The 269,598-nt window shown below is 41.4% G+C and overlaps 2 protein-coding genes and 2 long non-coding RNA genes across 7 annotated transcripts; 2 read left to right on the top strand and 2 right to left on the bottom strand.

Moving 5' to 3' along the window:
• Positions 1–46,059: 46,059 nt before the first annotated feature.
• On the top strand, positions 46,060–90,499 carry RP2 (RP2 activator of ARL3 GTPase). The gene is made up of 5 exons (XM_004587869.3): positions 46,060–46,222; positions 58,355–59,020; positions 64,260–64,374; positions 87,932–88,017; positions 89,368–90,499. Exons 1-5 carry the CDS (start codon positions 46,121–46,123, stop codon positions 89,449–89,451), a joined length of 1,053 nt encoding a protein of 350 aa, XP_004587926.2. The 5' UTR covers positions 46,060–46,120; the 3' UTR covers positions 89,452–90,499.
• On the bottom strand, positions 60,148–65,397 carry LOC131478667 (uncharacterized). Its single transcript, XR_009244598.1, has 3 exons — positions 65,306–65,397; positions 61,347–61,461; positions 60,148–60,219 (listed from the first exon to the last, which is right to left on the bottom strand). It is a non-coding gene; the product is annotated as an uncharacterized LOC131478667 (long non-coding RNA).
• LOC131478666 (uncharacterized) lies at positions 73,988–132,884 on the bottom strand. The gene is made up of 4 exons (XR_009244597.1): positions 132,752–132,884; positions 90,437–90,634; positions 76,859–76,960; positions 73,988–74,115 (listed from the first exon to the last, which is right to left on the bottom strand). It is a non-coding gene; the product is annotated as an uncharacterized LOC131478666 (long non-coding RNA).
• JADE3 (jade family PHD finger 3) lies at positions 132,752–264,561 on the top strand. 4 transcript variants are annotated; one of them, XM_058659218.1, is made up of 12 exons: positions 132,753–132,883; positions 199,430–199,486; positions 200,265–200,335; positions 210,989–211,006; positions 217,983–218,140; positions 234,325–234,515; positions 238,545–238,756; positions 244,560–244,727; positions 247,533–247,649; positions 257,200–257,670; positions 259,563–259,680; positions 261,471–264,561. In XM_058659218.1, exons 2-12 carry the CDS (start codon positions 199,441–199,443, stop codon positions 262,388–262,390), a joined length of 2,490 nt encoding a protein of 829 aa, XP_058515201.1. In that variant the 5' UTR covers positions 132,753–132,883; positions 199,430–199,440; the 3' UTR covers positions 262,391–264,561. The 4 variants fall into 4 exon arrangements, with proteins under 4 accessions (XP_058515203.1, XP_058515201.1, XP_058515204.1 ...); XM_058659219.1 differs by lacking the exon at positions 132,753–132,883 and adding an exon at positions 137,083–137,449; XM_058659220.1 differs by lacking the exon at positions 210,989–211,006 and having other exon boundaries at positions 132,752–132,883.
• Positions 264,562–269,598: the final 5,037 nt, after the last annotated feature.

The raw sequence follows: 269,598 nt of genomic DNA, 5'->3' as shown, positions 1-269,598 counted from the left end.
AGTGCTCTGCACTCAGCCCTTGGCATACCTGGCTTTGCCATGTGGAAACGAGTTCCTGGGCAGTCGCCGCCCTGCTTCCCCAACGGGACGCCAGAGGTCGCCTACTCCTGGTGGGAGCCTAAGCTTGGATTTGCGCTTGGCGGCGGTCTAGAGTTTTATCTGGCGCCGCTGCGAACTGTATGATCCCTACCCAGTGTATAGCTACCGGGAGCCCGAGAAAGTGGGAGCCACATTACGTTCTTCACCTCTTTCCTGATCTCGAGTGTAACCCCCGGGACTCCATAATCGGATAGGGCTTCATTCAAACCTCTGCTGTAGCCTGACTCGATGTGATAAGATCGATAAAGGGTTGGAATCGGAAGAGGACGTTGAAATACGCCTGTCTTCAACTGAGGAATAGACGGCCTTTGATTCGGATCAGTGCAGCTAAGCCGCCTGGGGAAGAGTGTTAAAACTGCAAGAACTGAACGCTCATTAGTCTGAGTCCATAAACAGAAAAGTGGTCCTGAGGCAGCGTACTTTGGTAAAGCTCTGCGGCGGATTCTGACACTCCCATCACAGCCAGCTGAGTGCAAGCAGAGGGATCCCAGAGCCTCACGGACCTAGCGCGCTGTCGGCCTCTAAAACTGAGAAAGCCCCCGGCAGCCCCTCCCGCCTGAGAAGCGCTGGTGCAGCCATTCTGAATATTTCTTAAAGGCTTTTTCTCTGAAACACTGGCAGTCTTAGCGGAAAAAAAGTACCACCTGTGGGGTGCAAATGAGAAAGCATTTTGCTTCCGCTTGGATTGAAGCCCCCCACTCCTACCCCTCCAGGGTAGATCTAACATAGGTGAATTCCAGTCCACTGCAAATTTCATCCTCATTTCTGAAATCCCCGTATCACGTGGACTCCCGTTAGCCCAGCAGGAGCCTTTGGGTGACTATTACCATTAAACCTCTTGGATGAAATCCTCAAGTACCAGAATTTTCAATCTACCTTGTTCCTGTAGTCCAGAAAGAAAATTGGTCAAGTTAATCACCGAGTTCCCAGTACTTAGTAGTCTGGCTATGTTTATTGAACCGCTCTCAAATCTCCACCAACTGTTTAGCACTTCTGCCCCAATGGGGAGTTGCATTTTTTGAGATTTGTCAAAGAAGGAAGTAATGGGATAACCAAAGAGAGGAGAAAGTTAGCATCTGTAGGCAAGCCATACAGACCAGCACAGCTTTGAGTTCTCCCCTGAGTGCATACTCCACCAAGCCTGCTTAGCATGCAGAGTGCTCCATCTCACTGTCAACATCTTTCCCTACTGTTCCCAGTGCTCACCCAGCCTCTGGAGGGAGGGGGCAGCAGAGAGTGTAGCTTGAAGTTCTACGCAGGTTTGAAATCTGCAAATTTTAAAAATTGCAAATATTAAAAACCTTATTGGTTACAGAGAAGGATCTCTAGCAATGAGAATATTAGATCTAAATTTCCAAAGACTCACAAAAATATGTATTTACTGCAAACTGGCTTATTAACTATATTACCACCCTCTTGTGTTCCCAGAAATCAAGGGCATAACTTCTGTCTATAGCTCACACTACAGGCATCTCAGGAACTACATTAAAAGTACAGATTTGGGGGGCAGCACTGTGACACAGTGAGTTAAGCCACAGTTTGCCATGCCAGCATCCCATATCACAGTGCTGGGTTCTAGACCTGGCTGTTCCACTTCCAATCCATCTCCCTGCTGAAAAACAGCAGATCATCCAAGAACTTAGGCCGCTGTCACTCATGTAAGAGACTCGGAGTTCTAGGCTCTTGGTTTTGGTCTGGTCTAGCCCCAGACCATACCCAGCCTTTGTAGCCATCTGGGGAGTGAACCAGCTGGCTACAAAGAGAGAAGATTTCTCTCTCTCTCTCTCTCTCTCTGTCATTTTGCTGGTCAAACAAATATTTTTTAAGTGCAGATTTGTTAGTACTTATAGCAGATTGTATTTCCCAGAAAATGACCACGGCTGTTTTTCCTATCTTAGAACCTGCATCAAGAGGCACATCTGGGTCTCTCCCTCTGCGCCTCAGTGGGCTCTTCTGTGGCCTCAAAAAACAGAATGCAGCAGGGGAGACTGTGTGACTTTTGAGGCTAGGCCATAAAAGGCAATCTAGCTCCTGCCTGTCTCACTCTTGATGTCACACTCTGCTCACTTTGGAGTCCTGGGCTTCTCTGAAAAATATCTAGCTGTCTTAAAGCTGCCATGCCAGAGAAACCATGTAGACAGCCCATGTAGCAGTAGAGGCAGATACCACAAGACACCCTAACTTTGTCAGTCTCCCAAGCTCAAGACACACATGTGAATGAGTGAGCCTTCAGATTATTTCACCCCAGTCACTCTCCTACTGTCAAGAACCATAAGAGAGACCCAAAGCAACAACCACCTAGCTGAGTCTAATAAACAGCCGAAATTGTAAGAACACAGGTTGACTTACGTTTTTATGCTACTAAGTTTGAGAGCAAGTTGTTCCACAAAGATAGTCACAATGGTATTTATTGTATAAAGCAGTTGCCTCAAGTAGAATATGAAAAGGTTAGTCACAACTGGGCACAAATGTACACCAGAGAAAACTTCCATTGTCTACATATTCATACATGAAAACTACGCTATGTGATACGGAGCTTCTGATTCCAATGACCAGATAATCACACTCCACCCATTCTCTGGCTGAATGAAGCTATTAAACCTGAATGGAATGCATAGAATTGCTATTTAAAGGCTCTAAAGGGCCTGGCACGGTGGTCTAGTGGCTAAAGTCCTTGTCTTGCAAGAGCCAGGATCCCATATGGGTGCCTGTTCTAATCCCAGTAGCTCTGCTTCCCATCCTGCTCCCTGCTTGTGGCCTGGGAAAGCAGTCGAGGACGGCCTAAAGCCTTGGGACCCTGTGCCCATGTGGGAGACCTGGAGGAAGTTCCTGGCTTCTGGCTTAGGATCGGCACAGCACCAGCCTTTGCGCTCACTTGGGGAGTGAATCATCAGATGGAAGATCTTCCTCTGTCTCTCCTCCTCTCTGGATATCTGATTTGGCAATAAAAATAGATAGATCTTTTTTTAAAGGCTCTAAAAAGTAAATTGCACAGGATAAATTGAGAAAGAGTGTCAGAATTCACAGTAAAACTGGAGTTTACCAATTTTTCCCTCCAGTATCCAGTGGACTGGACTCAAGGCAGAGCTCAAAATCTAGAGAAAGCTCTGGGAAAAGCAGGAATTTGTCTCTTAATGCTCAGAAAAGGTATGAAAAGAAATATGCGGGCCTGGCGGCGTGGCCTAGCGGCTAAAGTCCTCGCCTTGAAAGCCCCGGGATCCCATATGGGCGCCGGTTCTAATCCCGGCAGCTCCACTTCCCATCCAGCTCCCTGCTTGTGGCCTGGGAAAGCAGAGGAGGACGGCCCAATGCTTTGGGACACTGCACCCGCGTGGGAGACCTGGAAGAGGTTCCTGGTTCCCGGCTTCGGATCGGCGCGCATCGGCCCGTTGCGGCTCACTTGGGGAGTGAAACATCGGATGGAAGATCTTCCTCTCTGTCTCTCCTCCTCTCTGTATATCCGGCTTTCCAATAATAATAAAATCTTTAAAAAAAAAAAAGAAAAAGAAAAGAAATATGCTATTTCCTTCTTTTTCTATTCTCCATTCTCATAGGGTTTAGCCAGTAAACAGTATTTGAGACAGTGACAGTGCAGGAACAATCACCCTCAGGTGCTCAGGAAAACCTGACTCTGATTGAAGGAGCTGGAGTCTCAAGACTGTGTAGGTAAACCCACCCAGTGAGCTAAAGATAGAGATGGAGGTAGAGACAAAGAGAGAGAGAATTTGAAAGGAATGGGTACTCCTTTTACCTGATTCATTCCCCCAAACGCCTGCAACAGCTAAGGTCACAACCAGGAACCAAGAATTCAATCCAGGCCCCCCACATGGGCGTCAGGGACCCAAATACGTGAGCCAAAATCAGCTGTCCCAGAATAAAGTAGCAGAAAACTGGAATCAGGAGCAGAGCCAAATTCAAACCCAAGCACTCCAATGTGAATTCAGGTGGGCCAAGAAGCATCTTTTTTTATAAAGGCAGAGCAACAGAGAGAGGGGGAGAGAGAGAGAGAGAACTTCCATCCACTAGTTCACTCCCAAAATGCCTGCAACAGCCAAGGCTTGGCCAGGGTGAAGCCAGGAGCCAGAAACTCCATCTGGGTATGCCATGTAGGTGGCAAGGAACTAATTATTTGGGCTGCCACCTACTGTCTTCCAGGTGCAAAGCAAGAGGCTGGATCAGCAGTGGAGATGGGACTTGAACCCAGACATTCTGATATCTGGTATGGGTGTCCCAAGCACTTAAGCCACTGCTACAGTGCTTGCCCCACCTAAGCAGTGTCTTAACCACTATAGCAAATGTCTCCTAAATGTCTCCTGCCTCAATTCTCTCTCTCTCTCTCTCTCTCCCTCCTTCTCATCCTACCCCTCCTGCTTACCCCCAGACATGGGCAAAGTTGCAGACAGTACATAACAAGAAAAAAGTAACTAGAGACCCAGATTTGTCACCAGTGACTCAAAAGGGAAATTCCAGGCACTGCAAGTACCAGGGAGAGTACAAGGAGGCAGACTCAGGAAAACAACCCCATGCCATTCTTCATGAAATCCTACACTCACCCTCACCCACATACAGATCTGACCCCAAAAAGCACAGTGAAGATCGTGATAACGGAAATAAGAAACAGATCACGACTCAGGCTGCAGAATAGTCCCTGGATAAAACAGATGAAACAGATAGGAAACAGCTCTGCAAAGGCTTTGAGAACGACATGGGCTTTGGAGCCACAATCCACAAAAGGTAGATCAGAACTTGTGCTCCAAATCCAAACATGTTGATTACAAATAAAACAAAATTGTAAATATTCCCCCTGAATGATTGAAACAAAGTCCCATATGTAATATTCAAAATTTTCAAATTACAACCCCAAATAATTGAGCAGCCAAAGAGCCATGAAAAGCTTAACTCAAGAGGGAAGAGGCTGAGGTGACAGAAATGTCTTAAAAAAAAAAAAAGACTTTAAAGCAGCTTGTATGAAATACTCCAACAAGACAATATTGAATGCAAAAAGTTATTAAAGGGCCAAATTTAAATTTTGTAACTGAGAAATATAAGAAAAAAATTTAAAGTTGCCAGAGAGGCACAATAACAGAATGTAGTCAGGAACAATTGAGAAATACATGAAGAGCTAAAGGCCCTGTAGGATAAGAAAAGATTTTACGTTTGTGTCTTTGGAGTTTGGGGTGGAGAGAAAATGTAACACACACAAAAATAGATTGACACACAGATAGATTATATAATTGAAAACTTTCTAACTTAGCGAAAGAAATGAACCTACAGGTTAAAGAACCTTAGCAAACAGGATAACCCAAAAGAATTAATGGCTTATCATATGCGTGTTATATTCAAACTGCTGACGAGTAAAACAAAGAAAATGTCTTTAAAGCAGAAAGATAAAAATGATGCATCATATTTGAGACAATTTAAACGACTGTGGGTGTCTCATCAGAGACATTGGAGGTAATAAAAAAGCACACATCATTTTTTAAATGTGGGAAAAGCTCTCGACCCAAAATAGTGTATTCAAAGAAAGACAGCTTTCAAGGCAAAGAATACCGAGGTAACACAGTATCTTCTAGAAAGTGTCAGAGAAATGGACCCTTCTCACCTTTTATGAAGTCAACGTTAGCCTTATGAAAAACCAGACATGAAAAAAGAAAGCCACAAGTATCTCTCATGAGCCTAGATATAAATGTTCTCAAAAATGTGTCCAACAATGTGTAAAAAGAGCTATTCATCACAACCAAGTGGCATTTATCCTGGGATTACAAGGCTGGTTCAACATGAGAAAACCCATCAATGTAATTCACCATATCAACTATCTAAAAAAGAAAACTCACATGATCATATTTCTTGATGACGAAAAAGCACTGGACAAAATTCAACATTCATTTGTGATAATAGCTTTCAGCAAAATGGGAAAGATCATGTACCAAGCGAAACCACAACCAGCATCAATCTTAAAGTGAAAGACTGAATTCTCTACCCCACCACCCAGTCAAGATCAGCAAAGAGGGAAAGAAGGTTCACTGCTACCACTCATCACTCATATTCAACATTGTGTGTTGGAACTCCTAGACAGTGCAAGGCACAAAAAAGAAACAAAAGGCATACAGATACAGCAGAAATCACAATCTATACGTTGAAATGGAATATTAGAAAGCAGAAGGACATAAAGCAGAGCCAAAAGAAAAGGAAACGGGAGGTGGGACAGTAGGGTTGTGGCAGATAGAGTCGCAGCCTGCAACGCTGGCATCCCATATGAGCCCCAGTTTGGGTCCTGGCTGCCCCACTTTCAATCCAGCTTTATGCTAACAAGCCTCACAAAGCAGCAGAAGGGCCCAAGCCCTTGGGCATCAAGCACTTGGGCCCCTTACCCCGTGGGAGACCTGGAAGAAGCTCCAGACTCCCAGCCACTTGGAATTTCTGCATCCTGTATCAGCATTCCAATCTGGTTTCCTGCTAATGAGTCCTGGGAGGCAGTGAATAATGGATCAAGTTGCTTGGGTCCCTGCCATCCGTGAGAGACCCAGGAGACCCAGTTAGAGTTCCTGGCTTCTGGCTTCAGCCCTAGGTGTTACATGCATTTGGGGACTGAATCAGGAGGTGAACGACTCTCTTTCTCTCCTCTCTGCTTTCAAGCAAATGAAAAATACATTTTAAATGGTAAGCTTTAAAAAGAACATCTCCAAACTTAACATTCAGAAAGCAATTCAAAACTGAACTAAAGGCCTAAACTAATACGTTCTAGAAGATGTTATGTGCATGACGTATAAAGACTTAAAAACATGTTTAACATTACTATCCATTAAGGAATAAAAATGAATGCCTCAATTATCACCCTTTCTATTGGCTTAGCATACTAGATAACTAAACAAATGTATATATTTCACACCAAGGGAAGGAGATCATGAAAAACACATGGAGCTCTCATCCATGGCCAGCGGCATAACCAAGTGGCCAGCCAGCTTGGGAAACAGTTTGGCAGCTTAGAAAGCTACAAGGCATTTACCTGTGAGATAAAGCAGACCCACTCCCAGCCATGTGTCCCAGAGAAGTGGAAGCTCTATGTTCACATAAATACTTGTGTGTGGATGTTAAGAGCAGCTAAATTGGGCCTGGAGCGATAGTGTAGTGGTTAAAGTCCTCGCCTTGAATATGCCCTGGGATCCCATATGGGAGCTGGTTCTAATCCCAGCAGCCCCGCTTCTCATCCAGCTCCCTACTTGTGGCCTGGGAAAGCAATCGAGGAGGATGGCCCAAAGCCTTGAGACCCTGCACCCAAGTGGGAGACCAGGATGAGGCTCCTGACTCCTGGCTTCAGATTGGCTCAGCTCCAGCCATTGCAGCCGCTTGGGAGTGAATCAACGGACGGAAGATCTTCCTCTCTGTCTCTCCTCCTCCCGGTGTATCTGCCTTTCCAATAAAAATAAATAAATCTTGACAAAAAAAAGAGCAGCTTAATTGATAATGCCCACAAACTAGAAACAGCCCAACGTCCTTAAGGGGGTGAATGGGTAAACAAATACTGGGTGTTCCTTCCAAGGAGCAATTGACATACCCAGTAACCTAACTGAATTGCAAATGTTGATGCAGAGTGGAAGTGAGCCTCAAAAAGATGCGGGCTGGACATTAGAGCCGGGCAGTTCAGCTGCTGTTAGCACACGCGTTTCCCACATAGGAGTGTGTTGTGGGCTAAGGAGTTGATTAACACTCCTTAAGCTGATCACTCAGGAATTGAGCCTATAGCACCTGGCCTTATCAGACTCATTGGCGTCCTATTGTTCTGATAATGGGCTTGGGGAAGGAGCATATATAAGGATAATGAAGAGGCTTTGGAGAGACTTCTCCCACCATCACTGGTCTCCGTGTGTCGGTGCTTGACCCTCGGACCTTCCCCGTGCCTGCTACACCGGCTCAGCTGGCCGCGACAGGAGTGCCCCTCTGTCCCCAACAGCAGTTTCCTGCTAATGAAGCTGCTGAGAAGCACCTTCCCTGGGAGACCTGAATTCAGTTCCTGTCTCAGCTTCAACCCATGCCCAGACACACCCATGATGAGTATTTGGGGAAATGAACCAGAGGAGGGGAACTTTAGCTGCCTTTCTCGTTCTTTTTGTATCTCAAATTAACACTTTGTTAAATGTTTGTTTACTTTTATTTATTTGCAAGAATGACAGAAACAATGACACAGCTCTTGACCTCCTCATCTTTGCTGCTTAGTTCCTCACCTGGTTGCAACAACCAGGGCTGGGTCAGGCTGAAACAAGGAACCTGGAACTCCCTCTGGGTCTCTCATGTGGGTAACAGGGACTGAATCACTTGAGCCATCATTGGCTGTCTGCCAGGACTCACATTAGTAGGATGTTGGATTGGAAGTGGAGTAGCCAGGACACAAACCAGGCACTCCGCTACAGGACGTGTGCATCACAGGTGGCAATTTCACCTGCCACACCACCACACCTGCTCTACAAACAAATTCATTTTCTTTGATTTATTTTTTTAAATTTTATGGTATAGTTCCCTAGGCTCTGGGGTTTCCCCTCCTCTCTTCAAATCCTCTCCTCCCAGTGATTAGCCCTATATTATTACAGTTATAAGTCCATCATTGTGCTGTTTATCTGTATCCTGACATTGTAGGTATGGAGAATGGCAGAGAGTCCAGCATCCCATTGTCAAGATATATTCAACACCTTCATTGGGAGTCCGTCTTTGATTTGGAAGGAGAGATGCATACTGCATTGTATCTTCACACCTGGATATGATAGTCTTTACTGCATAGTTCATCTAGAAAATTATATGTGCATGCATATTTACCTGTATATCTATTGATTTTGTATTTTGCATAAAGGTTGCATTATATGAGAAAGAACATGTAATATTTGTCCTTTTGGGATTGCCTTATTTTACTAAGCGTAATGGTCTCTAGTTGGGACCATTGTGTTGCAAATGGTAGAATTTAATTGTTTTTAATGGCTGAGTAGTTAATATTCCATAGAGCAGATGTACCACAGTTTCTTTTTTAAAACATATAAGTTTTAGGCCTGGTGTAATGGCTCAATGTCAAAATCTTCACTGTAAAAGCACTGGGAACCCATAGGGGCACCAGTTCGTGTTCCAGCTGCTCCACTCCCCATTAGATTCCCTGCTGACGGCCTGGAAAGGCAATGAAGGATGGCCCAAAGCCTTGGGACCCTGCACCCATGTGGGATACCTGAAAGAGGCTCCTGGCTCCTGGCTTCAGATAAGCTTAGTTCCAATCATTGCAGCCACCTCAGGAGTGAACCGGCAGATGGAAAATCTTTCACTCTGTCTCTCCTTCTCTGTGAATTTACCTTTCTAACAAAAATAAATAAATCTTTTAAAATTTAAGTTTTGAATTATAGAATGTTCTTTTAATGGTGTTCTCAAAAAAATAAGATCACAACCCTGGCACAATGGCTTGCTTGGCTGTTTCTCCACTTACAAGCACTGGCATCCTGTATGACCACCAGTTTGTGTCCTGGCTGCTCCACTTCCCATCCAATTCCCTGCTTGTGGCCTGGGAAAGCAGTCGAGGATGGCCCAAGGCCTTGGGACCCTGCACCCGTGTGGGAGACCTGGAAGAAGCTCCTGACTTCTGGCATTGGATCGGCTCAGCTCCTGCCACTGTAGCCACTTGGAGAGTGACCCAGCAGACAGAAGATTTTTCTGTGTCTCCTCTCTGTAAATCTGCCTTGCCAATAATAATAAATACATCTTTTTTTGAAAACAAAGAAGGAGGAGAAGAAGAAGAAAGGAGGAGGAAGAAGACAAGACTATAATTATGGAGAACAAATGGTATGCTCCCAGGGCTCCTGAGTGGGGTAGGCCTCACTGTAAAGGACTAGCACACATAAGCTTTCAGAGCGAAGGGACTGTTCTCTAGCCTGCTGGTGCTGGTGCTAGGAATCTGTACTGTATATGTGTTACATCCATGAAACTCTCCACTAAATATTGTTACTGGAAGCTAATTTAAATCACTCCTCTCTATCATAAAATACACACTTGCGTAACTTGTGGACATTCTCCAATTTCATATCAGTTGAAGGAGGTGGTTAAGGCCTCAACAAGTTCCTGAGAATAATGTCCCAAGGTCAGTTACCCTGAAATGCAGCAGGATGTGGCAGGTGAGGAGAACTGAAACCTCCAGGGCAGGAACACCCACGGGTACTACGAACCGCGTACACATCAATGGCAGCAGACGGTTAGGGGCCTGCCTTCCTATAATTGAAACCTGGTGGCCTGAAGGAGCCCCGGGAAAGGCTTGCACAGACAAACTGGAGAGTCGCTAATTTACTCAGGATTATTCAGAAAAACAAAACCAAAAAGGCACATACAGGAAAACTGCAAAAAGCTTGTGGAAAATTGATCAAAATCGAATTCTTTTAAAAGATGTACTTACTTATTTGAAAGGTAGACTGACAGATCTTCCATCCACTGGTTCTCTCCCCCAGTGACTGAAATAGTCAGGGCTCCGAAAGGCCAAAGCCAAGAACCAGAAGGTTTTTCCAGGTCTTCCACTTGAGTGCAGGAGCCCAAGCACTTGAGCTAGATTCCACTGTTCTCGCACACATATCATCAGGGAGCTGGAGTGCAGGTAGAGCAGCTGGGACACAAACTGGCGCCCATAGGAGATGCTGGCATTGCAGGTGGCAGCTTAACTTGCTATGCCACAACACCAACTCCTAAAAGACAAACATTTTGTTGCAAAAAGTTTTAAATCTGTTCACAGGAGAAGTCTTCACAAGTTCATGGAGTTGCTTTTGTTGCCTACTTTACCAAACTCCCTAACTAGAGCTGCTCTTTCTTTATTCTATTTCCAAAGATCAACCCCAATCCTTCCCACCCCCAACTCAATTGCAAAATGTGGTCTTGGTTCCGATTCTCTAGAACAGAAGCAAAGCCATTTCTAGGCTCTTGTAGTTTTGTTTTATGCTTCCGATTATATGCAATGAGATTCCACTAAATGTGAGTCATTTAAGCAAAGCCTTGGGAAACCTCCAGATTCATTTTTAATGATCTTAAAATCATTGGAAAATATTTAAACAAATGCTAGCGAGAAGGCCCTTTTAATAGCAAGATGTTTTAAAGAGGCTGTTACCAACTCCAGATACTCCTAGAGATTTTAGTAACAGTTCAGGTCTGTCCCTTCTGCTGCCTGCTCCTGTCTCGCTACATTAAACAACATGTAGATATTGCAGTTTTTTTTAGCATCCTCCAGATTTGGGCTTCCATCCAGAGTTTCCACTGCAGTGCACCATTCAGTAAATTGATGACAGGCAAGGATGAACAACCTTTGGGGGACATTCGTGGATGTGTTGACTCCCATAGGTGTAAATACATGATCTTTCCCTAAAAGCGAGAGGGGCAGGAAGCCATGGGAAAGACCCAGGTACTGTAGCCCTCAGCTCTGTGCAAACTCATGCAGATCGTGTGCTTATGATGCAGTAGCCATGCCAGAAATTTACTACCTCGGACCCTATTCAGTGCCTGCCTTGAACAGTCCCTGCTGCAGACACCACACTTCTTCCCAGAGAGGATGTGAACTAATGGACAACTGGTCACTTAAAAGAAATGCAGCAGGTTTATTAGAAATACTTTTGCACAAAACCTGCTCCCAATGACAGAAGAAAATCATAGTTTATCTTATCGTAGAACAGGCATTCTCAGGGCTGGCATTGTGACACAGGGTATGAAACCACCACATGCAACAGTGGCATCCCATATGAGTGCTTGTTCAAGTCCTGACTGCTCCACTTCTGATCTGTCTTCCTGCTACTGTGCCTGGGAAAGCAGCAGAGGAAAATTCTTGGGAGATCTGGATGGAGTTTCTGGCTCCTGGATTCAGCCTGGACATTGCAACCACTGGGGAGTATACCAGTGGATGAAAGAGTCTCTCTCTTTCTCTCTCACCTGTTCTGTTTCCATCTCTCTAACACTGCATTTCAAATAAACAAATCTTTTTTAGGAGTTACTTTCACTGGAAAGGCAGATTTGGAGAGAAAGATGACAGAGAGAAAGGTTTTTCATCCACTGGTTCACTCCCAAATGGCCACAATGACTGGAGCTGAGCCCATCTGAAGTCAGGAGCTTCTTTCAGGCCTCCCATGTGGGTGCAGGGTCCTGAGGCTTTGGGCCATCCTCCATTGCTTTCCCAGGACATCAAGAGGAAGCTGGATGGGAAGTGGAACAGCCAAGACACGAACCAACACCCATATGGGATGCCAGTGCTTAAAGCAGAGGATTAGTTAATTCAGCCATCACACTGGCCCCAACAAATAATTTTTTAGAAAGAAAAAAAGACACTCTCTCATTAGTAAAATGTGAGAACCACTTCCCTACAGAGTGGAGCTGTTGTGATTGAGACAAGGACTCTGGCTCCAACTATCAACTGCAACTATGAAACAGGAAGAAGCAGAAAGGCCACACCCCATGACCCTACTTTTACCAGACCTACCTCCCTGGGGCTTGCTGACTTCTTGTTTGACTCTCATTGTCCTAAGGCTGATTATGTGGTGACCTCTGGCCACCAAAGAAGTTGGGAAAACAAGGAAAAGGTTGGTCACCACCTGTTTGACTTAGAGTAAATGGAAGACATCGCTGCTTCAAAGAAAATCAAGGATTCATTAGCTACAAAGTAGCAGGTGGTTAGGCAAGAACCAAGGTCTGCCTCTTTAAAACAATTCAGAAGATTTGTACCCAATTATAAAGCAACTGGTTTTTCCTAGAGCTTTTGTTTAAAATGTAGCATGGGGGGTCTGGCACGGTAGCCTAGTTGCTGGAGTCCTTACCTTGCATGCACCAGGATCCCATATGGGCGCTGGTTTATATCCCAGCTGCTCCACTTCTCATCCAGCTTCTTGCCTGTAGCTTGAGAAAGCAGCCCAGGATGGCCCAAAGTCTTGGGACCTCCATGGAAGACCCGGAGAGGCTCCTGGCTCCTGGCTTCGGCTTGGCTCAGCTCCAGCTATTGAGGTCACTTGGGGAATGAACCAGCAGATGGAAGATCTTTTTATCTCTGTCTCTCCTTCTCTCTCTAAATCTTCCTTTCCAATAAAATAATAAAGAAATAAATCTAGAATGTAGTGTGGTGCGACATACTGGACCTGCTAACACAGGAATCTCCCATATTTAACCATAGAGGGAATGCGACAATATAGATGAAGCCCACCCACACACACACACAAATTATGGCAAATTGGTTGATCCGTTTACATAAAATTTCCAGAACCGATAAATCTATAGAGAGAAGACAGACGGGTGGCTACTAGAGGCAAGAAGAAAAGAATATGGAGTTACTGCTTAGCGGTTTGGGGTTTCCTTTTGGAGTGATAAAATATTTTGGACCAGTTAGAGGTTATTGTTGCACAACATTGTAAATATAGTAAATGTCACTTGATTGTATACTTTAAAATGGTCAGTTATACTCTATGAATCTCACCCCAACAAGAGTATTTTTCCCTTCTGCTTAAATGAAAATAGAGATCATCTTTACGCAAATAATCTTTGCGTCATATTAACACTTCAACTCCTGACTCCTACAAACTCATCTTGACAGCAGTAATTTCAATGAGCCACTTATCAGCATGAGAGGCAGAGGCAATTTGTCACCCTCCACAATCGTCTTCTACCCATTTAACTGAAATTTATTCCACGTGTCCAGTAAAACAAAAGCAAAAACAAAATGCTATATTTTCCAGCCTTCCCAGAAAGGTATAACCATGAGACTAAGCCCTGCCCGCTGAGCTGCGTACGGAAGCAGTGGGTGGGTTTTCCAGGTAGAATTATTTCGCGTTGTTTTTGAAAGACAGAGACACTAACGCAGAAAGATTGTTCCATCTACTGCTTGACTCCTGAGATGCCCTCAACAGCCAGAGCAGGAACAGAAAACTCTCGGGATTTGTAATAATGCATGACCTTTAGTCCACTTCCTTTTCTTCTTTCTTCTAGTTTGCAAAACGCATTTGATGCCTGAACCAATACCAACCCACTTGGGTCATGGGGAAATCTGGAGTATAGAAGCCATGTACAGGAATAAAAAGGCAAAAAGAGAGACTGGTTCTCCAATGATGACTCAAAGATACCATGCCATTCATGAATGGCTTACCTCCAGATTTCTTCTGCTTAACAGAAGTAGGAGAGAATATTCTTATCTTGCTATTTGTTGGGGGACAATGTCGTTAATTTGCAGCCAAACAGACTCATAACTGCTACAGCAGCAAAATCTCATTAGACAATTTAAGGTAGTGTAGTCCAGGATGTGAGTAATGTATTCCACTCCAAAGTAGGAATGGAACTGCCCTCAAGGAAGTAGTTTGATCCGCAACAGGTGCTGCTTCCACTTCTCTGGTCTACTAATTGGGTACACAAATTCCTACCAACCTACCCCAGAAGATACATATTCACCAAACCTAGTCTGTAAGCATGCCTTGTTTATCCAGCACACTTCTTTATTATTACTATTACTGTTGGGACCAGCACTCTGTCACAGTAAACTAAACCATTGCCTATGGTGCTGGTATCCCATAAGGGTACCAGTTCCAGTTCTGCCTGCTCCACTTCTGATCCAGCTCCCTGTTCATGGCCTGGGAAAGCAGCAGAGGAGTGTCCAAGTCCTTGGGGTTCTGTTCCTTAAGTGGGAGACTCAGAAGAAACTCCTGGCTCCTGGCTTTGAGCCAGCTCCAACCATTGTGGCCATTTGCAGAGTGAAGCAAAGGATGGAAGATATCTGTCTAGCCACTGTCTCTCTCTGTAACTTTGACTTTCATGTATAATCAATAAAATATTTTTTTAAATGCATGGATTACTGGAATGCAAGAAAAATCCCACAAATAGATCCATTCATTTCTGGTTAATTAATCTTTGATAAGACCAGAAAATGAAAATAGTGATGAGGAAATTTGATATTCACTCACAAAACATTTAAACTGGACCCTTATATCCTTATGCCACACACAAAAATAAACTAGAAATGGATCAAATACTTACATGTAATACCTGAAACCATAAAACTCCAAGAAAACATAGGAAAAGACCTCATTGACATTGGTCTTCTCAATGATTTTTTTTAATATGACCCCAAAAGGACAGGCAACAAGAGTAGGGGAAAAAACAGTGGGGCTATATCAAACTAAAAATCTCCTGAGCAGTGCAAGAAACCACAACCTGACAAAACCACTCAGGCAAAACAAAGTGAAAAGGCAGCCCACAAAACATGGGAAATATTTGCAAGTCATACTATCTGATGAGGTCGTCATACAAATACTACACAAAGAATGAACACAATTCAAAAGAAAAAGAAAAAGATTAAAGAACCTTATTAAAACATACAGAAAGGAGTGCACATTTGTTGCAGCACTTAAGGTACCAATGGAGATGCCTCATCCCATTTCAGACTACCAGGGTTTTAGTCCTGGCTCTGCCCCTGGTTCCAACTTCCTGCTAATGTGCACCCTGGGAGACAGTGGGTGATGATGGCTCAATTACTTGGACCCTTGCCACCCATGTTGGAGTTTCAGTTAAGTCCTGGTGAGTACTGGAGGGGACAACCAGCACATGGGACTTCTCTAGCTCTCTTTCTCTGCCTCTCTGCCTTTCAAAGGGTAAGGTAAATTTTTTTTAAAGATTTATTTTCTTTTCATTGGAAAATGAGATATACAGAGAGAGGAGAGACAAAGAAGAAGATCTTTCATCTGCTGACTCACTCCCCAAGAGGCCACAATAGCCAGAGCTGCGCTGATCTGAAGCCAGGAGGCTCTTTTGGGTCTCCCACGTGGGCACTGGGTCCCAAGGCTTTGGGCCATCCTTAACTGCTTTCCCAGGCCACAAGCAGGGAGCTGGATGGGAATTGGGGCCACCGGGATTAGAACCGGCAACGATATGGAATCCTGGAGCATGCAAGGTGAGGACTCCAGCCATTAGGCTACTGCACCGTAAATATTTTTAAACAGGCAGAGGACCCAGACTTTTTTTTCCCAAAGAAGATATACAAATGACCAACAGATATATGAAAAGGTACTCAGCATCACTATTCATCAGGGTAAGACAAATGTAAACCATAGTTAGGGGGCCCAACACAATAGCTTAGCAGCTAAATCCTCGCCTTGCATGTGCCAGGATCCCGTATGGGCACTGGTTCATGTCCAAGCTGCCCCACTTCCCATCCAGCTCCCTGCTTGTGGCCTAGGAAAGCAGTAGAGAATGGCCCAAAGCCTTAGGATCCTGCACCCGTTTGGGAGACCAGGAAGAAGCTTCTGGCTCCTGGGTTTAGACATGCTCATCTCCAGGCATTGTGGCCACTTAAGGAGTGAACCAGCGGACAGATCTTTCTGTCTCTCCTTTTCTCTGTAGATTTGACTTTCTAATAAAAATATAAAAAATCTTTTTTTAAAAAAAATGGAGCCACATGGATTGGAACCAGTGCGCCAATATGGTATTCCAACATTACAGGTGGCCGTTTAATTTGCTGCATCACAACACCAACTGCCCATTACAGAAGAATACTGTTCAACCCTTAAGAAGAAAAAAACATCATGCCATGTGTGACAACTTGGATGAAACTTGTGAACATTATCCTGAGTAAAGCAAGCTTATCACAAACACTGTGTGATATGACTCACATGCAGTACATAATAGAGTCAAACCCATCAAAGCAGGAAGTAGAATAGTGGTTGCCAGGAGTAGAGGGAGGGTAATGAGGAATGGGAGAGTTGCTGTTCAATAGACAGAAGGATTCAGCTATGCAAGAAGAGCGAGTTCTCAAGATGTGCTCTATAATCCCATGCCTGTAGCTAATACTAGTGTCTTAGCGACCTAAGGCTGTTAGAAGCATACACTTTAAGTCAAGTGTTATTATGATACAAAACTGAATTCCTTCAGACAAGTGCTCAAAGACAGGAAAGGAGTCACAGATTACCCTTAAAGAAGCTGAAGGATTTTTGGAAGATTCCCCCTTCACACACACCCTGACAAGATGGTGGAAAGTGTGAAGGACAAGCACAGTCGGCCAGAGGAGGAAGTGGCACGTAAGGGCAAACTGAGGTTTGGAAAAAGAAAACATCGTATTAGTCAGCTTGGATGCCCATATCAAAACACCATGGACTGTGAAGGCTAATCAACAGACATGCAGGAGTCCAGGACCCAGTGGTTGGCAGGCGTGGTTTCCCCTCTCTCATTGGTTTGCAGACAGCCACCCACCTATCGTGTCATCACACAGCCATCCTTCTGTGGGTCTACTGCCTAACCTCCTCATATGAGGAGTCCTGCCATATTGGATTAGGTTCCACTTCAACAGCTTCCTTTTCACTTAATCACCTTTCTTTTAAGACACTCAGTCTCCTTCTACTGTCATCTACTGAGGTACTGGGGTTTAGGGCTTTACTTGTCTGAATTCTGGGGAGGGGACACAGTATTGTGACTACCAAGCATTCACAAAGGCATGGAGATGAAGGATGCCATGCACGCCCCTGGGAAAGGAAAGAAATTAGTATGGCCTGTGACTGAGTTGGGAAAGAGATACAACGAAAAGCTCGGATTTTCCACAAAGGCCATAGGGAATCCAAAGGACTATTGTGACTGTGCCGTATTTTACAAAAATCACTATGGTGACAACAGGGAGGTTGGATTGTGACAGGCCGGACCCAGAAACCTGGAATTAGTCCAGTCAATTAGCTGATGCTGGGGAACTAACTAACCCCAAAATGTAGCAGCATAGAACACACACACACACACACACACACACACACACACTTTTGTCTCAAAATTCTATGGGTTGACAATTTGGGCTGGGCTCAGTCAGATAACTGGACAATTCTACTGCTACAGCTCAAGTCACACACCCAGCTCTTAATCAATCAATCACTGCGTTTAGGAGATGATTCTAATTGTGCTAGGCCTGGGTCACACTGACAAGGTTAGGGTGGAAGAAGAATTTGCCAAATGAAATAAAGGGGGTGTAGCCAGAGGTTGGGAGAAAGGATACTCAGAAATGTCCCCCACAATCAGCCCTTGAGTCACCATTAGCCTTGCTCATATTAAAACTTAGTGACAAAAAAAAAAAAACCATAAAAACTCTGGTAAAGATAAAGGATATAGGTAAAACAGATCTGGATTGAGACTCAGAATATTATGTTGAATGCGATGGACTAAAAGCAGTTCTGAAGTGCCCACTCTCGCAGGGGGTGGAGAGCCTTTTAGTTTCCAAAGACCGCTCGGATATTTTAACACCATTCGTGGGCCACACAAAATGATCAACTTAAAATGAGCTAGTGATAGGTCTACCGAATTTTGAGTACTGGCTGCAGTGGCCTTGGCAGGGTCACATGAATGGTTTCACAGACCTTATATGATCCGTGGGCCGGATATTCCCCAACCCTGAGCATAACACAAAGTATGATAATAAGATAAACAATATCTACCTCAAAATAGCAAAAAAATACACTTGCATGTTGCCCATTCAATGACAAGAGCTATTTGCAGAATAATGTCAACACATTTAAAATGAGTAGTGTCTGGAAATTTCTCACACTTGCAGTGCAGGAGGAAAAAAAGCAAACTAACTGATTAGAATGGCCATCTCCAAGCCTAGGCATCTGGCTGATGACATGCACTTCAAGCTTTCCTGCAGAATCCATCCACTGTTTCTCTTACCTGTGATCTGAATAAGCATGGTGAACTTGGTGCCCCAGCCGAATTTAGACGTCACAGATTACAGAAGAGAGCAAGGGGGCAGGTAACACTAGAAACAGTGAGAAGGGTGACTAACTGGATCAGAGAGAAGGCAGGCAGGACTATTTGGGGAAGATGTGAAGTACTGCAACTAAGTTGAATTCATAAACTATACAATCAAAAACAGGCTCAAAGAAATGTAAGAAAAAATTAGAAGAAAACACACCTAAATGTTTCTAGACTCAGAGCAATTAATTTCCATTATTGTCCCTCATTTAAAAAAAATTTGTAATAAGGAGATAACACTTGTACGGAAAAAGAAAAGAAGCAAATATTACTATAAAGCCGAAGTAGATTGGCATGGTGGCAGATTGAGCTAATTCTCTGCCTGTGGCACCAGCATCCCATATGGGCACCAGTTTGTGTCCTCAGTGCCCCACTTCCCATCCAGCTCCCTGCTTGTGGCCTGGGAAAGCAGTAGAGGATCCTGTTGGAGACCTGGAAGAAGTTCCTTGCTCCTGGCTTCGGATCAGCTCATCTTTGGCCATGGCAGCCATTTGGGGGGCAAACCAACGGATGGAAAATCTCTCTCTTTCTCTGTGTGTGTTGGGGAGTGTATTTGTCTCCCTCCCCCCTTTCTTTCTCTCTGTAATTCTGATTTTCAAATAGATAAATTGTTTTCTAATGATTTATTTTTATTGGAAAGGCAGATTAGATTTATGAAGAGAAGGAAAGACAGAGGAAGATCCCCCACTCTCCAAATGGCCTCAACAGCCGGAGCCAAGCCAATAGATCTTAAGGAAAAAAAACATACCCACTAGAAGTCTATGAGCACAGTAGGTAGGCCATACAGCAAACTGTCTCACAGCTTGGTAGGCCATGGAATCATAGGACAAGGAAAGGTTAAATTTATTTATTCAAATGAATATTTTTTTTAAGATTTATTTATTTTTATTACAAAGTCAGATGTACAGAGAGGAGAGACAGAGAGGAAGATCCTCCGCCCGCTGATTCACTCCCCAAGTGGCCGCAATGGCCGGTGCTGCGCCCATCCGAAGCTGGGAACCAGGAACCTCTTCCGGGTCTCCCACACGGGTGCAGGGTCCCAAAGCGTTGGGCCGTCCTCGACTGCTTTCCCAGGCCACAAGCAGGGAGCTGGTTGGGAAGTGGAGCTGCCGGGATTCAAACCGGTGCCCATATGGGATCCCGGGCCGTTCAAGACGAGGACTTTAGCCGCTAGGCTACGCCGCCGGGCTCCTCAATTGAATATTTTGAAAGAAGGTTTTAAAAAGTCTAGAATGTATTTCCAGAAATTTCCATTACAGTGCTTCAGATTAAAGAAAACTGTTTGGCACTGAAAGCAGTAAGCTGAGTTCTATAGAAAAGAGTTCCTACCCTCAGGAAATTCACTTAGTTGGGTCAATAAGACTTTACTGTAGCACGTGGGTGGACTATTAAATGTCTATCATCTTTGACCTTAAAAGTTGGCATCAGCATGAGGGTGGGGCTGATGGGGACTGCAGCATACAAGGAATGCTAACAAGAGCTAGGACACCAACGGGCTGCTGTCGGGCAATTGATGTCTGCCTGCAACAATGGCAGCCAAGTCCAAGCGAAATGCAATCGGTGTGATTTGCCTCCCAAGGGGTAATGTGTTAGAGGCTTGCTCCCTGGTGTGGCAACTTGGGGAGGTGGTGGAGCCTTTGAGCAGTGGAGCCACGTGGGGGTTATTGGGTCCCTGAGAATACTGCCCACTGAAGGAATTCATGTAGATCTCATGAGACCCTGCTTAAGTTTCTCAAAATGGTTGTTGTAGGAGAGCAAGACCAACTCCCTCCTGTTGTATCATGTGACCTCCCTCTCATGCATTCTCACTGTTATTCAAACAACCATATGGTGACACAGGCAAGGCGGTCCTCACCAGAGACCAAGCCAATGGAACAACTTCATCTTGGACTTTCAGCTTCTGAAACAGTGAGCTACATGAACTTCTCATTATGCACTGCCCAGCCTCAGGCATTTCATTACAGCAACAAAAAGCTGAGTAATACACAGAGACCAGAAGAGCTTTCCTTTTGAGCTGTCTGCCCACACCCCCAGTATATATGCACTCTCACATGCTCAAACCCATGAAGAAAACAGGTCTCGGGGAGAAAGGTAAATGCAGATCCAGCTCAGAGGAGATGACTAAGTGTCTGAATCAATAGTGTTATCAGTCATGGTAGCCGAGATAACGCTCAGAAAGCTCATTTATTGCGTGGAAATGTTTGCAGTGTTAACACACAAGACAAGGGACTAGGCGCACCAGCAAAAAAAATGTACATTTCCAGAAATACCTGATGAAGCAGAGCACTGTGCCATAATCTGTCTCCATAAAGAGTAGAAATACATTATCAGAAATGTTGGGTAAAAATAAAAAGCTTGTATCTGCTATGGTTGGCCTTACCCAAGCCCCTTGATTTAAGTGGTATACAATTTGTTTTTTGTTTTTGAAAGCGAGGAATGCAAATAATTTCATCAGAACAGATTCTGTGCCAAGCGCTATGCCTTACATGCATTATCTCATTTCAAAATGTTTCATTTCAGAGAGGAGGAATAAATTCAAAAGTGCTATGTACAATATGGTGATATGATTAATAACATATTGTACTCCTGAGAATGTTAAGGAAGTGCATGTTAAGTGTTCTCACCACAAACATGATAATCATGTGAAGGCGTATGCTGATGAACTAAATTTAGTCATTCCCCACTGTATATGTATTTCAAAATATGCTGTGCCTGAGAATGATACAGAATTATACCTGACAACTTAAAATGTAACATAGAGTAAAACTTAATTAAAAACTAAATATGTTGTTGAAAGCTTCATTGTGAAAGTCACAAAAATATCAGTTAAAGGCACATATGGGCATTTAGCCTATCAGTTAAGTTACCCATGTACCACATCAGAGCACTTGCGTTTGGCTCCTGGCTCCGGCTCCTGACTCCGGTTTCTTGTTAGCGCACACTATGGGAGGCAGCAGTGATGGTTCAAGTCATTGATTTCCTACCACTCAAGGGAAACCTGGATTGTGCTTCTGATTCCTCATCTTGACTGTGGTATACCCACCCACCCCCCCGCGAGCATTTGGGAAATAACCCGGCAAATGAGGATCTCTCTCTTTCTCAAAAAATACTTTGTTCTTAAAAGTAAAAAACCAAACCAAAACAAACAAACAAAAACTACACCCACTCAAAAACCCACACCTAGGTGTTTATAACAGCTTTATTCATCATTGCCAAAACTTCAAAGCAACCAAGATGTCTTTCAGTGGGTGGATGGATAAATAAAATGTGATGCATTCACACAATGGAATGTTGTTCAGTGGTAAAACAAAATGAACTATCAAAGACACCAAAAGATGTGTAGGAATCTCAAATGCATATTGCTAAGCAAAAGAAGCCAATATGAAAAGGCTATGTACCTCCAGCTATACAATATTCTGTAAATGGCCAAATAAGAGGACAGTGGCTGCCAAGGAGAGGGAGCGATGCATAGGCGGAGCACAGAACAGTTTCAGGACAGTGAAACTTCTCTGCGTGAGGATAGCAAACCTGTCCAAACCCACAGAAGCACAGCTCCAATAACCAACTCTAGCGGAAACTATGGACTTTGGGCTCATGCTGTGTCAATCAGGTTCAACAATTGTAGCAAATATACCATTCTGGTGAGGAATATTGACAGTGGGGCTGTTCCAGGATGTGGGCTAAGAGAAGATGATACATGAGATCTCTGTATTTCCACTATAAAACTGCCCTTAAAAATGTGAAGTCAATAAAAAAATGTAAGTCAGTGTCTGCACACCACTGTGCAGGTCAGAGAACAGGTCATTGCAATCACCCTTCAGAAGTCACCGCTGCCGTGTGCTCCTGCTCTCTGCCTTCCCATCACCGTAAGAGCTAGAGACTGTCCTACTTTTTATGTTGATAATTTATTGTTATTCCTCATAAACTTATTGCCTAAAACTACAGCCTTTAAAAATAGTGTGCTTTTTATTTTAAATTTATATGAATGTATTCTATGGCCTACTTTTGAAGTGCCCAATGATATATTCATTCATGATATATATAGCAATAGTTTGTTCATTCCATTGCTGTGTAGTATGCCATTGTCTGAATCTATCACAATCTTATACTTGTGTATTTTACAGTTGATGAGCATGCCTGTAGTTAGCAACATTTCTGATATGTGTATTTACGTAAACTAGACCCTATGGAGACCTAATATAAAATGCTGCCTATGCTTTCAAGGTGCCCTACAATTGGTTCCCAGGTACAGGCTCTTCCAACCTAAACTATGACCAAAGAAACCTCAGCCATGGCCATAGAAACATCTACTTAAGCAGGAGTGAGCTTTAGTCTTAGGGCTGTTGTAAAGAGAGTGATTAATGACACCATTGTTCACCTTTCTGGGCATATGGATCACATGACTTGTGGGAATGAGTGTGGGATGCAATGTACCTCTTCAAGTGATAGTTACATTGGTTAGCTATTACCAGGTGCTCTTTGATTTTCAATAAGGTGTTCTTTGATTCTCAGTGCAATTGGCAATCCCACATAATTTTGTATTGTTTAAACTTGACCCAGTGTATATACTCACGCTACAAGGAACGCTGTGAAACTTGTAACGAACTCAGGCTTCAGTATAGCTAGCTGGTCTAAATCTTTTGTTGAATGAACTTCAACTTTTATTTTTCAATCAGACTCTGATTTCTGTTAACAATTATGGTCCACATGCACATGCTTTTCTATTGTCCATATGCCAAGGAATAGAATTAGCTGTACTTGTATGCATTTATTGCTTCAACTTAAATAATAGCAGATACCAGTTCTACATAAGATGGAGTAAGCACACTCTATCCCACCTCACCCGTTGACTGCAGCTATAAAACCTGGACAGAAGGCATAGAATTCGGAAAAGCAAAAGAGAGTAGGCACATTAAGAGAAAGACCATGGGGCTGGCATCTGGGTGCAGTGGTTTAATCAGCAGCCTGAGACACTGGCATCCCAATGTATGAGCACAAGTTTGAGTCTGCTCTGCTTCTGCTTCTGCTCCAGCTCTCTGCTAATGGGCATGGAAAAGCAGCAGAAAATAGCCCAGGTGCACACCCATGTGGTAGACCTAGATGGAGCTCCTGGCTCTTGGCTTCAGCCTGGACCAGTCCCCTCATTGCAGCTATGTGGAGAATGAATTTGCAGATGGAAGTGCTCTCTCTCTCCCTCTTTCTCTCTCTCTCTCTCTCTCTCTAACTCTGCCCTTCAAATAAAGAAATATATGTTTTAAAAGGAACACATCAGAATTCAAAGTATCACTGAGACAGTACATTTTTCTCCCTCCGGCATTCCTTTGCTTGAATTCTCAAGGCAGTCCAAGCAGGCATTAATGCTGCCAGAGTTCCAACAGCAGACCCCCAGCTCAGGCTTGGGAAGTGGGAAAGGAATACTGTAAACTTAGAGATAGTACAGAAAGGCTTGGTTATGTTTTTCTTGGTTCTCTCACAACCCATTCTGTAAACAAAGCCGTGGTGGCATGGCAAAGCTTGTTTATTCTGCTTGAAATTTTTTTTTAGTGTTGATTTTAGCAAGGTAAGGAAAGTGACATTCTTGCCTGCTCCGGATCACAGGGGAAAGCACACAGACTTTCACCATTAGGCGTGATGTTAGTTAAAAACACTTGGATTTTTTATTACTTATACATGCCCTTTACCATGTTATGAAAGTTCTCTTCTATACCTAATTTGCTGAGGGATTTTCCCCACTAAATTAATGTTGAGTTCTGTCAAATGCTTTTTCTCCATAAACTGATATGATCATGTGGTTTTTCTTCTTTTAACATGGTAGAATTCATTAATTGGGTTCCAGTGCTGAACCAGTCTTGCGTTCCCAGGAAAACTCCCACATGATCATAGTGTACTATTCATCACGTTATGTACAAATAGGACCAATACTGAAAATCCTGGACAACATAGTAGGCAAGAGGAAAATGTACGGGTTGGAAAGTATAGAAAATTCTATAGACAACATGATGGTTCTCTACATAGAAAATCTCAAAGAAATCATGAAATGAAACTAATACTTGAGTTGAGCAAGGTCACCTAATACAAAGCCAACACACAAATACTAATCCTAAGTTCGGGTGATATGTTCCAAGACCCCTAATGGATACAAATGCCTGAAACCAAGGATAATTCATATATATGTTGCCATATACATATTATAAATAATGTATGTTATGCTTTTTACTATACATACATACTCAAGAAAAAGTTCAATTTATAAATTAGGATGCCATGATATTAACAAAATAATAATAAAACAGAATGATTATAGCATGTTATGATATAGTTATGTGAATGCTGTTTAATTTTCTCAAAATATCATAATGTACTCTATTCACCTTTCTTCCTTTGATGATTTGAGATAACACAATGCCTATGTGGTAAGATAAAGTGAGGTGAGTGATGTGGGCATTGCTGCATACTGATCAGGCTACTTTGTAAGAGCTACATAAATACAGGTACTAAGCGACCACCAACAGCTGATCTAATATATCTAATGAAGTGATTAATGGTTGGGGAACATAGAATGGATAGGCATCGATAGATTGGACAATGGAATGACTGATGTCTTGGGAGTGGGATAGAGTTAACGCATTAGACTATCCAGAATGATGTAAAAGTTGAAACTTATGTTTATTTCTGGAATTTTCCATCTAATATTTTCTCAGGGTTTGGATTAATGAAGCCTCAGAATGTGAAACCCTGGATAAGAGAGACTGACTGAATGTGCATTAGTAATAAACTGCTGCGAAGGTAGGTGTTTGGTGAAGCAATTAACAAGTCACTTGGGGTCCAGCATTTGGCATAGTGAGTTGGATACCTGCAATGCCTGTATCCCATGTGGTCTCTGATTCGAGTCCAGGCTGCTCTGGTTACAATCCAGCACCATGCTCATAAAAAAACAAGGGAAGATGACCCAGATCCTTGGACCCCTGCGCCCATATGGAAGACCTGGAGGGAACTCCTGGCTCCTGACTTCAGCTTGGCCCAGCCCCAGCTATTGCAGGTATCTGGGGAGTAAGCAAATGGATGGAAGATCTCTTTCTCTTTCCAAAAAAAAAAAGAACTAAGTAATAAACAACTGAAAACAGAAGTTTAAAACAGTATCATTTTCATTAGCTTCAAAATTGAAATGCTTTGATACAAATTGAACCTTTACAGAACATGTAGATTGAATAGAAAGTAGGAATGGAGAGGCCAGCAATGGAGATTGAACTTGAGTGGAGAGGGCAGCCTCTGCAAAGCCCTCTGCTCCATTCTTGGGGGACAACCCCCACCTTGGATACCTCTGACCAGCATTCTGATACTTGTCTCTGTGCATACCCTTAGAATGTGTTCGGTTTTTGACTGCTGGGTTATCTATTCCACAGTATTTTTGCATAACAAATGAACCCAATACTCAGTGACTTAAACCAATGAACATGTTTTTAGCTCACAGATACATGGCTCCGCAATTTAAACTGAGTTTATTTTTTTTTAATAATCTTACTTAGTTTATTAGGGAACAAAGTGTCAAGGGCTACAGGGTGAAAGTGGGTAATACCATTGTTTCCACATCAATATCATTTTACCCTGTATCTGGGGTCAGGGAAAAAACAAAGGGAAAAGCCCCACCCAACCTCCCACCCATCCCAGATCCCCAATGGGAGGCAGGCTCTGAGGGTCCTGTTCATACAGTTTTGATAGTTCATCAGTTCTGGATTGCTGCCAATCTCTCAGTTCCAATCGCAATGAACCCTATTCAGAATCCACTGGCTGACAGTCTCTTCATGGTTGGGGTTCTAAGATCAGCAGTTCAGTTGGAGGGATCTCCAAAGAAACTTCATCTGAGATGATCCCAGGCCTGATTCTTGCGCGAGTTTGCTAGTACAGAGTCCGACACTATCCGTCACACCAATCAGCTTATGCTCATGCTGGTCGTTGGGATTACTGGGTTCGTTCTGTTTCCAGCCCTGTCTTCCTAGTGAACCAACGGGTGTTGTAGTGCAGTTCGATTCTGCCCACTTCATACTCGGTCCTCACGCAAACCGGTTGGAGCTGCAGCCTAGTTGGGGCGACTCCCCATAACCCCCACCATGCCTGCCCCCTACCCTGGTTCCCATGGTTGCCAGTACACACCGCAGGCTTGTCAAGTCTGTCCCACATCCTGTTTAGCTCTCGCACATGTTGATGGGCATTGAAGCCCAGCTCAACCCAACCAACCTACTATCCAGCCCACACACCTACTGGCAGGTGCCCTTCTGTCCAGCCACCCCTGCCCCTGTCTTGGTATTCATGCTGTTCAATGACAGTGGTAGCCCCGATGGAGGTGCCCACTATTTCCCTTCTAGGCCACACTCACTCCCAGATTATGCACTCTCCAGGTAGTTCTGGCATTAAACTTGACAGAATTTGCTCCAAGTGCCAGCCTCTGCCAGCTAGTACTGCGGCTAGCCCAACCAACCCTCACCCACTCTAGTTTTTGCTTGCACCAGTCGGAACAGTCAGTCCACCGTGGCCCTTCCCTTATCTAGCCCACATGAGGCCCACAGGTGTAACAGCCCTGCCTATTCTGATCTGCCCCCACCCCGACTCACGCTTTCCAATGGAAGTAGTTGTCCAGCATGGGAGCCCACATTTCCCTGTCAGCATTGCCTCCTTCCCCTGATTATCACATGTGCTGTTTGGACACTGCAACCACATCTGGTACGGCTCATCTCACCTTGGCATTCCTTATTGTGTACTAGTATGTGTCGCAACCGAACCTGGCTCGACCCACACTCTGTTCTGGCGCTCGGACTCACTAGCGGGTGATGTGAACAGGTTCAGCCTGGTCTGCCCCCAGTCCATGCCATGTGTATACCAATGGGATAAACTGAGTTTAGATAGGGAGATTCCTTTCTCCCCACTGGAATCACTCTACTGTCTGAGAATTGGCTAGCCGTCAATTTAGAGAGCCTTGGCTGTTTCCAGAATGACTGAACTGTGCTGTATGTACGTTTTCTGCTCCATTACACATGTCCTCGTGGTGAACATAGAGGAGCAAGAGCAGAGGTGAACACCTGACAGGGTTTTTGAAGATCTCTGCATACATACCATCTGCTAACATCTGATTGGCCAAAGAAAATCACATGACTAAACTCAGACTCAAGAAAGACTGAAATAAATTGTGTCTTCTCAAAGTTACATATCAAACGGTGTAGATATAGGGAAGAGTGAGTTATTTGAAACCATTAGTGGAATTGAATTACCAAAACCATAGTGTCAGATCTCATCTATGGGGTCCTCTCTAACCCCAGTGCATTGGGGACCTCAGTCTTCATTCTTGCAAATTACGTTGATGTTACCATTGTTCTTCCCAATGCTTATCTTCAGGATTAGCTATAGAGCTAATCTAAGACCCACCACAGTGATGTCTGGGCCCGTAACTGTAATTCCAAACTCATAGCCCTAGATTCTAAACTTCACTTGATCCAGACTATGTTGGTCTGGTTGTGCAACCGGTGAGAAATGAAGGTTGTGATCATCCTTAAGTGCTCTGATCTGAACTGTTCTCTGTCCTCATAATGCCAAGCTACTAGAAGCTCAGGTGTGACCTTGTTTCACTCAGACTTACTAAGCACAGCTGTGTTTGCACTGCTGCGGCCTTTTGGAAATCTTCAGTCACTTCTGTCATTGAAAATACTGCTGATTTCTAACTGTGCATCTAGCCCATGCTAGTTTCTTTTCACGTTTGCTAGATCAGTTATCATCTACTTGTTTATTCTTTCCATCCGAACTAAGTTACTGACTTTACTCAATCCTACGGTTCTGAGAGTCCTAAAATGATCTAAAACATGATGGTCCTCTGCCTTCCATGTCAACTTGTCCCAAACTATTGATCTTATCTTCACGAAGTACTTAATGTTAGTGAGCACCCAATTCCAAGTCAAATATCCAAAGTGTATGCCAAAGGCATGTTAGGGGTTCTATGGTGTGACAGAACTATAAGATCAGTCAATGAAATAAAAAATGGGTAGAGATTATAGCTGTGTCAAGCCATGATCTGGCAGGAAATGCATGAAAGTCCGAGAGTTTTGGATCCAGTCAAGAACAGAGTTGACAGGTGATAACATACAGATAAATTTCAGGAATCTAGGTAATGTCATCTATTAGGTTCCTTAAGAATCATATCAGATGATATGATGTTATGTATAACATATTATGTTATGAATGTTATATGTTATGTATAAACTAAAATTGAAATGTCAATGAGGTGGTCACAGAAGATGGCTAGGAACTCGCATTTACTTTTAACATATTGGTTACTCATTACTATGTCAATTAATTCCATAATGATGTAAATTTTTGCTGATGGTATGTTGGAGCTTTTAATTGACTGGGATGATACTCTGCTGGCTCTGTCTTCAGACCAGAAAGGGCATACCTAAGAAGCCGTTGAACTTGACTGGACAATAAGATGCTGGACTCTATGTTTGGTATACGCTTGCAATGGGGGAATCTCAACTGAACTTGAACTGTGGTTATGCAACAAGGTGGAGGAATCCACCATGGTGGGAGGGTTTGGGGAGGGGTGGGGAGAACCCAAGTACCTATGAAACTATGTTACATAATACAATGTAATTAATGAATTAAAAATAATAAATAATTTTAAAAAAAAAGAATCAGATTCTGGGCTTGGCAGCGTGGCCTAGTGGCTAAGGTCCTCGCCTTGATCCCATATGGCCGCTGGTTCTAATCCCGGCAGCTCCACTTCCTCTCTCTCTCTCCTCCTCTCAGTATATCTGACTTTGTAATAAAAATAAAATAAATCTTAAAAAAAAAAAAAAAGAATCAGATTCTGAGATGGAGTTTAGCATGCAGGACATTTTTGAAAGAATGTCCTTGCAGACAATACTTAAGCTAGAGAAGGGAAGAACAAGATAGGGGGAGGAGTCAAGTTGCAAAATAAACACAACAGACTCAACTAAACCCATTATGAATGATGGAGATAAAATAACCCTTAAGACTTGTCTTGGATTCAGTCAAAATAGCCAGATCTTATATCCATTAGTCATTGAGTGTGAGCCAAAAGTGTGACCTTGAGCAAGGCACTTTGCAAATGAGGCAATCTCCAAAAAGGATTGAAAGCTCAAAGCTGCCTACCCACAGCTGCCCCTGGCAACTGGGGCAACAAATTCCCCTGTGGGCAATCTGAACGTCACACAACAGTGTCCCACACTGTATCCAGAGGCTCCGTTTTCCTTTAAGAGGCCTATGTTTTTGCTCCCATAGGTTTGCCAAAATCAATCTTTTTTTTTTTTTATTGCAAAGTCAGATACACAGAGAAGAGGAGAGACAGAGAGGAAATTCCGAAGCTAGGAACCTCTTCCAGGTCTCCCACGCGGGTGCAGGGTCCCAAGGCTTTGGGCCGTCCTCGACTGCTTTCCCAGGCCACAAGCAGGGAGCTGGATGGGAATCGGGGCCACTGGGATTAGAACTGGCAACCATATGGGATCCTTGCGTGTACAAGGCGAGGACTTTAGTTGCTAGGCCACTGTGCCACGCCCCAAAATCAATCTTTTTTTAAAAAGATTTATTTATTTTTATTACAAAGTTAGATATACAGAGGGGAGGACAGACAGAGAGGAAGATCTTCCGTCCGATGATTCACTCCCCAAGTGAGCCGCAACGGGCCGGTGCTGCGCTGATCTGAAGCCAGGAACCTGGAACCTATTCCGGGTCTCCCACGCGGGTGCAGGGTCCTAAAGCTTTGGTCCATCCTCGACTGCTTTCCCAGGCCACAAGCAGGGAGCTGGATGGGAAGTGGAGCTGCCGGGATTAGAACCAGCGCCCATATGGGATCCTGGGGCATTCAAGGCGAGGACTTTAGCTGCTAGGCCAGGCTGCCAGGCCCCCCAAAATCAATCTTAAACACAGAACCCCAAGCCCAGTCTCTGAAAGCAACTCTACTGTGTTCCTTCTATTTGTCTCTGAGATTGGTGTTCTTGTCATCATTTCTTCCCAGTTCAATGTATCACTGGAGAATCATGATAGAATTCTGCAGATATAAATATAATACAGCCTAATAATTATGCCAACCTTAAAGTACATATAAAGATCCTTTAATTCCCTTTCCATCAGGAAGTGTGATGTTGTGCTTTTTATGTTTACAAGTGTGCTTTTGCCTATTTATTTTAAAAGGTTGGAGGTAAGAAAGGTAGAGAGAGAAACAATGGTGATGACTCAGGTAACTGAATTCCCACCTCCCACATGGAAGCCAGATCCAGCTGTTATGGGCATTTGGGAAGTGACTCGATGGCTAGCAGCTTCTCTGTTTGGTAATTTTTTTCTTGTCTGCTTGCTTGCTTTCTCTCAAAAGCCAGAGCTGATAAACCAACACTGGCACTTTAACGCAAGCATCTTAACCAGTAGGCTAAATACCCACTTACATGTGCCCTTTCTTGAAATTGGGATGGAGTTACGATTTGCTTCAAGCCAATAGAATGAGGCAAATGTGATGATGTGTGACTTCCAAAGCTAGATCAGAAAAAGACAATGCAGCCTCTACCATGTTACCTGGTGATGGCCTGTCTTGCCATGTAAAAAGTCTGGTGACCTTGAGGCCACCGTACTTTGAAGCAACCTGGGGCTCATGGAAAGGTCATACATGGGAGGACTTGGAGGCTCTGCCATCTGGGGACCCAGTCAACAGCCAGACATGTGAATGGATATTCCCCCACGTAATTCCAGCCCCTAGCCTATGAGTCACCCCAGCCATCGATTCTTCTAGGCTGCGTCTGTCAGCTACATGGGGCAAAAATTAATGACTGTCACTATGCTCTCTCTCCTGGCTCACAAAATTGGTGGATACAATAAAATTATTATGGTAAGCCACTAAATTTGAGGGTAATTCATTAAGCAATCGTAGCCATAACACAGAGAATGCAAAGCTTACTCTTATAAGCTTTTAATTCTGTCTGTGCACACTTGCAATCTGAAATGATTTGTGTGTGTGTGTGTGTGTGTGTGTGCGCGCGTGCGTGTGTGTGTGTGTGTTGCCTCATCAGAAACCTGGAAATGAACAAAGGCAGTTTTCCCTTTTGGAAAGTTTCTGGATTGAGAGTATCATTTTAAGCATCTACCATGTGCTTTGCTCCAGAAGGCAGGGGCGTTGCTACTATGGTTTAACTAGGATTTGGTTCCCCAACTCCTGCAGACGTTTAAGTCCCAAAGTCAGAGATTAGTGTGCTTATTGGAGAGAGGTTTGATGCAATTACAGTGTCTGAAGATGAGGTCCTGTGACAGCGATTGGATTGGACTGGGTCGATAGAGCAGAGGCCCCATGGTGGAATTTGGGGGGGCTTTTTTGTGGCTCCCTACGTGATGATGTACGCACACATTCTCTTCCATTGCCCACCTCCACTCTCACTGGGAACCTTGGAGTGTGAGCCCCTATTCCACAAGCTGAATTACATCTTCTTCCTTCATAAATAGCTTCTCTGATACATTCTAGATCAAGTAACACAAAGCTGTCTAATAACAGCGGCCAACGAAGCCAGATCTTCGTAAGAGTGCAGAGGCCTCAGAGAGAGTGAGAAATCAGTCATTAGCCACACACAATCTGTTCTTAATCACAGATGCTGTGTGAATACTTTGCAATTTAATCTGGTTGACACTAGGCTTTTGCTTATTTTTGCACTGACCAAATGTAAGATACAGGTCGGTCTGGACATGTTAGTCATTATATGTATATATACTTATATATGTACATATCAAATTATCTTAGTTGCTCCTGTCTCTGGAAATTTTATTTCTGTAAAAGGCAATCTCCTGAGATAGTAATTCCAGATACCTTCGACTGAGTAGTGCATTTTAATGTTTGAGAGATCCAAAAGAAGCAATTTTTTTCAAATTTCATGGCAGCCAAGATAATGTAAATTTTTAACCAATGGAACAAGGAATTCTGCCTTAGATTTTAGCTAGAATACAGAGGTATTTCATCAAGTGGATGAAACTGAAAACTACTACCTCTACAAGTCAGAATGTAGCCAATGGAGCAATAGATGCTTCTGGAAATTTCAAAGTCAAGTTTTTTTTGGTGTCCAATGTGGCTAAAACTTTGTGGTCTTCAGTAGTGAAAATATTTACCTTATTAGTTATCATGTCATCGCAGCTGGAGTTATCAGATACCACAAGGAAATTGCTGGAGCCCCCTTGCCATGTCATCCTTCAAGGAAGCCTGGGAAAACCTCAGGAAAGCCTTGTGAAACAGCTGAGGGCACGCTCCAGTAGACCCTTCTCATCTAAAATTTTGAAATCATCAAAGTTTTACTAAACATGCTATATATTGCAATAATTTCTCCTCCCATTTGATGGCATTGCGGAGCTTCTCAAGAACACTATGGTGGGGCTGCTGCTGTGGCATCGTGTGTTAAGCCTCTGCAAATGACACTGGGATCCCATATGGGCACTGATTTAAGACCCGGCTGCTCCACTTCCCATCCAGCTTCCTGCTTGTGGCCTGGGAAAGCAGTCGAGGACGGCCCAAAGCCTTGGGACCCTGCACCCGCCTGGGAGACCTGGAAGAAGCTCCTGGCTCCTGGCTTCAGATCAGCTCAGTTCCAGCCACTGTGATCATTTGGGGAAGTGAACCAGCAGATGAAAGATCTCTCTCTCTCTCTTTCTCTCTCAAGTAAATAAAAAATGAGTTTTTTTCAAAGGAAACTATGGCAACATACGTGCATATAATTTGTTCCTGAGCTCACAGGGCTGAGAAAAAAATGAAAGAAGAAAATATGTATTGAAGGCTCAGAGGTGTCAGTTGCTAACGAGGGCTAAGTGACCTGATGAAGATCACATGGTGAGCAAGAAGCATGGCCAAGCCTTGCACACACACACCTTTAACTATGAAGCAATACTGCTTCTCAGAACAGAGCTGGCTCAGCCATTCATGGCTCCCTTTTCTACTCATTCCACCTGCAGACCACACACTTACTTCTTTTTTTCTTATTTGAAAGAGAGAAACAGAAAGACACAGAGAGGGACCGACAGAGAGCTTCCACCTGCTGTTTCTCTCTCCAGTGGGGTGGGCCTAGCCAAGGCCAGGAGTTGAGAACCCAATAGTTGTCCACATGGGTGGCAGAACTGGATGGCAAGTACTGGAGCTGTCATCTGCTGCCTCGCAGGTGCACAACAGCAGGGGCTGGCGTTGGAAGCCAAGCTCAGCACTTCAACCCAGGCACGCCAAGGTGGGACATGGGAGCCTTAAAAAAAAAAAGATTTATTTATTTTTATTGGAAAGGTGGATATATAGAGAGGAGGAGAGACAGAGAGGAAGATCTTCCGTCCGATGGTTCACTCCGCAAGCGGCCACAATGGCTGGAGCTGAGCCGATCTGAAGCCAGGAGCCAGGAGCCTCTTCTGGGTCTCCCACAAGGGTGCAGAGTCCCAAGGCTTTGGGCTGTCCTCGACTGCTTTCCCAGGCCACAGGCAGGGAGCTGGATGGGAAGCAGGGCTGCCAGGATTAGAACCGGCGCCCATATGAGATTCTGGCGTGTTCAAGGCGAGGACTTTAACCGCTACACTATCACGCCAGGCCCATGGGAGCCTTTTAACACAGACACCCACTTCCCCTCCCCGCATACTAGTTAGTTGCTAAAAAGATTTAACATAACACGCTATTTTCACAATAGAAATGTGTGGATTGCAAAATGACATCTAATTATGAAATTATGACTTTTATGTTAACTTCATTAAATTCGTGCTGTGTATAGTCCCATCAGGCTAGGTATAATAGTTTATTGTTTCTCTTTTTTAAAACTACATTTATTTAAAAGGTAGAGTTATAGAGAGAAGAGTAACACACACACTTATAGAGAGGGAGAGATCTACATATTGGCACACTCTCAGATGACCACAATGGCTGCAGGCTAGGCTGAGCTAGGCTGAAGCCAGGAGCCTAGAGTTTCTTTGGGGTCTCCCATGTGATTTCAAGGGTGGAAGCACTTGGGCCATCTTCCCCTGCTTATCCAGGTGCATTAGCAGGTAACTGAATCAGAAGTGGAGCAACTGGACCTCAAATTGGCACCCATATGGGATGCCAGCATCTTTCTCCTATACCCAGCTCCTTGCCATAAGGGTTGCATTCCTGTGTCACCCTGTCCTGCCCTTTAAGCTTGCATATCTCCTTGCTCTGGGTCCTTCATTTTAGACACCACACAGATGCTGGTTCCTAGGCTCAGAGACCTTGGCTTATAGCTTAGCTAAAGCCTTTCCTAATTACGTCTCTTAACATGACTCCCTGCTGCCACCTGCTGGCTACAGCCATTAATGTGTCTATCGACTAAATCAAGGTACCTAAGTACTAACAACCCTTGCCATTCCAGCCATCATGAGAGAAACTTTAAACTGCTTTCATTTTTTTTCCTTACAACGTTTTTCACCCCATTCTCTTTTTAAAAGGAAGATCCTTTACCAAATCTGCGTTCAGGGTCCGGTGCCGTGGTCTAGCAGCTAAAGTCCAAATCTGCGTTCAGATCACACGTAGCTTTGTTGAAATGTAGAGAAAAACCTCCCCTGTATTTGGGTCATGCAATTTGTAAAAGGACAACAGAATTTCACAATGTATACCAACTGTCATTTGCTCCTGAACAGCAGTTACATTCAAGTAAGTTGAATTGGTAATAGTATCTATAATATAAAATACCAAGTTTTCCATGCTTCAATAATCTTAAAAACAGTTTAAAACAAAAGATTTTTATAGTTGTTATTTTGACTATTTTTAACATAGATATAAAAGTAAAACAGGTAGAAATATAAGAATACTTTAAAAAGTTATTGGAAATGCAAATCATGAAAAAATCTAAATATGGATTTCAAAAAATGCACTAAAACTTACCTTCTAATTCCATTTTGCCATGAATTTGTGAAGTACCCTTGTATAACAAAAATTAGTTTGAGCCTTTTTGACATAAGGAGAATCAAGAATGGGCAGTAGATTTTGTGCTTATACGTGAAACTAATGCGTAGATGTGCACAATGGAAAACACAGCACGCTCCGAGCCTGGGCTTTGGAGGATGAGAGATTGAAACCGAGTGTCACTGACTGTACCTTTGTAGATTCGTGTATGTTTCCTTCATCTACCCATTGGGTCCCAGCTTGGCCTTCCCACTTCACTTTCCGTTTGTTGTCTCCAGCACAAGTCCACGATCATGGACAAGCCCACGATCATGGACAAGCCCTCTTATGGCACGCTCCTGTGACAGAGGAAGTCGGTGGCACTAGAAATAATATCATCTTTAAGGGTGACGTAAGACTTAGGAAGAGGAGTGGGTGTCGAAATTGACGGTGGAATCCAAGCAACGCTGTGCGAATTCAGCCTTTGCCAAAAGAGTGGCTTTCTCGTGGTTTGGGAGAATGAAGTCAAGAAATCAAGAAGGAGTTGGGTCTGGGGATCATCGATAACTTGAGAATTTTTGTTAGGAAGAGTGGATCGTCAGTGATGGAGGAAGGTCTCCAAGGATCTCCATGAAGGGGGGAGGGTGCTGATGAAGATTTTGGGGGTAGGGGAACCTCGCTTCCTCTACTGATGCCACCATTCTGCTCAACTCTGCTCTGAGCGGGGATAAAGCTGAGAAACTAGACCCAGTTCCAGGCAAGGGATCAGCGAAATGTCACTGGGTATGCAGGGAGCTCTTTCTCGCTCACTCTTGTTCTCGCTCTCAGCTAGATCAAGCCTAAGAAGTGAATGAAAAATCACACGAGACTTCTGTTGTCTAGAGCCCTAAAGCTCTGCTGGGACTCAGGAGTTCCATCAAGATTGTGAGTGGGAGTTAGCCTACAGGCATTGCCCTAAAAGAAAAAGAAAGATGAGTTCTCCAGTAAATACGGTCAAGAAAGCACTACCAAAGATTTGGTGTTTTCAAGCGGCTTCTGCCTGGTAGATTAGCACGTTCATTGTCAAGTGAGCTTCTTTTTTTTTTTTTTTAATTATTTGAAAGGTAGAGTTACAGACAGACAGGAAGAGAGAAAGAGAGATCTTCCATCCGCTGACTCACTCCCCAAATGTCCGCAACGGCTGAGGCTGGGCCAAGACAAAGCGAGAAGCCAGGAGCTTCTTCCAGAGCTCTCCTGTGGGTCAAAGGGCCCAAGTACTTGGGCCATCTTTCTCTGGCACGTTAACAGGGATCTGGATCGGAAGTGAAGCAGCCAGGACTTGAACAGGCCTCTATATGGGATGGTGACATTATAGACGGCAGCCTAACTTGTTACGCCACAGCACCAGCCCCAACCAGTGAACTTCCTGCCATAAGTGTCTGATGACGAGAATGCTAAATACTCTGCACTGGCATAGGCCAGTGCTATGAGGAGAAAACAGGTATTAGTAGAGAGGATCCACGTAAAACATTTAAAATCTGTCAAACCCTAACAAAGAGCACCTGCTAAGTTCTTGCCCTTCCACCTTCTGCATGTGAGGGCGCAGCAACTAGGCACCATCTTGCAAGCAGAATGCAGCCTTCACCAGGCGCCAAGGCCAGCGTCTTTCAAGGTTTTTTTTTTTTTTAAGATTTTTAAAATTCATTTTAAATTTTAGATGATGTTAACGTAGCTGATCAGAGTGGGATGGATCAAGGGTTAAGGAAAAGTGGGCGTGAACATTGTTTCCAGCCTTTGTCTCTTCTTGCCATTTCTGGGGAGAGGGGACAGATAAGTGGAGAGCCCATACCCAGCCTCCCAGCCACTCTGTTACCCAGGGATGGATAACGGCCAACCGACATCAAGCCAGGGGAAGAGACCAGCATCTTGATGTTGGCCTTTCCAGCTTCCAGAACTGTAAGAAGCTAATTCGTGCTCTTTATGATTCTCTGGTATCCAGTATTTTTGCTATAGCAGCACACACTGAGACAGCATTAAATTCACACTCTACAAAATTCACAAGGAACACAGTGTTGTAGTGAAAAGCCCCCTTCTGGCTCTCCACTCGCGGAGACTCAGTTTTCTTGCCATGAGGTAGCCTAGGTTATTAGCTTTTTTTTTTTTTTAAAGTTTTGGCCTGTGCATAGATCAGCAAACACAAGGATTTGATTTGATTTTCTTTTTTCCCCCATGTTATATAAATGGTAGCACACCATACACATTGTTCTGCACCATGCCTATTCCATCAAGCAATATTTTTGATAAATAATTTCAGATTACTACACAAAATCTTGCTGCCTGCACACAACTGGGTAGTCTTTCAGTACAAAAATGTCCCACAAAGCACAACCACGGCCGTTCAATTGGGTTCTTTCAAAGCCTAGTGTTCTTACTTGCTGGATGGTTCTATTTATTTGAAATTCTGAGGACTACAAGATGATCTTCAGTGACAGGGTCACTTGGGAATTGGCAATGGAAGAAAGGGGTATGATTCCTGCCAAGTTATTGAATTGCATACTTCACATGGGTGCAGTTTATCATCACCAAATTACCCTCAATAAGGTTGGTTTTAAAAAATGATTAATTTATGCCTCTATTTATTTGAAACGCTGATTAATGGGGAGGAGACAGAGAGATTTTGCATGCTCTGGCTCACTTCCTGAATGCCCACCGCAGCTGGGGCTAGGCCAGGCTGAAACAGGAACTCCAAGAGGGCTTATCAAGTGGCTGGAGGGAACCCAAGTTCTCGCAGGATCAGCTGCTGCCTCCCAGAGTGTGCCTTCGCAGGAAGCTGCACGGGAAGTGGAGGAGCCAGAAGTTGAACCGGGCACCCCAATATGGATGTGGGTGACCCAAGCGTCAGCTTCACTCACTGTACCACAGCATCTGCCCCAATGAAGCTTCTTTTGAACCCTCTGATACTGTCACAAGCAATTCCATGATAAATAACTTTCATGTACTTATCCATTCTCTCCATCTCCACCTGTTCTCTCAAGTATTTATTACACTTTCATGGTATTTCATTGTGTTTCCTTTTGAAAAGGACAATATTGGCACAAAGCCCTATAAAATGTATTTACTTGTTTCTTTGGTTATTAATTTTCTCAAAGTTCTCCAATTCACTCTTTGCTCCTGAGAGAGAACAACTAACTGTGTATATCTCTTCTACCACTTCATCCCCCAGAGCGCAGAATGGTACCTAGCATGAATGAGTGGCCGAACATCTCTTGGCAGAAAGGAAATTACAAAATGCATGTTTTAAAACTTCTAGAGATTAGGATTCAGTAGAACTCTGCAAATCTGCCTTTCTCGTTAGCTGCCTGGGTGACCCTGGCCATCAATCAGCGCTGGAAGACTTTCCCGATTCAGGCTACCTCATTGGTCACCCCAGTGACTCCTGTCACCTCCCTGTTCCTTACTACATGTGACACCCCTTCTTAAAACATTGTCATACTGTGCCTGGCAGGATGGCTCCATTGATACGTGCAAGCACCGGCATCCCACATAAGTGCCAGTTCATGTCCTGGCTGCTCCACTTCCCATCCAGCTCCCTGCTTGTGGCCTGGGAAAGCAGTCGAGGACGGCCCAAAGCCTTGGGACCCTGCACCTGTGTGGGAGACCTGGAAGAGGTTCCTGGCTTCGGATCAGCTCAGCTCTGTTCGTTGCGGCCAACTGGGGAGCGAACCAACAGATGAAAGATCTTTCTCTACTTGTCTCTGTAGATCTGACTTTCCAATAAAAATAAAAAATAATAAGTCTTTTTTTTAAAGAGGCCATCTAGGAGCCTTCACGTCTTGTGAATTCACCCCAGCTGGTGGAGAGAAGCTAAATTGGCCTAGATGAGCCTTCTCCAAATTCTCAACTCACAGAATTGGGAATCATTAAATAGTACTTGTTTTAGACCCCTAAATTGTAGAGTGAATTGTTACAAGGTTATAAATAAGTGTTATTACATTGCCTTCAAGGTCATAGGGAAAACTCCTAGATTCAGCAAGGCCTTGAAAAGCCTGTGATGTCCTGATCCCTGGTCACCTCTCTAACCCCCACCTCTTGTTAAAACTCCCCAGTGCTGCAAGCCTTACCCAAGTTCTGGGGTCAAATGCTGTTGTATTGAGCTTGGAGTAAGACAGACAGCCCTTGGGGTTGGCCAAAGTATGTGGCCTTGGTTAAGTTACCAACACTCTCCTGCTTTTATTTTCCTTACCTTCGACTTTGGACTAAAGATAGCACATATATCAGACTAATGTGTGAATTCACAAATATTAATATATAATAAGCATTTAGGATAGCACCTACCACATAGGCAGAACACAACATGTGTTAGTAATAACACTAATCATGACTACACCGTCTTGCAATTGAGTGTATATTTTTCTCTTTAGACTGCACACTCTATAAGAACAGCAATGACCATACTTTGGCCATTCTTATATCCCCAGGGTTAAAAAAAATATGTTGAATATTTGAATCAAAAGCTGGATGTATGAGCAAGGGAGTAAATAGGCAAATTTATTAAGAATGTAGTGTGAATAATCAGAATTGGTAAACGTGTGTAAACTGACATATAGACCTCTTACTCCTTAAAAACAGGGACGCAGGATTTTGTTTTGCTCTACTTATTACAACAATGAGGTGATTCTGTTTCAGAAGCCTGGTTATAAAGGATCAGAGATCTTTTGATTATGGTTTCTCGGTCTTGACTTCATTGTTCCAACATAGATGGTGCAGTTGGGATCTCAGTTAATTCTGCCTCGGAAAGTGCCCCGTTGATTTCCCGACTATGTCATCTGTCAAGGGCTTCCTCTTTAGCTGACCTCGTTTATCTGCTTCTGTCAAGATGTACTACTGTGATTGGAGGGAAGACAAGTTCCTGGGGGCATTAGGTTAATGTTTTGCAAAGGAAAAGACATTTTCTATTTATCATTTCCTCTGCAAGCTTCAGCAAGACTCTGCTTTGTTTTTGACAACAAGTGCGAGCAAGTGCTGGTAGTCAAGGCGCTAGGATCATTACTGCAGTCCAAGTGCTAAAAACATGTAGATGGGTCATGTTATTAATTAATCAGATGCATTATTTTTCCGTCTTACCTTCAAGCACAGTCCCTTAGATATTAACAAGTGGTATAATTTATCCCTTAGAGGCCGTCGGAGCGACATAATTGCATTTTCAAAAACAGCCCTGCAAAACAAGATAGCAAAGTACCATAGATTTTATATAACACCAGAGCCTACTTACAAAGTTAAATCATCAAACGTTTCATGATCACTTAACGAATTACGAATTAACATGGAATTCAGGTATCATTCAAATAATCTAGGAGATGGACATTATCCATTTTTTCCTACAAAAAGTTCCTATTGAGTGAATTAACAAAGATTAATACATAATAAATATTTAGGATACCACCTGATACATAGGCAGAACACAGTATGTGTTCATAAAAAATAAACTTTAACTTTTCCATTCTGTACTCACTGTTGCACTTTATTTCCTCTCAATCCCTCTCTCTTTTTAAAGAATTATTTGTTTATTTGAATTGCAGAGTGATAAAATGGGGCAGGTAGGGGGGAGAGCCTCTTCTATCCAGTAGTTCAGCTTCATATGCCTGCAACAGCCAGGGCTGCGCTAGGCTGAAGCTAGGAGCCTGGAACACCGTCTGGGTCCCCCATGTGGATGGCAGGATTCCAAGCCCTTGAGCCTCCTTGCTGCCTCCCAGGAGCATAATAAGCAGTGAGCTGAAGCAAAGCAGCCAGAACTCAAACCGACGCTCTGACATGGGATGCCAGCATTGTAAGCATTGTCTGAGCTTGCTGTAGCACAAGGCCACCCCTCTCCATATTTCCTGAATGCGTTCCAGTGAGACACTTAGACACCAACACTGCTCTTGTCCAGGCATCTAACAGCCTCCATGGAACCAAATCCCGTGATCATTTTAGTTTACATGAAAGTCTTTGGTTCACCCCTTGGACTCTACTTTGTTGTTTTTTAGTTTTCTATAAAGTCGTCTTTATGAATAATTTCATCTTAAAAAAAAAGCCTTTTTAAAAAATAATTAAAAGTCAGCTTTTTTTTTCCCCTTTGGAAACAATGTAAGGCCCAAAGGAAGTTGCAGAAATACTTCAGAGGAGTAACAGAAGCCTGTTATCAGCTTTTGTGGCTGCCCGTTGTGTATCCTGCACCCACCTGGGAGACCCGAAAGGAGCTCCCAAATCCTGTCTTGGGCCTCAACTGCTGTGGTCATTTAGGGCGTGGGTCCATGGGTGGAAGATTTCTCCATCTCCTTCTCTCTTTCCTTCTGTGACTCTGCCTTTCAAATTAATTAATCTTTTTAAAAAAAATCCACGAGACCAAGAGGTTGTTTGGGGAGTTAATTGTTAAATGCTTAGACTCCAGAACAGTATCTGGCACACCATTATCTCATCAACAAATTCTGTACAGAAGCTAAGGACCCTAAAGGACCAAATGACTGTCCCTACAGGTGTTTCATTCTTCCCACACTCTGTCCAACATGCTGTTGTACATCTTGAACTGTAAGTTCATAACACAATGAGAAGCTGGCTAATTGTACTTGGGATGAAAACTTGCACCCTAGGGGCCGAAGAGATGGCTCAGTTGCCTAATCCTCCACCTTCAAGTGCTGGCATCCCATATGGCTGCTGGTTCATGTCTCGGCTGCTCCACTTCTGATCCAGCTCCCTGCTTGTGGCCTTGGAAAGCAATGGAGGATGGTCCAAAGCCTTAGAGCCCTGAACCCATGTGAGAGACCCGGAAGAAGCTCCTGGCTTCGGATCAGCTCAGCTCGGATCATCTTGGCTTCCATCCTTTGTTTCTCCTTCTCTCCATAAATTTACTTTTCCAATAAAAATAAATAAATTTTAAAGATTTTTATTTTTATTGGAAAGTCAGATATACAGAGTGCATTGGTTCATCTCGCCTCTGCATCCCCTGTATCCCAAAGTTCTTGGCGTGGATGTGACACCTCGAGTCCTGGTCCAAACTAGAGGGACCCCCGAGGATCAAACCCTGCCTGAAAAGCAGATTCGGGAGTAAAATAGTAATTGTTGCTTTAAGCCAGTACGTTTCTGATAGTTCGTCACACAGTGACAGGTGACCGCAACCTCCCTCTCCTTCCCTCCTCCTTCACTTGCTGAGAATTTCCTTAGGTGAGTGCAGACCGAGCAAGGATATGTTAGCTCACCTCAAGCACGGGGAATTCTCCAACCCTACTGCCGAGGAGGGGGTGATTTATTCATGTTGTGGACATACATTCCTCCAGGACTGTCCTCTGAGAAATCAGTATGCCACCTCCATGGTCAAGCCACAGAGGGCCCAGAACCATTTCTGGAGTTTGTTTCCAGTTAACATTTCCAGTTCAATGTTAACGAACACAGAAGTCATAAGAGTATAAGCAGCAGGAGAAGTAGTACAGGCAGAAGGAACAACCAACTTCTGCCTGGACAATGTCAAGTCAAAGCTGTTAGCAGACATGCCTTTTGCAAGACCTGCTCTCCACCCGGGCTTTTAATATGGAATTCATTCCTGTAGCTACCGCAATTAAGCCAGAAATGCAGCTCATCAACAGCCAATCTATGACTAACTGATCAGCAAAGTATCAACTTATCTCCATTGACGCGCATGAACTAAGATATAAAGGTACTACAGCATGCGCATGGCCAGAAAGGCCACCTGGCATCAGGTGGGATAGCTGTTGTCAGCCATGAGGAAGCTGATGAGTAAGTAGAGAGCTGTTTTACAGGAAGGAGTGCTAATGAGAACTCACGGGGGGGGGGGGGGGTGCAGTCAGAGATGGAGAAAAGAAAGACAGAAAAAGTAAGAGAGTGCACTAAAGTTAGCTCTGCTCTCAGGAGTTCTGGTCCCCAGTTTAAAATTTTTAATTTAATTTTCCCATATTTTATTTTTGGTCAGGGATGATGGCAGGTTTGGGACACCCACGTCCCGTATCAGAGTACCTATATTCAAGTCCCAGCTCTAATTCTGATTCTAGCTTACTGCTAATATGCAAATATGTACTCCTTGGGCCCCTGCCACCCACCTAGATGAAGTTCCTGGCTCTTGGCTTCAGAGCAGTCCCACATTAATTAGCTGTTTGGGGCATTTGGGAGTGAACCAGCAGATGTAAGCCTTCACTTTGTATTGGGCTGCCTCTCTTATTCTCTATGCATTTGCCTTTCAAATAAATATAAGTCAATCAATTTTTGGAAAGAGTCCCTGAAAAGATCACTGTTGGATTTTGTTTAAGGTTAGAGTCTCTCTTTAATGGATTCTTTGAAAAAAAAATTCAGAGATTGTTTCTCTAAAACTAGTTTTATTTAGTTATTTGCTCATTAAGAGTAATCACTGTTCATTAACAACATCACAGTGGGATAGAGTTCCACGGGCCTCAGAAGGTTGAAGTAGTAATTCATCATTACAAAAGAATTAAAGAGGAACACACAGAATCCCTTCCCTTCTTGCATCTCTGTTTCCTTTGCCACATTAGGTTGTGGACAAAGGTTATTATTATTATTATTATTATTATTATTATTATTATTAATGTCTTCATTGATTTGAGAGGCAGAGGGAGAGAAAGGAGAGAGACATAAAAAGAGCTCCAATCTGCTGGTTCACTCTGCAAATGCCCACAAGCCAGGAGCTGGGAACTCCACCCAGGTCTCCCAGGAGGGTGGCGGGAATCCAATCACTTGAGCCATCACCACTGCCTCCTGGGGTGTGCGTTAGCAGGACACTGGAGCTGGAGCCACCTGGGTACTCTGATATGAGATCCATACACATTGCAGTCATGTCCTTAGGCCAAACACCTGCCCTGGTGGTCACAGTTTTTAATATTCCACGCATATAGAAGAGGATCATATTCAAAAACATCCTCAGATGAAGCTATCATGCTACTTGAAAGAAAATGTGTGCACTGGGCAAAGATTCTATTGCCTAAGATCTGAAACTTAAATTTACAGAAATCTCTAAGATAAGCACATATACTGTTTTTCCTAACTGTGCAATAGAAGACAGGAAGTGAAAAGAGGAACATTCTTAATACTTAAGTGAAAAGCTCATGTAAAATACGCATTAGATGTAACTACAAGAAAGCAAAAAGATAGCCAAATTTGAACGTAAACTAATCTGCATTCGATGTCCTAGCAGGATATCAAAATATTGTGCTTTAAACAATTCACAATTTCTGTTACATAAGCAATACATGCATCTTGTAGTAAAAATCAAAAGTGTATAGATGTAAATATCTGATGTCTATATTCATATTTTGAAAATATTTTTAGACAAATCTTGTACCATCTGCTTAGAACTGGATCCAATCACCTGTACGGGAACGCTTATGCTGACAAGTAGACTATAAACACTTTGGAAAGAGCCTTAGCATGATACCAGATGCTTCCCCTTCCCCCACTCCAGTTTGGTCACTTTTTGAGAATGAATAGGGGAAAGGTTGTGCATGCACCCTTCCCTATTGCACAGGCACTCAGTCACGTAGTCCTTTCACAACTGTTTTATTGAGCACTTAGCATAGACTTAGGCCAGGAAAGAAATTCGCAATTCTAGCAGGGAGACAACACGCAGCTATTTTATGAAGTACTTGTGGACCTTCAGAGCGATACCTGGAACTATCAAGAAAGCTAAGAAGACGGTGGAGGAGGTTGTGGGGGAAGACTAGAGGTCAAACTTTGCAACAGAATGTAGGAACGGCCAAGGGAGTGATAAGAGAAGAGGCGTGAGAACACGAATTTCAGAGCACCAGGAATTCTTGCTTCCTCACAATTTGCATCCTAAGACAAATGTGTCGGTTGATTAGGCATCCCGCCCACGACTGGAACTTGGAAACAGTCAAAAATACCCTGATGCTGAGCTCAGCCTTCCGACAGTCTGCAAACCCGACCGAGTCCGAGGAGAGGTGAGGAGGAGCTCCGGACGCCGAAGAAGCGGGGCGGGAGGGGGTCAAAGGAGGCGGGACGAAACTGAGCTGGGGGCGGAGCCCTCTGTGCGTGCGCCCGAGACAGTCGGCTCTGCCGCTGGGAGCTGACGCAAGAGAGTCTAGCGTGAATTGGTGTGTGAGTACGTCGGCCTCTTTTCATAGGTGGCGGCGAGCTACACACGGTGTTCTGATTGGCTCAATGAGTACTGAGCGGTCATTGGCTGCGGTGGGTAGTCCGGGAGACGACGGGGAAAAGGAGAAGGGGGGTGTTGGGCCTGGCGGGCCAAGTGAGGCTGCGGAGCGCTGGGTGCCTCCCCTGGGCTGCGTCCACAGGAGCTGTGGGGCCAGGACGTCAGGGCGTCACGGCACACCTCCCGAAGTTCCTGAGCTGAGTTTACCAACCTGTTAGGTCCACGGGGCCGGGACCATGGGTTGCTTCTTCTCCAAGAGAAGAAACACTGAGAAGGAGTCGCGACCCGCGAACGAGGAGGAGCGGCCAAAGCAGTACAGCTGGGACCAGCGTGAGAAGGTAACACCAGTCTTGTAGCCATCCGGTGGGGGGTCCCTTAGGACCGTGCAGTGTTGGGGAGGAGGGCATCCAGCTGCAGTCTAGCCCGACCTCTCTCGACGGCGGGCACCACTTCTAGGATAGAGGGGGGCCTGAAGTAGGGTGCCAGAGAAGACGCCCAAGAGGGCTGCAAGGGACTTTTGAGTTTTGTTCCAACTAAATGGACCCCTGGGACATTCCCCCCTGCCCCATACCCTGACTGTTGCTGACTTCCCGTCTTAGAATGAGGGAGGAGGGAAGAAGCCGAGAATGCCTTGAATCTCAAATCACTTCTTTGGACCGGCAACACCAGCCGGCTTTTTTGCCCAGTGGTCAGGTTTACACTTGGGACCGATTCTCATCTCTTTCGCAGCTGGTGTTCTGCGGCTGTGTTTCCTTTTGCCTGGTGCCTTGGGCGAATTTGCACAGTTTCTAAGGTTAATGTCCAGCTTTGCTCTTCCTCCTCTGCTAGTTACCCGGAAGGAATGCTGAAAATCGAGTGAGTCTTGGAATGCGTGTTAGGACTGTAAGGTGAAAGGAACCCGCGTGAGCCTGGCAGTAGTTTACTATTGCTTAACATCAATGAAAATGGCCTTATTTTTACTTTTGTAAACCCAAAGAGGCAGAACACAAAAAGGTCTGAACACATCCGCTGGTCTTGGACAGAACACACCTAGTCCTACGTTTCATAACGCTTCCGCTTTCTCCAAAGTTCTGCATTTGTGCTTAGCAAAATGCTTTGATGAACTTACTTTAAAAGTGAGAAATTTACTTTAGTAAATGTTAAGAATAGTTAACTCCTTGCTTGGTACCAGATCTTTACACCCCCCCCAAACTACATTATAGCAGTTTTCTCCTTAATGCTTTGATATCATAGACCTTTCTGGGTGAGTTCCAGTCTCCAGCAGTTTTTATTCCTATACACTTGTTTCTCCAAACGATGTCAGATGTAAGAGCTGGAAAGTGTTTTGTTTTCACAGTGAGCCCTGTCTTCCCGTCCTTGGTTCTCAGACCCTACTTGTGTGATGTGGTATTTTAATTCTCTTACTCTTCCTCAGTAGCCAGCACTTGATAATGTCAATATAAAAAAAAAATCAGCTCATGCTTTTGAATGTGTGTATAATAGAAGGTAAACTCTTGATCAATTTTCTAGCTAAATGAACCTTCTATAGGAAGGGGAAGTGCTGTGATGTCTTGTAATTGACAGAAAGATTACAACCATCTTTTTAAGTTTGTTGGTAGGTGGGTTTTAGAAGATTTCTTCAGCCTTTAGGCTTTCTGACAGTGCTTAAATTGAAAGAAAGTCATATTTTATTTTCATTTGAGCTTTCAGTTTTGAAATCATATTTCAAATAAAATGCTTTTATTTAGAGTAGCAGTCTTGTCTCCCCTGACTCATTGTTTTCATAATAAATTGTCTTACAGTTAATCATAATGCTTGGGTTAGTTGCAATCCCTTGTTAATCCTTCTTTTAGATAAATAGATGTGTTCTGTGATTTTTTTTTTCTTTTGCTCTTTGGCGAAATAACAGCAGACTCCAGCATCTAAGCATTCCCCTCCCCCCCCCAACGAGCCTGTAGAAAACTTTGATTTATAGAGCACTATTTGGAACTTACAAGAAACAGTTTTTGACACTACTCCCAGGCACTGTTATAAGTGAGATACATTGCATGTATATAACAGAAATGGTTTGTTTTAAAATGTTAGGCTTCAGTAATGTACAGCTTTAAAAGTTACATCAGACAATGACTATTCAACTTGTACTACTCTTGGTATAAAAGCAAAATGAGTTGTTTAAAAAGTTCCCTCGAAATTAGGAAAAGTGGTATTTAAATTTTTTCCTTAGGTGTAATCGGAGTATCTTTATTGAGGGGCGTCCCCTGGGTTTGGGGTTTTGAGGTGTATAATTGGGTCAGTCTTAGGGGAATGAGGTGAAGTGAAATGGTCTCAATTAGAAAGAATGTTTGGGAGTGAGTGTTGTCATGACAACCGACATACTGTAGTCAACAGTGGAAATTCATTTTCTGTTGCTGCTGACTTTGAAAGAGAAAAAAAGCTGATTATACATCTACTACACTGATGTGATGGAAAATATTTTTGGCTTGTAAGATCTGTGTTTAAATCATTTGGAAAGAAATGCTTTTATCCTTGATATCCATCTCTATGCTGCCTCGCATAGTTAGAAAACTCAAAATCGTCAGATTCCTCCCCACCCTCCAGGAGCTTATTGGATTTTTTTGAAGTTAAAACAAGAAACATTTAGATGCAGATAATGTGCAAATGGGAGGTACAGAAAAGTAGCTTTCATTTGCTGTTATACATGCTAACACTCCTCCTCCTGGATGATAGAAATGAGGATTCCTTCTGTAAACAACGATGGTGTAAATAAAAAAAATTATGTCATAAAGATGAACAATGGATCTCGCAGTTGTTACATTTATTCATATTTGATAGAAATAATGTTAAATAAAAACTCCACATCAGAAACTCAGGTGGCTGTTGTCTAACTGGGCAAAGCAGCCAACTTGTACATTTCATAGTCCTTGCCTATGAAGTGGGGCAATGCTCAAGACCTGTCGGTGATTTAGCAAGGTAAAAACGTATCCTGAAAAAGAGGGGTTGGACAGTAGTCATCCTCTCTGAGGACAGAAATTGAACCCAAGGTTGTGCAGGACAAAACTGATATAAGACAGATGACAACCCCCCAGAGTTGTTCATCCGTGGAGGGGGAAACTTGTGAAGAGCTGATCTCTGTGTTAAAACATTCAGATAACTGGATGGTGACTCACTACAGTGAGGTGTATCTGCACTGAGGAGGAGGCTAGTGTTCGTTTTTTGTTTTGTTTTGTTTTAACCGTGGAAGATTTTCTAGTTATCCATTGCTGTGTAGCAAACCATCCCAGAACTTAACAGTTTTAGACAACTGTATGTATGTATTTTGTTCACAACTCTGCAGTTTGTGTGAGGCTCAGCCGGGTTCGCTCTGCTTCATGTGGCATCAGTTGTAGCAGGTTGAGTGCCAGCTGAAGGATCTGCTTTCAAGATGGCTTAACCACTTAGCTGGCTGGCAGGTTGATGCTGGCTTTTGGCTGAGAGATCAGCAGAGACTAAGGGCCAGCTGCCTGTCTGCAGCCCCAGCTTTCTCCAGTATAAGGGCTGGGTTCCAAGAGCAAGCATTCTAAGAGGCTGGCAGAAGCTGTATATATATGTGTGTGTGTATGTATATTACACACATAAGTAGCTTCTCCTTAAAAGTCTGTTTCTGAAGGAGAGAGGCAGAGAGAGAGCAAGCGAGCCCTCATCTGCTTGTTCACTCTTCAAATGCTCAGAATGAGAAAGATCGAGTTGGGGTCAAAGCCACGAGCTAGGAACTTAATTCACAAAAGTGACATGGAGCCAGCCAGTGGAGCCACTGTCTGTGTCTCCTAGAGTCTGCTAGCAGGAGTCTGGAGCCAATAAAGAACACAGATTGGCTGATGGGAAGCATGGGTATCTTAACTACTAGGGTAATTGCTTGCTTGCTCCTGACTAGCTTCTTTTTATTTTTTAAAGATTTTTTTTATTGCAAAGTCAGATATACAGAGAGGAGGAGAGACGGAAAGGGAAGATCTTCTGTCCATTGATTCACTCCCCAAGTGACTGCAACAGCTGGAGCTGCACCGAAGCCAGGAGCCAGGAGCTTCTTCTGGGTTTCCCACACAGTTGCAGGGTCCCAAGGCTTTGGGCCGTTCTTGACTGCTTTCCCAGGCCACAAGCAGGGAGCTGGATGGGAAGTAAGGCAACCGGGATTAGAACCAGCACCCATATGGGATCCCGACACGTTCAAGGCGAGGACTTTAGCTGCTAGGCTACCATGCCAGGCCTTCACTAGCTTCTTAAGTGTGTTCTTGCATCACTTAATTTTACTTAAGAAAGTGGAAGCCTTACTTCTTGCCACATTCTGCTTGTGGAGATGCTCACAGATGCTCACAGATGCTCACCCAGGTCCAGGGAGCAGGGAGATCACTTGATGGGAGACTTGTCAAAGAATCTGTCTCAATGTTTTACATCCTCTAAATTGAGGTTACATTGTTTAAAGGAAATACTAGTTCTTAAGGAATAGCCTTTTTTAGATATGTCATTAAATTCACCCATGTATACAGTTGATGGCAGGGATTGTGACATGGCAGGTTAAATTGCTACTTAGGATGCCTGCATCCTGTACCAGAATGCCAGGTTCAAGTCCTGGCTACTGTGCTTCTGATATAGCTTCCTGCTAATACGCCTGTGAAGTTAACAAGATGGCACAAACAGCTAGGTCCCTAGTACCTATGTTGCAGCATGTGGTCGAGTTCCTGCCTTTGGCCTGGCTCCGCCCTTGCTGTTGCAGGTATTTGGGGGAGTGAACCAGTGTAGGATGGGAGGCCAGTCTCCATCTCTCTTTCAACTAAATCATCTTTTTTTTAAGTTCATAATTTTTACAACTATCTAATTATAGAACATTTTCATCCCTGAAAAAAATGAATCCTTGTACTCAGTAGTAGCTCCCATCTATTCCTCTTTCCCCCATTCCTGGAAAACATAAGTTTATTTTCTGGGCCCAGCGGCATGGCCTAGTGGCTTAAGTCCTCGCCTTGAACGTGCCGGGATCCCTATGGGTGCTGGTTCTAATCCCGGCAGCTCCACTTCCCATCCAGCTCCCTGCTTGTGGCCTGGGAAAGCAGTCGAGGACGACCCAAAGCTTTGGGACCCTGCACCCATGTGGGAGACCCAGAAGAGGTTCCTGGTTCCTGGCTTCAGATCGGTGCGTACCGGCCGTTGCGGCTCACTTGGGGAGTGAATCATCAGAAGGAAGATCTTCCTCTCTGACTCTCCTCCTCTCTGTATATCTGACTTTGTAATACAAATAAAAATAAATCTTTAAAAAAAAACAAAAACATAAGTTTATTTTCTGTCTCTCTAGATTTGCCTATTTTTGACATTTCCTATCAATAAAATCACAGTATGTAGCATTTTGTGACTGGCTGCGCTCAAAGCATGTTTTTGAGTTTCATCCTTATTATAGCATGCATCTTTACTTCTTTTCACTACTTAATAATATTCCATCATATAGGTATACTGCATTTTATTTATCCATTGATGACTGGATTGTTTCTACTTTCTAGCTACTGTTGATAATACTAGTCTCAACACTTATTTACAGGTTTTTGGGCATATTTTTCATTTCTCTTTGTTATATACCTAGGAGCTGATGTATAGGCTCACATAGTAACTGTGCTTAGCTTTTAGAGGAAGTGGCAAAAATCAAACTGCACAATGTTGCATTGCCATCAGCAGTGAGGGAGAGTCCTCATTTCTTCACCCGGTGAAGTGCTGATAAAGGAAGCAAAGCACAGGGAGGAAAAGTGCCTGGGAGCGGGTTTTAACTTATAATTGGTGCCTAACTGCACCTCACTGGTAAAGTAATTTTGCCTTTTGAGCCCTTATTTGCTAAGATTCCCTCCATTTCTCTCATTATTTGAACAGCTCGTAAGGGCAGGTAAGCAGTGCTAGCATACAGGCAAATTTTGAAAAACAAAGATCCCTGAGATGAAGATGATTTGGAAAATTCTTTACAGTCATAAAATTTCCCAGTTGCATTTAATGTTTATATGTTTAGCAACATGGTAAGCTGTTCTGTGGGTACTTCAGAATGTGCATAGAAGCATGGAATTTTTAAAAATATGTATTTATTTTATTCTTATTGCAAAGTCAGATATACAGAGAGGAGGAGAGACGGAGAGGAAGATCTTCCATCCACTGATTCACTCCCCAGTTGACTGCAACAGCCGGTGTGTATAACAGAGAAATGAAGCCAGAAGCCAGGAGCCTCCCTGGGTCTCCCATGCGGGTGCAGGGTCCCAAAGCATTGGGCCATCCTCGACTGGTTTCCCAAGCCGTAAGCAGGGAGCTGGATGGGAAGTGGAGCTGCCAGGATTAGAACCGGCGCCCATATGGGATCTTGGTGCATACAAGGCCAAGCACTGCTGACTAGTATTTCATTTTATAGGTGTGGCAGGGTGTTTACGCATTTACCAGCTGAAGAGCACTTGGGGTGTTTCCAGTGTTAGTGATTATGAATAATGCTACAATGAACATTTTCATCCAGTGTTTGAACATTTCACTTGAATGTTCAATACTTAAGTTGGATTACTGAGTCATTTTGAAATTGTATATTAAAAGTTTCTACGAAACTGCCAGTGGGCCTGGTATTTCAAATGTGGTAGCCTAGTGGCTAAATCCTCACCTTGCATGCACCAGGATCCCATATGGGCTCCTGTTCATGTCCCAGCTACTCCACTCCTGGCATTGGATCAGCTCAGCACTGACCATTGGGAGCACTTGGGAAGTGAATCATTGGACGGAACATCTTCGTCTCTGTCTCTCCTCCTCTCTGTATATCTGCCTTTCCAGTAAAAATAAATCTCTAAAAACAAAAACTTCCAAATTATTTTTCAAAGTGCCTATTCCGTTTTGCCCACCAGTTATATATAAAAGACCTAGCTGCACCTTTCCATTCATCTCAGTATTATCAAATTTTAAAAATTTAGCCATTTTTATAGGTGTATAACGGGGCAGGTGTTGTGGCACAGTGAATTAAGCCATTGCTTATGACATCAGCATCCCTTATGGGCACCAGTTTGTGTCCTGGTGTCCTGGCTGCTCTACTTCTAGTCTAGCTCTTTGCTAATGTTCCTGGGAAAGCACTGGAAGATGATGTAAGGTAGTTTGAAGCACCCACTCTCCATTGTGGCTGTATTGGGAATGAATCAGTGGATGGAAAATTTTTGTCTCTTCCTCTGTCTCTGTAACTCTGCCTTTAAAAAATAAATCTTTGTGGGCCCGGCGGCGTGGCCTAACGGCTAAAGTCCTCGCCTTGAACGCACTGGGATCCCATATGGTCGCCGGTTCTAATCCCGGCAGCTCCACTTCCCATCCAGCTCCCTGCTTGTGGCCTGGGAAAGCAGTCGAGGACGGCCCAAAGCCTTGGGACCCTGCACCCAAGTGGGAGACCCGGAAGAGGTTCCTGGTGTCCAGCATCGGATCGGCAAAGCACCGGCCCGTTGCGGCTCACTTGGGGAGTGAAACATTGGATGGAAGATCTTCCTCTCTGTCTCTTCTCCTCTCTGTATATCCAGCTTTCCAATAATAATAACAAATCTTTAAAAAAAATAAATCTTTGTGCCAATGCAGTGACATAACAGGCTAAGCCTCTACATTCAGCATCTCTTATGGGAGCCAGTTCAAGTCTTAGCTGCTCAGTTTCCCATCTAGCTATTTGCTTGTGGCTTGGGAAAGCAGTCAAGGATGGCCCAAAGCCTTGGGACCCTGCAACTGTGTGGGAGACCTGGAGGAAGCTCCTGGATCCTGACGTTGAGTCAGCTCAGTTCTGGCCACTGTGGCCATTTGAGAAGTGAACCAGCAAATGGAAGATCTTTCTCTCTGTCTCTCCTTCTCTTTGTAATTTTGCCTTTCCAATAAAAATAAATAAATACCTTTACAATAAATAAATAATTAAAAATGGGTATATAATGAAATTTCATTGTGAGTTAATTTTAATCTCTCTTATGGTTAGTGATGTTGACCATATTTCCCGTGCTTGTTTCTGATTTGTGTAACTGGTGAATTGCTAAGTCAAATATTTTCCCATTTTTATTATGTCATTGTTTTTTCTTTTTTAAAGATGTATTTACTTATTTGAAAAGTAGAGTTTCAGAGATAGAGGAGTGAGAGAGCTCTTCCATCTACTGATTTCCTGTCTAAGTGGCCTTAGCAGCCAGGTCTGGGCCAGGCCAAAGGCAGGAGCTAGGAGCTTCAGCAGGGCCCAAGCACTTAACACTTAGCAGGAATCTGGAGCAGCTGGATCTCCAACCAGCACCCATATGGAATGCTAGCATTGCAAGTAGCAGCTTAACCCATTGTACCACATCTCCAGCCCCCATTTATATTCTTATTTCTGATTTTTCTGAGTTCTTTGTATATCTTGAATACAATTTCTTTGTTATATGCATGTTTTCCAGGTATTCTTCCCAATTAATTACTTGTCCTAACAGTGTCTTTTGTAAAGCAGACATTTTCACTTTCGGTAAAAGTCTAATTTTTGGCTTTTTGGTTTGTTTTATGGATTACATTTTTAATTTCATTTCTAGGAAATATTTGCCTAGCCAAGATTATGAAGAGTTCCTGCACTGTTTTCAAGAAGCTTTATAGCTTTTGGCCTTAGATTTAGGCTCTTTGATTCATTTTGTGGTAATTTTTTTTAAAGATATATTTATTATTATTGGAAAGCCGGACATACAGAGAGGAGGAAAGACCATCCTCCGCTGCTTTTACCAGTCCATAAGCAGGGAGTTGGATCAGAAGTGGAGCAGCTGGGACATGAACTGCCACCCATATGGGATTTAGGTGGTGGCTTAACTCACTATGCCACAGGATATTCTCCATGAACTGTTTAAAGACCTCATGTATGCATGGGTTTCAATTTTTTTTATGCCAATATCATTTGGGGAATGAACTAGCAAATGGAAGGTCTTTGCCTTTCCTTCTTTTTAAAATTATTATTTTCCATTATATAGCTTTGTGGGTATATGGCTTCCCACCATCCCTTCCTTTTCCTTCTCTATCCCCCTTACCCCTGTATTTTTATGGTCAATGAAATAAGCCAATCAGGGACAAATACATGCTCTCTGATGTAAGGCAACCTGGATGCAAAATACAAAACAAATAGATAGATAAACAAGTATACACTTATATTCTCCCTCTCTCTGGCTTCCAAATAAATGAAACTAAAAATTGAAAAATAAAAAACTTATCTTTAAAATCTGTTCTTCACTAATTAAAATATTTGAGACACACACAGACCTTTCATTAACTGGCTTACTCCCAAATGCCCATGATTACCTTGCCAGCTAAAGCTAGGGGTAAAGAACTCATTCCCCATTTCCCAGGTGGGTGGCAGGAACCCAATCGCCTGAGCCATCATCACTGCCTCCCAGGGTCTGCATTAGCAGGAAGCTGGAATTGGGAGATGGGAATCAAACCCAGAATCCATGCAACCTACATGAGATGCAACCATGTTATCCCTCAGTTTAGCCACTAGGTTAAATGCCCAGTCCTCCATAAACTTTTTTTTTAATTTGAATTTTATTTTTGATGTTGTTTACATAGTTGACAAGGATGCATGTCCACGAAGACCAGTGATTAGGGTGGGGAGGGTTAAAGCATAGGAGAAGGTAGGTGGAACAAATGCTTCCGATTTTCCCTTTCTTCCCCTTTCTCCTTTATCTAGAGAGAGGGAACCACTCCCAGCTGCACCTGGGGATGGGGGATGTCCACTTCATGTCATCTTAGAAACCCCAATGTAGAGTAGAACATTCTGAGGGTATTGCTTGAGTGGTTTTGAGAGTTCTGAGGTGCTGTTGGTTTCCTTGCTCCAAGGTAGAGAAAATTCTTTCAAGGTCCATTGGCTGACCAATGTGCATCCACTTACCCAGACACTTACTGCCAAAGCTTGCCCAAGAGAGCTGTCCAACCTGTTCCGCTCTCCATCTTCTCACATGGCACTCAACATCCTCTGCAGGCCTAAATGAGCTAGCTGTCATGTCCCCCGTGTGCATCTAGGTATGCTGTCCACTGCATAGGCATCAGCAGTCAAGGAGGCCCAGTCCCAATACATGTTTTCCAAGGTTGGACCACAACTTCTATGACTCACCCCATGATCCAGTCTACACATATGCCAACAGGTGCTGCTGCCTTGTCAGTTTCCTGTCGGTTGAATATACCTTATCTGAAATGCTTGGGACCAAAAGTCCCAAGAATATTTTGGAATATTTGCATAAATTTTACTCTTTGGGTATCCCTAAATCTCAAACTCTGAGATAGTCCAAAATCCGCAGTTTTACTTAAGCTTTGTAATTTTTTTTCCCTTGAGTCAGTTGTGGTAGTTATTTTTAAAGTAATTTGTTCATTTCTTGGATAAAATCTTTCGAGAATATATAGTTGTTATCATCGTCTCTTAATTTTTTTTTATTTGGAAGGCAGAGACAGAGATGTTCCATCTGTTAGTCAATTCATCCAATGCCCGCAGCAGCCAGGGCTGGCCCAGTCCTAGGCCAGGAGTCAGGAACTCGATCCAAGTTTCTCACATGGATGGCAGGGACCCAAGTGCCTGAGCCATCACCTGCTGTCTCCTACAGTATACAGCATCAGGAAGCTGGAGTCAGAAGTGGAGCCAGTGCTTGAAGCCAGGCACTCCCATAAGGGAACATGACCACCCCAAACAGCATCTTGACCTCTGCACCAAATGCTGCCCTATATGCTTCTTTAGCCTGTACTATGTATCTATCCACTCTTCATTCATACTATTGTTCACATTTTCTTTCTTTGCAGAGTTGTACCTATTTTGTTTTTTTTTTTCTCCAAATAACCCTGTCTGGGACTTTGTTTCTGTTCTATATTATTTATTGATTTCTGAATCATTAATCTCTACTATTTATCTTTGGTTCTATTTTCCATGAATTCGTCTTAATTTTTCATTGAATTCTTTTGTGGATGTAATACTTGCTTTTTTTCTTTTTTAACTTGAATGTTTTTAAAAGGCACAATGCAATATTTTGACACATGTTAACAGCATAAACTGATTAAATCAGACAATCAGCATTTTCATTAAGATGAATATTTAGGGACTGTTGCAGTGGCTCAACAGGATAATCTTCTGTCTGTAGTGCTGGGATCCCATATGGGCACCAATTCAAGGTCCAGCTGCTTCCCTTACCATCCAGTTCTTTGTTTATGGCCTGGGAAAGCAGAGGAGGATGTCAAGTCTTTGGACCCTTGTAACCATGTGGGAGGTCTAGAGGAAGCTCCTGGCTCCTAGCTGAGGATCGTCTCAGCTCCAGGCATTGCAGCCATTTCAGGTGAACCAGCAGATGGAAGATCTTTCTGTCTCTCCTTCTGTGTAAGTCTGCCTTTCAAATGAAAACAAATTATTTTAAAAATAACATTTAACTCATGAATTTTGACAATCTTTAGTAGTTATTTCAGTTATAGTTTTCCTTTAAAACATTGTTTTTTCTGCATCCCATTTTTGTGATTTCTTTAAAATACAGTGTGATGTTGATTGTGATTTCTTTTTTTAATAAAGATTTGTTTATTTTTATTGGAAAGTTAGATATACAGAGAAGAGGAGAGACAGAGAGGAAGATCTTCCATGCAATGATTCACTCCCCAAGTAACCGCAATGGCCGGAACTGAGCCTATCCGAAGCTAGGAGCCTGGAGCCGCTTCTGGGTCTCCCACATGCATGCAGCGTCCCAAGGCTTTGGTCCATCCTCAACTGCTTTCCCAGGCCACAAGCAGGGAGCTGGATGGGAAGCAGGGCTGCCAGGATTAGAACTGGCACCCATATGGGATCCCGGTGCATAAAAGGCAAGGACTTTAGTCACTAGGCTACTTCTTTGGGCCCCGTGATTACTTCTTAACAATAGTTATTTTGCAGTACTTTAAAAATTTTAAGTAGGCAGGGCAGGCACTTGTACAACGGGTTAAGCTGCTGTCTGTGATGCCAGAATCCCTAAGAGTACAATTTGAGTCCTGGTTGTTCCACTTAAGAGTCAACTTCAGACTAATGTGCTTGGGGAATCAGTAGAAGATGGCCTAAGTACCTGGGCCCCTGCATCAACCTGAGACTCAGATGAACTTCCAAGCTCCAGGCTTCAACCTGGCTTAGTCCTGGCCAGAGTCGCCACTTGGGGAGTGAACCAGGGAATGGAAAATCTTTCTGTCTCACACTGGTTCACTCGTTCACTCTAACTGCCTTTCAAATTAGTGTTTTTAGAATTATTATGTTTGAAACAGGATCCAGTATTCACATATTGTATTCTGTGAATATGTCTGTTCACTTTTTACCCCCTTCTGCCTTTTCTCTTTTGGGAGAATAATATTTTCCTGTTCACTGTCTTGCTATGAAGCAAAGTCAGTGAGATAAGAAACTAAAGTTTGAGCACCAAGAAGTGTGCCTGGCACCCAGAAGGCACTTAATTCATATTTGCCAGGTAATATTAATAATACTCAAAGTCTGTCTTTTATCCCTACAGGTTGATCTAAAAGAATACATATTCAATGGACTGAAGGATGAAACAGTAGGTCGCTTACCTGGAAAGGTGGCAGGACAACAGTTTGTCATTCAAGACTGTGAGAACTGTAACATCTACATTTTTGATCACTCCGCTACAATTACCATTGATGACTGTACTAACTGTGTCATTTTCCTGGGACCGGTGAAAGGCAGTGTGTTTTTCCGAAACTGCAGAGATTGCAAATGTGTATTAGCCTGCCAGCAATTTCGTGTGCGTGATTGTAGAAAGCTGGAAGTCTTTCTGTGTTGTGCCACTCAACCCATCATTGAATCCTCCACAAATATCAAGTTTGGCTGTTTCCAGTGGTACTACCCTGAATTAGCTTTTCAGTTCAAAGATGCAGGGCTAAGTATCTTCAATAATACCTGGAGTAACATTCATGACTTTACACCTGAGTCAGGAGAGCTCAACTGGACCCTTCTTCCAGAAGATGCTGTGGTTCAGGACTACGTTCCTGTACCTACGACTGAAGAGCTCAAAGCTGTCCGCATTTCCACAGAAGCTAACAGAAGCATTGTTCCAGTAACCCGGGGTCAGAGGCAGAAGAATAGCGATGAATCATGCTTAGTGGTGTTATTTGCTGGTGATTATACTATCGCAAATGCCAGGAAACTAATTGATGAGGTAAGGAGACACAGAGGGTAAACAGACCTACACTTGATAAGATAGACTCACTGCCCTGGAGAACTTCCCTTTGTTTTCAAACTGACTGTTAGAAATACACGCAGACCTGCTACTATAGGCCTCGGCCCTTGCATCCTCCTAGACATGTCTGTAAACAAGTTGCTTGGGACTCAAAATACTTTTCCAAAGAGATTTTTTTAAAAATGTATAATTTCATAAGCATTCATTAGTCAACCTATTACATAAAGTTACTGTTAAGCGTATTTTCGTTGATCGTAGTATATTGGGTTTTTTAAAGATTTATTAATTTTTATTGCAAAGTCAGATATACAGAGGGGAGGAGAGACAGGAAGATCTTCCGTCTGCTGATTCACTCCCCAAGTTACTGTAATGGCTGGACCTACACCGATCCAAAGCCAGGAGCCAGGAGCTTCTTCCAGGTCTCCCACGTGGGTGCAGAGTCCCAAGGCTTCGGGCTGTCCTCGACTGCTTTCCCAGGCCACAAGCAGGGAGCTGGATGGGAAATGGGGCTGCCGGGAATAGAACCGGCACCCATGTGGGATCCAGGTGCTTTCGAGGTGAAGAGTTTAGCTGCTAGGCAATCATACCGGGCCCAGTGTATGGATTTGTTTTTTACACTTTTGCTTATCTAACATGCATAATTGATAACAAGCTGGAAATGATGAAAACAAAAACAAGGAAAGGATGAAAATACAGTATATGCTTGAGATGGAGATAGACACAATTCTATGGTCTCAAAGAATTTCCATTCTTTGTAATAAATAACTTCATCAAAAGCTTTAAAAGTGGTACTACATAGTAAAGCCTGGTCTCTCGTAATTACTTAGTGTGGAAATTTCTTTGGAGTTCTAGTTGGTTAAGTGGTAGAAAAGACTTTTGAGAATGCAGTTTTTGAACCCTGTTGTAACCAAGAAAGCAACCTCCCTCTTACACTTCTTCTTTTCCTTTGCCCCTATTGCCATGGAAGGGAGGCTGAGGAGCGAGGACTTCCGGTGAGCTCATGAGTAAAGAAAGGTTCTGGGTTTGGAGCTTCCGTTTGTAGAATAACTGGGGCCAAAAAGTGAGGGTCTCCAGAAACAGCAGCTCCCGTGTTGCTAAGCCTCTCTACTCAGGAGTCAGCAGTGGGATGTTTTGATTGTCTCTTAATCAGGTGTTCTTTGGGAGGATCCTGTTTGAATCTGAAAATCAAGATTCCAGAAATGGAGACATGAATAGAATCTCCATCAAGCCTTTTTTTAAAAATAGATTTGTTAAATTGGAACATGTCTAAGGAATGATTTTAGGAAAAAAAATGATTACTTCTCCATAGGTATATATTCTACAGAGTAGAAAATCCATGTCTGAAATTTGCAAAGTGTATCTGAGATAGTTTTCAAAATAATAAGGCAAAGTATCATTTAGTGCTTTCTGTTTTATTGTGCCCATCTGATGAAAGCATGCTATGAATCTGGTAAGATATGGCAAAAAATACTTCTAGGCTTTGAGCTTTCTAATCACATGCTAATCAACATCTGAGAGATAAATATTTTATTATACTATTGGGATTTTTTTAATTACAAATAGCTTCCAAAAGATATAATTATTTCGTTTAAGCTCTTTTTTGGTAGCTAATAAGGAAGGGACATTTATTTAGCGTTTGGTACAAATTAAGAAACGCTATCAAAACAGTCTTGCTTCATGAATCTTCAAGATGTTCTTAATGGTTTCCCAGTGATGTATAATAGGGCAATGTTGAATGTCCTTGAAAAGAATATGACCAGGAAGAATAAGGTTCTTTAAATGTCCTTATAGAATACAAAATAAACACAATCCGGCATTAATAACAATAGCCAGCACAGACACAGTGTTTACTATATGCCAGGCACTAATATAAGCACTTTAAGGAAATTACTCAGTAAAGTAGGTTGAATTGTTTGGGAGCATTTAATAATTTTAAATTGTTAACCCTGTTTCCAAATCTTCAAAAAGAGAACTTTTATAAAAATGTATCTTCAATATTTGGAAAAATACTGAAGATACAATTTCATAGTTCGTTTTAGGTTACACTATCTAAATCATTAGCTTATGTGTCTGGCTATAAAATGGGAAAGGAAGAATAATGTAGAAAATCAGAACTAGAAATAGGATTATTTCTCATATTTTAACTAACCTCAACAGTCATCATCTGGAGGTGATACCCATGTTATTCTCTGCAATTTTCTCAAAATATTTATTTGTTTGAAAGGTAGAGTGACAAAGGGGGAAGAAACACACACACACACACACACACACAAAATCTTATATCGCCTGGTTCACTGCCAGGTACCTTCAACAGCTGGGGCTGGAGCTGGACTAGGTCAAAACCAGGAGCCAGGAACTCCATCTGGATTTCCCACATGGGTAACAGAATCCCAAGTACTTAAGCCATTGTCTGTTTCCTCCTAAGAGCATAAACAGAAACCTAGATGAAAAGCAGAGGTAGGGGCCCAGCATGATGCCTCTACTGGCTAAAATCCTGACCGTGCACACCGGGATCCCATATGACCACCAGGTCATGTCCCGGCAGCCCCACTTCCCATCCAGCTCCCTGCTTGTGGCCTGGGAAAGCAGTAGCAGATGGCCCAAGGCCTTGGGACCCTGTACCCATGTGGGACACCTGGAGGAAGCTCCTGGCTCCTGGCTTCAGATAAGCTTAACTTTGACCATTGCAGCCATTCCGGGAATGAACCAGTGGATGATGGAAGGTCTTTCTGCCTCTCCTTCTCTCTCTAAATCTGCCTTTCTAATAAAATTTTTTTTTTAAAGTTCAATAAGCTTTCCTTAAAAATTAAGTAATTATAACGACTCTGTATTTGTTAAGCTATTTTCATTTACTGTAGTGAACTATAGAAATAAGAAAGAATAGAAATAGATTTAAAATCTTCCATAATTTTACTGTTCCTTGAAGTCTTTTTTAGGAATAATTTTTAATTCATTTAATCTCTACTCAGATTAATTGCACATGAACAGCTCTATTACATAACAGTTATGTGACCTTGAGCAAGTTTAACCACAATGATGGTAATCATAATATATATCTTGTAAGAGGGTTAAATGTAAATATATATATATATATAAGGTACATAAAACTGCCTAGAATATAGTAAGTATTCCATAAATGTGATCTATCATTACTGTGTTATACTCTACAAGTTAATATCATGCCTTTTGATTATTTAATGTTTATTTCAAAACCAGAGTTATAGAGGAGGGAGAGACAGAGATCTCACATCTGGTAATTCATTCTCCAAATGGCCACAGCAGCTAGGAATGACCTGGGCTCAGGCCAGGAGCCTGGAGTGCCATCCAGATCTCTCACACAGGTAACAAGGGCCCAAGCCCTCATGCCACTTTCTGCTGCTTTGCCAGACATATGAACAGGGAGCTGGATCAGAGGGAGAGCATCCAGAACTGTACCCAGTGCTCATGTGGGATGCCAGTGTCACAGGTGGCAGCTTAACTTGCTATTCCACAGTCCCAGCCCCTGTATCATACCGGTTAAAATGGACATGCGGGCCAATGTGGTGACATAGCAGCTTAAGCTTCAGCCTGCAGTGTCAGGATCCCATATGAGTGCTGGTTCATGTCCTAGCTGCTCCACTTCTGATACAGTGCCCTGCTTATGGCCTGGGAAGGTAGTGGGGAATGCCCAAAACCTTGGGACCCTGCACCCACATGGGAGGTGGAGAAGAGGTTCCAGGCTCCCGGCCTTTAACCAGCCCTTAGGAGAGTGAACCAGTGGATGGAATCTATTTCTCTCTCTCTTTTTCTCTTTCTCTTTCTAACTCTGCCTTTACAATAAAAATCGATAAATTTCTTTAAAAAATAAACTAGGTATTGCATGATGGCTCAGTGGATAAATCCTCACTTTGCACACACTGGGATCCCGTATGGGCACTGATTCATATCCCAGCTGCTCCACTTCCCATCCAGCTCCCTGCTTTTGCCCTGGGAAAGCAAGAGGACGGCCCAGAGCCTTGGGACTCTGCATCCACTGGGAGATCCGGAAGAAGTTCCTGGCTTCAGATCAGCTCAGCTTCAGCCATTGCAACCACTTGGGAAGTGAACCAGTGGATGGAAGATCTTTCCTCCTCTCTATAAATCTCTTTCCACTAATAATTTTTATATATATATATATATATATATATATATATATATATATATACACACACACACACACACATATATATATAAAGATTCACTGGTTTACTCTCCAAGTGGCTACAATGGCTGGAGTTGAGCTGATCCAAAGCCAGGAGCCAGGAGCTTATTCTGGGTCTCCCACATGGATGCAAGGTCCCAAGGCCTTGGACTGTCCTCGACTATTTTCCCAGGCCACAAGCAGGGAGCTGGATGGGAAGCAGGGCTACCAGGACACAAACCGGTGCCCAAATAGGATCCTGGTGCATGCAAGGCGAGGACTTTAAAATAAACTGAACATTGGGCCCCATGTGGTAACCTAGTAGCTAAAGTCCTCGCTTTGCACACACCGGGATCCCATATGGGCGCTGTTTCTAATCCCGGTGGTCCCGCTTCCCATCCAACTCCCTGCTTGTGGCCTGGGAAAGCAGTCAAGGATGGCCCAAGGCTTTGGGACCCTGCACCTGCGTGGGAGGCCTAGAAGAGGCTCCTGGCTTCGGATTGGCTCAGCTCTGGCTGTTGCGGTCACTTGGGGACTGAGTCAACAAGGAGGATCTTCCTGTCTCTCCTCACTGTATATCTGACTTTCCGATGAAAATAAAATAAATCTTTGAAAAAATAATAAAATAAACTGAACATTATTACACAAGCCTTCCTCATTTTATTATAAAATCTTTTTATATTTAATGAACTATGATAAATGTAATGAAGTGTGGTGTTTCATCATGTGAATATACCTTAAACTAGTCTCTTCCTGTTAAGACATTTGCAGTATCACCAACCTAAAATTTCTGTTGGCAGTCTCAATCAAAAATATTTTTAATTGTACAATTAAGGGGTGATTCATATTATTTGACTCTTAATATTCAGAGTAGGTATGACAATATTAATCCATAGGCATCTGGAAGAACCTCCCGTATATGCTATCTTGTTATAGCACATGTTCAGGGTTAGTGTATAAAATGCAATGTTGCATTTTATACAGAGAACTGCTAGAGTAGAAACATATTTAGTCTCAGAAGTTCATTTTAAAATCTAAATGCAATTTTATTTTCCACAGATGATTGGCAAAGGTTTTTTCCTAGTTCAAACAAAGGAAGTGACCATGAAACCTGAGGATGCTCAAAGGGTTTTTCGAGAGAAAGCAGCTGACTTCAGTCCTCTTCTGAAAAAAGGTACCTTCGGAATGATGGGATGCTTGTCAAGTTCTTTTCTTTCTTTGTCTGTAAACATTCATTTTATATATCCAAAAAGCAAAGTAACAAGGAGGGAGGGATGGAGAGAGAAGGAAATCTTTCGATCATTATTTCATTCCCCAGATGGCCAGTGCAATCAAGGCAGAGCCAAGCTGATGACAAGAGTTAGGAATTCCATTTGTGTCTCTCAACATGCTTGCAGAAGCCCAAGTATCCTGGGCCATCTTCCGCTGCTTTCTCAGGTGCATTAGCAGGGAGCAGGGTCGAAGCAGAGCAGCCAGCACTTGAACTGGTGCTCCTACGTGGGATGCTGTCATCACAGCTAGTGGCTTAAACCACTGCACTACAATGCCAGCCCGGTGGTTATTTTCTTAATTTGTTAATTTTTTTTTAAAGATTTATTTATTTTTATTGGAAAGGCGGATATACAGAGAGGAGGAGAGAGAGAAAGATCTTCCTTGCAATGGTTCACTCCCCAAGTGGCTGCAACGGCCAGAGCTGAGCCAGTCTGAAGCCAGGAGCTAGGAGCCTCTTCCTGGTCTCCCACACAGGTGCAGGGTCCCAAAGATTTGGGCCGTCCTCGACTGCTTTCCCAGGCCACAAGCAGAGAGCTGAATGGGAAGCAGGGCTGCCGGGATTAGAACCGGTGCCCATATAGGATCCCGGCGTGTGCAAGGCGAGGACTTTAACCACTATGCTATCGCGCCGGGCCCAATTTATTAATTTGACTTATTATCCTTTCAACAGTTCTCTTATGCTGCTCAGAAATTTCCAAATTTCATATCACCCAGGAAACTCTGTCAAAATACCAATTAGACATTAAGGGGTTTTTTTTTCATATTACATGTTTTTAGTATTTTAAAATAATATGATTATGTATTTATGGTTTTTAATTATTATATTGCTGTACCTTTCCCAGTTGCCTACTGAGTGAACATTTCATATTCCGTTTCTGCAGTGGCAAAGCAGCTGACGAAGGCTCTTTCAGCCTTCAGTGAGCTTTGGTGCTATTGGGAAAGAAAGGAATGTAAACAAAGTAGTATATTATTTTTATGTATTTAAAACAAGAGGACGTCAAATAGATTGTGGAAAACCAAGTTTATTTTGGTGTAAATTATTTCTAAAAATCTTTACAAAATAAAGTAGTTGTCAAAAAACTCAGAATAATCAATATTGTGAAAAAGCTGTGCATGAATTTCAAAAGTTTTTACACCCAAATAAACATATATTTTAATTCAGTTTTCCATATCATTAACTTCTCATGTGTTAGAAATTGTTTTTCCCCAGGGTGAGTGCCACCAGTGCATTTCAGAGACTGGGTGTATGTATCCAGAGAGGAGAAGTGAAGTTTGTGTTCCCTCCTAAAGGGTTACTCCTCTCTGTGTTTCAAGATGTGCTGATCCGAGAGACCACACACAGATTACTATGTAGTTGTTCCGAGCAGGGACATTGCCCAAGGCTCACCAGGCTTTTATTGATTTATTGAAGAAAATATGAACAGAAATATGCAGTGCTGAGTAAGCATACCCTAGAGATCGTGGATGTATATTATATCTGCATGCTTATGTTTTTATGTAAAAATGAATTCTAATAAACTGTAAAGACCTATAATGAAAATGGGCCCGGCATGATGGCGCAATGACTAAATCCTCACCTTGCAGGTGTGGCATCCCATATGGGTGCCAGTTCATATCCTGGCTGCTCCACTTCCCATCCAGCTCCCTGCTTGTGGCCTGGGAAAGCAGTCGAGGACGGCCCAATGCCTTGGGACCCTGCGCCCACGTGGGAGACCAAGAAGAAGTGGCGCCTGGCTTCAGAGTGGCTCAGCTCTGGCCACTGTGGCCGTTTGGAAAGTGAACCAGTGGATGGGAGATCTTTCTGTCTCTCCTTTTCTCTGTAAATCTGATCTGCCTTTCCAATAAAAATAAATCTAAAAAAAAAATCCCTATACCCTATATGAAAATGCTGCAGGATGATTTGGATACTTTTAGTTAGTAATGCTGAATAATACTCAGCTGTTAAGTATTAGTATGGTACTTCATGTACTTTTGTGGTTATAAAAGTGTATAAGGACTTCCAGTGGCACAGAACGTGAGTATTCATAATCCAGATGAAATCTTCCAAAATGTGAGGTAAGGACTTCCAGTGGCACAGAACGTGAGTATTCATAATCCAGATGAAATCTTCCAAAATGTGAGGTCATTTTTTTTTCAAATGTTGAAACCCTTTGAGTGCTGACATGACACACCTGACCTCATGTGATAGGTCACAAAGAGTACTAAAATATTATATAAATTTCCTGTGTAAAGGATACAGGAGACTTGAAAAAAATTATGGAATTAAAATAAACTTTTTTGCTTGAAGAAAATTTGAAACTTCTGCTTTTTTTATAATATGTGTTTTCCATGACATTTTTATAAATACCTCATATATGAAATGAATGAATTTTGAATTTAAACTTGAGTGTTATATCCCACCCCCAAATCTCATTTTATATATATGCACATAGTACATAATCTTTTTAAAAATGCCTAAATCCAAAAACTGTTCTGATCTCAATCATTTTGCATAAGGGATTTTCAAGCTGTATAAGGAAGTCATGACCTGACTCTTTTGATACAGCCATGTCTCAAGATTTTTTTTCAAAGATTTATTTATGTTTATTGGAAAGGCAAATATATAAAGAGAGGAGAAGAGACAGAGAGGAAGATCTTCCGTCCATTGATTCACTCCCCAAGTGACCGTAATGACCGGTGCTGAGCCAATCCAAAGCCAGGAGCCAGGAACTTCCTCCAGGTCTCCCACATGGGTGCAGGGTCCCAAAGCATTGGGCCATCCTCGACTGCTTTCCCAGGCCACAAGCAGGGAGCTGGATGGGAAGTGGAGCTGCCGGGATTAGAACCGGCGCCGATATGGGATCCTGACACATTCAAGGTGAGGACTTTAGCCGCTAGGCCACCGTGCTGGGCCCTCAAGATTTTTAAAATTCTGGATCAACGTGAAGTTTTGGAAAAGATCCTTTAAAAGTCTTAACAGCGTTTGGAAAACAAATGAAATAATAAGTGCAGTGGTCATCTTAAAGTATGACGGGTAGGAATGAAATGAGTATGTCTAAATTCTAAGTGATGTTAGTAGAGTAGTTGTCATGGATTACTGCACAGGCCAGCAGTGGACATGTGACATAGCTACTAAGGTGCTACTTGGGATTCCCACAGCCCATGTTGGAGTGCCCAGGTTTGAGTCCCGAGTCCATTTCTGATTCCAAGTTCCTGCGAGCACATGCCCCGGGAGGCGGTAAGATGGCTCAGGTTACTGGGACATTGTCCCCAATGTGAGAGACCTGGATTGAGTCTGTGGCATTGAACTGGCCCTGCCCCTGCCCGATGCTACTGTGTACATTGTGAAGAGAACCAGTGGAAGTGGAGATAACACTGTCTCTCTCGTCTATAACTCCCAAATAAATAAAAATTTAGGGAAAAGAAAAAATTATCTAGCCAGATATAAATGTCTTCATTTAAATAGCAATATATTCCACATGGAAGATGTAAAATGTTCTGTTGCTACAAAAACAAAAACTAAAACCAATGAACAGATATTATAGGAATTTTTAAAAATATAAATAAGTCTCTAAAAACATGCCCATAGGAAGCAATCAAAACTGGTTAGCTCATGTCAAAAGTTGCGGGAACATTCACTAAATTTGGGAGAAATTTTATTAATTTAATTTCCATTAATTATTTTTTTTTATGATTTTTACTTAGTTGATTAGGGTGATAAGGGTCAAGGGCTACAGGAAGTTGGGTGAGATCACCATTTCCACATTCTCTTTTTTCCTTCCTGTATCTGGGGGAAGGGGACAGATAAGGGGAGAAACCCTAAACACCTTTGTACCTTGAGATGGAGGACAGCTACCCAACACCGCCCCAGGGTCCCCAATGGGGGGCATGCTCTGAGGGTCCTGCTCAAGTGGTTTTGATAGTTCAACAGTTCCAAATTACTGCCAATCTTGCCACTCCAAGCACAATGAAATCTCTCCAGAATCCGCTGTTTGACATAGTCCACCTTAGAGTCTCCGTTTGCCCCGAAAGTCACTGCCAACATGTGGCAGGGTTAGTTGATAAATTTGTTCTGTCCTCGATCTTCTGTTGTGGTACCAGTTGTCCTCTGCAGACTCCAATGTACTGCCATATTCTCCATGTGCCCTGGATATGCTGTCCACTGCCCTGTCTGATCCACTGAGCAGACCTAGCACTGACACATGCATCCCACTGTCAGACCATAGAACCTGCAATTATCTCCATGGTTGGGGTTCTGAGTCCAGTAATTCAGTTGGAGGGATCCCTATAGAAACTTCATCTGAGGTGATCCCAGACCTCATTCTTGTGTGTGCCTGCCTGTACAGGGTCCAGCACAGTCCATCGCCCCAATCAGCTTATACACACGCTGTTGGTTTTAATTGTTGGGTCAGTTCTGCCTCCAGCCCTGTCTTTTACACAAACAAAATGGGTGTTGCAGCCGATCCTGCCCACCACACACTCGGCCTTCGTGTACACTAGAGGGAGCTGCAGCCTAGTTTGATCAACTCACAGTAACCGCCCCACCAGGCCCACCCCCTGCCCTGGTTCCTGGGCTTGCCAGTGTGTACAGCAGACTGGTCCAGTCTGTCCCGTATCCCATTCAGCTCTCATACATGTCAATGGGTATCGAAGCCTAGCTCAACCCAACCAGCCCCACTATCCAGCCCACACATGTACTAGCGGGTGCCACTCTGTCTAGTCATGCCTGCCCCTGTCCTGGTTCTCATGCTCCCCAGTGGGAGTGGCAACCCAAGAGGGAGGTGCCCACTGGTTCCCTACTGGGCCCGCTTTCACTCCTGGATCTTGCACTTTCCAGGTGGTTCTGCAGCTTAACTTTGACAGAATTTGTCCTCTGTGCCAGCATCTGACAGCTGATGCTGCGGCAAAGCCCAGCCAACCCATACCTACTCTGACTTATGCTTGCACCAGAAGGAATAGTCAACCCAGCCTGGCATTTCCCTAATCCAGCTTACAGGAGGCCAACAGGTGTAACAGTCCTGCCCGACCTGGTCTTCCCCCATCCCAACTCATGCTCTCCAGTGGGAGTAGTGGTCCAGCAGGGGAGCCCCTCACAGCCCCCTTGCCAGCTTCCCCCACTGGTCCCATGTGTGCTGACTGGGTGCTGTAGCCCAGTCTGGCATGGCCTGCCTCACCTCGGCATTTACCAGTGAGTGCTGTAGCCTGGCCGGGCCCGGCCCACCTCCCAATTCTACCTCATGCTGGCAAAGGCTACAGCCTAGCCTAGCCCAGCCCACCTTCAAGGAAATTTTTAAAAATATATTTATTTCATTTATTTGAAAAGGAAAGTAACAGAGGGAGAGATGAAGAAAAAAGATCTATCTACTGGTTCACTCCCCAAATGCCCACACTAGCCAGCCAGGGCTGAGCCCAGCAGAAACCAGGAGCATCAAACTCCATCTCAGTCTCCCAAGTTGGTGGTAGGGGCCCAAGCACTTGGATTATCTTCCACTGCTCAGGTCCATTAGCAGGAAGCTCTATGGAAGTAGAGCAGCTGGGACTCAAACCGATGCACTGAGATGCAGGCAGTGGCTTAAACCGCTGTGCTGTGACACTGGCCGTAAATTTGGGACAGCTTAGCCATCAAAAAGAAAAATGAAGGTAATGATATTATAAAAAGTAGAAACTCATAGTTCATAGTTATAAGCAAAAAAGATGGGAAGGAATAAAGAAATGCTTGTTTGGTGTTTACAGAATATTATGAGCCAGTAAGTGTAAAAATAATTATAAACATGGAAATAACCATCATTTTCCAACACCAATGTAATAATTATTTTAGTCAGAGATTATCAGTGGATGCTACAGCTAATGGGGTAAAGGTTATGCAGAAATTGAATATTTATATATTCTGTTCAAAGAGGAAGTGAGCCTTAATAGCAGAGATTTGAATGCCATGTTAGTCCAGTGATAAAACTTAGCTTCAGTGATGGATAAGCCGACCTGTGCTGCTCCTGATGTGGTGCAGTGGGAATTCTGCACCATCACCTGTAAAGTGAGAGGCAGAGAACATGCTTTCCACCTGCCAATTCACTCCCCAGAATGCTCACAGTGGTTAGGACTGGGCTGAGCCAAAGCTGAGAGCCCAGAACTCCATCCAGGTCTCCCCCATGAGTGACAGCAGGTCAGTGACAGGAGTTAACACTACTACTTCCCAGAGGTTGCGTGAAAGGGAGCTGAAATCAGGAGTTGCAGGCAGGTATCAAACCCAGGCAGTCTGCGGCCAGCGCTTGTAGTGAAACAGGTAAGTTGCTGCCTGTGATGCTGGCATCCCATATCTGGACACTGGTTCGAGTCCTGGCTACTGATGTGTCTGGGAAACCAGTGGAAAGTGGCACAAATGTCTGACCCCCTACTACCCACTTGGAAGACTCAGAAGCTCCTGGCTCCCGGCTTTGGCCTGGTTCAGGTGCAGCTGTCAGCAGCCTTTTGGGGAGTGAACCAGCAGGTAGAATAGCTTTCTGTCTCTGTGTCTTCTCTCTCCCTCTTTTTTTTTTTTAAGATTTATTATTATTGCAAAGCCGGATATATAGAGAGGAGGAGAGACAGAGAGGAAGATCTTCCATCCGATGATTCACTCACCAAGTGAGCCGCAACGGGCCGGTGCTGTGCCGATCCGATGCTGGACACCAGGAACCTCTTCCAGGTCTCCCACGTGGGTGCAGGGTCCCAAGGCTTTGGTCCATCCTCGACTGCTTTCCCAGGCCACAAGCAGGGAGCTGGATGGGAAGTGGAGCTGCCGGGATTAGAACCGGCGACCATATGGGATCCCAGGGCGTTCAAGGCGAGGACTTTTGCCGCTAGGCCATGCCGCCAGGCCCACCCTCTCTCTTTCTGTCTCTCAAATAAAATTTCTAAAAATCTTAAAAAACAAAACAGGCAGTCTGATCTTAACAGCTAGATCACATGCCCACTCCATCAAAAGCATTTAACCTGAAACAAATGGAGTAAAGACTTCTAATTGGGGAGGGGGGAGATGCTAAATGACATCGTAATCAAACAGTGAGAGAACTCCGAAACAGAAAACATTACACAAAACAGTGGGCTAGGCCTCCTCGGCGTTACCAAAGACAAAACAATAAGGAAACTCTTCTGGATTAAAAGACAGTTAAGAAGGCAGGCATTTGGCCTGGTGGCTAAGGCGAGTTAAGATGCCCTCCTCTCAAACTGGAGTGTTCGGATTCAGTATCTGGCTGACTTCTGGTTCTAGATTCCTGTTGCTTTGAACTTTGGAAGGCAGTAGTGGGATGGTAGTCTGAGTAATGTGGTTCCTGACACCCATGGGAGATCCTGAATTGAGTTCCTGCTCCCAGCTTTGGCAGACGCAGCACAGGCCAAACCGTTACAAGCATTCCTGAGAGTGAGACAACAGATGAAATGGAAGCATTCGCATTCACCCTGCCCCTCCCTTCCCCGGCTAAAAATAAAAAAAGAGGAGACTGACATAAGTAAGTTTAATAAGTGAACTTTAGATCTTGGAGCTATAGAACTGTAAAAGGCATTCTGAGGACAATCTGGGAAGTCTGAAGATGATACAGAATATGTACTAACATCCTTGAGTATGATAATGGTGCTGTGACTATGTAAAAGATACACACTGAAGTGTTATGATGTCTGCTACTTTCAAATGACTCAGCAAAAAAAAAAAGCAATGAATGTGCTTGCAGATGGTGTGTGGTATGCAGTAAAATCAATGCAGTGAAATGTCAACTTTCTGTGGGTTTATGGTATTTTTTCAAGTCTTCTATACTATAATGAATGAGGATTTACAAATTAAAAATTGGGGGGAATTTGAAGTTGCCCAATAACATATTGATTCATGTGGAACACTGAGCAGATCATCAGTGGAGATATTCTGATGCTAGTTGGGTCGGCTGAATCCTTATCAACAAGTCTGCAACAGTCATTCTAAGGCAGGGTTTCACAGTCTGGCACTGACATTTCAGGTCAGATAGTTCTGTTACTGGGAGCTCTTTCTGTGCGTTATAGGATGTTTAGCAGCATCTCTAGCCTCCAGCCACTAGGTGCCAGTAGTAACCCACTCTCCAGTTATGGCAACTACAAATGTTCCCAAGCATTGCCAAACGTTTTCTGGGAAGCCAGATTGCTCCCAGATGAAAACCACTGTACTGAACTAAAGGTGGACATACTCTTCTGAAAATTCACTTTTATCTAATATTTGGCACCTCAGAATCTCCGGTTAAAGTAGTCACAATTATTTAGCTTCAGTTAAAAGAGAGTTCATTGTTTTTCATTTTGAGAATCTTTCAAACCTGACTCATTCTCAGAGCTATCTAGGGTACTCGTAAAAATATGAATTTCTGGGCCCAGTGTGGTAGCCTAGTGGCTAAAGCCCTCACCTTGCATGTGCTGGAATCCCATATGGGCGCTGGGTTTGTGTCCTGGCTGCTCCACTTCCCATCCAGCTCCCTGCTTGTGGCCTGGGAAGGCAGTCGAGGACGGCCCAAGGGCTTGGAACCCTGCACTCACGCAGGGAGACCTGGAAGAGGCTCCTGGCTCCTGGCTTCAGATCGGCACAGATCCTGCCATTGCAGGATATATCTCTCTATATATCTGCTTTTCCAATACAAATTTTTTAAAAAAATCTTTAAAAAATATGAATTTCTAGGAGCAGGCAGTTAGCCTAGTAGTTAAGGTGCCGGCCTCTCAAATTGTCATGTATGGGTTTGACTCCAGCTTGTTGCTAATACAAACTGGGAAGCAACAGCGATGTACCAAGTAATTGGGCTCCTGCTGGCCACCTGGGGAGAGCCACACTGAGTTCCTGAGTCTCTGCTTCAGCTCTGACCTTTGCAGGCATTTGGAGATTGAACCAGTGCATGGTCTCTAAGTGAAATAAACACAAAAAAACAAAACACAAACTGCCAGCTCCCCACCTCAGAAAGACTGATTCATAAGTTTCTGAGATGTAACCTTGAACTCTGTATTTTCAGTAGTTTCCCTGATGAGTCTATGATCATTCAGGTTTGGCTTCCTTTGTTTTAGGGAACTATTCATTCATTTAGCAAACACAGTGGTTGGGGTCTGATAAGTAATAGATGTAAAGCCAGATAATGTAGCATCATGTAAGCCACCATGGAGACTTTGGCTTCTAGTCTGAGTGAAACGAGAAGCTATTAAATGTTTATTCCAACACAGAAGTAAAGTTTTTGTATTGCAATAATTTTAGGTTTGGGGGCACACATACAAAAATCCAGCTTCCTCAAATGGTACATCTGTCAAACTAAGAAATTTACATTGGTAAAATACTATTAATTTTAAACTTTATCGCATTTCACCAGCTTTTCCACTTACGTCCTTTTTTCAGTTCTGGGATTCAATCCAGGATCCCACAGTACTTGCCATGTCCCCTAAACCTCCTCTAATCAGTGAAAGCACTTCAGTCTCTTGCAGAATATCCTTCAGGTTGGGTTTGTCTGATATTTTGTCCGGTTAGTTTGGGGTTATAATGGGTGCCCTTCACATCATCACATCACCTCATGGCAACGAGAGGCGGCACCTGCCACCGGTCTCTGCTGTAACGTTTGTGTTTGCCTTTCCACACTCTGCATCACGGAGGCACAAAGACCAGCCCACGCCCAAGGAGAGGAGAGTTGGGACTTGCCTCCTAGAAAGGGGAATGTAAAAATGTATTATTTGGAATACTTCTTTTAAAAAGGGTGGTGAATTCTACTCCCATTTATTTGTCTACTCCCTATCAGTAAATTGACTTCTGTCAGTACTGACTCATGGATATAGATTTGATTCTTTAGGTTATTATTCAATTCTATCACATTGTTCCAGTTTCAGCGCCTGGGGGCTCTTCTAGGTGGTTCCTCTGTCACTTCCACATGCCTTCATCTTTGAGAACTTCCTTACTTTCTCGATCACCAAGACCCATCCAGTCACTTTCCTTTCCCCAGAACTACCATCAACTATTTCTCCTAGAACCATCAATTCCTCTTATTCTACAGTATTAATTAGAATCTAAGATATGGGTGCAAGAGGTACCCATCAGTACCGAGAAGTCACTGGTTTTAGATTCTTCCAACAGAGATAAGAAATACATGTATTGAATATCAAACCATATATCATACATACCTACAATTAGTTCTACACAGACATACCTCAAAGCAGAAGTGGGAAACCTTTTGTCCACTGAAGGCTATTGCAAAATTTGCAGGTCATACAAAATTATCAGCTTAAAAATTAGCCTGTTGGGGGCCCTGCCGCGTGGCCTAGCGGCTGAAGTCCTCGCCTTGAATGCTCCGGGATCCCATATGGGTGCCGGTTTTAATCCTGGCAGCTCCACTTCCCATCCAGCTCCCTGCTTGTGGCCTGGGAAAGCAGTCGAGGATGGACCAAAGCTTTGGGACCCTGCACCTGAATGGGAGACCTGGAAGAGGTTCCTGGCTCCTGGCTTCAGATCGGAGCAACACCGGCCGTTGCGGTCACCTGGGGAGTGATACATCGGATGGAAGATCTTCCTCCCTGTCTCTCCTGCCCTCTGTATATCTGACTTTGTAATAAAAATAAATAAATCTTAAAAAAAAATTAGCCTGTTGGGGCTAGCACTGTGGCGTAATAGGTGAAGTCTCCCTCCACTTGTGGCACTGGCATCCCATATGGGCGCAGGTTCTAGTCCTGGCTCTTCCACTTCCAATCCGGCTTCCTGCTAATGTGCCTGAAAAACCAGTGGAGGATGGTCCAGGTCCTTGGGCCCCTGTACCCATGTGAGAGTCCCAGAAGAGGCTTCTGGTTCCTGAATTCAGACTCCATTTTTGGAGTGAACCAGCAGATGGAAGATATCTTTCTTTCTTTCTCTCTCTCTCTCTCTCTCTCTCTCTCTCCTTCTGTAATTCGGTGTTTCAGATACAAATAGGTAAATCTTTTTTTTAATCTTTTAAAATTTTTATTAGAAAGCCAGATATATATAGAGAGACAAGGGGAAGATCCTTCATCCACTGATTCACTCCCAAAGTGGCTGCAATGGCCAGAGCTGGGCTGACCTGTAGTCAGGAGCCAGGAGCCTCCTCTAGGTCTCTCACACGGGTGCAGGGTCCCAAGGCTTTGGGCCATCCTTGACTGCTTTCGCAGGCCACAAGCAGGGAGCTGGATGGGAAGCAGGGCTGCCAGTACTGGAGTTGGCACTCATATGGGATCCCGGTGCGTGCAAGGCAAAGGTTTTAGCCGCTAGGCTACCTCACTGGGCCCCAAAATAGATAAATCTTTAAAAAATTGTGTGCTATACATTTATTGAATTTTGAATCCCGCCAGATTGCCTTGGCAGGGCCTGACCAAATTATTTCACTGGCCTTGTACAGCCTGCTGGCTGGGTATTCCCTATCCCTGCCTTGGAAATATTGTAGATGCATTTCCAGATCACCACAATAAAGTGAATGTTCTAGTGAAATCAGATGAATTTTCTTCTAGGGCATAAAAAGTTACATTTACAACCTATTATAGTATGTTAAGCATGTAACAGCATAATGTCCAATCAAGTAATGTACATAATTTAATTTTAAAATGTTGCTTTACAGAGCTAACAATGACGTGATCTTTCTGTTCGGTGGAAGGTCTTACTTAGGCTTTTGGAGTCGTTGACTGATCAGAGAGATGACTGTGAACTTTGGGGTGGCCGTGAAAATTTCTTAAAATGAGACAACAATGAAATTTGGCTCATCACTGATTTCTTCCTTTCACAAAAGATTTTTCTGTAGCATGCACTGCTGTTTGATTGCATTTTACCCACAGAAGTATTTTCAAAATTATAATCAGTCCTTTCAGACCGTACTGCTGCTTTATCAAATAAATTTATGTAATTATATATATAATCTTGAGGTTGGCATTCTGGTGTACCTGCTGCCTGCAACACCAACATCCCATATAGGATCAGAAGTGGAGCAGCCAGGACACGAACCGGTACCCATATGTGTTGGCAGTGCTGCAGTGAGAGTATGCCGTCACACCGGCCCTTGCTCTTCTCTTTTCAATTTCATTAATTTCTGTCCTAATATCTGTTGCTTTCTTTAACTAGCCTTAGATTCGATTTACTTTTCATATAATTCTTTATTGTTTAAGCTTGGGTTGCTTATTTTAGATAGTTGATTCTTTTTAATCACATAGTTATATCCTATAAAGTCTCTGCTAGCACTGAATTAGAAGCGAATACTGCACTGCTGTTTAGGAGAAATATAGAGTTAAGATTCTGCAAATCTCCAGTGGCAACATGCTCATCAAGTGATTAACATGTAACTGGTTTCCAGTGTGTTTGTGTTTCTGGACACCTTATTTATTAGCATGTGTCGCTGATTCACTAACATTGACATCACAGCCAGCAGCACCATTCCTCACATGTGAGCAAAACTTACCTGACACACAAGTATTTCCTTGGCACAGCACAGCCTTCCTAGGACACTAGGCAGTGCTTGAGCACTGTGTTTGGGGGCCATTTTAAACAGCAAAACCATCAGCTAAAAGCACAAAAATGTGAAAGAAATATGGTGCTTACAGAAACCACAAAAGGGCCTCTTGTTTTTGATACAAAAGCCGAAATAAGGCCGAATATTACTCTGGTTGATCTCAGCTAGAGCCATGCACATCTGGTACCCCAAATTTTTTGCTACTCTGCATATCCATGAATAATCATGAAAGCACTACAAATATTTTTCTGAAGGGTTACAAATATATTGTAATACATAAGCAAATTGGCATGTGGGGGAATAAAAAGAATCAACTATATATGTGTTTTATGTTAACATTATTTTAAGTACTGCTTCAACTGCAGCCCACATATTTCAAAAGGTTATATTTCTCATTTTCATATAGTTCAGGATTTGGGAAAATATTGGCCTGACACTTTAGTAAAATCCTGAGGCTTAATTGAAGCACAGCCATGCTCAATCTTGTGTACATTACGCTTTGTTTTTGTGCTAAACAACAGCACAGGTGATTAGCAGATACTATATGGCCCATGATGCCTGTAATACTTCTGTTTGGTCTTTTACAGAAAAAGTATGTTGACCCTGTGATTTAGTTAAAATTATTTTCAGGCCTGGTGCAGTTTTCTAGTGGCTTAACTTTGCACGCACCAAGATCCAATATGGGTGCTGATTCATGTGCCAGCTGCTCCAGTTCCCATCGCTCCCTGCTTCTGGCCTGGGAATAGTCACAAGTAGCCCAAGGCTTTGGGATGCTGCACCCATGTGGGGGACCTGGAGGAGGCTCCTGGCTCCTGGCTTTGGATCGGCTCAGCTCTGGCCACTGCAGCCACTTGGGGAGTGAACCAGCACACACATCTTTCTCTATCTCCTCCTCTCTGTAAATCTGACTTTCCCATAAAAATAAATAAATCTTAAAAATTATTTCTAATTTCCCTTGAGATTTTTTTGCTTGCTTCAAAAGAGTATTTAGAAGTATAGTGTTGCATTTGCAAACATTTGAGAATTATCCAGATTTATTTATATTATTGATTTCTACATTAAAATCTGTTACAGCCCAAGAATTGTACATTTATATGATTTTGGTTTTCTGTAATGAAAGCTTGTTTTATGTCACAGAATATGGTCTCTCTTGGTAAGTGTTCTGTGTACATGTGAGAAGAATCTGTAGTCTGCTGTTGCCTGGCAGAATAGTCTATAAATATCCACTAGGTCAGTTTGACTGCTAGTGCTACTCAGAACATCCACATCTTTGCTGATTTTTTTTTTTTTGTCTCGCTGTTCTGTAATTTAATGAGAGAGTAGTATGTTTAAGTCTCCAACTGTAACTCTGGATCTCTCTTTTCACTTCCTGTCAGATTTTGCCTGGGTCTTTCACATGTCTTGTTAGGCCCATGCACACTTAGGGTTGTTACATCTTCCTGGAGAATCCTTTAGTATGTAATGTCTCTTATTTCTGCAATTAATGTAGCTGCTCTAGCTTTCATTTGGTTAGTGTCTCAGTTTATGTGTGTGTGTGTGTGTGCGTTTTATAGGTAACATACAGTTGGTTCTTGCTTTTTAGTCCAATCTAACAATCTCTTTTACTTATTGCTTTTAGACCATTCATGTCAAAAAGAATTGTTTGTATGTTTGGATCAAAATCTGCCATCTTGCTAGCTTCCTTGTCTGTTTGAGCATTTTTAAATCATTCCATTTAATCTCGTCTTACTATTTTCTCTCTTTTTCTAGAATGTATGTAATGGTTGCCTTAAGTTTTACATTATTCATTTTTAAATAATTTGTGTCCACCTTTTAAAAAGGAGAACTTTTACTTCACCTGTAGCATAATACGGACTTCAAACATATTCTCAAATCTCCCTCCCATCTCTGTGTCATTAGTGTCATATATTTCACTATTACATACACAATAAACACCTCCATTATTAATGTTATTACCCTAAACTCTCTGTTATTTTTAGAGCAATTAAAATAAGAAATACAGAACATATTTACTGGAGGTTTGAGGGTAGAGGAATATCTGTTCTTTTAAAAATGTAACTCCTGCCTAAGGGTGAAGCAGATAGACCAACTAGAAGGCTATTGCTGTTATCTAAGTGAGACATGATAGTGGCTTGTTCCAAGGTCATGTTAGATATAACTCAGAAGCACTCACTAGATAAGACATCCAGGATCCAGGATTTTTTTTTTTTGTCTACATAAAAGTCTCACTTTTTTTGTGACAGATGAACTGCTTAGATTTAAAGCCACTGCAAACTTGCAACTGGAGATCATTATTGTTAAGTGAAATAATCCAGGCACAGAAAAACAAGTACTACATAATCTTCTTCGTATGTGGAATCTAAAGTTGATCTCATAAAAGTCAGGAGTAGAATGGTGTTTACCAGAAGCTAGGGAGAGTGGGGGGGGGGGGGAGGCAGGGCTGCAGGAAGGTTGATAAATGGTTTCTAAGTTACAGTTAGACAGGAGAAAGAAGTGCTGGTGTTCTCTTACACAGTGGGGTGACTACAGATAATGATAAGATGCTGGATTTTTTTAAACTAGAAGAAGAGGCTTTGAATGTTTTTACCATAAACAAATGTTCCAGAAGATAGATATGTTTACCCTAATTTGAACATTACACAATATATAGGAATCAAAACAGAACATCACACCCCATACATATGCACAGTAATTATGCGTCAGCTAAACATTATTGAAATAAAAATACAGCTACTGCAAATGTGAATTTGAATTCACATAAAAACATGACAAATGATTCTTGTTGACTTCATGGTTCAGTTGTAAATAATCACATTAGTTGTAATCATCATCATTAGATAGATAAATAGGACTATTTTTTGTCCACATTGTAGTTTTTTTACCCTTACAATTATCTGTACATGTTAGTACTGAGCACTTGTCTACCATTTCTGTTGGTTTTTCTTTGTTGTAAAAGTACTAGATCATTTACTAGAAGTTTAACATATTCTTGTCAAAGAATATCACCAAAGTTACATGCCTGGGTAACTTTATAAAAATTATATTTCTGAAAGCTAGATTACATTCTTTCTATAGAAAAGAAATTTACAGTAATAAATGTCTAACTTAAAAAGAATATGTATTGTATTTCGTTTTAGTGATTCCCAATAAAAGTAAGCTCTGTTCCATCTCATCTCAAACTTTCTAGATGGTGCAAAACTTATTTTATTGTCAAGTCTTTTGATCAATATTTATTTGGTTTAAAATTCTTTTAACCTCCCCCCCTTTTGTTTTTTGCAAATTCCTAAATGTATTATCTCTAGAGAATACTAGGAACCATCCTCTCATTCCATTAATTTCTTATCAACCAATTAAAAATGTATACTCTTTTTTTAAAAAGATTTGGTTTTTTTGTGGGGTTTTGTTTTTTTTTTTTTTTTTTTTTTTTTGGCGAAGTCAGATATACAGACAGGAAGATATTCCATCCAATGGTTCACTCCCCAAGCAGCCACAACAGCTGGTGCTGCGCCAATCTGAAGCGAGGAGCTAGGAACTTCCTCCAGGCCTCCCACCCAAGTGTAGGATCCCAAGACCGTGGGTTGTCCTTGACTGCTTTCCCAGACCACAAGCAGGGAGCTGGATGGGAAGTAGGGCAGCTGGGATTAGAACTGGCACCCATATGGGATCCCAGGAGTTCACGGCAAGGAATTTAGCTGCTAGGCCACTGCGCCAGGCCCAAAAAAATTTATACTCCTTTTTTAGCTAACACAATTTAATTAAAATTTTGATTTGCCCTGTTAGTTTATCCTTAAATATTTTCAGTGTGTCTTAAAATTTTTTTAAAGATTTTAGTTCTTTTTTCAGTATTTATTTGAATTAAAACTAGAGAGAGAAAAAAATCTTCTGTATCTTCTGGTTCAGTCCCCAAATGGTTCCAGGAGCCAGGAACCCTGATTTTCTTTTGGGTTTCCTACATTGGTTAGCAGGGGCCCCAAGCACTTGGGCCATCTTCCACTGCTTTCCCAAGTGCATTCTACCTGGGAACTGGATCAGAAGTGGAGTGGCTACATCCCAAATCAGCACCAGTAGGGATGCAGAGGCTTACTGGGCTATACCACAACACCGGCTCCCTTAAACAAAACTGTAAACCTGTGGGTTTTTTTTTAAATATGTATTTATTTTTATTGGCTAGTAGCCAATCTGAAGCCAGGAGCCTCCTCTGAATCTCCCATGCAGATGCAGGGTCCGAGGCTTTGGGCTGTCCTTGACTGCTTTCCCAGGCCACAAGCAGGGAGCTGGATAGGAAGTGGGGCAGCTGGGATGGGAAGTGGGGCAGCCGGGATATGAACTGGCACCCATGTGGGATGGCAGAACTTGCAAAGTGAGAATTTAGCAACTGAGCCATCATGCCAGGCCCAAACCTGTGTTGTTGTTATTGTTGTTTTGTAAGGAACCACAATGCATTATCACAACTAACATCCACTTGTCATTTAATACAACCCATATGCAAATTACCTAAGATAATTCCTTATGTATTTTTATGTTTAATTTGATATAGGTGCAAAATAGCTCCACTTTTTTGGTTATCTTGCATCTTGCCTGTATCTCTCTTAAACAAGAACAGGTGTTCCCTCTCTTTTTGTTTCATGCTTCTTTTGTAAAACTTTGGTAAACCATCCTGTAATATTCATGGAATTGTTTAATTTGTTCCTCTATATTTACTGTAAACCAGAATATAAAGACCTATTACAGTTCAGTCAAGTTATTTTAAAATGCATATGTATTTATTGGGTCAGCTATTTGGCATAGTGGTTAGGACCCCTCTTGGAATGTCCGTGTCCTGTGTCTGAGTATCTAGGTTCAAGACCCAGCTCTGCTTCTAGTTCCAGCTTCCTGCTAATTCACACCCTGGGAGGCAGCAGTTCCTACCACACACCTGGATTGAATTCCAGGCTCCTGCCTTTGGACTGGCTGAGTTTTGGCCACATCAGGTATTTGAGAGTAAAACAAAAGATGAAATATCTCTTCTCCCTCTCCCTCTCCCGTCACCACCTCCCTATGTGTGTGTCTGGTTGTCTCTCTGCCTTTCAGAAGATGAATAAATGAACATTTTAAAAATCTGTTTTATTTAGAGAGTTTTCATGTGCTGATTAACTCTCTGAATGCCACATGTCTAGAGGCTGGACTGGGGGCAAAATCAGGATCTAGAACCTCAGTACAGGTCTCCCACGTTGCTGGCAGGAACCCAGTTGTTCAAGCCATGTATCTTTGTTAGCAGGAAGCTGGAGTTAGGACCCTTAGCTGGGCATTGAAACAAAGCACTCCTATATAAGACACAGGTAACTGCTAGGCTCAATGCTCATCCTGGGTTTAATTATTTTTTGGCAAGAATATTTAATAGCAGTATATCTTAGTACTTTAAATGACAAGGCGTATAATGTTTGTTGTTCTTCTAGCGATTGGTTGTGTTCCATTGGTAATGACTTTTAATTTATTATAGTTTCCTGTCGTTGTCCCCAAGGGATGTTAAAACCATTGACGATTGCTATCTGAACCAATTATTTTAATAGCAGTTGCAAAATGATCATTTTCAAGTAGTGTCACTGTCTCTACATTTATTAATGAATGTTAACAATACTTCTTCTGCAATAAGGCTGTTGGTTTTACTTGAAGCATGTTTCATATCAGAAAATCGGAATAAATAAAGGAAAAAGTAAGCATCAATTTTCAGAGTAATGCAATGGTATCTTGGCAACCTCCAGGGGTATCTAGGGTATTTAAAATTTTTTGTTTGTTTTATTTTTTGAAGGAAGAGAGACAGATACACAGACAGATAGCTCCCATCTGCTGGTTGATTCCCCAGATGCCCCCAGCAGCCATGACCTGGTCAGGCCAAAGCTGGGAGAAAAATCCAGTCTGACTCTCTCGCTGGGTGGAAGGGATCCAAGTACTTCAGCTATCATCTCCTGCCTCCCAGAATGTGCTTTAGCGGGAGGGTAGAATGGAGCGGGAGGCACTCCAGGATGGGATGCAGGTGTCCCAAGCAGCCAAACACCTGGCTCTTCCAGTCAGTTATGTGTCTTCTTTGGTGGAGGGTTAGCCCATTACACCACCATACTGGCTCCAAACCATCCATGTTTTAAAGATGACTTAGTTTTTGTAGTGAGAAATAATTTTTTTAAGTATATGCATATGTTATTAAATTGTTACTTTAGATTTTTTTCCCCAGTGGACATGTAAACTGTTTTTAAATATTAAGAGATGGGTTTCACACTGCTATTTCTAAATGAAAATTTAAGTATAGGCCTTTCTTTTATTAAGTAGCTATATTTAATTTTTTTAAATGTACAGGAAGGAGGCCAGGGTTGTGCAACAGAATTAAGACACAGCTTGGGATGCCAGCATCCCATTTGAGTACCAGTTTGAGTCCCTCCCTGTTCCACTTCATTTCCTTCTCCCTGTTAATGTGTCCAGGAAACCAGCAGAAGATGGCCCAAGTGCTTGGGTCCTTGCTACCCACATGGAAGTCCCAGGTGGGGTTCCAGGCTCCTAACTTTGGCCTGGCCCATACCTGGCTGTTGTGGCCATTTCGGGAATAGGCCATTGGATAGAAGGGATATCTCCCCACCCCAACTCCACCTTTCAAAATAAATAACTAAATAAATCTTGTTTTAAAATAACATCTATCGTATACGAGCAACAAGGACTATATCCCAACTGCCAAGGAGGCCACAGGGAATTGGATGCCCTCAGAGGCCAAGTACTCTGAGGTCACCCACCCCCAACCAGAGCTTCCGCAGGGGATGGAAGAAGTCCAAACACTACTGTGCAGAAACCAACGTCATCGGAAAGACAACCAGAAGCCCTGAGCGGTCCGCAGAAACAAAAGAACAATAAACGTCCTTCGGGACCAGGGAGGAGAGCTTTCTCTGGTCCAAGCCTGGCTCCACCTCTGGACCCCCACCCTCCCTCGCAATGACCATCGGGATCGCTCCGAAAACCCCTCATAGCAAACAAACAATCATACAAACTAAAAAAACCTAAAATAAATAGACAAACAACAAAAAGTAGAGCTTGGAATCTGACAGGAAAGAGCCGGCGTGGATTGGCTCATGCCTCGCTGGGTGGAACACAAAGATTAGTCACTCCTCACCATGGTGTTGAGGATTTTCCTGCACACCCCCCCCTAAAAAAAAATGTTCTGCACCTTAAATGTCGACAAATGTCTTGTTAGAGTTACAAGCCAGTCTAGATTATCCTAAAATCTGCCAAGATCAGCAAAATTATACTTCAACACAACAAATGGCTAAATACTAAAATGAAATAGACACGAGACAGCTGAATGGTACCTTATAGCCATTTTAAGGTATATAGCAGCCGGTCCTGTATATAAACTAAAATTGAAATGTCAATGAGCTAATCATAGGTTGTGGTTAAGAACTTGCTTCTTCTTCTTTTTTTTTTTTTTAACATACTGGTTACTCAAAATCATGTCAATTCCATAATGTTGCAAATTGCTGTTGATGTTATATTGGGACTCTTAATTGACTGGGATGATATTCTACCAGCTCTAACTTCGGACCAGAAATGGTCTCCCCTAGAAACTGTTCAACCCATCTGGACAATAAGTAGCTGGACTCTATGCTTGGTATATGTTTGCAAGGAAAGAATCTTGATTGAATTTGAACTGTAATACTGCATCAAGGTGGAGGAATCCACCAGGGGGGAGGGGCGTGGGGAGGGGTGGGGGGATTCCTAGAGCCTATGAAACTGTCACTAATGCAAAATAATTAATAAAAAAAATGTAGCAGAAAAAAAAAAAAAAAAAAAAAAATAACATCTATCGGGCCCAGTGTGATAGCACAGCAGTTGGGGTCCTCACCTTGAACGCACCAGGGTCCCCTATGGGTGCCTGTTCTAATCCCGGTGGCCCCACTTCCCATCTGGCTTCCTGCCTGTGACCTGGGTGGGGGGGGGCAGTCGAAGACAGCCCAAAGGCTTTGGAACCCTGCACCTTCGTGGGAGACCCGGAAGAAGCTCCTGGCTCCTGGTTTCGGATTGCCTCAGCTTCGGTGTTGCGGTTGCTTGGGGAGTAAACCATTGGATGGAGGATCTTCCTCTCTCTCTTTCCTCCTCTCTGCATATCTGCCTTTCCAATCAAAATAAACCTTTAAAAAAATCTATGAAGCCCATTCTCTAAGACCTTTCTAACCTTTCCAATCATATATTTTATTTCTAATGAAAAATGGTAAACATACAAAAAGTAACCAGACGAGTATACTAAACCCCTATAACTACTGCCCAGCCTTAAACAGCAACTCATAGCCAACATAAGGCTTTTACTTCAATTTTATATGTAGACTTTTCTGAAAATGTTGTCAACGCATTTGCTATTACATATAATATGCATGTAATGGTTTCAGAATAATAGCAAATTTTACTATGAAAAATTAGATTATTGACTGAAGGTGAAAGATTTCAATCTTTTTTCATTAGGATGTATGCCACTGAGAGTATACAGGCAAAATACTGCCTCATAAGATTGATTGGATCAGTTCATTTCTCTGTGGTCATGTTAGTGAATTGATATACAGTTGCAATCATTTGTCTTTGTTTTTAATTTTTAGTGTCTATTTGCTTTTCAATATTTGATTTTGAATTTTTAAGGATTTGTTTTATTTGGGAGCTAGCACTGTGGCTCAATAGGCTGATCTCCACCTGCTGGTACCAGGATCGCATCTGGGTACCAGTTCATGCCCTGACTACTCTGCTTCTGATACAGATCTTTGCTTGTGGCCTGGGAAGGCCACAGAGGGTGGCCCAAGTCCTTGGGACCTTGCCACCCACGTGAGAGACCTGGGGGAAGCTCCTGGTTCCTGGCTTTGGATCAGCTCAGCTCCAGCCATCATAGCCATTTGAGGAGTGAACCAATCAATGGAAGGCTCTTTGTCTCTCCTTCTCTCTATAACTCTGCCTTTCAAATAAAGATAAATAAATCTTAAAAAAAAAAGTAAGTCGGGCTGGTGCAGTAGCCTAGTAGCTAAAGTCCTCACCTTTCATGTGTTGGGATCCCATTTGGGTGCCAGTTCTAATCCCAGTGGCCCCGCTTCCCATCCAGCTCCCTGTTTGTGGCCTGGGAAGGCAGTCGAGGACAGCCCAAAGCCTTGGGACCCTGCACCTGTGTGGGAAGCCCAAAAGAAGCTTCTGGCTCCTGGCTTTGGATCGGCACAGCTCTGGCCATTGCAGCCACTTGGGGAGTGTATCATTGGATGGAAGATCTTCCCCTCTGACTCTCCTCTCTGACTTTCTAATAAAAATAGATAAATCATTAATAAATAAATAAATAAGTCTCAGGGAGCTGGATTACAAGTGGAATAGCCAGGACTTGAACAGGTGCCCATATGGGATGCTAGCGCCACAGATGGATGCTTAACCTACTATGCCGTGGCTCTGGCCTCTCATTTTGAATTTTTGAGGTAATTGCATGGGACCCGGTGAAAATGATTTCAGAAGGTTCACTCAAAGAAGTTTCACTTCTGTCTCTATGACCTCCACTTTGTCCCCCTCTCTCCTAAATGTGAGCATTCTTCTTAGGTTTTCTCTCCTCAGTGTTTATTTTTTCACATCAGAGTCAAACATTTATAACAGATCTCTGGGGTGGGGTAGGTAATCAACCTTTTCCGGTCAGCCTCCCTTTAGAATTGTTCCCCCCCGCAACTCATTCATGTTTTACTTGTTAGCTTTTTATTACCTACCTCCTCCCTAGAACCTTGTTAAAGACAAAATGTTGCTGCTTGTCTTTACCCAGTACCTATGTTGATCTACACACTGTGATGTTGAAAAACTCATACTTTAACTCATTCTCTGTAATCTCAGTGCATGATTTGACAGTTCTATACCCTGACTTTTTTTTTATACCCTGGCTTTTATATATTTGTTGTCTGAATTTAATAAGTCTTCAGTTATTTTGGTGCTCAGAGTAATATCTTTCCTTTCTCATTCTTTTACCATGTCCATTGTGACATATGACTACATTCACTTTAATATTCCACATTCATTTACCTTAGTATTTTATTAGTATTCCATTACTGTCTGTTTTGTGTTTGTTTAATAAATTTCTGTGTGTTTCCAAGAAGTGTGTAATTAATTCTCTGGAAGTCAGGACTTCTCTATCACTGTAGGGGGAAAAAAGGCAAATCTATTAGGAATATAGGGATAGCTGAATAAATATTGATTGAAATTAAGGGCATATTTTGCTTGGCTAACTTACGGACATGCTTGCCAAGAATTTGATAACACTGGTGCCAATGCTGTATTTCAATCCAAGCTGACCAAAGATTAAATCATGAATCTACTTTCTCCCACACCAGAAAAAAAATTTACTAAAGTGCAGGTGGTTTGGGAAGTATTCAGATTTTTATATGGGAAAGGAGTCTCATTTAAAAAAAAAAAAAGTACAAATATTCTGTCCAGAGGACTAAAAATAAAAGCTTAGTCTTTGTTTCCAGAATATAGCTTTAACATACACTCAAGGAAAATGCTTTCAGATGGCTGTTACTTTTGGTGCCTGGCCTCCATTCCCTTTTGGCTTAGCTCCATTATTGGTGGCCCAGAACTTGGCTGGTGAGTAGAAGACTTGGAAGCAAGCCTGACTGCCTGGCACAACCTACTTCTGTTGACTTGGATTGCTTTTGATCTTATTTGCTATTTTATCAACTCTTCTTTGTACTGCTGAATGAGTGGAGTTTCTGCGGTTTTTATAGAGGAATTAAAACAAGAAAAGCCAGACTATTTACAACACTTTAAAAATGTGACACTAGTCCTATAATAGCCTGAAGTTACTCATCGTGGGATGAGAGTCTATGCTAATTTGTTTTATGATTAGAGTAGGAAGAAGAAACTGAAGTGGTGTGTCCCATCTGTCTACTACTCTCTTTTCCCTCACCTCCCCTCAAAGAAGATGCTGGAAATTGTTCAGGATAGATTAATTCTAGAATATATGTGTATTCATGCTAAGGAAACATTTCTTGGGTTTGCTTACAGGTGCTGTTATTGCACTGGAATTTAACGGCGATGGTGTTGTAGAAGAATGTCAGCTTATTGTAGACAAGATCTTCAGTGGAAGCCAGGTATAAGATTTTATTGAGTATATTTCAAGCTACATTTTATTTAATCTATTTATTTATAGTCGGATAGTATTTGTATCCCCTGGTGTTGCATGGGATTTTTTAAAAATACATCCTGATTTTTAGTACCTATGGTAAATAAAAATAATTGAGACCTAAGCTGTGGGTATTCCCTGCTAAACAAATTTTAATGGCTAAAAAATAATTACAGAATATGAATTTAATAAGAACCTTCAGTAATATATTCATTTTCTCAAGTGAAAATATTAAATGTCTCCTCAAGATATTTCTAAAACTGGTAAAATGTTGAAAACCATTTTATTTCTGAGATTATATTCTTTAGACAATGCTGTTGCCAGTTCATTTTTATTTGCTTTAGTAATGCTTCATCAGAAATTGCACTTAAGGTATATTACATGTGGGCTTTTTATAAACGTGTTCATAGTTGCTGTATCTAAGAATTTCAGAGTTATTACTTAAAAATGAATCATATGAAAGAAAACTAAATCAGTTTATAATTGACTTTTTTAATATCTGAGATAAAATTGTTCTTCCTCTTATTCGACTTATGTTTCCTTGAATTTGTAAAATTTAAAGGACTTGGTTTTCATTCTCATTTTATTATCACAGTAGAACTGAGGGAGAGGGAAAAGATCAGATTGAATAGAAAAACAAATCTAAGAGGTAAAATGGTTTCATGATTTGGAGTTTCTAGGGCTGGATGTTTTAGAAATTATATAATCCGGCTTTCTCATCATCAGGTGTGGAAACTGAGCCTGGAGAGGTTATTACATTATCAACACTAGACAACTAGTTTATGATCAAACTAGAATACAATTCAGGTCTTCCCTAATTACTTGCTGATCTTTTAAAAAGCAACTTTTGAAGAGTTCTGTATTGATGTTAGAAGAAAGCTTTCTTAAAATTAGTACAATGTCTTTAGCAGCTTGGAAAAGATAATCCCAGATTTCTTTTCCCAGTCTATTGAGATTATTATTAGAAAAACAGAAGAAACAAGGGTGCTTTAAATAAACTTTCTTGCTTACTAGCTTTCATAATATTGAGTGTTTTACTAAACAGTAAAATTCTAGAGATGTCATAAAATAGAATTGAAGTATTAGGAAAACCAAGCACCTTAACTGTATTGCAAATACTTACAAAAGAACTTAAATTTACATTATAGCTATTAAAACCATGTTATATAAGTTCTAAAGAAAATCTATAGTTTAAACATTACAAATGATGTACTCATATTTCTTTTAAATAATCAGCGTGGGACTTTGTGGAGAATAGAGGCTTTGGCACTTATGGATCACTAGTGTTTTTTTTTTTTTTGGTTTATATTTAAAATAGATGTTTGTATCAGAAAGCAAAGAAACAGCATCTGAAGATATAGACAACTTCTACAACTTTGCTGATATACAGATGGGCATATGAAGTGCAATATGGAACCAAAGCCTTGGTATTGAGCCCTTTCCAACTTGAATATATAAAATTTGGTAACATATTTTTGTGTATTAGCAATGGTTTGTATTCACGCTAAAATTGCTGGTTTATTTTTAATAAATTGCTTAATTCTGCATCCCTTACTTGAGGTTCAAAAATGGTTCATTTTTAAAAATTAGTTTTAATCACCTCAAAAACTATTTAAACTACTTCATTAGCTTAGTCTTGCTTAGTCTTGTTTCTCTGCATACGATACTCTAATTACAAAATGTAAGTGGCTAACAGTTCATGATTCTAGTCATGTTAAATAGTCTTTCACATTACAGTAATTTAAACTTTCCTTATTGCTCCATACTTCTCTGAAAATACATTTCATTGAGTACTTATTTTTATGTTGTTTTAAATTCAGAGGGATTTGTTCCTCGATGGTCAGTTACATCCATACACTTTTTCTCATATATGTACATCTAGTTTGAACAATTGCTTCCTACTTGCATTATATGGAGTTGACATAATGCTTTGTAAATGACATTTTTTGAAGAAATGGGCATTTTATAACAACCTTTGCAAACAACTCTACTAACTGATGTTGGTATAGCTATGTAAAGACTACTTTGTACGTAGTCTATTTAATACATTCCACATTCTTTAATGTTTAAATACAACTGCTAGATGGCTCCTCTGCTTCCTGGGAAGACAAGAAATATGCAATACTAACATTACAGAAGCTCAATGACCAGCAGTTGTTTTGTCAGCTTGAGAGCTATCAAGAGAATTAGGACAAAACCTTGTAACATTTAGAAAAGAAATACTTGGGCACTAAGCTGTGCTGATGATTTAAAACCTTGGGATGTGTGGTTTTTTTTTTTTTTAATAGATACCATTCACGTCTAGTAATCTTCAAATATGATTTTAAAAATTACTTGGGTGGCTTTAAACCATTATTTCTCAGATCTACTTAATCATAATATCTTACCAAGAAGCAGGGAAGTTACTTGTTTAAAACTCCACATTCTCAGACATAGTCCTCAGATGCATGGGTTCAGTCTTCAGAAGAATCTGTTTTAAGGAATCCAGTTGTAATCTATCCTAAGTGCAGAAGGGGTTGATAGGTTGATCTTGTGAGAAAGCACTGAGCATGCCCTCCACATACCAGATGGCAGCTTTTCCAGGCCTGTTTTTAAAAAGAATTTGAAATTTAATTCTACTTTGATAAAACTAGGATTGAACATAATCACTTGTAAACATTCTTCTTATGATTGTCACATGAAAGATGTATTTTCACTGTAACATTTTCTGAATACTTTCAGATTAATCTATAACTACTTCACCACATGGTATGTTGATGTGCAGCAAGAATCCATTCATAGACTTCCCACGTTAGTAATAAAGAGCTCCCAATCTGGGCCTGGCCTCACACTAACCATTAGCATTACAGTTATTTTATAAGAATGTTCCATATTATAAAATCAACATGATTTCATAAGGTGCAAAAAAATAGCTGATCATAATTTACAAATGATCCTTACAAATAGAGGGCATTAATTTTCCCTTAGTTAAGCTCATTTAAACATTCCTTCCTGTCATGATTACATTATTGAACACCAGTCACATTTCAAATAATTACAGTACTTGTTCTTCAGAAATAAAATGCAATGTTATTTAAAACTATAAATTGAGTTCATTTTATCAATAGTATTTTGGCAAAATCTCAGAAATAAAACATATAAAGGAGATTTTAATTTAAAAACCTCCCACTAAATTTAGTACTTAATCAAAGCCTACACTTTTATACTTTTATATGTTTTCCAATCTGGCTTCTGAATGTTTGAAGAAATTTTTATATTTAAGTAGAGCTGGGATGAGCATCTGGCCTAATGGTTAGGATGCCCACTTGCCACGTGCACAGTGCATGCGTCTGGCTCCTGCCCCCAGCTTCCTGCTAATTCAGACACAGGGAGGCAGAAGTACCTGCTCAAGCAGTTGGGTCACTGCCCCTGACTTGGGAGACCCCAATTAAGTTCCCAGTTCCTGGCTTAAGTTCCTGCTCAGCCCCAGCTGTTGCAGGCATTTGGGGAGTTAAATAGCAGATGGAACACCTCACTGTCTCTCAAAAGAGAAATAGTGTTATGACCAGTTTTTTTTGTTTGTTGGTTGGTTTTACAAGTCTAAATTTTAATAGTAATCAGAATGTACTATATTTCACCTCTGAATAGCTTTTGGATTCAGGAATCAGTAGTGATGAAAAAATATTTTTATTAAGTTATACATAAATGTGTAAACATTATATTGTTTCTCTTGCATTAGTGCACTGTTTTTATTTTGTCTGTATATTTGTTTAGCTTTTATATATAATTTATCTGTTTATAAAATGATTTATAATAAATGTTAAAATGAAAAATGGCGATTTTTTAAAGAGTACTTCTATAACATACATTTATTCATACATATGTCAAAATTTGGCACAGTCTCTTAAAATTAAAAATATAATGGTCTACAGGCCTAAGTTGTACAGTGGGTTAAATTGCTGTTGGTAATGTCTGCATCTCACATCAGAATGCCAGTTTGAGCCCCAGCTGTTCTGCTCCTCATCCAGTTTCCTGCTAGTGAACCTGATAAGGCAGTGGATTATGGCCCAAGAGCTTGGACTTCTGCCATCCAGATAGTTCCTGGCTCCTGGCTTCAGTCTGGCCCAGCTCATGCTGTTGTGGTCATTTGGGAGCTAAGCAGTAGATGAAGATCTTTCTTGCTGGCTGTCACTTTGCCTTTCAAACAAATCTTTAAAAATATACTAGAGTGCCCTAAATTATGTCTTATACCAGTGAAAAACTATATGCTGTTTTTTGTGGGTGTATGTGCATGTATAAAGGCACTTAGGAAAAAAAAGGAAGTAGACAACCTACTCTAATATAATGAATGCCTAATATTATGCTTCCTTGGCTAGCATGAGTCACATTTTGTTGTGACTGAATATTTACTAAGATTATACAGCTTTCTCTTCTATATTAAAAAAAATGTGGGTGGGACTTTAGACTAATGGTTGAGATACCCACATCCTCTGTATCAGTGCCTGGGTTCCAGTTCCAGCTTCTCAGTGTGCACAATACCAGCTTCGTTTTCATGCATACCTCTGGCACCATGCTTGTGGGAGACCTAGGTTGGGTTCCAGGCTCCTGGCTTCAATTTGGTCTAGCCCCAGCTGTTGTGGCCATTTAAGGAGTGAACCAGTGGGTAAGAGCTCTCTCTCTTGCTCTTTCTCTCCTCCCTTCCATCCTCTGCCTCTCAAATAAATGAATGAATAAAAATGCTTTAAACAATGAATTGTGCGATGTACTTTCAGGGTTATACAATGGATCTTATGCCATTGAATATCCAAGTGGTTTTTTTTTTGTTTGTTTGTTTAAGATTTATTTATTTTTATTGGAAAGCAGATATACAGAGAGGAGGAGAAATAGAGAGGAAGATCTTCCATCCAATGATTCACTCTCCAAGCAGCCACAACGTCCGGTGCTGTGCCAATCCGGAGCCAGGAGCCAGGAGCTTCTTCCGGGTCTCCCACACGAGTGCAGGGTCCCAAGGCTTTGGGCTGTCCTCGAGTGCTTTCCCAGGCCATAACCATGGAGCTGGATGGGAAGTGGAGCTGCCGGAATTAGAACCGGCACCCATATGGGATCCTGGTGCGTTCAAGGCGAGGACGTTAGCCACTAGGCCACCGCTCCAGGCCCCTGTCCAAGTGTTTTGTACCTGACTTTGCTCTTTCCCAGCTCATAGATCAGAAGTACTGAAAAAGCAGCTTGATTAGTTCCTAAAGTCACATTTATTGTTTTTATTTCTACTTATAAAGGTTCTACATTGTCCATTTAGAGCACTAGAAACATGCAAAAAATACAGCAAATTCGTATTGGATAATTCTTGGTGTTTAACATTTGTTTTTCTCATGCATAAGGTATCTATTTTACTGTTCTCTGTGAGAAGGTACTATCATTTGGATATGATTACTCCTTCAAAACCCATTCTAGAAAATACTTTATCTCTTCAAAGTACAACACTGAAAACGAAACATCATTTGAATGTTGATAATGAAAAATTATTTGTGAAAACGGAATTATGTGGTAATGACTTGTGTTCATCTTTTGATAGAGTGCTGGTGGGGGGTAGGTACCAGCCTTTATAATATTTCATCTCTTTCCTCATATAATACTTTGGCCATTTGTGACACACTTCAGCAGGATGTCCAGAAATGGTCATTTCTCCCTTTTCTAGCATCTGCAAAATAAGTGGGCAGAGGTAGTAGAAGCTTCAGCATTCTCACCTCAACTCTGACGTTGCCTCTGGGGCCTGCCTTCACAGTGTCAACTTGATCTGGTCCACTTATATTTGGACTAATGGAAATTAGCTTGTAAATTGTGTGACAAGTATTTAACCGATGCTGTAAAGTGCCTTGAAAATGAAAAGTGCTTGAGAAATGTTAAGTATCATTGTGCTGATTAAAGTGATTATGATGTTCTTTAAAGCTTTTCAGCTTTGAAGCCACACATCTGATTAAAGTGTGCGACTGAACAGGGTGGAAAAAAGTGCAACAGGCTGATTTAAGTTCTGGCGTGGATGTTGTGATGCAGTGGGTTAAGCTCCTACTTGGGATTGGAACCCCCACATCCCATACCAGAATGCCTGGTTTGGGTCCCTGCCATCCCTGTGTCCCACTGTGCTTTCTGCTAATGTGTGTGACAGCAGCGACAAGCCAGGTACTTAGGTTTCTGCCATGCATGAGGGAGACCTAGACGGACTTCCAAGCTCCTGGCTCTAGCCTGGATATCCCTAGATATTGCAGGTATTTGGGAAGTGAACCAGTAGATGGAAGGTATCCCTCCCTCTCTTGTTGTCTCTTTAATTCTTAGTCTGTCCATCATGCCTTTCAAAGAAATAAATCTTTAAAGTAAATTTTATTTCTGTATTTATTGATGTAATTCCATTTGCCAAATATAAGTCAGTCTGTCAGGTTCATTAATAGAACTGTCATACTTTCACCCTAACTTTTGAAAGGCACATTTATTTATTTGAAAGGCTTCCATCTGCTGGTTTGCTACCCAAATGGCCACAACCAGACTGGGCCAGGCTGAAGCCAGGAGTCAGAAACACCATCTGGGTGGAAAGGACTAAAGTACTGTGAGCCATCATTTTCTGCCTCCCAGATGCATTAGCAGGGAACTGAATTGGAAGCTGGAACTCAAACCACACATTCTAATATGGGCTACAGGTGTCCCTAAGCAGTAGCATAACCCGCCAGGCCACATACCTGCTCCACCCCAACTTCTAAATACCTCAAATGATGTGATTTCACAACCTATCTCAGAGTCATCTCAAAACTTTTAAGTCTGTAAAGGGTCAACATTTACAGATAAAAAGGAATATGGAGGGTCAGAAAGCTTAGGTGGGCTGTCCACTCATACTGTAATCTCAGAACTACAGTGTATGCCTCTTGCCTTGATTACTGGGAGAATAATACTAGGTTCATCTGTCTCTTCTGCAGAAAGCCTTTTCTAATACTCTCAAGTAGAAAGTCCCATTCCTTCCTCAGTGCTTACACAGCACTATAGATTTCACATTCCCGAAACACTCGGTTCCATGTTTTGCTTATTGATGCCTCTCTTGCTACTGCAACTGCAATGTGCAGACCCAGCATCATTCTCACCTATGAACTTAGTAGAATCTCAGGCCCCACTCCAGATCTGTGAAGGAAGTTACTTGGTTCTTCTCGGACCTGTCATCCTGCCTCTTTTAGCTGTTAAAATCTCCTTCCTCCTCTCATTGTCCAGAGATGAGCTTGAAGGTCATGAAGAAAAAGTGTGCAGAAGTGCTAGGTCACCACCTGAGAGGCTGGCATCCTGTAGGAGCACGGGTTCGAGTATAGTCTGCTCTGCTTCATCTCAAAGTGCTTGGGCCTCTGCCACTCAGGAGGAAGTCACAGTTGGAGTTCCAGCTGCCTGGTTTGGGTGACCCAGGCCCAGCCAGTCTGGCCATTTCAAGAGTGGGGCATCAATGGAAGATCTCACTCTCTTTTTCCCCTCTGGAACTCAGGGCCTCTGATAAATAAGTAAATACATTTTTTTTAAAGTGTGCAGAATGGTCCAGGAAAGTGTTGAGTGCTGTTCCAACTTCTGGGTGCAATATGGATGGCAGTAATTTTTTTCCTGGAATAATGACTTTGTGGTAAATGTAAAATCTGGAACAAAAGTAAAATCTTAAAATTCATTCTACCTTTATGTATTTTAAATGATTATCCTGTCTCCTCAATATAAATACTTGATGTCTCCATAAGAGACTTAATTTCTTATTTAGAAAATATTTCTTTTCATTTGGTTAGAAGTAATGATAGACCAGGATTCCAGTGGTCCATGATCTACCCTTGGCCACTACTTTTTGAAACGCAGGATAATGGAGGAGGTATTGCAGCGCAATGAGTTAAGCTTGGGATCCCTGCATCATACTCTGCCTCTGATCCAGTTCTCTGCTAATTCACCCAGGAAAGCAGTAGAAGATAACCAAAATGCTTGGGCCCCTGCCTCCCACATGGGAGACCCAGATGGAGTTCCCGGCTCCTGGCTTCAGCCTGGCCCAACCTCAGCTGTTATGGCCATTTAGGGAGTGAACAACTGGATAAAACACACACACACTCTCTCTCTCTCCATCTTTTAAATAAATACATACATACTTTTTAAAAATAAAAGGTAGAACAAGAGAAAAGCAAAATATGAATAAATGTAGTGCTTAGATTTGAAGACAGATATTTCTGACTTGGGCCAGGACTTAGCTGCGTGAAATGAGAAAAACAAATGCTGATTGCTTTTACACATATTTCATCAGGTATGCAGTATTAGAAACCTTTGGTGTTAACCTGTATTGTAAATACATGTAAATGATCGGAGGTTATACAGAGCAATATCTGACATCTATCCCATATGGTTCATACTGACAGCACCATGTGTTCTAGTTATTTTTACACTAGCACTTAAGCGTAAGGAAAAATATCAACCTCAGAACACATAGTAGGTGCTCAGAATAGTACCAATCTGTTCTTCTACCCTTAGGAAATATGTTTTTATGAGTGCATTTACTTGTAAAAAAATAAAGAAAGAAAGAAAGAAAAAAACTCATCCAAGAACTACTCTCAGCAAATGTTTAAATTGCAGCACAGTGAGTGCATTTTTATGAGTAAATTCCTCCTCCATCCTCCTTCCCCTTAAGCATTGTAAAGCAATATTTTCCCGCTTATCTGAAGAGGCAGAAATTGTTTAAGTGTAGTTGGATTTGGATGGTTTTAGGATTATTTATTTATTTGAAAAGCAGAGCTCAAGTGAGATAGGGAGAGACAATTCCCAGCTGTTCCACTTCCAATCCAGCTCCCTGCTTATGTTCCTCAGAAAGCAGCAGAAGATGGCCCCCAAGTCTTTAGACCCCTGCACCCATGTGGAAGACTTGGAAGGAGCTTCATGTTCCTGGCTTTGGCCTGAACCAGCCTTGACCGTTGCAGCCATCTGGGGGAATGAACCAACGGAATGGGAGCTATCTCTGTTACTTAGCCTTTGAAATAAATAAATAAATCTCTCTCTTTTTTTTTTTTACTTCAAACTTCTGAAAGTGGGATTTGGCCTAGTGTCATGGAATCTTCCCAACCCCAGATTAATAGTTCTTTGGAAGGGCTCGGGATGCCTCCTGAGGAAAGAGAAAGGGGAGAGAGGAGAAATCCCAAACCCCCTTTCACCTACAGACCAGCACTGCCCGAGCAAGCAACTGTCTGAGCTGGACTCTAAACCAATGACTCTGCTCTTGGCCATTGTTCCACAGGGAGCCGCTTATCAAAATGGCTTGAGTGTTGTTTTCAAAATACATATGCCCCTACAGGCAGTTTGAAAGCCAAAACACAGTGATTGTGCAAAAGGTTGAAGGTGAAAAAAAAATGATCAAACATGTGTATTCAAATAAGCCTGAAGTTAAAAATGATGGAAAACAAAGCTTATCTCTGTGCTGGTAAGGAGAAACCAGCCCTTGGCTACGAAATCAGTATCTGGAACAACGCTACCTCATACGACAAGGGAATATATGTGATGGGATGTATGCATGGGATTATTCAACTTTTCACTGGTCTAAGAGCAATATGCATCCATGTAACTGTATACAGTGTAAACTGAACTTCAGTTGGAGTTTGGATCTTTCCCGGACTAGAGCTATGGCTGGGCAGGCAGCAGGCAGGCAGCCCCTTGCTCACAAAAGAAACCTACTGTGCCTGCACAGTGCACTGTGCTGGTGAGCCTGGGGCGGGCCCTGGCTTAAGGGGATCCCATGCATACTCTACCAGAGTCTCAATGATGGACTTAACAAGGCCTAACCGCTTTGTAAGTCAAGGGACATCTGTACATAGAGTTTCTTTGGCATATAAAAACACTGGAGGATAAGCAGGAAAGTAAAACAAGTCACTTGTAGCAGACAAGGAAGATGGGCCCAGAAGTACGAATGAAACTTCAACATGTACACCTTTTAGACAGTTTTGATTTTTGAACTTTGGAAATCTATGTTCTGTGCTAAAGGTTGGTTTATCAAAATAGGAGATGGTCGAGAAAAAAATAAGCAAGTAGAAAAAAAAATCATGGGAATTTTTTTTCCCAATGACTATTTGAGTGATTTTTTTTTAACTTGAGATGGAATTCGAGAAAAGCTTAAAACACGAATCAACAAGTGTTCGAATATGGTTCAAAGGAGATAACCTTTTGGCTCCCATACCATAGACTGGATCTGGGTCCAAACAGTGAGATGTTTTCCAAGTGGCTTAGGAAGTCACAGAAGAACTCCCTGAGGATTAAGGGACAGGCCCAGAGCAGCTCTCCAGTCGGCCAGCACAGCTTTTATTGCTGTCTGTCCATGTGCATGACTTCTATTTTATCTCCTAAGAATGCTGTATCTCTCAACCTGTTTATTTGTACTTTAGAAGGGTGCTTCTGAATCACACCATGATCCATAGGGTGTATGTCTCTGTGTGTGTGTGTGTGTGTGTGTGAATCATACTTTGTTCCCCTGAAAGTCACTTCTGCTTCGCTTTAAAGTTTTCTCCCATGAGGGCCAGTGTTGTAGTGTAGCATGTTAAGGTGCAGCCAGCATGCTATCTTGGAGTGCCAGTTCCATTCCCAGTTACTACACTGCCAATCCAGAATCCTGCTAATGCACACTCTTGGTGGCAGCAAGTAATGGTTTCAGTATTTGGGCCCTTTTCACCCATGTAGGAAATCAGGATGAAGTTCTGAGCTTCTAACTTCAGTCTGGTCCAGCCCCGGCCATAGCAGAGTAAACCAGTGGATGGAGGCTCTCTCCCTCTCTGCTGCCCCTCCTGCCTGCCTCTTAAAACGTAATGAATAGTAGTAATAATAATCTGTAGTTCCACAAAACTGTGCCCAATTTTCCTTTTTGACAAAAAGGTAACAGAAATTCCACAAAGTAAGGAAGAAACCCAATTGTTACTTAAGTAGCACTGTAATTACAGTCTAGGAACCTTTCAAGCAGATGGGAGGAGGATAGAAAAAGTCTAGATGCCGGAAAAGTCTGGGGCTTTCCCAACTGGTGGCCCCATTTTTGTTCTTGGGCAAAGCAGAACACTCAGTGCAGCTGGAGATGAAATCAAAAGCTTTGGATCGGATGATTAAGGAGCTCCTCGGCAGTAATAGGATCGATCAATGGTGTCGGGAAGGCCACACTGAGTGCCCTCCCAAACTGAGACATCTTCCAGTCATCAACATCCCTTCACATCTCTCCTCTGGCGTTGCAGCCAGGTCTGCTAAGCCACAGTTAGGAGCCAGCTCCACATGGCCTAAAAGTAAATCTAGCCAGAAACTAGAGCACAGCGTCAGCAGGAAAGGCACAAGGAGGGGCTTGCACCCCTAGGGTCTTGCCTTTAAAAGGTACAGGAGCCCTTCACGGTCACTGCGACGCACAGCTGTTAATCCGACTGCCAGTCCTCAGTTTTCTAGTGTCTACCAAATGTGTTCACTTGAACAGTTCAAGAATTGTTCCGGCTGCCGCATGCAGTAATCTGAATTCACTGCAGTTCTCTTTCCCAGATCTTCTGGTATCTGCCTTTGGCATGCAATTCTCTAAGTTGTGTCACTGACATGCGGGGGTCATTTTAGACTGTACTTTTTTGCTCCCCCTCCTGCTGCTTAGCTATGAACTTGGCCCTTGCTGAAAATGTCACTCTTCTCCATCCTCTCCTTTTTGAGCCCGCCTTCAGCAACTTAATGGGTGCCCCCATGAGGGGCACTCCATCAGCCTCCTACTTGACATCTTTTCTGATTGCTTCCTCCCTTGCCTCCCACACACTGCAGGGTGAAAGGGCATAACGATTAAGAGCATAGCCTCTGGGGTTGTTTTGTTATCACTTGTCCTGTATTATCTTGTGACATTTTCGATTTTGAAACTCTTAAGTAATCTGAAGTATGTCCCTTGCTAGATTGTCAGCTTTCTTGGGTAATCCAAATGACAAGCACATTTGTCATGAGGGAAAGGAGCACTTTCTCAAAGAGCAAAAGCAAATTGAAAAACTGAGTGGCAACTGCATTCTCAGCACTTTAACAAGATTCACCTTGGCTTCCCCCACAGTGACTATCACAAGGCATTGATAAAAGTCAACAGATACCAGAGGTCTTTGAAAAGTTCAGAGGAATGCGTATTATGGGGAAAAATGCATGAATTTCAAAAATTTTGTACCAAAGCAAACATCTTTTTTTTTTTTAAAGATTTATTTTTATTGGAAAGGCAGATTTACAGAGAGAAAGAGATACAGAGAAAGAAGTCTTTCATCTACTAGTTCACTCCCCAGATGGCCATGATGGCCAAAACTGACATGATATGAAGGCAGAAGCCAGGAGCCTTCTCTGGGTCTCCCACGTGGGTGCAAGGTCTCAAGGCTTTGGGCCACCCTCTACTGCTTTAGGCCACAAGCAGGGAACTGGATGGGAAGTGTACCAGCTGGGACATGAACCAGTACCCATATGGGATGCCAGTGCCACAGGATGAAGGATTAGCTTGTTGAGCCTCTGCACCAGCTCCCTAAACTTATCTTTTAATTCCATGTTTCTGCAAATGTTTTCAAATCTCCTCATAGTTATTTTTTTTGAAGAATTCAATCCTCTGTTCTAGCCAGTTGATCAAGTATAAAATGAGGCATGTTCTTACTATCCTTCTTTCCCATTCCCCACCCTGAAGACTCAAATTCTGCCCACCCTTCAGAACTGGCTCAAGCTCCATATCTTCCAGGGAGCCACTGGGCTTGACCACTTGGACTAGGCATGCCAGAGTGGCAAGGAACAAATGCGGATTTGAGAAGCCTCAGACATGATTTTGCCATTCAGCCTGCTACAGAATCCCCTGTGAAGACTTCAGTGCGCTATGCAATGTCTTTCCTGTCTCCTGCTGTAAAATGAGACCTGTGCCTGTTTTGTAGTTACTCTGAATATTTGATGAAATCAAGAAAGCACAACTACTAGCCCCCAGGGTTAGCTGCTCCCTTGCCTTCATCATATAAAACCCCAAAGTATTACTTTTCTTATGCCTCATTTTTCCAACATGACACAAAATTCTGTAAACAGACACTAAAGACATTTGGACCCATGTCTTCCCCTCGAGCAGAATATTGCCTCAGGCAAAAAATACTGTTTGAATGAATGCTGGAGGGGGCTTTAGTAGCTAAATGCCACTGAATATGTATTATGAGCTCAGCATTGTAGCATGCAGGTTAGAAGGGTAACCCCCCAAAAAAAGAACAAGATAAGAATATGCTAGGTCTCATGTAAACACAAAGCTTCAAGGTTAGCCCAGCTGCTCCACAGCATCTGAGGATTGGAGTGGGTGTCTGGCACCTGTACCCAACATCGGAGTGCCTAGGTTCAAGTCTTGGTTGCACTTCTGATTCCAGCTTCCTGCTAATGTGCACCCAAGGAGACAGTGAGGGATGAGTTGACTATTTGTGTTCCTGCCAATCCCATGGGAGACCCAGACAGAGGACTGGGTTCCTGGATTCAGTCTGGCTCCACCCCCAGTTGTTGTGGTCATTTGGAGAGCGAATTAGAAGAAGGAAGATACACCTCTCTCTGTCTCTTTCTCTCTCTTTCCCTTTCAAGTTTAATTGCGTTTCTTTTTTTAAGAGGTCTATTTATTCATTAGAAAGGTAAAGAAAGAAAAAGAGAAGGCTGGAACTGGGCCAGGCTGAAACCAGAAGCCAGGAACTCCATCCAGGTGTCCCATGTGGGTACAGGGGTCCAAATACTTGGGCCACCTTCCCTTAAATTTCCCAGGGATTTTAGCAGGGATTTCAGTTGGAATTGGAGCCACAAGGACCCAAAGCATTACTGCTATGGGATGTTAAAATCGCAGGCGGTGGCTTTACCTGCTGCATCACAACACTGGGCCCAATTAAAAAATATATATATATTCATATATGTAAATATGTACATATATATATGAAGAGAAAAATAGAGCCACCCTACCTCAAAGTACTGTGGCTGGTGAGTGGCAGGAATGCCAAGTGTCTGTTTTTTGTCAGCAAAGCAATCTCTTTCCAGAACCTCACTGCCGAATAGACCTCCAGTGACATCACTTCCGGGGGCCTGAGAACATGAGTGTGTTCACCAGGCACACTGTCTCCCAGAAAAGAAAAAAACAAAGATGAAAACACTTGATACTGAGTATGTAACTATGGGCATTTTCCCATGTAGCTTACAATCTATTCAGTTTGAAATACAACACAGACAGGTGGAAGGGACTGGCTCAAACCCCAATCCCCCCTAGCTGACAAGTATGCTCCAACTCCTCAATGTGGAAATTCTCCTTAGCATGTTTGAGCTTTCACACCCGCAGTGACCAGCACTTCAGTGGCATTTTCTCTCAGCACTATCTGTGCTCTCACATACCACACCTGCCTGCCTCTGCTGGCCAAAATACCTTTTCTTTTGTTTTGTTTTTTAAAGATGTATTTACTTATCTGAAAAGCAGAGTTAGAGAAAGAATCTGGCGGCAGCAGCAGTTGGGGTTGGATCAGATGGAAGCCAGGAGCTTGCATCAGGGTCTCCCATGTGGGTTCAGGGCCCCAAACACTTGGCCTTTAGTCTGCTGCTTTCCCAGGAGCAGACCAGAAGTGTAGCAACCAGGGGATGCTGGTATCTAAGGTGGCAGCTTTATTCTCTACGCCACAATACCAGCCACCAAAATAGATTTTCAGAGTGAGTTGAGCACATCAGAGTATGATTTCATAATTTTTAAGCAGTTATAGTTAAATTCTTTCCAAAGTTAAGAAAGTGTAAAATATGGCCTGACATCAGTTGCTACCATTAAATGTGTAATCAGAATCAGTTACTACCTGACAATGCCGTTTGTTAAACCTCCCATGATTCTTGGAGTTGGAGGCATCACTTTGTCTGTCTGCTGCTGGAAGGAAACAATGGGACAGGACAATTACCGCAAATCCCTGGGGCAATGCTTGTCTTTCCAGAGACAGATAACTGTGTCTTTCTTAAATAGCTGGTTTGGTTTGATCTCACAGATCTTTTGAAGTACGTATTTTAGCTTTTCCTTCTGGAGAACTTTTGAATCATATAAATTTCACTGACAACTATAGTGTTCATTTTTAATCTCTTTATTTTCCTTTTTCATTCTCTTTTTTCTTCCTTATTTTTTCTTGTCTTCCCCTTCTACTTTGTTTTTTCCTACCAATTTAGATTTATATAACTGTGCTACATTTAGCGCATCTTTGTAAGCCACTTCTTAAAAAGTTTTAAGTAAACAAATGGATTTTTAACAATAGATTTTGAAAGATTTATTTTATTTTTATTTAAAAGGTAGAATTACAGAGAGAAGGGAGAGACACAGAGAGAGCTCTTCCATGCACTGGTTCACTCCCCAAATGGCCACAGTGGCCAGACTGAGCCAGTCCAAAGACAGGAACCAAGAGCCTCTTCCAATCTCCCACATAGATGCAGTGTCCCAGGGCTTTGCACCGTCCTCTACTGCTTTCCAGGCCACAAGCAGGGAGCTGGACTGGAAGTAGAACAACCAGGACACATACTGGCAGGCACCCATATGGGATGCCAGCAACACAGGCAGAGGCAGTTTTCAAAATGGGAGTGAAAAGACTTAAAAACATTTCCAAAAGTAGTCCAAAAGTTTCTTCAGATGATAAAGTGTAATGAAAATACCTGGATAATATCTATCAGGAAAGTTAAAAAAAAACTCAAGACATTTTTAGAGAACTTGATGAAAAAATGCTGTTGTCATTCTTAAAAAAAAAAAAGAAAAGAAAGAAAGAAAACAATAAACCTGATTCTCCGGGCAGCACATTAAACTGCCACTTCCATGCTGGAGCACTGGGTCAAGGCCCATCTCTACTTCTGATCCAGCTTCCTACTAATGTACCCCCTGGGAGGCAACAAGTAATAGCTAGAAAACTTAGGTCCCTGCCACTCACATAGGAGACCTGGATAGAATTCCAGGATCCTGCCTTTCACCTGGCCCAGCTGTGGCTGTTGTGGGCATTTGGAAAGTGAACTATCAAATGGAAGATTGTGTGTGTGTGTGTGTGTGTGTGTGTGTGTGTGTGTGTGTGTGTTGCTCTGCTTTTTAAATAACCTTAAGTACTGGTTCCTGGATCATATGTGACAAGCAAGATTGTTGGATAGATTTGGATGTGACATACATGGAAGCCTGGAGAAGCTGTCTTCATGGAATAGTGGTTTAAGCCACTGCCTACGACACTGACATTCCATGGGCAACAGTTCGATACTGGCTGTTCTAACATCCTGCTAACACACCTGGGAAAACGGTCGCAGCAGATGAGCCAAGCACTTGGACCCCTTCAGCCATGTGAGAGACCTGGCTCCTGCCTTCAGCTCGGCCCAGCCCTGGCCACTGCAGCCATTTGGAGAGTGAACCAGCAGCTGGAAGATCTCTTTCTCACTTTTCTCTCTATAATGCTGCCTTTCAAATAAATAAACCTTTTAAAAGAAGGAGGAGGCCTGGAGGAATGTTTATGGAGTTCTGGTGCTTCTATCTTCAGAAAGCTAAATCCAGAGACTTCTGAGAACTCACTCGGAAGATAGTTCCCAAGAGGAATTAAGCCACACATGCTTAGGTTTACTTCTGATATGGGAAACTTTACTTGGGCTCTGTGGTAGACTGACCATTTTCTGGAATGGGAAACTTTCTCAATCCCTTTTGAAACTACTGATTTAAAAACATCCAATCTAAAGAGAATCCAAGGTTCAGGAAACATTTTTTTTTCTAAAGTACATACCAATTCTTGATTTAAAGGTAAAAGTGAGGATAGCGATTCTTATCAGGATTTGACCAACAAAGCAGAATCATTAGGAGCTATAAATATCAGGTTACTTCTGCAAAGTTCCTGGAGAGGAAGACACTGAGCCGTGCCATAAAGATGCCAATTATGCTGCCTGCATCTGATATCAGAGTGTCTGGGTCCATGCCTGGCTCTGGCTCTGGCTCCTCTGGCTCCTGGCTCTAGCTAACTAGAATGCAATCCTGGGAGGCAGCAGTGACGGCTCCAGGAACTGGGTTCTTTCCACCCCTGTGATTGATCTGCCTTGAGTTCCCTTGCTCTTAGTTTTAGCTAGACCAAGCTCCAGCCACTGTGGGCATTGTGGGAGTGAACCTGTAGAAAGGAGTATGTTTCTCTCTCTTCTCTCTCTCTCTGTCTCTCTTCATCTCTCTCTCTCTCTCTCTCTCTCTCTCTCTCTCTCTCTCTCTCACACACACACACACACACACACAGACACACACACACACAAGCCACAGAAAATGAAATTAAAGGGACAGCTGCCGTTGTACAGTAGATTAAGCCTATGTCTGCTATGCTGGCATCCCATACAGGCATCAGTTTGAGTACTGGCTGCTCCTCTGATGCAACTCCTTGCTAATGTACCTGTGAAAGCAGCAAAGGATGGCTCACAACCTTGGGATCCTGCACCCACATGGGAGACCCAGAAAAATTTCCAGGTTTCTGGCTTTAGATCAGATTGGCATAGCTCCGGATATTGCGGCCATCTGGGGAGTGGACCAGTAGTAAACCTCTTTCTTTCCATCTATTTTTGTAACTCTGCTTTTCAAACAAAAACTTAAAAATGAATCTTTAAAAAAATCAATGAGAATAGATATTTAAAGATTTATTGGAAAGGCAGATTTACACAGAAGAGAGACAGAAAGGAAGATCTTTAGTCTGCTGGTTCATTCTTCAAATGTCCGCAATGGCTGGAGCTGAACCAATCCAGAGCCAGGAACCAGGAGTTTCGGGCCTCCCAAGTGCGTACAGCATCCCAAACACTTGGGCCATCCTCCACTGCTTTCTCAGACCACAAGCAGTATGAGAAGTGAAGCACTCAGAACGTGAACCAGCACCCATATGGGATCCTGGCACTTGCAAGGGGAGGATTCACTGTGCCGGGCCCAAAAATCAGTGAGAGTAGAAATTTTTTTTGAGATTTATTTTTATTGCAAAGTTAGACATATAGAGAGGAGGAGAGACAAAGAGGAAGATCTTCCATATGATGATTCACTCCCCAAGCAGCCACAATGGCTGGAGCTGAGTCAATCCGAAGCCAGGAACCTGGAGCCTGGAGCCTCTTCCAGATCTCTCCCACACGGGTGCAGGGTCACAAGGCTTTGGGCCATCCTTGACTGCTTTCCCAGGCCACAAGCAGGGAGCTGGATGTGAAACAGGGCCTCCAGGGTTAGAACCAGCACCCCTATGGGATCCTGGCGCATTCAAGGCAAGGACTTTAGCTGCTAGGCTACCATGCTGGGCCCAAAAACCAGTTTCTTACAGTGTACTTATCAGAGTACTTCAAAAATTTTGTGGAAATGGAACTAAAAGTGTGTTTATTTCAGTGCAAAAAAATTCAAAATCCATGATCTTTTTAAAAGTTAAAAGAAATATATAGTTGGGTTTTTTTTTAATAAAACTGCAAGGATTTCAAATACTTTTTACACCAAAAAGAAACATCTTTCAATTTCATTTCTCCATGAACTTTTGGAAATACCTTTCTACTCTTCACTAATTACAACGAACAAGCTATTCTCTCTCTGAGCCTCATTTAGTTAGTTGCAAAGTGGCCATGATGATTACTGTCTTGAAGGTTTCAGGAGGATTAAATTAGAAAACAGAAGTTAAATACTCAGAGCATAGCAGATGCTCCACAAATACTGCTTTTGTTCTGCCTACTTAGTCCTCAGAAGTAAGTCCTATGAGTTAAACGTTCTAAGTTTTTGCTGGTTGTTTCACGTGGTGGCAGTATTTGGTTTGTTTGGTTAGTTTATAGCAACTTTATTCATAATTGTCGAAAGCTGGAAACCACCCAGTTATCTTTCAACAATGAAATACTCTCTATTCAGCCATAAAAAAAGCAATGGCATGGATGAGTGTCAAGGACAGGATACTGGGTACAGAAAGGCCACTTCCAGCTTCTATCCTGTGTGATGCTCCACATATGACCTTCTAGAAAAGGCAAGTCTACAGAGGCTGGGATGGCGTGAGGGTTTGACCACAAAGGGGAAGTTTGAGGGATTGGTATGGGGAGGCGGATGAATCCCTTTATCTGATCATGATAGTGGATACCTGAATCTATGCATGTCTCCAACTCATGGACCCATACAGCTGAAAGAGTTGGTCTGACACTTGTTAAATTAGAATTTGAAAACTTTTCTTAAAAACAAAAACAAAAACAAAAGCCTTGTATATAGAGGCTTATGTGGTTACAGAGCTAATCCTTCACTCTGTGGTGTGGCACTGACATCCTATATCAGCATCAGTTTGTGTCCGGCAGCCCCACTTCCCATCCAGCTCCCTGCTTGTGGCCTGGGAAAGCAGTCGAGGACGGCCCAAAGCCTTGGAATCCTGTACCCATGTGGGAGACCCAGAGGACGCTCCTGGCTCCTGGCTTTGGACTGGCCTAGCTCTGGCCACTGCAGTCATCTGGGGAATAAAGCAATAGATGGAAGATTCTCTCTCCCTCCTTCCTTGTATTTTTCTCCTGTCCTCCCTAACCTCCAATCTCCTGGCCTGTCTCTCCACTTTGTAACTCCCTTTCAAGTAAAAATAAAAGCAATCTTTTTAAATGGGTTTATTTTTTAAATATATTTTCTTTTTGCTTGGAAGGGAGAATTACAAAGAGAAGGAGAGACAGAGCAAGATCTTCCATCAACTGGTTCACTGCCCATATGACCACAAGCCAGAGGTGAGCCAATCCAAAGCCAGGAGCCAGGAGCTTCTTCCAGGTCTCCCATGTGGGTACAGTGAACTAGAGACTTGGGCCATCCTCTGCTGCCTTCCCAGGCAATAAGCTGGAACTGAAGTAGAGCAGCTGGGATGTGAACTGCTACCCACATGGGATCTGGCACCACAGGTGGAGGCTTAGCATACTACACCATGGCACTGGCCAAAAATAAAATAAATCTTTATACATACACATCTGGTTGAAAAACAGGATCTTTAAAAAAAGAAAAGACAAATTTATACCTGACTTTTTGCCAGAGACATTTCCTTGCAAGTGGGGGCCTCAGTTCTCATGTTCTATGTGCCTGTTTTTCCCTCTGTAAAATGGGAGGCTTGGTCTAGTACAGAGCTTTTTCTTCTTTTCCCTGGTTTTCCCGCACTGCACCCATGCACACTCCCTTTGTGAAAGTGGTGGTGGTGGGAGGGTGGGGGTGGTTAAACAGGTTTTGGAGAAAAGGCCTTTCAGTCTCGACTGGGCTCTGGATCCACAGTATACATTTTGTCTGTCTCATAGCAATGATGGTCTGGAAGCCTCTGGATGAGGAAAGCTGGTCTTGAGCCAAAGCCTCAGGCGCCGATAGCGTCTAAACCACCTGGGACTCCAGGGCCTTCTGGCAGAGCACAGTCATTTGTCCCCATGGATCCCTGCAATCCAGTCAGCCAGACCTGGGTGCTGGATCTGGGGGGTCAGTGACTCTATTCCAGGCCTTCTGGGAGATGTGAGAGTGGTATGTCCTCACCCTAGGTTGCACCTTCAAGAAACATAATGGTGACTCTGAAAGAGTCCCTAAATCTAGGCTTCTGCTAAGAAGGGGACTAATAAGATGTTAACCATCCCTGCCCCCGCCAACACACACCTTACACACAGTGTGATTTTTGCACAAATACTATGTAAATAATTCAGGGCTGTGGCACACTGAGGACTACTGTACCAAAAGATGTATCATCTGTGATGAGAGCTGGCATTTATACTAAGCAAGCATGCACTGAGTGCTGTGGAATCATGGGATCTTTGTTGACAATCCTGAGGAGGTATGGGCTCATTGTTTGTACGCGTGAAGACCCCGAGGCTCCCAGGTGCCCTGGGTCACAGGAAGACAAGATGACGGTGGGGCTGTGTTCCAGTTCACAGCTGACGTCTTCCAAGGCGAGGCTGGACGTCAGGCCTTAGATTAAGGTCTTCTTGCATCAAAGGATCAAAGGTCGGCAGAAGATTACCAAGGGCTCTCTAGAACCTGGTCATGTGTAAAAGTACTCAAAAATGGGGTGTTCTGGGTTGAAATTTTATTCATTGGAATGCTTTCTCTAAAAGCTATCTGACATGTAAGTCTGAGCTAAAAAAGCAAGAATTAGGCCATGGTGACAAAGTAGGGGGTCTGGAGCCTAGCGCTCCCAAAGTTCCCAAGCACAGTCACTTCCCTAGTAGGCTGGCAACTTACAGAAGGTGCTACAACACTGAAGGCTCTGAGAGACCAAGGTGGAATTGTGGCAGGCTCATTCCTGAGTTAGTTGTTCTGAGGGAGGGATTTTGGGACCCCAGATCTGTCACATGCACTGGGCACTGGTCTCTGTCCTTGGGACCAGCTGCCTCACTCTACCCTGAGGCCAACAGCTACAGACAGCCTGCCATTCACAGGGTAGAAAGCTTACCTTCACCATTTTAGAAGTAGTAACTTCCATCTTTAAAGATGGGGATTACAAAATTCAAGTTCAGAGTAATCCTTTCTCTTTTTAAAGGGTTCTTTATTCGAAAGTCAGTTACAGAAAGAGAGAAAGATCTCCCATCTGTTGGTTCATTCCCCAAATGGCTGCAATGGCCAAAGCTGACCCAAGATGAAACCAGGAGGCAGGAGCTTTATTTGGGTCTCTCTGGTATATGGCAGTAGCCCAAACACTGGGTCATCTTCCACTGATTTTCCCAGGCATCTTCCACAGTTTTTCCCAGACCATCAGCAGGGAGCTAGACTAGAAGTGGGGCAGCTCGGACTCAAACCAGCACCCATTTGGCAGGCGGCAGCTTTATCTGCTATACCATAATGCCAGTCTCCCCACCTTCCTTTTTTTTTTAAAGATTTATTTATTTATTACAAAGTCAGATATACAGAGAGGAGGAGAGACAGAGAGGAAGATCTTCCATACGATGATTCACTCCCCAAGTGAGCCGCAACGGATCGGTGCGCGCCGATCCAATGCCGGGAACCAGGAACCTCTTCCGGGTCTCCCACACGGGTGCAGGGTCCCAAGGCTTTGGGCAGTCCTTGACTGCTTTCCCAGGCCACAAGCAGGGAGCTGGATGGGAAGTGGAGCTGCCGGGATTAGAACCGGCGCCCATATGGGATCCCGGGGCGTTCAAAGCGAGGACTTTAGCTGCTAGGCCACGGCGCCGCCGCCCCCCCCCTCCACCTTCCTTTTCTTTTTCCTTGCTCTTATAAAAGACATTAGCTGGCTTTGTCCTGCATCAACAAAAGTAGCATATTCAGGTTTTAAGCCTGGCATAGAATGAGCAATGCATCTTTATCTCTGACTCCCACAGAGGGCCTAGTGGGATGGCGCACAAGGAAATCAAGTGTGCCTCCTTCTCATGGATGTCAAGGATCACTGCCATTGGGGAACTGATCATATGCACAGTGTTCTTTTCCTAATGCACGGTGTTCTTATCCACTCACGGTGGATGAGCTAGTTCCAGAAACCACTGCTGGGCCAGCTGGTGGGCAGGCACAACTTGTTCATGTGTGGGCATCTAGTAAGGACATAACATGGTACTTGATGAGGTAAGCAAGGCACAAGGTGGTCCATGGCAGTGGCACGGGGCAGCGGTCCCACCTCTTCTCTATGCTGTGAGAAGAGCAGGTAAAAGGAGTCACCGAGAAGTGCGACCAGTGCGTGGGCACATGCTTGTACTATGCGTCCTCATAAGAGGCATTTATTATCTTCAGGGAGATGCTGATGATTGGGGCTGATCTGGTTGCCGGGGAGCAGGGGCTCATGGTGGCTGGCGGCCACATCACTACAAAGATCCAGGCTGCTGAAGAAATATGAGAGGCTGCAGATGCAGGGCTGCTGGAACCCAACAGGAAAGGCACTACAGGAGAGTGCTGTCAACGAGGTTGTAGGTCAGAAGTCAGCAAGGCGTGAGGCCAGCATGTTTCTGCGTGAAAAACTCTCCTGCAGGGAAGGATGGGAGGGAAGGTGTCTCATTTTGGGAAGCAGCCACGCAGCAAAGCTCTGTGAGATGAGAGACCAGTTAGGATCCCTGGGCCACAATCCCAGCTGGCCCAGAGCTCTGGTTTCCATAGCAATGGTCTCTGATCGCAGAGAGGAATCAGCTGTGCTCGGTCTTTGGAGAGATCGCAGCCTCGGTTCTGTGCCCTAGTGTAGCCGTGCCCCAGCTCACCGAAGGCCAAGAGTCCAGTGGAGAAGCCACATTAAATCAGCTCATTTTACATTTGTGCATATTTGCACTGGTTTAGATGGGACCTGGTAGGGCACAGGGAATAAAATTCCAGTAGTCTGTGCTAAAAAAAAAAAAAAAAAAAAAAAAAAAAATCAGCTCATTTTAGCCCATTACATCTGCCCAGTCTCTGGTGGCTTCATTTGGATATCTATCTATCTATCTATCTATCTATCTATCTATCTATCTATCTATCTCAATGAATCAAATGAGATGTCCAGTGTGCATCAATGTATCACTTTATGAAGATTCTCCCACCATAAATTTATTTATATGTGCATAGAAGATCCTGTTTATGTTATGAATTGAAAGGCAAAGTGACACGGAGCAGGGGTAGGGAGAGACAGGGTTCCTCTATCTACTGGTCCATTGCTCAAGATGCCCAAAACAGCTGAGGCTGGGCCAGGCTGAAGCTGGCAGCTAAGAACTCCATCTGGTCTTTCACATTGTTGATAGGAACCCAAGTACTTGGCTACTTGGCCCATCTTCTGCCTCCTTCCCAGGTGTATTAACAGGGAGCTACACTGAAAATAGAATAGCTGGGACTTGAACCAAACATTCTAATATAGACTGCAGGTGTCCCAAAAGGCAGCTTAACCCACCATGCCACAAGGCCTGCCCTGAAGATCATTTTCAGATGTTACTGTTTCAACTAAGAGTTCAGACAAAATGTTTGTGTTTTTACAATTACGAAGTTTTCGGGGGGGGGGGGGTGGCGAGGTAGCCTAATGGCTAAAGTCCTCATCTTGCAGGACTCTGGATCCCATATGGATGCAAGTTCTAATCCCAGTGGCCCCGCTTCCCATCCAGCTCCCTGCTTGTGGCCTGGGAAAGCAATCGAGAATGGCCCAAAGCCTTGGGACCCTGCACCCACAGGGGAGACCAGGAAGAGGCTCCGGGCTCCTGGTTTTGGATTGGCTCAGCTCCGGCTGTTGTGGCCACTTGGGGAGTGAATCAATGGACGGAAGATCTTTGTCTCTCTGTATATCTGACTTTCCAATAAAAAATAAATAAAATAAATCTTAAAAAAATACAATTATGATTTTTTTTTGAAAAGTCAGCGTTTCCAAATTTTGATCTTGAGAATACACCTGTGAGTCAAGGAGGGGAAGTTATAAACACATGTTAGGTGTCACCAGGTCTCATTCATGTGAAAAAAAATTTTGAGGAGAAATGAAGCACATCTTAAATTCTTTTCCTATTAGGCTCATGTGGCTTGATAGATGCACAGTTGTTTTTGTTTATTATTAATTAATAATTGCACCAACAACACAGTTTTATTTTCTCTGGAAAAAAAAATGCTGGAAGCAAATCTAAAATCCTCTCTGGTCCCCACACCCCATTGGTAACTACCATTACCAATCTGGTTTGTTTCCTTCTAGACCTTTGTGTCTATGGATTTACATATATATGAAATGACTTCTCAGAAGTCATGAACAATGGAATTAAAAGTGAAATGTATTGGGGCCAGTGTTGTGGTGTATCAGATTAAGCTGCCTGCTGCTCTGGCATCCCATAGCAGAGCACAGGTACGAGTCTGAGCTGCTCTGTTTCCAATCCACTTAGGAAAGCAATGGAAGATGGCCCTAGCCAGTGAGACCCTGCACCCATGAGGAAGACCTGGATAGAACTCTGAGCTCCTGGCTGCAACCTGGCCCAGCCCAGGTCTTTGCAGCTATTTAATGGGGGCTGTACCAGTAAATGCAAGATCTTCCCCATTATCTTTCTCTTGTCCTTGGGCCTTTAGCATAAATAAAAATAATTTTTTTTTAAAAAAAGAAGCTTATTTTTATGTAAGAAAAAATTGAAATCCATGTGTAGCCCTTTTCACTATATATTTCCAATAGCTTTAAAATAATTATTTTATGTGAAAGGCAGTTACAGAGAGAGATCTTCCAGCTGCTGGTTCACTCCCCAAGATGGCTGCAATGGCCAGGGCTGTAGCAGGTCAAATCCAGGAGTTCAGAACTCCATCTGGGTCCCCCAAGTATGTGGGAGAGCCCCCCAGGACTCAAAGTGGTACTTATATGAGATGCTGGTGCTACAGGAGGCAGTTTAACCTGCCTTACCATGAGGCCAGCCCCTCTGTGAACCTCTCAAAGACTCCTTATATGCATTGGATTTTGCACCCAAACTTAGCTTCCTTTCATTTTCATAAACCCTTTGAAACACCCTTGTTTCATAGTGCTCAGATAGATTGAACACATGTAAAGTGGTGTTTCCCTTGTTTGTGGATTTGTATTGTGTGAAATTCAGTGTAATAGGCAAGAGAGAGATTGGAGAGAAAGGAGAAAAAGAAAGGCAGTTCTATAAAGAGTGAGCATTTACTTGTTCGTCTTTCTTTGGCCTTTTATGTCTGGTCACCTGAGCGCAGTTTTTGGCAAGTTATAACACCATACATGTTTGTACAATAGCACATGAGGTTTAAAGATCTCTCGTCCAATTTCATCAACCACTGCTCAACAATAACACCAACAGATACTCTCCTGTGCTTTCTGGGAGTACCTCTTCACCAAGGTCCACATAATATCAGTTCTAGTTTTTAACATTCATTTTTTTATTTGGAAGAATTACAAAGAAGGAAGGGAAGACAGACAGATCTTTCATCCTCTGGTTCCCTCCCTAAAAGGCTGCAACAGCTGTGGTAGGGCCAAGCCAAAGCAAGGTGCAGGAGCTTCTTCCCGGTCTTGCACCACTTTCCCAGGCCATTAGCAGGGAGCTGGATCAGAAGTGGAGCAGTTGGCACTTGAGCCAGCATTTAATCCGCAATGGTGCTTAACCCACAATGTCACAATGTCAGTTCCCACCAGATCCACATCATCCATAAAAATTAAGAGGAAAGAAAATAGTTTTGGTTTTAAAGTGACAAAGTCATGACTCTGAACGTAAAATTCTGTTTTCCAAATGAAACTGAAAATTATCTTTGTGTTTTGTTCCATCAATTTCTTTTTAGAAGATTTCATTCATTCATTCATTCATTTGAAAGGAGTAGAAGGAACAGAGAGAGACTTCCATCTGCTGGCTCATTGCCCAGAGGATGGCAACAGCCAGGCCTAGGCCAGCTAGAAGCCAGGAGCCAGGAACTCCATCTAGGTCTCCCACATGGGTACAGGGGCCCAAGCATTTAGAACATTGTCGGCTGCTTTCCCAGGCACAACAGCAGGGAGCTGATTCCAAAGCAAAGCAGCTGGGACTCTAATCTGGCCTGTATTGTAAGCGGAGGCTTGGACTTCACCACTAGCCCCTTATTTTTTTTTTCAAATTTATGGTAACTTCAAGTTTCTGACAAAATGGTATATCCTTATTCCTCTTTGCTCCTCACTTGCTAAGTGCAACAAAAAATCCGTGAAAACAAATAGTTGTCTCAAGGGGACTCTGGAAGGTGGAAAGAGGAAAAAGCAGACTGGCTGGAAATGTAAGGGCTGCGGGAAGGACACAGGTTGAGCTGCCTTTCTGCTTGTTTTCCATATGCACCAGACTGGGAGCAGCAGAAGCCTCCAGTCACGGAAGCCAAAAATACAGAAAAATAACCCAGAATCTGTTCTTGTGACCAAAGGATCAGGCAAATGGGGTATTAAAACCCAGCCTGGCAAAAGAAAAACGTTTTTGACGGCATCCTCCATGGCTACGAAGTAGGGACTAGAGACTTCAGTCCCGCGTTCAACAGCCGAAGGCGGCTGCGGGGAAACGCGTGCTCCTCCCCTCTGGGAGCACCAGCCCCAATTAAGCGGGAGTCCCAGCGGCCGCAGGCAGCCTGGAGAAGCGCTTTCCTCCTCACGCTGGAGGCATCAGCCAAAAGCGAGCTGGAGCCGAGATCGCACTTGGCAGCTGCAAGAGGCGTACTCCGCCAGCTGCACCGCGGGTGGCGGCGCTGAGCCCGGGCTGCCTTCCTTCACCGGCAGCAGCAGGTGGCCAGGTAGCCCCTGCGGCCCTGGCGCCTCCCAGCTCCCCACCTGGCAGCACCAGACGGCCCAAGGAGGCACTTTGTACATACAACGCCCCACCCCCATCCCCGCTGGCACTTTCAGAGAGACCAAGTGGGGAGTCTGATCCACTTCCATGGCAGCATCAGGCAGTCTGGGAGACCCTGCCCTCTCCAGCCAGTGGTGTCAGCAGAGAGTTCCCGAGGAGTCCGAAGGTCTGCGGCTCCCTTTCCCACCCTCATCAGCTGAGCCTGTAGGCAGCTGCTGCCACTGCACTGCCACTGCCCTGGGTGACAGAGACAGGAGACTGGACTTTAACCCTGGCCTGCCAGCGGCTGCTGGGGCCCCCTCAGCTTCACGCTCAGAGTGCCAGATGGCTCTCGCAGAGGAAATGATTCGAGAAAGATGCTCTTTAATTCTGCATGGAAAGTTCTGGAAAGACACCTGTCTGACCCACACGTGAAACTAAGCCAAAACACTTGCAGGTCTAAGAACTGAGCTACAGCGGGGCATACCACTTCGGTTTGCAAGATGACTTCTGCGTAACACACACAAACAAAAGCTGGACCAGAACATCACTGCAAGGGTCCTATAAACTAAATTGTCATTGAAACCACCACCCACAAAAGTAGGCCAGGAAAAACTAAAAATATCCACACCAAGACCCATCATAACCAACTTTGGCAAACTGAAGATAAAGCCTTGAAAGTAGCTAGAGAGAATAGCATGTACCGCCTCCAGAGGAACACTGATTTAATGACAGCAGCTTTCTCATCTGAAACCATACAGGCTGCAAGGAAGTGGTACATTTTCCAAGTGATGAAAGCAACGAACTGTCAACTCTGAATTCCACGTTCAGTGAAAATATCCTTCAGGAAGAAAAGGGAAATAAAGACATTCTCAGATGACAGAAAACTTGATAAGTTTTTCACTAGCGGACTTATCACTAGTGAATGCCTGAAGGAAGTTCTCCAAACTAAAAGGAAAGGATAATTGAAGGAGACCTGGGACTTCAGAAGGAAAGAACAATGAAATATGTAAAAGGAAATAAATATAATCTAGCATTTCCTTCGTGTTTCTTTTTCAATCACGTTGGACTTGTTGAAGCCAAAATTATGAGAGGGGCCAGCATATAGTCTAGCAGTTAAGACACCCACACTCCATGTCCTGGTGCCTGGGTTCGATTCCCAGCTCTGGCTCCCAATTCTGGCTTCCTGTTGATGGGATGCAACAGATGATGACACAAGTAGTTTGGGTCCCTGTCACCCATGTGGGAGACCCAGAATGCATTTCTGGCTCACTTCAGCCAAACTTACTCCTGGCTATTGCCAGCATTTAGGAGTGAACCAGCAGCATCACTTCTCAGCCTTTTGGCTAAAATCAAGTGTAGGAGTGAACCAGCAAATGGGAGAGCTCTGTCTCCCCACCCACCCCACCCTCGCTGCCTTCTTGAGGAAACAAAAACCACAATAAATTGCTATATCATGTGACGTCAGATTTAATGTTTATAGAGGAATTAGATATAGAAATTATATGCGGGCCAACATCAGAATGCAGTGGACTAAGCAGCTACTTGCAATGTTGACATCCCATATTGGAGCACTGGCACAAGTCCCAGATGCTCCACTTCTGACTCAGCTTCCTGCTAATGTACCTGGAAAGAAAGCCTCTGTCATCCATGTGGGAGACCAGGATGGAACTTTAGGCTCCTGGCTTTGTGCTGGGCCAGCCCCCAGATTTTGGGGCCATTTGGGGAGTGAACTAGGGCATAGAAGATTCTCTCTCTCTCAAATAAATAAAATAAATCTTTAAAAATAATGACTAAAAGGCAGAGAGACAGAGGGAGACATAGAAATAGACAGCTATCAGCCATCTGCTATTACCCTCCCCAAATTTCTGAAATAGCTGGTACTGGAGCAGGCTAAAGCCAGGAGCCAAGAGCTTAATCCAGGTTTCCCATGTGGGCAGGGATCCAAGTGCTCCAGTCATCCCCTTGCACCTCCCACAGTGTGTGCTGGCAGGGTCCTTGACTTGGGAACAGAGCCTGCACTCAGCCCAGGCACTCCAATGTGGGATGTGTGTATCACAAGAACTATCATATCTGTGGCACCAAATGCCCATCCCACAGCTTAACCTTTATAAAACACCATTTTATTTAAAAATGAGAGAGGAAGATTGAAAATCTCTCATCTGCTATTTCAGTCTCGAGCACAGCAACCACTACTCTTATCATGTTAAAAGCTTAACCTTAAAACATATATTAAGTAAAATTAATTAAGTTAAACAGCAGAAAGGTGGCCAACATTGTAGCTCAGGGAGTTAAGCTGCAGCTTGCAACTTCAGCATCCCATATTGGAGTGCCTGTTCAAGTTCTAGCTTCTCTGCTTGAAATCCAGCTCCCTTCTAATGCCCCCCTGGGAAAACAGCAGAAGATGACCAAAGTCCTTGGGCAACTGCCACCCATATGGGAGACCCACATGAAGTTCCATACTCCTTGCTACAGCCTGGATGAGCCCTGGGTGTTACAGCCATTTGAAGTGTAAAGTAGCAGATAGAAGATTCTCTCTCTCTCCCTCCTACTCTGCCTTTCACATAAATATATTTAAAAATAACAAAAATTATAATTAGGAGTTATTACTGTGATACAATGCATTAAGTGGCTACATGGGATGCTTACATGCCATGTCAGAGTGCCTGGGTTCAAGTCCTGTCTCTGCTTGCCATCCAGCTTCCTGCTAATGTGCCTGAGAAGCAGTGAGTGAGGGCTCGAGTTCTTGAGCCCCTGCCACCCAAAGGGGAGCTCCTTATGGAGCTTTTGCTTCCTGGCTTCGATTTGGCTCAATCCCTACTGTTTTTGGCATTTGGAGAAATGAACCAGTGGAAGAAAGACCGCTCTGTCTCTCCCTCATGTTACTTTGCCTTTAAAATAAATAAGTAAACTTTAAAAATTAAATTGTACTTCTAAAGTAAAAGGGTAAAAGGAACCTAAATGATAATAAGGCTTCTACAGTTTACTAGAAGTGGTAAAATGCTGGTGACAGGAGACTGTGGTAAGTTATGCATGTATATTTTAACACCTAGAACAAACATTAAGAAAATTATACAAAGTGATGTACTCAAAAACACTATAAATAAGCCAAAATGAAATTTAAAAAATATTCAAGTAATCCACGGGAAGCAAGTAAAAGGAAAGAGGAATGAGGAATCAAGGGACTTTAGTCCTAAGGGATCAATAACTAGGGTCAGAAAGGCAGAAATGACAAAATGGGTTTTTAAAAAGATTGGTTTATTTTTTTACTGGAAAGGCAGATTTACAGAGAGAAAACACAGAGAAAAATATATTGCATCTGCTGCTTCACTCCACAAATGGTCACAATGGTCAGAGCTGAAGGATCCAAAGCCAGGAACCAGGAGCTAGGAGCTTCTTCCTGGTTTCCCACATGGGTTCAGGGTCCCAAGAACTTGAGTGATCCTCTGCTGCTTTCTCAGGCGACAAGCAGGGGGCGGGATGGGAAGTAGAGCAGCTGGGATACAAACCAGCACCTATATGGGATCCTGGTACTTGCAAGGCAAATAATTAGCCAATCAAATTTTCATGTTGGGACCAATGGCTTTTTAAATATAATTTTTTTAATTTATTTTATTTTGGGCACAGCGTGGTAACTTAGTGGCTAAAGTCCTCGCTTTGCATGTGCCAGAATCCCATATGGGTGCCGGTTCATACCCTGGCTGCCCCACTTTCCTTCTAGCTCCCTGCTTGTGTCCTGGGAAAGCAGTCAGGGATGGCCCAAAGCCTTGGAAACCTGCACCCATGTGGGAGACCGGGAAGGGGCTCCTATCTCCTGGCTTCAGATCAACTCAGCTCTGGCTGTTTTGGCCACTTGGGAGTGAACCAGTGGATGGAAGATTTTTCTCTCTGTAAATCTGACTTTCCAATAAAATGGATAATTTTTGGGGCCCGGTGGCGTGGCCTAGCAGCTAAAGTCCTCGCCTTGAAAGCTCCGGGATCCCATATGGGCGCCGGTTCTGGTCCCGGCAGCTCCACTTCCCATCCAGCTCCCTGCTTGTGGCCTGGGAAAGCAGTTGAGGACGGCCCAAGGCATTGGGACCCTGCACCCGTGTGGGAGACCCGGAGGAGGTTCCAGGTTCCCGGCTTCGGATCGGTGCAGCATCGGCCCGTTGCGGCTCACTTGGGGAGTGAATCATCGGACGGAAGATCTTCCTCTCTGTCTCTCCTCCTCTGTGTATATCTGGCTGTAATAAAATGAATAAATCTTTTAAAAAAATGGATAATTTAAAAAATTTTTTTTTCTTGAATGCCAGATTTACAGAGAACAGGACACACACACACACACACACACACACACACATATATATATATCTCACTATCTTCCAATGCTGCTTTACTCCCCAGATGGTTGCACCAGTCAGGGCTGGTCCATGTTGAAGCCAGGAATTAGGAAACTCATCTTGGTCTTTCACATGGGTGAACAACAACAGCAGCTTTACCAATCACATTTGCAGAGAGATAGATTAGAAGCAGAGTAGCTAGGTCTCAAACTAGTACTCTGATACGGGATGCTGATATTGCTAGCAGTGGCTTAAGCTGCTGAACCACAATGCAGCACACAAATGGATTTTTTTAAAAGTCACTATATGCTTTCTACAAGAAACTCATTTCAAAGACAACAATATAGAAATTTTGAAAATAAATAGGGTAGTGTTGTGGCACAGCACATTAAACTACTACTTGTGATGCAGACATCCCATATCTGAGTACTGGTTTGAGTCCTGGCTTCTCCAGTTCCAAAACAGCTCCTCAATGATGCTTCTGGGAAAGCAGTAGAAGATGGCCCAAGTGTTTGGGCCCTAATACCCATGTGTGTGACAAGGATGACATTTCTGGCTCCTGGATTCAGTCTGGCACACCCTTGGCTATTGTAGTCATTTGGGGCATAAACCAGCAGATGGAAGATCTATCTATCTATCTCTCGCCCTCACTCCCTCCTTGTCTCTCTCTTTCTCCCACATTCCCATCACTCTGCTTTTCAAATAAATATATCTTTTTTTTTAAAAGATGGACATAGATATTTTATACAAACAATGTAGAAAAGCAGGAGGGGCTATATATTAATGCCAGACAAGGTAGACTACAGAGAAAATAAAATTACCAGAAACAAAGAATGATATCACATCAAGATACTGAGAAGACATAGACATCATAAATGTGTAGAAACAGTCACTAAATACATGAGTGAAATCTAGTACACGTGAAAGAAAAGCAGTGAAATTTACAGCTATAGTTGGAAAACTATAGCTAATACCACAAATGAAACAGGAGCGCTCACTACTGATCCTGTAGTCATTGAAGGGAACATAAATGAATTCTATGAAGAATGCGGTGCACATAAAATCAGCAATTTAGATGAAGGGGAACAACTGCTTGAAAACCACAAACTATCAAAACTTAATCAGTAGGAAGTTTATCATCTGAGTAGTCCAATAACTATTAAAGAAATTTGTAATTTGAAAGACCTTGAAAAAGGCCCAGATCCACATGTTCTACAAAACACTTAGAAAATTTAACACCAATTGTACACAATCTATCTTAGAATACCAAAGAAGGACAACACATCTATACCAGAGGTCCCCTAAACCATTCCTAGGCGTGGCGGTTCACTACAAGGGCTCATAGAACACAGTATACGTATAGTTCAGGTTCATGGTTATGACTTATTACAGTGAGAGAGCTCTGGAATTCATGCTCTCAGCAAAGAGAAAAGGCACATAGGGTAAAGCCCAGAGGAAACTAGATAAAAGCTTCCAAGAGCCCTCTCCCAGTACACTCACACAGGATGTACTAATTCCTCCAGCAACAAACATGACAATGTGAGTAAAACACTGTACACCAGGAAGCTCATTTAAAAATCAGTTCTGGGGCCTCTGTTGTGGCAGATCCAGTTAAGCCACCACTTACATCACTAGCATTCTATATCAGAGTGCTTATTGGAGGCCCAGTTGCTCCTCTTCTAGTCCAGCTCTGCACCTGGGAAGGTAGCAGAAGCATGGCCCAAGTGCACAGGTACCGGGAGTTTCTAGGCTTCTGGTTTGGCCTAGTCTAGTCCTAGCTTTTGCAGCCATTAGCGGAGAAAACCAGTGGATGGAAGATCTCTCTCTCTCTCCCCTCAGCCTCTCTCCATCACTCTGCCTTTCAAATAAATAAAACAAATCTTAAAAGAAAATCTCAGCTCTCAGGGCATTTGTTGGGGTTTGGTCATGTAGGTACCCTCTGCCTAGCAGTTACCACAATCCCAGGCTCCCTGAAGGAAAGCAGATGTTCAGCAAAAAATAATATTGTTTGTACAAACACTTTAGACACAGTGAGCGGTCTTATCAGTCTTGGGAATGTTCAGAACCCTCATCAAAGCACACAGTTCCAGCTGCCATCCAAGGCCCCACTGGCCTTGCAAGGAGGCCTTTCAAAGGACAGCAGTTTAGCTAGCTGTGTTAACCCTTTTCTGTAAAGCCTGGGAATCGGGAAACTTGAGTCCTAGTTTCAGCCTTAGTGATACTTGTACAAAACATAGGCACAGTGACCCATTCTTACCAGTCTTGGAACTGGTGAGAACGATCCTTAAATCTAAGTCTCTAGATGGGTTTTGAAGCAAGGCTGGCTTTTCTGCCTAACCTTCCAACTTTCTAACACATTTTATGAGGCCAATATCATCATAAATGCCAAACACAAACAGAGATAGTTCCTCTCTGCCCCCCAAAAGGCCCTCCAAACTACAGATTTTTATCACTCAGGAATTTCAACACAAAAATCTGCAATAAAATATTAACATAGGTGCAGGGATTTGGCCTAGTGGTGAAGATGCCTATATCCCATATCAGAAGACTTATACTGAATACCTGTCTCTGGTCCCCAATTCCAGCTGCCAGTTAAAGAGGACCCTGGGAGGCAATGTTGATGACTGAACTGTATTCCAGCCACCAATGTGGGAGACACGCATTGTGTTCCAGACTCAGACCTAATCCCTGCCGTTGTACATGTTGGGAATGAAACTGCATTCTCTCTCTTTCTTTCAAATAATTTAAAATTTAAGGGCTTGGCGCAATGGCTCAATTGGCTAATCCTCCCCCCCTGCAAGTACTAGGATCCCATATGGGCACCGATTCATGTCCCAGAGGCTCAGCTTCCCACCCACCTTCCTGGTTATGGCCTGGAAAAGCAGTCAAGGACAGCCCAAAGCCTTGAGAGCTAGTATCCACGTGGGAGACCCAGAAGAAGCTCCTGGCTCCTGGCTTTGGATTGGCTCAACTCCAGCCACTGCAGCCACTTCAGGAGTAAACCAACAGATGAAAGATGTTTCTCTCTGTTTTTCCTTCTCTCTGTAAATGTACCTTTCCAATTAAAATAAAAATAATTTAAAAAATAGGAGCCAGCATTGTGGTGCAACAGGTTAAGTAAACACTTGCAGTGACAGCAACATATACCAGAGTGCCAGTTCAAGTATGCGTTACTGAACCATCAGACAACTTCAAGCAAAAACCTGAACCTTGATTTTGGGTTCACATTTTACACAAAAATTAATTCATGGGCCCTAAATCATGGGCTTAACTGCAAAACATAAGAGCACAGCATTTTCATAAAAGAAAATTTTCAGGACCTGGAACCAGGTGAAGATTTCTTACAAATTATAATAACATTATGCTATATAAATGCAAAAATTAATATAGCGCATATAATCACAATTTAACAATTGAACCTATAAAATCTCTTGTTAAGAGTATATACAGACCTGCTACACACAAGGAAAAATATTTGCAGATCACAATCTGACAAAGGGATTATATCAAGAATAAAGACTTCTCAAAATTTTAATGGTAAGGGGACAGACTTTTGGCCTAGAGGTTAAGACACTGGTAAAGGGTCCTGTATTGTGCGCACAGTGGGTTAAGCTACTTTATACAATGCTGATCTCCTATAACAGCACTTGTTTAAGGCCCAGCTGCTCTGTTTTTTTTTAAAGATTTATTTCATTTTTATTGGAAAGTCAGATATACAGAGATGAGGAGAGACAGAGTGGAACATCTTACATCTGATGATTCACTCCCCAAGTGAGCGCAACAGCCAGAGCTGAGCCAATCTGAAGCCAAGAGCCAGGAGCCTGTTCCAGGTCTCCCACACAGGTGCAGGTTCCCAAGGCTTTGGGCCGTCCTTGACTGCTTTCCCAGGCCACAAGCAGGGAGCTGGATGGGAAGTGGGGTCTCCGGGATTAGAACCGGCACCCACATGGGATCCTGGCGCGTTCACGGCAAGGACTTTAGCCACGAGGCTACCGTGCTGGGCCCGTAGCTGTTTCTGATCCAGCTCTAGGAAAAGACATGGAAGATGGAGGAACCCACCATGGGGGGAGGGTATGGGGGAGAATCCCAGATTCTATGTAATTACAACACAATGTAATTAATGAATATATTTAATAAAAAAAAAGACATGGAAGATAGCCCAAATGTTTAGGCCACTGCCACTCATGTGGAAGACCAGGATGGAGTTTCTGGCTCCTGGCTTAAGCCTGGTTCTGTCCTGACTGTTGTAGCCATTTTAATAGTGACACAGCAGATGAAGCATAGCTCTGTCACCCTTTTCTGATGCTCTTTCAAATAAAGAAATCTTAAAAATAATTAAATACATCTTCATCCCATCACAGAGTATCTAGCTCAGAGTTTTAGCTCTGCTCTCAATTATACCTTCTGGATAATGCAGAGTCTGGGAGGAAGCAGGTGATGCTCACATCAGAGGAACCCACCACGCACAAGGGAGAACCAGAAAGAGTTCTGGACTAGAGGTTTTGACCTTGTCTAGTCCTGACCTTAGTGGGTGGGCTTTGAAGCAGGGAGGCAGGGTAGATGGAGGGAATGAGCAGGTGGAAGATCTCTCTCTTGCTACCATTTCACTAATTAAGAAATAAATCATTTTTTTCCAAGAAAGGAAACAAGAACATCTGCTTTATCATTGCCAAGGCCAAATTCTTCAGTGGAATGGCTGAGAAGCTGATTAAGGCGCTATATGCTAGGGGTTGCACAGAGGGGTAACGTTCTGGTAGCTTGAAGCCAAAAACGGGAGAGAAATACTAAATACTAACAACTGCTTTTTATTCCCTTGAGGTCTGAATGTAGTTTCCCTGGCACCTCTACTTCCTACCTGTACAGTGGGAACAAGCCTAACAGATTCAGGAGCTAAGGGTATGGGAAATCATGGACTCCTCTTCTGCTGACTCTCCTCCAAAAACTTGTGGCAGATGCTAAGTGAAATAAGCCAGACACAGAAAGATAAACACCACATGCCCTGTCTCGTGTAAAGGTATGAAAAAAGCTGATCTGAATTGAGAATAGTGATGACTACTGGCTTGGCGATGGCGGGAGGGATGCAGTGTAGGGGGAGATGGGTAACAGACAGCAAATCACAGTCAGCAGTCAGATGTAAGTTCTGGGGCTGATGTGGTGGTATTACAGGTAATGACACTGCCTGCAATGCCAGCATCCTATATGGGTAGCGGTTTGAGTCCTGGCTGCTTTACTGATCCAGCTCTCTAGCAATGCATTTGGGAAAGTAGCAGAAGACAGCCTAAGTGCTTGGACCCCTGCGCCCATGTGGGAGATCCAGAAGAAGCTCCTGGTTCCTGACTTCAGCTTCGCATAGCCAAGGCCATTGTAGCCACTTGGGGAGTGGACAAATAATAGGAAGGTTCTCTCCCTCTGTCTCTGTAAAACTGTGCCTTTCAAATAAATAAAATATTAGAAAACAAATAGTAGTAAGTTCTATGTTCCATGTGGGGAAACCACCATTCCCAATAATATATCATGCCCTCTATTTAAGGAACTGGGAGAAGGCAGCTGCTCAACTCTATTTCCAAGAAAAGGAAATGGAAACTGGATGGCTTGATTTCATCAGTTTATGTTACATACATGTGTTGAAATATCCCTCTATATCCCTTAGATATGTGCAAGTATTCCATGTCACTCATTTTTAAAAAAATCAATTAAAATCACACACACATTCCCGGCTAACACAGTAAAAAAGAAAGTGTGTGGCAGAAGTAGCGCCAACACTTAGGCCATGTAAAGCTTCTCATTTATCAAATGAGAATGATGCCTACAGATAACTGAAATACAGGTTAAAAGACCTGCTGGTGTTTTACTCTGATTTTAGGGTAAACAGCAGAACTGAAAATCCTCACTGAAATACCAGCTAATATCCAAAAGTTCATGGAAAGTGGAATTAAAATATAAGGTTATTTGCTTCACAAATTTTGAAATCCTTGCAGGTCTTTTTTTTTTACAAAATGCATTTTTTTTAAAGATTTATTCATTTTATTGCAGCCAGATATACACAGAGGAGGAGAGACAGAGAGGAAGATCTTCCGCCCGATGATTCACTCCCCAAGTGAGCCGCAACGGCCGGTGCTGCGCCGGTCCGATGCCAGGAACCAGGAACCTCCTCCGGGTCTCCCACACGGGTGCAGGGTCCCAAGGCTTTGGGCCGTCTTCGACTGCTTTCCCAGGCCACAAGCAGGGAGCTGGATGGGAAGTGGAGCTGCCGGGATTAGAACCGGCGCCCATATGGGATCCTGGGGCTTTCAAGGCGAGGACTTTAGCTGCTAGGCCACGCCACCGGGCCCACAAAATGCATTTTCAAAAGTTTTTGAAAGCCTCTTATATGTGCTGCTTTCAATTTTTTTTTTTTTTACACAAAAGGAAACTTAGCTTCTCAGTGCATACCCCTGAACTTTCAAGTGCCTGTGTTCCTGTTTGCAATGTACTCTGAACCAGTAATGGAAAAATGTGCTCTTAAGTGCTCCAATTGAAAGGGAAGATTTCTGCTTTGATAGGTCACCTTCTAAAGAGGACAAAGTAGGAAGAATGAGGCAATTCTTTCGGGCTTAATTCTGAGACTAAAGTTTTTCCATCTGGCTGCTCACCTTAGACAAAACCCTTATAGCTGCAACCAGAAAACACTGAAGACAAGCCCTGAGATGGAGCCCAGAGACCTGAATGCTAAACACACTAAGGCTTTGGTCTGGATCAACATGCAATTCGGTTCCAGAAAGAAGTTGTCCTCAAACATAGGAGTCTTTCGTGTTCAAAGAAATGTGCAATCCTGAGCCATGTGTGGGTTCAAGTCCTGCTAATGCCCCGAGAGGCAACAGTGATAGCTCAAGCACTTGGATCCCTACCAGCTGCATGGGAGACACAGCCCAGTGTGGGCCATCACAGACATGTGGGGGGATGAATCAGCAGATGGCAGCTATTTCTATCAGTCAGCCTGTCTGTTACTCTGCCTCTCTAACAAAGAGGATTTTCACAGATGCAGGAAATATAATAATTTGTTACAACTTCTATAGTCCTTCCTGAGTGTTATCCAAATAAGATTTGTAGTCCAGGAAAGAAAGATAATGACACCAAGGCCAAATATGGTTTGTTCCATTTATGCAAAGTTGATTCAAAAATCTATATGAAAGGCCGTCGCCATAGTATAGCAGGTTAAGCCTCCATCTGAACTGCCAGCATCCATATGAGTACAGCTTCACTTCCAAGCAGCTCCCTGCTAATGGCCTGGGAAGGCAGTGGAGAATGGCCCAAGAGCTTGGGTCGCTTCACCCACACAGGAGACCCAGAAGAAGCTCCAGGCTTCCAGCATCAGATCTGCCCATTTCTGGACGGTGCAGCCATTTAGGGAATCAATCAGTAGATGGAAAATTTTTCTGTCTCTTTCTGCCTTTCCAAAAACAATAAATATATATTTTTAAAAATCTATGTGCAATTAATATCATATACCATTCTAAAAAAGGCATATGATCATATCACTTGATGCAGAAAAAGCATTTGACAAAATTCAGCATACTTATTGATAAAACAACTCTCAGAAAACAAAGAGGAGAAACGTTCTGAACTTCCCAAAGTGCATTTATAAGAAACCTACAGGTAACTCCATGCATTTTATACATATTTTTCAAATGGAGAGAGGAAACCGTTCATCTTCTGCCTCACTCCTAAAATACAACAGCTAGGGGTAAGGCAGGCCAAAGCCAGGAGCCAGGAAATCCCTCTGGGTCTCTCACATGGGTGATAGGACACAAGTATTTGGCCAATCATCTACTGCCTCCCAGGTCCATTAACAAGATGCTGGATCTGAATGGCAGAGTAGTCAGGACTTAATGAGCACTCTGATGTAGGGTGTGGGCATCCCAAAGGTTACTTAACCCACTGTACCACAGTGCTTCCCCTAACGTCATACCTTCATGGTGAAATGTGCAATATCAACCTTTGACATGAGGAATTAGGGAAGGATTCTGCTCTTACTCCTCTTATTTAACGTGCTCTAATTGGGCGCTGAAATGGTAGCTCAACAGGCTAATGTTCCAGCTGCAAGTACTGCCATCCCATACAGGCACCAGCTCAAGTCCTGACTGCTCCACTTCCCATCCAGCTCCCTGCTTGTGGCCTGGGAAAGAAGGGGAGGACAGCCCAAAGCCTTGGGACCCTGCACCCATGTGGGAGACCCAGAAGCCCCTGGCTCCTGGCTTCTGATCACCTCAGTTCAGGCCATTGTGCCAATTGGGGAGTGAATCAGCAGATATATCTTTCTCTTTGTATCTCCATCTCTGTGTAATGCTGCACAATAAGGCAGGAAAAGAAAATAAAAGGCATAACTGGTTGGAAAGGAAGACATCAAACTATATTCACAGACAATGATTTCCTACACAGACAATTACACAGCATCTACCAAAAGCTCCCACTGCCAATAAGTAGACCCAGCAAAACGAGGGAAGGCATGTTCAACACAGAAAAGTGAACTATACTTCTATATATTCACAACAAATAATAAACGTGGAGGCTAAAATTAAAAACTATAACACCATTTAAAATCCCTCTAAGAAAACTAATTATTTAGATATACACTTAAAATTTGGACAGGATCTGTTGAATAAAAATCTAAAATGCTGATGAGAGAAGCCAAAGAAGACATAGAATGAACAGAGAGACAAACACATCATGCTCATAGATTGTAAGACTCAATAGATGGTCATTTCTACCCAAACTGATCTACATAGATTTAATGTCATTTTTTAAAAAATACCAGAGTGGTTTTTGTAGCTACTGAATAAGTTCTTTTTCTCCCCAGAATGTATAGAGAAAAGCAAATGGGTTTGCATGGCAAAAACAGTTTTGGAAAAGCTGCATTCCCAATGTCAAGGCTTGTATTCTCAGAGGGATGGACATACAGATAAATCGAACAGACGAGAAAACCCAGAAACACCCCCCCAACCCACAATAACTATGCCTAAATAATTTTAACAAAAGCACAAAAGTAAAATGAAAATACAAAAAGTACAAATATATACATAAGTAAAGATATGTCATTTGAACCATATAAAAATATGAACCCTGATCTTACATTCACATCCTCTACAAAATTAATCCAAAATAAATCATAAACTTAAATGAAAAATTAAAACTTTTAGAAGGCACATAAGAGAAAATGGTCAAATTATAGGAGCAGGGAATATTTTTTAAACACTATACCAAAATCATATCACAATACATAAAGGCAAAAATCAATATACTGGACATCATCATAATTAAAGTTTGGGGCTGCCTGCCACCCACATAGGAGGCCTAGAAGAAGCGCTTAGCTTCAGCCTGGCTTGGCCTTGGCTGTAGTAGCCATTTAGGGAGTGAACTAGCAGATGGAAAATTTCTCTCTATTATCTCTCCTGCGCTTAGTAACTCTGTCTTTCAAACAAATAAATCTTACAATGCTTTTTCTTTTTAGCCTGAAAAATATTCTGCTAAGAGGATACAAAAACCAGTTACAGATTGGATCAAATATCTGATAAAAGAATAATGATTTCTCAAAATTTAACAGTAAAGGAACAGGAATTTGGACTAGAAGTTAGAACACTGGATAAAATGACTGCTTCCCAAACCGTTGTGCATGATTTGAGTCCTAGCTCTGCTTCCAATTCTAGTTTTCTGATAATACAGATTCTGGGAGGCAACAGGTGATAGCTCAAGTGATTACGTTCTAAGGCAGGCCTCAATGGAGTTCCAGCAATAGTCTTTGGCGTGGCTCAGCCCCAGGCATTCTGAACATTTGGGGAATGAATCAGGAGACAGGAGCTCCCTGGTGTTTCTGTCTTTATGCCTCTTAAAAGTAATAATAAGAAAAAAAAATGTATCACATAATGCAATGAAATTAATAAATAAATAAATTTTAAAAAGTAATAAGAAAAAGCAGTTAACCTAGTGAATTAGCAAAAGATACAGCCATTTTAATCAAGGAAAGCATGCAGATAGCAAAAAAGCATGTAAGATGATGCTCAACATCTTTGGCTAGTAGAGAAATTCTGTTCTGGTGCAATGGTTCAGCTGGCTAATCTTCTACGTGTAATGTCAGCATTCCATATGAGTACTGGTTCACGCCCAAGCTGCTCCACTTCCCACCCAATTCCCTGCCTGGGAAAGCAGCGGAAGATGACTCAGGTTCTTGGGCCCCTGCACCTACATGGGAGACCTGGAAGAAGTTCCTGGCCCCTGGCTTCAGATCAGTTCAACTCTGACCATTCCAGCCTTTTGGAGAGTGAATCAGAACATGAATGATCTTTGTCTGTCTCTCTGTAAATCTGCCTTTGCAATAAAAATAAATGATAAAAAAATAGAATAACCTTGAGATCACTATACATATACCAGAATGGCTAAAAGAAAAAAAAATATATAGTGACAATATGAAATGGTGACAAAGATGTAGAGAAATTGAGTCTCTTAACACATTGTTGGTGAGAACATAAAATAGTACAGCCAGTCTTTTGAAAAATTAGGTGCTTTCTTATAACCCTATTTTATCAGCTAACCCTGAAATTGCACACTTGGGCATTTGTCACGGAGATACAAAAACATGTTTATTCAAATGCCTCTATATGAATGTTCATAGTTGCTTTATTCTTTTAAACACTTCATTCATTCATTCATTCATTCATTCTTGAAAGAGAGAGATTTTTCATCTGGTGGTTCATTCCCCAAATGCCCACAGCAGCCTGGCTAAGAACTCCATCCAGGTTACTGACATGAGTGGCAGGTGTCCAAGGACTTGAGCCATTACCTGATGCATTTCAACTTGTGAATTAGCAGGAACAGGGAGTCAAAAGCAGAGCCAGTACTCAAATTCAGGCTCTTTAATACCGATGCAAGCACACCCAGCAGCATTTGAACCTTTGCGTCAAGCATTCACCCCAGCAGCTTTATTCTTAATAGGAAAACGTAGTACAGCCCAAATGTTCTTCAATCGGCAAATAGTTTAAAAAAAAAAACTGGCACATTTTATACCGCAGAATGTTTCAGAAAAAGAATGAACTACTGATATGTTTAAACAAGTTGGGTATATCTCAAGTAAATTATGCTAGGTAAAGTAAAGCTAATTTCAACAGGTATGGTTCCATTTACGTAACATTCTTCAAATTACAATGCTATATAGAGATAAAGAACATGTTAGGAATTGCCATGGATTAATGTGGGAAAAGGAGGTATTTTTGAGGTGGAGAAATAGGTAATGGTTACACAAATTTAGAAGTGTGATAAAATTGCAAAGAAACATATACACAGGCTAGGAAAGGAGTGAATGTAAAATTGGCAAAACATGGGCTAATCCTCAGACTGCTAGTGCCAGCATCCTTTATGGGTGCTGGTTTGTGTCTCAGCTGCTCCACTTCCCCTCGAGCTCCCTGCTTGTGGCCTGGGAAAGCAGTCGAGGATGGCCCAAAGCCTTGGGACCCTGCACCCACGTGGGAGACCCGGGAGAGGCTCCTGACTCCAGATCAGCTCAGCTCCAGCCACTGTGGCCATTTGGGGAGTGAACCAGTGGATGGAGAAATTCTCTCTCAAATCTGCCTTTCAAATAAAAATAAGTATTTTTAATTGGCAAAATATGAATAAGAATTTCACATTGTACCAATGTCAGTTGCGTGGGGGTACATGTGACTGTTCTGTAATAATTGTACTTATTCCAAAATAAGTTAAATTTAATCAAGTGAGGTAAGTCTTAAGGCCTATGAGTATTTTATTTTTATTATCATTGATGAAAAAGGTTTATTTATTTTACTTGGAAGGGAAAGAGGGAGAGAGAGATCGAGATCAACATGGATCAACTTGCTGGTTCACTCCCCAAAGGTCCTAAAGGTTGAAACTGGGGGCCTGCCAAAGCCAGGAGCCAGGAACTCCATTTGGGTCTCGCTAATTAGTGGCAAGCATTCTAGCTGTCTTTTGTTGCGTTCCCAGAAGCACTGTCGGTTTAACAGGCTTTGTTGATGCCCCACAGCAGAGTAGGACAATTTAAAAACCCACAACTACACATATCATGAGGTGGGTGCACATCTGTAGTATAGAAGTAGGTAACGTACAAAAACATGTGCATGACTGTTTATCCTAAACTGCAAAGGAAAATGACCATACTAATTTATCATGTGCACATGGTACATTTCCAAACCCAGGGAGTTTCTGGTACTGCAGCAAATTAAGCCAGCAACATGCATGCTGGAATCCACCATGTGCCTGGTGAGAGTTCTGGCTGTTCCACTTCCCAGCCAGGTACCTGTTAATGCTCCTGGAAAGTGGCACTTGGGTCCCCACCACCCATGTGGGAGATTAGCTTGAAGTTCCTGGCTGGCTGCCATTTGTGCGGGGAGTGAATCAGCAGGTGGTTCGGTCACTCTCCCTTTCAATTAAATCTTTTCAAAAATCTGCTTCAAAACATCTGTACCAGTTCCATTTAAACCAAAGGACCAGAACCGGTAGGAAATTATATATTCCCCATTCATTCGTGCATTCATTGGAAGCTAATTGTTACACAGCCGTGCGGCTGCCTAAGCGAATCAAACATCTGTAAGGCAGCCAGTCGGCAAGGGAAGATAAAGAAGAGGGCTGGGACCAATGGACACGGGCCAAAGCTGTCAAACAAGAGCAAACTTTCTTCTCTTTCTTACATTCTCAGATACCTCAGCCCTGATTTAAAGGCTTTCCAACCGATTCTGCCAGGCTCACCCAGATTATCCTGGATAATCTCACTTAGTTTCAGTCAACCGATTTATAAGAACCTTTAATTACATTAGCAAAATAACCCCCCCCAACACACACACATATGCACACACGGTAACACTCGGATTCCCGTTTGAATAACTGGCGGCCGCAGCCTAACTGAATAGACAGTAAAAAAGAAAAAAAAAGTGTCATGCAACATCATCAATTGTTTGTGCTGGCAGTTGAAAATCATAGTCACCTTGGCTTTAATGAGTATAGGTGACGACATAAATCAATAGTGGCCGCTGGTGCTGTGTGTGTGTGTGTATACACACATATATATATATGAGTTCCACACACATATATATATATGAGTTCCATTCGCTGAACTTCAAAGTTGCAAGGGGCCACAAAACGACACGTTTGGTTTGTCGACGCAGACAAGACATCACCGCCTTGTCGCCTGGAACGCTCGGGCGCGGGGGGGGGGGCTGGGCTACTCGGAAGGAGGGGACAAGAACCCACCTGGAGCGCCGCGCGCGGCGTCTCGGGTGCGGGAGCTCTAAGTGGGCGGAGCCTCGAGGCCGGTAGCGTTGGCGACTGCTCCCAGCCCGCCAGAACAGAGCGCGGCGGGCAGACGGCGGGGAGCCGCTCGGGGTAGGACCAGCGCGGTCGGCGTTGTGGGGGAGGAGTGGCGGGGAGGAGGAAGGAAAGGGAAGAGGCGGAGCGTGGGAGCGCACAGTGTCAGGAATACAATAGTGCTCCGCGCCGCCTCAGCCTCCTCAGCCGCCTCAGCCGCTTCAGCTTCCTCAGCCGCCTCAGCCTCCTCAAGCCGCCTCAGCCGCCTCGAGCCGCCGCCGCCGCCCAAACGCCTGCCCGGCGGGGAGGCCTGACGGGCCGAGCGTACGAGGGGCCGGGGGGCGGGAGCTTAGACGCGGGGGGCGGCCCCGGCGGATCAGGCGGCTCGGCGAAGGGGGCGGGAGATTAGGGGGCAGGTGCGAGGGAGGGAAGAGAAGAAAGCGAGCGGCGAGGGGGGCGGTAACCACCCCTTAGCGGACTCGCCCGGCACATTGCCGGGGCCCGGCGTGGAGCCAGGAAGGAGCAGCTACCCAGCTGCGCCAAGGTAGGCGCCACACAGGCCAGGCGCGGCTCGGGTAAGGTAGAGGGTTAGGGGGCGTCCTGGGCTGAGGAGCCGCCGCTGGCGGCCTGGGTGAGCGGCACGGGGAGCGGTTGTCCCGGCCTCGCCGCTCTCGTGGCCGCTCCGCCCGCGGCGTGCCGGGCGCCTTCGGGCGAGAGCGTGTGTGGGCTGAGTTAAAGTGCCTGGTGGCCCCCGGTGCTGGCAGTGCCGAGTGCCTGGGAGCCGGGCTGGGGGGCGGCGGGGGCGGTCTCGAGAGCTCGGCGGCGGCTCCCGGGCTACAACCGGGCACACATTGAGCGCCATAACTGTTGCGACCGCCGTTCCCTCCGATGTCCCCCCCCCCGGCGTCCCCTCCCCCGCTGGGGTCTGCCTGCTTTCGGGGTTCACGGGACCAAGACCCCTGACGGGAGGACCTGCTCTGCCCCGCCGCCGCCGCCGCCTGGAGCCCGATGCTCTAGGGGGCGAGGGCGCACCCCGCTTGATTTGATGTTGGGGGCGGGAAGAAGCAAGCACCTAGAGAAGGGAGGATCGGGTGGTACAGGGCAGCAGCAAAGCACCCCAGGGAGCCTGGTACCCACCGAACGGGCGCCTGGCGAAGTTTCCCTTCCTCTCCCCGTCATTGTTCCGACGCTGCAGGTCCGAAGCCGGTGAGCAAGTAGCGGTACTGGCGATGCGGGGTGGGGGGTGTGTGTGGGAAAATCGCGAGGGCTTGGCAAGTTACGGGGAAATTTTCCCACCACTGAGCACGGCAAAGTTGCTAACTTTTCTCCAGTCCTTAGGTTCGTCTTATTTCGTCCGCGGTAAAGGCCATAGATCCCCCCTCCCCTTTTAAATAGCCTCCAATCTTTCCCGCTTTTCAGAGCACAAGCACTGCTTCGGTAAAACCTGGATTTAAATTGCACGAAACAACCTGCATTTCTTACTTGTGAGAGGAGATGGGGGGGGGGGGTGGCGCAGGATGGCGAGTAAGTGGCCGTAACGTTGGGACGTGACAATATGTGTAGGTATGTGTAAAACTTGCACTCATGGGCAGCTCTGGGACGTGTATAGCTCTTGCGGGTTCGGTGAGAAACTTCTTTTCCCGCTCCTCCGACTTTGCGAGTTGCAGGGAAATCCATGATGCGCCAGGTGCCCTCCCCCTTATTTTTTCCCTTCCTTGCACTGTGCATTTATCTGTACATCTTGATGATAAGGTCCCTGCCTCTGGGCCGCATGATTGTGTAAGAAATCACAACGGTGCTGACGGTGTTTGCAGTGGCCTGGAGGGGAAGGCGACCTCATTCCCTGTCTTGAGTAGATAAGGACAACTGCCTGCTGCTCTCCACATGCAGCTGCTAGGGAACAATAAATGTAGGTGAAAACTGGTTGTGCGACATCCTTGCTGAGTTTCAGCAATCAGAATCCACTTTCCCAGAGTCCTTGTCTTAAATACCTTTCTTGCAGCCACTTCTTGTCAGCCTGGGAGTGGGAGTGGTGTGGGGATGGGGCTGAGAGCAGAACCCGGCCTGAACAAAGCAACATGGCTTGATTTAGTTTAATGCTTTTAAAAAAGAAGCTTTATTTATTTTTATTGGGAAGTCAGATATACAGAGAGGAGAGACAGAGAGGAAGATCTTCTGTCCAATGATTCACTCCCCAAAGTGGCTGCAACGGCCAGAGCTGAGCCGATCTGAAGCCAGGAGCCAGGGGCTTCTTCCGGGTCTCCCAAACGGGTGCAGGGTCTCAAAGCTTTGGGCCGTCCTTGACTGCTTTCTCAGGCCACAAGCAGGGAGCTGGATGGGAAGTGGGGCTGTTGGGACATGAACCGCGTCCACATAGGATCCTGGTGCATGCAAGGCGAGGACTTTAGCTGCTAGGCTATTGTGCTGGGCCCACTGTAATACTTTCATAACATCTGTACTCAGTGAGACTGTGGATCTCCCTCTTTGTACCTCTTGGTACCTTCTGAGTAGTGTGGTTCACATGTTCTTAGAAGCATTCTGTGATTACTTTCTAGAAAAGTGAATATGGATGTTTCTTTTTTGTTGTTTGGGAGAATTCTACTTCCCTAACTCATCATTTTCTTTTTTCATTTAAAGTCAACTCTGAGCTCCCATATTTGAACTGTTGAAGGATAATGCCCTCTCCACGGATTACCTGAGATCTTTGGCAAGTGCTTCTCAGTGCCCAGCACATTTTTATCATCATTGTCATCTTCAGTTTTTCCTTCCTGTACATTTTGGTTTGCTAAAAAATCAGCTCTTAGTCAAATTATGTTGGCTTGAAACAGTGTTTGTTGCCCAGTGCAATTCGGCATATTCAGGGGTGCAATATTGTGGCTGTAGAATCTATACTTTGCATCCCTCTCTTTAATGAGTCAATTTTATTAGTCTTGACTTTATGGTGTGAGTCTTGGTCATAGGTAGGCAGACCAGAGAATGGCCTCTTGTTGATTGGCTGCAAGCCAGGAGTGACTTGGGAGCGGCTCTCTGAGCACCGGTCCGGTGTGGCGCAGTGCATTAAGTTGTTGCTTGTAACTCCAGCATTGGAGTGCTGATTGGAGTCCTGCCTGTCCAGGGCTCTGTTAATGACACTGAGAAGACAGTGGAAAATGGCCCAAACCCCTGGGTCAGCTCCTGCCACCATGTGGGAGACCCTGATGGAGTTCCAGGCTCTTCTCTTCAGCCAGGCTATTGTGGTTATTTGAGGAGTGAACCAGTGAATGGAAAATCTTTTTTCTTTTTCTTTTTCTTTTTCTTTTTTTACTGTCCCCCCACCCCCTCTTTCGGTCACTCTTTCAAAAATATCTTTTTTAAAAAAAGGAAAATTGAAGGGATATAGGTTTAGCATGGTCCTTTTAAAAAATAAAGCTTCCCCCCCCACCCCGTTGTGTTCCACCAAAAGTAGCAACCCATGTCTCTGCTGAGCTACACAAAGCCATCTCTTCTTTATGCCTCCTGCTGGTGAATGTGGGGGAGGCAGGAGGCAACAGATGTCCCTGAAGACATGGCGTTACAGAGGACTCTTACAGGCCTTGATCAGGGGTACAGAGCACTGAGAAATTTTTTTGGAAATCCATGCATAGTTTTTTTCATAGTATACATTTTTTTTACATGTGAAAACATTTACACAGCAAATTCATACTTTAAAGTTTTTAATGCTCATTTTTTCCCATGTACTTGAAAGACAGAATGAGCGACATGAGTCGATCTTCCATCCACTAGTTCACTCTCCAAATGCCTGCCACAGCCAGGTCTAAGCCAGGCCGTAGCCAGGGACCCAGAACTCCAGTCACGTCCTCCACGTGGGTGGCAGGGGGCCACATGCTTGAGCTGGCAGTGCTCCCCATTATGTCTTAGCAGGAAGGTGGATTGCAGGTAAAGCAGGGATAACTGTTGGCCACTCCAATATTGGATTCAGGAATCAGAAGCTATGGCTTAAAACAACTGCACCACAGTACCTGGCTCAATAAATTCGTTTGTTTTAAATCTATCTTCCACAATTTTTTTAAAGGTTTATTTTTTTTTTTTATTTTTATTACAAAGTCAGATATACAGAGAGGAGGAGAGATAGAGAGGAAGTAGAGCCGCCGGGATCAGAACCAGCGACCATATGGGATCCTGGCGCATTCAAGGCGAGGACCTTAGCCACTAGGCCACGCCGCCGGGCCCCACAATTTTTTTTTTGAAGTTTCCTCGTAGGTGGGTGTTGGGTGACATCCCTTTAGAACTGTCCTGAAATTGAGACATTTCAATGGTTCACATTTTTCTTTTGTTCTAATTTCAGTGAGTGGGAATGCTGAAGCACTCTGGTTTACAGATGAGGAGGACCTAGGATGAATGGATAGAAATGACGAATGAATAAAATTGTGCTAAGCAAGTGCTCATTACAAGCGAAGAAGCTACTGCCCTGAGCCCTCTGTCTTCTGAAATCTTTGTGACTGCCTCCTAATTATTTTTACCTCCTCCCTGTAGGTCTTTTCATGAACAGGAGCAGCAAAGTTCTTACCATTATAACTACCTCTGTGCTTCTCTTGGAGGAAAGCAAGAAAGAAGGGCCCTTGGAAAAACTTACCTGGTCCTATAGCTAGGCTTGGGAAAAAAAAGGTAAGAACCCAGAAGGCAGCTAACTGAAGAAAGTGAGGAGCCTGATGTGGGCAAATAGTACTAGGACTTGGCAGATAGAAGGCAGCTGGTGTTCCCGCTGCAGCACATAACGGGGTCTGTGCCCCAGCACAGAAGCCATTATGGCCCTGCTACCCAGGCAGCTACTTTTCCCTTGATATTGGCTGATAGACAAAGAAACTTGAGCCTGGAATGTATCTTTCAGAATAGCTGACAAGAGAATATGGTATCAGCATGATGAGTACACTGTACCGGGTGTGCTGAAATTTTCTGGGAAACTGATTGTTTTTTTTAGATTTTTTGGAAACTTATTTTGATAAAATATTGTGATTATAAAAGATGACACAAGAAGAACACAAAGAACTCCCTCTTTTCCATTTACTGAAGGTCACTAGTTTTTAACAATTTGCTCTCAGTTGCTTTACCATGTGCTTTTTTCTGTTTCTTTTCTAAATCATTTGAGAGTAACCCTTGAGAGAATGGTGCTTGTCAAGGACATATGTTGTGGACAATGGCTCAGATGCAGCCATCCGGTATAACAGAAAATTGGTGAGGAGCAAGGCCCCAGAGGCAGAATGACCTCTACCTATAGTTGAATCTCTGCTGCTAGATATAGAAAGCACTATTTGTTGTGGTTCAGATAATGCCTTTTTCTCACCATTCTTGTCAAGTTTGTCCGTAAATATGTCAAACTGTAATACTACTATGAAACTTGTCTCTCCAGGTTTATAGTTATGGCATAATCTTCAACATTTCCGTTTAACTCATTTGGCAAACTTATAGTGTCTTATGCTTGCTAGGAGTATTAGAAGTAAAAAGTATTCATCCCTTAGGTGCTCAACATCCAGCAGAATGAAAGTTCGAAGTCTTCTCAAAGGCAGGGAAAAGAAATCTCCCCTGAAGGGATTCCTAGGGCCTAGCGGGAACATCAGTCTGGTTAAGGAGCTGAAGAATAGATACCTGGAGGGCGTTTGGGATGGATGTAAATGTGAAAACACATTTTTCCCCACGAGGCCTATTGCTTTTAGAGGACCTGGTTTGTGAGTTAGGGAGGAGTTTAATTTCACATGCCAGCACAGACTGTGGGGCCAGGCCAACTTGGATTCAAATCCTTACTCTACCACTGATCTTAGCCAGTTGGTTAACTTCTCTGCGTCCCAGTGTCTTCATATGCCAACCCATACCCCTGAGGGTGGCATGAGAGTCAATTGAGGTAATAGTTGCTCTGGAAATATTCATTTTATCTTCTCTTACAAAAACATACTATTTGGGGAAATAACTTGAAAATTAATAGTTACTAAGGTGAAACCTAAGGGGGTGTTGCCTATTTTTTTTTAATGAGTAGATGTTTGATCGCTAGTTGTACTGTGAGTTGTGGTGCAGATTAACACTTCGGATAATAACAATATTGGTAGCAATGATTTGCTGTTTCCTGTGTGTTGATCGCTGTGCTACGTGTTTAACATGGGATATCTCTCTGAAGTGTGAGCCTCAGAAAAGTGGCACACAGATGACTTACCCAAGGTCACACAGCAAGTAAGAAACCGCCTCTGGGAGGGAGACCATCAAGGTGCCATTGGGAGCTCAGGAATTTGTAGCAATAAGCAAGGTAAAAGAAAAGAACAGCAGGGGTTTTCTGGGCACTGGGGTGTGAGAGAATAAGGATAAGGAAAGGATCCACAGAGATTTGACTAGGTCCTGGGGAAAGACAGATGAATTCGATAGAAAAAAATTGACAGGATCTTGCAGGACTGTATTAAGGAGCTTGTATGTTATTCTGAGGATAATGGGAGGTCTATATGGGAGGTGTTTCCCTTCCTTTCTGTAAATCTTTTAAATTTTTTAATGTATTTGAAAGGCAGAATTAGAGAAAACAGCTCTCCTATCCTCTGACTCACTTCCCAGATACTTACAAAGCCAGGACACTAGAGCTTTTTCTGGGTCTCCCACGTAGGTGCAGTGGCCCATCTTCTGCTGCTTTTCCAGGCATATTAGTAGGGAGTTAGACCAGAAGTGGAATGGCTGGGTCTTGAACCAGCACCCATATGCCAGCACAAACGAAGGCTTAACGTGCTACGCCACAATGCCAGTTTCCTCATGTTTTCTTAAACTGTGTAATATATTCAAATACACACACACATACATATGTGATACACACACACATAGGTATGGAGAGAGAAAGCGAGAGAGAGAGAGAGAGAGAAGCATCTAGTAAGACCTAAACAAAAATGACTTCACAATGTTTCTCCTTTAATTTCCCATCTTATAATCCAGTACAGGCAATGTTTCTGGCCCAAGTGTATAGGTCTTAAACAATTTTAACTACCTACAAATTAACATGGTTAAGAAGAGCTTTTATAATCCTGGAAGAAGCTGGTCATTCAACATGCTTCTAGAAAAAGGTTTAATTACATTCATATATATAATGGTGTTAAGGGAGTGTTTTCAGTTCTCACTAAGCCCTGTCAAAAAAGTAAAAAAAAAATGAATTGGAAGAAAAAGTAGTTCCTGGAAACCTGAGTTGTTTTGTGCTAGAAATGGAACTGTCGGTTATAAGACTTCGGTTTAAATATGTCTTGATAAAGATACTCCAGTGACTAAATGGAATTTTTTTGTTTGGTTGTGTGTGTGCCTGCCATCTGTGATGGTAGACAGCACATTTTTGAGAATGTAGGAAGACACAACCAGATTTTCAGTGCTTACATGTTTTTTTAACCAGATACATGAGCTTTTTCTGTTTCAAATTATTTTTTAAAATATTTATTTATGGGCCTGACGTGGTGGCCTAGCGGCTAAAGTCCTCGGCTTGCATGTACCAGGATCCCATATGGGCGTCATTTCTAATCCAAACAGCCCCTCTTCCCATCCAGCTCCCTGCTTATGGCCTGAGAAAGCAGTCGAGGATGGCCCAAAGCCTTGGGACCCTGCACCCATGTGGGAGACCCGGAAGAAGCTCCTGGCTCCTGGCTCCTGGCTTCAGATTGGCTCAGCTCCTGCCCTTTGCAACTGCTTTGGGGAGTGAATCATTGGACAGAAGATCTTCTTCTCTGTATATCTGACTTCCCAATAAAAATAAAAATAAATCTTTAAAGAAGATTTATTTATTTATTTATTTGAAAGTCAGAGTTTACAGAGAGATTTTCAATCTGCTGATTCACCCCCCCACCAAATGGCCACAATGTCCGGAACTGGACTGATCTGAAGCCAGGTGCCTGGAGCGTGTTCTAGGTCCCCCATTTGGGTACAGGGGCCCAAGGACTTCAGCCATCCTCTGCTGCCTTCCCAGGACATTAGCAGGGAGCTGGCTTAGAAGAATGCTGGCATTGCAGGCAGTAGCTTTAACCATAATACCACAATACTGGCCTTGGAATTATTTCTTGCACGTAGAGGAACATCACTAGTGTTATCTTCCCCTTCCCATGTGCGCTGGGCCACAAACATACTTTTAAGTGGCCTGTGTCAGTTAGCTGTTTTTGTACAGAGGGTTGTAAGGTGGTAGTTGAATGATACGGTTTGGCCTTGTTCATGCATCTGGTGATTGGCAAGCTCGTTGAAACCCAGATATACTAGATTGTACTAGGTTTTGTGGTCAAATAAAAAGACTATTACTTGAGAATCCACGACTACCTAAGAGATGAGAAAAATATTTGTTAACATTCCTTTAAACATTTATGTGAATTATATAAGAGTAGGAATCCTGGCCTGTTGTGGTAGTGTTTCAGGCTAATCCACCTGTGGGGGCAGCATCCCATATGCTGGTTCATTTCCCATTTGCTGCACTTCTGATCTAACTCTCTCCTATGGCCTGGAAAAGCAGTGGAGGATGGCCAGTACTTGGGTCCCTGTACCCACATGAGAGTGAACCAGTGGCCGGAAGATCTCTCTGATTCTCTGTCTCCCTGCCTTTCAAATAAAGTAAAAATATGATTTTTTTTTAAGGGTTTAAGGGTCCTCTTTGCAGTTGCAGTGAAGAATCCAGCATTGTATTGTGAAGTGAATGGCCAGGACCCACCATCTTAAGGCATTAGTCTTTGGCCTGTGTTGGTGAAGATCTCAGAAAACACTTCACATTGTTGAAATAGGCTTTACAACAGCTCGTCACCTGAAATAAATTAGATGAAAATGTACATGTTAGAAACTGAGTACATGGTTCATTTTGTATATCTTGGAGGTCTGTGTTCTTTCAGAAAATGCCTGGTGATAGAATTTTAGCTTCCCTTCTTTCCTCCTAGGATAAAAATTTTAAATCCCTGACATTTTAAAAGTCAGTGACTTGTAAAAGGCCCTCAAAATTTATAAACATATATATATTGTTTGATCTGGCTAACACTTTCAGGGATTTATTCAATAGATATTTGCATATTAATTGGGGCATTGCTTATAATAGCAAGAGATATGTTAAGTATAAATCAATACACTGATATTACATGATCTCTTAGATATGCAAAGTGAGAAAAACTAAGAAACAGTGCTGTGATTGTATGCCAGCTTTTGTAAGATAAGCTAGTTAATTATTAGGGGCAATAATGTATACACCTTTGCTTACATAAAGTATTTCTGGACAGTTTGGGTACCCGCATAGCCAGGAGTAGGGGGAGGGGTAACTTTATCACTACATAAATTTTGAATTTTGAGCTGTGTGAATGAATATGTTTCCCTTTGTTAAAATTTAAATATATTTTGAAAGAAATTATGGTGACATGAACTTAAATCTGCTTAGAGTTATCCCTGTTCAAAAAAATGTCCAACTAGTATTTTTCCCCTATAAATGCCTCATGGTAACATACTTCTCTGCTGAATTTTAACTCTAATCTTGCCTTTTCAAGAATGTCATATGAATGCCATATAATATGTAGTCTTGTTTTTGGTTTGGCTTCTTTTACTTGAGTTCTGATTATGTGAATTAGTAGGCTGGCTTTTTTTTTTTTTTTTTTTTTTTTTTTTACAACCGAGTGTAAGTCTCCATTGTATGAATGTACTACAATTTGTTTATTCACCTTGGTTGCTTTCAGTCTTTGGACAGTTATAAATGAAGCTGTGGTAACCATTAGCATCTAGATCTTTGTATGTACATACATTTTCAGTTCACTTGAGTAAATGCCTAGAAGTGAGACTACTGGATCTTTTCTTTGATAAAAACTGCCAAACTATCTTCTGAAATTCTGCCATTTTGCATTCTCGCACATCATGGATGTAAGGTGTTCATTTCCCTGCATGTAAATGGCCATTTGTCCCAGAACCATTTGTTTAAAAGATTGTTTTCTCAGTTAAATTACCTTTGCACTTGTGCAAAAAATCAGTGTCTTACTTTATGTGTCTCACTTTTCCATTAGTGTACTATCTTGATTACTATAGCATTATAGTATTATAAAGTCTTGAAATAAAGGAATGTTAAGTACTCTGGATTTTTTTCTTTTTCAAAGTTGTAGTGCTGAAAGTACACCCTTAAATTGTTCCAATATTGGAAAGCCCTTCGTCTTTTATCAAGCACAATATTAGCTGTAACACTATGTTTTATTCTTATTTTTGTACTTATATATACATATATAAGTATATATGTACAAAATATCTATAAGGGTGTGTGTGTGTGTGTGCATGCACACACCCTATTGTGCAGTGAAGAATGAAGATGGCAGGTCTGAGGCCACTGTCTTTAGACCTACCGCCACTATTGACCCTTGACTGGCATCCAGGAGATTAGCTTTTCACACTTTGTAAAATATAAGATTGCATTCTATTTCTATTACTTTTCTGATTTTACTATTTTATTTTTGCCAAGTTTTATTTCTTTTTGCTAAGTTTCTTATTTGAATTATAGTCTTTCCTCTGAAAAATTTTCCTTATTATTTTTTAGGGAAGGTTTGCTAATAGTGAAATACCTGTGGACCTGTTTTGTCTGAGAAATGTTTTGTTTTTTTTCACATTTGAAGAACATTTTTATGGGATCTAAAATTCTGTGTCGGCATTTTTTTTCTCTTTGAAAATATTACTCCAGCATTGACTTGTATGGACAATTTCTGGTAAGAAACGTGTGATTCTTTTCCTTGTACTTATATGGCTGATTTGGGTTTTTTTTTCCTGGTAAGATTTTCTTTTTGTTTTGTTTTGTTTTCATCAGTTCAATTATATGTCAAGGTGTGGAGATGTGGACATATGTATATATATCCTGCCTGGTGCTCTCTGAACTTCTTGTATATACGGTTTATTCCCTGTCACTAATTTGGAAGTTTTCAGCCATCATTTTCTTCAAATGAATCTACCTCACTCCTTTTTGCCCTCCTCTGGAGTTCCAGTTACAAGTTTGTTATAGTGTTTACTATCCTGGAGTTTTGAGTGTTGTGTTATATTTTTTACCTTTTTGTCTTTTTTAAGATTTATTTATTTATTTATTTGAAAGTCCAATATACAGAGGAGAAACAGAGGAGGATCTTATGTCTGCTGACTCACTCCTCAAGTGGCTGCAGTGGCCAGAGCTGAGCCAATCTGAAGCCAGGAGCCAGGAGCTCTTCCAGATCTCCCACGTGGGAGCAGGGTTCCAAGGCTTTAGGCCATATTCGACTGCTTTCCCAGGCCACAATCAGGGAGCTGGATGGGAAGCAGGGCTGTCGGGATTAGAACCGGTGCCCATATGGGATCCCAGGCATACAAAGTGAGGACTTCAGCTGTTAAGCTACCATGCTGGTGCTGGGGCCTATCTTTTTTTGCTCTTTTTTTTTTAAGATTTATTTGTTTTTATTGCAGAGTCAGATACACAGAGAGGAGTAGAGAAACAGAAGATCTTCTGTCTCCTGACCCACTCCCCAAGTAACCACAACAGCCAGAGCTGAACCGATCCAAAGCCAGGAGCCAGGAGCTTCTTTGAGTCTCCCACGCGGGTGCAGGGTCCCAAGGCTTTGGGCTGTCCTCGACTGCTTTCCCAGGCCACAAGCAGGGAGTTGGATGGGAAGCAGGGCTGCCAGGATTAGAACTGGCGCCCATATGGGATCCTGGCGCGTGCAAGGCAAGGACTTTAGCTGCTAGGCTACCATGCCAGGCCCTTTGCTTTTTTTTTTTATTGACCTGGTTTTATTGACCAGGTTTTTATTGACCTGATTAGTAGACTTGATCTTCAAGATTACCAATTCTTTCCTTGGCTGTGTTAAGTCTGTTGTTGAGCCCTGTGTATACATGTGTGCATGTGTTTTAATTTTTTACATTTTTAAAAAAGTTTTTCGGAATTCCGTTTGATTCTTTCAGTTTCCATCTCTGCTGAAATTTGCTAGGTCTTAACATAGTCTTCTCCTTTTCTGTTAAGGCTTTAGCGTATTAATCATAGTTCTTCTACATCCAATTTTGATGAGTGCCAACATCTTTGTTATACTGAGTTTGGATCTGTGATTGCTTTGTCACCTGGAGTGTTCTCTTGTGTTTTGTTGTTTCTCATAAACATGCTAAAAGCTGAACATTGGCAGGAGATGCTGAGGTAAATAGTATTTTTGGAGAAGAACATTGTTTTCTTTATGCCAGGCCTTAGTGTGGGGATTTGTGTTAATTTAGTCAGGAGTTGGCCGGTGTTTGATGTTTGCTTTTGCTGTAGGCAACAGAGATGTCTGATTCCTCTAGTGTTACCCTCATTTTTACTCTTGTTGGCTTTGAGTTTTTTTTTTTCTTTGTGCTGCTTCCCAGGGGCTCTGTTTTACAGCTCTCCCAGTTGTATTCACTGCTACTAACCCTGTGGTGAAGAAGGGAATTCTCTGATGATAATTTTTGTAAGCCTCAGGCTTAAGCAAGTGTTGGAACCAGGGTCTTCAGTGTCCTTGACAAAATTTTGTATTTCTCCTCCAAAGGTAGAACTTTCTTCTCCCCATCTTTCTTTCGCCCAACTGCAGTGGGCATCTACCAGTGTTCTCAAGCCATGAGTTTTAAGTGTTTCCGTCTGAAGAGTAAGCCTTTTGTTCTATACTGGCAATGAAGGAGCAAAATGGTTGGATTTCGTAACAGTTCTGTTTTCCTCAGATAGCTAGCACTGTGTGAACTTTCTCTGAGATTTTACTTGATCTCCCTCTTAGGGTCTATTGAGATTCTTATAGACAAAGTTTTTAAGAGGTTTGGAACCACCCCTCCCAGTCCCACTCCTATGTGGAGTCCAAAAGCTTCACATTCTTTCGGTAGCCCGTATCTCCACCCTTCAGTAATTTGTCAGAAATGCCAGTTTAACGTTCCTAAAGCAGGGGTGGGAGCATCCAGGCCTCAGACCATGGAAGACTCCCCACATCATTTGGTCTGGTCCTGCCAATCCAACCACAGGTGGGATTCACAATTTGATAAATCTGTAGCAGGTGATTTTTAAATTGCTGATTTTATATGTTCCATGTATGATGTTATAAATATCAGGTGACATTTGGCAGAAAATGGGTTCCCCACCCCATTTTACAGGCTATATGATTACTTATGCTTCCCTGTAGGTGTCTGTATCTCCTGATAGCAGAATGGTGGTTTGTCTGTGGCCTCAGTTCTCTGATAGGTCCAAGAAAAGTAGTTCCTTCTTAGTTTGTCTAGCTTCTTATGAGAGTAGAAATGATAGCTTCCCAGTGCTTTACATGGCCAGAAACTTGAGTCCTAAAATAAGTTCTAGTCTATATAAATGTCTAATGCCATGCATGTACATAGGAACTCAGTACAGGTTAGTGTTTTATTTAGTTTTTCCTTTGTTTTTTTTCTCTTTTTAAATAAATAGTTTGTCTATCTTTCTATTTATTTGTTTATGAAAGGGAGTTTAGTTCCCTTTCATAAGTTTACTTCCTGAATTCTCACAACAATCAAGGCTAGCCCAGACTGAACCAGAAGTCTGGAGCTCCATCTAGGTCTCCCACCTTTGTGGCAGGGAACCAAGCATTTGAGGCATCATCTGCTGCCTCCTAGCATTCATTGTTGGGAAGCTGAGTCCAAAGGAGAATAGCCAGGACTTGAACCAGCACTCCGATATAGTGTCCCAAGTGGAGGCTTAAGTGGCTGTGCCACAATACCTGGCTGTTTCTCTTTTTCTCACTCTTTTGAATTTTATGGTTTTATGGATAGTGAGTCTGGAACAATTTATTCCGGTTTGGGTTCTGCCTGTTTTAGCCTTTAAAAACCTCCACACCCCTGGCATTGTGTTAAGTGTCTTGTTCTCTTCCAGAATTCTATGTGTACACCCTCATAATTATTGAATGTATCATTAGAACTCGGTAATAATTTACCTCATTCAAAACTAGAACATGATGCAATCTATCTAGATTACAGATTTTGTTAGTGATCTTTTTTTGTTCTTCACATTGACAGGTACAATTCAGTTCAGCACACACTGTTGAGTGCACACTGTGCTATGAGTGAGGTACTAAGTGTTGAGTAGAAAATAAGCCTGACCTAGTAAGAAGAGTAGCCAAGCAATCCCCAAGAGCAGTGGAAGACTTGTAGAGGGTAGCATGATGCAACTTGTGAAATACCTTCATTCCAGCCTACAAGTTTTTTTTTAATTTAAATTCTCTTAAAAATTGTATTTTTAACTACTGAAAATTGAAAAACTGTACTAAGACCCTTAGTTATTCTTGACATTTTTATTCTGTCATATTCTCATTTACATGGTTTGAATTTTTTAAAAAGGTTTGTTTATTTTTATTGGAAAGGTAGATATACAGAGAGGAAGATCCTCTGTCCACTGATTCACTCCCCAAGTGGCCACAATGGCTGGAGCTGAGCCAGAGCTGAGCTGATCCGAAGCCAAGAGCCAGGGGTCTCTTCTGGGTCTCCCACATGGGTGCAGGGTCCCAAAGCTTTGGGCCATCCTCTATTGCTTTCCCAGGCCTCAAGTAGGGAGCTGGATTGGAAGTGGGACCACTAGGATGTGAACTGGCACTCATATGGGATTCTGGTGTGTGCAAGTCGAGGACTTTAGCTGCTAGGCTATAGTGCTAGACCCCCTCAAATAGCTGCAGTGGCTAGAACTGAGCCAATCGGAAACCAAGAGCCAGGTGTTTCCTTTGGCTCTCCCACAGGGGTGCAGGGTTCCATGACTTTGGGCCATCCTCCATTGCTTTCCCAGGCCACATGCAGGGAGCTGGATGGAAAGTGGGGCTGCTGGGAATAGAACTGGCGCCCATATGGGATCCTGGCACAAAGAAGGCGAGGACTTTAGCCACTAGGCTACCTCCCCAGGCCCAAAGTCTCCCCAACTCTTTATATATATTATATATATATATAATATATAATTGTGTATATATAATTTAAAAGAGTTACAGGAGCTGGTACAGTGGTTCATTTGACTTATCCTACACCTTAGTGTCTTGACATTGCATATGGGCATCAGTTCCTGTCCCAGCTGCTCCACCTCCCATCCAGCGCCCTGTTTGTGGCCTGGGAAAACAGTAGTGGATTGCCCAAAGCCTTGGGGCCCTACACCAGTGTGGGAGACCTGGAAAGAAGCTCCTGGCTTCAGACTGACTCAACTCATTGTGGCCATTTGTGGAGTAAGCCAGTGAATGGAAGATCTTTTTGTCTCTGCTTCCCTCTCTATTCCCAAGTACATTAGCAGTGAGCTGGATTGGAAATGGAGCAGCCAGGACTCAAACCAGTGCTCTGAGATGTCAGTGTTGTGGATTGCAGCTTGATGTGCTGCACCACAATTCCAGGCTCCTCCACATTCTTCTGTGTTTGTTTCACTTTATGTATTCATGAATCCACTCAACAATTCTTATCTTTTACTTCAGTGGCCTCTCCTGCCTCTAATGCCCCACAGAGGTAAAAGGTGCTCGCCATTCATTTACCCTAATGGTATAGTCAGGTAGGTACTTAATGACCACAGAGTCCTGTCATCTCTGCGTGCACACCTCTTAATAGTGTAACTTTGCAACTCCTCTTACTAATGGGTCAAATCTCTTTACCTTCTTGAATTTGGGCTTTCCTTCCGACTTGCTTTGGCCAGTAAAATGCAGTGTGAGTAATTCTGGGTGGCTTATGAGTCTAGGTATCTCAGGAAGTGTTGTAGGTTCCTACCTGCTCCCTGGGAACCTGGAAACAACCACGAGAAGCCATGACTCACCTGCTGGAGGAAGCAAGAAATGTGGGCAGAGAATCCCAATCAACAGTTAAACGTCAGACATGTGAGTCCATCTTACAATTTTCAGCTCCAGTCACATTGCTGGATAACTAACTGCACAAGGGACCGTTGAAAAAACCAATAGAATAACCACCCAACTGATTATGTCCCAAATTGCTCATCTCAGAATTGTGTGCAAATAAAATGGTTCAGTCTTAAGCCACTAATTTCTTGAGGATGATTTACATAATAATAACAAAAGGGTAGGTTTTATATTGCTCTAGCCCCAGAAAATGGGAGCATGTCCACTGCAGGTTTTCGCGAAAGATTGTGGATCACTGTCACTGTGGTGTCACTCATCTGTTTGCTTAGTAACTTATAAGTAACCAGTCCTCAGGTCCCTTCCTGGCAACAGTTCAAAATGTGGCCTTAACCTAGTGTTCCAGAATAACACCCTGGAGTTCTTTGCTCCACTGAGCGATTATCCAGTCATTTGCCCTTGTCCCTGCCCCGTGATTCCCTGCACCTCTCCCTCAGCTCTGTGCTATTTCCCTCCTACTTAACCTCATTCACCAACCCTGTAGAGTCAACTTCTGGGCTACTGCATTTTATAAAACTGTTCCCAAGTCCTCCATCATCACAACTCTCATTACCCGAATCACATGTACTTGTAATTAGGAAGGACCTTAGTGATTTTCTGGGATAACCCCTTGCGGTTATGCATAAGGAAAGGAAGGCCCAGATAAGAAATGGTTAAGAATAAATAGCTTATACAGGGTTACATATTGGCAGGGTTAAGACTAGAACCCACATCACAGAGGGATTAGTACATGGTGTGATGTTTATTTATTTTCTTGCATCACCTGCTTGGTTCACATGTGTGAAATTGGGCCTCCATGATTAAACTAGAAAGAAGTTCTTTGGAGGCTCACATAATGCATTTTAACTTCTCGTGTCCTCACACTGTTGTTATTCCTACTCCAAGAGTAACCAGTGAGTCCTAGACACATCAGTAGTCAATAAAAATTGATCAACTGACATTTTAAAAGCAAATCTGTTTGGAACTATCTGTGTCTTGTTTGTGGTAGTAATTACAACTATATGCATTTGTCAAAACTTAGAACCTTATCTACATTAAAAGGGTAAATTACAACATGTAAAAATTTAAGTACAATCCAGAACAGTTATGCTGAAGGAATTCTGTTTGATAAATATGCCTAGATGTCTAGGCAACATGTTAGTATGTGAAAAGAAATTTGGCCTTGTGAAAATAAGCTTGCACAATTATAGGTACTCAATAATGTTTCCTTCTTCCTTGCACACTAATACTTCATGATCACCTGTCAAGGCTGCTAAGAAAACATTCTTATTCTAGCAGATAATGATCTCAAATGATTTCTAAGAACCTGTGATTGATTAGAAAGGTAAACAATGACTATCTTGAGATGCCCCTGTAAAAATAAAAATATGTCACTGCTACTATACTTTTCTAACAGTACCCCCCTAGGTCCTTAATTCTACTTTCCGAGACTTAGACTGAGTTATAAAATAAGCCCATAAGCTCCTGGTAAGAGAAATCATTTAAAACTTAAAAGGATTACAGAATGTCCTTTCATTTTCATACTGGAACATTGGCTGAGAGGCGTACCCAACAATTATTTAGTTCTCTAGGGGATTGTGTCTTTTGGCTCATTGTTCACTAATGATTGGGGTCTGGACTTTTTCAAATAACATTAACTCTCAGATTTTTGTCTAGTAGAGAAGCAAAAATTGCTGTTTGGTAGCAGAAATAATTCCAAAGACTACAGATTAATCTTTCTATAGTAAGTACTTTTCCAGTTCAGCCATGTTATTATAGCATTCTTATTTTCAGTGCCTGTGTATACCAAATCTCAAATATTCTTTGCATCAGCTTTGTATTCTGTGAGTTCTCTCACAAATGAGTTAAGTCTTCAAAATGTTTATTCAGTATTTATATGTGTAATATGTGTAACATGTTTTTAATTTTGAAAATTAATGTTTTGGCACCCAAATATTCTACAACATTGCCTGTTGGTCATGTTCCAGTCTGTCGAAAGTCCCTGAGATCTTCTGATTGCTGATTTTGCTGCTGTATTGGTACTTTTTTTTTTTTTATAATCTATTTTATTGTGTTGTTGTTGACAATCTTTTCATAGTTAATTACAGTTAAAGAAAGAAAAAGAAAAAAAAGAAAAGAAAAAAAAAAGTTCAGGGGGATAGGGAAGTGGGCAATACTATTATGTCCATATTGTTTCCATCTTGTATCTGAGGTAAAGGAGGATATTGAGGGAGAAGCCCCACCCGGTTTCCCGCCCACCCCGAGTCCCGGGTGTGGGGCATGCTCTGAGATATGTGCTCGAGTGGTGTTAATAGTTCTCCGGTTATGAATCGCTGCCAGTTTCGCTCGATGAGGTCGTCCACTGATTGATATGGTCCATCATAAAGTCTCCGTTTGCCCCATATATCGCTGCCAACATATAGCTGAGATGAATGATTGATCTGCTCTGTCTTCTGTCTTTTCTTGATTAGAGTTCTGAGTCCAGCAGTTCGATTGGGGAGATCTCCAAAGAAACTTTGAGGTATTCCCAGACTAGTTTCTTGCATGTTCTAGCAAGCACAGGGCCCGGTGTATTGGTACTTTTAAAATACCCATCTGATCATGCTAGCAGCTTCATAGGGAAAAAATCTACAGACACCTCTGCAGGTACTGAAGAACAGTGCAAAAAGACGTTCTGGAATTATTCTCATAATCTGAGTAACTGATATTCCTTCCTATTATGTTACTGTCCAATGCTAACAAATTGAGAGGCTGACATTAAAAACCTTGGTTTTAGGAGATCCAGAACAAATGCAATCATAGTGGTATTTATTTCCTGTCAAGCATTGCTCCTGTAATCCACCTTCGCTAGCAGTGGCCAAAAAATTACTATATAATGGCAGTAAAAAAAATGATAAACTATCGGCTGCATCAAAAGCCTAGTAACTTTGGCAAAATATACCACAATTGATGCATGATACAGCTTCCTTCTCCCTAACAGGTTTTATTTTAACATATTCCTTTTCACACTACTGCACATAATCAAACCAACAAATTAGCAATGCCCAGTGATATACAGGCACTGTTTTCAGTCCTGTGTATACTTATTCCCATCCACTTAATACCAATCACTAATTTGTAGTTATTTGGGATGAAAATGGAGACCATAGCCCAATTGCAGGCCTATAGTCTGCTATATCGGCACCCAGAGGATTTGAAATGTAGTCAAGCAAAAGAGTGGGTCTCTTTCTCATTAAGAAAAGCTTAGTTAATGGTCATTTTCCATATTGCTTATAGCCTTTGTCTGTATTCCCACTAAACTAGAGTCCTCTTACTTTTTACCTGTTAAGATTTTTATTTGTGCAGTATGAAGCCTTTTTACTATAATGTAAATTTAAAATATATTATCTCAAAAGTAAAAATGGAAAAGAAAGTGGGCGGAAGGGAAGGTGGAATCTTATGTTTTTAGGATTGTATCTATAAGCCATATTGAATTTATTAAAAACTAAGTTTTTAGAAAAGAATTCTTATCTACAAGATCACTAAATATTAAATATTGAAGGTACTTCAGAAAATTCCTGCGAAATGTAACTGGATGACATTGTGTTGTAAAATAAGCTAACACACAAATACTACATGTTCTCCTACATGTGGGAGCTAAAATTCAAGAAAATTTTTTTTTATTTGAGAAAATGGAATTAAAAGGTGAGTTTATTTTGGTGCAAAAAAAATCTTGAAATTCATACAGACCCATGATCTTAAAAGTTCATGGAGAGGTCAGCATTGTCGCACAGTGGGTAAATTCCCTACCTGTGGTGCCAAGATCCCAACGGGTGCCGGTTGAAGATCTGGCTGCTCCACTTCAAATCCAGCTCCCTACTAATGTGCCTGGGAAAGCAGAAGAAGATGGCCCAAGTCCTTGGGTTCCTACACTCACAGGGAGATCCGGAAGAAGCTCTAGACTCTAGTTTCAGCCTGGCACAGATCCAGCCATTGCGGCCGGTTGGGAAGTGAACCAGTAGGTAGAAGATCTCTCTTCTCTCCTTCACTATGTAACTCTGACTTTTTCTTTTATTGGAATGTCAGATATACAGAGACGAGGAGAGACAGAGAGGAAGATCGTGTTGTCGGCTGACCCATTCCCAAGTGGCCATAATGGTCAGAGCTGAGCCGATCCGAAGCCAGGAGTCAGGAGCCTTGTCCGGGTCTCCCACATAGGTGCAGGGTCCCAAGGTCTTGGGCTGTCCTCCACTGCTTTCCCAGGCCACAAGCAGGGAGCTGGATGGGAAGTGGGGATTAGAACCAGTGCCCATATGGGATCCTGGTATGTGCAAGGTGAGGGCTTGCTAATAGGTTTCTGCTCCTGGAACTAACTCTTGACTTTCAAATGAATGTTTTTTGGCAGTCTGTGGAAAATGTATGAAATAAAAATCTGTGCTTGAGTTTCAGAAAAATTTGCACTGAAATAAACTTGTCTGTTATTACATTCCCATTTCTTTTAACTGTCTTTATGCTTATTATCATAACATTTAAGTTTATTTCTTATAGATATGTTTGCATTTCCTTAATTACTTTGAAGCATTAATCTCAGTCCTTCTCTCCCTCCCTTTTTCTCCCCCATTGCCGCCACACACACAGTCATAAACACATGTTTAAATTGTTTATTTTTTTGAAACTCAAAGCAAAAGAGGAAAAACTCTCAGTTGCTGATTCATTCCCCAAATTCCCACAACAGCTGAGGCTGGATCAGACCAAACCTGGGAGCCAGTGAATTATTCCAGGTCTCCCACATGGGTGACAGAGACTCAAGCTCTTGAGCCAATCATCTGTTGCGTCCCAAGGTACAGCAGGAAGCTGGGATTCCGAAACAGGGCAGAAAGGGAACCCAGCCACTTCAGTATGGCAGGTAGGCATCCCAGGTAGTTCCTTAGCCCATTACGAATTTATCTTTTAATTGCATTTTCCACAAACTTTTTCCCCCCACAAACTTTCTGAAATACTTTCATACATATAAATCTGAATCATCCTGAGAAATGAGAAGGGCAGATTAAAAGGTAGCTCACTAACTTTAATGTTTATAAATATTCTGAGCTTGACAACTTTGTTGAAAGAAATATAAAACAAATAAATTTAAAATAAAAATTTAAGACTCAAAATTAATCCAAGTATAGAGCCTACATATGTACAAAAAGACCAAAGCAATTACGTTCCTGTATCATACAGAATCCTCTACAGAGAACATCTGAACCAGAGTTCTGAATTATCTAGGAGTAGGGTATAAAATGAATTGAGGATGTGGAACAAGTGTGGAAGAACACTCTTAGAGAGAAATGTCTTCAACTGCTGATTCACTCCTCAAATGACTGCAACAGTCAGACCAAAGCCAGGAGCCAGGAACTCCATCCTGATCTCCCATGTGCGTGGCAGTGGGCCAAGCAGTTGGGTCATCATCACTTACCTCCCCAGCCTCATTAGCAAGCAAGTAGGATGGGGGTGTAGAGTAGCCAGAATTTCTAATATGGGATGCCAGTGATATAAGTAGCAGCTTAACCCACTATTCCACAATGGCTACTGTTGAGTGTATGAGAGGTGTTTTTTTTTAAGATTTATTTATTTATTTATTAAAGATTTATTTATTATTATTTTTATTACAAAGTCAGATATACAGAGAGCAGGAGAGACAGAGAGGAAGATCTTTCGTCTGATGATTCACTCCCCAAGTGAGCCGTAATTGCCAGTGCTGCGCCGATCCGATGCCGGGAACCTGGAACCTCTTCCGGGCCTCCCATGCGGGTGCAGTGTCCCAAGGCATTGAGCCATCCTCAACTGCTTTCCCAGGCCACAAGCAGGGAGCTGGATGGGAAGTGGAGCTGCCAGGATTAGAACCAGCGCCCATGTGGGATCCGGGGTCATTCAAGACGAGGACTTTAAGCCAGTAGGCCATGGTGCCAGGCCCAAGATTTATTTATTTTTATTACAAAGTCAGACATACAGAAAGGAGAGACAGAGAGGAAGATCTTCCATCTGATGGTTCACTCCCCAAGTGAGCCGCAACGGCTGGTGCTGCGCCGATCCGAAGCCAGGAACCAGGAACCTCTTCCAGGTCTCCCATGCAGGTGCAGGGTCCCAAGGCTTTGGGCCTTCTTCTGCTGCTTTCCCAGGCCACAGGCAGGGAGCTGGAGGAGAAGTGGAGCCACCGGGATTAGAACCAGCGCCCATATAGGCTCCTGGCACATTCAAGGTGAGGACTTTAGCCACTAGGCTACAGCACCGGGCCCAAGAGGTTTTTTGCTTGTTTCAATACTCTGGTTAAAAATCTTCTATTTATCACAAATATTTTGTTAATAGTTTAATTTTTATGGTATTTTTTAAAAAAGATTTATTCATTTTTATTAAAATGTCAGATATACAGAGAGGAGGAGAGACGGAGAGGAAGATCTTCCGTCTGCTGATTCACTCCCCAAGTGACCGCAGCGGCTGGAGCTAAAGCAGTCTGAAGCCAGGTCTCCCACATGGGTGCAGGGTCCTAAGGCTTTGGCCTGCCCTCAACTGCTTTCCCAGGCTGCAAATGGGGAGCTGTATGGTAAATGTGGCCACCGGGATTAGAACCGGCACTGAGATGGGATCCTGGCACGTTCAAGGCAAGGACTTTAGCCACTAGGCTACCACACCAGGCTTGACTTTTTATGGTCTTAAATTGTCATATTTTAATGGAGCCCAATTTATAATTTTAGATTTTTAAAAATTTATTTTAAAGGCCGATAATCAAAGATCTTGCATCTGCTGACTCATTTTCCAAATATCTAGAAAACCAAGGCTGGGCCAACTTGAAGCTAGAAGCCTGGAAGGGAATGTGGATTTCTCACCTGGGTGGCAGGTACCCAAGTATCTGAGCCATTAGCAGGATACCCATTAATTAGCAGGTAGCTGGAATTGGGAGCAGAAATGTGGATGTGTTTAAATTTCTTCTGCATCTTCATAAAAATATTTCTTATATTCATGTGAGTCAGCTTCTAGAATTTTCTTTTGTTCCGATGGTCTGGTTTTATTTGCCACCACCATTGTCTTGATTTTTGTAGCTTCATAGTAAATCTGAGGTTCAGGTAGTGTGATTCTTCTGTTTTTTTTTTTTAATGTGTTTAGCTATTCTAGCTGTTTATAAAATTTAGAATTAGTTTAAAAGAAATTCTTTTGGGGTTTTTATTGGAATTAAGTTAAATCTGATGATAAATTAGATGAATTTGGGAAGAATTGACATCTTGAAATGTTGAATTTCCCATTAGATGAGTATGACATGTTTCCCAATTTATTTAGGTTTTCCTTCATTTCTTCCATCAATGTTTTTTGCATATATGTTTTGTTATATTTATATCTAAATATTTCATTTCATTGGAACTGTTATAAATGATTTTTAAAAATTCAATTTCTGATTGTTCATTGCTAGTGTATAGAGATTGATTGGCTTTGTATTTTTTTTCTATTTCTTAATTGCTGAGGTATTAGTTTGAGGAAGTTTGTTGCTGTTGTTTAAAAGATTTATTTATTTATTTGAAAAAGTCACAGAAAGGGAGAGACAAAGATCTTCCACCTGTTGCTTCACTTCCCAGGTGTCCGTAATGGCAGAACCTGGGCCAGTCTGGAGGTATGAGCTTCATCTGAGTCTCCCACATGGGTGTAGGGTTCCAAAGACTTGCACCATCTTCTGCTTTCCCAAGCTACAAGCAGCGAGCAGTCAGACATGAACCAGTACCCATCTGGGATGCCACACCACCCCAGGTTTTTTGTTTGCTTGTTTGTTTTTAAATAGCAACTTAACCTGAGATTTTATAAGCAAGAATGTTACCTAAAAATAAGGATAATTTTGTTTAGTCTTTTTTTTAAATCCCTGCTTGCACAAGCTAGAACCTCCAGTATGATACTGAATAGAGGTAATGAGAGAGGACATTTTGCTTCACATTTGTTTTCATGTTTCATGGTTAAGGTCTTCATCAGGTTGAGAAAGTTTCCTTCTATACCTAGTCTGCTGAGCATTTATATCAAGGATGCAAGATGAATTTTAACAAATGTTTTTGTTTACATCAATTGATATGGTCGTGCCATTTTCTTTTTTATTCCAACTTAATGTGGTTAATATTGTTGATTAATTTTTAAACATTGAACCTGCCTTGCATTCCTAGGATAAGTCCATTTGTGGTATATTATTATGTTAATATATTGTTATTAGACTTGCTAACATTTTTTAGGATGTTTGCTTATATATTTTGCTATTTTGGGCTGGAGTGTTCTGTGCATGTTAACTAATTCGGCTTGCTTGATGATAGTGTTCAGTTATATATTCTTGCTGCTTTTCTGTCTGCTACTTCTTTATGTTAATTAATTGAAAGTGTTGCAGCCTCCAGGGTTTCAAAAGTTTATTGAAAGTGCATATTATGGGCTGGATGCTGGGCCTGGTGGTTAAATCCTTGTCTTGCACATGTCGGGATCCCATATGGGCACCAGTTTGTGTCCCAGCTGTTCCACTTCCCATCCAGCTCCCTGCTTGTGTCCTGGAAAAGCAATAGAGAATGGCTCAAAGCCTTGGGACCCTGCACCTATATCGAAGACCAAGAAGAGGCTCCTGGCTCCTGGCTTCAGATTGGCTCAGGTCTGGCCATTGTAGCCACTTGGGAAGTGAACCAGCAGACAGAAAATCTTTCTCTCTGTCTCCCCTTCTCTGTGGAAATCTGCCTTTGCAAGAAAAATAAAACAGATATTTAAAAAGAAAGTGCATATCATGGAAAAACTATGCATACATTTCAATTTTTCCAGCAAAATAATCCATTTTTAGTACGAACTTTTTGAAATATGTTTCTGTTACTGGATTTTTCTGTTTCATTTTTAGGTCTACAGTTTTTACTCTAAACATTTTAAAGCACTGTTATCAAGTGCTTCAAAATAATTAGAATTCTTTTTTAAAAATATTATTTTTATTTTTATTGGAAAGTCAAATATACAGAGAGGAGGAGAGGCAGAGAGGAAGATCTTCCATCCGATGATTTACTCCCCAAGTGACCGCAATGGCTGGAGCCAAGCCAATCCGAAGCCAGGAGCCAGGAGCTTCTTCCAAGTCTCCCATGTGGTGCAGGGTCCCAAGGTTTCGGGTCTTCCTCGACTGCTTTCCTATGTCACAAGCAGGGAGCTGGATGGGAAGTGGGGCCTGCAGGACTAGAACCGGCACCCATGTGGGATCCTGGCACATTCAAGTTGAGAACTTTAGCTGCTAGGCCACCACGTTGGACCCAGTGATTAGGATTCTTCAGAAAACATTTAAAATTGTTAAGTTATATCTCTCTTTATCTTTGTAATTTTTATTACTTTTGATCAATGTTTGCATCCCAATTTGTTTTGTCCTTTCATTGTTCATCTGTCTATATTTATGAAGTGATTTTCTTACAGATAGCATGGAGTTGGTTCATGGTTTTAAAATCTGTTTTGATAATCTCTGTCCTTTAATTGTTATGTTTATAATATTGCATTTAATGTAATTACTAATATGCTTGGTTTAGATTTACTATTTTTGCATTTTACTAGCCTCTTTGTATACTATGATTTTCTAAAATAAATTTTTAGGGGCTGGTGAGATGGCTCCATAGGCTAATATTCCATCTGTGGTTCTAGCATCCTATATTAGGTGCTGATTCATGTCCCAACTGCTCCACTTCCCATCCAGCTCTCTGCTTGTGGCCTAGGAAGGAAGCAGAGCATGGCCTAAGTCCTTGGTCTCCTGAACCCATGTGAAAGACCCAGAAGAGGCTCCTAGCTTCAAGCTTTAGATCAGTTCAGCTCTGGCCATTGTGGCCATCCAGGAAGCGAACCAACATATGGAAGATCTTTCTCTGTCTCTCGTCTATGTGAATCTGCCTTTCAAATAAAAATAAATAAATCTTAAAAATAATTTTTTAATCTGAAAGAGTGACATAGGAAGATCTTCAATATTCCAGTTCACTCCCAAACAGCCTGCAACAAGGGCTATGCCAAGCCAAAGCCAGGAGCCAGGAAATTCATACCAAAAACGAAAATACTTGGGCCGTCGTCTGCTGCCTTCCTAGGACATTAGCAGAAAAATGGATGTGAAGCATGGAGTAGCTAGGGTTCAAACAAGACACTTTAAATATGGGAGCACTGCACCCCACTGTGTTGCAACATTCAAAGCAGAATAATTTTCGTCAGATTATGTTATCAGATGCTTTATGGTGTTCTGCATATTACAATATGTAAGCATAGCTTTGTGCAATCTACTTAGAATTAGTACTTTATCACTTAAAAAGAGTGTAGAAACCATGTTATCTGTTTTAGGAGTAAAGAAATCTTATAATCATTCATAATTATATATTATATATGTATATATCAATGATTATAATCTTATAATCATTTCCCTAAATATTTACCAATTATATTGTTTATCTTTGATTTCTAGTGTTCTAGGTTGCCTTCTAGTGTCATTTACCAACTGTCAAGAAATCCTCTAGTAATTCTTTCAGAAAAACTATGTCACATATAAATTTTCATCCTGAAGGACATTTTTCTGGTATAGAATTCTGTGTTGGCATTTTTCCCCAAGTATTTCAAACATGTGGGGCCATGTCCTTTGACTTCCATGCTTTCTGATGGAAAATCCAGTCAGTCATATTGTATTGTACTCCCTTTAGGTAACGCTATAGCTCCTGTTTTCAAGGTTCTGTTCTTTGTGTTGTTTTTAGCAGTTTGATTTATGTATGTCTGGATATGAATTTTTTTTCGTTTTTTTCCCATTTAGATTTTTTTCACTGCTCAGGTTATTCAGAGTATGAGTAAAATGTATTCCAGAAAAGATTGAAGTAATAATTAAAGGCTCCTTCTGAGAGTAGTTTTGTATCTTAGGGACTCAGAGCTGTAAATATTTGCTATATATCCAAGACAACATTTAATATTAGCTTAGTAAATTGTTGTAACTACCACTCCCTTTCAATGATATGGAAGATTATTAGGAATGGAATAGAATGAAGAGCAATGAGCTCCACAGAAAGTGAATTGTATACACCTAGTAAGTTGTAGGTATTAATTTTAAAGTACTATTTCTATTATTATGTATATCTGCATACTTATAGAATTTTCCTTCCTCCAGCCTAAAACTTCAACATATATTTATCATGATTTGCTGCTTTGAAGTGTCTACTTTTTGTCAGAGAAAGTCTGAAATTTAAGTTCTTTCAGAGAGGCATCAAGTATTAGCAGGAGTTGGCATATGGGACATGCTAGCCAGGTTTAGACCACCACCTGTTTTCATATGGCCCACAAAATAGGAATTTTGTTTTTGCTCTGAAACTGTTGAGGGCACAGCATGATGGTTCAGTGGCTAAACCCTTACTTTGCATGTGCCAGGATCCTATATGGGCTGCTGTTCATGTCCTAGCTGCTCCACTTCCCATCCAGCTCCCTGCTGGTGGCCTAGGAAAGCAGTCAAGGACAGCCCAAAGCCTTGGGACCCTGCACCCACACGGGAGACCTGGAAGTGGCTCCTGGCTCCTGGCTTCATATCAGCTCAGTTCTGGCCATTGTAGCTACTTGGGGAGTGAACCAGCGGCTCCTTCTCTCTGTCAATCCAACTTTTCAATAAAAATAAATAAGTCTTTTTTAAAAAGAAACTGTTAAAAAGTCTCAAAAAAGTGCTATTTCAGTACTTGTAAAACTTAACACTGGATTTAAATTTTTGGTGTCCACGGTGAAATTTTGTTGGAACACAGCCACGTCCATTTATTTGAATATTACCTCTGGTTTGTTTTGTGCCACAAGGGCAGATTTGGTTAGGACAGACTAAATGTTCTGAAAATCAAAAAATATTTATAGTTCAGCTCTTCCTAGAAAGTTTGCAAATTCCTCCTTTAGAATAATTATCTGTTGGATTGAGTTAGAGTGCTAGTGATATGAACTGTGCAAAATAAGTAGTTAGAATTCAAGCTTTGCTGTCTCAGTGACTATCCTACATATAGCAAAAGTAGAATAGAAGAATTAGTTGATTACAGTCCTGGCCTGTAATTAAGCATTTCAGTCCTGCAGTCAATATTCCACGTTGTCTATAGTTATGCCATTAGAGCAACAGAAATTGATTGAAACGAAAGCCAGAACATTTTTACTAAGTTATTTAAAGAAGTGAGTTAGTTGGAGGCACTTGAGACCTGAGTATAGGGGATTTAGGGAGGTTTCCTTGGCTACAGATATAAATTTATTTAAATTTCTGCTTTCCTGATTGGATTTTATACAGACCCAATTGCCTGATTGTCTTCTGGTAAGCTTCTTTTGTGAGAGTGCTTTTTTTGTGGGTAGTGGAAAGAAATAGGTAGCTGCTTTTAAGTGACAAGTAAAACCCATCTCTGACCAGGAGCCCAGCCTGCCATTCCTCCTCATTCCATTAGCAGACCTTTCCTATGTGCCTACTGACCTTGCCTTGCTCTCTGGCAGCAAAATTCCCTAAAGATGTCCATGGCTTGTTTATTCCAATCTCTTCCTTTTTTCCTCTGTTCCATCTTGAGGACCAGATGAGCTGCATCTGTACTGTGTATGCATTTAAGGATTTTTTTTTTTTTTGCAGGAGGTAGGTGGAGGCACAAGTACACATTGAAATGTAAGCTGCTTGTGGGTCAGCTAAGAAGCAACCAATCTTAAGTGCATTTTGAACATTTTTAGCATAAAATAGTGTCTTGATTTGGAAACTTAGCTTTCAGATGCCATGAAAACATCTGTATTATACATATCTATATACTTTCCATATATTTCTGTTTTATAACTATATATTCATTCTTAGATGTATTCCTGGCATGAAAGAGAGCTGTTCTAAATGCTGTGGACCTTAGAGTCCTAGTGATGCAAACAGTCTGTATAACAGTCATTCATAGACTTTAACTAACTCTGGTAGTTCTCCAGCTTCCAGAGAATTCTTCATCAACTATACTCAACTTACCCTAGAGGTATTGCCTGTGATGTCCCGAAAATATACTCTAGAGTACAGCCTGACATCCTCCTCTCTTCTTTCTTCTTAGCACCTTTCGTGGTCTCTGGGGAAGAGTCCTTGCTAGTCTGCTATGCCTTTCAGTCCCTGGAGGCATCTTTGTATTCCATGAATGCTCTGTTTCTTTGAGTGAGTTGTATGGGAGGCTAAGCCATCTTCATGAGCTTGTGTCACAAGTATGGACTTGGACCAGGGATTTTAATAATGTGATTTTCATATGTGATGTTATCACCGTGAGAGCTCCTTTTGGTCCTTCTCTGCAACTGCGCTGTTCATATCCCTGAGCCCAAAGGGGTAGGTTCTTGGACATTGCCTGTATCTCCTCTATGCTATTCTTAGATGGGAACTTCTTTATTTCTACAACCTAAGTACAATTTAAATGTAATTGTTCATTTGTTTTTACTAAATTGTAGCTTTAATCCAATCTTGTCCCCCTGGAATGAAGCTAAAGTTACCTTTTTCTTCTTATTTTTCTTTAGGGGCCGGCACCATGCTATATAATAGGTTAAGCCTTTACAGTGCCGGCATCCCATATGAGCACTGGTTCATGTCCTAGCTGCTTTACTTCCAATCCAGCTCCCTGATTATGGGAAGGCTGCAGAGAATGGCTCAGGTCCTTGGGCTTCTATACCTACATGGGAGACCCAGAATAAGTTCTTGACTGTTGGCTTTAGATCAGCTCATTTCTGGCCATTTTGTTCATTTGGAGAGTGAACTAGCAAATGCAAGACCTCTCACTCTTTCTCTTTCTGTCTCTGTAAAATCTGCTTTTCAAATAAATATATTTTTAAAAACCCTTAATGTAAAAAACGTATTTGTTTTGAAAGTCAGAGTTACAGGGGGCAGGGTGGAATAGAGAAATGTTCCATCTTGATTCACTCTCCAGATGGTCATAGTGGCCAACACCGAGCCAGACTGGAGTCAGAAGCTTCATTCAGATTTCCTACATGGTAGTCAGGGACTCAAACACTTGAGCCTTCTTCTGATGCTTTTCCCAGGTCATTAGTAGGGAGCTGAGTTAGAAGTGTAGCAACTGGGAAATGCACTGGCACCTGTGTGGGATGCTAACATCACAGGTGGCTGCTTCACGTGCACAGCACCAACCCCAAACTTATTTTTAAAATATATGTCATTGCCAGGTTAATTTGTTTGGAATTTTGTGCTTTTTGGTCCCCTATACAGACAGTATCAGAGTTTGTCCCTATAGATTTCCAGTTGCATCTGAATGTGGATTTTGCTCATCTTTCTCAGAGTAAACACACTTTTCTCATCTACAGGTTCTTGAGATGTTTACTGTTTACTGTTTGCTTTATATCCTGATAACATGTCACTTCCAACATGGAGCTTTTGTGCCCTCTCTGGAGAGTCAGTCACTATACTTCCATGTTCCCAGGACAAATAGTACCTTTCTTTCTTTTTTTATAAAACTTATCACCTTAGGTTGTGATTCTTTTCCCCTCTCCTTATCCCTCCGCCAAAGCCCTAAACCCTCCCAAGATTAGCTATGATATCAGGCTTCTAAAAATTTTTTAAAGATTGGATAAATTAATAAGATTCCGTGAAATTAAAGGGATTTTTAAAAGATCATTGTCTAAATTAAGATGTTACCATGTCAGTTAATAATTAATTCCTAGACAGCCTTTTTTATGTTTAAGTGTCCTAGTCACTGGCAAGGAAGATCTAAGTGCCATGTATTACTGATAGTTCAGCAGACAAGAATGCAGAGAGTGAGGGAAATGGTGGTAACAATGAGGAAAGAAGGAAAGCCTTAAACATGTGTACATATAACATAAGAGACACTGGCAAGTGAGTATAAAGTATTGTATGCTGAAGGGAAAGTGAACATATCTTAAGTGTGCAACTCAATAATCTCAATGTGAACATACTCGTCCAGTCAGTGCTTAGATCAAGAAAAAACCATTTCTTACCTGTTCCTTTACTATCCCAGAAGTTACCAGCTTACCACTATCCTGAATGTTATCACTGTGGGTGAGTTGTGTTTTTTTTGTTGTTTGTTTGTTTGTTTTGTTTTGTTTTCCCTTTGCAAAGATGGAGAATACATGTGTGCACACACATTTTTAAAATATATACTGAATATTTGGGGCATGTTTCTCATTTGGAGTTTAAACATGTATGGCATCTCTAAAGTTTGATATGTCTTTTAGATAGAGTGTGTATTTCTGTCAGATATATAACTAAGTCAACTAGGGGGTGCATATGTTAAGCATTAATACATTTTGTTAAACAGCTTTCCAAAACCTTTATCCTAATGTAAATTCTTAGCAGCGGTATATTGGAGGTATGATTTGTCCACATCTTTGTCTACATTTGTTAATGTTTTGAATGTCACCATTCTGATGGATAGTATTGTATTTTTTTAAGATTTCTTTTATTTTTTATTTTTATTTTCATTTTTTTAATTTTTATTTTATTTTATTTTTATTTCTTTTATCTTTTTTTTTATTAAAAAGTCAGATATATATAGAGAGAAGGAGAGACAGGAATATCTTCCATCCATTGATTCACTCCCCAAGTGACCACAATGGCTGGAGCTGAGCCGATTCGAAGCCAGGAGCTAGGAGCTTCTTTCGGGTCTCCCACATGGGTGCAGGGTCCCCAGGCTGTGGGCTATCCTCGACTGCTTTCCCAGGCCACAAGTAGGGAACTGGATGGGAAACGGGGCCACAGGGATTAGAACCAGCACTGCTATGGGATCCCAGCGTGTTCAAGACAAGGACTTTACTTGCTAGGCTGTCGTATTGGGCCCTGTAATTTTTTTTAAGATTTATTTATTTTTATTGGAAAGGCAGATTTACAGAGAGAAGGAGAGACCAAAAGATCTTCCATTCGCTGATTCACTCTCCAAATAGCTGCAATGGCTGAAACTCCTAAACCTGGAGTTTCTTCCAGGTCTCCCACGTGGGTGCAGAGTCCCAAGGACTTGGGTCATGCTCTGCTGCTTTCCCAGGCCACAAGCAGGGAGCTGGGTTGGAAGTGGAGCAACTGGGACATGAACCAGCACCCATATGGGATGCTGGCCCTGCAGATGGAAGCTTAGCTGTGTTTTCTCTCCTCCTTTTAAATAAAAATTTAGGGGCCTGATATGATGGCTCAATTGGCTAATCCTCTCCTATGCAAGTGCTGGGATCCCATTATAGGTGATTTAGTACTATCTGCAATTTCAGGTGTCCACTGAGTGTCTTAGAATATATCCCCCATAGATAAGGAGGAACTACCATAAAAATGTTTGAGATCCATCCATAATGTTTTATATTTCAGTAGTCAATTCTATTTTGTTATTCATATTTCATTGTTTATGTGTACTAGAATTTATTATTGGTGAATGGGTTTGAGTTTGTTTTTAAGTATTATTGTGGTTTTAATTTGTAGTTCCATTCATTTTAGAAGATACAGACAGATGGACAGAAAGGCAGATTGCAAGAGGGAAAAAGATCTTCTATTTACTAATTTACTAGTTCACTTTCCTTCTGACTGAAATTTCTGAGTGTAGTCCAGACCAAAACCAAAAACCTGGCACCCAGTCTTAATTCTCTTACATGGATACCAAGGGCTCAAGTATTTGAGCCATCACCTGCTGCCCCTAGGGCATACATTAGCAGGAAGCTGAAAAGGAGAGTGGAACAGGGAACCAAACCCAGGCACTCTGGTAAGGAATATTGGTATCCCAGGTGGTGGCTTAACCACTGTACCTGTTAACATCTTTTTATAAATTTTTTGGCATTTGAATATTTTTTCTAAGAAGCCCAGTTAAGGCATTTCAGTTTTCTATTACTTGTTAATGGAAATTATCTTGTTAATTTGATGGAATTCTTTGTACAGCATGGATTCATATCCATTCTACTCTAAGGCCGGATATTGTAAGAATATCCTTTTCACACCAAGAAAAACTACATGGCAGTGTTTATAGTGGCTTTATTTGTAACTGTCAAAAAATTAGAAACCATTTAGATGTCTTTCAGTAAGTAAATGTAAACCAGCTATAGTACATGCTTATAGTGGGAAAAAAGGAATTAACTATTAATATATGGAGTTTCTTAAATGAGTCTTGAGTGTTATGCTGAATGAAGTAAAGCCAGTCTCAAAAACATACATTTTCTATTATTTCATTTGGAAAAATATTTAAAATGCTTTACTGAGATATAATTTACATAACACAAAATTCACCCATTTAAATATACAATTTGGTGGATTTTTTTAATCAACTTACCCACACAACTGTATTCATAATACACTTTTAGAATATTTCCATGCTTGTAATGAAATTCCTATGTCCATCTACAGTCATCTCTTCTCCCCTTAGTCCTGTGCAACTATTCTACTTTCTGGCCCTGTAGATTGGGCTTTTGTGGACCTTTCATACAAATAGAATCATAAAATCAAGGTCTTCTGTGTCTGACTTCTTTCCATTAGTATGTTTTTTAGACTGTCAATGGTTATATCATGTATCAGTAGTTTACTCCTTTTAATTGCTGAATAGTATTACATCAGTTTGAAAAATGACTTTTTGTCACACATCTAGACCTATTAAGAAAATAATCAAGAATATAGAAAAGTTAAACAGCACCACCTAAAGAAATGACATAACTGGTATCTACAAAACACTCCCAAAAGACAAGCAAAATATACATGCTTTTCAACTACACAAGCTATGTTGCCCAGAAATTGTTGCTGGGATAATAAAATAGTTTAGCCATTTTGTTTATGAGATTCTGGATCTTGTTTGAATCCATTAATGTGTTAATACATTTGCTTTAGTGATAATCGACCTGGTTAGATTTAGACTTCAAGTTACAGCTTGGGTTCTGTGAGCCATAGTTTCAATATCAGTTCGGTATTCATTGCCTTTGCAGTGCAATTTAGAACTATATTGAGTATGCCACCCACTGGTTGGTCAAGGACCTGAGTGGACGTTTGTTAACTCAATTCTCAGAGTCTTTGATGTTATCATTAAAATCAAACTTGCACATGAGCAGGTAGAGGTGGATCCCAGGAGTTCATGGGATTGAACTTTCTTATGTTTTTTAAAGATTTATTTATTTTTATTGTAAAGTCATGTTTACAGAGAAAAGGAAAGACATATCTTCCATTTGTTGGCTTACTCCCCAAGTGGCAGCAATGGTGAGAGCTGAGCCAATCTGGAGCCAGGAGCTTCTTCCAGGTCTCCCATGCAGATTCAGGGTCCCAAGGCTTTGGGCGGTCCTCTACTGCTTTCCCAGGCCACAAGCAGGGAGCTGGATGGGAAGTGGAGCAGCCGGGACTTGAGCTGGTGCCCATGTGGGAACCTAGCAGATGCAAGGTGAGGATTTAGCTACTAGGCTACTCTGCTGAGCACCACAGGATTGAGCTTTATGGATTTCCTCTCCTGAGCCTTTCCCTTGGCATTATTTCTCTGGTACCTTCAGGTTTCTAGGGCTTTCCTCTCTGATTTTATATCCAGAAATCCCCACATTCACAACATACTACATCTAGATCATAAGGGGCACAGAGACAGAGAAAGATTTTAAAAATGAGATTTGACTTTGCCCTCTTGTAGCCATAGTTCTAACAAAGGAAATGGAAGACTCTTATCCCAGAGTTTTAGCTCCTGGTGTCACTTTTCTTTGCTGCTATGACAGCCTCTACCATGGGATTTCCTAGGTAGGAGAGAAGAGAGAAAACCCCAGGGGATTCCCCCCACCCCACACCAATTTAGTTCCCTTTTCCAAAAAAGCACCTTAAGCCAGAGCATGTGCTCTAACCACAGTGCTTACTTTCAGATTTCATTGTGTTGAGGTCATGCCAGAATAATGGCAGGATAAGTGGTGAAGGTTCTGTCACTTCAGTTGTGCTTCACATTGTAGTGTTCATTCCTGATTGCTTGTAGTTACATACTTTTAAATAGCTGCTCATGTATTCATTCCAGAATATGTAGCTGAATTTGCTAGACAGAAAGGTGAGTGTATGTTCATCCTGTCTTACCTATAACCAGAAGTCTGAACTAATATTTTGTTAGATATTTTGAGTTGATTTCTCCTCTTCATAGTATTTACATCTCTGAAATAATGGTTTCAGAGATGCAGTGTCTACTGTACTTAGGTGAACGAAAGTGCTAAGGGTAAGCAGAAGAGCTACATTGTTGACTGAATACTTAATAATCCCCTGAAACACAGAGCCACTTTTTTGAAGGCATACATGGTCATCTCCTCTGGAAGTGCAGTTCTTTGTCCTCGTGTAGCATATCATTGACCTTGTTGTTTTTCTTGGCCTGCCTCTGTCACAGTCTCTTGCTTCTATCCTATTTTCCAGTAACCTTTGCTCTTTCGGACTTCATTCATCAACCCTTTTCACCTCTTCCCTGTTTGTCTCTGGTCTTCCACCTCTTTCCTAACTATCTTGTAATCCATCACTAAACTCTTTAACTTTCAAGGGTAGATGTACTGCTTTACAACATTTTGAGATTTAAGTACTTAGATTTGAGGAATAGAGAAACTAGGTCAGTTAGATTGGGTAATAAATTTTTTCCTCATTGATTAGGGCCAGACTTATTTCTCTGCAAGGCATGTGGTGGTCTTGCCAGCTGCTTTTCGAGCCTGTTTGAACTTTTTTTTCTTTTCTGGTAGCTAGTGGGGGGCGGGCTATGTAAAGTTCCAGCATAGCCAGGAATGTGGGTCTAGAAAGATGATAAATATTCAAGCCACACTGACCTCATTAATTTGGGAATATGTAAGAGCTTTGTGTGCTGAGTTTGGTTTGGTTTGTGTATAGTTTTGAAACTTAATAGAAGAAACTATTAAATAGCAATTACTTTTATGCAAGTATTTGCTATTATTAATTATGTGTTATAGAATCACCATTTAGGAAGAATATCCTGAACAGGCAATAACACATGGGCAAAAGCACAAATTTTCTGTTTCAGCATGCTTTCAATATTTTTATGGTGGAAACATACTTCTTTTAAAAACCACAGTGGGCTTCCCAGATGTCTATTCAGATCCATCAGGTTCCAAGCCTGCAAAAACTGCTCAAGTCGTAATATTCTAGGTCTGCATTAACCTTGCAGAAAGAAAACTTGTTGGTACAAAAGATATGGTGCCTTTTGAACAGAAAATCTTCAGGTACTGCATGTTCTCTCGTTTACTCCTATTGAAATCCATTATCTTCTTGGCTGAGTGCAGGGCAGCAGCAGGGAGCTGCCTGAATTCTGACCCTGCTGTCTTTATGCCAGCCTGCCTTTCTACCAGAAGGACAGGTCAGTGCTACTTGTTTTACATTGCTAAGACTTTTATTTGTTTTTTTTCTTAGCAATAGCCAAAGCAGCTAGTTCAAAAGAAAATACAATAATTACTCTGCATTTTACAAAGGGAATGTTCATTTCGGTGGAATGTTTCTGCATAAATTACCTTAGCTGTGGAAGCAATGTGATTTTGGTATTGGGAGAGCAAATAATAACTCACAGAAATTGATTAAATAGGCAATAGTTCTCCAGATAATATTGATCAAATTATGTGTGTGAGGTGAGCACAGCATGAGAATTAAAGCTAGTCTTATTCAAGATCAGTGTCATTTTTGTGAACCCTGTGCTTGTATAATTTTAGTCCCAATTAAGTGAATTATTTTTTGTTGATTGTGAAATATTTCCCGGTAACACAATTCAGGACTGTGTTGAATTTAGATTGTTGCATTATTTTTTTTAAGATTTGACTTTAAAAAACTGTACTATATTTCTCAGAACCTTTGAGGTCTAAACTCAGATGATTCAGCCCAAGGTTCATAGAACCTGAGAATTAGAAGGGCCTTAGAGACATCAGATCCATATGCCTTTCCAGTACAGGACTTTACTTTTTCCCACTAAAACAATATATATGTTTCCTTCATACATTTTTGAGAATAGTCGCTCATCTTTCTTTGATGGGGTTGTTTATTCCCAAGCCAAAAAAACCTCACCATTATTCCCAGTATCTCTAAAGCCATATAGAGCAAATCTTGTTTGCCCAAAATATTTAAAGTCATCTGTTTTCCTAGTTCCCCTCTACTTTTTCCCTACTTGTGGTGTGTGTGTGTGTGTGTGTGTGTGTGTGTGTGTATTTACACACACACACACGAAATTCATAACAGTTCTGTAGGTATAGGGGTTCTGCTCCCTCTCCTTCCTCCGTTCCTGTTTTCCTCTGCTGCTATTATTCTCAAAATTACTTGTCTTTTAGACTATCTTGATTCTTCTAGCAACATTTTTTTAATTTCATAGGTTTTAATACATTGGAAAAATTCAAAGAGCAATTTACAAAGTTTGTGGAGTAGTTAAAGTATAGGTTCATTAATACAAAAATTGAAATTTATGTATAGTTACTTTGTGGTATGCATTTTCTTTGAACTTTTTGAAGGCCTCTTCAGTATTGAATACTCAGATTCTTCACAAGCTAGAAGAGCCAGAATTACGACCGATTAGCCTTTTAGATAATCCAAAAATGACAATGATTTGAAAATTATTTGATTTTTAAGATTTATTTATTTGTAACGAAAAGTTAAAGAGAGAAAGAAACACAGAGGCAGAGAGAATCTTCCATCTGTTGGTTCACTGCTGCAACAGCCAAGGCTGAAACAGTCCAAAGCGAAGAGCCTGGAGCTTATTCTGGTCTCTCACATGGGTAGCAAGGGCCCAAGCATCTTGGGCCATCTTTCTCTGCTTTTCAAGGTGTATTAGCAGGATGCTGGGTTGGGAGTGAGTCATCTAGGACTCAAACCATAGCTCATGGAAGGGCAGATTTTTAGGTAGCAGCTAATCCATTGTGCTACATTGCTAGCCCCTTTCAGTTTTCTAAACTAAAGGTATTATAAAGCATTGTAAAAATGGCTATTTTCCCTTTCATCCTTTTTCTCTAGTCTCATCCACCTCTAGCCTCAGTTTCATGTATGTATAGGTTTATATAAATAATACATAGAATTGTGATCTTTTAACTTACATAAATTGGGATATTATGAATGTGTCTATGCTTTTGCCCCACAGTAAAATGTCTTAAATCTTTCATATATTTTCTCTATCCATTTCACTATTTGTGGAGTGAACCTATGGATGGAAAGCTATTATTGGGGCCAGTCCCATGGTGTAGCAAGTTAAAACTCTGCCTGCAGGGGCTGTCATTCTTTATGGGTTCCAGTTTGAGTCTCAGCTACTCCACACTTCCAATCCAGTTCCCTGCTTGTGGCCTGGGAAAGCAATGAAGCATGGTCCAAAACCTTGGGACCCTGTACTCATGTGGGAGATCTGGAAGAAACTCCTGGCTCCTGGCATTGGCCTGGCCCAGCTCTGGCTATATAATCATTTGTGGAGTGAACCAGCAGTTGGAAGATCTCTGTCTCTGTTTCTTCTTCTCTCTGTAGTTCTGTCTGTAAAATTAAAAAGAATAACTATAATAAGGTCTTCTGCAAATCTGCTTTATAAATGCAGCACTAGGAGTAAATGGACTGGTTATGGTAAGCCACTCAGATTTTAGTTTACTTTTGTTACTCTGGCAAACTTAGCTTGTCCTAATTGATTTATATGCCCACTTTTTAAGTATTACTGAGTATCTCAGAGTATGAATAAACCTTATTCTATGCAGCCTTTGACAGAAGTCTAAGTACTTCCTACATTTTGCTTTTGTAAACAGTTGTCTGTTGATCTTTCTACAAATTTGTGAGAGTTCCTCCAGAATGTGTATCTAGAAATAGGATTTCAGGGCCATTGGGGTATGAATATTTTCATTTTTGAAAGATTCTTTGTTTTCCAAAGTGGCTCTACTGATTAAATTCTCTCCCTTTCAGCTGTTAGTTCTGTGACACCATCCCCAATTCTTTATTTTTAAAGATTTATTCATTTTGTTATTACAGCCAGATATACAGAGAGGAGGAGAGACAGAGAGGAAGATCTTCCGTCCGATGATTCACTCCCCAAGTGAGCCACAACGGGCCGATGCGCGCCGATCCGAAGCCGGGAACCTGGAACCTCTTCCGGGTCTCCCACGCAATCCCCAATTCTTTTTCTAGCCTCCATTCCCCTTTTTGGATCAGTTTGGTTCATTGTTGACATTCAGTCTAGGATGTGGTATCCAGTTTTTGTCCAAATGGAGTAGACCTGTTTCTGAATTCAGTCTCCAGTTTTAACAGTTGTAGCACCCTGTCTTATTTGCTGACATCTAAACTTGAAAACTAGCCTTGTGTATTTAGGAATCATGTTTTGGTTTATTTAATTTACAGTGACAATGCTGATGCTATATTTCAATTTCATCCTGGTTTTGCATATCATTCACATGTTGAATTCTCCCCTTTCCTTAGATGACTTTTAATTTTCCTAGAGTCAGTGATCCTAAATTTATCTATTACCAATCAGTTTTGAATAAGACCGGGCCAAACTCTGTGTTCTACCATAAAACACATTACTTCTAATTCAACTGCCTGCAGCCTGAATTGTTTAGCTTATCAACAGGAAAATCCTCATAGCCCTTGTCAGCAACCTCTACATATACTGGTTCTGTAAATAATTTTCTTGATAGATGAATTGAAGTGCTGGCCTTTTGGCACAGATTAAGTCACCACCTGCAACCCTGGCATCCCATTACAGAAACTGGTTGAAGTTCCAGTTACTCCACTTCTGATCAGCTCCCTACTAATGTATCTGGAAAGGTAACAGAAAACAGTCCAAGTGCTTCTTGCCTTGCCACTCATTTGGGAGATCAGGATGGAGTTTCTGGCTCTTGACTTAGGTACTGTCCCACCCTTGGATGCTCTGGCATTTGGGGAACGAACCAGTGAGTGACAAGAACCAAACTATTCAGGCCATTTTCTGCTCCTTTCATAGGCACCTTAGGGGGGGAATTGGAGCAGTGGAGAAGAGCTGGTGTTCAAACCAGCCCTGTGATGTGGGATCCTGGCATCATAAGGGGTGGCGTAACCTCCTCTACCACAACATTAACCCCCACTATTGTATCTTTTCCTGAGTTTTTTCCAGTCAATGCATTATTAATGTGTGTAATTTAGTTTGAGTTACTATTCATGATCTTTATTGGAATAATTTATACACACACACACATATGAAAATATGAGAGAATTTTGCCTCTTTTATAGCATTCTGGCTTCTGTGAATTTCCATGAGTAAGTGTTTTAGGGTAAAAACCAGCCAGGATGCCTTTGTTCTACTCCCCAGCACATAGTCTTCTCCTTATGCTAGAATCAAACTTGTTCTAATTGAATTATTTTTTTTTCTTTTTTTTTTAATTATTTATTATTTAACTTCATTAATTACATTGTATTATGTGACACAGTTACATAGATACTTGGGTTCTCCCACCCCTCCCCAAACCCTCCCACCATGGTGGATTCCTCCACCTTGTTGCATAACCACAGCTCAAGTTCAGTTGAGATTCCCCCATTGCAAGCGTATACCAAACATAGAGTCCAGCATCTTATTGTCCAGTCAAGTTCAACGCCTTCTTAGATATACCCTCTCTGGTCTGAAGACAGAGCCAGCAGAGTATCATCCCAGTCAATTGAAAGCTCCAACATACCATCAGCAAAAATTTACATCATTATGGAATTAATTGACATAGTAATTAAGCTCAGCTCATTACAAGATGTGCTTGCAGATGACAGTCTTTCTCTTGTTCTTTGGAATCATCTAGGTGTCTAATTCTAGTTGTAATTTTTATGTAAGAACTCTAAAGTTACACATGTCAGAACCCCAACTTAAATTAGCCTAAGGAATAAAAACAGAGTTTACTGCTAGTTCATGAGCTGCTGTCTGTAGGAGAGGCTATATCTAGTCACTCATGCAGCCCTGGATCTTCTTCCCTCGCCTTTGCTATCCTTTTTGTTTGTTTTTGGTTTTATGTGTGTTTATTTGAGATACAGAGAGTTGCTCACTTCGGTAGCACATATGCTGAAATTGGAACGACACAGAGGTGCAGAGAGTGCTCATCTGCTGGTTTAATCCATAAATGCCCATAATGCCCAGGTAAAGGTGAAGATCTGGAAACTCAACCCAGATCTCCCATGTGAGTGGCAGGGACCCAGTTATGTGACTTACTACCACTGTCTCCCAAGGTCTGCATTAGCGTTAAACTGGAGTCAAGAACCATAGCTGGATATAGAATGCAAGTACTCTCATCTAGGCCTTTGGCATCTTAACTGCTAGTCCAAACACTCACCCCTGCTTTCCTCTGATTTCGTTTTACTGAGGCAGAGCATCTACAGCAAATCATTGCCTCTTTTCAGATACTTATGTGGAAAGTCTTGGGTACTTTGTTGATCTTGCCAGGGTCATCATGTCCCTTAGACCCAGGAGATATGTATGTGTTGAGTGAGGTTGTACTCCCTCAGATCACATGGACTGAGAGTGAGACCTTACTCTTCATGCAGAAATTTTTTGAATCCCTACTATATCCTAAGTATCATCTAGGGTTTGGTTTTGCCAGAGTAAACAAGAGTTCACATGTTCTCTATCTTTTGAAGTAGAAATGCAAAAATTGGACTTTAGTGTATTCACAGATACTAATGCTGGAGAGCAGATGTTAGGGATCCTGAGCTAGTCTGGGCAGGTAAAGGAAAGCTGGCATGAGTGAGAGTTACATTAACGTGGGGTAGGGTGATGGTGAGCAGTCTAGAGTAAAGGATGTGGGAGGAAAGTACAAAGAGCCTTGGATGCAGAAAGAAGCATACTCCAGGCACTAAAATGAGGCCTGGATGGTTGCTTCTAGAGACTGAAGACAGAATTAATAGATGCAGCTGCAGGGAAGTAAGTTGACACCATCTTTGACAGAGCCACATGGTTTGCAAGTGGTTTGAAACCATACAAAGTTTAAGCAGCAAATAAAAGTGATTAGTAGCCCTGGTCCACATAGGTAACTCACTTCCTGAAATTTAGCTAACTAAACAAACTCACTTACTTCATTGACATTAAAATCTAGACACACCACAAAATCTGTTGCATGTCCAAACCTAGCTCATACATTGCCTCTTCCAGGCAACAGTGCTTACTGTCCCTTTCTTCTTGCCTCTGGGAGACAGTGAAGTGTTCTTCCATTTCTGTTCCATTAGTTCGTTGCTTGAGCAATATCATGGTTTGTTTAGCCCATCCAGATCTGGTCAGGACATGTGGATTGCCAGCCATAATGATTGGCATCTGTGCAAAAGCAACATGTTTTTGTAAGCTGTTGTTATCTGCTGTGCCACAGAATACTAAAACTAGTTTCTTCTATCTAAATGTAGTTTAACACTTGCCTGTCCTCTGTTCATCCCCCATACCTTTACCTTTGCTAGTCTCTAGTGACCACTGTTCTGCTCTGCTATGAGACCAACTTTTCTGTTTCTACACAACACATCAAAATGATATTTAAGTAGATGAAAATGCTAACTACCCTGATTTGATTGTTACACATGTGTGCATATGTCAAGTTATGTACTTATACCCCATACATATACACAAATATAATGTGATGACTGAAGTTTTCTTAGATCCTATTACACACTTTAAAAAAATGTTATCATAGCAGGTCTGACTTTCAAAGCTTGCTTACAAGGTTGACTGTGGAATGGCATCTGGGATCTTGATTTTCAGGAGGGTTCCTGCCATTCCCAGAACTGATAAGGGAGGCTCATTGTGACTGAGCTGTTTATACAGACAGTGTGATTTATGCTGAATACCTGCTAGTTTGCTTGCTTGGAGTGTGGAATTTGGTATGCACCAGGTACAAGATGCTATGTGACAAGCTTCCCCTCAAACCCATGAAATCCCTGGATGCTGAGTCTCTAATGAGCTTCTCTAATAGCATTTCACATGGGTGGTCACAACTTGTTGCTAGGTGAATTAGGCATGTACTGTGTATACACTGAAAGAGGACTCTTGGACTTTTGTGCCTGGTCTCCTCTAGACTGCATCCCATGAACCTTTTTCCTTGACTGATTTTGGTTTGTATCCTCTAAACTGTAATAAATTGTAGACACGAGTATAAATATAAACTGAAACCTGTGAATCCTTCCTAGTGAATAAGAGAACCTGGGATTATATTGGGGAGCCCTAATGCTTTCAAAACCATTGTTAAATATTTGCTCAATACTTGCTTGTGGAGAGAATGAGCCTGGTGAGAAAGCAGGGCAGGGAGAGGCTCTCTAGTGGCAGCACTGACTTGTTCTGTTAAGCTAAAGACCTACAAGGAAGTCTGTGAGCATTAGGGAGTGATAGGAGGAATTTATGCTGAATATTGTGAACAGGTTCCCATTTAGAAAAAAAAAAAAAGAAGACACCTCCAAATCAGGAAAATTTGTGAGAGTAGTTTATTAGATTAAAACTTACACAGCCACCATAATAAAAATAGTATGATGATGGGCAAAAAAATTGATTTAGCATTCAGATTTCCAAATTTGAGCCCCAGTGCCTTCATTAAACCTTGATGGAGTTCTTCTGTGGGCCTTGTGAGAGTGAACATGTGAGAATCAGTTCCTCCTTGGCTTGACTTCTGAGATAGGTCATACAAAAACAAGCATCTGAACTTGTTTTTAGGTGACTATGATGCTGTCAGCTGTCACAGTAGGAATGTAGGGTTTTGATTTTAGAACACAGGAAAGACAATAAGTGAACAAAGAACTTTTTACCTACCAGTCTCTTGTGAATTGGGAATATTTCAAATCCGTGCATATTAATATGTGAGAGATAGTTTTGGCTTATTTATTTATTTATTTATTTATTTATAGTTTTTCAGTTAGTAAAACTGAAATATTCCTGTTTCCACAATTTGCTATCATTGTTTTGTCTTTTTTATGTGTCAGGAGTAGTGTTTCCTAAGGGAAAACTTAATTAGACTGCAATAATCTTCTTGGGAAAATAGAGAAAGCTGGGCATATAATATATATTGGATGAAAGATCTTATTAAAAATCCTTTGAAGGAGGAAAACATCCTGTACTGAGGGAACAGAGGCGGGATGATGGAGTTTTGCTGTCCCTGTTTTGCATTTCTAACAGTAAGCTTGAAAGCACAGGATCTTCTGACCATTGAAGCTGAAATTATGTATGCAGTGTTTTTCATGAAATAACATTTACCATAAAAAAGATTGCATTTACACTTGTCTTGAGTGATTCTAAAAATTTCTATGCAGACAATTCTAAAAATATTAATGCAGAAAATTCACCAGCTTAAGACCACATGAGCACACAAAAAGCCTTACACTGATTACATGTCTGTGTATTAGCCAATCTCTGAAATGGTGTCTCCGAAGGATTAAAATTGAGCCTCTGTTCTGACCTTGTGGTGTCAGCTGTGGCCTGGGTGTGTGCCAGTTAGTCAAAGCACCTGTGCCTCCTCGCAGGGTCTTGTGGCTGCCCAGGAAGAGGGAGGGAAACTGCCTCACCATTCTAGTCACACATGTAGGGCTAGGAATCCTGTCTATGAGGCTTTTCCTGCTCTGACTGACAAGAGACTCAGGGATGATAGTCTAGCCATCTGGTTCCAACTCTAAGGCAGGAAAAGCTGAAGAAACTAGAATAAAATCAAGCAACCTTCCCGCCTGTGCGTGCAGGTACACACACACACACACACACACACACACACGCCACTAAGCCCACCCTCATAGTAATGATCAGAACGCCTTTTTGTCAGCAACCTCCTCTTGAATTAAATAACACTAAAGAATTCTGGGTGTGATGGCCTATTTGCAGTGTGCAAATAGAACATGGCATGCGGGTGTTCAGATTTGACCTAGAAATTTGAGATATAGGTAGAGAGACCTAATATCACACTGGGGACCCACAAGCCAATTATCTTGAGTCTGTTAAGTGTAATACAACCCCTAAAGGAAACTGTTTTGAACTAAAGAAGAAAAAAAAGTATTTACAAGAGAGGCTTTATACATTTCTTTGTTTATTGTACACTCTCAAAAGTTTATAGGAATTGAAGTTCTCTAGAGTAGGTGAAAGCTTTGAACATAAAAGGAGAGACGCAAAGGAAAAAGGCTTTTCTCTCGTATTTTTGAGAGTAAAATCCCATACTATTAGACTGTATGAAACTGCTAATACTCAAATATTTTTATGTACAGTGTTTCTGTGGTTCAACCTAATATAAACTCATTTCACAATACAAATTCTTTGAAAATATTCTCATTTATAATAATTTGGTACATCCACCTCTTATTAAAGTAGTATTTGTTTTAATTTGTGTTTAACTTCTCTCTTTGAGAGAATCCCAGAGAAATCCCAAACCCCATGGTCTACTATCTACAAAGTAATGGTGTTGTGATCCATGGTCTGAGTAGATTGAAGTGACCTGGAATTTTAGTTCATTTTTGGTTTCATAGGCAGTTATTAGGCATGACTTCAAAGCAATTGCTTTTCCAACATTTCAGAACATCTTCAAAATGCATGCTGAAAGCTAGCTATTTATTTTCTCAGAATTTTTTTTTGAGCTCTTCTTTTTGGAATTAACTTCAAAACCATTTTTATGAGCCACCTGAGGAATTAATCATTCATTTTGTTCATTTAGTGAATATTTACTTGAGTCCTGTATAATGTTGAACACTGTATGGGGAATATAGACTGAAGACATAAACTCGGAGAGTGGTCCGGATGAGGGGTCAGAACAGATAAATGAATTTGAGAAAGCACCAGGACATGTGAGGAGGCGCAGCTTTCCTGGAGAGACCATTCAAGGAAAATAAGACTGGAAAAGTAGCTGTTGCCACATTGTGCAGTACTTTGCATGCTGGATATACAGCCTTGAAATCTGCTTTGTGAGCTGTAGGGAGCTGTTGTAAGTTTTTTGTGCATTTGGAACTTCAACATGCCAGCTAATGACAGAAGAATTGGTGTTATAAATCAGGCTTGCAGGGTTTTTTTTTTTTTTTTTCTCAGCTTGCTGACTAAACTTGGTTTCACACTCCTCAATTGCATCTTTACTTGAGTGGATTTTGAATAGTATTTGATTGGTTTCAAAAATCAAATTAACTCTGAAAGGAAAAAAAATTGCTTCCATTAACCTTATTCAAAGGAATATGAAATGCCAAAGAAACAGAAGGCAAATTAATCCCCCTCCAAAAAGAATCATAAGTATTTTTGAGAAGTGTTTACTGTCAGTATAAATATTTGCTCCCTAGATGGTCTCTTAGAAGTTACCCTATAATTGGATGTGTGAGTTTTAATATATGAGTGTTTGTAAAAATTATTTCAAGATACATGTGTATGATTAGTCTTTTGGCTTGATATCTGCCCTATCTCTACTGGAATGTATTGAAGGGCAACGCTGGTCTAAATAAAGTAATATGCATTATAATTAAAGAGAATAGAGATTCTAATAGCAATGTTAAAGAGCTTAAAATTCCTCAGATGGGCCCTTAGGGGTTCTGTAATGTGTTACTGTGACATTCTAGTTATTTAGGTAACTGCTAGCTATAGGTGGAACTTTTCTCTGATGGGAAAGGTACCTCATGGCTGCCATGCATCAGATAGCATGAAAGACATGGAGAGAGATTGACACTTGCCATTTTTATGGCTGCTATTACAGGCTGCTGTTTTTGAGTCAGATATTTGACCACTGCATCATCTTGGCATTAACTGGAATGCCTTCCTTAAGGAATCTCAGCATGGTGGCTATTTGAAGAATTAACCATTGTCTAAAGTGATTTGGTTTAATAGGAAAGGTGTGTAATGAAATTGCCATTCTAAAGTTCATCCTTAAAACAACCTTCCAAATTGTATCAATTGATTTTTGCTGTATAACTATCACTTCTTACATTTATTTAGTTTATTCTGTGGATCCACATTTGGGCTGGATCCTTCTAACCAGTTCTCCTGTTCTCAGTCTCCCTTACTTACACTTAGGGTCAACTATAGAACAACTGGTAATTCCCTTTAGGGATTGGTTGGGTTTAAACCAGGGTGGTCTTAGGTGGTAGGAAGACCGGGCCACACATTTTTTTCATCTTGCAGCAGCCTAGCCTAGGTTTGTTTTCATGGTAACTAATAAGGAACCAAGAATGAATAGATATAGCAAGGCCTCTACTGTGTTCTGTTGCTCTAGGGAAGGTCACAAGGCCAATCAGATTCAAGCAGGACATCAGTCAAATTCAAGAGTGAAGAATTGGGGTCTTTTTGCTATCACACAAATATGTATCCCATTCCTTAAAGGCTCTTGTAACATTTTAAAATATATGTGTTCTGTATATTCAGAGTTAAAGATCAGGAAGGATAAAAGACTAATCAGACACAAAACAGGAAGTATTAAAATTGTTCATGTTTTCAGGACCGTGGTGACAGTCCTTTTATGAGGCTCAATTTTTTGAAAGTTTGATGTTCTGATATCCATAAATGTCTTGCATTTTGATTTTTATTATTTTTTAAAGATTTACTTATTTTAATTGGAAAGTCAGATATACAGAGAGGAGAAGAGACAGAGAGGAAAGATCTTCTGACAGAGAGGAAAGATCTTCATTGATTAACTACGCAAGTGGCTGCAATGGCTGGAGCTGAGCCAATCTGAAGCCAGGAGCCTGGAGCCTCTTCTGGGTCTCCCACATGGGTGCAGGGTCCCAAGGCTTTGGGCCGTCCTCGACTGCTTTCCCAGGCCACAAGCAGGGAGCTGGATGGGAAACAGGGCCACTGGAACACAAACCAGTGCCCATATGGGATCCCAGCACTTGCAAGGTGAGGATGTTAGTCACTAGGCTACCGCACCTGGCCCATGTGTTACATTTTTAATTAGTCATTAATCCTGAATCCTTGCTGCAAAATGGTGTAATACCCATAAATATAGATTTAAAACATGGCTGCAGGAATTGGATATTGTGGCACTGTAGTTGAGCTGCCAGTTAGGTTACCGGCATCCGTATTGAGTCCTGACTCTGCTTGTTATCCAGTTTCCTACCAATGAGCATGTTGCAAGGCAACAAGTAGGTGATGGGTCAAGTACTTCAGTCCCTGACACCCCTGTGGGAGCAATGGATGGAATTCTGGCCTCCAGACTTTCACTTTGCCCAGCATTGGCTCTTCTGACATTTAGGGAATGAACCAGTGGATGAAAGGTCTCTCCCTGCGCTCTTCCCTTCAAATGAACTTTTAATTAAATTAAACATAACTACAAATCCTTTGATATGCCTCAGATTGGAGCCCATGTCTCCTTCAACTTAATCTGGGTGAACTAGTCGTTATGTCAATACAATAGAGTATGTAACTTCTGAGTCTAGTCGTAATGGCAATGCAGCTTCTGTCTTATTCGTTGGAATTAATGATGGAACTCCTGAGCTGCCATATAAGAAGACTGATTACCCTGAGTCATGCATGCTGTATAGATCTCATGTAGGTGCTCTGGAAATAGCCTCCACAAAGGCCAGCCATTATAGTCGAAAGTGTCAGTGAAAGAAAAAAAAAAAACAGATGACCCCAGCTATTTGAATCTTCCCATCTGAGATCCCGTACATGTAGAGTAGAAAAAAAAAAAAAAGCCATCCCTACTGTTCTTTGTCTGAATTCCTGGCTCTTTGAATTCTTATGTGACAAAATGATGCTTATTTTATGCTACTAAATTCTACAGCAGTTTGTTACTAGAACAACATAAATAAATGTTCATGAATGTTCCAATAAAACTTTATAGACACTGAAATATAAAATCACATAGCTTTATGTGTCACAAAATGTTCTTTTTTATTTTTTCAACCATTTAAAATTTTAGAAACCATTGCTAGTTTCAAGGCTAGCCAGGAATAAACAGTGAGCTAGATTTAGCCTATATGCTCTATTTTGCAGACCTTTGAGCTAAAAGATTATATAGGATTTGTAAAACTTAAACTTAGAGCCTCCTAGATGAGGTAATATGTTTGTTGAGCTTTGTAAGATGAGTTTATGTGTTTTAAAAGAGGAAACAAGAGGACCTTCCAGGCAGAGGGAAGTTAGAGGTATGTGGAATATGAGAGAGGGAATTGCAAGGGTTCATTGCTAGCTGAGCATAAAAAAGAGTAGAGTGTAGTTAGGAATCATGCTGAATAAGGATGTATAGCTTAATTGTGGAAGGTCATGTTGAGCTTGATGAGAACCTTGAAAACATTCTAAGAACAATGAGCATGTGACATGGTCCAGTTAGAGCTTTAGCTATCGGTCCAGGTCTCTGGCTGTTGGATAGAGAATGAATTTGATGGAAACAGTATAAGGAGTACTAAGACTCCTTATACTGGAGTATAAGGAAAGGAAGCTCTTGTTGTACTTTAAGGAAATAGATCCTAAACTGAGAAAATGATAGCTAAGATGGGAAGGGAAAATTGATTTAGAAGAAAATTTCAGAGGTTAATTTGGCAAGATTTAATACTTAAGTGGATATTCTAGGATGTGCATTAAGAGATTTTTCTAGATTTCATGACTGTAAGAGGAAGATATCAACTGGGAGTAGTAGAAGGGAGGAAGAACCACTGGAGAGAAGCCAACCACCACAGTGCTGATGGATGTTTCCGGTAGGCCGAATGTTTTTCCCTTTTCTGCTCCTATCTCTTCTCTCTCTTTTTTTTTTTTAACTTTTTCTTTTTTTAAAAAAATTAATTATTTTGCATTATGTGACAGTTTCATAGGCTCTGAGAATCCCCCATCCCTCCCCACGCCCCTCCCCCCTGGTAGATTCCTCCACCTTGATGCAGTATTACAGTTCAAATTCAATCAAGATTCTTTCCTTGCAAACGTATACCAAGCATAGAGTCCAGCTACTTATTGTCCAGATGGGTTGAACAGTTTCTTGGGGAGACCATTTCTGGTCCGAAGTTAGAGCTGGTAGAATATCATCCCAGTCAATTAAGAGTCCCAATATAACATCAACAGCAATTTGCAACATTATGGAATTGACATGGTTTTGAGTAACCAGTATGTTAAAAAAAAAAAAAAAAAAGCAAGTTCTTAACCACATCCTATGATTAGCTCATTGACATTTCAATTTTAGTTTATATACAGGACCGGCTGCTATATACCTTAAAATGGCTATAAGGTACCACCATTCAGCTGTCTCGTATCTATTTCATTTTAGTATTTAGCCATTTGTTGTGTTGAAGTATAATTTTGCTGATCTTGGCAGATTTTGGGATAATCTAGACTGGCTTGTAACTCTAACAAGACATTTGTCGACAATTAAGGTGCAGAACATTTTTTTTGGGGGGGTGTGCAGGAAAATCCTCAACACCATGGTGAGGAGTGACTAATCTTTGTGTCCCACCCAGCGAGGCATGAGCCAATCCACGCCAGCTCTTTCCTGTCAGATTCCAAGCTCTACTTTTTGTTGTTTGTCTATTTATTTTAGGGTTTTTTAGTTTGTATGATTGTTTGTTTGCAATGAGGGGTTTTCGGAGCGATCCTGATGGTCATTGCAAGGGAGGGTGGGGGTCCAGAGGTGGAGCCAGGCTCGGACCAGAGAAAGCTCTCCTCCCTGGTCCCGAAGGACGTTTATTGTTCTTCTGTTTCTGCGGACCGCTCAGGGGTTCTGGTTGTCTTTCCGATGACGTTGGTTTCTGCACGGTAGTGTTTGGACTTCTTCCATCCCCTGCGGAAGCTCCGGTTGCGGGTGGGTGACCTCAGAGTACTCAGCCTCCGAGAGCATCCAATTCCCTGTGGCCTCCTTGGCAGTTGGGATATAGTCCTTGTTGCTCGTATTAATAGTTTGTGGTGAAGGTCTGAGAGTCTTCCTGGTTGGGATCCAAGCTTCCTCCTTACCACCTGCTCCTCTCTGGAGTGCCCCCCTGCTCCACGCACATGACCTCCTGTTAAGAGGTTGTCAGGATCGCACCCAATTCCCCCCTCATGCATTGGTATAGTGGTTTTACTATTGTTTAGTGCCGCTTTGTATCTCTTCTCTTTTTTAGTTATTTTCCTCACTCCCTTCCTTTCAAATTTCTTTTTTTTTTTTAAGATTTATTTTATTTTCATTACAAAGTCAGATATACTGAGAGAAGGAGAGATAGAGAGGAAGTGGAGCTGCCGGGATTAGAACCAGCGGCCATATGGGATCAAGGCGAGGACCTTAGCCACTAGGCCATGCTGCCGAGCCCCCTTCCTTTCAAATTTCAAGGTCTAGCAAAAGCTCTAGACTTGGACAGCGTTTCTGGGATCTGTAAGCAGGTGGGTGAGGTACTTCAGAGAACCACCATCATTACAGGCTGGTTAGAAGAAGAAAAGTATCTTATTTCGCATTTATAAAGACAAATAAGTTGTTTCAAAAGGAACAGAGGCGGGAATCAGCATCGTAAATGCAGCACACCTAGAGATGAGGGCTGGGAAATAGTCTTCTGTCCTTTTCAACAACTCTGATGTGATGTGAACCAGTTAAAGAGAGATCAAGAAAAATGAAGGAGAAAGATTATAGACTATTTTTCTGAAGAGTTTGCTAGAGAAGGGGAAGGAATTGATTATTAGCTGGAGAGAAAAGTAAGATCAAGTGTCTGTGTTAGAATCCCAGCTCCAAATTACAGCTTCCTGCTAATGCACACTCTTGGGTCCTTGCCACTGATGTGGGAAACCCAGATTGAGTTCCTACCTTCTGCCTGGCCCAGCCCCGACTATTGTAGAATGAGATCTCTTTCAAAATAAATTTAAAATTTTTAAAACAAGATATAACTCAGGAGTTAAATGACAGATTTTTGTTAAGTGTTTCTTTATGTATTATTTAGAACTGTTTAGACATTGGAATAGATTGCCTTCTTGGGTAGTGAGCTGCCTCTCACAGGAGTCGTTAAGCAGAGATTAAATGTTTTCTGGTCATCTGTGTAGAAGGATAAATTAAGTGCTTTCAAGAGTATTCAATTCTCAACAGTTTTCCCAAAGTTGCTGTAAGCATTATAAACTATTGAATTATTTTGTGCACCTTCCTTGCCTGGCAGCTCTCCAGAGATCTGTTGAATCACTGGGTCAGCTTGCTTTATTTGCCTTTGATCTTGAAGGATGAAATTAACTAAAGATTCTCAGATAAGAAAATATTGAAACTTAGGGTTCAGAAAATTTTCATCCTGAAAAACAGTAAGCCATATGCTAGGCCCATAGGTGTTTTTGACCAAGTAGTCACATACTCCTCGCAATATAACTGGTTTGAAATTTTGAGGGTTTGAGGGGTTGAGGGGCGGGGGAGAATCCCAGAACCTATGGAACTATATCATAAAATAATAATAGTAAAAAGTTTCAAAAAACAAAATTTTGAGGGTTTAAAATCTGTCAATTGTGTAAAATGTTGTTATTCAGAATAATTAAAAACACTTGGATAACAGAAACGCACAAAGAATAATCTGCTTGCTTTTTTCTGATTTTTCCTCTATGAATGTTTTGTAGTTTATACAGAATTTGGTTTTCTAAGGCCAAGAGAAGTTAATTAGACTCCAGCCACATTGCCTGGTGCTCATCTTAAATCGTTAGTGCTCTCTTTAGTTATCATTTGAAATAATGAAGAGGTAATTTGTGCAGTTTTCTCCTGAGTGACTCAGGTATTTATCTGTAGCCAAATCTGTCCTTCTAGTGGTACTGAAGCATGAACAGCATAAGTGGCTAAACTGGACTAATTCTCAGAAAGCCACATTTTAGTCAGTACTTTCCAACTTTCTCAGTAATCATTTCTTTACAGAAGTAGGTGATAGAGCTAATCAATTAGAGCTTTATACCTTTTCAAATTATGTGTTTTAAATTCTATTAACCCTTTGGAATGCTAATATGGAGTAGAAATGACTAAAATTCAAGCAGGCAGATGAGAAAATACAAGTACTGGAAAATTAACTTTACACTGTCAAAGAAAAATCAGTAACACTAGCTGTAATGAATTTCTTTTTAAGGAAAACTATATATATATATATATATATATATATATATATATATATATATATATATATATATATATATACACATCCTTGTTACTAACCAGCTTGGAGTATTGGGAGCCACAGATAGGAAGTCGGCCTCCCAAATACCTCCATGCCTGCACAGAGTTTTATCTGTATCTTATCCTGTTTCCTTACTCTAGAAGAATACAGGAAGCTAAAGTCTCACAAGACCATAGGATGATTTTCTTTCCTTTCACAATTTAATGCATCCAAATATGTTGGGAACATGAATAAATTGCCTTTTTTTAATCATATGCTTGCTTTCTTAACAATTAATTTCTTTTGAGATAACAGATTTTGAGATGATAAACTGAGGAGTTGCAGAAATAGTGTGGGGCAGTTTCTGTTCTAGACAAGATGGAATGGGCATATTTCACTGTATTCCAAGTAAATATAATAATACAGGGAGTTTAAAAGTAAATTGATAGAAAAGGGAGCCACCATAAAAACACCAATCAAAAGAAAGATTGACTCTAATAATATCAGATAAATTAGACATCATAGCAAACAGAATTTATCATAGGATCAATCCACCAACAAAACATAGTAATCTTAAAATGCATAATAGCAAATAACAAAGCTTCAAAGTAGATGAACAAAATTCAGCAGAACTAAATTGAGAAATAGATCAATAGCACCACCAGATTTAAGTGACATTTATAGAATGCCCACTCTATAAACTGATTTTTCCAAGTGCAGTATGTATTATGTACAAAAATAGACTATATCCCAGACATATAAAAAAACCTCAATAAATTCAAAAAAGCTGAAATCCTAAGAGTATATTTTCTGGCTATAATGGAATCAAAGTGGAAACTCAAGCTGGAAAAACTACAGAAAACTAAGACCTTGAAAAATAAACAATATACTTTTCTCTAAGTCTCAAGGGAAATTTCTGAAAAATAAGTTTGACCTGACTGTAAATGAAAATATAGTGTATAAAAGCTTCTGGGGTATAACTTAAATCTGTTCTAAGAGGGAAATTTATAGCACCAAATGCTTATAGGAGGAAAAGATGAGAGGTCTCAAATGAATAAGCTTTTACCTCAAGAAACTAGAAAAGGAAGAGCAAAAATAAACCCAGAGCAAGGAAATAAAAGAGAGAGAAGTTAATGTGATTGAAAACAGAAAAACAATGAATCTAGAAACTGGTTCTTTGATAAAAAAAGAGACTTGATCTAATTGGTAACAGGTGTAATTTGAGCAGCAAGAGTTTCATGAACACCTCAGACAATTCCCAGGTGTAATGAGGGCTGAGAACTTCTGCTAGGAAGGCCAGGTACATTTTCTAGGGATTTAATCTACTATTGGCATCTATCTCCCAGGTCCTTTCATTTCTCCTGAGGGAAATTTGAGGCCATTTTCCTTCATTTTTTGTTGCCCTCAAATTCAGTACTGCCTGTACACTGATTACTATATCTGACTGCTCCTTCACCATGGGCATTGCTCTGACCGTGGGTAGTTTAACAGCAATCCTCCTTCACTTCACACCCACACCCCCACCTTGATTGATTCTGGTATTAACTGTGAAAGCCCCCTCTGATTGGTTTGTCACACATCATTGGTTACCAGCTTTTAGGCTGTGATCACCCAAACCATACTGACAATGTGTCTGGTGCACCTGGTCCTATGACCCTGGCTCTGCGGGGGCTGAAAGACTGGCTTCTCAGTTTTTCCCTTTTCCCCTTTTTGGTGGGCAATGTAGTGCCTGCCCTCTATTAGCATATTAACTGTTGGTGTGTGGTGGATTTGAACTTGCTCAGTAAGTCTGGAATTGTTTCTGAGTTTCACCATATATGTGAGGCTTATATGCCTGTTTTCTTACTGAAATTTTGGATAAAAGTTTTTCTCCTCAAATTTAATTAGTTTGATTGCTTTCAATCAAGTAATGGTTATGATGCTATTAGGGATACATGTGGGTGAAATTGTCAGTGTGGAGGCAACTCACAACAGCATATAGGATATAAAGAAAATTATTATTTTTGAAAGAAATTAGAGTTTCTATCTGGAGAATTACATGTTTAATAGTGAAAGAAATTCTTGTTGATTTGTTTATTAAGAGGGTCTACCTGCAAATGGTTTTTTACCTTAAAAGGAGTGACTATTTCTACATATGTATCTCTTGATTCTTAAAATTACCAATTTTCAATATATGTACAAAAATTAAAGAAGATATATTGCTAAGTCAAAAGTTACTGGAATAGGGTTTTATTTTCCTCAAAGACATAAAGCAAAGTTTAATTTAGGGTGGGCTAGGTCCATTAAAAATATGTCAAGATAACCTTACCAAATAGGAAATCCAAGGTAAAATCTGTATTGGCCAGACAGCGAGCTGAGAAATTGGGGATCAGAAAGGAGAGAATTTTAGGTAGCTGTTAATTCAATTTTATGCTCCCAATTTAAATGTTCTCTTTTTTTCATTGAAAGAAAAAAATTTCTTTGTGGCTTAGACCAGAAGTTGACAAACTGGCCTATGAGCCAACTCTTATTACTTATTTTGACAAGCTACAAGGCATTCAGAATGGTTTTTACATTTTTGGATGATTTTAAAATAATCAAGGGAAGAATACTATTGATGACACGTTAAGATATATAAAATTCAAATATAAGTATCAGCATTCTGTTGGAACAGAGCCATGCTCATTTGGTTATGTACTGTCTATGGCTGTTGTCATGCTACAATGGCAGATTTGAGTAGTTGCAGCAGAGATCATATGACGCACAAAGCCAAAAATATTTTGTCTCTGGTTCTTTACAGAAAATAAATTACTTATCCCTGGTTTAGATTCAGCTCTCAACCTAACATTCACATCTAGGAGCTTTCTACTTAAGGAATGTGAAATTCCCAACTAAAAAGGGTCAATTGCTTCTCGGTTAAAGAGGGTCAGCTGTCTCCTGGTCACAGCCAGAGTTGTGGGAGACATTGAAATACTTGTCTTGATAGCAAGAACCTTCCCACATAAATTTGCTTTTTCTTTTTTTTTTCTTTATCTTTAATGTCTTTGAGAACTTTGGAAAAGAGATCACTTCTAGACTCCTCTCTGGTCACAGGAAACTGAAGAATCATATGACTTATCTTAATTCTTAAAAATCAAGCTTTAATATGATGAGGCAATAGTCTTTTAGGAAATGCAGAAAAATTTATCTACTTCAACTTCTGATATGTCATCTTTAATAGAGATGTGTTGGTGAGGTGAATCAGAATAAGTAGAGTATTTTTTTTTAATTTTGGGGGGTTTGGTTACTTAGTTTCTAGATAGATGTTTAGGGCTTTAATCATTGAACAACTGAGATGTGGTTTAAATGAAAGATAAGCAAGGTGAACAGGCTTGAAGGGAAGAGTTTTGTTTCCATGACATTGAAGCAGTTGTAGACTGAATTGTTTTGTAGAGGGGGTGAATTCTGCATAAAAGCCTTGGAACTCAAATAGTCTGCCAATATTGTTTACCCCAATGCAGAAACATTTATAGCATTCATGGTTTCTGGTTTAAATAATCTTTGAGGGAGAGAGATTCCTTGACCACAAGGGCGGGAATTGACTCTTAGGGATATAAGAATTGCATTGCTCTGGTCTGTTTCTGATAATGGCTCTTAAGGATTCTTTTCTGAAAGCGTAAGGGACCTGGACTTTCAGATGCTTCTTTACTTAAGGATTACTTCTAAATACCATCATGGATTTATCCTCCCTGGTTTTATCTCAGTCCTTCTTGAACCTGTTTACATTTTCATTTTGTTGTACTTCAAGAGCTGATGAGTTCTCTAAGTTCCCCAAGCATTACAAACAGTCCTGTTTTCCTTTTGATAAAATTGTCTTTTGAGAGCTTCAGGGGAGAGCTCCTTTGTTACTTAATTCTGTGATTGGATGAATAAACTCCAGTCCATCTTTTGTACCTTCTTGAGCCTTATCCATTTCTACATCATTCCATTAGAACACGATTTCTCAACCTTGAAACTGTTGACATTTCAGGCCAGATAAGGCTGTGCAGTAAAGGATCATCCGGTGCCTTGTAGGATGTTTAGCAACATTCTTTCTGACCCCTATCCCCTAGATGCCTGTCATACCAGCTATTGTGACCACCAATAAATGTCTCCAGATATTGCCAGATGTTTTCTGGGGTGTAATTTTGTTTTTCATTTGGGAACCTTGATCTTTGGCTTTTCCAAACTGCAAGATTTTCTTTTTGCAGTATCTTCATGATATAGAGTCTTCTCTACCAATTGGTTGCACTATGCCTCTCTGGATTATTTCCAGCTCTGGTTAATGTTCATCTTGAATGACAGTAACAGCTACTTTGACAATTTCAGTATTCCTAGTTAGATACATCATTGTGGGGTGGCATGGGGACAAATACTTTGAAATCTTAAAAGATTTTTCTGATTACAACTGTTCTGTATGTGTATTATAAAAGCTTGGAGGTTGGGAAAATATGGAAAGAATGTTTTTATCACTCAGAAATTCGTCACTTCAACTGATAATAGTAAACTAATTTATGAACCCCATGTATTTTATGTATTCCCATGTATTTTATTTCAAGGATATAATTTTACTATAAAACCAAAATTTTCCCAGTTTTATTTCACTTAACATTTTACCATAAATATTTTTGCTATATACTACAGTATTTAAGTGACTGGATAAAATACCACATTATTAGTGTCCTTTAATTTTTTTTCTCTTTTGTGATTGCTTCTTCAGTTATGACTTTTTATTATGTTTTAATGGACAATTTTGTTCATGAATCATTTTCTGTGTTTTGAATTATTTTTCAAAGATGAAAGTTGGAAATACAATTGCAGGGTAATAGGTAATGAATATGTTTGAGCCTTAAATGATTTTGTAAAGCTGTTGTATAGTCCCACAGAGGACAGTAAATAGAGGTTCATTGCACTGAACATATATTTCAGAAGTATGTCTCATGGATGTATTGTACGAGAGGAAAGGACTGTTTAAGTTCATTACTTTTGTCTTCCTGTGCCTACGTGCAGTTCTGCAGGAATATTAAAGGAGTCAAATAGCAACAAGACTGCAGACTTAGATTCCAGGTCCAAATCACCCCAGTTGGGTTGACCTACAGATAGTGCTCCTTTGAAAGGGTATTTCACCCAGACGAGACATTTAACTCAGACATTCGTATTTTGGCTCTTTCACTAATCACCGTTAAATCAGTGTGCTTTTAATAAATGTGCTTGGTATTACTCTAGGAATAAAATCTGAAAACTCATCAAATTACTGTTTTCCAGAGTGCAAAGTAAAGTCTGTTGCATATTTCATTTCTTTCAAAACAAAGGGATATATTATGAAGATAAGGGAAAAAACGCCTTTCTAAAAGTTGTACCCTAAATAGAAGACAAGAAAACAACTGAATTATATACTCACATATTAGGCATTGAGGCACAACAAAAGTTACTCCAAGACGGCACCATACTTATTTATGGTTTTATTTAACAGAGTATTTTATTCCAGAATATTTTTTTGTCAATACAGATAAAAGCAATTTATCTGTCTTCTATCTTGTTTTATGCTCTTTTTTCTCAAGGATTTACTTTGATGATCATAGACTTTATCAGACCTCCTTCCCTTCTAATTCTTAAGTGACTATTTGTGACAGGACTGTCACATCTACCTGGTAAGCTAGGGAGGGATAGTCCTTCTAGGGGTTTTCCTTTCCTCTCTCTGACATACAAAAAGCTGTACATAGTTAATGTATACTTTGAAGATGAGTATACACTTGTGAAACTCATCACAATGTATGCCATAAGCATATTGTTCATTACCTCCAAAAATTTCCTCTCATTTTCTGGTAAATATGTTTGACTATTTAAGTATGTAATATAGTGTTGTTAACTATAGGCGTTATGCTGTATGGTAGATCTGTAGGACTTACTCTCTCATATGGTAATTTTTAAATGTACTAATTAATAAAGATTGACATGTTTTCTTAAATATGGATGCCTAGAAGCAGAACTGAAATGGTATTCACATGTACACTATTTATTAAGGAGTGATTTCACAAGAAACAAGTAAGACCTTGGAAAAACCTAACATTTGCCTGTTTAGGATACTGGTGGGCAGGGGGAGAAGGAGAGTAGAACAGTTACTGGCTGATGATTACACTAACAGAGATGCCGGAAAAGGGCAATCCCTAGTTTTTGCTGGTGGGGGTTGGAGGCTGTTCCTGTAAACCATTAGCAGATCGCAAACAGTAAGTAGCTGGGAGCTGAGTACACTAAGAGCTGAGTACACTAGCTAGGTGAAGGAGATAGGAGTGGTGCACCACAGTGTCTGTTACCTTTTTCATGTTTATTTTGTGCAGGACACTGCTGAGAGCTGGAGACAAGAGATGAATATTACATAGTCCATGCTTTCAAGATACTTGGGTTATATTGGCGGGGCTGACCATGTGAAGAATTGTTCACAATATTAGTGCTTTTTGCAGAATTACATAGAACATAAAGTAATACTTACGGGGGAGGGTTGTCTGAAGAGATTCATAGAAGGAATCCAGCAAAATAATAGGGAAATGAGTTTATCAGGGTATTCCGGGGAATCGTAGGCAGAAGGAAATGCCCCATACAAAGACCAGCAAGTATGAAACAAGATATGTTTGTGGCCTCACATGGCATACCATGTGCAAGATGATTGGGAGGCAAGGGAGCAGCAGCTTCTGAGGTCTGATAGACTATAGCCAGAATGCTGTGGACCTCACAGGGGATCCTGAGGAGACTGGGCTTAGAAGAGGCTGCATTCCTCGTGCCATCCCTCCAGCCTGTCAGGCATCAAGGTCAACTGAAGTGCTCCTTCTCACTCACTGTACCTTCCAGCTCTGCCCTCTGGTGGCCAGCCATGTGGCTCCTAGCATGCTACTTCACCATTTCTGAACCCCAATTGCCTCATCTGTAAAATGGCTGCTGATAGTATTATAGGACTGTTGTGATTAAAAATAATAGACATATCTTACCATTATGAGTTCATTCTGACATTTACTATTCTGTTATTTTTTTTACAATAATCAAAACAGCAGTGGACAGAGAAATAGAAATGGACAGGAACAGATCAGTGAATTTTTAACACCCCAACCCAGAAATTAGTTTGCTTTGTTTTCAATTCTGAAGTTCTTTGCTGGGACTGTAGTAACTGGCTTTAGATGATCTGTTTCCAAGACTCCATTGATAATACTTTTTTTGCTTCAATCTGTAACTTTTAAAAATGGTTCTTATTATAATAGTTTAAAGAGCAGGACATTTTAGAATCTCAAAAATCTCTTTTTGTCATAAACAATTTGGCAGATCTTTCATTTAAATAACAGAATATTATAGAGTGAAGAACTTATTTTGTCCAAAATAAGAATGTGTTCATCACCCCCAAAAAGAAGCCTTGTACATGTTTGCAGCCAGTCCCCAGTCACACCCCCAATCTAGACAACCACAAGTATATGTCTAAGCTCTGTAGATATGCCTGTTCTGCACATGTCATATAAATGAAATCATAACAGTAAGTTGTCTTATGTAAAACTTCTTTCACTAGATACAATGTTCTTTATATTGTTTTAAAATCTGTTGTATATTTGTCCTACATGTTGTATCATGTATCAGTATTTATTCCTTTTATTGCTAAATAGTATTTAATAGTATAATACCACAGATTATTTAACCATTCATTTATTGGAAAACATCTCAGTTATTTCTAGTTTGTGTTTATTGTCTGTAAAGGTGCTAGAAACAGAAATGCAGGAATGCAACATCTGGAGTGTGTGACACTTGCCTGTTTCTTCTTTTTTTTTTTTTTTTAGATTTATTTTTATTACAAAATCAGATATACAGAGAGGAGGAGAGATAGAGAGGAAGATCTTCCATCCAATGATTCACCGCCCAAGTGAGCGCAACGGCCGGTTCTGTGCTAATCTGGAGCCAGGAGCCAGGAACCTCTTCCGTGTCTCCCACGCGGGTGCAGGATCCTAAAGCATTGGGCCGTCCTCGACTGCTTTCCCAGGCCACAGGCAGGGAGCTGGACGGGAAGTAGAGCAGCGGGGATTAGAACTGGCGCCCATATGGGATCCTTGCACGTTCAAGGCGAGGACTTTAGCCGCTAGGCTACTGCACTGGGCCCGATTGCCTGTTTCATTAAATTAAATTCTGTGGAAGGTATGGTGTCTATTGACATTCATTTTCTTTTTTAAAAAGATTTATTTATTTTTTCATTGGAAAGGCAGGTCAGATTAATGGAGAGAAGATGAGACAGAGAGAAACCTCTGTCTGCTGGTTTAGTCCCCAAGTGGCTGCAATGGCAGAGCTGAGCCAATCTGAAGCCAGGAGCCCGGAGCTTTTCCAGGTCTCCCACATGGTTGCAGGGTCCCAAGGCCTTGGGCCATCCTTGACTGCTTTCCCAGGCCACAAGCAGGGAGCTGGATGGGAAGTGGAGCAGCGGGGATCCTGGCACATGCAAGGCAGGCAAGGAATTAGCCACTAGGCTAATGTGCTGGGCCCAAGGTTCATTTTCTTTGTTTGCCTCTTATTGTAACATCATTTGTTGAAAATGCACTCTTTCCTTAGTTAAATTACTTTTCTACTTTTCTCAGAAATATATTGGACATAACTTGTATGGGAATATATTCATTTTTAGTAAGTGAAAAATGTTAGGTTATGATAAGCAAAATAATGATTTCCCCAAAATATACATGTCCTAATCCCTGTCACCTATAAATAAATATATTAGGGTACATGGTAAAGGGGAAGTGGGATCATTATTGATCAATAATCAATAATGGTTTAAAATAGGAAAATTATCTGAATTATCTGGGTGGGCCTGGTATAATCACAAAAATCCTCAAAAGTAGAAGAAAAGTGCAAGAGAGAGTTAAGATGGGATGACAGAAGCCAAGAGATACAGTGTTGTTGGCTTTGAAAGCCTAGGAATATAGCCAGAATTCAGAGGATGTGAATGCCTAAACAAGCAAGGAAGTTAATTCTTCCCTAGATAAAGAAACGAAGCCCTGCTGGCATCTAAATTTTAACCCAATGAAACTTAAAAAATAATGTTTCTTCCATTTTAACCTACTGTATGTGGTCATCTATTACTACAACATTAGAAGGGCTAATAAATATTTTAGAAAATCCCCCTTTTAGGATTTTAAGTGGGATGAGTATGTGGAATATCCCTGTTATCAAACATATGCAGTGCTACTCCTTGTTTATTTGTGTGTTCAGTAGGGAATAGAAATGCATTACTTTTATTTCTGTTTAAATTCCCACATTAATTGTGATGGTTACTTTTTGATTAAGATGTGTTACAAATCTAAGCATGGTTCAAGAAGTTAGGTGAGGAAGGGTTACTCTTAGGTTTCCTAATTCACAGCAGGACAAATATAGTCTTAATGATCCCAGTATTTGTGGTGGTCTGATTTGTTTTTTTTTAATAACAGCTTTGTTGACCAGACCATATATTCATCCACTTAATGTATGACAGTGATTCATACCTGCAACCATTGCCACAGGGCACTTTGAATATGTTATTCCACTGCCTTTGATTTCTCTTGTTTCTGGAAAAAGTCAACTGTTAAGCTTATTGCGGTTCTCATTTACTCCTTATTTTTTTAGCTTTTAGTCATTGTACTTATGGTTTATTACAGATCTTTGTGTTTATCCTACTTGGAGTTCATTGGGTTTCTAATAACATAAATTATATTTTTCAATAAATTTGTAGTTTTTCAAATATATATTTTCTGCTGCTCTGTCGCTCTCTTCTTGGTACTCCCATTTAATATATGTAGTACTTAATCGCGTCCTGCATTTCTGAGACTGTTCATTCTTTGTTTTTGTTTTTTTCTATCTCTTGTTCTGTTTGAAGTTTGTAAGTTCTTTCTGCTGCCAGTTCAAATTTCCTGCTGAGGATCTTTAGTGACTTTACAGTTGTGCTTTTCAACTGCAGAATTTTCTTTTGGTTTAGTTTTTATTTATATTTTCTATTTCTTTGTTGATATTCTCTGTTTGACAAGAAATGTGTTTTGAATACATTTATATAGCTAATTTGAAGTCTTTATCTTTTAAGTCTGATATCTGGTTGCTCTTGCTAGCTTTCTGTTACTTGTCATTTTGTTGTTTTTTGCCAAGTGTAAAGGTTGTATTTTCCCATTTCTGCACGTCTCATTTTTGTTGTTGGAAACTGGGCATTAGAACACTGATCCCCCTTCACCAGTACTCTTTGTTTGCCTGTTTATTTAGTGATGGACTTATTTTATTGAAATCTATTTACTCAATTCCACCAACACCCTGCAGTGTGAAGACACTGATACTATTCTCAGGGATGTAAGCTTTTAAAAAAAAAAAAGATGTATTTTTTTTTTATTGGAAAGGCAGATTTACAGAGAGAAGGAGAGACAGAGAGAAAGATCTATCTGCTGGTTCACTCCCCAAGTGGCTGCAACAGCAGATCTGAGCCAGTCTGGATCTAGGAGCTTTTTCTGGCCTCCCGTGTGGCTGCAGGGTCCCAAGACTTTGGACTGTCTTATACTGCTTTCCTAGACCACAAGCAGGGATCTGGAAGGGAAGTGAAGCAGCTGGGACACAAACCAGCGCCCACATGGGATCCCAGGGCGTGCATGGTGAGGATGTAGCCACTGAGTCATCACACCAGGCCCAGGATGCAAGGTTTATGTCATCTAGGGTGCCAGTGGTTTGGGTAAGGCTCTCTTTGTCTTCCTTGAACACAACCAGATTTTAAGTTACACGATTTGCTAGATGATTGCTTTGCTGTTATTAATAATGTCCTGTGGCATAAATTGCTCCTTAAACTGATCCAGTCAAATAAGGGTTCTTTTGAAGATGTGATTCCTAAGATAAGCATATGAATTTTTTTTCTGAACTGTAAAGATTCCTCTCTTTACCTGGTTCTTTCTAGCATATAAACCAGCCTAGGTTTGAAATTCTCCACACTCATTTGCAAAAAGATCAGTTCCATTGTGGGTAGAATTGGTACCTTCTATTCTTACGTCCTATCTCTCTTCCTGGGGAATAAAATCTGAGCTCCAGCTCTGTTGCAAGAGAAGGAGTGGTAACCTGAGATCTCCTAAGTTTGCCTCTCCTGATACAGAAGTCCTACCCCACATGCGCTGTCACTGTAGCATAGTAGGTTAAGCCTCCACCTGGATCATCAGCATCCTGTATAGGTGCTAGTTCGAGTCTTGGCTGCTCCACCTCCAACCCAGCTCTCTGCTGATGTGCCTGTGAAAGCAGCAGAAGCTGACCTAACTCCTTGGGCCCCTGTGTCCACATGACAGACCCAGAAAAAGTTCCAGGCTCCCAGCTTCAGACCAGCCCAGCTCCAGCAGTTGCATCCATCTAGGGAATGAACCAGCAGATGGAATATCTTTCTCTCCTTTTCTCTTGTAAATCTGCTTTTTAAATTTGATATATATATATATATATATGAAAAGAATAAAAGAATAATAAAGTCTATACCACGACTTGAGGTCAGGAAAACCAAACCATCAGTATTCCTGGTAACACCATACACAAGGCATGGCCTCTATCCCATGCCTGGGGGCTGAGTAGAAGAGAGCCCTCAACTTACAGTCACATTTGCCTGAAACTTAGCCTCAACAGCAGGTGTTTGGGAGCAAAATGAAGAATACTGATATGCTGCACTTCCCAGAAATAAAGGTTTCCAAATGGGAGCTGAGGATGAGGTGTGTTGTGTTCTTGACCATACAAGTTTGCTGAGAGAGAAGATGGAGGGGATGAAACTAGGTCCACATACCATAAACTCTTTTTATGACTGAGTTTTTGTTGATTTTCTTGACTAAATACCACTTCATTTGCTGTAAACCCTTGGGATCATTTCAGGAGGCTTTAGAGTGAGTTGCGGAGCTATCATGTCAGAAGTGAGACTCTGTAAGCTTTAACATGCAATCTGTTGTTGTGCTTCATAATTGCTCAGTAGTCATGTACTTGGGTTTCTACTTCCTCAGAAGATTGGAGGTGATATGGAGGCATTATCCCTCACCTTTATCCCATGTAAAATGATTATAGCTTCTAGTATCATTTTTTAAAATACTGTGGCACCTAAAAGTCTCACTCACTGTTTCACTGTCTTTCCTAGCTTATATTTTTATCACTTCCTTGGTCATTGAAGAACTTAATTATATCTTTTTTTTTTTCTGTCATTGGCCGCATTCAGGGGACACTTGACATTAAGTTTTAGTCCAAAGCATTATTCAATATTTACAATATAATATATGAACTTTTTATAACATTCCTTGTAATGTACATATAATCACAATTTTATACTAGGCTACTTGTTTCGGAGATGGAGACAAAGAAGAGTGAGAAGGAATGAGAAAGCGTAGGCGAAAAAAACTATGGTCATTCTCTTTGTTTGTTTGTTTGTTTGTTTTCTTTTTTAAAAAAAATACTTGAGAGACAAAATTCCATGAGCTAACTCACTCCCCAGTTGCCAAAGGCTAAAGGCAGGACCTGAAAACTCAATCCAGGTCTCCCACATGAATGGCAGGAACCCAATTACTTGCACCGTTACTACTCCCTCCAAGGGTCTGCATGAGCAGAAAGTTGGAGTCATTATCCAGAGACAGTATCAAACCCAGGCACTCTGACATGGGATATGAACATCTTAACTGCTAGGGCAAATGCCCACTTCCATTGCACCTTTAGGTATGATGTGCCTCACTTGTTTGTTCAGACAACCATGCCTAATGCCTTTCAACCTTGATCCTTGACAGTTTGACTTTGGATAATTGCTTTTATCTTTTCCTGCTTCCTTACTGGCCATTCCTTGCTGGCAATATCCCCCATTGATATTGTGTTTTGTTTGTTTTTATGACTGTGCAGGTTTATTTATTTTATTTTTATTTTTGCTGTTTATATAGTTGACCAGGGTGGAAAGGGTCAAGGACTGTGGGAGTATGGGTGAGACCATTGTTTTCAAATCTTCCCCATCTCCCTACTCTATCTAGGGGGAAGGGTGAAAATTAGGGGAGAAGCCACACCCAGCCTTCCTGCTGCCCCAGTATGCAGGCATGGGGAAAGGTACCCCAATATCATCCCAGGGTCCCTGATGGGCCTGTTCTGAATTTCACTCGAGTGGTTTCAATGATTGTGAAATGCTGTCCATCTTGCTGATCCAATGATGAGGAAATCATTCCAAGGTCTGTCTGCTGACACAGTCTACTCCAGAGTCTTCATTCACCCAGATATTTGTCTCAGTGCTTGGCTGGGGCAGTTCAGCAATTTATTCTGCTCTCCTTCCTCTGCTGTGGTACCAAATGTCCCCTGCAGGCCCTAATGGACTGCCATGTCCTTCATGTGCATCTGGGCATGCCGTCCACTGCTCCATCTTAGTCACTGAGGAGGCCCAGTTCTGACACATGTACTCCACAGTCAGTCCACAGATCCTGCCATTCTCCCCATGGTAAGAATTGTGAGTCTAGCAGTTGGAGGGATCCTCACAGAAACCTCATCTGAGGTGATCCAAGACTTGACTCCTGTGTGTGCCAGTACTGGGTCCAACTGATCTGTCACGCATGCCAGCTTATACACACACTGGTAGTTGCAATTGCTGGGTCAGTTCTATCTCTAACCCCATCTCTTAAGTAAACCAATGGATGCTGTGGCCCAGCCTAACACTGCCCACCATACACTTAGCTCTCACGTACACCATTGGGAGCAAGACTGTGCAATTCTGATGTGGCTACTTCTAAGGCTCTAACCAATGCAGTACCAGTCATATCCTGTGGATTGGGCTTCCTGCTAAGACTAATAATATACGTCCTTGCCCAATCTTCAGCACACTTTGTATTAGAAACATTGGTAGTATTCATTTCCCATTTCAGTGGATCATTTGAGAATATTCTTGACTGAAACATTCATGTTCCATGATCTGCTTTGTGCTGCTTCTGGGATCTATGAGACAGCATTGACTGCTCTCTGGGGTGGATACATGTGGACTGTTTCATTCAGTGTTGTTCTCTTTCCCAGGATGCGCCAAGATGAAACGCCATAGGCCTATCACCAGCAGTGAGAGTTCAGATGAGTGTGAGTAGAACTGGCTGGAGGCTGGTAGCCCCTTTATCTATGCTCCTTGAGGATTTCTTCTTTGACTTGATAATAAACCCTTTTATGCTTCTTTTAGTTAAAAAAAAATGTTTCTGGGAATGCAAGCTCTGAGCACCATTATTCTTATTTGATTTCATTGAAGATAAATTAGATGTAAGAATTGATTTTGTGTGGCATATAACATTTTATTTTTCACTTTCCATGTATTTAAACAAAAGACAAATCTAGCAGTGCTTTACTGGAGACTCTTTAGAAAGGAAGAAAAGTATGATGACACATGAATTGTAAGCCCGGGTTCTAATTGTAGTTCAGGTACTAAATATTTGAAAATGGATCAATCATAATTTGTAAAATTGACAGCATATTACTTACAGCCTTTATAAAAGTTCTAAAACATGCATAGATTACTTATTCTACAACTTCAGGTTTTGCATTTGTCTTTGTAGATAACCTTTTCCTTTGTAGATAAGTTTTTTTTAATAACATGAATTGTGTTATTCCAAAATACTGTAAGATATAGGTGCATCAAATTAAATCTTTCCAGCCTTATCATTGTTGATGATTCTGTACTCTGAGAGGCTACCTATAAATGTTACTGAACTCCATTATGGGATTATCTTGGAAATATTTTAACTTTTCTTCAATAGTATGAAATCTTTGTGGTCTTCTTCATTATTATCTTTAATATTATTACATGATGCTTAGTTATGTGAGGGAGTAAAACATCTCAGTATTTTTTCTAATTATCTTTTTGCAGGTCCTTCTACTTCCAGCTCAATGTATAGGGGCAAGTTAAAAAGTCCAAAGCAGCAAAAGAAACCTGCTGAGGTGAGATCAGATGTTCAGCTTTTAGATTAAAAAAAAGGTTGTATGGCTGTCTCTTGCCTACTTATGTACAACACTCAGAATTTAAATACATGAAAAGTAAAGTATGTGTGAATGGATAGGCTTCTGCTCTGATGAACTCGTTTCTTGATGAAGATTCCATTTTCTTTCCCCTTTAGGAAAACAATTACATTCACATTGTAATTTCATTTTCGTGATGAAGCTTCTTGTTTGGCTTTAGAATCACCCTCTCTTAGCCAGGCAGTTATAGGCAGTCAGAATTGAGAAATTGGGAGCAATCCAGAGATCTTCTGGCCTTTAACTAGAAAGAGGTATGCTGACAGGTGGGTGATACTATAGGAAGGGATAGATGAAGAGATTGTAAAAGGGCCAGGGTAGAGATCTGGACTGGGAGTGATAATGGTAACATCTTTTAGAGCCTTATCCTGATGACCCAGGAAGAATGGGTCCCTGTTTGTGAGGCTTGTCATCTTCTGCCCATGAGCTGCAAAGTGCCATGATTGGACTTGGTCATGGTATAATGGATCCTGTAGACTTTTCCTCTGTGGTAATTAAATGACAAAAAACTGACCTTATGTATCTTCAGTTCTATCACAAATAGGCTTCCCTGACTGTAAAGAAAAATATATTAGTTACCTGCTGCTACATTACAGATTATCACAAAATGAGTAAGGCAGCATACATTTATTATCTCAGTTCTTGTGGTTCAGGAGTCTGGGCACTGCATGACAAGATTCTCTGTTCAGGGTCTTTCAGGTCTGCAGTCACTGCATGTAACTAGAGTACATTCTCATTTGAAAGCTTGAGTAGAGAAGAATTCACTTCTTGAAGTTATTGGCAGAAATCATCCTTAAACTGGAGAACCTTGCATCTGTGGTGTTTTAGCAGAGAAATACTCTCAGTTCCTGAAGCTTACAGTTCCTTGCCATATGACTGTCTCCATAGGTCCTCTCATAACATTGTAGCTCACTTTTTCAGTGCCAGTAAGGAGTCTTTCCCTTCACTCTGCTTAGATGGAGTCTTATGTAGGATAGGTGTGGAGGTGACATCCTATTATGTTTGCCAAGTTCTGTCAGTTAAAAGGAAGTCACCTTGGTCCCAGTGCAGTAGCCTAGCGGCAAAAGTCCTCACCTTGCACGCACCAGGATCCCATATGGGTACCGGTTCGTATCCCAGCGGCTCTGCTTCCCATCCAGCTCCCTGCTTGTGGCCTGGGAAAGCAGTCGAGGACGGCCCAAAGCCTTGGGACCCTTCACCCGCATGGGAGACCTGCAAGAAGCTCCTGGCTCCTGATCTGCGCAACTCCAGCCGTTGTGGCTACTTGGGGAGTGGATCAGCAGACAAAAGATCTTCCTCTCTATCTCTCCTCCTCTCTGTATTTCTGACTTTGTAATAAAAATAAATAAATCTTTAGAAAAAAAAGGAAGTCACCTTCCCTTACAGAAAAGGAGTAACCAATTGAGGGCCATGTAGTACAATATCCACCAGAGAGCCTTTCTCCTTTTCTCAGAGGTGACTTAATTTTCTCGTTATGCCAGATTTTTCTGGGCACAGTAGAATATGTGAGCATATTTATGTGAGGGTACTTCAGGAAGTTTATAGAAAATGGGATAGATTTAAGTAAACAAAATTTGAATTCATGGTACAGAGAGTCTTCAGAAGAATTCATTAAAAAATGTATTGTGGAGAATTAGTGTTGTGGCACAGTGGGTTAAGCCAACACTTTCAATGTCAGCTTCCCGTATTAGAGTGCCAATTCAAGTCCTGATGACCCAAAACCCTGCTGATGCTACTGGGAACACACAAAAGATAGTCTAGTTAATTTCCTCTGCTACCCATTTGAGAGACCTGGGTTGAGTTTGTGGCTCTTGGCTTCAGCTTGGCCTAAACCTGACTGTTGCAGACATTGAGGGATGAAGCAGAATGTGAACAAAAATAGAGTATGTATTTCTCTCTCTCCTTCTTCCTCTTTATCTCCCTCTGTGACTCTGCCTTTCAGATAAATATTTTATGCACAAAAATAAATCTATCAATCCCGTTTCCATGAACTTTTTGAAGTCCCCTTCTATGTGTCTGTTACACAGGAAAAACTTTGGGACTATGAGGCACATAAAGAAGAGTGGAAGAAATTTCTTATCTCTCCATAGAAGATTTTGACTATAGAATGGTCAGAAGGAAACCTTGCTACCTTAAGGGCACAGCCAGTCCTAGGACATAAAGTGATTCAAGAACACTGAATCTTGACGTTGCTGCTAGGTCAGGGGAAATGGCAGTCTTTGTTGCAAAGGAGGGAACATGGGCTGCTAGGAGAAAAATTTCTCACTTATAGTTCACATTCTGTTATAAAAGGAAGAACCTGGGGATATTCTAGGACAAAACTAGCCTTTCCCTTAAGGAGCTTGATTCTCTTCTTTGTCGGTTTGTTTCATCTCTCTGAAATCAAAGTTTTGTCACCGAAACTTGGACATTATCATACCTACTTTTCATAGTCACCATTTACTAAAGGAGGTAGCTGTACCAAGAACTTTGTTTATATTACATAATCTGCTTGTTTCCCAAATTAAACAATTGAGACTCTTTGTGTGCTTATTAAAGATACTGATTCTGGACACGCCCCACCCTGTGACACTGGTGAATTAGTGTTTTCAAGGAAAGCCCCTGGGATCTAGTGTTTTAAAAAAGTGGCTCAGGTGATTTTTATGATTAGGCACATTGGGAAAATAATATACTCCTGTTTCATCTGTCAATAGCATTATAAAGTAGGTACTGTTCTTTCTGCAAGTGACAATTCTAAGCCTTAGAAAAGTTACTTGCCCAGAGTCATACAAATAAGAATGAAGCTGAAATCCAAACTCTGGTTCACTTGAATCCTGTCTTATTAACCAGTGTATACATTGGAAACGTTGTGTATGATACAGTAGTTGCTTAGTATACATTTGCTAAAACTTCAGCAGTTAAGAAATAGGGAACTCAGTGAGTGCTTAGCCTACTGATTAAGATGCCTGTACCCCCAAATCAGAGTTCCTTGATAATTTTAGTGCTATAATTGTTTGAATTTTGTTTTAATTAACTACATTGATTTTGGTATATTTATTTTTTGTTTTGTTTCAATCTAGTGTCTTTTTATTTTCCCTAATACTCCCTTCAGTTATAGACTATTTAGAAATATATTGTTTCATTCCCAAGTATTTGGAAATTTTCCTGCCATCTTTCTGGTACTTGCTTCTAGTTTGAGTCCATTTTTGGCAGAGAACATAGTTTATAAGAGTTTTAACTCTTTTCCATTCATTAAGTTTTGCTTCTTGGCCTAGGATATGATTTATCTTGGTGAATATTCCATGAGCACTTGAAAAGAGTACGTATTCTGCTGTTGTTGGGTCCTATTGGCTGATTGTATTCTTCTGTATTCTCAATGAATTTCTGCGTAGAAATTCAGAGAGCCCTGTAGAAGTCTGCAGTTGTAATTGTGGATTTATCTATTTCTCCTCCCAGTTCTGTCACATTTAATCTACGTATTTTGATGCTCTCTCTATATATTTGGGATTATCATGTCTTCTTCATGAGTCAACCCATCTGTCATAACATCCATCTTTCTCTTAGATAACTTTATTTGCTCCAGAGTCTACACCATTTAGAATTATAACATAAGAGATGAACTCTGGGAACATGCACTTCTGAAAGCAGATAAACACACGAGAAGGCAGCTTTAGAAGAAAAAGAAAGTTTATAAATTATAGAAAGATTTTTTTTTTTAATTCCTGTGACATAGCCAGGAGGGGAGAGATTGTTCCATTGCTTTCTTCTGAGGATTTTTATATGTAAAATATCAAACATTTCTTTCAGAACAAATTAAAAACTGTTTTGGGTCCTGTCAGGAGAGCTGTTTATTTTCACCGTACTCCCAAGACTGATCACAGCAGCTCCAACTACCTGGTCTTGTATGTGGCCTTGAATCCAGAGCCTGCTTTTCTTGCAACTAATCAACAAAATTCTTTATGTCTCCTTCATTATCACTTCCTAGCTCAAGCTTGTTTTCCACCTACGTTATAAACATTTTCTACTGCTGGAGGGATCCTTGGTCCTGTCTATCTTCCTATTGTTCCAGTTCCGACTCCTGTCTTGACTCCTTTTAATATTGTCTCTGGATTTGTTTCAATTAACGATTTCATGACTTTTTATCCATATACTTTTATATGTATGTATACATATATATTATGTAAGTTTTTCATAAATGAGATAGAAATGGGTCTTTTTTTAGAATTGGGTCATTTTTAAAATGCACTCTATCAATGTCTTCTGATTAATATATGTATAACTTTTGATATATTTCGGCTTACATCTGCTATTTTATTGCTCATTTTCTATTTGCTTTCTTGGTGTTGCTTCTAATTCCTCTGCTTTTTTTTTTTCTTCTGTCTTCCTCCGGGTTATATAAACAATTATTGGAATTCCATGATTTGTCAAAAGCAATTTTCTGTGTATTTTTGTGTGAATATTTATTGCCTACTCTCGGTATATTATATGTATATTACTTGTCAGTCTCTTGATCTTTCATTTTACCACCTTCAATGAAGTGTAAAAATTTTACAGCCATTTAATTTATATCAACTTGATGATTGTCTTAAATATGTTATCTGCCTTCATTAAGAACCACACTAGATATATTATATTTGTTCCAACAATCAAGTATATTAGCCAGCAAAGGATAATCTATTTACCATATTCCTGATGTTCCAGTTCTTCGTTGTGTTTGAAGATATTTTTTCGTTAAATTCACTTTTAAAATTTTTGTTAACCTATAATACTTACACATTACTTACAGATTTTTATGAGATATAGTGAAATGTTTCAGCATATACACAAAGCATAAACCAATCTAGGTAGGCCCTGGACTGGGAACCAAAGCCTAGAGACAAGAACTCAATCCTGGTCCTACCATATGAGTAGCAGGAAACCCAGTTACTTAAGCTATCACTGCCGTTTCCCAGGGTGCACATAGGCAGGAAGCTGATGTCAAGAACAGAGCTAGCTGTCAAGCCAATGTATCTAATATGGGAAACAGGCATCTCACCCAGTGTTTTAACCACTCGACTCATCCCATGGGCATGGGTTTCTTTTGGTTTATCTGCTTTAGGGCATGTCCAGCTTTTTGAATATGCAGTTAATGTGTTCTTCCAAATTTGGGACATATTTAGTCATGTCTTCAAATTTTTTTTCAGCTGCGCTTTCTTTTATGTGACTTAAATTACATAAATGCTGGATTGCTCACTATTTTCCCACTCTCAAGTATTATGGCCTCCCCCTCACCCGGTGTACCTTCTGTCTGTTTTTGAGTAGTTGATTTTTCTTGTTCACTGATTCTTTATTTTGTTGATTACATTCTTTAATTGAACCTAACCCAAAAGTTTACTTTTTGTATTGTTGTAATATCATATTCTAAAATATCCATTTTGTTATTCTTTCCTTACTCTTTTTTTTGCTGAGACTTTCTGTTTTTTTTTTTTCTTTTAAAAAGTGTGGGGCACATAGCAGTTAAGATACTGCTTCTGATGGCCACAACATCTGAATACCTCTATCAAGTGTTGGATGCTCTATTTGTGATCCAGCTTCTTGCTGATACACTGTCTGGGATGCAGCAGATGACTTGGGTTGGGAGACTTGGATTGAACTGTGGCCTGCTGACTTCAGCCTGACACATTTCTGGCTGTTGCAGGCATTTGGGGAGTAAACAAATGGATGGAATATTTCTCTTGCTCTCACCCTCTCCCCCACCCTCACTTCCCCTTTCTCCCTACCTCTCCTCCTGCCTTTCAAATAAGTGAAAATTAATATTTAGAATTGCTTATAATTTCTCATTGAAACATTTTTATTATAGTAGCTTTGAAATCCTTGTTGGATAATTCTAGCATCTGTATCATCTTGATGTTTGTACCCATTATCTTTTTTCTTCTCATTTCCGGGTCTTAGTATGGTGAAAGATGTTCTAGTGTATCCTGGAATTCTTTTATATTATGTTACAAAACACGGAGTCTTATTTAAAATCTTCTGTTTTGGCAGACTTGCACTTTAACTGGGCCAGTGGAGAAAAGGAGTGCTGACTCTTTACCACTAATTCCAGGATTCCCAGGCTACTCATCTTATTACCCCTGTGGGAAGCAGAGGAGTCCCGTGACTACTTAGCAGAAGGCAGAAATCCACTGATAGTGGGAAATGTAGTGGTGGTCAGAGGCATGTTACTGATGGGCACGGATGACAGCACAGGCTCTAACTGTACTCTTCATTGAGGAAGAAGGACCTTTAAGGTGGTGTCCACTAACACCACAGTAACCTTTAAAAACATTTTGACATCTTTGAAATACAATTCTTGTAGCACACAATCCAATTTAAGTGTATAATTCAGTGAGTTTTAGTATATTCAGAGTTGTGCAAGCATCATCACAGTCTAAATTTAGAATATTTTTATCACCCTAGAAAGAAACCCTGTACCATTTAACAGTATATTCCTCACTCTTCCTAACCTCATTGCCTGACATCCATTAATCTACTTTCTTTCCATCACTATGAATCTACCTGTTTTGGATATTTCATATTAATGGAATCAAATGTGACCTTTATCTCCAGCTTCTTTATTTCTGAAAGGTTTTTAATATTTCTATTTGAAAAGTAGACTTTTTTAACAAAGAGAGAAGAGGAAATATAAATGGATCTTCCATTAGATGGTTTACTCCCCACATGACTACAATGACCAGAGCTGAGCCTATCCAGAGCCAGGAACTAGGAGCTTCCTCCAGGTCTCCTGTATAGTTGCAGGGGCTCAAGTCCTTGAGTCATCCTCTGCTGCTTTCCCAGACCATAAGCAGGGAGCTGGATTCAAAATGGAGCAGCTGGGACTTGAACCAGTGCCTGTATGGAATATTGGAACCTCAGGTACCTGCTGTGCCATAGTGCCAGTCCCTGTGACTTCTTTAACTTTGCATAAAGTTTTCTAGGTTCATCTGCATCATAACGTTGTCTCTGTATCTCATTTCTTTTTATGGCTGAATTATATTGTGTTATATAAACGTATCACATGTTACTTATCTATTTGTCGATTAATAGACATGGATCATTTCCTTTTTAAGATATTATTGATAATTCTGCTATAAAAATTCATGTTCAGGTTTTTATGTGGACATAGGTTTTCCATTGTCTTGATCATACATGTAGGAGAGTGGAATTGTTCTTACACTAGTTCTGTTTAACCATTTGAGGAGCGGAAAGGCTGTTTTTTAAAGCAGATTCATCATTTTTCAGTGCCTTAAACAATGCATGAAGACATTTCAGATTTTGTTGCCAATGCCCAAGTATAGCTTGTTCATTTTATTTTCCCTGTATTTCTGATAAGCTTGAGGTTTTGGTTTCTGACATAGAATAGATAAAATGCACTCAGTTGCCAAGTGCACACTTACTGCACAGGAGCAACACTGAAGGAAGTTAGAGTAACTTGGCAAACCTCAAATGTCTTCTTTGTGTCAGAACTGCCCAGATCTTTATATTAGCTGTGATTGCTCTCTCTCCTTCATTAGCAGGATGCAAACATCTCTTTGGTACAAGATAAGGTGAATAACTTATTAAGCAACCAAAAGCACTTTGTTTTGTTGTAATTGATGTTCTATTTTGGTGGCTCAGCATTGAGCCACCAAAAGTACCATTTATGGTTTGTAAGAAGCAGATCTGCCATATGACCCAGCCATCCCACTCCTGGGAATTTACCCAAATGAAGTGAAATCAGCATATTAAAGAGCTGTCTATGCCCCCATGTTGCAGTTCAATTCACAATAGCTAAGATACGGAATTAACTGTGATGTCCATCAACTAATGACTGGGTAACGAAAATGTGATAAATACACAATATGAAAACATACTCAGCCATAAAAAGAATGCAGTCCTGTCTTTTACAACAAAATGGATGCAGCGTGGAACCATTATGCTTAATAAACCAGTCACAAAAATACAAATATGTATTTTATCTGATATGTAGCAGTTAATACAAAAATAATTGCAGGAATGAAATGGCCACGTTGGGATAGCATTGTCAGTTTTAGCTCCTGTTTATACTCCTGTAGAATTGTGTTCTTACTACTTTTTATGTGTTCAAAGTTATGATCTGTGGTGAATTAAGCGTGTAAATATAGAGTGGATAAAAATTATGTCTTTGCAAAAACCGATGAGGACAGGGTAAAGAAAGGAGAAACGGAGATTGGGTGGGAGCAAGTGAGTAAGGAAAGTGTGGTTGTCTTCTTGGAACTGAACCTACAGAATGCATAAAATCAATTTGATTTATATTCATTATAAAAGTAAATGAAAAATAAAATTGGCCTAAAAGGGAAACAATTATTTTAAATTTATAAAATTACAATTTGAATATAGTTTTCCATATTGGAAAAAACATTGTGGAATGTATTCTGAAACAGTACTGGGGGTCTTTGTTACCATATAAGACTAAGCTTTAAGGATTTTAGGCATGGTGTTCTTTGCTAGGTTTTTCTCCTTTTTAAATAGTTTATGTTTCTAGATAATCTGGGAATTTTTTGTTGTCTTCAAAGTGTATAATTACAGCTAAATTCCTTTGATTAAATATAGTTAGCATTTTTGTGGTTCTTTTACAGTGTGAAGATGATATATCAGTTTGTGGTCAGTTAGGTATAGATTCAGCTGTAAGTGAATCTGAATCAGAATTGTTCAGTTTCTCTGTTTCATTGATACTGACCAGACACTGTTGCCTTTTGTGTCATATAGGAAGTAAATGTTTTTACTTTTCCTCTGAGTAATGTACACAAATGTTTAGACTAACTGTTCTTGAAGAAATTGCCCACTGAGAGATGTTAATAAGAGTAGTAACAATCAGAGGTATTTGTGAAGAACATTTTCATTTTGTGCCTCTGGCAGGTTAAGCACCAGTGTTCCAGTTGAATTCATAGTGAGGCCTCCTTTGTTTTACAAGCAACTGAGAGGCCAGATGCATATGCAGTATTGGACTTGGCATAGCTTCTAGACTGTATGTTAGCCTGTGAATTCCCCTTTGACCACAAATGAACAGTTATCTGATAAGTACAAAGCCTTTTTGTTTGAGGAACTTTTGGGGAAACTACCAGTGCATGTAAAATAGGCACACAATTAAGAATTTGTGAAACTTTGCAACTTCATTATCCATTAAAAGTCAATGTCAACATCTAAATCCCTCATTCATGATCCATTTAACAACAAATGGCTGTGTTCTATTTTGTGAAATTTCTGCATTGCCTTGTAGACTGTGGAATTTTGATTAGCTTTTTTTTAGTTTTATTTATGTATCTTTGAAAGGCATAGTTACAGAAAGGAGGAGAGACATACAGAAAGAAGGAGGTTTTTCCATCCACTGGCCCACTCCACCAGTGGCTGAAGGTGGGCCAGTCCAAAGCCAGGAGCTTCTTCTAGGTCTCCCACATAGATGAAGGGCCCAAGCACTTGGGCCATGAGCAGGGAGCTGCACCAGAAGTGGAGCAGCTGGGAGTAGGACCAGCATCCATATGGGATGCAGGCACCACAGGCAGAGACAACCTATTATGCCACAATGCCAGCCCTGGTTAACTTTCTTGATGGGGCTCTTGCTTGGAAACTTTGTGTCTGAGAGCTAAGCCACACATGTTTTGGTTGAGCTATGAACTCACATCTCTTTTATCAGCACTTGCTTTATGGACTAGAAAGAAAATCTAAGCTTTATGCTTCTTTCTGTTTTTAGAAGAAAAACTGAGACCAGGATGATAGTAATAAAATAATGACATCTAGCACTTATTTAGCAATTATTTTGAGGCCCAGACCACTCCACTTAATCCTTACCACCTGTGAGATCAGTGTTATTATTATTCCTACTTTACAAATGAGTAAACTAAGATACAGAATTTTCATAACTTGCCCAAAGCTGCTAAATTAGTGAAACCAGTAGAACAATCTAGGTAGTCTGTCCCAGAAACCGTATTTATTGCTCTAAAAATTTTTAACTATGTGAAACAATTGCCTAATTGAAACATCAAATACACTCATAGGGACATAGCTTTTGTCTCCTTCCCTGTTAAGTTTGACTGTCACCCAAAGTTTATATATTAGAAACTCAATCCCCAATGTGATGTTGTTTGGGGTTAGGACCTAATAAGAGGTGTTCAATACTGGAGAAGTGAGATAGTTAGCATTGGAGTAGATTTGTTATTAAAGGTGAGCTTGACCCTTTCATACTCTAATGCTGTCTTTCCCATCTATTATGGGATGACTCAGCACAAATGCCCTTGCCAGATTTGCTACCATACACTTAGACTTCCCAGCTTCCAGAGCCATAAACCAAATATCTGTTCTTTATGAAACACCTAAACTCAGGTATTCTGTTATAGCAGCAGAAAACAGGCTAAGACTCTTCTCCCTGCTTTCTTCCCCCGCTGCAGATTGCTTTAAAAGATTCTGCATTACCCTTATATTGTTTCTTCATGAAAAAAATTTATATACAAAAGTATGTGTGTATGCTACTGTATATGTATAAAGTCACATTAACAAAGATATGTTGTAGTTATTTTGCTAACATTCAGTTTAAAAAACTTAATAAATGCCTTTTCTTATCTGAAACAGGTTCATGAGACTAGCTTGGTGAGTACATTTTATGTTGTGTTGCAAATAGCTGCCTAAATGCTGAACTTACCTTCCTATCTCTTCTTCAACATTTTATATTCTACCTCATGCTTGAAAACTTGACTTATACCACCAGATACAGCAGGCCCTCGTCCTCCGCCTATAGTTGAAATGCTTCTCTAGAAAACTGAAATCTGATGCCGTTCAATCTGACTAGCTTGTAAAATTCAAATTGAGTTTGTCATATAAGTATGCTTTTACCTTTTCTCTAAAGGGAAAGAAAAAATTATAGTCATTGGATTTATCTTTCACTTGCTTAAGAAAAATAAGTGTGAGTTGATTGGTGTTCTATAATTCAAGGTTTCTTATACTTCGTAGAGTACCTGTTCCCTGGAGGTTGGGTATTCTTAAAACCTTGGACAGGGACAGATTTCATTGTTCTCTCCTTTTGTAGTCTTTGTCTAGAGTTTTTAAATTACTCTCCTGCTGGAGAAATATGTTATTAGCTTCCTAGATCTTCCATAACAAATAGCAATAACCTGGGTTCCTTAAAACAGATGGAGTTTATTCTCTTGTACTTCTGGAGGCCATAAATTAAAAAAAAAATAAAAATCAACTAGTCTGTGCCTCCTTTCTATGTTTTAGAGATTTCTATTTTTTGCCAATTCCCAACTTTGGGTAACTGTCAAAATTCATTGTTTTTTTTTGATCAAACACTGCCTACTGATCTTCCATCTCAAATCTCCCTTTATCCTTGCCCTGTATAGAAACTAATCACTGAATTTGGGACCCACCTAAATATTCCAGAATGTTATCTCAGAATCCCTGCAAACACTCTTTTTCCAAGTAAGGTAACGCTCACAGGTTCTGAGAACCAGGATGTGGAATTTTTTGATGGGAGGGACACCGTTGAACCAACTTTGCTGTGATTTCAGGATACTGGAACATATTTTAATAAAAAAAAAAACTATATCAAGAATAAAGTCATGGCTTATGTCAGGGCCGATGTGCTAATGTAGTAGGGTAATTCGCCACCTGCTGTGCCAGCATCCCATATGAGTACCAGTTCATGTCCTAACTGGTCCACTTCCCCTCCTGCTCCCTGTTTATGGCATGGGAAAGCGGTGGAGGATGGCTCAAGTCCTTGGGCCCTTATACCCACATGGGAGACCAGGAAGAAGTTCCAGGATCCCAGTGTTAGATCAGCTCAGCTCCATTGTAGCCTTTGGGGAGAGAACCAGCAGATGGAAGATCTTTGTCTATGTATGTGTGTCTCTCCTTCTCTGTAATTCTAACTTTCAAATAAGAATAAATCTTTTCTTAAGAGACATAGCTTATGCTGTGTGATTATGTGGCACAACATTATTAAGCTGAAAGCATGGTATTGCAATTAGTTAATTTATTTGGTAAAGAGAATTACTTCTAACCTATTTTAGGATGTTGACAAGTACTTGGCTCTAGTATTCTTTCCAGATCTCAAGTAGGATTTCCTACAGAACTGCCTTTCCCCAAGGACAGTGTTTTAGCACAGTTATAAATTGTCACCACTACTTAACCACTGGCTCATTAAAGGCACTCTAGTAACTTAGAGAAATGAATTGTTCAGCAAAGTGGTGATTCAGTGTCTCCCACAAGTTACCCAGAACACTCAGCACCATGTAAAACATGTTAAATGAGTGTCTACAATCCCTCTTACTCACTAATACAAAGTATTATGTAATAAACCGCCAGTCTTTGTTTCCCATAGACTTAGCTTTCTCCCTGTGTAACACCCAATTAACTTTAATTATCCAGGGTTCTCGGTAAGAAGGTCATTTTGTTGTTACCTGGCCACCAGCATATTTAAAATGGATTTTCTTCTCTACTTTGTTCCAGTCATAAGTGAAACTAACAGGCATTTCCAGAATCGTCCCTGAAAGGTAGCAGATAGATTAAACTCTTATTCACTTAAATGGCACCATCTGATTATATGGCGCACCAATCTATGTATAACTTCATATGAAAATATATTCCTTTATTGCTTTCCACACTTCTGGAGCTCCCTTCCAGTGGTAAGATTTGAGCTCTCACCTAAAAATCTCTTGGTTACTCACTCTTGAAGAGTTCACTAATGGCAATAAAAACGGATAAGCATGATAGTGAAAAATTGAAAAAGAAAATTAAACAAATGAAAATTGTAAGAGATTTAAATATAAGTAAGTCCAGGGTACTAGACTATCTGTGATTATCAATACCTGCAATGCTATGATACACTGAATATCAGAATGTAAGACTTTTGACCATTGCTGAAGGACTATACTACTGTAATAATATAGGGGAAATCAGTGAGGGTTGAGGGAAAGGGGCGAATCCCAATGCCTATGGAACTGTATCAGTAAGTTTTTAATTAAAAAAATTATATGGCAGGCAGTTGGTCTAGTGGTTGAGATGCTACTTGGGATGCTTCTGTCTCACATTGGAGTACCTGGGTTTGGTTACCAGTTCTGGGTCCTCTTTTAGCTACCTGCTAATGTGAACCTTGGGAGGCATCAGTGATGGCTGAAATAATTGTACTTCTGTTATACAAATAACTATTCTCTGCTCCTGGTTTGTCTTTGTATGCACACACGCCTGTACACACACACACTGCCATTTCAGGCATTTGGGGGAGTAACCCAGCAGATGGGAGCACTCTCTGTCTCTGTGGGTATGTTTGCCTGTCAAAAAAAAAAAATAAAGAACATACATCTGGTAGAAAAATAAGCATAGCAAATATAATATGAATAATTATAAAATATGAGAGCAAACAGTAATAGTCAATACATAGGAATACAGCACCTCTTAAGGAAAAATATTTTCATTTTGGTTCGCAAAAGAAACAACCATATGTTATATGCCAAAAATACCTGGCTAGAAAGGGTAGAAATAAAGAACTAGATAAAGGTATATCAGGAAAATGAAAGGAAAAATATTAGGAATAGTGATCTTAATATGAATGAATGTAGAATTGAAGCCCAAAAAACAAAGTGGGGAACTTTTAATGCTACACAATATCATTCTCCACAATGATATGATACTTTCCAATGCGTATATAGTGAATAACATACCACCCATCTGTATGAGACAAAAACTGTAGGAGCAAGAATATGTAGTGATCATAGATTTAGTATCACACATGTTAAGTAAACAGAAGAACAAGTGAGGAAATAAAAGATCTAAATAACAAACAGTACGGTAATTCTGATGAATATCTAGCAAACTCTACACATTGATTTTATTTTACTTTTTATGAGAGATTTTGTTTTATTTTGTTTTATGATACAGTTCCATTGGTTCTGGGGTTGCCCATGCCTTTCCCTAAGGTCATCACCCCATTGATTTCCCCTCTAGTCCTACAATGGATGTGCTTCATGAACAGTCACAAGTCCATCATGCTGCTATTGAAGTGTTTCCCGACAGTGCAGGCATGGACATTGTCAGACAGTCCATCACCTTACTGTTAGGATATTATCGATTCTTTCCCTGGGAGCGCACCTTTGGCCTGTATGCAGAGACATACAGCACTTTGTCTCCATATCTGAATATATCAGTCCCCACTACACTTCCATTATATATCCCCTAAACTACAGAACTACACATTGATTTTAAATGCAGTAGATGATACACCGTCTTGAATACATCTGGTAGATACACAAAATATGATCAAGTATTTATTAAGTCCAAAAGAAAACATCAATAATTTCCATTTGGTAGGCATAAATGGCACTTTTACTACAATGCATTAAAATAAAGAAATTAATAATAGAAATAAGTCCTCCAACATGCAAATTTTTAAACCTGTTAAACTACTCTGATGAAACAGAAAACAAATTGAAATTTTAATTTTTTAACTAATAATGATGAAAACATTACATCTTAGATCCTCATGCTATATGATAAGTTAATGGTGAAAAGAAAGCAAACATTGTTCATCCTACTCTTTTTTTATATACACCAAGAAACTATTATTTTTAAAGTTTTTTTTTTTTTTTTTTTAACGGCAAGAGAGGGAGAATATTCTATCCTCTGGTTCATTTCTGAAATGCCATAAAAACCAGGGCTGGTTTAGGCAGAACCAAAAGGCAGGAACTACATCCAAATCTGCCACATGGAATACAAGAACCCAAGTAAGTCCCAACCTTGCAGATGCGTTGGCAGGAAGCTAGATGGGAAGCAGAGGAATCAGGACTCACATCAGCATTCCAATATGGGATGTCTTGATTCCAAATGGGAGCTTAACTTGCTTAACCATAGTACCTGCTCCTTATCCCTTACCCCTTAATAAAATTCTCTTCGAAGAAATACAACACTTTCATTCTTAATGTTTCTAACATTGTTCTTATAGAATTTTAAATATTGTGCTTTTTCCTCTTTTCTATACATGTATAACAAGAAACAAAAGTTTCTGTTATTTTGCCAGCATGTTTAAAGTTCACAAAACAATTTTTCTCATAATAAGATTGATTCTTATGGATTCATCATGTATTATATATATGTTCCCACACATGTATTCAAAGTGAAACCGACTATGTAGATCTCATAGATAACCTCCTTTGGTTAAACGTAGAAAGCTTAAATCAGTTTCCAGAGAAAATGAGTAAGGAACTTATCTACAGAAAAGTATCATGAACAGATGTAGAGATATTAACCAATACAATTAAAAATAGAAGAACTCGGGCTTGGCAGCGTGGCCTAGTGGCTAAGGTTCTTGCCTTGATCCCATATGGCCGCTGGTTCTAATCCCAGCAGCTCCACTTTCTCTCTATCTCTCCTCCTCTCAGTATATCTGACTTTGTAATAAAAATAAAAAAATAAATCTTAAAAAAAAAATAGAAGAACTCCATTCGAAATACGACTACATGAAGAGGTTATAAAATTCTGTTACAAATCATACAATAGGATATCTAGAGAGCTGCAGAAAATCAGCGGTAAAATTAAAACAGTAAAATAGCTCAAGTAGTAGAATATGAAATCATATAAAAGTGAATAACTTTTATAATGCATTAAGGATATATAAACATGCTTAGGGTATGTTGCAGCATTAGAAATTAAGAAATTTTTCAAAAGAGATGGAACATGTCAAGAGAAGTCATCAATCTGGAAGCATTCCCTATAGCCAAAAGTAGAATAGTTTAAACAAGAAAATGATAGTAATATTGAATTACTAAGAGAATAAAAGTAGATATCCGTGATATTATGATAGAAATAAAAATAAATAAATAAATTGGAGATAAGTGATGGATCTTTATTATAGAAATATTTCCACTAATGAACGTGGAAGGAATGAAGGAAACAGAAACACCATTAGAACACCACAGTAATAATTGTGCAGCCAAGATAGCCACCAATGCATATTAAAATTAGTCCATGACAACCTGAGGAAAACAGGATATTTTTGTAGTCTCCAAATATTTAATAATCTCACAGCAAGACATTGCCTGAGCCAAGTGACTGAGTTTAATATAACCAGTAATTAGCATCGTGCATCTGTGATGTTAACGGAATGACAGATACAACAGCATCTCTGTTTTATTCTTATCAAAAAGCAAGTCATCTTAATCCTGTCATAAGAAAACAAACATCAGACAAGCCTAAATTGAAGGCAAATAATACAAAATAACATGGCAAGCACTCTTCGAAAGTGTCAAGGTCATGAAAGACGAAGACAGATTGTCATAGATTAGAGGATACTAAAGGAGATGTAATTAATTACAGTTACATTGAAATGAACCAGTGGATGGAAGGTCTGTCTCTCCCTGTCTCTAATTCTGAATTGAAAATAAGTCTTCTATAAAGAGAATTGGTCGCTTTACACAAACTGCCTAACTGCTTTAGAGTAACCGTTATTGATAATTTACATTCAAGAAGCCAAAAAAAATTTTTCAGGAAGGATTCCTTTATGCTTTAGTAAAATCTAGAATAATCTAGCTTTCCTGTCGATACTTCAAACCTTTACAAATAGAAGTTGGTCTATCCATTTAGAAAGTTAAAGATGTGGAATGGTGTGATCGGCAGCAATTCATACCAGTTGAAATATTGGAACCACTTGAGCAGTGCCCTCGGAATATGCCCCACGTCGGGTTCCCTAGGATGGTAGGGAGGGTGGGTGTGGCTTCTCCCTTTGTCTCTCCCCTTCCCCCAGATGCAGGAAGGAAAGAAGAGAATGCGGAAGCAATGGTCTTACCCACTTTCCTGTAGCCCTTGGCCCTTTGAACCCTAATCAAGTATGTAAAGATCATCAAAATTTAAAAAAAATCTAAAAAGAAAGTTAAAGGTGTTTCTCTTATTTGAAGCAGAATGGATAGGAATGGGCTTTCGATTTGAAAGGCAGGATTGCATAGAGAGGAGAAACAGATCTTCCTTCTGCTGGTTCACTCCCCATGTGGCAACAACCAGCAGCTGGAGTTAAGCAAATCTAAAGCTGAAACGTTCTTTGGGGTCTCCCATACAGCTGCAGGGTCCCAAGGACTTGAGCCTTCCTCTCCAGCTTTCCAGGTCATAAGCAGGGATGTGGATTGAAGTGGAACAGCCAGGAGTCATATGAGGATGCCAGCTCTGTAGGCAGAGGGTTAGCTTGCTATGCCACTGTGCAGCCCAAGGGGATGATCTTTTCAAATTGGTTTTAGGGAGCAGATGTTTAACACAGCAGGATTTCTGCATTCCATTTCAGGAATTCCTGGTTTCAGGTCCTCCATCTACTCTCTATTCCAGCTTCCTGATGATACACACAGATGATGACTTAAATAGTTAAATCCCTGCTACACGTATAGGACACAGATTGAGTTCCTCGCTCCTGACTTCAGCCCGACCGAGCCCTGGCTGTCGTGGGCCTTTGAAGAGTAAACCAGTGGATGGGAGATCTATCTCTGTGTCTTTCTACCCCTCTCTGTCTCATTTCTCTGCATTTCAAACAAAAATTTTAATGATATTATTCAGTAGTGATGGCCTTCTCAAACTGCGTGCACTATTTTCCCAGATATTCCGAAAGGACCTTATCAGTGCCATGAAAATTCCAGATTCTCATCACATTAATCCAGACAGCTATTACCTCTTTACGGATACATGGAAAGAAGAATGGGAAAAAGGAGTCCAGGTACCAGCCAATCCGGACAATTTTCCACAACCTTCCCTCAGGTATTTGCATACTTGCATCTTTGATTTGGAAACTGGATGTTTCAGTTTTGTGTGTGTACTGGTTATAGACCAGTAATACTTTTTTTAAAGATTTATTTTATTTTTATTGGAAAGTCAGATTTATTTTATTTTTATTGGAAAGTCAGATTTACAGAGTAAAGGAAAAACAGAAAGTGTTCCATCTGCTGATTGACTCCACAAATGGCTGCAATGGCCAGGGCTGACTGGACTGATCCAAAGCCAGGAGCCAGGAGCCGGAAGCTTCTTCCAGGTCTCCCATGCAGGTGCAGGATCCCAAGGCTTTGGGCCATCCTCTACTGCTTTCCCAGGCCACAAGCAGGGAGCTGGATGGGAAGTGGAGCCGGGAGACAAACTGGAACCCATATGGGATCCCGGGTATGCAAGGCAAGGACTTCAGCCACTAGGCTACTCTGCTGGGCCCCAGTAATACATTTGTAATACCAGAGTTACACAATATGTTTACCAGTTCTCTGAGATCAGTGGCAGATTATATCACATTGCAATAGGGCAATAGTTGAATTAAGATTCATTTACTTATGAGCATAATTATTTGCCCATTTATAGGATGAAACTAAAGTCCAGTCTGGAATTATGATACAGTTTTAGAGACCAAGATTTCCAAGTATGACTCAGTTATCAATAGTGTTTATTAGTCTTCAAAGAGAAACAGAGCTCTGATTAATTAACACAGATGAGAACTTGATTCAGTAGAATAGGGGCATTATTGTGATAGTGTCTGTAAATAGTGAACTAAAACATAGAGCTTATAAAAATGTGTAATCGCAAATGAAAAAGGAATACTGGAATAATTGGGTTGACTGCAGGCACACAGCCTTCATTTGCAGACTTAAAAAGAAAGTTGAAATAAGAGAGAATACTTTGCTTTTAACAGAGGAGAGAAAGCCTTTTCTGCCAGAGTAAGCAGTAAGTTCCGTTCTTCAAGAGTAGTGACTGGTTTTGGAAGCCATTTTTTCTTACTGGTCTCTGTGTTTTTGGTGCTTTACACAATGACTGACACAAAATAAAATGTTCAATATTTGATTGAACTGAGGAATCACTGCTTTTTTAGATCTCATTGTTCATCTGTTCTCTACTGTGTCAAGTTCTTAAAAGACAGAGGTAAACATGCCCCTAGCTGCAGATACTCAAGACCTACTCATGCTCCAGAATTTCTTGTGAAATCACTTCTAGAAACCCAAGCCCAAGCTATTCCATTCACAGAGAAGCTGTTTTATACTGCTTGAAGGAAAGCTCCACAGCCGATCCGAAGTCAGATGGCAGGAGCCTCTTCTGTGTCTCCCACACAGATGCAGGGTCCCAAGGCTTAAGCCCTCCTCCACTGCTTTCCCAGGTCACGAGCAGCGGGCTGGAAGGGAAGTAGAGCAACTGGGACACAAACCAGCACCCAAATAGGATCCCAGCACATGCAAGGCAAGGACCCAGCCACTAGGCTATTGCGCCAGGCCCTAAACCCATACTTTTATTTCATTTTTTCATGACCTTTTTCTTTTATATACCTGTAACTGCCCTGGTTATTATTGAGAGTAACTAACATGTTTACTTTGATCTTGTTGGTAAGTCAATCAGTATCAAAGATTTACTGATGGAAATGATTTTAATTATTCAGGCTAAGTGGAAAATTTCAGTGTGCTCCTTTAAAATGGTGTCTATCTGATAGTAAACCATATATATAAAATGGATAGCAAGAGTGGAGCAGTAGTTTAGTAACAATTGTAAGAACTAAAAAAGTTTGTTCTCAAATAGAAACACAGTACCTAATACATATAAAGCCTTAATATCCTTATATTCTGAAAGTTTAGAATATTTGTCATTTTAAGTGATAAGATAGGAATTTTTTGCTAAATCTCTTCTGTTTGCCACATTTCTTTGCCACATGCAACTTTTAATTGAACACTAAGAAAGACTATTAAATTATCTATATTAATTTCTTAGTGAAATCCTGAACTAATTGCTTTTGGTAAATAGAGTGTATAGTTTTCTACTTTTTATTTTTTAAAGATTCAGTAGATGTATAAAAAATATACATGTTTATGGGGTACTGTGTGATGTTTTGATATGGATGTGCATTGTATAATGTCCAATCAAGGTAAATGTCTCTTCAAACATTGAGCATTTCTTTGTGGTAAAAATATCATGTGATGGTTTCTGATGGGGATAAATATGCAGTATCTAAACTGTCTGTGGTCATGGTTCTTATTCCTAGCTAGCTGTGTAAGCCAGTACCCATTGCTAAGCTTCGCCCCTTTTCTTCCTCCCTGCCTCTGGTAACCATCATTAACTCCTGTGAGAACAGCATTTTTAGACTTCACATGAAAGTGAAATCATATAATTGCCTTTCGGTGTTTGACTTTTTTCACTGAAGTAATGATTCCCAGTTTCATCCATGTTGTTATAAATGACAAGATTTTATCCATTCTAGGCTGAGTTCATTGTGTATATGTGCCACATTTTCTTTGTAATTTGCTGGGTTTTTAGAAGGCATCATTAAGAATCTTACTGTAGTATGTAACATTCCCTGTGGAACAGTGATTCTCAAATTTTAGGATGCATCATAATTACCTAGAGGGCTTGTTAAACTTTTTAGTCCTATTCCCAGAGCTTTTGATTCAGTAGATCTGAGGTGTGGGGCATCAAAATTTGTATCTCTAACAATTCCCTACATGATGCTGATGCTACTAGTCTAGGAATAACACTTGAAACATAATTGTTATGGAATATGTTCATCTTATTTCCTGAATTGAATAGAAATTTCTATAATTCTGTCAATTGCCTTGTGTTTTCCTTTTGGTTTTCAAAATGAGTCAACCATTTTTGAGGCTCAACTAATGTAATATCGAAGCTTTATGTTTGAAATAGATCATCTCCTCAACTATAACTGCTTATTGCATCATCTTACAGGTCCCAAACTATGTCTTGTGATTTTTACTTTTTGGCTTTGGTGGGCTACCTTTTTTTTTTTTTAAAGATTTATTCATTTTTTATTACAGCTAGATATACAGAGAGGAGGAGAGACAGAGAGGAAGATCTTCCGTCCGATGATTCACTCCCCAAGTGAGCCGCAACGGGCCGATGCGCGCCGATCCGATGCCGGGAACCTGGAACCTCTTCCGGGTCTCCCACGCTGGTGCAGGGTCCCAATGCATTGGGCCGTCCTCGACTGCTTTCCCAGGCCACAAGCAGGGAGCTGGATGGGAAGTGGAGCTGCCGGGATTAGAACCGGCGCCCATATGGGATCCCGGGGCTTTCAAGGCGAGGACTTTAGCCGCTAGGCCACGCCTCCGGGCCCTGTGGGCTACCTTAAAAATGTTGTGACATAAAATGGTATTGGAACATTGATGAAACATTGGTTCATAAAATTTTTGAAACAAAATTTAGCATTTTTACATACTAAGTTCGTCATTTATTTAGCCCCATGGTGTGAAATTACTCCCAGATTGGCTGTTTACTTAGGTCCTATTCTTAAGGTTTCCTTTTTGCCATCCATATAAACTCTTCAGAGTTTTGGCAATAATTTTTTAAAATAATTGATACATGAACCCATTGAATCAAATATGTGCTTTGCAAATATTTTCCCAGTCTACCATGAATGATCTTTTTATCCTCTTTGTAGAGTCTTGCACAAAATAAAAGTGAGTTTGATGAAGTTCACTTCATAGAAATTTTATTTATTTGGGTCATGCTTTTAATATCCTTTTTGCGAACTTCCCACATAGCCAATGTCTCAATGATTTTCTCCTATGTGTCCTTTTTTAAGTTTTACAATTTTACATTTGACAGTTAAAACATATAATTCAGTTTGAATTTCTGTTATACAAGATGGGAGGTTTAGATCTAAGTTCAAAATTAGCTAGGTTGATTCCCTCTACTTTTTTTTTCAAATTACTGCATCTGTTCTAGTTTATCTTTCCATACAAATTTTTACATTATATCTACAGTTCTGCTGGATTTCCATAGGACTTGGCATTAAATCTGTATTATTTGAGGAAAAACTGTCATCCTTACTACGTTGAACCTTCCAGTTGTTTTTTTTATTATTATTATTATTTGGACTTTTGATTTTTTAAGACATTGTTATTTGTTTTTAAAGGCAGAGTGATGGGGGTGGGAGAGAGAGAACTTTCACCCACTAGTTCACTTCTCAAATGACTGTAATAGCCATGGCTGGGCCAGACTGAAATCAGGAGCCCAGAACCTCATCCTAGACTTCCACGTGAGCGGTAGAGGGACCCAACTGCTTGGGCCATCACCTGCTGCCTCCCAGGATGCACATTAGCAGGGAGCTGAATTGAAAGTGGGGCATCCAGAACCCATCAGGACCTGTGTTACTGGCATTACAAGCAGCGGCTTAATCTACATCACAACACTGACACCATCTTCCTTTATTTCTTTCATCAACATTAAATAGGTTTGCTTTTAAAGATTTATTTATTCTTACTGGAGAGTCAGATTTACAGAGAGGAGAGATAGGAATGTCTTCCATCTGCTGATTTCACTCCCCAAGTGGCCGCAGCAGCTGAGGCTAGCTGGGCTGATCCAAAGCCAGGAACCAGGAGCCTCTTCCGAGTCTTCCACTTGGGCACAGGGTCCCAAGGCTTTGGGCCGTTCTGTACTGCTTTCCCAGGCCACAAGCAGGGAGCTGGATGGGAAGCAGAGCAGTTGGGACATGAACTGGTACTCCTATGGGATCTGGCGTGTGCAAGCGAGGCCTTTAGCCACTAGGCTACTGCACTGGGCCCAACATTACATAGTTTTCAGTAATCAAGTCCTATATGTAGTTCCCTGGATTTATACTTGTGCTAAAATTTTTGAACAATTTTAGTAGTGTTTCTAACTTGATTGCTATGTATTCACTGATATATACAACCAACCAATTTTTGTGTCAGTGTTTTATCCTCATTGCCTTACTGAATTGTGTAGTTCTGTCCATTTTTCAAAAAATATTCCTTGAAATTCCCTATCTGAACCACCTTGTCATGTGAAAAGAAGGGTAGCTTTATTTCTTCCTTTCTGATCTGTTTATCTTTTCTTTCTTCTCCTATTCACATGGCAAAACCCTCCAGTACTATGTTGATAGCATTAGTGTTAGTAGACATTTTTCCTTATTCCCAGTCTTGAGACAGCTTTCCTTGTTCCCATTCTTTTAATATTGAGCATGATGTGAGTTTTAGTAGTTTATTGTACTTATACTATAAATGGGTGTTGAATTTTATCACATAATTTCTTATCCATGATCATGTGCCTTTTTGTTGTTTAACTGATTAATATTACAGAGTACATTTGTTGAATTTGTATTACTGAGCCAAGTTTACCTTGCTGGGTTAGACCCCAATGTATTAGATTACATGTCCATAACAAAATACCATAGGTTGGGCAGCTAAACAACAGAAATTTCTCAAAATTCTGGAGAGAGAAAGTCCCACGTCAAAAGCTAGCAGCATTCAGTGTTCTGTGAGGGCTTTCTTCCTTGATTACTGGCTTCTCACTGTGTGCTCCCATGGCCTTTCCGTGGCACGTGGGACATGGGGAGGTAGGGAGAGACAGCCTGACGACAAGCACTGGTGGATAAACCCCTCATCTTTATGACCTTGTTTAATCTCAGTACTCCACATGGACCTGTTCTCCAGATAGTCACAGAGTTCAAACTTCAACATAGGAGTTTTGGAGGAGTGTAATTCAGTTCATTGCATCGAGTTGGTCATAGTTCATCGTTCTTTTTCAGATACTGTTTGATTTGGTTTGTTAACACCTTGTTGAGAATTTTTGTGTCTATGTTCCTGAGGAATATTAGCTGATGTTTTTATCTGGTTTTATATCAGGGTAATCATTGCCCTGTACAATTAGTTGAAGAGTATTCCCTCTTTCTCTTTTTTTAGAAGCATTTGTTTAGAATTCCTTTTGGGAGCTTATTTTATCTTCTATTTTTTTAAAGAAAAATTTAATAGAAAGCTTTAAAGCAAAATTTTCTGGCTGAAAAAAAATTTTTATTGGAAAGTCAGATATACATAGAGGAGGAGAGACAGAGAAGAAGATCTTCTGTCTGATGATTCATTCCCGAAGCGACCACAACAGCTGGAGCTGAGCTGATCCAAAGCCAAGAGCCAAGAGCCAGGAGACTCTTCCAGGTCTTCCACACGGTCCCAAGGCTTTGGGCCATCCTCTAGTGCTTTCCCAGGTCACAGGCAGGGAGCTGGATGGGAAGTGGGGCCGCCGGGATTAGAACCGACGCCCATATGGGATACTAGTGCGTGCAAGGCGAAGACTTTAGTCACTAAGCACTGGGCCCTGCTGGAAAAAAAAAAAAAAAACTTTCCCACTCTTTATAAAGGTGACAAGAATTTGAAGACCTGGATCCTTTAAATCATTACTAGGCTTGAAGGACCAGCAGAATTCAAAGGGCTGCCCTTGCCTGCATGTCACAAGGTGTTCCATGAAGCAGCACAATGCAGCAACGTTCCTCTTTCACTGTGCCTGGTATTCTGAACTCTGCAGTCTCCAATTCCCAATCCCCAAAGCTGCCATTCTCTCAGTGCTTAATTCTCAATCCTTGGCACTGCCCCCGCCTCTAGCAGCCCACCCCAACCCCAACAGAGCTCTGCCTATTCCCGGGAAAGCCATAGGCATCTCTCAGGTCAAAACTCCAACACTCCAGGGGGCAGTGCCCCACAACCTTCCCCTCTCCCCACTCCACTCTCCTAGGACTCTCCATGCCCTCTGCCATTCCCACCAGGTGCCACATGCTCCTGGCTGGCATAGCAAAAGATCATGTGGGCTTTGCAGGCCTGGGGCGGTTGGTGAGTTACGCAACCTACCGCTGCCTAAATGTCCGCCACCTCAGCCTGGCCAGCACCCTGGGGACTGCAGAGGGGTGGAGGTGGGAGGGCCACACACAGCATTGTCCTCATGGCTCAAGGGTACCCAAACCAAACTTTTAAAATATTTTTTTGTGACTGAAAACAAAATTACAGGAAGGGTCCCTTGGGATGCCCACTCCCGGATAAATTTCTTCTGGGAGGCCAGTGGCCCTCAGCCCCTTTCCGTGCCCACTCCTCTCCCCACTACTCTGAAAATCAGAGTTGAGGAAAATCATTTTAGACTTTCCTTGGAGGCGAGAGCGCTCTACTCTGCAGCAAGCTGCTCCCTCAGCTTTGTGACGTCAGTGATAAGTGCCAGCGTCCTGGAGGGAACACACAGATGGGTGGCACCTTCATCACACCTGCAAGACACCTGCTAGTTCTCTGGCTGCCTACTTGTTCCTCCCCCCCCCCACCACCAAAATAAAAACAAACAAGCAAAAACCCTGAAAGTAGCACTTCCACATGTCAAGAAATGAGGAAAGCTTTTCCAGAACCTTCCTTAGGCCTGGGCTCTGCATTTTGCTGAGAGTGAGCTGCATCTTGCGCACAGGGTAGTCAGGGTACTTTGACCATTGTTTAAACATTGGTTAAAATTCAATAATGGACTTGGAGACTTATGTTTTGGGAATTTGTTTAGTAGAGTTAGCATTGTAGCACAGTCAGTTAAGCTGCTATTTGAAACTCTGGCATCTTTTATCAGAGTTGATTCAAGTCTTGCTTGCTCTGCCACTAACCCAACTCTCTGCTGATGCACTATGGAAAGCTGCAGCTGATGACCAAAGTACTTGGCTTCCTGACACCCCCGTGAGAGGCCCAGGTGAAGTTCCTGGCTCTTGATTCCAGTGTGGCCCAGTCCTAGATGTGACCATTTGGAGAATGAACCCTTGGAGATGAGATCTCTCTTTCTTGCTCTCTCACTCTCTCTGCCTTTAAAATAAGTTATTTTTTTTTTACATTATGGAGCTATTTAATTTACTGCATATTTTGTGCCTTTGGGTAACTTGTGTTTTAAGGGGTTGATTTGTTTTAGCTGTCAAATTTATGTGTATATAATTATTCATGACATTTTTTCTGTTGCTTTCATTTTAAAATTTAGCAGTCTTTACCAGAATTCCATTTACAAAAAAGGTAGAATTAACTGTACTTTTCCCTGTGCTTCCCACTGAGTACAGCTCAGAGCCCTGAACATTTTATGTTATACTCACATAAACCTCAAAAAGTCAGAACAGCACCGGTCCTTGAGATCTGAGTAAATAACAAGGCTGTGTATTTTCTTGGCTTTCTTGTTGTTGTCAGACTTGGTGCTGGAGAAGGTGACAATCCAGAAACAACCAGCAAAGACTTTTTTTCTCAAAAAGTCACTAAAGGCAGCTTGTTTTCTCTAGCCAATTGGTTACAAAGGGACAACATATAAAATCAGAAGACATTTAGATATTACCTGTTCTATTATAGCCCAACACCACAGAAAAAAAACTCTGGGCCACTCCAGCCATCTCCAATGAAGGTGGTGGCAAACCTAGATTTCCACTTCAACCAGGAATAATGATGCACCCTATTTAGGGTGGTGTCTGAGCATATTTAGCAGCGAACCAGACTGTGCCCCTTTGTGTAGCAGTAATGAAAACACCTTAAGAATAACAAAAACTTAGTTTGATTAACCAATAAACACCAAGATGACAGATAATAAATAAATAAAGATAATAAGGCAGTCATCATAAAGATGCTTCTGGGGGAATGGGGATTGGGGAAGATGTTTCTGTGAATGACTATGTGCACACTTGAAACAAGTAAAAAAAAAATATATCCCTCTTTAATTCCTGATGTTGGAAATTTTGTCTTTTTTTTCTTTTGCCACTGGCTAGTTACACTGATCATTTTGTATAATTTTTGCTTCATTATATTTTTCATTTTTCTGGTTTTAATCATACTGATTTTTGCTCTAATATTTATTATTCCCATCCTTCTGCTTACTTTTGAGTTTACTTTGCTCTCCTTTTTTCTAGTTTGAGTTAAAAGCTTACTATTTTTGAAACTTTCCCTCTTCTAATATAAGCATTTTGTGCTGTAAGCTTCCTTCTCTCTTGTTAGCTGTATTTCATAAATTTTTATGTGTTCTTGTGTTCCTATTGTCTTGAATATTTTACTTCCCTTGAAATTACTTTTTTAATATTTATTTATTTTTATTAGAAAGGAAGATTATTAGACACAGAAACAAAGATCTTCCATTTGCTGGTTTATTTCCCAAATAGCCGCAATGGCCAAAGCTGAGCAGATCTGAAACCAGGAGTCAGGAGCCAATTCTGGGTCTCCCACATGGGTGTAGGTTCCCAAAGATTTGAGCCATCCTCCCTTGCTTTCCCAGATCATTAATGGGGAACTAGATTGGAAGTGGATCATGTACTGGAATCCATATGTGATGCCAGTATGACTTTAGCTGCTATACCACAATGCCAACCCTGAAAGAATAGTGAGAATGTTTTGTTTATTTATTTGTGTATTTATTCATTTATTTATAAAGATGTATTTTATTAGAAAGTCAGATGTACAGAGAGGAGATAGAAAGATCTTCCATCTACTGGTTCACTCCCCAAGTGATTACAGTGGCCAGAGCTGAGTTGATCCAAAGCCAGGAGCTAGGAGCTTCTTCTGGGTCTCCATGCCAGTGCAGGGTCTCAAGGCTTTGGGCCGTCCTCTACTGCTTTCTCAGGCTACAAGCAGGGAGCTGGGTGGGAAGTGGAGCAGCTTGCACATGAACCAATATCCATGTGGAATGCTAGCACTTGCAAGGCAAGGATTTAGCCACTGGGCTATCACACCAGGCCCTGTTTATTTCTTAAAATATATTTATTAATTTAAAATCAGAGTGAGACAGAGATACAAGTAAATAGCTTCCACCCACTGGTTCATTTCTCAGATAGCTGCAGCAGCCCAAATGGTTTAGCCGCTATCACCCATGTGGAAGAAACAGATGATGCCCCTAGCTCCTGACTTCAGTCGGGCCCAGTATTGGCCACTACAGCCATCTAACAAGTAAACCACTGCATTGAAGATGTTACTCTTTCTGCCTCTCTTTCTCTATATAACTCTGCCTTTAAAATAAATAAATTTTTTAAAATAATATTTATTTGTTTATTTGGAAGACAGAGGGAGAGAGCAAGAGAAATGAAACTGTTCTATGCACTAGTTCACTCCTCTAATGCCTTAATAGCCAGGACTGGACCAAACTAAATCCAGAACCCAGAACTCAATACAGGTTTCCTGTGTGGATCACAATAGCCAAGGTACTTGAGTCATCACTGCCACTTCCCAGGGTACACATAAGCAAGTAAATACAATCAGAGGCCAAGTCGTGGTGGGGGAGGGAGTGGAGAGCATTGTGGCACAGTGGATTAAGATGCTGCTTGTAACAGCATCCCATATCAAAGTGCTCTGCCAGTATGCGTGGGAAAGCACAGAGATGATGGCTTAAGTATCTGTTGCCCTGCCACCTTTGTGAGAGAACAAAGAGTGTGAAGGAAATCCTTTAAGAATCCTTGTCTTCCCTTCAGCCTATGTTTTCCCTTTGTTTCACTGGCTTTTCTGTAGTTTGCCTCGTAGGGTAGGGGGACGTGGTGGCTGAGGGGAACAGTGCAGAGAATTACACAGCTAGTTTCCGTTGTGCATTATAGCTACTTAGCAGTTTTTGTAAGTGAATTCTACAAAGATTATGTTAACCTCGCTACATGTTTCTAGGTAGTCTATGGATGATTTTGACATTAGTCAATAGTAAATAACAGGGGTGGACATTTGGCAAAGCACTTAGGTGGTCTGCATCCCATATAAAAGTCTGGGTGCAAGTTCTTAGCTTCATTCCTGATTCCAACTTCCTGCTAATGGCACACTGTCAGTGCCAGCAGGTGATGTCCCATACCTGGATCCCTGCCACCCATGTGGGAGATTTAGATTGAGTTCTGGGCTCCTGCCTTCAGCCTGACCCTGCCCTGGCTATTGCAGGCATTTGGGAAGGGAAACAGGATTTTAGAAGGTATCTCTTGCTCGTTATCTGTCTGGCTCTCGCTGTCTCTGTTTCACACTGGTAAAAATAAATTGTTAAAAAATAAAAAGGCAGCAGGTGTCATGGCATAACAGGTATTCCACATGAGCACCAATTTGTATACTGATTATTCCACTTCCAATCCTGCTGATGGCCTGAGGAAAGCAGTGGAAGAAGGTCCAAATATTTAGATTCTTATTCCCTCATGGCAGACCTAGATAAAACTCTGGCTTTTGACTCCTGGCTCCTGTCTTTGACTTGGTCCAGCCTCAGTCACTGAGGCCATCTGAGGAATGAACTGGTAGATGGAAGATATCTTTCTCCCCTCTCTCTATAACTCTTTCAAATAAATAAATCTTATTTTAAAAACACTCAGGTGTTTTTAAGATAACAATAAACAACAAGTTTCAAATCTTATGCATTTGCTTTAGTTTATATTGTAATAAGATTCCAGTGAGAGGAAAATACTGTTCTTTTGCATGAAAGTAAAAACACATTTTAAATTATATGCTTCTCAGTGATTTGTTGTATGACCTTTCTGTGTGTGGGTAACAGGAGCCCAAGTACTTGAGCAATCACCTGCAATGGAGACTCAACTCTAGTCACTCCAATAATGGAATATTTTTTTTTTGGGGGGGGGCACCAACTCATTCCCAGCCACTTCTTTTTTTTTAAGATTTATTTATTTTTATTGGAAAGGCGGATGTACAGAGAGGAGAAACAGAGAGTAAGATCTTCTGTCTGATGGTTCACTCCCCCAAGAGAGCACAACAGCTGGTCTGAAGCCAGGAACTTCCTCCTGGTCTCCCACACTGGTGCAGGGTCCCAAGGCTTTGGGCCGTCCTTGACTGCTTTCCCAGGCCACAAGCAGGGAGTTGGATGGGAAGTGGGGCCACCAGGATTAGAACCAGCGACCATATGGGATCCCGGCCTGTTCAAGGTGAGGACCTTAACCACTACACTATGGCACCAAGCACCCCTATAATGGAATATTACAGTCCCAAGAACTGGCTTAACTGTTAAACCAGATTACCCCCCCCCCATATGTATTTTTTTTAAAGATTTATTTTATTTTTATTACAAAGTCAGATATACTGAGAGGAGGAGAGATAGAGAGAGGAAGTGGAGCTGCCGGGATTAGAACCAGCGGCCATATGGGATCAAGGCGAGGACCTTAGCCACCAGGCCATGCCGCCGAGCCCCCCAATATGTATTTTTTAAAGTAGATTGGTTGTTGACTTATAAATACAAAAACAATCAAGAATACAAAACATTAACTGTGTAGTGTATGTGAGATCATTCTATAATACTTGCTTTTTCCTGTTAATACTTCATCATATACTTTTGTGTCATGAATAAAACTGAATGAGGAAATAATTGAATATAAATACAGATCCATATATTACCTTAAAATGTAAACTCAAACTTATCAGGCTAAGGAAACAGTGCTTTTTTCTTTCAAGTCCACAACACTTGGATTTCCAGTAAAAATCTCAGATTTTAAGTGTCCCAAATGGATCTACTCATATTTCCAAACCAGTGTCACCTGTATATTTTCCTACATTAAATTGATGGAACACCCATCATTCGAACTATAACTGGGCCTTTTCGGTTTTTCAAGCCGAGACCCTTAAGAGTCATCTGAAGAATATTTTTGCTGGGATGGCACTGTGACGTAGCAAGTTAAACTGCCACCTGTGATGCCAGTATCCATTATGGGTACCATTTTGAATTCTTGCTGCTCCACTTCCAATCCAGTTCCCTCTAATGTGCCTGAGGAAGCAGCATAGAATGATCCAAGTGCTTCAATCCCTGAACCTACATGGGAGACCTGGCAGAAGCTCCTGGCTCCTTGCTTTGGCCTGGCCCAGCCCAGCGCTGGCTGTTCTGTCTCTCTGGGGAGTGAACCACAGAATATAGGATATCTCTCTCCCTCTCTCTAACTTTGCCTTAATCATCAGAGTCATAAATACTTTCTCCTTTTTTTTTTTTTAAGATTTACCCATTTTATTGCAAAGGCAGATTTACAGAGAGAAGGAGACAGAAAGATCTTCTGTCTACTGGTTCACTCTCGAAGTGGCTGCAATGGCTGCAGCTAAGCCAATCCGAAACCAGGAGCCAGGAGCTTCTTCCTGGTCTCCCATGCCAGTGCAGGGTCCCAAGGCTTGGGGTCATCCTCCGCTGCTTGCCTAGGCCACAAGCAGGGAACTGGATGGAAAGTGGAGCAGCCAGGACATAAACCAGTGCCCATATGGAATCCCGGCTGTTGCAGGGCAAGGATTTAACCTCTGAGCCATCGCACCAGGGCCTCTCCCTTTTTTCCCCCAGAAGTTTGATAAACATGTTAGTTTGAGAATGCTTATAGCCTACCTTGATGATCCTTGTAGAATTTGAGGCAATTGAGATAGTTAGCAAAGTAATCTCTCTTATAGAAAAATGAATCTTGGAAAAAAAATTACTCTGTAAATGCCTGATAAACCATACATCCAAGAAAAATACCACATTTAATTGTATAGCCCCTGAAGAATTCATAGGCATGTCTTGTCCTTTTCAGTTGAGTTTATTTGAATTGAAAACAGGCTTCTGATAGCATGTCTCAAAAATTTAGTTTCAATTGATATTTAACATTTCTTCATTTTCCTCAAATGCGTATTGCCTTTGCCTTTAAAAACTGTATAAAATAGAGAAATTAAATATGAACTTTAATCAAGACACATTATTTTGAAACAGGCTTTTGAAAGAATTTTTTTAAGATTTATTTATTTTATTACAAAGTCAGATATACAGAGAGGAGGAGAGACAGAGAGGGAAGATCTTCCGTCCAATGATTCACTCCCCAAGTGAGCCGCAACGGGCCTATGCGTGCCAATCCAAAGCCAGGATCCAGGAACCTCTTCCGGGTCTCCCACGCGGGTGCAGGGTCCCAAAGCTTTGGGCCGTCCTCGACTGCTTTCCCAGGCCACAAGCAGGGAGCTGGATGGGAAGTGGAGCTGCCAGGATTAGAACCGGCACCCATATGGGATCTCAGGGTGTTCAAGGTGAGGACTTTAGCCGCTAGGCCACGCCGCCAGGCCCGAAAGAATTTTTCAAAGGAAATATTTTCTGCATCTATAGGGTAAACTATGCCTATATATATATATCTATATTCATAGGAATGTATGTATTAATGAATCCTTCTACATATATGCCTCTAAAGAAACTTAACTCCAGAAGCCTTTCCGAGAAATTATTTTCATTATTTTATGATGACGTATATGTGTCTTTATTTCCCTCTTTTTTTAGATGGCCCATCCTGTTCTATAAAATTGCTGGGAATATAATAATTTTCTAACATTTAATGCAGTATTTATACCATCAATTATAGAACAAGTTGTTGACATGAAAAACTTACTTCTTTCCTTGCTTGCTTTTCTTGACTTGAGCTCTTGGGTGTCAAGAAAAGTGAAGGGAAACAGGGTTTGCTTGGGCTTCCTGGAGAAGTTGACACAGCAGTAGAGATCTTTCATCCCACTGTATTATCCTGGCTCAGACTGATGGTTGGTATCATTTATTATGTGAAATACCTTGAGTTTAACTCCATACCTTCATGCTTTAACTCATCCACATAGTGAAAATAATAAGAAACAAAGCAATGATACTGGACACCTATTCCTTTTTTCTATACACTTTGTTAAACGTAATAGGAGCAGGCATTGTGGCACAGTGGATTAAACCTCCATCTTGGGATGCTTTTATCCTGCATCAGAGGATTAAGTTCTCCCTCTGCTTCTAATCCAGCTTCCTGCTAATACACCTAAGAGGCAGCAGATAATGGCTCAACTGCTTGGATTCCTTCCACCCATGTAGGAGACTTAGATTGTCGTTGCTGACTCCTGTCTTCAGCCTGGCCCACACTTGGCTGTTGTGGGCATTTGGGGAGTGAATCAGCAGATGGAAGATCCCTCTATCTCTGTCACCCTGCCTTTCAAATAATGGCTGTAAAAAATAAACAAATAGTCATCATAATTTTAACTCCTATGATTGCTGTCCCCACTTTTTTAGCTAAGAGAACTGAACCTTGTAGATATATATAAAATATATATTTTCTGATTTATTTATCTTGAGAGAGAGAAAAAAAGAGAAGCAGGAAGAGAGAAATCTATCTTTTGGTTCACTCCCCAAAAGCCAACAACAGCCAAAATTGGACCTGGCTGAAACCAGGAGCCTAGAACACAACCTTGATCTCCAGCATGGATAGCACAGACCCAAGCATCTGAACCATCATCTGCTGCCTTGCAGGAAGTTGGAATCAGAAGCAAAGCTGGGACTCTAACCCAGGCAATCTGATATTCAATGCTGAACCAAATGCTGCTCCCCCCACCTCATACAAATTAATTGTCTAAAGTAGCTGTGGGAGTGAGTAGCAGGAAAAAAAGACCTGTGTGAGTTTAAAGTCTGTACTTTTTAGTAGCATTCCTTACTCTTGAAGAATCATGAATTTGGCTGAAATATATCTTTGGAATGCAGTCTGTGTCCTTATACAGATATCCCTCCCTCCCAGATTTTTTTTATAAACAATTTTGGTGACTATTGTACTAAGAGCACAAAATAATGCCAGCAACATGTCATTAGAATAAATGATTATGGGCCCAGCGCTGTGGCCTAGCAGCTAAAGTACTCACCTTGAACATGCCGGGATCCCATATGGGTGCCAGTTCTAATCCCGGCAGCTCCACTTCCCATCCAGCTCCCTGCTTGTGGCCTGGGAAGGCAGTCGAGGACAGCCCAAAGCCTTGGGACCCTGCACCCGCGTGGGAGACCCAGAAGAGGTTCCTGGATCCTGGCTTTGGATCGGCGCACACCGGCCATTGCGGCTCACTTGGGGAGTGAATCATCGGACGGAAGATCTTCCTCTCTGTCTCTCCTCCTCTCTGTTTATCCGTCTTTCCAATAAAAATAAATAAATCTTTAAAAAAAAGAATAACTGATTGTGTTTTTGTTAGAGTCAGTGGTGTAGCCAAGATTCATGATGGTGGATGAGAGCATGTTGTTAGCAATCTCTGAGTTCACAGCAGATGACAAAACTAAATTTTTAGAACCATTTGCTTTCTAGAAAAGGAACTGCCATACCTCCTGGAGGGCAAAACAGAACATTTACCCAGGGAAAGAGGTAAATCATCTAACTCTGCTGTACGTACAGCCTCAGAGTTGTTGGGCCCATGCAGTCAGTGCACAGAGTCTGTTGTTTGTTGATTGTCTTTGTCTTGCTTTCCTAGGGTTACAGCCGAGAAAGTGAAGGATGTCCAGTTTGTTCAACCCCGGAAATATATTCAGTGCTCCACCCCTGAGTCCACAGAGCCTGGCTGCGCTAACATTCTGGAATTGGCATCTGCTGTCTGCCGCTACGACCTAGATGATATGGACATTTTCTGGCTTCAGGAACTCAATGCAGACCTTGCAGAAATGGGTGAGTTATCGTCTCATAAGTAAGTTGTATCTTGATTCAACTCATGATTTTTTGGTTAAGTTGTCCCGAGCCTTTAATGTGTTTTTATCTTGTTGCTTCCTTTCTTTTCTGCCCTTTTCATTTGTTTTTCACTTTGATCTTAATGAAGTGTTTCCACAGGCACATGAATATACTAAAATAGAACAATAACACTTAAATCTGACTTTTTCCATTCATGATAAATGGCATAGATCAGGGAAGGCTTGTAGGTTCTATAAAGGCCACTTTCTTAATTCTGAATGTGGTTATGATCATGGCTGATTTAGAAGGGTTCTGAAACCAAGTCTTGGCGCTGCTCTGAAAAGCACTCTGGTCAGAAAGTTTTTACCTCTGCCAGGAGGACGAAGAGAAGCTCCGCCTTTAGCATTGGGCAACACCTCGAAAGTTTATGGATTGCTGGGACTGTATCCCTTAACACAGGACTTGTAATTTTGCTCCCAAGAAAATAGACAAGCATCAGGATATGCATCCCTGGTACAGTTCTTAGTTACTTCTAGTAAGTTCCAGATTTGTCCATTTCTAAAAAAACAAAATGAAAACAAATGGAAAACTTAGAAATAAATACAATAATAATTTTAAAATAAACATGTATCATATATTATTACACTGACAGTGCTAGGACATGATACACTGAAAGGAAACTCATTTTATACTTTATTACACACAGCTTATTTTTACCTGTTTTCAGTCTAAGCAATGTTTAGCTCCAAGTATTCCTGTGGAACAGTGTTTTTTTGTTTTTTAAGTTTCCGTGTGAGATATGGTAAAGGGTACATTTTATTTCATTTTGGTTACAGTCACATGCTGTTTTTCCTTTTCTTTCACATTTTTCTTTTGTAGCTGGTGTCTGAATGTGCATGATTTTAAGAATTTAAGATTATTTTAAATCCAGTTTAGCATGGCAATGGTAGTTATTCTGCCAATAACCAATTCTTATTCTTTGTTTTTTTAAAAAACTAGTGTTTATAAAATTCCTTGTTCTTCCCTTCAAGAGAAGAAAGGAGGGTAATCAGCTTTGAGTGGGAACTACAGAGAAGGGACTAAAAAGACTGACAAAATAGGAAATTAAAGGACTAGGGCATAATCAGGCAGATTAATAGGACAGTATGTGACTGTAAAATTTATAGCATCCGTAGACATTGTGCAGTTATCGCAGTGCTACCTTGGACATGAAATCACCTTACAAATGAAGTCCCTTTCACAATTAAATAACAAACTGATGGAATTATGAGTCCTTATGAAGGACTACAGTATTGTAGTAACACGGGGAAAATCTGTTGGGGAGTGAGAGTCTATACGAAATTGTACTGGAAAAGTAAAAAATTCAAAATAAAAATTTAACAAGAAAAAAAGAAATAAAAAGGATATGTCATGTAAAAAAGCAAAACAAAACAAAAAAAATCTATTTGTTGCTTACAGGAGATATATCTCACCAACAAAGATCAGTGGAAACTGTATCTCACGGATTTTTTTTTTTTTTTTGCTGTTAGTTTCATCTTTTCAAAACGCTTTCTTCTCATTAAATTCTTCAATGACTAAACAAAAAATGAGGTCCCTTTGTATTTTTGGAGTAGCTTGACTTATAGAAAAATTGCACTTTTAGTACAGAGTTGCCCTATACATCACAGTTTCAATGTCCCTAATGCTGACATCCAATTTTATCATGGTACATTTGTCAAAATTAAGACTCCAGCACAGGTTCATTGGTATAAACTAAACTCTGGGCTTCTTTGGGATTTCATGGGCCTTTCTGCTAATGACCTGTTGTTCTGATCCAGTATCATATCTAGGATACCATATTTGGGTTTGAAAGGTTTTTAAAAGAGGATTGCCTTAGCCTAAGTTTTTCTTTAAGGTGATATTATAGTGGAGACTTTTTCAAGCTTTTAGAAATAACATTAGATACTTTTTAAAATTCAGATTAAGCACTTTTTGAGTGTTTACTATATCTCAGGCACTATAGTAAGCAATATAAGAACGTTGCCACATCTCAGCCTCACAAGTAGTGAATGGGTTTGGTGTTACTATCTTTTTTTTTTTAATATCCAAATAAAAACACTAAGCAATAAAAGGATAAATAACTTTCCAGGTTTGCATGGCTAATATTAGGTGAAGGTGGAATTCACATCCAAATTCTCTTAAAACCAGACCTTATACTCAGTAATAAGTGAATTTTATCTTGGCAGAAAAAAAATAAATGTAAGGATTGCGTTGTTTTGATTTCACAAGAAGCCATAATGCTTAAAAGATAGTTTTATGTGCCATTCTGAAGTTTCTCAGGACATCTTACATTGCAGATGTGGTAGGATATGTATAAATTGGTTTTAGATCATTTCTAGAATTGTTCCCTGAGTATACAAGCTGTTAGAATAAATATATTCGGGCCTGGCGGCGTGGCCTAGCAGCTAAAGTACTCGCCTTGAACGCGCCGGGATCCGATATGGGTGCCAGTTCTAATCCCGGCAGCTCCACTTCCCATCCAGCTCCCTGCTTGTGGCCTGGGAAAGCAGTCGAGGACGGCCCAAGGCTTTGGGACCCTGCATCCGCGTGGGAGACCCAGAAGAGGTTCCTGGTTCCTGGCTTTGGATTGGCACAGAATCGGCCATTGCAGTCACTTGGGGAGTGAATCATTGGACGGAAGATCTTCCTCTCTGTCTCTCCTCCCCTCTGTATATCTGACTTTGTAATAAAAATAAATAAATCTTTTTTAAAAAGAATAAATATATTCAACCTCTCACAAAGTCATGAATCTTCCTAAGAAGAATGTTTAGCTGTTATCAGCAACCACCATATAGATATTTTAATTGAGTTATGAAGTATGGAAAACTAAGAAAATAAAATACTTAAGAAATTAAGAATCAAAAAGGTAATTTCAGTTTGTAGTTAGACCTTTGTGAATGCTAATAGGTTAGTACTGTCCTATAGTTTGCTCTTGAAACTCAAATTTGAAAAACAAAGTGCTTCTTTTTTTTCAAATTCTTATTTTCTGTTTTACAATTGTGCAGATATAGGGATTCCCCCTTTGTTCCCTCTTCTCACCTCCCCGTTGTCCCCTGTGTTCTATAGCAAAATAGTCCTTCAGCTGTAGCCTTGACTCCAGAATACTGCCCTTTACGTGGATCATGACATTGCTGGTAGACAGTCTAGTATTTTGGAAAAACAAAATAATTCATAAGTATAATCATGTATGCTTAGTATCTAGAATTTCTTAAAGATTTATTTACATTGAAAAGGCAGATTTACAGAGAGAAGGAGAGACAGAAGGAAAGATCTTCCATCCACTGTTTTACTCCACAAGTGACAACAACGAGTTAAGCTAAGCCAATCCCAGGTCAGAAGCCAGGGGCTTCTTCATCCTGGCTGCAAGGGGCCCCAGGATGTAAGCTGTCTTTCCCTGCTTTCCCAGTTCACAAGCAGGGAACTGGATGGGAAGTGGAGCAGCAGGGACATGAACAACACCCGTATGGGATCCTGGCTGTTACAAGGCGAGAATTTAGTCACTGAGCCATTGTACTGGGCCCAGTATCTGGAATTTTTATGGCATAATACATTTTCACTTAAAAAAATCTCTTGCATAACCATTAGCTATATTCAGTGAAGCTAATTTTCTAAGAATGAATTAGTAATGTCAAAATAGTTACATGATTTGATTTTAATTATTTTATTATGCTGCAAATTAAAGTGTTCAAAATTACAAAGCTCAGTGGATTATCTGCCCACAATGGGAATAAAAATGTAGAGAGAGATTTAGAAGGAGACTGGCTAAAATTTAGACAAAATTGAGAGGGTCAGTAATCCATCTGTTAAGCAATGTGGTGAAATGTATTTCTCCTTTCATGTGTCAAACACTAATATATAATTATAGGTAAATGTTGTTTCAGAGCAGATAATAGATGGTTTTATCATTCAGAATTCTACTGGGCTTACAGTGGGTGATCTGCAGATGACAGCTGACCAGTGAGTAAATTGATTGATTCTGTTTCTGTGCAGGTTACGACCCAGTTGATGAAAATCTTTTGGAAAAGGCTATAGAAGCCATGGAACGCCGATGCCATGAAAATATGAGCCATGCTATTGAAACAGAAGAAGGGCTCGGCATCGAGTATGATGAAGATGTGATCTGTGATGTGTGCCGATCTCCAGACAGTGAAGAAGGAAATGATATGGTATTCTGTGATAAGTGTAACATCTGTGTGCATCAGGTTAGTGAGAATGGAGACCACCACCTCCCCACAGTCAGCCCTTCTGAATCTCAGTAATGATCCTGCCAAAATCTGGGTAGTAGCTTGCATTTAAGGGTGAAAATTAAAATTTGGCCTGGCAGTTATTCAGAAATTTCCTCCATATTCAAATACTTCTTATGATCCCCTAGATAACTTACCTATAAACTTTACTCAAAAGGACTAACTTCTGATCTGCATTATGTCACTTCCTGCTGTAGTCAATCTCCCCCATCCCCCATCCCCCATCCCCAGGGGCGACTCCTTGCTGCCTACCTAGTAATCTTTTCATCTGCCTTCAAATTCCTGTGACATCAGGTTACACTTAGGGTCAGTAACTTTGGTGAGTTTACACTTGCTACAGACATAAATCAGAACTCCTTACCTTCATACCCAAAGCCTTCTTCCATCCTATAACGTATCACTCCCAGGAAGCTTAGCCCACCCCACTTTTTAAATTTTTTACCCTTTTATTAGAGACAGATAAACAAATGTAGACCTCCCTCTGATTCACTCCCCAGATGACCAAAATACTCTGAAACTCAGAGCCAGAAAACTCAATCAAGATCTCCCATGTAGGTGGGAAGAACACAGTTACTTCAGCTGTTACAGCTGCCCCTCAAGAATCTACATTAGCAGAAAGTTTGAATCAGGAGCTAGAGCCAGGAGTGGAATATAGGCACTTAGGTGTGAGACATGAGCGTCTATTAATTGGCCATTAACCTGCTAGGCTATGCTAGCCCCATGCCACTTAAAAAGACTGTCATACTTTAGAAATATAAAGGACTAAATCCTCAGTTCAGAGCACTCTACCAAGGAGAGGTGAAGTAACTTAACTATCAGTGTTTGTACACCATATCGTTTAAATAATGATGATTACATCAGTGCTGTTTTCAATTCTTCCCTGTTTCCCCCACAAGCTTTAGGCACTGGTGAAATTAGATTATCCAAAATATATTAATAATCCTTTGTCTTTCTATGTCTGTAACACAAAAATTCAAAAAGGCCTCCCACCTGCAGCTATCAAAAACCTACATAACTTCTAAGATCTACCTTGGTCCTTTTGTGAACTCTACTCTTAGCCCAAATGATGTTTCACTCTTCTGAACCTACTTGTATATTTCATTCATGTCATTGATTTATCTAGTAAATAGGTACTCAGCACCATCCATGGGCCAAGACTGTGCTGCATGCTGAGGAAACGGTCAGTGCTAAAGAGGCAAACATACTATCTGCCCCCAGGAAGATCTTTGTCTGTCTGCTGTAGGGGCCACAATGAAACTTCCAAGTTAGCATAATATGCAAGTGTTTTTGGAGAGTCAGGTCCAGGATGCGGTGGGAATTCTTGGGAGAGAAAGAGATCAGGGATAACATCCAGAAAATGGGACCCATAGTGAGTTTTAATCAGCACAGCAGATGTCAGGTAGACTACCAAATTATGTTCAGGGAAGGGAATGTGTTCCGATGCAATAGGAAGAATAAGTGGAATGTATCCAAAACAACTCTTTGAGTGCTTCAGAACTGTGTAGCAGTGGGGTGGAGTAAGGAAGGCATGGAGTGTGAGGGTGTGACAAACTGAGGAACTCACATTTTATGACATTACCCTAAAGGGGTATTACTCTATTATGCCAAGGTCATTACAGCTAAGATGACTAAAATGATTATAATAGATTACATAAAAAATAGAACTTCCGATAGTATTACTTGGACCACCTAAACCCACCCTCTCTATGTAAATGATCCTCAAAATTATTCTGTGATCAGTTGGGTCTTTTTCTTCCTTCAAAATAGTAAACTTTTAAAATGTTCTTCACTCTGTCAGTTACACGTATATCACACTTTCAGTGGGATCAAAAATACTTTACCACTTAAATATGAACTTCAGTATCTGAAAAAAAATGACCCACAGTCCCTTCTCAACAATTCAAAAATTATAACAGCTTAGAAAACTAGTTTGCTGACGTTTTACACCTAAACTGATTTAGGGACAAGATTAAAACCTGCCCAATTCAAAGCTATTTATAGTCTTTGTCTGTTTTGTTATCCAGTTCTACCCATTATGAAGTTAGGTAATGTATCATATATGTACCATGTTACTATCCAAAGATTTCTCAACCTCAGGTTTTCAGATAAATTGTTACTGATCTGTAGTAGATTTGTAAGGTATAGTAAAAAGATAAGCTACATAAATTCTCCATATTTTTGCTTCACGATTGTGTCAAAATATTAAGGAATCATTTTCAGTTATCCAACAAAATTAAATTTAACATAGCAGTTCTCCCCAAGGAATTATGTTTGTTTTTAAAACACATCAAACAATGACTGTGATAGCCCTGCCTCACCTAGGAAGAAATAACAGTAGCAACTGATCAGGCCTTCCAGAATGTAAATTGATATGTATTCGAGCTGGGCTGTTGGTACCATATTAAGTTTCACGTGACAGACTGGTCCAGAGTGTGTCAATTAAGATCCTAGAAATACCTAGGTTAGAGCTCCCTCTCTTGACTGAAAAGTGATTTACCAGTATTTGGAGGATTTTGTTTACTCCTGACAGAATCGGGACCTGCTGGCATCTGAATATATTTAAGTATGATTTTTCTATGTTAAGTTTTTGTTTTTCAGTGAAAAATATATACTACGGTCAGTGCTTTAGAAGAGAAGTGCATATGAGTGGATTTTATGCTTTAATGATGAACATTTTTTTAAAGATTTATTCATTTTATTACAGTCAGATATACAGAGAGGAGGAGAGACAGAGAGGAAGATCTTCCGTCCAATGATTCACTCCCCAAGTGAGCCGCAACGGGCTGATGCACGCTGATCCGAAGCCGGGAACCAGGAACCTCTTCCAGGTCTCCCACGCGGGTGCAGGGTCCCAATGCATTGGGCCATCCTCGACTGCTTTCCCAGGCCACAAGCAGGGAGCTGGATGGGAAGTGGAGCTGCCGGGATTAGAACCGGTGCCCATATGGGATCCCGGGGCTTTCAAGGCGAGGACTTTAGCTGCTAGGCCACGCCGCCGGGCCCGATGAACATTTCTTTTTAAAAAATGAAAGTTGACATTATTTTTCTGCTTCTTAGCTCAACTGAACACTCATAAGACATCACTTAATTTGCCTAAAGATGCATATAGTCTTGCAGGTTTTTATTTTTAATGTTTTTTCTTGCCATTTTTACATGTTACATATATATGTAATACTTGATACTGACTTTATTTGCCCCCCCAAGATTCTAAATAGTTATGCATAATATGAATATATCAGTGCATGCATGCAATTTTCTCAAAAAACTCTACAGTATCCATCATTTTATGGTCCAGAAAACAAAATTGAGAGTCACTGCTATGAAATATAATCTTCTATGATCTTATGACCATAAGTAAGTCCACAAAAAAAGGCTTAGTAAATTATTTTCTGCCTGGGCCCAGCGGCGTGGCCTAGTGGCTAAAGTCCTCGCCTTGAACGCCCCGGGATCACATATAGGTGCCGGTTCTAATCCCGGCAGCTCCACTTCCCATCCAGCTCCCTGCTTGTGGCCTGGGAAAGCAGTCAAGGACGGCCCAAGGCTTTGGGACCCTGCACCCGCGTGGGAGACCTCGAAGAGGTTCCTGGTTCCCGGCATCAGATCGGTGTGCATTGGCCCGTTGTGGCTCACTTGGGGAGTGAATCATCGGATGGAAGATCTTCCTCTCTGTCTCTCCTCCTCTCTGTATATCTGACTTTGTAATAAACTGAATAAATCTTTTAAAAAAATTATTTTCTGCCTGATATAATGGTCAGAAGATAAAAGGCATTCCTAGAACTGGCTACTGGCCTCCCTTCTGCCAGTTTGAAAGAGGCTCTATTTTAGGGAAGAAGCTTGCTTTCATTTCCTGGTAAACATTCTAGACTTCAGAGAAGGAACAGCTTCAAAGATTAAGAACTTTATAAAAATGAGGCCCCTCTACAGTGTGAGTTTCCAAGCTACATTAATTTATTCTATGAAACCACGCAATTGAACTCAGCATAGGAGGCATTCCAGGTAAACACATTCCAGATAAATGATTGCTGTAGCCCCAGTGGCTTCAGAATATCCCCCAAGAAGATGAATGCAACAGCAAAGCAGAGAACAAGAAGACACCCTGTTGACTATGTAGCTTATGAAGGAAATTGCGCAGAGTGGCAGACAGAAGTTAGGCAGTGGAGTAGATACAAGGTTCTTGTGACCTGAGAGAGGTTCTCGGGAAAGACCTGGGGTTTAAGCCAGGTGCAGGGGTCAAAAGGTTTGACTGCGTAAAAGAAGTTGACTGTGTGGAGCAGGAAAACTGTTACACCTAGAAGAAATAGAATGATCAATTATACGGAAAACCAAGAGGCCTGCTTTTCCAAGTCAGGGGCTGTATGTTTGGGTGTGATGGAGCATGAGAACACAGTGAGGAGCCACAAGCTTCAGATCAAGGGCCTGGAAGTTTATTCTCTAAAGCAACAAGATGGTAAATATTTTGAACTTTGTATCCCAGGTACAGTTTCTGTTACGTATTCTTATAGCCCTTAAAAATGGGAAAGCCATTCTTTTCTTCTTGGTCTAACAGAACAGGCCTTCCATAGTAGCCAACCTATAGTTTTTAAATAGGAAGACAGATGAAAGCAAAAGGAATCGTTGGAAGTTTTGTCACCAAGAGATGGTATAAAAGCTTTGTTTTAGAACAATATGGCAGCTAAATAGAGGGGGGGAATGAAAGCACAAAGAGTGTTAGAAATCAATCAGTACAGGAATGGTATGAGAAGAACTTGGGTGGAACAGCTGTGTTGGATATTCAGAGCAAGGCAGGAGTCTTGGGAATCACTTTGTTGAGAATAACAAGCCACAGGGACCAAGAATGAAGAAAAGTAGGTGAAATGAATCCAGAAATATGGATCTGAAAGAAAGAAAACTGGGTGTGATGTACAAAGAAGTTTGGAAAAGGAACAGGTATTTCAGGGTAGGTATGATGGCAACTGTTATTGCTTGAGGTTGAGCTAAGCATGAATCTCCTACAGCAGACTTTTGAAGCTGCCATGTTGAATCAGTGATGAAGGGTCTTCCATGCCACACAGGTGGAACCAGCTGTCCCCCAGGTTTAAATAGAGTCAAGCAGTAAGGAAAGGATGGATCGAAGTGGGGATACAGAAGAAATCTAGAATGTTTCCAATTGAATCTCCCACCTCCCCCAGTAATTCATTTATTAGTTCAACTTATATCCTGTAAAGCATTTGAAGCAGGATTCATTATGGATTGTTAAGATTAGTATAGTATTCTATTCACCATTCATTCACAAGGCCCTTTTCTTCAACCCAAGCAAATAATTGCTGTGATTTGCTGAGTGTTTTTTATGCACCAAGCTTCATTACACTTTATAAACATCAGCTTATTTGTTCCTCACAACGCTTTTTTTTTCTTGGTTACAATAGTACCCAACATGTAGAAATCATTCAACAAGTTTGAGTAATTGTAATACATACTAATTGGAAAAATTCTAGAAACAGGTAATCCTACCAATCAGGTAACAATTGGGCTAGCCTTTGGGTCTTTCTCCTTCTAATCTTGTTCTATCATCCTTGAAGCCAGTTCTCAGAAACCGACGGCTGATCTTGGGACAGATGCTGGGCATTACTTTTTTAATGTAAAATAACTAAATCCTCGGTATGCACTTTTGCTTTGCTTTGGTTGCCTCCCTTGAAAGCAAAGGTTGTGTGGCTATCAGAACAGACATTGACCCTGTAGAAAAGATGCTGACTATTCTCTCCTCTCCTCCTCGTGCCTCCAGGCCTGTTATGGCATCCTCAAGGTCCCTGAAGGAAGCTGGCTTTGTCGCTCCTGTGTGCTAGGCATTCAACCACAATGTCTGTTATGTCCAAAGAAAGGAGGTGCCATGAAGTCCACCAAGACAGGGAGTAAGTGGGCTCATGTCAGCTGTGCCCTGTGGATTCCAGAGGTAAGAACTCATCCAGGCCTGGGAGGCTATTTGCTTCAGCATGTCCTCGATCCCTACAGTGTTGAGACCATCTCGGGCCTAGTATGAGGACACTTCATGCTTGCCCATGTTTCTGAAGTAAGTAATGCTTCCGCTTGAGCTCCCTCAGACCCTTCGGGGTACAAGTGTCCACGGAATCCCATGCTGAATAGCTTGTAAGGGATTATCTCAACAGTTGGAGAGGAAGAGAAGCACAAAAGACCAAGGTATAAGTAACATTTTTTTTAATAAAACCTACCTTAACATAGGAAATATTAAGTTTAAAGCTTCATAAATTTTTATGGTATATGGTATACAACTTGGATCAAGACATGGACTACTTTCTACAGACATAGAGCAAGCACCCCAGAAGGATCCCCCATACCCTGTCTGCAGACCCTGTCCTTAAGTGTAACGATCAGTTTATTTCTATCACTGGATTAATTTTATATGTTGTTTAATTTAAATGAGCTCATACAATATGTACTCTGTGGATAGCACTCCATGTTGTGGTATAAATTAATCAGTACTACTTTAGATTGCTGAGTGGTTTTCTATTATACAGATATACTATTTATGTATCCATTCTTTGTTATTTCTGATTTAGGGCTACTACATATAAAGTAAGCCTAGTTCTTTTTGTTAAAAAAAAAAAAGAGTAAAAATTTTTATTTGTTTGAAAAGCAGAATTACAGAGAGAGGGAGATCTTCCATCCATTGGTTTGCTCCCCAAATGGCCACAGTGGCCAGAGCTGGGCTTGTCTGGAGCCAAAAGCTTCTTCTAGGCCTCCCACATGGGCACAGGGGACCAAGCAGGGATCTTGATTGGAACTGGAGCAGCCAAAAGGTAGTTCTACCCACTATACTTCAATGCTGGTCCCAGCAGTAGTTCTTTTACCTACTATGATGGTTGCCCTTTACTTTTTTTGAAGATATATTTTTTGAAAAGCAGAAAGACAAAAATCATCTGTTGGTTTGTTCCCTAAATGTCTGCAGCAACCAGGATTATTCCAGGCTAAAGCCAGATGCCTAGAACTCCATCTGAACCTTCCAAGTAGGTAGCCGGAACCCAAATACTTGGACCATCATCTGCTACCTTCCAGGACACATTAGTCAGAAGAAGAATCAGAAGCATAGAGTAACCATAACTGAAACCTAGGCCCTCTGAAGGGGGTACAGAGATCCTAAGCAGTGGCGTAACCTGCTGCACCAGAATACCTAGTCTCATCTTTTACCTTTTGGAACTTTTGTTAGAGCTTCGGCGCAACATTCACAGAAGATCTTCTTTACTTAAAACCCTACTTTTCATTATCTAACTTGGTCTTTCAGCAGATGCTATTTCCTGGAGGGCTGTATGTACACTAACTCAGTTGAAGCAGGGTGGCCAGACATTTCTTTTTCTTATATCTTGTGGCTATGCCTCCCCTCAATTTTTAGTTGTTCATATATCCCTCATGTCCTTTCTCCTCGACCGTATCCAAGCTAACAAATTTGTCATGCAGCTTAACTGCATGACAAGAATATACCATTCATTCAGTTAATTGGAAACTGGTAGTACCATATTAGTAATTCACTTACTGTATTAGTAATTCATCCCTGGCTTTAATCTTGTTAATATTGGTATTAGGGGAGTTGCTGTCTAATAATGAAGTTTGTAGAGTTAAACTAAAAGCCCCACATTGAAGGTTTTTTGTTCTTAAGCTTATAGACATCAGTATTTCTAAACACTCAAATACAGTAGTAGCTTCTTTTTCTAGTGAAGAACTTTCAACTGACAGAAGTTTAGAAAGTAACTCAGGTTTCTGGCCTGAGAGTGGTTGTTTTCTAGCAGCAAATTCCCCAACTGACAGAGCAGTCTCTGTCATTTCATAAAAGTCAGAAATATGACTCGGGAAGAGTTATTTAAAAGTACAGTAAGCCTTCACAGCTGTTGAAATTCTCTTTGAATTTCTAGTTCTTGGTTTCCAATACCATTTTGAACTCTGTTTGCTTCCTAATGTAGAAAGCATTTATACTGGTTTAACCATCCTCAGTCAACAGCACTCTTTTTGAAATTGTCTCTAAGAAATGCATGTACATGTTTGTCCAAAAAAAAAGGGTGGGGAGGAATATCCACAGTTACTTGATTTCTTATTTCCACGTGGGAAAAAAGTTTCCTTTTATTAAAGCATCCCTTTCCTTTCAGAAATTTTCCAAAGACTAATTTCATTTTTAAGCTGCTTGATTAAGGAAGTACACAGACAGCAAATTTGTTTTAGAAATACTTATTCTGATCTTTTCGGCGTATGTGCTTCAGTCTCTTCATTATATCAGTTTACTTCAGCTTTCCAATAATAATTATGCTTCTTTGTAAATCAAATGGAAAAACTTGCTACTGCCTCTGATTTTCATTCTTACTTGATTAAATGAAATAACAAGTCACATGACACCATCTCTAAAATACAAAAGGTGCTAGAATTTGTTCATCTTAATTTCTTTCTGTAGTAGCTTTCCTTAGTTTCTATGTAAAATATTTATAATCATCCATTGATATAACCATGTGGAGTCTAGATTCTTGCCTTCATCCCATATATGAATCATTTACATTATTGGAATTGATAGAAGAATTATGCAGTGGATAGACAGGTTTCTGTTTATTCTTGGTTCCATATTAACCTTAAGAGATGTGCCTTCTTATTTCACCACACTGGTCATGTTCAGGAGCTTCATGTGACATCATTTATGGTTTGGGAGAAGTACTTCTGGGATGCCTTGGTTCTTCCTGCTTACATGATGTGTTATCTGTAGGTAAACATCGCTTGCCCTGAAAGAATGGAGCCAATTACAAAGATCTCCCAAATACCACCCAGCCGGTGGGCCTTAGTCTGCAGTCTGTGCAAGATAAAAACTGGAGCATGCATCCAGGTAAGTCCTCATGAGAACTAGTGGAACAGGCTAATCACACATTGGCCAGATTGACACTCCCAGTGAGAGAGTTGTAGTTCCCTTAACTGAAAGGTCGCTTGGAAGGCTACTCACTCATTCCTAGGTCTCCACCACTGCATAGGCAATTTCTGGAAATCACTGTTAGCTGTTACCTCTGACCTGTCCAGCTTTTCCTTTCCAGTATTCGTAGGAATATCTCCATCCTTTACTGTCAAAGTGTATAAATTGCATTCTGAAGCTAGATGATACCACCTTAAGTGGAAATAAACTATAGCTCTAAAATAGACAGGGCCACATTGTTCTGCGGCTCAATCACTGTGTGTGGACTAAGGCAAGATGATTTGATGAGTAGTGCCGATGTTAGAGAAAGATGTCTTTGAGTGGATTAATTCTGGTGGATAGTTTTGGAAGCCAGTCTTATAGTCATTTGTTCCATATGTAATGCAAGTAAAATTTCTGAGACATAGACACAGGAATCCAGTCTTTTGAAACAGAAGTAGCAGCTAATATGTAACCTAATAATAGCAGCTGGTAGGATCAAGGGCTTGGAGAAGACTGGAAAAAGAAGTTGTCTCCAGTGAAGGGATAAAGGTTGACTCTTCATAACTTTGCTTTCTAGTCCAAATGCAGCAAGGTGCTTTGCTGAAAAGAGGAAAGGAAGGCTTGGCCATCTTCTACTCCTTAGACCGTATTCAAATAACCTGCAGACTCATTGAAATTAGGAATTGCCTATTAACCTTTACAGAAAAGATACCATACAATGGTATAGCTTAGGCACAGTAGCTCCAGGTTCATTTTTTAAAGAAATTATTTACGTTGGGAAGGCAGATTTATGAGAGAAGAGATACAGAAAGATCCTCTATCCACTGGTTCACTTCCCAAGTGACCACAACTAATGAAGCTGAGCTGTTCCAAAACCAGGAGCCAGGAGTTTTTCCAGGTCTCCCATACGGTCTCAGGGTCCCAAGGCTTTGGGCCATCCTCAACTGCTTTCCCAGGCCACAGGCAGGGAGCTGGATGAGAAGCAGGGCAGTGGGGACACAAACTGGCTCTAATGTGGATTCCCAGTGTGTGCAAAGCAAGGACTTTAGTCACTAGGCTACCTTGCTGGGCCCAGCCAAGAGCTTTTTCCAGGTCTCCCATGTGGATATACAAGAACTTGAGCCACCTTCTTCCTTCCTAGGCACATTAGAGGGGAGCTAGATCAGAGGTGGAGCAGCTTAGACTCAAACAAATGCCCTTATGGAATGCCAGCATTTCAGGTGGTAGCTTTATGTGTTGTGCCACAGCACTGAATACACCCTTCTCCCAACACACACACCAGATTCATCTTTTTTAAAGATTTAGTTGTTTTCATTGTGAAGGCAAATTTGCAGAGAGAAGGAGAGACAGAGAGAAAGATCTTCCAGCTGCTGGTTCACTCCCCAAGTAGCCGCAACAGCCAGAGCTGAGCCAGTCCAAAGCCAGCAGCTAGGAGCTTCTTCTGGGACTCCCACATAGATGCAGGGTTCCAAGGCTTTGGGCCATCCTTCACTGCTTTTCCAGGCCATCAGGGAGCTGGATGGGAAGTAGTACAGCTGGGACACAAACCAGCACCCATGTGGGATGCTAAAGCTTTCAAGGTGAGAATTAGCCAATTGAGCCATCACACAGGGCCCTTGCAGATTTCTTTGTATCACACCTGGAATCCACTACTTTCCCAAGTAACCCCTGATTCTTATATTGGGAAGTAATATTTAAATAATACAATCTAGGCTCCTGAAGGCCCTTTTAATTTTTTTAAGATTTATTTATTTTATTGCAAAGTCAGATATACAGAGAGGAGGAGAGATAGAGGGGAAGATCTTCCATCCGATGATTCATTCCCCAAGTGAACGCAATGGCCGGTGCTTTGCCGATCCGGAGCCAGGAGCCAGGAACTTGCTCCAGGTCTCCCACATGGGTGCGGGGTCCCAAGGCTTTGGGCTGTCCTCGACTGCTTTCCTAGGCCACAAGCAGGGAGCTGGATGGGAAGTGGAGCTGCCGGGATTAGAACCGGCGCCCATATGGGATCCCGGTGCATTCAAGGTGAGGACTTTAGCTGCTAGGCCACGCCGCTGGGCCCCCTTTTAATTTTCTAATTTTTATATCTAGGAGAGTTAGACATTTCTTCATGCTTTTCTTTGTGGGCTTTTTTTGTTTGTTTTTACTTATTTAGGTAAAGCAATTTAGCAATTATAAAAAAGGAAAGAAAACCATCTAATGGGGTCTTTTGCCCTAGTACATTGCCTGTTTGTTTCAGGTCTCCTAGTCACTGCTCCTCATATGTGAGCCCCTTAAGAGTCAAGACTGTATAATTCTTTTGTGAATTTCCTCTGGTACAAGTAAACTACCTCTTCATTGTTAATGCTCAATTAATATTTATCTAGAAAATATATTTTATTGTACCATAGATTAGTTTGTGATATACATTTTTTACTAAAATATGAAAGATCTTCCATGCTTTTGTAATCATTTAATAACTTATGGACCTTCTGTCTAATAATTTACTTACTGTCCTTGCTGTAGTACCTGTATTTGTATTTTCTCCCTGCTTTTGCTGTCTTAAGGGCTATTTTCTTATAACCTTTAAATTACTGGCAGCATGACTATGGTAAGAGGAAATGTTAACCTTGACCTTAGCAGGCCTGGATTTACATTACAGCCCTGCATTACCCACATTCTTCCCTTAATTGTAGTTATTTATGAGCTTATTTCCTCCCCCTTAGACTAAGCTCAGATGGCTTCATCCTTAAATTCCTCCCAAGCCCTGACATCACTTACAGATAATAACAATTAGATGAATGGATTAACAGATGGATTGATGAAACATTCTGAAAGAGGTTCCTCATTTTCATGGCTATTTTTCTTTCATTTCTTAGAGTTCAGATTCTTCATTTTATGAAGGTCTTGCCAAATTGAAGCCCTCAAATTTTTATTTTAAGAAATTACATCTATTCTACAAATGTCTATGCCTAATTGTATGCCAGGCTTTGAGTCTGTGAACGAACAGAGTTTTGTTCTATGGAGTTTTTATTTTAGTTGGGAGAAATAAATGAGAAGCACAAAATGTTAAGCAGCATATTAGAATGTGGTTAAGTGCTATAGAAAGGCAAAAGTGTGGTGTAAGTTAAGATAGGCAGGACAGGAGCCTGAGTTTACAATTTAAATAAAATGGTCAGGGTAGGACTCAGTATGAAAATGAAATGTCAGCATAGACTTGAAGGCAAGAGAGGGTAAATATAACAAGTTCTGAGTGTTTTTTTTTTTTAACTTATTTCTAATAGTCTAAAAAGCAGTTAAAGAGAAACAGAGACAGAGAAAGATCTTTCATCCACTTGTTCACTCCCCAAATGGCCCCAGTGGCCAGGGTTGGGTCATGTCAAAGCAAGGAGCTTCACTGGGGTTTCCCACATGGGTGTAGCTGCACAAGCAATTTGGCCATCCTCTGCTGCTTTCTCGGGCACACTTAGCAGGGAGTTGGATCAGACATAGAGCAGCTAGGACTCAAACCAGCACCCAAAAAGGCCACAGTTTAACCTGTTATACCACAACTCTGATGCCTGTTTAACTTTTTTTTTTTAATTTAGTTTGAAAGAGTTATAGAAAGAAAGAGGGCTTGGTGCAGTGACCTAGCAGCTAAAGTCCTCACCTTGAATGTGCCGGGATCTCATATGGGCACCGGTTCTAATTCCGGCAGCTCCACTTCCCATCCTGCTCCCTGCTTGTGACCTGGGAAAGCAGTCGAGGACAGCCCAAAGCCTTGGGACCCTGAGCCCAAATGGGAGACCTGAAAGTGGCTCAGCTCCAGCTGTTGCAGCCACTTGGGGAGTGAATCAACGGATGGAGAGGGCGAAAGATCTTGCTCTCTGTCTCTCCTCCTCTCTGTATATCTGACTTTGCAATAAAAAAAAAATAAATCTTTAAAATAAATAAATAAGAAAGAGAGAGACATTTTCCATCTGCTGGTTCACTCCCTATGTGGCCACAAGGGCCAGGGCTGGCTAAGCTGAAGCCAGGAGCTTCTTCCAGGTCTCCCATGTGACTGCAGGGACCCAAGCACTTATTCCATCTTCTGTTGCTCTTCCCAGGCCATTAGCAGGGAAGTGGATTGGAAGTTAAAGCAACTAAGACTATGATAAGCTGATGTCACAAGCAACAGCTTTATCTACAATGAGAGCCCAACAGGTTCTGGTATTTTCCAGTATTTTGGAGTGACTACGGCTCATGATCATGTGTTATATTCTGTATAAAGAGCTAGAATACTAGAGCTGGTAGGGTCCAAACACAAGAACAAGGAAATTCAAAGGCTGGTTTGCCTGCTCTGCTTGGTTTACCGGAATATGTGTTTAACTGTTGTATTGAAGCATTTAAAAATATGCATGTATCCCATGCTAATCCAAATTTTTAAAATAAGAATGGAAAAAAGGAACTATGCAGATTTTGGAGTAGAAGTATTCCAGGCAGAAGAAGCAGCCAATTAAAATCCCTGCAGTGGAAGTGATCCTGGAATGACATGTATGAGAAGAGGTCAAGGGACCTGATTGGTTAGAGTAGTGGTTGGCAAATTTTTAAATAAATGGCCAGGTAATAAATATTTTAGGGCTGTGTGGGCAATGCCATCTCTATTGTTTATAGACCTCGAGATTTAAGTTGTCATATAATTTTCACATTTTATTTATTTTTTTCACTGTTTAAGAGTATTAAAACATTTTTAGTTCTTGTTGTTAGCTTGTAGACCACACATAAACAAGCTTTTTCTGGAACACATCCTAAGATCTGGGTTCAAATCAGGTCCCCCAGGCAACTGTGAATTTTGACCAGACCCTGAACACACTCCCTCTAACCACCAGCCTTCCCAGAGTCCTGTAGGGTCCTTCTATCTCTTTTTCTCAAGCCTCATTCAATCTAGATCCAAATGTTTTAGATCTTCGCTGAGGGAAAATGTAGAATAGTTTTAAACTGTGGCTTTGGAGGCAGACTGCTGGAATTCAGATCCTGGTTTTACCTGTGACTTGGAGAAGGTACCTAATATCTCTTTTCCTTAGTTTCCACACCTATAAAGGGAGATGATAATAGTACCTACTTAAGGTGTTAAAGAACATAACACAATGCGTAACTTGATGTTAGTGGCACTTGACGTAGTACTTGTTATTGCTCATATTATTATTTCCTAGAGTTAATCTGATTTTCCTAATGAGAAGCCCAAGCATTCATCCAGCCATACTGAATAGAATCATCTGACATTTGAGGTTCAGATAAAAGCCTCTTGACATTAGAGATCTGGACATGTCAGAGGTCACTTACAAGTATATTGAAATCAGAATAACTTGGTGGGTCATTGTAAGTTTACTGTCAGGCTAATAAGGGCTTGACTATGAAGGAAGTGAACATAAAAAAAAGAACACAAAAATCTTCAGCTAATAGGGAAGTGGTAAACAAATAAGTGCATGTACTTAGTGAGCCAGAGGGAAAATAATGAAATATTTAGATGATTTAGAGAAATGCTCCAAAAAATGAACAAAGGGGCCTTGATATTTTTCTCACAGATTTCAAATTTTTCAGTAGAAATTGTAGAAAAGACAATCTGGTCCTTCAGGAGTCTATATATGTAGTTGGTTAGAAGTTGAATAATATTCAGTGACATCTCTTCATAGACCTAAAGACCCTTAGGGTTAAAGAGATCAGTTGGGCTAATGGTCAGTATTGGTATTAGAGTTTCTAAGTACGTGATGACTAAAGTGAGCTTGTTGGATGACTTGGATCATTTATGACATTGTCTCTGTGAATCAAAATGATCTGCCACCATTCATTCATCTGTTCATGAATTATTGGAGATTAAGGTCAACCGAATGGACACCAACCTGTGGCAGAACAGGAACCACTGAGGACATAGGCACTGGGCCCTTCGTGTCCCAGACAGATGTCACCTAATTCTTGAGAAGAACAAAAAGACACTTTTCTGTTTGAAAGCAGCAAAATATTCCTTTAAAGAAAAAAGAAATGCTCTAGTTCCTACATCAGTCTGTGATGTTCTTTTTCAAGGTTTTTATCCAGCCATGCTATCTGATCCAGTGCTCATCAAACAAAAAAACTCTGCTTATGAATGTGAATGTGTAATGGTAGCATTTTCTCTCTACTAAAAGTATTTCAAAAAATATTTTCTGCAATTACAGCATAATCCTATAGAGGAAATTTTAAAAGTAAGCAAATCACAATGAGATACAACTTGATATGCGTTAGAGTGGCAATAATAAGGAAGGCAAACAATAAGCACTGTTGACTAGAATGCAGAGAAATTGGAACCTTGTGTGTAACTGATGGAATTGAGCATGTGTTGTGCAAAAGAGACAGTTCTTCAGAACATTAAATATAAAGATACCATGTGAATTAGCAATTTCACTCCTAAGTGTGTACCTGCAGTTGAAGAACCTAGGAATCCTATCAGGTTCAATAATTGAGTAGAAAGACTCACAGAACTCAGAGAAGCTATTCTACTCACAATTATGGTTTATTGCAGTGAAAGAATGCAGATTTAAAATAAGCTAAGGAAGTAGACACATAGGTAGAACTTGGTACCAAAGAGACCAGGAAGGGAGCTTCCAGTTACCCTCTCCAAGTTCAGTCAAACAGACCATGCTTATTTCTCCAGGCGCAGTATGTTATAATGTACACAGGGTATTCTCGATGCAGAAAGTTCAGTAATCCTTAGTATTCAGATTTGATTGGGTGTTAGCTGCTTAAACACAGCTGACCATGGTCAGCAAAGCTGACCTTAGTCTCTGATCCCTCCAAAGATCAGGATGATACTCTAAGGCCCAAAGCATCCACCATAAATCACATCATTAGCAAAAACTATCTGACTTGGCCCAAGGCCTCTGGCTAACAGAAAATACTCTTATCAGGTAGTGTGTTCCAAGGGCTTAGAGGTTACTTCTCAGAAGCTAAGGGCAAAGGGCTAACCCTCTCTTTGGACATGATTAATACTTTGCTGCACAGTACCTAAGAGAAATAAAAAATATGTGTTCACGAAGAAACTCACGTGAATTCTCATAGCAGTACTACTCTATAATAGCCAGAAAAAGGGGGAAAAAGACTCAAATATCAACTGATAAATCAACAAATAGTGTGTCAATGAATGAATATTTGGGATCCATAAAAAGGAATAAAGTTGTAATTCATGTTACAACATGTATGACACTTAAAAACATGCCAAGTAAAAGAAGTCAAACACAAATGACCACAAGTATATGATTTCAGTCATATGAAATGTCCAGAAAGGGAACATGTAGAGACAAAGGTAGAATCGTGGTTACTCAGGGCTAGGGTTGGGAACAGAGAATGAGTAAAAATGGACATATTTCTTTAGTAGAGGTGATGAAGATGTTCTGAAATTAGATAGTGGTGGTGGTTGTGAAATTCTAAATACACTGAAAACCATTAAAATACATACTTAAAGCTGGTGAGCTTTATAATTACATGAATCTCAAAATTGTAAGTGCTAGCTGTCTCACAATGACAGAAGTGCTAGTTCAGTTAAAATTTTTTTTAAAGAATTTTAAAAAGAAAGATGTTTTGAAAAGAATGGGCGTAAATACCTCCTCTTGTCACCTTGGTAAAAATAAAGTTTTTATTTTTATGCATTTATTTTGATGCAAAAAATTTTAAAGCCATGCATAGCTTTTCAGTTCAAAAGCTTTTTGAAATCCATTAATACATGCTTTCATAATATACATTTTGAAGACCTTTCATTTCATATACATGGATCCCAAAATTTTTGCAGCACAATAAACTAATCATTTATTTCCATTTTCTGTGGACTTTCTCATGTGTTTTAGAGAAGAGTAAATAGGAACTTGATGCCAGCATTCTATAGAGTTAAACCTGAGAGAAATAATTTTTATTTATATATGTAGTATGTATATATGTCTATATCTATGCTAGAGGCAGAAAGAGTCATATAACAAAGCTCCCATTGACTGATTCACTCCCCAAACATCAGCAACATCCAGGTCTAGGCTAGGCCAAATCCTGGAACCCCAAACTAAATCTGTGTCTCTCACATGAGTGATAGGGAGCCAACTACCTGAACCATCATCCTGTCTCCCAGATTTCATATTGGTAAGAAACTAGAACCCGAAATGAAGCCACAACTCAACTAAGCACCCCAACAGGAGATGTGTGCATCTCAGCTGGCATCTTACCTTCTAGGTCCAACACCCATATCGGGTGATTTGTATTTAGTTTCTGAATGGTAGTATTTTTATGTCATATGTCCAACCCCTGGGGAAATTCTTTTACGTTTTCATGTGTGTGTTATTATATAGCCCTATATCATATATTAGCTATCGTAAAACAGCATTATGGAGGGTTAGGGGTGGTATGGGGGGAATCCCAGTACCTATAAAACTGTGTCACATAATACAATGTAATTAATTAAAAAAAACAGCATTATGCCCAACACTTTAATCTTTTGCAAAAGAATTCCTTTACTACCTGCTTTTTAACATTATTTAGAGATTTATTTTATTTGTTTGAAAAGCAGAATGACTCAACGAGAAAGAAAGTCTTCCATCCACTGTTTCACTCCCCCAAATGCCCACACCAGCCAGAGCTGGGTCAGGCCAAATTCACGAATCCAGAGCTCAGTCTGGGTCTCCCATATGGGTGGCCCATCTTTCCAGGCACATTAGCAGGAAGCTGGATCAGAAGCACAGAGTGGTTAGGACTTGAACCAGGCACTCTGATAGGACATGTAGGTTTCCCAAGCAGTAGCTTAATCTACTACACCACAAAGCCTGCCCTGCTACTTACTTTTAAAATGTCTGACTAGTTTCTTAGCCAAGGGAAAATAAAAGCTACCCATAAAAAAGTATGTCTTGAGTTTTCATCATCCTTGTTTTCATGAGGCTTCTCAAACATGTGGAAGTTCTAAGGGTTACTTAGATATTGGAATTCCTGTGACTAGTTTAGAACTAATGGTTGCTCTGGTAGTAATATTGACTTTTTATTTGTTCAAAAACATTCTCTGGACAAGTTCTTATCCAATAGTTAATGGCAGTTCAACAGTTCGTGATATAGCTGCTGTCTTTTAAGACCTCTGAACAAGATTTTGATAGTTACAGTACTACAGGCATACTACTAGAAGCACCATTATAGAAGCATACGATATAGATATAGATACGGTGATTGAAGGGACACAAAGATACTACATGGTTATTCATGGTTATTCCGTCACAGAAGGCATCTCAGAAAAATTTACAGCTTGAATTCTGGAGTTGAAACCCTAAGCAGGGGAGTGGGGGGAGGTGCACTGGGGACGTTGGCATTTTTAGTTTTCTGGTTTTGGTATTTTCCATAAGAACAAACTTCCTGAGTTACTTGAAAAGCATGTGTTGTGCTCTGTTTAGGACTAACTTTGTCTTTTGCTCCCTGAAAACTTTCAGTTTCAGCCCTGAGACATGGAGCTCTCCCTCTCCTCACAATTTTGACACCTCTGTTCTTCCTGTAGTGTTCCGTGAAAAGTTGTATCACTGCCTTCCACGTTACCTGTGCCTTTGAGCACAACCTGGAGATGAAGACCACACTGGATGAAGGGGATGAAGTGAAATTCAAGTCATACTGCCTCAAGCATAGCCAAAACAGGCAGAGTCTCAGGGAGGCTGAGTTCCCCCCTTCTAGGGCCACAGAGCAGAGCCAGGCCAAAGGCGAGAAAATCAGCCCCAGGGATCAGAAGCTTCGGGAGCTAGAGGAGGAATTCTATTCCTTTGTCCGCGTGGAAGATGTGGTGGAAGAGCTGGGGATGCCCACACTAGTTGTGGATTATATCTATAACTACTGGAAGCTGAAGCGCAAAAGTAATTTCAATAAGCCATTGTTTCCTCCAAAGGAGGATGAGGAAAATGCGCTGATACAGCCAAAAGAAGAAAACATTCACACCCGCATGCGAATGTTTATGCACCTCCGGCAAGATCTGGAACGGGTAAGGTGACCAACTGTGACTGATTCGGAAGTCTTAGTCTGTATAGAAATGGAGGGCCCATTCCCACTTGAAAAATAGGGCTTCCCAGTATCATTGCTTCTGTTCAGATGTCATTGTGGCCCCAGACATTAGGCTGTTTACATTTTTGGCAGGCACATTGAGCAGATTGGACAGGCCTCATTTATATGCTCTAAACTTTAAGCCTGATGCAGATTCTATTTTGGTTTACTTTTATTCACTTCTAAGCCTAAATTGGCTCAACTATATTTTACTAATATACTTAGGAGACTAATTTCATTCAGGGAAGTGTTAGATCAGGGTTTCTCAAACTCAGCACTGTGGACATTTTGGGCTGCATAGTTGTTGTAGGGGGCTGTCCTTTGCTGTAGGATACACTAGAAAATATTGAGCAGCATTCCTTAGCCTCTACTCACTAGATGCCTCTAACACCCCCCACATCCACACACCCAGCACAACAGTCAAAAATGTCTCCAAATTATCACCTGTTCTCTGGGGGTCCAATCACCCCTGGTTGAGAGTCACTCCACCTAGATAATTCACTGTAACTCACCTCGATCATACCCACTAAATCAGCTGCTATGGGGGTTTAAAGATAAGTTATGCCCTGTTGTTCATTCTAAAGAATTGCATAATTATAAACTAACTTGATTTGTTTCTCTGCTACCAAAATTTCTCTTTAAAGATTTATTTATTTTTATTTGAAAGGGAGACTTAAAGAGAGAGGAGGAGAGAGAGAAAGCGAAACCTTCTACCAGCTGGCAGGCTCCCCAAAAGGCTGCAAGGACCAGAGCTATGCCGGTCAGAAGCCAGGACCCTGGAACATCTTCCGGGTCACACACATCAAGCTACCAAAATTTGAAAGAAAATTGAGATATCTGGCTCACTTTCAAAAAGTTTAAGGTGTACCTGTGAAGTACTTATTTATTCTGTTGTAAACAGTGTTCTATGAATTATATAAACATTAACTGATTAAATCCTAGTGTGCCTCTGAAAATATACTATTACCATACTTGTTATAAATATATTTATTTTATTGGAAACAGAGTTTCAGAGATATCTTTCATCTGCTGGTTCACTCCCCAAATGCCCACAACGACCAGAGTTGGGCCAGTCCAAAGCCAGGGGCCTCCTTTGGGTCTCCCACATGGGTACAGGGGCCCAAGTACTTGGGCAATATACTAATGCTTTCCTAGACCACAAGCAGGAAACTGCATTGGAAGTGGAGCAGCTGGGACTCGAACTAAAACCCAGTGCCCACCCATATGGGATGCCGGCGCCACAGGCAAAGGTTCAGCGTGCTGCGCCACAGCACCCACCCCATCCGTGTTTACAGGTGAATAAACTGGAGCACAGTATAAAAAGGAGTGAAGATTTCACTCATGTGGTTGTAGAAACTTGGATGAGCTGAAAGTATGAACATAAAAACCACTTCCACTCTTCTCAGCATACTTTCATCCTGCTGGTCTGGCACTTCTTAGAAAAGTAGGTGTACTGGATCCAGCATTGCCATCATTTGCACTCAGGGATCCGAAGGAAAGGCTGAATTGGTAAAACTCTCAGTTGGCGTTCCAAGCCCGGCTATTCAGATAAATGTTAATCCCAGGATACCACAGGTAGAGTAGGTTTCAAAAGACTATCGTGGAGCCTTTTGCTGGTGCTGCTGATTGATAATGGGCGCTATGATCCCACCATTGGCTATGCCGTGCACATTCCTATGGAGTGGCTCTCATTCTGCAGCCCTTGGGTTCTCTCTTCACCAACTCCCCAGCCCCTCATCTGACTGCAGTTGTCTTCAGTTTAGCTAAACAACTTCAACTGTCCGATTGTTTAATATGATGAACGTCTCTGCTTGCTGGGCATTGGGCTTTCAGGTCCGAAATCTGTGCTACATGATAAGCAGACGTGAGAAGCTGAAATTATCACAAAACAAACTACAGGAACAAATCTTCGATTTGCAAGTCCATCTTATTAACCAAGAAATTGCTGCAGGTAACCTGTATGTTCAAGGTGTACTAATATATATGTCAACTCTGGTTTAACCTGTTTTAACAATTTAGATTGAATGCCAATTGTTTACACTGAAATCTCTTTTAAAATTTCATCCAATATATCATTTGCTTCCATCTAGTACTACTATAGCATTGTAGTATCAACTCATAAGACAAGAAATCCCAGGGTGAGGTTGAGGGTATTGCAGGTCTAAGACAGATGACACACTGTGGACTCAGAACTGTACTAGAAGATAGAGCAGTTAGCAAAACTGAATCCTCAGCTGTGACATACATTGCTTACTTGCTGAGAGAAACAGGACAACATAATGATAGCGTCTTAGGCATGGGGAGCTTGTCTGGAATGACAACAGTCATAGTGAGCGATACCTGCAGCCTCGCTGTGTCTCATTTAACACAAATGGGTGGCAGAGCCTGCATAACTAGAGGTCACTGGACAGGATGTGCAGAATCACCTCCTGCCATGTGCCAGCCACAGAGCAGAAGGAATACTCAGAAGTGAAGTGTTGGGTAGACTGTACAGGCTCTGAGGGTATCTGGTAGTTGCAAATGCCACAGAGTGGCATACAACAGCCCAGCAGACCTTTCCAACTACAGGAGCAACACAACAGACAAAAACAAGCAGAACCAAAGGGCAATAAGGAAGAGTTCCCTCATCCCCTGCATGCTGAGGAAATTGGTTCCTGGTCACATGGCTTCTGATCGATAAGAGCCAGCCTCTCTGCAGCTTGCATAGTTTACCTTTGGTGGAATTGGAGCAGTAGATGTTCAACACGGACCCTCCAGGATTTGGGGCATCTAAAAGATGTCCTCTCAGTATTTTATTTTTGAGGCTAGGATAAGATGGTAATTGGAAAAGGTCAAGTAATATGCAGAGGAATCCTTTGGTAGTGTTTTTTGTTTTGTTTTGTCTCTTCTTTGCTTGGGGTTTTTGTGGGTTTTTGTTGTTTTGTTTTATTTTTGTTTTGTTTTGTTTTGTTTTGTTTTGTTTGAGTTTCAGAACACTCAGAATAATAGAGGAAGATCTAGGCTGTGACTGTACGGTAACATTACCAGGTAGCTGCCTGCTAGTGCTCCCCAGGCCACACCTGTTGCCAGCCATTGGCAGACATATGATTCTTTTATGCTTGACGTACCACTGCAATATCTTTTCCACAGCTCCAAAAATTTGTGGTCAGGATGTTATTCTAGGTTGAGTTCCTAAAATCTACAGGTACTTGTAATGCCAGGTCGAAATGCATAGCATACCACATCTACACTACCATAACCTGTGCTGCATTTCTGAATGTTTATATGGGCTTTGCTTTAGGGAGGTCTGTAGATGTTAGAGGAGGGGATCTGGAACGTCTGGGCTTAAGACACGTGCTAAGCTCTTGGTAGCACCCACATATGCACTCAGACATTGGGGAGATACTATTATATATAGCTAGTGATGCTGTGTTTGGAAATGGGAACAGGCAGATTTGCAGCTGCAGGAGATGCTCTGTGTTCGTTTTTATGTCCTGAGAGAGCAGAGAACAGATTGGAAACATTACCATACAGCAAACAGTAGTATTGCTAAGTTTTCATCTGAACCACTCACAGTTGCAACCTCTGGTTCAGCTTACTGTGGCTAGCTGGCTCCACTGTGGTCTACCTCCCTATTAAAGACAGGGGGCTCCTGATAGATTTTGAAAAGTAAAAGTATACATGTGCCCCTAATTCTGCTATAAGCACAGACTTTGTTTCTTAAATAAGTTGCTAAAATGAATCTTTTCTTTTTGAACTCAGGACTTCCTTTGACAATTACACCAGAAATCTCACTGTTCTACCCCCCACCAAGAATTACCTTGAAGTTAAAAATGCCCAAATCAGCCACGGAAGATTGCCGAAATGGTTCCATAGAGACTGACCACCAGTACTGCTCTCGTGACAGCTCCTCTTCCGCTCAGGACATAAGAAGCCTGCAGGCCCTTCAGGAGTCTCTGGAAATGAGAGTGCAGTCACTCCAAAGGCTTCCACAAGAGAGCAAGAATAACTGTTTGCCAGCCACTCTCAGCCATTCCAGAAGTGGAACCAAGGATTCCAGCCCCAGCTGGAGAAGTTCAGCTTTGGAGTTCCACCACGGGCAGGCACAGGGAAAGCCTATAGTCCTTCAGGAAGCCGTCCAGGGCCAATCTTCCATTGGGAATGGGAAAAGTCAGCCGGGCGTCAAGTTTGCTGTATCTAATGGCCTGGAGGGCAGCTGGTCTGGGAATGTCACCCAAACCAACAGCTCCCAGGAGGTGTTCTCTAACCAGGAGACCGTGAGCACCCCCAACTTGGCTAGTCAATGCAGCTTTAGAAAATCCACTGTGGATCACTACAGCAGGTCATTTAAAGAGCCCAACAAAAGGTGGGTGAAGTCCAATGAGGACCTCCAGTGCTACATGAAACCAACTAAGAATGTAACCCCCAGGGAACAGTTCTGGGATATGCAGGTTCTCAGGCAGTCTGCAGAGCAAGCTCCCTATAATGAGAATGAGAATGATGGGTATTGCCCAGATGTGGAGCTGAGTGATTCGGAAACAGAAAGTGATGGAAATAGAGGAAAAGTCAGGGTAAAGAGAGAGAGCTCAGATAGGGAGAACCCTCCCCATGATTCCAGACGACGGGAGTATCATGGTAAAAGCAAGGCACATTCCTTTTCCCACAGTTCAGCACAGAGGTGATGAGACACTCTGAAATGATGATGTGGCCTTTGCCTTTGTCCCATAAATTGGGGAAAGCCTGTAGACCAAAAGCATTCTAGTGTATGTTAGAGGGAGTTGAGAACAGAATGAGAATTTTCCATGGTAAATTTGCTTTCAGTTTTTTGGAAAGATTTCAAGTCTCATTTTCACAAGCACATTACAAAAATTGCACATTGTCCAGAGGTTGGTTTGTCAGAGGTCATTGGGAATAGCTGGGCCCAGAGTATTTGTCGAATAAATACAGGACAGCTTTCCAATTACATTAACACATTGACAAATACATGTATCAAGAGTCCTTGCATCATTAACAGATTTGCAAGAGACCATGATTACCAGACACTAAAACTATTTAACTTTGGCAACTACAACATGTGACTCTCAGATCTCCTGTCTGTAGTAAGTTTCTAACTCCACTGGTATCTCTAAACTTTAGAGGAGAGACCAGGAGGATGACTCTCGGATACTGTCAAACTCACTACCCTCTTCCTTTGCTCTGTGCAAGGTTGAGTTCCTTTCACAGTGTCTTGACTTGTACTGACTCAATATTGCTACTGCCTACCAAGTGTCCAGTGCCTGTTCCTAGACTTGCTTGTTGGGAACGCACTCGTAACTGTTGTATTTCATACAGCTAACAAGTGTAAGAGGCTAACTTGTTGATAGTGTTTACAGAAGTACGAAAGTACTCCTTTCAAGGAAAATGCTCTGATTCTCTGTCTGGTCTTTTGTGAGGAATCCCAGAGCCTTTCCCAAAGTTGAGATTGCTAGGGTATTTGTACCAGGTCAGGGGTTTTGTGTTGTTGTTTTCCAATCAATTTGACTAAAATGAGTTTGGCTGACAGTTTTTGTATACCTGCTTTAATGTTTATAAAGTTTTTATTGAGGTATAATTAAATATAAAGTGCACAGAGGTTAAGTATTCTTACCTGCTTTAATTTTGAAACAGATTTTTATTGTCAAACAGAATTTGAAAGCATGTGTTTAACACATGGATATAATTTAGCTTTGTAGCAATTTTGAATCCAAGGCAAGTTCCCAAACAGAAAAGCTGGAGCCATTTTTTTTAGAAATTGCTTATTACTCTGTTCCCAAACTATTAGCCTTGATGAATTTTTGGGAGAAAGAGAATAATTATATTTGGGGAGGGTGAATAAAAACATGTCTGCTTCCCATTTAAAGAAGAGAGAAATGTTGCAGGTTTTAAAATGTGAAGCAGAATATGAGTCTCAGCTCTCTTTTCTTCTCAGCCTTAAGTTAATATTCTCTTTCTTCTGGTTTGGGAATGTGTAGTAGTTATAACATTTTCAGACCAAAAAAAAAAAAAAAGGTCACATTGAATTGTTATAAGTTTCTGACTGGAACAACCAGCCTAAGTGCCAGTCAGTCAAGCAAGGGCCCTCTCGCCATCCGTATGGAAAACTGGGGGTTCCTCCCCACCAGCTGCCACTCGGCTTTTGTCCATAAAGCCTTGTCCAAAAAGCCTTTGCTTTTTGCTCTCCTGTTAAAATGTGTGTATTTTGCTTCTCCCTCGACCACAAATTCAAAAATTGCTTCTGTGCCTATGTATGTGTGTGAACATGCCATAGCATGTTACAGGTGTCCTGTATTTTGTTTGAATGGAAAAAGCTATGAAAATTATCCACACGGAGGAAGAGCCTTTCCCCCGTTGGTGCACTGGATTTCTATGCTTTGTTCTTGCGTCCTCCCGGGTAACCGTGCATTTGGCACCTTCGTGGAAATGAGATTCTAATGGAGCTATGTTGTAAACTCCTGATCTCAGAGGCCAACGCAGGAGCCAGGCTGCTTTCCTGCCGTGCAGTTCCAAGTGAGAGGAAGAGCAGCCATCAGAAGAATGCTTCAGCCAAAATCCATAAGTGTCATCATTGGGAGAGGATTGACTACAAATCATTCCAGTCAGGGAAATAGAGTTATGATATTTTTACAGGATTTTCCTAGGTAAATGAAGGAGCCTTTCTGTTACCCCAAAATGCATTTGCTACGTTTTCTTGTTATTTGAAGTATTACCTCTAAAGCTTCTTTATTAATTTCTTTTCATTTTGTCTTCTATGGCCCTATTTTCCAAGATAAACTCGGTCTTTTTTCAGCTGTCTCCTTTTTACCAATACTTTTTCATTAAATTATGAAAACTGCTACCTGCTGTCAGTGTGCTAATTGTGTATGTTGGTGAATTGGTTTTTAAAGAGCTGGTATGTGTCTTTATATATTTTTAAAAGATGTATTCAGTTTTTTAAAAGGAGGAAGGGGAGGAAAAACAGAAGTTCTAGAAGCACAAATTTCATGATTCATGTCAATACCAGGGGACAAAGAGAATGCTGAATATTTTTATTCCATCCAGAATGCATGATGTAGACTCCTTAATAAAGCTTAAAAAAGAAAAAAGACCTACAATCCTAATTTTAAAATGACCGGACACATGGATCCTATCTCTTCTATCCTATCTTTTGATCAGACTCCACAAAGTGAGGCATCATTGACATGGATATTCTATTTTTTTCTTTAATTTTATTTTTGATGATGTTTGCATAGTTGAGAGGGATGTGCTCATGAGGACCACTGGTTAGAGTGGGAAGGGTCGAGAAAAAGAGGAAGGTAGATGAGACCATTGTTTCCCATTTTCTTTTTCTTCCTGTATCTGGGGAAAGTGGGGAGAGAAGGGAAGAAGCTGCACCCAGCATCCCAACCGCATCAGTACCCAGGGATGGGGAACGGTCACTGGAAATCATTCAGGGTTCCCAGTGTGGAGCATGTTCCAAGGGTACGCTCAAGTGGTTTCGATAGTTCTGAGATGCAATTAATTTCGTTGCTCCAAGGATGAGGAAATCCTTCCAAGGTCCATTGGCCCAGATACTTGTTGTCAGTACTTGGCTGGGAGAATTGTTCCAATTTGTTCGGCCCTCCATCCTCTGCTAGATGTCCTCTGGAGGCCCCAGTGGACTGTCTAATCCCCCTTGTGCATCTGGGCATGCCATCCACTGCTCCGTCTTCAGCAACTGAGGCGGCCCAGTTCTGCACATGCACTCCATGGTCAGACCACAGATCCTGCAGTTGGAGTTCCGAGTTTGGTGGTTCACTTGGGAGGGTCGCCAAAGAACCCTTATCTGAGATGACCTCAGACCTGACTCCTGTGTGTGCCAGCCATTGTGGGGTCCAGCTACGTCCATCAGCACATCAGCCTGCACACACACTTGTGGTTGCAGTCACCTGGTCAGTTCTGTCTCCAGCCCCATCTCATACACACACCAGTGGATGGTGCGGCCTGGCCCAACCCTGGTACCACACACTCAGCCCTCAAGTGCAACAGCGTGAATTGCAGCCCAGCTGGAGTGACCCCCCAAGAACTCCCACCAGGCCAGTCACCAGCCCTGGTTCCTCATGATGTTTGTACAACAGACTGGTCCAGTCCAACATCCCATTCAGCTTTTGTATATACCAATGGGTACTGCAGTGTAGCTCAGCCCAACCAACCCCACTTTCCAGCCCACACTTAATGCTAGCGGGTGCTACCACCTGTCCAGCCAGGTCCACTCCCAGGTCTGGTTCTCATGCTCATTGGTGGGAGCGGCAGGCCATCAGGGGGATGCCCACAAGTTCCCTAACAGACCTGTTCCCAGTCCTGGATCTTGTACTTTCCAGGTGGTTCTGCAGTCTACCTTGACAAGAATTGCCCTCATTTCCAGCCCCTGCAAGCTGACAGTGCAGCAAAATCCAACCAGCCTGCAGTTACTCTGGCTCATGCCTGCACCAGTGGATACAATTGCTTTGCCCAACCTGGCTCTCCCCCTAACCCAGCTCACCTGCAGACTTAATGAGTGTTGGAGTGCTACCCAGCCTTGTCTGACCCAGGTCCCAGCTCTCACGCTCACCAGTGGAAGCAATATCCCAGAAGGGGAGTCCTCACTGTCCCCCTACCAGGCTCGCCCCCCACCCCGAGTGTTTTGTGTGGTAGGTGCTGTAGCCCAGTCTGGCATGGCCCACTTTACCTTGGCATTTGCCAGTGAGTGCTGCAGCCTGGCCCAGTCTGGCCTGCCTCCAATTCCAGCTCATGCTGGTGAATTAACAGAATATTCTTTACAATATTCATTTGGAATCCTGTGCTCATATGAATGTCAAAGAGATTACGCAATGTCATAGGAAGACTTTGAAGAAATAAAGATTTTCATGATGTTTGAGAAACATGCTTGCCGAAGGTCATTAGGTAAATCAGTAGCGAAGACAGATAAAAGGTGAGATACTTTTCCTAACCTGTGCCTCCCTCCCTCTCCCCTGCCTGTTAATGAGTAACTGTTTTGTCTCGATCAAATGTTGGGTAAAATGCTAGAAAACTGAAACTATAAATACACACTGTTAGGGCTGCCAAAAAGCTATTGAATTTATCCCAGTAATGTGTACATTTCCAATGGGGAGGAAGCAACTTCTAAATTCAGAAGATAAACCAGAAGATGCACATTCCTGAGTTCCCCCTCCCACCTCTCAAAATTTTAAAATCCTCAGCATGTTTGCTCAGTCTTAAGAATGTAGGCAAAAATATGTATGTGAGAGAAATAAACACTTCTTCACCGCTGACTAACTTGTACACAATAGTTTCCCCACCCCCCCCAAAAAAATAGCACAACAAGTTGTATTAGATTTTCACAATTTCAAGTCAGCTCTTCTGTTTTATGGAAAACAGTGATTGTGAGGTGATTTTTTTTTTCAAGTCATTTTTAGCTGATAGAGACTCATGCTGTGGCGGGCACTTTGCAGGTAGCTTTGTGACACTGAGTCTGGCACTGGGAAATGGAGGCTCCTGTGCACTGTGCACTGTGCACTGTGTTCATTTTGCTTCATGACGTGGCCCTTGAAGCCCCAAGTATGCCCTGCTCTGTGCACTGATGATTTCCTTTGACTCCCTGAACACATGAACCATCTTGATGAAGTCTCAGTGCATTCTGCCCTTTCTCATCTGGTTAAGACGCTTTCGGATATGAGCACTCCAGGATCAATATCTGAACACCCAAAGCTTTGTACAGAAGAGTTAGAAGATATTCCATCTGCTGATTCACTCCCCAAGATGTCCTCAACAGCCAGTATTGAGCCCAGACTGAAGTCAGGAGTCAGGAACTCTTCTCTGGGTGTCCCCCATGGGTAGCAGGACCCCAAGACATCTTCCTCTGCCTTCTCAGGCACATTAACAGGGAACTGGGGCAAAAACAGTTACAGGAACTCAAATTATTGCTCATATGGAATGCCAGGGACACAGGTGGCAGCTTAACCAACTGTACCACAACACATGCCCCCACCACCACAAACTTTAAATGTCCCTCCCCTCCAGTCTTCATTCTTCCTATCCACCTTCTCAGTTTCATTCATCAAAACTGAATAACACATTATCCACCTGAAAAAAATGGAATTGGCTGTTTAAGTTGAACTCATGTTACATAGGTGATCTGAGTTTGCAAAAACAAAAAACAAAACAAACAAAAAAAAACCAGAAACTCGGTATTTGCAAGAAAAAGTCTTCCCATTGAGGCCGGCATTGTGGCCAGCATCCTAGTTCCAATCCCAGTTGCTCCACGTCTGATCCAACTTCCTGCCTATGGCCTGAAAAAGCAGCAGAGGAAACCCAGGAACTTGGGGTCCTGTACCCACATGACAAACCTGGATGGAGTTCTGGATGGAGTTCTGAGCCATCCCTGACCAGTTGCAACCATTTGAGGGATGAACCAAGTGGATGGATGATCTCTCTCACTTGCTCTCTAACTCTACATTTCAAATAAATAAATATATGTTATATACATATAAATCTTGCCATGATGTAATGAAGTTGCTTTGGAAACTCATACATAGAAATGGATCTTATTTTGGATTTATTTCTCACATAATGAAACAAACTTCATTCTAAAAATGGCTGATATTGTTAAAATTATAATCTTGGAGCTCTGCATGGCAAAGTAGATTAAGCCTCTGCCTATGGCACCAATATCCCATATGGATGATGGTTTTAGTCCCAACTGTTTTACTACTGATCCAGCTCCCTGCTAATGAGCCTGGGAAAGCAACAGAAGATGACTCAAGTGCTTGGCACCCTGCACCCATGTAGGAGACCCAGAAAAAGCTACTGGATCATGGCTTCAGACCAGCCCAACTTCAACCTCTGCAGCTATTTAGGGAGTGAATCAACAAATCTCTCTCTCTCTCTCTCTCTCTCTCTCTCTCTCTCTCTCTCTCTCTCTTTCCTCTTTATAAATGACTTTCAAATAAAAATAATTCTGTTATTTTAAAATATTTATTCATTTATTTTTATTTTAAAGTCAGATATACAGAGAGGAGACAGAGAAGATTTTCCATCTGCTGATCCATCCTCCCTGCTTGTGGCCTGGGAAAGCAGCCAAGGACGGCCCAAAGCTTTGGGACCCTGCACCCGTGTGGGAGACGTGGGAGAAGTTCCTGGCTCCTGGCTTTGGATTGGTGCAACAGTGGCCATTGTGGTCACTTGGGGAGTGAATCATCGGACGGAAGATCTTCTCTGTCTCTGCTCCTCTCTGTATATGTGACTTTGCAATAAAAATAAATAAATCTTAGAAAAAGAAAGAGAAAGAAAGAAAGAAAGAAAGAAAGAAAGAAAGAAAGAAAGAAAGAAAGAAAGAAAGAAAGAAAGAAAGAAAGAAAGAAAGAAGAAAGACCAAGCTACAGAGAGAAAAAGAGGGAGGGACAGATCTTCCGTCTCCAGGTTTGCTTCCCAAATGACTACAACAACCAGGATTAGGCCAAACTAAAGCCAAGAGCCAGGAGCTTCATCCAGGTCTCCTACATGGGTACAGGGTCCCAAGGACTCGGGTCATCCTCTGCTGCTTCCCAGGTGCATTGGCAAAAAGCTAGATCGAAAGTGAAGCACTCAGGGCTACAAAGCAGCACTCATGGTATGCCAGTGTTGCACACAGCAGCTGTTATGCCACAACACTGGCCCCACGTTCCCTCTTTTCATCTCAGCTTTTCTACTTTCCAAAATGTGATTTCTGGTTAATAGAAGACCCCAAATGTAATACCCTCCCTGTCAAAGATGCTCTCAGCTGCCCCCACTCCAATGCATTTCCCAGGCAATTTTTTCACCCGCCCCGACCCCGACCCCGTCTCAGGGATAGGGTGGCCGGTCCCTGCCAGGAGTTGCCCACCTTGCCCAGTTAGAAGAA

This window comes from Ochotona princeps, chromosome X, assembly GCF_030435755.1.
Source record: "Ochotona princeps isolate mOchPri1 chromosome X, mOchPri1.hap1, whole genome shotgun sequence".
Classification (NCBI taxonomy): Eukaryota; Metazoa; Chordata; class Mammalia; order Lagomorpha; family Ochotonidae; genus Ochotona; species Ochotona princeps.
Note: the sequence above shows the minus strand (reverse complement) of the source record. Positions and strands in the feature narration are given on the sequence as shown.

Coding starts and splice junctions, on each gene's coding strand:
- RP2 (XM_004587869.3), top strand. CDS start 46,121: ATGGGTTGCTTCTTCTCCAAGAGAAGAAACACTGAGAAGGAGTCGCGA. Junction 46,223..58,354: donor GCTGGGACCAGCGTGAGAAG/GTAACACCAGTC, acceptor TTATCCCTACAG/GTTGATCTAAAAGAATACAT. Junction 64,375..87,931: donor CAGTCCTCTTCTGAAAAAAG/GTACCTTCGGAA, acceptor GTTTGCTTACAG/GTGCTGTTATTGCACTGGAA.
- JADE3 (XM_058659218.1), top strand. CDS start 199,441: ATGAAACGCCATAGGCCTATCACCAGCAGTGAGAGTTCAGATGAGT. Junction 199,487..200,264: donor CAGTGAGAGTTCAGATGAGT/GTGAGTAGAACT, acceptor ATCTTTTTGCAG/GTCCTTCTACTTCCAGCTCA. Junction 259,681..261,470: donor TAACCAAGAAATTGCTGCAG/GTAACCTGTATG, acceptor TTTTGAACTCAG/GACTTCCTTTGACAATTACA.